Consider the following 214,206-nt stretch of genomic DNA (forward strand, 5'->3'; position numbering starts at 1 on the left):
CCTGTTAATAAAGGCCATACACAGCAGAGAAACAAGGTGAAAAAGCTGGGTCCTGACACCTTACTAACCCTAGACCATTATCTCCAAACTTTGTATAAGAGAGAAATAAATTTTTTTCTTTATAAAGCTATGATTATTTTGTGCTTTCTTTCAGTGAAGCCAAGCCTAAGTTTAGTATGCATCCAAATTCTAAATGAAAGCATTAAAAACAATCATTTAGAACTACACAATTGAATATAGTAGCCACAATTCACAGGCACTTAAAATGTGGCTGGTCTGAGTTCAGAAAGGATAAAATATACTCTGAATTTTGAAATTTTCATATGAAAAGAATAAAAATAGCCATTAGTGACTTTTTCTATTACATGTTTAAATGAAAATATTTTTATATTTTGGGTAAAAAAAATCATTAAACTTGATTTCACCTTCACAGGAAAGGAAGCCATCAACAAAATAAGTCAACTTATTGAATGAAAGAAAATATTTGTAAACCATATATCTGATAAGGGGTTAATATACAAAATATTTAAAGTACTCGTTCAACTGAATAGAAAAAAATCCCCAAACAATCCAATTAAAAAACTAAAAACTGGCAGAGGATTTGAATAGATATTTTCCCCAAAGAGACATACAGATGGCTAACAATCACATGAAAAGTTGCTTAACATAATTAATCATCACAAAAATGCAAATCCAAACCACAAGATATATCACCTCACACCTGTCAGAAAGACTATTACCAAAAAGATGAGAAATAACAAGTGTTGGTGAGGATGTGGAGAAAAAGGAATCCTCATGCACTGTTGGTAGAAATGTAAATTGGTACAGCCACTGTGGAAAACGGTATAGAGGTTCATTAAAAAAATTAAAAGTAGAACTACTATATGATCCATCAATTCCACCTCTGTGTATTTATTCAAAGAAAATGAAAATACTAACTCGAAACATTATTTACAGCAGCCAAAATACGGAAACAATCTAAATGTCTATTGACAGATGAATGGATAAAGAATATGTTGGCCAAAATATACATTCAGCCATTTAAAAAAATGAAATCTTGCCATTTGTGACAACACGGATGGAGTTTGAGGGCATCATGCTAAGTGCAATAAGCCAGAGGAAGACAAATGCTGTATGAGCTCATTTATATACAGAATGCAAAAACAAAGCAAAACAAACAAACAAGCTCATGAATATAGAAAACAGATTGGAGGTTGCCAGAGGTTGGGGTTGGGGCTTGGGCAAAATAGGTAAAGAGAACCAAAGGTACAAATTTCCAGTTATAATGAGGATGCAATATACAGCATCATGACTATAGTTAATAACACTGTATTGCATATTTGAAAATGGCTAAGACAGTAAATCTTAAAAGTTCTTCTCTCAAGAAAAAAAAACAATTTTGTAACTTACATGATGATGGATATTAACTAGATTTACTATGGTGATCATTTTGCAATATATACAAATATCAAATTTGCATACCTGAAACAAATATAATGTCGTATGCCAATTATACTTAAGTTTTTTTGTAATGCAGGAAATAGTTTATTTTTTACTTAAAGTTTATTTATTTTGAGAAAGAGAGAGAGAGAGCGGATGAGCTGAGGAGGGGCAGAGAGAGAGGAGGAGAGAGAATCCCAAGCAAGCTCCTCACTGTCAGTTCAGAGCCACACACAGGGCTTGAACCCCCAAACTGCAAGATCCAGACCTGAGCCAAAATCAAGAGTCGGTCATTCAAACGACTGAGCCACCCAGGTGCCCCAGAAAGTTTATTTTTTACTTTTTTTTCTTCTCAATTTTTTATTTAAGTTCTAGTCAGTTGGCATACAGTGCAATATTGGTTTCGGGAGTAGAATTCAGTGATTCATCACTTGCATACAACACCTAGTGCTCATCACAAGTGTTCTCCTTAGTCCCTATCACCCACCTAGCTTGTCCCCCATTCACCTCCCTATTATATCTCAATTTTTTAAAAAAAGACTTTTCTGATGATAATGTGATTTTTAAAATATCGTAAAAAATTAATTTCACCTGTTTCTTTTTACTTTTTTAATATGCCAAATAGAACATTTAAAATTACATATATAGCCCACATTTTATTTCTATTGAACAGAACTGATCTAAAATATGGACTTTTTAAAATGTTTATTTATTTTGAGAAAGAGAATGAGAGAGTGCATGTGAGAGGGAAGGGCAGGGAGTGAGGGAGAGAGAGAATCCCAAGCAAGCTCTCTCTCCTGAGAGAGAATCCCAAGCAGCACAGAGGCTCGCTTGGGGCTTGATCTCACAAACCGAACCGTGATATCATGACCTAAGCAGAAACTAAGAGTCAGACTCTCAACTTACTGACCCATCAGACACCCCTACAGTATGGACTTTTAAATATTGGAATAAGTAGGTATCTTTATTGAAGATCAAAAAAGACAAAGATAACAGGGTCTGTAGCATTTCAGGTTTAGATCAGGTATGGGGTACATGTCCAGCCAATAGAGATTTTTTTTTAATTTTTTAACTTTATTCATTTTGAGAGAGAGAGAGAGAGAGAGAGAGAGAGAGAGAGAGAGAGCAGGAGTAGGGCAGAGAGAGGGGGAGAGAGAGAATTGCAAGCAGGCTCCGTGCTGTCAGTACAAAGGCTGATGCAGGGTTCAAACTCAACAAATGATGAGATCATGACCTGAGCCGAAATCAAGCGTCAGTTGCTTGACAGACCGAGCCACTCAGGCGCCACAGAGATTTTTAAAATAAGAATGAAAGACTGCTAATATATCTTTCAAAGAAAAAATATCTGGGATGATTTTAAATGTGATTAGGTATTAAAACAAAAGGTGAATTAAATGTTTAGTCTTCTAAGCACAATGATTTAAAAACTTGGTAACTGACACAAAACCTGGTACCTTAGGTAAAATTCTTCTGTTTATTTATGAATACATATATACAAATGAAAATACACATGAGACATTCACACTATATATGTGCTAGCTTTTATTATATGTTACTAATGTTTTCAAGGGCATGAATGCCTTTCTTATTTTTGATGTCCTGGATATGATTTAAGTGGGTCATTTAAAGTTACTAATTACAGTCTAATGTTCTGCTTGGTGGAGTTCATCTTGTGTTTGCACAATTAAAATTCTGCTTCTACTCGGGTGTTGGATTTGCAGGTTGGCTCATGCAATGATCATTCTGGCAGAGCTAGCAAAATGGTGCTGGCCACAACTAGTAATTGTCTTAGAGTTCCCTGTTTAATAACAGTGCTACATCCCTTTCCCAAGACCTCTTGTCAGGTGCATAGATGTGCACATTAGCCATGCTTTATAAAGCAAATCAAGTGTTTCCGTGTAGGCTGGCTCTAGATCCTACAGATACTTCATTTCTGTGTGCATGTGGCTAGGGGGTAGATCTATAGTAACTGTACAGCACACTTTCACTTTCCTAAAAGGGAAAAAGAGCTCTTTATTCTGACTTGTAGAATATTGTCTTTTTCAGGGTCAATATGCATTTTAAATTTCAAACATTTGGATTATACAAAAATACACTTAAACCAGACTATAGAATCAGGCTTTTGAAGGCAAAAACCCTTTCTTTCCCTCTCAAGCTTCAAACCAACCGGGAAACAGACATGAGACATATACATAGAGCTCAAAATATCAACTTTAATACTGGAAATTCCACTGGGAAAAATGACTGCATATCTGTACAGAAAAGGACCCACTAACATTCTGTCTTCCCACTAGATCTTGCAACAGTCCACCTGAGGGAAAGTTTGGTTCAATGTAGAAGATTCGCTTAGTGAATCCCACTAGTCTGGGGGTATAGACAGATGAAAACAGGAGCAAATCCCCAGTGTTTTTAATCCTGTCGTAGATTAGCTTCACGAAATCAAGAAACGTGAGACAATGGTCAGGAGTGGGGGGGGGGGGAGGTTGTCTCACAGGTGATCTGTTACTTTCTCAAGTATTTTATTATAAAATTTTACAGATAGAAAAAGTTTCAATAAATCTCTACAGAGTCAAAGTAGCACTGGTTTGGGGTATATAAGGTAATACTTAACAACACGCTGTGATATATAGATTGTGAAGACATCTTCTTTACCCATTCATCTGTCAATAGACACTGGGGTTGCTTCCAAGTATATACACATCATTCAGCCATACAAAAGAATGAAATCTTGCCATTTGCAACAATATGGATGAACCTAGAGAGTATTATGCTAGGTGAAAAAGCCAGACAGAAAGATAAATACCACACCATTTCACTTAAATGTGGAATCGAAAAAACAAGACAAAACAACACAAAACAAATGAACAAACAAAACAGAAATAGATCCGTATGTACAAAAAGCAAAACGATGGTTGCTGGAGGGGAGGGAAGTGGGGGGTTGGATGAAGTAGGTAACGAGGATTAAGAGGTACAAACTTCCAGTAATAAAATAGTCATGGGGATGAAAAGTGCAGCATAGGGAATATAGTGAGTAATATGATAACTTTGGTGACAGGTGGTAACTACTCTGGTATACAATTGTTGAACTACGGTTGTACATCTACCTGAAACTAATACAATATTGTATGTTAATTATACTTCAATAAAAAAAAAAAGAGTGTCAATTGCACCCTTGTGTCCCATTTTCTGTGGGAGGGTAAAAACCAACTTTGCCTTGCTCCCAAACTACCTTCTGTCATGAAGACGTTATGTCAAAAAGAGTTCATTTTTCCTTTGGATAAAGTCAATTAGCTAACACAGAGGGTCATCCCAGTTACCAGGTGAACTTAGGATGAACTGAATGTCAATCCCAAAGTTGTGACAAATGGTGCTGTCAAATCCTCTTATTTGAGGACTAGTTATTATTTGAGAACATGCATGGGATAGGTTGTATCTGCTTGCTATACAAAGGGTAAGTTTTCTTTTTGTCTGCAGTCTCTTTAGAGGATTGTCTGTGACGCCCATCATATTCTGCTTTAATGTGTAATTTTTTCAGTAATAAAATTGATTTTCTTTTCCTTCTACTTTTGTGCAGAGGTGTTTTGTGTTGTCAGGAGATCTGAGTTTTAATTATATTTCCCCAACAAGGTGAATAAGAATTGTCAAGCACTGTTGGAGGGAGGAGAATCTGAGACAGCTATTTTGGAAAGTTATCAGAAGGTATTCAGGAAACTGTTTGCTTTTGGGCCAGTAATTCTGTTCCTGACATATGTCTTGGATAAATTGTCTGTAAGAAAGCAATTACAAGGCTGTTCAACACAGTGTTGTTTATTGGAGTCAACCTAGGTGCCCAAGATAGGGGAACAAGCAAAAGGTAAACCTTGGTAGATGTGTATTACGGGATACTGTTGAGAGTATAGAAACAATAATCTACCTGAACATTCAGGAACAAAGATCATAAAATAGTACTGAATTGATTGATTCAGTACTTAATAGTACTGAATAGAACTGAAGTATTGATTCTTTATCAATAAAATTTATAGCACAGTGCCATTTATATAAATCAAAAATACAGACCTACAAAACAATACCGCCTGTTTTTCAAAGAGAAATACACAACTCAAGGTTTATAAGAAATATTAGATTGTGGGGGGTGTGGTTGAGATGGGGGTGGGATTGGAGAAGGAACTGGAGATAAAAGAAAGGGCTTCATATGGACAAATGATGATAATGTGCTATAACCTGAGGGATGTAATCAACTTTCTGAGCCAGAGGTATAAATAAAAGACTCAAAAGAAAGGAGGTAAAGAAAGAGTTCTCACACACAAAGAACTGCTCAGCTCTCTAGTGAATTAAGTAAGACTACCATCCCTGGTTAAATTCACTGTTATTCAAGTTGCTACCTTATAGCTAAATATAACTGGGATAGTAAAATGAAAAGGTTATGTTGTCTGCAACAGAGTAACACCTTTACAATTCCATTCGGGCTGTCTTTTAAGAAAATCTTGTCCATTAATTATATGTTAGCAAATCATGGACAAAGATTATTTAACTTTTTCAGATAGACCATTTAGAAATACCATTCTGTTCATCTAATTAAAAATTTCACTTCAGAAAACTCCTTTTAATTGAATAATATATGTTCATTACCAGATATTAACAATGAGAGCCTCTGATGATGACTTTATAAGAACTACATAATTATCTCTCCACTGCCAAAGTAAGCCCTAAATTATACTGCGTTCACTTTTTTATGATATATCAAATTCAGACATGGGACAGGGAATTTTCACAGATAATCTAATAACATCATTAACAGAAAAGTACTAATTTGCAGAAGGATCAAATGTCAACAAGAACACAAAAATTAAATTAAACTAGCATTTGAAATCTTCAGGTTTTTGGTTCTCTGGAATTAAAGGCATTAAAAAGCCAAACTGTAATTAGATGTCTCCATGGTTCTCCAGCAATAAGGATAGGGCTTTTGGGGAAATAAATTTAACAACCAATTCAAAAGGTTTTAATTAACAATTAGCATGCAACTCAAGATTTTCTTATGTAGGTTTGAGAAGTCACCTCTATTTTGTTGAAATGATTCTTGTTTAAATCAGGCAGTGATACAGTAAGCTTGCTACCAGTTTACAACGTATTTTCAGATTCAAGATACTTTTACCCATAAGTAAACAGATTTAAATATGTATGTATTAGTCTTTGTCTAGGAATATAAATAGAGAGATGAATGAAGGCTTAATTCACTAGAATGTTTACTTAACATATTGGAGTTTTAGCAGTCTCATTTTCTACTGTTTCTTGAACAGACACATAAACCACATTATAAACTTTAAAGTTGAGAAAAGGAGATTAACAAGATCATCACTGGTTTCGTATTCTTCCTGTGGCTTTTAACTGTAATCCAATACCATCCCAATACCATCTAGAATATGTTAACAACAGGCAATTCTTCCTTTAAGAATTGCTCAGGACAAAGGCTTTAGTTTGGCAGATCACCAACGATTATTAGCCTACAGCTACACAGGAACTCTGATTCCGTTGTTGACTGGCCAAATCCTTGAGTCTTAAAATTACTTGTTTATATAACATAAAGAAAACTGTGTGTTAGCTCTCTCTTAGTCTTTTACTGGTCAGGAGATTCACAACAGATTTCTAACAATGTACTTTGATAATCTCTGTACTTTATCCAAAAGACCTGCATTTCCCAAAATGAGAAGCTTGATGTATAAAGTTCACCTCTTGATTTCTGATCCCAATTTTTAATCTAAAAGTTTAGATTCCTAAACTATCCTTATCTAGTCTTTATATCCTAAGATGAATACTTGCTCAGGCAGCTAATATTGTTAAACTAGGTTTTCAAATAATATTAAACATACAGATCTGAATCAGATTTCTCTGGTATTTGTTTCAAATCCTTAAGCCACAAACACTTCAATTAATTTATTTTTAATTCAGCAATTAATGACAAATGTAAGCAAATTCCTGTGAAATAAGAAATGTACAAGGAAAATTAGTCTATTTTTTCCATGTTCGTGTTTAGAGTGAACAATATAGAAAAAAACAATTGAATCATCACAAGTATGTTGAATTGTTGATAGTTATAAACGGAAAGAGACATTTTAAAAATCTGCACTTCTATTTTTCTTGAGAAAGTTTAAAACTAGTCTATTGAATGAGGCGGCCATCTGGTGACAGAAAAGAGCACTACAGGCACTATTTTGCCTGAACTGAACGTCATAAATATTCTATGCAAACCAACTGAACCACAAAAAATTCAGCAGCGCTGTCCAACAGAAACATAATAGAAGTCGCATGTGTTATTTAAAAATTTCTAATCGCCTCTTTTTTAAAAAGTAAAATTTTAATAACGCATTTTTATTTAACCCGATATATCAAAAATAATACTGAGTCTTCAAAATACAATGTGTATTTTATAGTACACTTCAATTCAAGTGTTCAAGAGCCACGTGTGGCTGTGGCTAGTGGCTCCCATATTGGGACAGGCAGATCTAGAAAATGAAATGACAGCTACAGTTCCTTTGATTTTCCTTTTACTGAATGCATTCATTTCTCAGCCCTTCTGCTCACCGTTTTAAAAAAAAAGTTCCTCCCTGTCCCTCTTTAAGTTCTACTTTATTTTATAAATATGTTTTGCCTCCTGAACATTTTGGAATATTTAAAGGACCCTCCAGAGCCGGTCCAAGAACCGTAAGAAGACCCTTGGAGGGTCCATCTCCTCTCTAGAGGCACCAGGGCGTTTGTTTGCCTTCTCCGTCCTTCGATTCTGCTCGTTCCGCGCTCTGCAGCTTAGGCAGTGGTCAGCTACATTCTTGGGGCTCCGAGGCCACGCCAAGGCCGGGAGCGGGAGGGGGGATCGGAACGTGTCCTGGCTGTCTGGTCGCCTTATGACATCACAGCGACATGACTTTTAAGGTTCCAGTTCAGCAAGGCTCCGGCCTTCCAGGCCCCAAAGGTTAAAGGCTTTCAATGGGAGAGAGCCGGGACTGGAGGAAGCCACACGACTAGGTCTCTGCCATCATGCCCACAACTCGTTGCCTCCGGTCCGGTCTTCCGATCCTGCGACAGCAGGCGAAAAGATGCGCGCGGGCACAATGACACCCGCGAGCAATAAGCTCCCCGCCATTTCCCAGCAGCACCAGCGGGGTCTTCCGGGTGGACCCCTACCTCTGCTGATTGGCTGGAGGTTGCCGCCACGTGATCCAGAAACGGATTCGGCCGCTGCTTTTCCCACCCCTTGATGTCCCCCTCCCCACTCCAAGGTCGCTGGAGGCGGAGGGCAGGTTTCCTAGGCAACCGCAGCTGGTCGCGTATACACACCAGGCCCTGGATTAGAGAGGGTGTCGTGCCTGCTGTTGCAAGATAGGGATTAGGAAATCGGAGTGGACTCTGCTCTGTCTCGGATTGCCCTGGAATCCATCCTCTTTCTGGGATAAGGTGAGTGTGGCTCACCTTGTGGCTTTCGGGTGTCTTTGCTTCTCCCTCCTGCAACTCTGCCCGCCCCGGAGAGGAAGATGGGAGAGAAGAAACACTGTGGTCAAAGGACCCCCCGTAATGGTGCAATGGAGATGGTAATAATGAGACAGTTCCATGTCTTTACTGAAGGCCATCAGGGTGACCAGAGCAAAGGTTAAGAGAAGAATAAAAGAGAAGGTGGCTCACAGTCACCTGTGCAGCCTTTCCTGCAGACGTTAAGGTACAGAACTGAGAGAATCAAGTGCTTATTGGCCAAATTTGATACTGCTCACCTAGAGCCAGAAAGGTGTTTGTTTGGCCCATCAGTTCTAACAGGTGGATTCTGATCTCTTTATACCCAAGGGAGGAGACAATTTGACCATACAGGGCTTCTAGTTTGTAGAAAAGAAACTTGATTTTTCAGAATAATACCCTACCCAGCAGACAGAACATGGTGCTTTATACTCTAATTATTATACTCTGGTCTTGTATGGCAAATATTTACATATTATTATATTATATTCCAAGTTATACCATATGGCAGACAGAACATGGTGCTTTATACTCTAATTATTATACTCTGGTCTTGTATGGCAAATATTTACATATTATTATATTATATTCCAAGTTATACCATATAGGACCCTGTAGCATGACAATTAATTCAAACCATTTAACAAACTTTTATGGAACACCAAGCAAGTGCTAGGCACAGTGATAGGTTCATTGACCCTGCCTTCGGTGAACATGTTACCTGGTAGGGAGGAAGGACCTGCAAGCATCACAGTAGAGTAGGACAGGTGCTATAAATAGAAAGTATGCAGGCCTTAACAAGGAAGAGAATGATTATAATACTACCAGAGAGAATTAAAGTCTTCATACAGAAGACCCTTGATTTAAATTTTTAAGGATGTATGGAGTATGCCATAAAGTCAAGGGAAAAAGGCATTTTAGGAAAGGAAGACTGCATATGCCAAAATGCAGAAATGCCCCAGCCCATTCAGAGAACTGTAGTTGTGGCCAGACTCTGAGGTGTTGGGAGTTTGTGGTTGATGAGCTTGACAAGCAGGCAGGGGTCAGATCATGGATACCATGAATACCTTCCAAGGAGAGTAGCCTAAATAGATTTACCTTTTGGGAGGTTGGCTGTTACAGTAGTGTAGAAGGTGGATTGGAGGGATGGATGTAGGACTGTAAGGAGAGCATCCAATTAAGGTGAAGTGATAAAGGCCTGAACTAACGCAGAGGCAAATATGATGGAGAGGAGGGGGAAAATGATAGACATTTAAGAGGTATATTCAGAAGGATTTAATGAGCAAGTGAATATGGAAGAAAGACTAAAAGAGTGGTTAAGGATATGTCCCAGGGTTCTAATATGGATGATTACAAAGATGGTGCAATTTACCAAGAGAAAGCATACACTAGGAGAAGAAAGCTGGCTGGAAAATATGACTCCAGGTTTGAACGCACTGAATTTAAGATGCCTGTGACACATTCAGATGTAGCTTTCCCTATTGGAAATTGGATTTGCACAGGAAGGAAGTTGCACAGCAAAAAGGAAGATAAAAATTAGTAATTTTCACCAAGAAGGAAACAATTGATCGAAAAGTAGATTTGAAATAACAAGTAGAGGGGCAAGTGGGTGGCTCAGTCGGTTAAGCATCTGACTTCGGCTCAGGTCATGATCTCGCAGTTCGTGAGTTCGCGCCCTGCTTGGGCTTCTCTCTCTCTCCGTGTCTCTCCCTGCCCTTCCCCTACCTGCTCGCTCTCTCTCTCTCTCTCTCTCTCTCTCTCAAAATAAATAAATAAAAATTTTAAAAAATATAACAAGTAGAGAGAAGACACGGGGAAAATGTCAAACCAAAGAAGAAATCTTAAAGAAAGGAGTTATCAACATTGACAAACGCTATGTCAAGGTCAAGTTAAATTGAGAGCTGAAACATGGCAAGTGTCTTTGACAATTAGAAGATTATTGTTGACCTTGGCAAAAGAAATGGTTGTGGCCTGACATATCATCAGTCAGACTGTAGTGAGTTAAGAACTGAATGGAGGTAGTGAAGCGTTGCTAATGACTACTCTATCTAGAAGTTTTTCAGCGAAAATATCTAAACCCAGCTACTCATAGAATACAAGATAGGAAGACTTTTTTTTTAAGACAGGAATGATCTAACATTCATGTATGGAGGGAAAAGAAACTGCAGAGAAGAAAAGGTGGGAATAAATGAGGAGGAGGGAAATTTGACGGAATAGTATTCTGAAAGAGACTGACGAGGATGGGATCAGTACACACATTTTGGACAAGAGAAAGAATACTGTCACTAAGAGGGGAGTCAGGAAGGGAAAGAAATACATTTTTAGGAGGAAAAGAAATTTAAGGAATGTAAATCTGATGTCATCACTGTTCTCTGTGAAGACGGGAGACAAGATCATCTGCAGAGGAGGGGTGGGAGGGAGAACCTGAGAAGAGTGGCAGAAGTTTAGAATAGTCCCTATGTCATGAATCCCCCATCTGTATGTCTAGCTCTACTCTCACTAGGAGAGGAAGTCGAAGAGGAAAATATAAAATGTCTGTTGTTGAAGACGGAGGCAGCTGAACTAGAGGCCATGCATTTGTAGTGACTTCAGCTCCGTGCTGGTTATATGAAATGTTTCAGCAGCACTTCACAGTGGAGAGGGGAGGTGATTGGATCAATCTGAGATCGGAAGGGTGAAAGTTATAGAAGCTCCTGGTGGCTCCCGGTTCCCTGAAGGAACTAGAGGAGACCTGTGGTCTCTTAGATGGTCAAGCCCTGAAAAGAACTTCCCCAAAGTGGAGGAGAGTGGGTACAAGCTGGCCAACAGGAATCAACTCTTGATGAAATCAGAAGTTTCAGCTGGAAGCCTTGGGTCTACTAATGACTGGAGGAAGCACAGGAGGCTTATAAGTACCAGAGAGGTTCAGGCTCCTCATAATTCAAGTGCAGTTATTCAGATTATAGAATTGGAAGCTTTGTAATTAAATTTTGTTTTGCTAATTAATATTGGATTAGAACAGATTTTTTCTTTTTTTTTTTAAATTTTTTTAACGTTTATTTATTTTTGAGACAGAGAGAGACAAAGCATGAACGGGGGAGAGGCAGAGAGAGAGGGAGACACAGAATCGGAAGCAGGCTCCAGGCTCTGAGCCATCAGCCCATAGCCCGACGCGGGGCTCGAACTCGCGGAGCGCGAGATCATGACCTGAGCTGAAGTCGGACACTTAACCAACTGAGCCACCCAGGCGCCCCAGAACAGAATTTTTTCTAAATGAAGGCATTGATGAAAGAAAATAAGATGAAGTGGAAGGCTGATATCCAAAATATACGTATTTTCTCTATCAAGAAAAAGTAGTCTCCTTGAATAAATAGAAGACTAATACTGTAAAGATGGAAGTTCTCTTTAAATTAAGCTTTACACTGGAATCTCAAAAACCCAAGTGAATTTTTAAACACTAAATACAAAATAAACATAAATTTTGTTTGGAAAAATAAATGAAAAAGTAGCCAAGAAATTTTTAAAAAAGAATATGATGGAAATTGATATAAATCACAGTAATTAAAACAGGATAATATTATAGGAATAGATAGAGCTAAGGGAGAACACAGATTGGAAAGTCCCAAATTAGGCTCAAATATATGTGATAATTTAGTAAATAACAAAGGGAACAATTAATTTCTTTTGGAATAGACATCCTGGACATGGACTAGATAACTGGAATTGCCATTTGGTGACTTTGGATGTACTGAGGACAGGCTTTTTCCTTGTGTGGTGGTGGGAAGGCAGGCTTTCCTTTAGTGTTCACAGACATTAAACCAGAATGTAAGGATTTCTTTACTGATGAGAAGGGGTGGTGGTACAAAGCTCTCCTTTACTTAATATGGCATCTGAATAAGCCTAGGGAGGGAAGACTGTGGCCCACATCTATGGACGGGCCTCTGATAGAGTACCTAATCCTCTCAAAGTTGCTCCTTGCTAAGTGCTCCATTGCCTGGCTGCTCCTGCAGCCTATGCTGTAATATATGGGGGGGGGGGGGGGGAGGGGGAGCAAGAATGGGTTAAAGAGACAGTTGCAAGGAAAGATCGGTATCACCTTCAATATGGATCCATCATCTAACTACTTCTCACCATCCCCACTACCTCCACCCCACCACAACCACCATCCTCTCTCTCATGTTATTACAAGTGTTTCTTAACTGGTCTCCTTGCTTCTACCGTAGACACCTACAGTCTATTTTCAACAGAGTAGATCGGGTGATCCTTCCCAAAACTTAAGACAGCTCATATTACTCTCCCCCCCAAAATCCTCATAGAGATTTCCATCTTACTCATAATACTAAAATGTAAAATCTTCACAAGGGCCTACAAATCACAAGACAGCACATGATCTGTCCCTGCAATACCTTTCTGATGTCACATCCTACCTGTCTCTATTTCACTAGCTGTGTTCCAGCCATATCATTTCCCTTGCTATTTTGCAAACATGCCAACTATTCTTTCATCCTGTTCTTTTTTTTTTTTACATGTGTTCTTCCCTCTGCATGGATGCATTTTCCCCAGATTTCCTCATAGCTCACACTCCCTCATTTCCTTCACCTCTTTGTCCAGATGCTACCTTACTAGAGAAATGTTTTCTTTCCTCCACCCCCTATCATTTTCTGACTGGTAGATATTAGTTCCTCAACACAAATGTTAATGAATAAGTGATGAATTAGTAGAGATTCCTGTGTATTAGAATAATTTTCTTATTTTTCTTATTTTCTTTGTGATGCTAGCTGGGGCCCCTCCCCTTCTCAACTCAGCATGGTCAGACTGTGTCTCCAGATTACAAAGCCTGAGTACAAATACAGACCCTGATATAAATCTCAAAGTCCTTTGATTTGGTTCCCTTGGATGGCTTACAGCTACCATCTTCCCAATCACTGCTGGTCTGAGTTTGGGGAATTTTTTCGGATAGTTTTATAAAACTTCTTTCCTTGGTACATTGAATTTTGGGCTGGTTTATACCAATGAGATTTTCTCTCAGACTAATGCCATCTACTTCATTTTCATTCAAAAGACCCTTTGCTAATAAAATACTCAAGAATAAACTAACCAAAGAGGTGAAAGACCTGTACTCTGAAAACTATGAAACACTGATGAAATAAATTGAAGATGACAGAAAGAAATGGAAGGATATTCCATGCTTATGGATTGTTAAATCCATAAATATTGTTAAAATGCTTATACTACCCAAAGCAATCTACACATTTAATGCAATCTCTACCAACATACCAACAGCATGTTGGGCAAAACTAGAACAAAAACTCCTAAAATTTATATGGAACTACAAAAGACCCCAAATAGCCAAAGCAGTCTTGAAAAAGAAAATCAAAACTGGAGGTATCACAATTCCGACTTCAAGCTATATTACAAAGCTGTAGCAATCAAAACAGTATGGTACAGGTACAAAAATAGACACATAGATCAATGGAACAGAATAAAAACCCCAGGAATAAGCCCACAATTATATGGTCAATCTTCAACAAAGGAGGCAAGAATATGCAATGGGAAAAAGTCTCTTCAACAAATGGTGTTAGGAAAACTGGACAGCTACATACAAAAGAATGAAATTGGACCACTTTCTTACACCATACATAAAAATAAACTCAAAATGGATTAAAAAACTAAAGGTGAGACCTGAAACCATAACAATCCTAGAAGAGAGCACAGGCAGTAATTTCTCTGACACTGATCATAGTAACATCTTTCTAGATATGTCTTCTGAGGCAAGGGAAACAAAAGCAAAAATAAACTATTGGGACTACATCAAAATAAAAAGCTTCTGCACAGCAAAAGAAACAATCAACAAAACTAAAAGAGAACCTACTGAATGGGAGAAGATACTTGCTAGTGACATATCTGATAAGGGGTTAATATCTAAAATATTAACACACAAAAAAACCACAAATAACCCAATTAAAAAATGGGCAGAAGACATGAACAGACATTTCTCCAAAGAAAAAATACAAGGTGGCCAAAAGGCACATGAAAAGATGCTCAATATCACTCACCATCAGGGAAATGTAAATAAAAACCACAATGAGATCACTTCACACCTATCAGAATGGCTAAAATCAGAAACTCAAGAAATAATAAATGTCAGCGAGGATGTGGAAAAAAAGGAATCCTCATGCAGTGTTGGTGGGAATATAAACCAAAGCAGCCACTGTGGAAAACAGTAGGGAGGTTCTTCAAAAAATTAAAAATAGAACTACACTGTGATACAGTAGTTGCACTACTGGATATTTACCTAAAGAATTGAAAAACACTAATTTTAAGGGATATATGCACCCTTGTGTTTATTGCAACATTACTTACAATAGCCAAACTGTGGAAGCAGCCCAAGTGTGCACTGATAGAAGGGAAGGATGGATAAAGAAGAGGTGATATATAGATAGATAGATAGATAGATAGATAGATAGATAGATAGATAGATATAGATATATAGATATATAGATATATATAGATATATATAGATATATATAATATTTTTCCGCCATAAAGAAGAACAAAATCTTGCCATTTGCAACAACATGGATGAATAGAGAGAGTATAAAATGCTAAGAGAAATAGCTAGTCAGAGAAAGACAATGCCTTGTGATTTCACTCGTGTGGAAGTTAAACAAAGGAACAAAGAAAAAGAGAGAGATAGACCAGAAAACAGACTCCGTTTTTTTGTTTATTTATTTATTTTGAGAGAGACAGAGTGTGAGCAACCAAGGGAGGGGCAGAGAGAGAGGGAGAGAAGGAATCTCAAGCAGGCTCTGCACTGTCAGGACAGAGCCCAATGTGGGGACTTGAATTCACAAACCGTGAGATCATGACCTGAGCCAAAACCAAGAGTTGGATGCTTAACCAACTGAGACATCCAGGTGCCCCACAAAACAGATTCTTAACTAGAGAGAACAAATGGATGGTTACCAGATGGGAGGTGGGTGGGGTTATGGGTGAAATAGGTCAAAGGGATTAAGAATACACTTATCACAATGAACACTGTGTAATGTATAGAGTGTTGAAGTACTACGTTGTGCACCTGAAACTAATATATCACTGTACATTAACAATATTGGAATTTAAATAAAAACAATAACAGCAACAAAATACCTTTCTGAACATCTCTGACAATCAATGTCCCTTTCCTAGCATTGTTACACATTCCTTTCTTATTTTCACATTTCCCTAGTCATTTTAGTGGGATTTAGGGAGGGAAGGTTGGTAAATACATGGACTCAAGTCACCAACTCATTTTTCTTAAAATTTAAATTTATGTACATGTATATTATTATGATTGAATGAATGAAAGTAGACATATACTTTTAAAATACATATTTAAGTAAAATTTTGTTCTAAGTATAACATCTGTATAGATATCACACAAAATCTTAGGTATCTAATTTTATTTTCTCAAAGTGAATGTGTTCCTTTAATCAGCATGCAGATCACAAAACACATCTTCATCAGCACTCCAGAGCCCTTCTTTGCCTCCTCCTAGTCACCCACCCCTGAAAGGTAACCACTATCTGGGACTGCTGCTAAAACCATAGATTGGTTTGCTTTCAAATTTTATATGAACAGAGCCACATATTATGAACCTCACTGTGTTTGTGTGTCTTCCTTTGCTCAATATTGTGCTTGTGGGAATCATCCATGTTGTATACAACAATAGTTTCTTTCTCATTCCACCTCTAGGTATAAACTCAGACTAAATGTGCACTAATGTCTCTTATGATAAAAATGTTCAGGGAAGCAAAATTTAACTCCAAACTGGAGACAGTCCGAAAGTCTACTAACAGAATGAATAAATGGTTTATTATAGTCTTACTTTTGAAAGTAAGTTTATATATTCTTTTGAAACATGCTTTTGAAAAGTTTTTTTTTTCTTTTCCAGTTTTGCCTAGATCTATCCCCGTTCAACCTCTCACGCCTATTATATGTAAAGATAGACATACTCAGTTGTTCATATTAGTTACCTTGCACGCAGCTTTCACCTGCATGTTAACAACTCATGTTAACCACTTTGTATGTTTATATGTTTTATCCTTACATAATCATACACACATGCGTAACTACATATACATATATATGTATATTTATATACATATACATACATATACATATACACAGACATATACACATATACATACATATACACACACAGACATACACACATGCATAACTGCGGGGGAATTAGTGTAAAAAGTGGGATCATGATATATATCATATCTACATTTTTGCTTTGTCATGTCATCATATTAAAACCTAGACTCCTATATTTTAAAAACAGTATGTGTCTAGAATAATATAACAGATAGATTAAAAATTACAAAAAAACTGAGTTAAATTTTATTGTAGCTATTAGATATTAAGCAGTTCATATCATCTAAAATGAAAACACTGGCTCATTCATTTTAATAAATACTTATTCCCATGCCAGGTATGTCACTAATTCCTGAGGTTTCTTTTATTCCCTAGTGCACTTAGAGAGCTATGTTCAGTTTGGGACACAACCGTGTAATAGGAAGGATAAACTGGAGCCTGTTCGAAGGAGAGAAACAGGGATATCTCTAGTGAGAAAACTAAAAGACATGAGCTGGGGAGCGAGGTAAAGTTGTAGATGAGAGATGACTGTGTTCGTCAAGTATGGAAGAAAAATACTTGTTTTATTTGAACCCAGGAGGTAGAATAACAGTGGAGTGGAGTTATGGACAGACAGAATTAAATTCAAAATAAAAAAGAACTTTCTAACAGAAAGTTTTAGAGATGGAATGGACAGTCTTGGGGCCCAGACAGACACTTGGTATTACACTGTGTGAAAATTTCAGGCCACATGTGGGTGGTTTCACTTCAGTAGCTTTAAGATCCCTTTCAGGGGCGCCTGGGTGCTCAGTTGGTTGAACATCTGACTTCGGCTCAGGTCATGATCTCACAGTCTGTGAGTTCGAGTCCCACCTCGGGCTCTGTGCTGACAGCTCAGAGCCTGAAGCCTGCTTCGGATTCTGTGTCTCCCTCTCTCTCTGCCCCTCCCCTGCTCATGTTCTGTCTCTCTCTGTCTCAAAAATAAATAAAAACATTAAAAAAATTTTTTTTTTAAAAGAGCCCTTAGTTGAAAGGGAGTGACATGACTCTAGAATTTATTTATTTCAACTTTTCACTTTCCTTAACAGATATATTATGACCTTTATTTTTAATGGAAGATGATTGAATGTGAAAACCTAAACCAAGAAGAAATAATTAAGGAACTGGTGAGTCAAAGCCAAATTTATTTTCAACTCCATTTGCAAGAATGTTAACTGAACATTTTTATACTCCTTTCTGGAGCTTATACTCCTTTCTGGTCTACCCCATGGCCTTTGGGAACAGAGAAAAACCATTACATGGTATGACTTTCCTTCTTGTAAAAGTCAAAAATGGCATTGGTGCAATTGGCAATTTATAATTTCTAATGGCAAAATTATTTTCTTTTAATAGGTAATAACCCAATTTCTTTTTTGAAACAGTGTTTATGCAATGGTTTGTCTTACGAGATGGTTGGACAAGAAGGATCAGATATTTCAGAACTGGAGATGTTTTTCTCAGGATATCCCCGTATAGTTGGATTATCATTATTTCCTAATCTAACGAGTCTCACCATTGTTGCTCAAGATATAAAGGAAATATCAGGACTAGAAACTTGTTTACGGCTTAAAGAACTTTGGATTGCCGAATGCTGCATAGAGGTAAGTGTAAACACAACCTTAGGTGAAGTATTATATGCTGAATTCTTTGGCTTTGGGAAAAAAAATTCCTTGAAATACATGCATGAGTCATAAATCAAAACAGATGAATGAGGGCGGGGCATACATGATGAATTACAATAAAACCCTTTACCCTGTAAAACAAAACAAACTAAACAGATAAATGGGTAAAATACAGAAATAGATTTCTACAAAGGAGAAAATAGAAATAAAGACATAGAAATAATAGACATACTCTACTTTTTAGTAATCAGATCAGATCAAATAATACCCAGTATTGCTTAGTAGTAAATTGGTCCACTTGGTCAGTATTGGTTGTATGAAAATTGTAACATCTGTATTGAAAAGCAATACTGCAGAATGTATCATGAGTCAAGGGAAGGTGCATACCTTTTGAGTCAGAAATCCCTTGTTCTAAGATCTTATCCTAGAGAAGTAATTCAACAGCAGAAAACAACGGTATGCATGAAGTTATTTGTTATAGCACTATTTATAATATTTAAAAATGTGAAACGAATATTCTGCACGTAAAGGTATTTTTAAGAAAATTATTATAAACTTCATAAGGCTGCACCTTGGTGGCCCAGTCAGTTGAGCGTCCAACTTTGGCTCGGGTCATGGTCTCACAGGCTGAGGGAGAGAGTGTTAAGCAGGCTGCATCCTCAGCATGGAGCCCAATTGATGCAAGGCTCTAGCTCACAGCCCTGGGATCATGACCTGAGCCAAACTCAACTGAGCCACCCAAGCACCCCTGTATTTTTTTCTTTTATAATGTTTAGTTCATTTTGCTGGCTACAGGTTTTTCAATAAAGTGTGATTTTTAAAAGAAAATGTGCTTATAATCTACTCTATTAAAAGGATTAATTCTAAAACAGAAGTTAACACTATTCAGTCTCTTTTTTTTTTTTTACAGAAAATTGGAGGTCTTCAAGAATGTAGAAATTTAGAAAAATTGTATTTATATTTTAATAAAATTTCCAAGATAGAAAATTTAGAGAAATTATTCAGATTGGAAGTTCTTTGGCTGAACCACAATACAATTAAAAATATTGAGGTAAGATAATTTCAGTCATTTATATGTAAAGTCAATTGTTCCTGTGGAGTTTTAACCACAATGTCCTAAATAATATAATGGTTAGGGACCAGAATATTTGTGACTAGTTTAATAATTGTTAAGAAAAACTAACATGTGTACAGTATTTTATAATGTGTAGAAACTTCATATACATCGTTTTCTTTGTTCCTCCCACCAAGCCTGGGAGGTAAGGTATTATTTCTTCTTCAAAGGTTAAAAAAAATAGAGATTTAGAGAAATTATATGTAACTTGCCAAGGATTATAAACACACTCTGTGTGATGTGTTTTTCTTCCTACTCATCATCTTCTTTTCCTCTCCACTCCCCTCCCCCTTCTCTCCTCCTCCAATAATTCTCTCCATATTCCAGGGAAACAAAGATGGGTTCACTGAGACACCTACTTAGCTTCTGTGTTTGTGAGGTACACAGTACCCAGTGCTCAGAACACTTGGAGAACCAACCAGATAGATCAGATCATTTATAAGTATATATTTTACTAACTTCTTCTAAATTCTATAATTGTCTAAATTTTTAGGGCTTGCAAACTTTGAAGAATTTAAATGACCTCAACCTTGCTGGAAATCTAATAAGCAGCATTGGTATGTACTGTTTCATTTGGAATATGTAGCTAATGCTACAATAATTTTTTATCAGTATGAAAAGTACATTCTTAGATTTCGTTTTTAGACTCTTTTGTATGATAGTTTGCAAGGCATCTCTAAATCTGTGATTACAGGATGTGAAAATATTACCCACTAACCAGTTATTACTAACTATACAATGTTATTGTTAGACTTAGTTATATGCAAGCCATGATGATCATATATAACTAAAAAATATTATAGGATATGAGCAGGAGGTAAAATAAGAAATTTGATTTCTCTTTCATCTTGTTTTTTAAATTAAAGGTCGATGTCTTGATCCCAATGAACAACTGGAAAGATTAAACCTTTCTGGTAACCAAATATGTTCTTTCAAGGTATGTTTAAGTGGAACAGTCTACTTTTATTTACCAACCTAGATCATGAACCATCTTATTGCAGAAAATGTACTAAATAGTTCCCTTTTAAGGAACAATTTAATTATTTTGGACTACCCAATACTCTTGGAAATTTTACAGGCAGCTGATTAAGTTAGCCATACTGATCTGACACTTTTAAATCTAACACTATTTACTTACCTTTGTTTTCCTCTGATCTTTCTGGCTGCACCTCTTCAGTTTACTGGTGTTTCTTCTCCTGGATCTAAAAAATGGACTCTTCCAGGTTAGTCCCAGGATCTTTTCTCATTGCTACCTATGTTCATTCTCTAAATAATCTCATCATATCTTATGACTTTAAATAGCTTTTATTCATTTATTACTCCTAAATTTCTACTTTCTCTAACAGCTCTCTCTATTTCTACTTTCCCTAATAACTCCCCAGAACTATAGACATCTCCTATCCTAACTCAAACTGATTTCCCCTCGAATGAACCATCTTCTCCTGCAGCTTTCTCTACCTCTCTAAATGGCATCTCCATTTTCCTAATAACTTAAGCCACAACCCTTAGAGTCATTGTTTTTTACTCCTCTTATTTCTTCATAACCCATATCCAGTCCATCAGCAAATTCTATTGGCTCTATTCAGAATATGTCCAGTCTGACCATTTTTTACCACCTGTATCTCTACTAACCATCAGCTCTAACCTGCATTTGGGGTTGGGGGGGAAAGCCTCCTAATAGGTCCCCTTGTGTTTACCCTTTCACTGCTTGCTCCTTCAGAAAATATGTGAGATCAAATAATTCTTCCACTCAAAACTCACTCTTGCTTCTCCCACACTGTGTCTCTGACGATGCTGCTCCCAGTTTCCCTTTTGTTTATTCCATTTCAGCTGCTCTGGTCTCCTTACTGGCCCTTGAATATAGCTACCACTGTCACCTTAGGGCCTTTGCACTTGCTGGGGTATTCTTCCCCCAAATATCTTCATGGCTCATCTCCTCATTTCTTTCAGGATTGTGTTAAGATGTTATGTTCTTAGTGACCTCTTTCCTGCCCAATTTAGGTAAAATAACAGCAACCTTACTTCCCTCCCTAACCTGAAGCACTCTTATCACTCTCCCTGTGTTTTCTTCTTGGTGCTTATCCACATCCCTGCCTAGAAAGAATACAAGCTGCCTGAGTGCAGGAAGCTTGCCTGTTTTGTTCACTGTATTCACAATGCTTAAAACAGTAGTTGACATGTAAAATCTCAAAAAGCATTTGAATGGAAGAGAGGAAAACAAAAACACTTAATGTTTATGGGATATAATATGGCTGAAAACATGGCATTTGTAATTTTGACGGTGTCAAATTGAAAGTGCGTATTCAAACATTTCCTCTAGACAGTAACGAAGAAAGATGAGTAAATTTACTATAGAAATAATTTTGAATGGATCATTATTAAAATACACATTCTTTTACCCAGAGAAGAATATAAGATGCCAAAAAGCTATAAGAATGAGGCAGAGCGTTATAAGCACTTTAACCAGAAATTTTAAAAACATAAAAAGTTTAAACAAAATTTTATTGGTCAGAGTCAAGAGGAAATAATTGATATGAACACTAAGGGGTTGACAGAATTTCAGTAAGCATTAGAGGAGGATCTTCTACAAATACAGTGGGAGGGACTCTTGATCTCGGAGTCATGAGTTTGAGCCCCATGCTGGGCATAGAGATTACTAAAAATAAATAAAAATTAAAAATACATGCAGTGGGAGGTAAGCATTCTAAGGTGAGGAGAACATTATGCACGAAGACATGGAGGTAAGAAATCAAGGGGTATATTTGAACAACATCAGCAGAAGAGAGCAGAGGGAGCTACGAAAGATAAATTCAGAATCCTGTGGGAGGTCATTTTAAGCTGACTAACGAGACATGAGGTGCTTAGGGAAAGAGCATTCCAGGCAAAGTGTGAAGGACCTAAATGGTGGAAAGAGCATGGCAAATTCAAGAAACTAGAAGTCTGTTGCTGGGACAGAGTGAGGGAGAGAATCATGAGTTGAGGCTGAAGAAGATAAGCACACAGTGCTGTGAGGATAAGGTATTGTCCTACCAAGAAGCCATGTAGAAGTTTATCTTACTCTGGCTAGTGGAAAAGCCAGAAAAGTGTGGTGGTAAAAAGCATAGCTACATAGAAAGATCTGTCACTTCTAGCACTGCCACAAGCCACAGGCAGCATTGTACTGTGGTAATATAAAGTGCAAGCAAAATAATAATGTAAAGCTTTTAGAATAATGACTAGCACACAGTAAGCACTCAATAGATATGCTATTTTATTATTACTACCATTTTCATTACATTAACCTATTCTATTTCAATCTCATCAAAAAATGAGGATACAAATTTGGATTGTAAAAATTTATTATATGGGATAAAACTTAAACAGTTCTCTAAAATAATGGCTATTTTTCAGAAAAACATTGAAACATGATTCACAGCAACTTTTACTATTCTCACATTAGGAATGTTCTCGAAACACTATTACCTTGAATTTTTATCTCTAACCTTTCCACCCACCCTAAAAAGATACTATCCTGGTGGTGATGGAATAACTTCTGTGCCACTTTCTGTCCATACCAGCTACCACAACCCTAACTTTTAGTGAGATTCTGTGCTTTTGTAGACTCCAGTGTCATCTGACTTTTGAGTGTAGGTGGGGGTTAGGGGAAGTTCCTGTGTAAGACTTCAAAGTTCCTATCCACCATAGCCCTGACTGATGGTCAAAGGCAACATAGCCACCCAGAAATCAGACAGTGTTTTCTCCTTGGAACAGTCTAATGGTTTACCTTCCTTGCTCCTGCAGAATTTGACCAAATAATTCTTTGCACAACTCTGTCCAGAAATCTCCATTTCAGAGCAGCTCTGCTTAGTCCCACTTCTGCCATGAGCCCAGTAAGAGCCTCAGGGCCAGCCAGTGAACCAAGTCACATTGGTCACCTGACCCTGTCTTACTCTTGACTCCAGCAGCCTGACTTCACTACTTACTTCCTCATTCCATTTGTACTTTATTTTTAGGACTAGTACCTCCTGGTTTTTGCTTTGGATTTCCTTTAACTCTGATTCTGAATCTACTAATTAGCATTACATCTGTTGAAGGCAAGCCCCACCATAGTACCCTTCTACACCAGGCCTCTGTCGTGAATTCTTCCTTAGTTTTTTTTTCAACACTTTAAAAATGCAATCACCATTCTAACCTTGTAGACTGAGGGCCAAAGCCCATATAGACTCTTAGCTTATAGACTTGTGTGTGCATAAGAAGTTATTAATAGAGTTGTGATAAATTCTATAACAAAGGTAAACCCAGTGGCTAAGAGAGTTCGTAGGAGGAGACTCTACCCCAAGCTTGGGGGATGAAACAAGACTCCCAGCTAAGACGAGGTAAATCTGGGATGAAGTTCAATCCACTCAAAGGCAGCAGCACGAATGAAGGTATAAAGATAAGGTAGGGTCTGGCACATTCTGAAATTTCAAGTTGCTCAGCACAACTAAAACGTGAAATGTCAAAGTTGCAGTAGAAGAGGAAAGACTGAAGAGTTAAGCAGGGACCAGGTACCAAATAAAGGAAGGTGTAAACAAGGACCTAAACTTCAGTGTAAAATATGTTCAGGAGAGACATTGGCCTGGAAGTGCATTATCTATCCCTTCCCCTCCACTGAATGTGAGGAAAAAGGGGCTCTCAGGAGAAAGCTAGGTTTTAGTTGCCATTAACTGGTAGAAAGGGCATTTACAGAAAACAAACAAAAAGCCCTAAAAATCAGGAATTCAGTGCTGCATATAATAGAACAGGTGTCCCCTAGCCTTTGGTGAGAAAAACAGATCTGGAGGTCCAGGAGAATGGTAAGCACCCTTCCTAGGGTGGTAAGGGTGGGAAATGGTGGTGAAGGAAGCAGGAGACCTGCGGACAGTAGGGGCAATAGTTAGCAAAGGGGCTGCGTGGAGGGGGCAACGTTATCTTAAAAAATATATGTGCTCAAGTGACTGACTCCAAGGTTCCAGGTGGAATACATGATTTAGTAAATACTCTTTGGTCTTTTATTTTTAAAATGCATAGTTTAGAGAGTCTGTTATTTAACTATTGTTATCTATTCTTCATGTAGTTAACATGTTTTTCACTAGAGGAAAAAAAACATTTTATCCATCTAAATCACTTTAAAATGTTTAAGCACATATTAAAATGCATTACATTAAATTATGGGTGATCTTAAGTGTTCAAATGGCCCCTTTAGAAATGGTCAGTTGTGGGATGACTGGCTGGCTTAGTCAGTGGATCATGAGACTGTTGATCTCAGGGTTATGAGTTCAAGCCCCACGTTGGGTATAGAGATTACTTAAAATTACTTAAAATCTCTTATATAGAGATTATATAATGGGTATATAAAAAAAGAAATGGACAGTTGCAATTAATTAATTGAACATTATCATTGCTGTTGTTTTAGGACCTCACTAACTTAACCAGGCTGCGTCACTTAAAGGATTTATGTCTGAATGATCCTCAATATAAAACCAATCCAGTTTGTCTGCTGTGTAATTATTCCACACATGTATTATATCACTTGCCTAGCCTTCAAAGACTTGACACGTTTGATGTGTCAGCAAAACAGATCAAGGAACTGGCAGATGTAAGTGCATCTTTAATCAGAAATCTGTGACTTAAGTTTAATTAACTGCTTCTTTCTGGCTATGTCCACATATGGTAGGTAGTAGTATCTTGTCAGTTCTTGTCACCAACTCTACTTTTGTCCCAAGGAGGTGGATATTTCATATGAATATATATAAATAATAATATTAGTACTAGAATCTCAATGTTCTTGACAGTACTAGAAGGCAAAATAAGAGAAAAACATTAGAATTTATAAAAGAAATAAATGTGAAAAATGATCATCAGTGTTAAGAAGAAGTGAACTAGTGCTATATACATAAAAATTAATAAGGCCAAAGTAAAGTAGTAATGAAACAAGTAACCTCCTCTCGTTTGGAATACTCATATGGAATACATATCAAAATTAGAAAATATCCATGGTTGATGGTAGTATTCTGGAATTAGGTAGACTTTAATATAATTAAGATGATTTGGGGCTCTCTAGAAGTATATCTATGCACACTGCCAGAATCTAGGAGATCTCTCAAATCTTGAAGAGAGCCATTCCTAGGCGGCCACTGATGGTGAACCTCCCAGTAAAGGGGCTGGCTCCTTTCATGTGCCACCAAAGGACCTATAATTTCAGAATGGAGTGCATAGGAATTCACCATATTTATTAATAGTCTTTCCAGATTATGATGGTTCTTCTCCTTCCAGTCCAGTGAGCCACATTCGTTTGTGCAGTTAATCGTCCAGTAGACAGGTTTTGAGTATCTAGAGTGTGGATGCACATGGATGTCCCCATATGAGGCCCTCCCCTTCTTTCCTTGTGGTTCATCCATCATGTCAACATAGATAAAGAATGCCTTTATCCATTTATCTTGTTTCTCTTGTCTTGCCAGCCTGAGGATTTATTCTTAGCTTCCATTCTCTCCTCTCTTTTTTCCAAAACTGAGATTATCCTCTCTCCCATCCCAGTCTGAAAAGTGAACTGTCTTGCAATATCAAGCAAAGGGCTAGAGTTCTTGTCTACTAGCAGATGTTCAGAGTCTTTGGAGATTCAGGGAAGAATGTCTCCTCTAACACCATTAAGTCAAAAATAACGGGAAAACTTCACAGTGACAATCATATTTTTTTAAGATTTCTGTTATCATCTGCAGAGTTCTACATTAGTCAGTTTCTTCAAAGGTGAGCTGGTAATGAAATTACTTGGCTTATTAACTTATCTACCAAATATTTAATACCTATTACATTCCAGGCACACCTCAGGTCCTAGAGATATAGAATGACCAAAACAGACAAAATCTCTGCTTGCTTGGAGCTTACACTCTTATGAGAGAAGACAGATACTCAGAAACTAAATAAGAAAACAACTAGTATGTCAGATAGTGATAAATGCTATGGAAAAAAAACAAAACAAGGGTGAAGGAAACAGAATTATAGGTAGGGGCAGAGGGAGAAGTGTTAGTTATTGTATATAGAATTATTGGGAGAGGATTCCTCAGGCAACACTTGGCCAGAGACCGAAGGAAGTAAGGGAGCAAGCTTTTCAGGGATCAGCAAATGCAAAGAATTTGAGGCAGGAGCCTGCCTCTCATATTTGAAGAACAGGAGGTTAGTGTGGGTGGAGCTGAGTAAGTGAGAGGAAGAGAAGAGATGAAGACAGGAATTGGGGGGTGGGGAGATCAGATGAGACTGTAGGATGTTAGAAACACTTTGGCTTTTACTTTGAGGCGGAGCCCCTGGAAAAATTTGAGCAGAGGAGAGACAAAATGACTTATGTTACTTATGTTTTATAGGGATCCTTCTGGGGGCGCCTGGGTGGCTCAGTTGGTTAGGCGGCCAACTTCATTCCGCTCAGGTCATGATCTCACGGTCTGTGGGTTTGAGCCCTGTGTTGGGCTCTGTGCTGGCAGCTCAGAGCCTGGAGCCTGCTTCCGATTCTGTGTCTCCCTCTCTCTCCCTGCCCCTTCCCTGCTTGCTCTCTGTCTCTCTCTGTCTCTCTGTCTCTCTGTCTCTCTCTGTCTCTCTCTGTCTCTCTCAAATAATAAACATTTAAAAATTTTTTAAAGGGATCCTTCTGGCTAATGGGTTAAGAATAGAGGGTTTGAGGGAAAAGATGAGCACAGAGAAACCAGTTAGATCCCAGTCACTTGGATGAGAGGTGTTGATGGTTTGATATAATAAGGTGATAGTAGAAGAGGTGGTGAAAAGTAGTCATATTCTGTAGTAGTTAGAAGGGGGAACCCATCTGGATTTGCTGATAGAGTGGATGTGAAGTGCAGAGGAAAGAAAGAAACAATAATTCCAAGCTACTGGCCTGAGCAACTGAAGGAGGGAAGAAGTCACTGTTTGATGAGATGAGGAAGAATATGGAAGAAGTCTGTTGAAAGGAAGAATCATGGTTTAATTTCAGACATATAATTTTGAGCAATCTTTTGAACATGTAAGAGGATATGTTCAAAAAGTAATTGGGTACATGAGTCTGCTATTTAAGAGGGTTGCCTGGATTGGAGATATAAATATGAGAATTGAAGGCAGAAAGATGGTATGTGGAGCCAGGGACTGGATAAATCACCAAGGGAATGGTGTAAATGGAGAAGTGTGTCAGTTGGGTGTTGGAGACTGGGGAGGGAGGAGGAACCTGCTGATGAGATGGAAGAAGAGAACTAAGAAAAGCAGGTTCTTTTGACATTCTGCCTAAGATTGTCATACGTTCGGTTTAGTCTAGTATATGTCAGAAGTAGTAGTATTTAAAGAACAAAATAAAGAATTGTTACACGATTCCTGATATCTTCTCTTAAATTATGTCATTATATTTCAGTTTTCCCACTATAAAATATTTATCCTTTCTTCACCGTTTTAAGGCAAAAATAGGATATATTATAGACTAATATTGCTCAACTTTTGATTTAGATCAAGATGATTTTTCACATTCAAAGTGTTTTTATGTAAGAATTGCATATAGATTTCCAAGGTGCTTTCTTCATTACCATTCATACGAAGACAGGTTGTGCGAGGGTGGTGGCAGTTCTCCAATGTGGTAAACTCTTGAGCAGAGTACTGTCGATTCTTCAAATTTTCACCCATGGCTGTGGAGTAGTTTGTGTAAACTATAAGTGACAAGGAAAGTCAGGAGGACCAGCAGGGAGTCAGCATGGGAAAGAGGGAAGAACATGGGAGTTCAAATCAGAAGACTTGGATTCAAGCTCCAGTTGCGTCCATCACAACCTGCCACTCAGGCAAGGCCTTTCCCTTCCAAAACTTCAGCTTTCTCAGAACTATTAAAATAGTGATGATAAAAATACTACCTGTCCTAAATGTTATTGTAGGGACCCAATGAGTTAATGGGCATAAAAGTACATTTGAATTGTTAAGTACTGTAAAAATAACCACTATGAAACTGTAGTTGAGCCTATGACTTTTCATTCTTTTTTGGTATTCAAAGAAGCAAATGGAACATGTTTTATCTTAACTTCATACAAACATGCAACTGAATTTAGCATTATAATTAGACTATTTTACAAAAAAAAAACAACACTTTTTTTTTTTAAACTGTAACGGACAAGTAATTCCGCCAAAGTGGAATAGTGAAAATGAGTCTGACATTCTCAAAATCCAAACACAGAAAAGCAAGTTGAATATAGTAAGCCTACAAAGTTGATTTACTGTTTATGTACAGTTTACAACATAGTCTTCCCCATTTTTATGAAATCTTAGTATATACTCTCAAGGACAAAAAAAACCCTGATTAATAACTCTTATTGTTATGACACACTAAGTGATCATTGAAGAGTTCAGAAATAGTAAAATATCACAATTTATGTTCCCAAACGTAGATATAGGTATAGTCTTAATAAAATATAAAAATAAAGTAGAAGATGGGGCGCCTGGGTGCCTCAGTCAGTTAAGCATCTGACTTCAGCTCAGGTCATGATCTCACAGCTTGTGGATTCAAGCCCTGCATGGGGCTCTGTGCACAGCCTGCTTGGGATTCTCCCTTTCTCTCTCTCTGCCCCTCCACAACTCATGCTTTCTCTATTAAAATAAATAAAATTTAAAAATAATAAAGTAGAAGAAACTGCGAGGATACACTAGAAACTGAAATTAGTAGTTATCTGTGGAAAGTGGGGCACCTGGGCTGATGGGAAGCAGGTGTGGGAAGTACTTTTCATTGTGTATTTTTCAATTATTTTGGTGTTTGAAACATGAGCATATTACTTATTCAAAAATAAAAATTAAAAACAAAATAAAAGCAGTATTTTTTGTCCCCCCTCTGCCAAGGGACTCCCAAGTTAGATTTGAAATTTGGGCAAGCAACACATAATGTTTTAATATCGTATTTATTAAACTTAGTTATAATTATTCACTTATACTCAAACATGATTTATTATTTTTTATTTTTATTTTTTTTTCAATATATGAAGTTTATTGTCATATTGGTTTCCATACAACACTCAGTGCTCATCCCAAAAGGTGCCCTCCTCAATACCCATCACCCACCCTCTCCTCCCTCCCACCCCCCATCAACCCTCAGTTTGTTCTCAGTTCTTAAGAGTCTCTTATGCTTTGGCTCTCTTCCACTCTAACCTCTTTTTTTTTTCCTTCCCCTCCCCCATGGGTTTCTGTTAAGTTTCTCAGGATCCACATAAGAGTGAAACCATATGGTATCTGTCTTTCTCTGTATGGCTTATTTCACTTAGCATAACACTCTCCAGTTCCATCCATGTTGCTACAAAGGGCCATAGTTCATTCTTTCTCATTGCCACGTAGTACTCCATTGTGTATATAAACCACAATTTCTTTATCCATTCATCAGTTGATGGACATTTAGGCTCTTTCCATAATTTGGCTATTGTTGAGAGTGCTGCTATAAACATTGGGGTACAAGTGGCCCTATGCATCAGTGCTCCTGTATCCCTTGGGTAAATTCCTAGCAGTGCTATTGCTGGGTCATAGGGTAGGTCTATTTTTAATTTTTTGAGGAACCTCCACACTGTTTTCCAGAGTGGCTGCACCAATTTGCATTCCCACCAACAGTACAAGAGGGTTCCCGTTTCTCCACATCCTCGCCAGCATCTATAGTCTCCTGATTTGTTCATTTTGGCCACTCTGACTGGTGTGAGGTGATATCTGAGTGTGGTTTTGATTTGTATTTCCCTGATGAGGAGCGACGTTGAGCATCTTTTCATGTGCCTATTGGCCATCCGGATGTCTTCTTTAGAGAAGTATCTATGCATGTTTTCTGCCCATTTCTTCACTGGGTTATTTGTTTTTCAGATGTGGAGTTTGGTGAGCTCTTTATAGATTTTGGATACTAGCCCTTTGTCCGATATGTCATTTGCAAATATCTTTTCCCATTCCGTTGGTTGCCATTTAGTTTTGTTGGTTGTTTCCTTTGCTGTGCAGAAGCTTTTTATCTTCATAAGGTCCCAGTAGTTCATTTTTGCTTTTAATTCCCTTGCCTTTGGGGATGTGTCAAGTAAGAAATTGCTATGGCTGAGGTCAGAGAGGTCTTTTCCTGCTTTCTCCTCTAGGGTTTTGATGGTTTCCTGTCTCACATTCAGGTCCTTTATCCATTTTGAGTTGATTTTTGTGAATGGTGTGAGAAAGTGGTCTAGTTTCAATCTTCTGCATGTTGCTGTCCAGTTCTCCCAGCACCATTTGTTAAAGAGACTGTCTTTTTTCCATCGGATATTCTTTCCTGCTTTGTCAAAGATGAGTTGGTCATACGTTTGTGGGTCTAGTTCTGGGGTTTCTATTCTATTCCATTGGTCTATGTGTCTGTTTTTGTGCCAAACATGATTTATTATTTACCTGAAGTTCAAATTTTACTTAGAATCTTATCTTTTATTTAGCAATCCTATCTTTACCCACGTTCTCTTGTTTTAGATTTAAGAATTCAATAGAAAATTTTTACACTGACTCAAAGCATTCTTTATTGGATTTTCCATTTTCTCCAAATAGGCAAAAAATTAACACCACTTGTCATTTCTTTAATTACTGTTTTTCTTCTCAGTTGCCTTTCCAAAATAAACTCTTCTTTATCAGGAATTTTTTATCTATTAATCATCCTCTTACAAGCGTGTTTTTTCTGAACTGTTCTCTGTTACTGATGCCTTATTTTTTATAGAGGAATTTAGTGATTTCAATCTCAGAACTTCATAATATGTTGGCAAAGGGAATTCTTTTGGCCTGTTCATCATGCCATATAACTGTCTATTCTATATTTTATGCCAAATAATTCTGTTGGGATCTTGATTATCCACTTTCTAACAAATAAATCACATAACAAGAGCCTGCATCTATGAAAATACATGTCCAGAACAGTGTACAAGCCTTCCAAATTATTTAAGGTACAGATAACCTAATAAAGAGAAATGTCTTCATTATTTCAGGTAAACAGTTAAAACTAGGTCACATTTAAAAAAAATTTTTTTTTCAACGTTTATTTATTTTTGGGACAGAGAGAGACAGAGCATGAACGGGGGAGGGGCAGAGAGAGAGGGAGACACAGAATCGGAAACAGGCTCCAGGCTCTGAGCCATCAGCCCAGAGCCTGATGCGGGGCTCGAACTCACGGACCGCGAGATCGTGACCTGGCTGAAGTCGGACGCTTAACCGACTGCACCACCCAGGCGCCCCTAGGTCACATTTAATAGTGCATCTGATTTGCTTATTTTCTCCTCAGCTAGTTCCTTTTGACTAATATTACTTGTAGGTACCATTTAGCTGGTGTATTTCTTAATAGTAGATTTAATCTATTTATTATATATTTATTATAACTAGATAATCCACTGGTATTAAGATATTCTAGGTAATGGGATTAGGTTGACAATTTAGTCATTTGCTCAATCTAAAGTTTATTTAGAGCATCCTTTTATAGAATTGGGGGGGAAATCAAATTCTATTTCTTACCCATGCTTTTAAAAAATGAATAATGTTACATTTGCTTTTAATGCTTTTGATGTATTTTTCCCTAAGTTAATTAAATAGGAATAATGCAGTGACCTATTTGCTTTTTAGCAATATGCTTTATTAGCTAAATGATAAGATTTTATAAATTGAATTCTATCTGGAAGCACTTTATGTTGTCATCCTCGAAATAAATATGAATATGCCTTAACTTAAAATATTATCCACAAAGGAAATATTTGGAATTTTATATTTTGCTTATTGTTTAAATATAGCACTCTGTATAGCCGTTTCAGCTACCATCATTATGGGTTATTGGGCATGTAAAATTTTCCAGTGGTTATATAGAACATATCACACTCCCATAATGCTACCAAACTTAATAATGTTTTTTGCTTCCGCTGATCATTTATTGGTTTTTATTTTCTCACTTTTAGACCACAGCAATGAAAAAAATAATGTATTACAATATGCGTATAAAAACTGTTCAGAGGCATCTTCATGAAGACCTTGAAAAATTGAATGAACGAAAATGCAAATTACAGAAATTGCCAGAAGAAAGAATAAAATTATTTAGCTTTGTGAAAAAAAATGTAAGATTCAGTATTGTAAAATTTTAGTGGCCATATCTTCAGAAAACTGGTGATAAGACAGCATTATCTTTTAAATTTTATATGTATGTATACACATATAGAAATAATTTTTTTATTACTACTTCCAAGTTTGCTTCTACACCTTCGATTCCATTTGCTTGACCAAGCTTCATTGTGTGCTTAGAAATCTACAACTGTAAAAAGGTAGAGGCTTATAAATTTATAAATGTTTTAAAAAGCTGTGTAATTCAGTATGATTCCAAAAGTTATTGAAATCTATTAGAGTTTATTTCAGCTGTATTTTTATTAGACATATTCAGGCTGTGCTCAAAATTAATTTTTTGGTCTAAAGTGCTAAAATTTCCCTTTAATAATACTTTTAAGGTATTAAAACCAGATGAGAACTTTAAAGCAAGCTGTACTTTGGTAGTTATATTATGTGTGCTTTTTTTACTTAGAGTAAATTGGATTTCCTTTACCAACAGTAGGCTTTGAAAAATGAAGGATTATTAACCTCAAAATAGAACTTTTTATATATAAGAACTTACTGTATTTTTTTAAAGTAAGAAAATATAATTATTCTACAAGTGTTAGAAAAATAAATTATTTGGGGGGTAGGGGAATTGGATTCTTAGTTTACACTTTACCAAAAAAAAAAAATGCCAGTGGGGAGAAAAAAAGAACTAAATTAAAAATGAAAAAACATGAAAAAAACTGAAGAATATATAGATGAATATGGTTAACTGATCTCAGCCTGCCAAATAAAAGGAATACTAGAAATAACAAAAGAACAGAATGTAGATCTGATTGCAAAAAATAAAAGTAAAATGCTGTGGTACTAAAAAGGATCATTAATAAAAATAAACAGTTTTCAGCAAACATGATGGGGGCATCTGGCTGGCTCAGTTAGTAGACCATGTGACTCTTGATCTTGGGGTTGTGAGTTCGAGCCCCACACTGTGTGTAGAGATCACTTAAAAATAAATCTTTTTAAAAAACCATGATGGACAACCTTAGTATAGGCATTCATAAATAAACAACACAAAAAGCAAATATTCAAATAGAAAAACTGAGCAAAGTACATAAGCTTCTGTTTCACAAAAGAAGAAATTAAAAAATGACTAAGATTTGAAAGAAGAGCTTAACTTGGTTATTAATTTCCAAGTGTGAATTAAGATAACAAACAACCATTTTCTCCTATAAAGTTGTCAAAGTGTAACACGTGACAGTACTCAGGCTGGTGAAGATGAGTGTGACCCTACTACACCACCAATGAAATGTAATTTGGGTCATATGTATTCACAGCCTAAAAAATGCTTGCAGCCTTTGACCCAGTAAACCTACTGGTAGCACTCTGTTCTAAGGATTTGGATAAAATTTACATACATAAGATATTTATCACTACACTATTAATAGCAACAAAACATTGGAAACTTACCTAATTGTTTAACTAAAGAGGAAGAATTATTCATTCTTAAGGTAGAGTAGTATACTGCCATTAAAAACCAAGTCTTTTAAATATATTTAATCCTCTTCCTAAAATAAACGGGCTTGAATTAATAATATAATAGATATCCTTAAAGTGAAACATTAACATTTATTTTTGGATAAGAAATGAACCAGTATATGAAAATCATTTTATATCTATTTTTGTGTACAAATGCATGTATTAAGGAAAATCTGCAAATGTGAAAAATAATACCTGTAGATTAGATAAACTATAGACATTTTTAAAAATATGCTTGATTTGCTTTTAATAGCTGGATATAGCCATTATAGAGGTGAGGACAGATAATTAGTAAATTTCTATTTATAAAAATCTCTCCAATGTATCTTGAAATCCTACAAAGCTGGGGTTAAGGCAAGACAAGTGAGGTACTCACTGCAGGCCCAAAATTAGAGTGCTAAACACCTCAGTAATCACAATAAATCATATCTAATGCAATATTTTTTAAAAAATACAAATGAATGCCAAAAAAGTCCACTATGAACAAGAAAAAACAATCAAAATTTAAATAAAAACATTGCCGTGCTGAGCCATATATAGGAGACTGAGGCAAGAGGAAAAATATGCATCTCAATATACATGTTTTATATATTTTCTATGGTTAATTTTTTCCCAGAATACCAAAGTACTTAAAAAAAATACTGAAAAGTTGAAAAGTAGGTGTGATAAATGTCACGTTACCTTAAAGTTTAAATATTTTATTTATACCCAAACCAGTATTTGTTATAATTTTACTTTGGCTTTAATAGAAGGAAGCTCATCACTAATATTTAAAAATCAATTTCTTTGCTTTTCTCATTTCGATGAAAAGAACTGCCATGTTTGAAGTATTTAAGAATGTCCTTTGGTCAAAAGAAATTGACTGACTAAACTTGCACCAAAGTTGTAATCGCACGTTTGGCATGTTTTTATGCGTTTGGCCTATTTATTACCTAAATTTCTATTTTCTTTATTTAAATTAACTATATATTTCATAATTCCACTAAAATGTTTTGCTCTATGGCACACTGATTTCAACAGCTGGAACGGGAACTTGCGGAACTCAAGGGATCTGGCAAAGGGCACAGCGATAGATCCAATAACAATAAAGTAGCTGAACTTGAAAAATCAAAGAAGTGTGAAACTGTCACAGAAGAGCCAAATCTTCAACAGAAGATACTGACCAAACTAAATGCCTTGAATGAAAGGGTAACATTCTGGAACAAAAAACTAGATGAGTATGTTTTATGAATTGTCTAGTTCAAATTTGAAACATGAGAGGATAGAATGTTCTAGGCTATCAGTCGAGCTCAGTTCTCTTCCTCAGGGGTGGAAAGAATTATGAAGTAAAACACGGAATGTGTTTCTAGTCCCATTCCCAGCAGAGATAGACATCATTGATTCAAAGCCAACATACATAGTTTTTTACAGAGGCAATGCTTAATTAGGCACAGCAAACTTCCCCCTAGTGGCTTCTTGTCACATCACTGCTCTAGTGTCTGCAAACTAAAAATAGAGCTGCTACTGATGGAGAAACTCACCACATAGACCTGACTGAGCAAAGCACATACATAGTTGTCTGGAGTCACGTAGAAACAAACTCTGGCTGAGTTTCAACTAGACATATAAAGCAGAAGATTTAGTAAGGACCAATAATTTTTTATTTACTAGGGCATTAAATGGATAAAGTTAGTTTGCCCTGTAAATACTACTACTGCTCCGACTACTGCTTCTACTACTACTACTAACAGCTAACACTTGTTTCTTACTCTGCCAAATTCTGTGCTAAGAGCTTTGTATGTATTTTGCATAGAATCGTCAAAAAAAAAAAAAGCCTTTTCGGGTGTAGGTATTGTTAATATTGCCATTTTGCTGAGAAACCGCAGCATCAAAAGATCTGTGCGCCATAAGCGGCAGAGCCAGGAGAGACTTCTAACCTTATTGCCAGAAACAGAATGTCTTTAACTTGGTTTAACTGTTAACACCAAGCTTTCTGTACCCATTGACAAACGCCTTATATTTTCATGTCAGCCTTTTTTAAAAATCTATTTAAACTATAATTTTAATGTTGTGACATTTAGGTTTTTCTAGTAACTTAATTTTTCTCTTAAATAGGATTGAAGCAATTTATCATGTTGAAGTAAAACAAAAGAAGAAAAGCCATGGCTTATGGATCCCATTTTTGTTAATTGAGTTGGAAACTGTGGGAAATATCCACTTTGAAGAAGGCACTCGATCTGATGACTGGTAAATCTGTTTGAAACTTAATTACAGCCTTAAAAATAATTTTAGGTGCTTAGGGGTGCCTGGGTAACTCAGTCAGTTGAACATCTGACCCTTGGTATCAGCTCAGGTCATGATCTCATGGTTCGTGGGTTCGAGTCCCGTGTCAGGCTCCATGCTGTCAGTGCAGAGCCTGCTTAGGATTCTCTCTCCCTCTCTCTGTGCTCCTCCCCCACTCATGCTGCCTCTGTTGCTCTCAAAATAAATAAACTTTAAAAAAATAAATAATTTTAGGTGCTTAGGATCACCAGCTAAAATATCAACTTATAAAGTCTTAAAATGTCTAATTTTCAAAACACTTCTCATATAGAATGTTCATCCACTGAAGATTAGCTGTTACCTATTTTGCCACCAATATGTTTTTCTGTTTACATAATTGCTGTGGGCTAATCTTGAGAACATCCTAATGATATTTCATTGCTCTTTACCCAATTTCCCTTAGCCCAAGAGCCAGAATAAATTTTTTTATGTTTATGGCCAAGTATTAATTTTATATATGTTTAAACTGTTCATTTCTTGACTGGACGTGGCCCTGGATTCTGAATATTGTGTGAGAACCTACAATAGAGAAGGAACGCAGGAGCAGGATTGGCAACAGCAGGTCGCAGACACTGGGGGAGGCACCATAGCAAATTTCCTGGGGGTCCATAGTCAAAGTCAAACCAGTTGTCTAGAGCTGGCTAGAGTCAGGGTGCACATGGACTCTGTGAGGTGAAATAAGGCATACACTTAAAACCCAGGAATTTGGGTTAAAAGTCCATTTAGGCAGAAATGGAGAGAGCCACCAGAAACAGGCAGGAAACGGGCATACATACTTCGTAATTGAAGCCTCCTGGTACAAACAAGGAAATGGCTGTGTTGCCTCAACTTGAGGGTACAACTTAGAAAATGATTCTGAAGGAAGGAAGAAGGAAGGAAGGGAGGGAGGGAGGGAGGAAGGAAGGAAGGAAGGAAGAAAAGAAAAGGTTTGCAGCAGAAAATATCACTAATTATAACTTCCACATATCTGTAATCATTTCCTTAAAACTGGGGAGCTGTGAACAAGCCAGAGTTTGCCCTAGAACCCTAGAGCATACTGCAAATTTGGGTGTGTAGAGAGAAAGCAGGAAGCACGTAAAGTGATTGAATGGAGTTGATTCAGCATCCCAGCGGATTGTATTTGCAGTCAGTGTTGAAACAAACACCGACTTTTATGGAGTAAAATGCAAAATTCGTATTAACTTTTTATATGTTTATTTTTGAGAGAGACAGAGACAGAATGTGAGTGGGTTAGGGGCAGAGAGAGAGGGAGACCCAGAATCCAAAGCAGGCTCCAGGCTCTGAGCTGTCAGCACAGAGCCCGACACAGGGCTCAAACTCACAAACTGTGAGATCATGACCTGAGCCGAAGTCGGATGCTCAACCGACTGAGCCACCCAGGCGCCCCTGTATTAACATTTTATAAATAAAAATATGTAATTGTTATGAATTACTTTAAGCCATGAGAAGTTCTGCCCAAGTGACAAATAGACCGTTTAAAATATTTTCTTTTGTATCAGTACATCAATGGCCCAGCAGTTACCACTATTCACTTAACCACAATACTTGATTTTTATGTGCAAAGATATAAAGGGGATTCATCCCATTTCCCATATAAACAAATAAAGGCCTTGATTTTTCAAGTACAAAAATTGAATGGTGTCTGTCTGCAGGGTGCATGAAAAATTTTTCAGTCTTTCATTTATATTCACTCAACCTAAACAGATTTGTTTATTATTATTTCCGTTTCTTTTTAACTTATTGCAGAGTAGTCTCTTTACAAAACAAGTAGATGATAAGGAAAAAACACATAAAAGCAAAATGACTAAAAAGCCATTAGGTAACTATGTCAACCTGATAGTAAATTAGCTTGATGGATTTTGATAAGCATTAGCAATTGTTTACTTGGCTTTAGTAATAACAGCCTTGATCCATTTTAAGAAGAAAATCAAATCTACATTGGCAGAATTTGAAGGATTGTTTTTTTACAAACTTGGCCACCTTAGCTGTGATTTTTTATGGATACTATGAAATAGCTCCTGGGGCGCCTGGTTGGCTCAGTCGGTAGAGTATGCGACTCTTGACCTGGAGGTCGTGAGTTCAAGCCCCACGTTGGGTGTAGTACAGTGTCTGCATATAGCAGGTACTTGGTATTTGCTAATCAATCAGTAAAGATAACTAAATGATTTCCTATGTGGTCCCTGCTGGCACACCTCCTACACAGAGAGCACTTTGTAAAACAAAATAAAAGCCTTTTGTAGCAACCTGTTATTTTCCAAGTGATCTTCAAACCTTTCACCCCAATATTCAGTGGGCTTCACCATATGGTGTTCAAACCATCCTACTACTTTTCCAACCCCTCCAGAGTCAGCCAAACTGTGTGTGCCTCACTGCTCTTGGGACATACCTGGTGCACCACCGTGGTTTCCTCTGTTCTGCTTCCTTCACCCAGAATACCTTACATCCTTGCCCTCACTCTCTATTATTGTCTGTCAAAACTTACTTTATCTTCAAGGCCAACATCAAGAGCCATCTTTTGTGAGGAATACCTTTGTCATCTTTATCAGATTAGTCATTATTATTATTTTCTTCGAATCTTCACAGCACTATGTTGCATCTCTCCTATCTTCTACTCAGTTATAATTTTGCCTATGTTTGTCCCATTACTTTTCTGCTCCATTTGTTTATAAACTCAGTGAAGATAGAGACTGCATTCTTATTCATCTTTGAATCTTTTCTATTGTGTTCACTTGCTCAGCATCCATCCACTGGGTTTCTACCATGGGCCAGATTCTATTCTAGGTGCTAGGGGTAAAAGTTACAGTTCCTGCTCTCATCCAGGCTGCCATCTGGTACGGGAGACTATGGAAATGAAGCAGTACTAAATTCTGGGATAATTGTTGGTCTGGAGAAGAATGACATTCAAACCAGAATGGGGGTGTAGAGAAAGTTTTTGGAAGTGGGGACATCTGAGGGAGATACTTTGATCTGAAATTTGAGGGACAGATAGAAGTTAACTATACACAGAATTAGGGGAAGGACTTGCTAAGCAGAGGAAACAGCATGTGGTGAAAAGGTATGGAACTATTATAATACGTTTGGAGAACTACAGTATTTCCACATGACAAAGGCCTGATCATTAAAGCGCACCGCGAGCTGGTAGTTTGAATTTCGCCCTTAAGTCTTTGGGACCCCTTGAAAGAGAGGTATAAGAGATTTAGATATTATTTTATATAAGTTCCTACAGTTATTATTTGAGGTTCAGACTAGAAAGCATATATCTCAGGTCAGTAATGAGATGCTGCCCAGTGCATGTAGCACGTTACCAACAATGCTATGAGAAGTGTCCTCTTCTACGAGGAACTGATAATACGGAGTGTCACAGTACTTCCTAGTCAGTTATAGGTTTGGTTCTCCCTCCTCTAGCAGTATTCTGGCACTCTGTGAATGATGTCTTCTCATCTCCAGCTTGACCAGGTGATTTATTGAATGGCTTTAGTTCTCTGATTCCAGATAGCACAGAGCCCATGTCCCATTAGCACGGGGGTTCCCAGTCTCCAGGGCTGTAGGAATTCTATGTGAAGAAGGGCTCAGCTACTGAATTTCCAGGCAGAGAAAAGCTCTATGAAAGGATTCCACTTCATGGAGTTTCCTGTGCCATTCTTAGTTCTTGCATTCCTGGGAACTGAACTAGAAGCTAGGTATTGTCCATTTATCGCTTCTATCTATTCTTGTTTACCCTTGTTACTATATGACAAAACTTTATCTAAATAAAATGCCTACAACACTTTCTATCAGAGTATAATAATAATAAAAATAGAGTGTAAGTAGTAATTGGAGCTTCAGTGGTTCCAGGATGTATTATGTAGGAGTGACTTGGACTGATCAGGCCCAGACAGTGATCCCTCTATACATGAGCCTGGAGGTTTCCCACTCCTGGTGATGATGTAATTATTTATTCAGACCTCCGAACTAATTAGCAGCATCAGCTGGTTGCCACACTACTTATATGTATCTGTCTCCTAACAGACTGTGAGCTCCTCCGGGAATGGTTTGGTTTGGGCAGCTCACTTTTCAACTCCAAGGGAAGAGTAATTGGGCAGCTCTTAGCTGCACTGGTTCAGTCTTCGCTAGTGAGAAAGGCAGACACTCTAAATGAGTTTGTCCCAGGGAAAGACCACCCACCAGGAAACTCACCTCTGTGATCTTAGCCCACACTCATGCTCAGGCCTTTGTTGATATTGTATGCCAGTGAGGACCAGACATCTCATTACAGGTAAATGTATCCCATATAGGATCACTTAGCTTTCTTTTCAAATTGATCCATTTTATTTTATTATTATTTTTTTTAATGTTTATTTATTCTTAAGAGGGAAAGACAGAGAGCACGAGCAGGGGAGGGGCAGAAAGAGAGGGAGACACAGAATCCAAAACAGGCTCCAGGCTCTGAGCTGTCAGCACTGAGCCCAACGCAGGGTTCAAACCCATGAACCGTGAGATGATGACCTGAGCTGGAGTCAGATGCTTAACCTACTGAGCCACCCAGGTGCCCCCAAATTGATTTGTTTTAAAATCTCATCTTAGTCCAAATTCTGTGCTACTTTAAGATAGGGCATGGCCCAGTAAGGGCAGTAGAGAGCAGATGAGCACTTCCAATACATTTTCTTGAGATCTTCACATAGTTGGCCCCTTCTTCTCCTTTCCTTCACTCAAATATCTTCTCTGAAATATCTTACCCAGATCTATACTCAGTAGCCCCCACTCCAGTCCTTACCCCAAACTTCTCTTTCTTCAAAGCACTTGTCAGTTTAGAAATGATTTTATTTATGTATTGTTTATTTTTTGGCCAACTCCTTATAATATAGGCTCCATGAGAGGAGGGACCCTGCCTCTTTCACTTCTATATCCCTGGTTATGAAGTTATTGGCAGTAGTCCAAATGAGAGATGATGATGATTTGGAAAAAAGTAATAACAGTGATGGTGACGACATAGGGTTATAATCAGGATATTTTAGATGTAGGGCCAAAGAGATTTGACCAAAGAATTGGATATTGGTGAGACAGAGAGGAGGCAAGTTTCATTCCTGGGATGTTAACTTAAGCTACCAGTTAGATGCTGGTACCATATACTGAGATGGAAAACAGTCCGAAGGAGTAGGCTTAGAAGCAGGTGATGAATTAAGTTTTAGAGGCCTATTCCATGCGCAAGTGAACATACCAACTAAGCAGTTGGATGTTCAAGTAGGGGTATATCCACCTAAATTGGGTAGAGATAAAGTCTGAAATTAAAATGTTGGAATATATCCGTATATATAAAATATATTTTTTCTGTATATTGCCAAGGGACCAGATGAAATCACCTAGGAATAGTATTCATGGAAACAAAAGGAGCACCCAAGACTTACTCCAGGTGCAGTCCAACATTTAGAAAGCTGCCAGAGGAAAAAGAATCAGCAAAGAAAACCATTAAGGAGCAGCCAATAAGAAGAAAGCCAGAAATATATAGTTTCACTGAAGCCAAAAAACAAAGTGTTTCCATAATGAAGGATTACTCAAGCAACATGTCTTTCAGTCAAAACACATATCTAATCATTAATAAAAACAACTCTTACTTTTATGTTTCAAAGTTTAACATCTCTTTTATTGATTAAGTGTGCCCAGTTTGGACCAAAGCAGAGCTATGATATGACAATGTATCTTTAGCAAAAAATATAAAATATGGGTTATAAGTTTTATTATATGTAACTTAGTGTTCTTCAACATTTTAAGGACAATGTGTTCTTTTCTTTATATATATTCTGTTTTCCCATATAGGTTTAACTCCTGCTATGAACTAATTCTCTCACGTTTTTGTACCTGGGACTTCAGGCCATATGGTATTACTGGAGTGAAAGTAAAACGTATCATCAAAGTTAACAACCGTATTCTGAGACTAAAATTTGAAGAGAAACTCCAGAAGTTTCTTGACAATGAAGATATGCATGATTCAGAGTAAGAAGTTAAATTCCGTAAGGAACATTTTTACAGAAGTCTGGTTTTATTTTGTAAAAGAGTCATTCTGTTTTAAAAGCTTACAATATTGGAGTGCCTGGGTGGTTCAGTCAGTTAAGCGCCCAACTTCAGCTCAGGTCATGATTTCACGGATCATGGGTTTGAGCCCCGTGTCAGACTTTGCTTGGAGCCTGCTTGGATTCTCTCTCCCCCCGCCCTCTCTTCCCCTCCCCTGCTCGGTGTCAATCTCGCTCTCGCTCTTGCTCTCTCTCTCTCTCAAAAATAAATCAACATTTTTTTTTTTAAGTTTACAATATTGAAAATATGCCTTGTTAGTAAATATTTCCTTTTCACGCATCTCCCTTGACGAGGATGACATCATAGTTTACCCACACTGGGGCCTTTTTGTTTTTTAAGTTTTCATTTGTCCATTTTGAAAGAGACAGAGAGAGAGCAAGCAGGTGAGGGGCAGAGAGGGAAAATCCCAAGCAGGCTCCTCACTGTTGCCACAGAACCTGATGCAAGGCTCGAACCCACAAACCTTGAGATCATGACCTGAGCCAAAGTCAGACGCTCAACCAACTGAGCCACCCAGGCGCCCCTGGGGCTCTTTTTGAGACTGAGGGGGATTGGAGACTTAGTAATGACACTGAAACATTCACTGTAAATGGGAAATATCCAGGGCAAGATATATGATTGTCTTATCTATGGCTAAGCTCTTTTGAAATCAATTCTCAAACTTTTTTGTCTTAATTATTCTTAAGGAGCTATCGAAAGATGCTGGAATGTCTTTTTTATGTTTTTGATCCTGAAGTTACAGTGAAGAAAAAGCATCTGCTACAAATACTTGAAAAAGGATTCAAAGACAGTGAAACAAACAAGGTAGCATAAAATGTCATTCAGAATAATGCTTTCTTCCTAATGAATAAAGCCCTGCCATTGGTTAGACAGGGCTTGGTTCTCAATCCTTTTGTTCATATTTATAGCCAACTTCTGCTATTTCACAGAAAGCTTGGTGCTACAAAGTATAGCATCTTCCTTCTTTGGATTAGACCAGAATAAGTCCATCAATTAATTTATCTGCCTGACTATCTAATATTTCTAGGTATCCTATTTTCATGCTGTGATCCTTTTGTTAATGATCTTGAAATCTACTTCTATAATCTCTTTTAAACACTCTAGGGTCTTCTCCATCTTGAAAAAAAAGTCCATTCGCTGAACACTGCTATGCTTTCTGGTTGTCATCCTGTTTTTCTTTCTCTCTTACCGCCACCACTTCTTTATTTTCTACTTCTTTGTCTGCACCTTGCTCCCTGGTCACTCTGAGCTCCAAAATATCCAGTCACCCTTTCTCTGTCTTCCGCTCTCTTGCTGAGGCAGCTGTAACACCCTGTTATACAGCAGTGCTCCCTCACCCTTTTCACATCATGGCGCACACAAAAATGATAATGTTGTTGCATTTAAATCCTGGCTTTCCTACTCAGGAGCTAAGTGACTTCACCTCTATGTGCCTTTTTCTTCCTATCTATAAAATGAAGGTAATAATAGTATCTACTTCACAGAGTTGTGGTTAGGATTTAGTGAGGTATGCATTCAAAAGTTTTTGGATACTGGTACACCACTCCATGTTCATAACACCATTATTCATAATAGCCAAAAAGTCAAAACAACCCAAATGCCCCTCAAGACACAATGGATAAACAAAATATGATATAGCCATTCAATGGCATACTAGCCATAAAAAGGATTTAAATCCTGATCCATTCTGATCCATGGTTAAACCTTGAAAGTATTATACTAAGTGAAAAAAGCCAAACACAAATTTATAAATATTGTATGATTCCACTTATATGAGGTACGTAGAATAGGCAAATTGGTACAGACAGAAAGTAGAATAGAGGCTAGCAGGGGATGAGGATGGAAGGATAGGGAGTCATTATTTAATGAGTTCAGAGCTTCTATGGGGATGATGAAAAGTTCTGGAAATGAATAGTGGTGATGGTTGCACAACATTGTGAATGTACTCCATGCCAATGAATTGTACACTTAAAAATGGTTAAAATGGTAGTTTTACTTTATGTACTTTTTACAGTTAAAAAAAAATCACCAAAACAGCATTCCAGCCATTCAGTGGAGAATGGATTGGAGGGAGTAGGAGCTGATGGCAGGAGGTTACATAGGGGGGATACTGCAGCAGCAGGCCAGAGGGACAGTGGCATCAGCAGGCTGGTGTGGCGAAAGTGCCCTTATGTACTTTCTGGAAGAGAAGAAAGAAGGAGGCGAGGAATAAAGGATTTGAAAAAGTAGAGTGGAGTGCTCAGGGTGATTCCAGAGAACTATGAACCATCATGGGCACGAAGGTTGGCAGAAAGATGAGGCTAACATTTCTGTGTGTTTCCTGCTTGCCCGACACTGTGCCTAGCGCCTTATCTCCTGCCGCTCCCTTAGGAGATGCGGTATCTCTAATCCTTCAAACAGCCGGCTATCCAGTATGGTAGCCACCACCCGCATGTGACTGCTGAGCATTTGAAATGTGACTAGTCAGAATTGAGATGTGCTAAAAAGTTTTAAATAAATCTCAGTTTTGGTATAGAAAAGAGATTATAATTTCTTATACTGATTACATATTGAAATGATAATATTTCAGATAGATTACATTAAATAGAATGTATTATTAAAATTGACCCAGAAAGTTCTTGGGACCAGTTCCTAGCACATAGAAAGTTTTTTGGGGTTTTTTTGTTTTGTTTTTTGTTTTTTGGGCTTTTTAAAGACTTTATTTAAATTCCATGTGCCATACGTATTAGTTTCAGGTATACAAAAGAGTGATTCAGCACTTCCGTTACAGGTCCCCGTGCTCATCACAAGTGCACTCCTTAATCTCCATCACTGACTTTACCCATCCTCCCCACCTCCCATCTGGTAAACATCAGTACCTTCTTTATAGTTAAGAGTCTGTTTCTTGGTTTGCCTCTCTTTCCCCCCAACCCCATGTTAATTTGTTTTGTTTCATAAATTCCATATTAGAGTGAAATCATGTGGTATGTCTTTCTGTGACTGACTTATTTCATGTAGCATAATACTCTCTAGCTCCTATTATTCAGCCATAAAAAAGAACATGATCTTGCCATTTGCAATGAGGTGGATGGAGCTAGAGAGTATTATGCTGCATGAAATAAGTCAGTCAGAGAAAGATAAATACCATGTTATTTCATAGAAAATTTTAAAATAAGATTTACCATTATTCTCTGAAGCATTTGATACTATTGTCTGCTCTTTCCTTTTCGAAACTCCCCTTTGGCATCCATAATATTACACTAATGTTATTCTCCTATTTTTCTGATTGTCCTGTCTTTGTTTTCTTTTAATTCTTCCTCTTCCCTCTAAACATGAGAATACCACAAGATTAAGGCTTAATAATCTTGTTTTTCTCCACACATGATCAATTACTCTCATTGTTAAAATCTTAGAAATGGAGTATAATTAATTGGCTAGAAAAATCACTGTGTAGCATGTAGATCTAATAAACCATATTTTTTATGCTATTATGTGCACACAGGAAATAAAGATAAATGTTTATGTACTGCATCGTTTAAGAGGTGGGATAAGATTAAAAAGCATGAGCTGTGTAAGCAGTTTAGAAGACAGATTTGGCTTAGGTTGGCAGTGACTTTGTAAGGCAGAGGGCTGGCTTACATCATTACTCTCTTTGATGCCCAAGGACTTGGTCAATAGACTTAAGGAGTATCATTTATTCCACTTGGCTTTCTCCAAAGTGTACATCCTCAGCCAGCCCACCTCCTGCTCTCTGCTCTGACACCCACAGCTGCCATTCCTATGTGATGAATCGGTTTTATCTCCTTCTACAATATGTCTAAAACCAGCCTTTAATATTTTGTCCATAACCAACTCTTTCCTTGTCTTATTTCTCCCAACAATGCTGTCACTCTCCACTGACCAGGTTCAAAGCTTTGAAATTATATCCAACCACTCCCTTTTTCATTATCCCTGTATCTAATCATTTACCATTTGTAGTGATTCTTCCTTTACCATACCACTTTGCATTCTTCCTTTCCCTCCCTGTTCCTATTGCCTGCCACCACTTAGAACATTCCCTCTAATCTTTGCCAGTAGTTTCCTAATAGACAACTCTGCCCTTGGTCTTCCCTCTATTCCTTCCACCTTTAAAAGGACAGACAAATTAATCTTCCCTAAAACATTATTTTCATAGCACACACTGCATTGTTCTCATGATGAAAATCCTTCAGTATCTTCCCATTACTCATGATAATGAAGTCCAAATCCCTCTGCCTTGCACTTAAGGCCCCTCAAAATCTAGCTTCAACCAGACTCCCTATTACCAAATACAACAAATATCCCAAATGAAGTATGTACTTTCTTTGTGATTCTCCTAAACATACCTCAGTGCCATGCCTCCTTTTGATGAAATGATCTTCCCTACTTTTTTCTTTTGGCAAACTTACCCTTCAAGTCTCGACTTAAGGACTTCCTCCTTTGCGAAGGCTTTCCTGAGTTCTCAGATAGTGGATCCCTTTTACCTAGTTTACAGGTTTATCAGAAAATCCATTAAAATGGAGAACTAGGGGCACCCAGGTGGCTCAGTTGGAAGAGCATGTGACTCTTGATCTCAGGGTCGTGAGTTCAACCCCACATGGGGTTAGTTCACTTAAATAAATAACACTTAAAAAAAAAGGAGAACTTTAAATAAATTATTTACTTAAGGAACACTTTAGCAAACTTAACATATATGCTGCTGAAGCGAGCACCCCTTTAGCAAACTTAAAACATATAAACTTACATTTCATTCATCTATCTTTTTACATAGGGCCAAAGCCTCTGAGTATGAGGTTGAAACTCCTGATAATCTTTCTTACATCAGACCATAACCATATTACATATTAGTTTCAGTTTCTTTAAAGTTGAGCATGAACTTGAGTGCAAGAATCAATCTAGTTTTAGTTTGTATGCTCCCCCTTGCCACCACCAAACTTTTATATTTTCCTCATCTACACATGCTATAACAGAAGCTTTTAATGATTAGTCTCTACAGAATCTTACCAATACTTTCCACTTATTTTTCATAGAAACAACTCTCATCCTTGTTCATGTTTCATTGTTTTATTTCATGTGTATAATTTCAATAACAAATACAACTGGTATAAAACATTTAGGAACAAAATTAACCGACTTTTTGTAAGCATACAACACAGCTGGGGAGAATAGAAGTACATCAGTTTTTTTTTAATTTTTATTATTGAAGTATAGTTGACATACAGTGTTATAGTAGTTTCTGGTGTACAACATAGTGATTTGACAATTCTATACATTACTCAGTGCTCACTAGAATAAGTGTAGTCACCATCTGTCACCATATAATGTTACTAACAGTATCATTGACTATATTCCCTATGCTAGTATTTTTTAAAGTACCCTCTTATCTTTGAATTGTCACCATACTGTGGGATTTAGAAAGGATGGAAATTACTGCTTAATCCTGTGAGTCGGTTAGCAGAAGCTGGTTAAGTGGCAATCAGTGGCAGTTGAGAATTTTATTGTAGCACATTTGTTATACTAAAATACAATTGGGAGGAGTTAAGATGACAGAGAAGTAAGCTGTAACCTCAAACACAGTTGTATTGAGGTTAGGTCACTTGAACACCCAGGAAATCGATCTATGGAGTGGCAGAAGGATCTCCACGGCAATCATGGTGTGCATCTCTCTACAAGACCTTGAGGACAGGGACTTTAGAGATTCCTAGTGGAAATCTGATTAATGAATGATGGATAGTTGAATAGATGGATGATAGTTGAATAGACAATCGTACCTGTTTCTATACCTTCATATGCTTTCTCCTCTTAAAAAGACTTTCTTTTAAGATTTCTGATTGGAATTATGTCTAATCTTTAAAGCCTAGCATTGATCCCTAACCTCTACAAAGATGGTTCTTAAAAACATTTCATTTAAAAAAGGAGATCTTATTTGACACATCTTGTGATGGTTTGTATTTTTTTAATGTTTAATGTTTATTTATTTATGTTGAGAGAGAGAGTACACAAGCATGAGCAGGGTAGAGGCAGAGGAAGAGGGAGAGGCAAATCCCAAGGAGGCTCCATGCTCAGCGTGGAGCCTGACACAGAACTGGATCTCATTGGATCATGTGACATTATGACCTGAGCCAAAATCAAGAATTGGACACTTAATTGATTGAGCCACGCAGGCACCCTGTGATGGTTTGTATTTTTAATTACTGGGTACAGTTTCCATCTTCCCCCTTCTTTCTTCTTTTCTTTTTTCCTTTTTTTTTTACATTTTCTGATTCTTTTTGTTGTTGTTATCTATTTATTTTTTAAATCATATTATTTTTTAATCGTAAGTATACTCTTTAATCCCCATTCACTATTTCCCCCATCCTCCCACCTACCTTCCCTCTGATAACTTATCAGTTTGTTCTCTATAGTTAAGAGTCTGTTTCTTGGTTTCTCTCTTTCTCTTTTTCCTTTGCTTGTTTATTTTGTTTCTTAAATTCCACATATGAGTGAAATCATATGGTATTTGTCTTCCTCTGACTGACTTATTTCACTTAGCATTATACTCTCTAGATCCATCCATATCACAAGTGGCACGATTTTTATTATCTTTTACAAATGAATTATATTCCACTGTGCATATATACCACATCTTCTTTATCCATTCATCTATTGGGGGACAATTAGTCTGCTTCCATAGTTTGGCTATTGTAAATAATGCTGCATAAACTTGGGGGTTCAAGAATAATTTTGAATTAGTGTTTTTATTTTGTGTGTGCAAATATCCAGTAGTATGATTACTGGACTGTAGGGTAGTTCTTTTTTTAACATTTTGAGGAACCTCCATATTGTTTTCCACAGTGGCTGCACCAGAGTGCATTCCCACCAACAGTACAAGAGGGTTCCTTTTTCTCCACACCCTTGCCAACACTTGTTTCTTGTATTGTTGATTTTAGCCTTTCTGACAAGTGAGGGGTGATCTCTCATTGTAGTTTTCATTTGCATTTCCCTGATGATGAGTGATGTTGAACATCATTTTATGTGTCTATTGGCCATTTGTATCTCTTCTCTGGAGAAATGTCTGTTCATGCCTTCTGCCCATTTTTTAATTGGGCTATTTGTTTTTTGGGTGTTGAGTTTTATAAATACTTTATATATTCTGGATACTAACCCTTTATTGGGTAAATCATTTGCAAATATCTTCTCTCATTTAGTAGGTCGCCTTTTTGTTCCGTTGATTGTTTCCTTCGCTGTGCAGAAACTTTCTATTTTGATGTAGTCCCGACAGTTTATTTTTGCTTTTATTTCCCTTGCCTTAGGAGACATATCTAGAAAAATGTTGCTATAGCCAATGTCAGAGAGATTACTGCCTGTGCTGTCTTCACCATCTTCCCTCTCTCACTTGAGGACCAAGACCATGCTATAGCTGCACAATGCCACGTACACAGCTTGTATCTAATGAATAGTTAGTGATGTTCATTGGAAATCTGATAAGGTTATATTTACTGGGATGTGGAATTTATGGTAACATGAGCAACATTTTAGTATTTATATTTTAAAAACTTCTTTGGGGGGGCGCCTGGGTGTCTCAGTCGGTTGAGCATTCAAATTCGGCTCAGGTCATGATCTCACAGACATGAGTCTGAGCCCTGCATCGGGTTCTGTGCTGACAGCTCAGCCTGTCCCTCTTGTTCTCTGCCCCTCCCCTGCTCACACTCTGTCTCTCTGTCTCTCTCTCTCAAAAATAAATAAACATTAAAAAATTTTTTAAACCTCTTTGGGTAACAGCTTTTAGTAAGAAAAAGTAAATAAGCAATTCAGCATTTATAGAAAACATATTTTTTAGATAATTTGGGTACTAATATTAAACTTGTAATAATTTCAAAACTCTGAGATAGTGACAAGGAGAAGCAGACCTGAGTTCAAATTATGACTTTGCTAATTTCTACTTCTGTCCTTGGATAGATTATATAATCTCCCTTAGCTCTAGGTTTTCTACTACTAAAAATAGAGATTTTATTTGTTCTTCAGAGCTTTCATAGCAAGTAATATGAATTTTAGAGTTTTACTGTATTTCTTTTTTGTTGTTGTTGTTTATTTCTTTTGAGAGAGAGAGTGAAAGCATGAGTGGGGAGGGGCAGAGAGAGAGGAGAGAGCGAGACTCCCAAGCAGGCTCTGCACTGTCAGCTCAAAGCCTGGTCCAGGGCTCAAACTCAGGAACTATGAGATCATGACCTGAGCTGAAGTTGGACACTTAACCAACTGAGACACCCAGGCACCCCTGTATTACTGTATTTCTGATAAAACATTTTTAAGAAATAAATCTAGTCCCAATGCAAACTAAAATTTCCATGCATTAGCACAATGAGATGTATCTGGAAAGCCACGTAGATTATTAAACCAAGAACACTATTTATACCAAATCTTTATCCATGTATCTATATTTACCTATATCTCACATATAAGTAAGAACCTACAGGGTTTTCTTTTTTGGAATTTACATGATTACTAGTGGAGTATCATTGAAAATGTGTAAGACTATAGCTCCTGCACCACACAGTGTTGTCAGTCCTGACTCTGGCTGCTTTTACAGGAACAAATACTGTGTATCACTTTTCGTAAACCTATTTGCATGTAAATTTAAAGCATATTATATAAATGGCCTTACAGAATGAAGTTGCACCTGAAAGTTATCTACTGCTTTTCAATGAATCTAGCCTTCTTTTTTTTTTGCCCAGACACATAAACATAAACTAATAAGCCATCTGTATTGAAGCTGAAGTACTGTCAGTTTTATAAAAATACTCAGCTTTGTTTTTTCTTTGCAGCTGCCTCTCAGAAAAGAAGCTGTTATTCTCGCTAACAGCCTAAGTATGTGTGAGTGTCCCAGAATTGAATTTCTGCAGCAAAAGTACAAAGATGAGAAGAACTCTCCTGAGCATGAGCTCTTCAGGCATGGTAATACAAATATATGGTATTTCTGAACTTTTTAGTTTTAAGCCTTTGTTAATTATTTTCATAACATTTTTAATACTTGGCTTTATCAATCAGGAAGATTTTCCAGAAACTATTTTATTTAGTATTTACCAGTGTAGTGAAATATGACTTTCTGATCTGTAACTTTACAACTTATGAACAAATACTTACTGATTATTGTGTCAACATTAATAGAATGGGACTCATTTGTTACTCATATTTAATCCAATTTCTATGAAACAGGCTGCTTTTGTTCATTCGAGGGCCAAGCCAAGCCTAGGGTCCTCCTACTCTACCGCCATCTTAGTTCCTTGCTGTCTACTTTTGTTCATTAACTTGTGTCCTAAAAATAAACTCAGTATATATGCATGTCTTGCATGTCTCTCTCTCTCTCTCTCTCTCTCTCTCTCTCTCACACACACACACACACACACACACACACACACACCACCCCAAATTCATAGGAAAGAGAAAAGAGAACTTGGCACAATTATGCAGTAATCATCATGCCAAGCACTTGGGAAGGCAGGCCTTAATCATTTTAATAGATATAAGAAAACCTGGTTGCAAATCTAAAACTGGCTAAAGACAAACTGTAGTGTACAGATTTCTTTATAAATTGCCTCATAGAAGATAAAATTTTGGTACTTTATTCACAATGATCAGTACTTTATTTGCATCTTGAATATATAGATAGATAAAAGCATATGAGCCAATTTGCAGGACACTTCTGGGAGAGGTCCCCTTGTAACCACAGACTGGGGAAAAGTCCAGCTCATTAGGTCCTCTTGCCTCACCCTTCCACTGTTCATGCTTCAGTTCCACCAGTATTATGGAATGTTTACTACGTGTTAGGCACTTGGTAGTAGTATGGATATAGTCTTTACAAACCAGACACAGTTGCTCCTTTCTGGTATTGATAAATATTAATAAGCACACAAATAAATGTAAAATTAAAATTTTCATAACATAACAATTTCATAACAAAGATGAAATGTTAGTGCATATTACCAAAGAATATATAATAAGGAGAATTGACCTGGTCAGGAAGTAAGGGACACCTATTCTTTGGTCTCCACTATACACCTACTGAAGACTGGGCAGTCAGAAATTTGGTTAAATTAAGTCTATAAGAGTGATATTCTAGGTTCCAGACTAGAGCTCTGCTAGGATTATTCATGACAAACTACATGTGTCTTGCAGCCTTTCATTTAGTTAATGATAATCAGAAAATTAAGCAGATAATTGAATATAGAAAGAACTCATTAAAAAAAAAATTTGCTTCTTTTTTCTCATGCTCTTCCATTCCCATCTTAAGAAACACCTCATCAAGTTTTTCTAGATCCTTCTGAAATGTTTCCCAAAACAGTTAGGTTCTTTCCACTTGCATTCTGTAACTCGCATAGTATAAAAAAAGTCATCTAAATGTTTTGTCTAGTGATTACAAGTTACATTATAGGATTCAGTGACCCCTAGACATCCTTAGGATTGAGAGAATCCAAAGGTTTCTTAGAAATCTAAAGGGAAAAGAAATGTTTATCCATTTAGTAGACATGTATTGAGTGCCTCCCATGATCTAAGTGATGTGCTCGGTGCTGATGATTCAGAGATGAATTTTTACCCAGTTAATAACAACAACAAAAAGTTTCTTACTTCAAATCACTTGATAAAAAACATTGCTAACTTATTTTCTTTCCTTATTCCTTTTCTGTAAAGCTTTGCTTTAATCACAGGAATCCTCTTTTATAATTATTTCATTTGCTCAACAAATATTTACCGAGTTTCTGTTTTGCTATACAATGACAAACAAGGTAGCAAGGATCTCTGCCCTTACAGAACACATAGTCAAGTCTGGGACTAATAAGGAAGGTGATATGGGAAAATTACTAGAATGAATTACTGTTAAAATGATGTTTTATTCATATTTAGGCATCCTCCTCATTACAAAGGTTTTCCTTGGCCAGAGTGTTCAGGCTCGTGAACAGGACTCCATCAATCAAGCTAACTATCCAATGGTTAATTCAGTGTTTGCTCCTCGAAAATATTTACTAAGTATGTCTGCCGTAAAGAGAAATGTGCTTCAATTTTTCTGAATACAAAATGCTTGTATTTAATACAGATGTATAGAGCTTAATCTCTACCTAATAAAGTTTGTAAACTTTTCTAAAAAAAATCTAGTGCTGGCTACTAATGAACTATTTTTCTGTTCCCTGCTTCAATGACATTTATATATGTATGTGTATAGATTTTTAATTTTGTGAACATTTATTTTTTGAGAGAGAGAGAGACCATGAGCAGAGGAGAGAGTCAGAGGGAGGGGGGACAGAGAGAATCTTAAGCAGACTCCATGCTTAGCATGGAGCCTGACACAGGGCTGGACCCTGGGATCATGACCTGAGCTGAAGTCAAGAGTCGGGTGCTTAACCAACTGAGCCACCTAGTCACCCTTGTAAACTTTTATATTTACATATCCATGCATACTGTTATATGAAATTTCATGTATTTTATACATATACTATGTATGTATTTCATACATCATATGAATATTATATACATATATGTGATATAATACATATATATTACATATATATTATATATTTCATGTATAGTCTATGTATTTCATGTATATGTATTTGAAAAGATAAACCCATCCTTTTTTTTTTTTTTTTGAGAGAGAGAGAGCAAGCCCGAGCAGGGAAGAGGAAGAGGGGGGCGGGGAGAAGAATTTTCAGCAGGCTCCACACACAATGACCCTGGGATCATAATCTGAACCGAAATCAAGAGTCAGAGACTTAACCAACTGAGCCACCCAGGCTCCCCAAACCCACCCACTTTTAACAACAAAGGTTTTTGAGTAATACATTTGTCAAAAGTATATTTGAATAGAAAAATGACAAAGTATGAAAAGGAAAAGGACATGATGAAAAAAATTAAACCCTACTAGTCTATGTAGTGAAAAGGGGACTAGTAATTTCTAGAATTAAGAAACTGTCGCTTTACTCAAAGTCTACTAATTTAAATGTTAATCACATCTAAAATTACTTTAGTAGCAAGGTCTAGACTGCTATTTCACCAACTAGGCACCATAGCCTAGACGAGTAAACACATAAAATCAACCATCACAATCCACCCCCTGTCTATGTGGCACTCATACACACCTTCCGATGCCATACTAAATAGTCAAATAAATAAACTAAGAGGCAAAATGGGTGAGGATGGTCAAAAGTTAAAAACTTCCAGTTTTGAGATTTAAAAAAGTCTTAGGGATTGTAATGTACAGCATGACTGTAGTTAGCAATACTGTACTGGACATTTGAAAGTTGCCAAGAGAGTAAATCTTAAAAGTTCTCAGCACAAGAAAAAAATTGTAACTATCCTTGGTGATGGATGTTAACTATAATTATTGTGATAATTATTTCTCCATGTACACATGTATCGAATTATGTTGTAATCCTAAAGCAAATACAATGTTATATGTAAACTATATCTCAACTTTAAGAACTTAAAAATTAAAGGGTAAAAAAAAAAACCTGCAGAAAAAAAATTAAACTGTCTAGGAGGGGTGGAAAAATAGAAAAAAAAAAAACAATCTCAATTACGTAATAGTTGGAACTTACTGAATTTATTGTTTATTAATCTGTGTAATAATGAAAAAAGTATATTATGTTTCATTTTGAAGAGTGTTTTTCTTGTTTTGTTATTGATTTTACTCTAGATTCTATCACGGGACAGAGAAACTGTGATTGCAGCATTCGGCAGTGCAAGTGGTTTGTCTTTGATCATGATCTTGTTTTGCCAGAATACATCGTTGAATTTGAGTATATTACAATGGTATGGATGTATTTTTAAAACTGGAATTCCTTAAGTAAGAAAAGAACAGAAATAGTAATTAACAGAAGTCTAATAATGTAGTGTCAAGTTTATACTATATATTTATACGTAAACATACATACAGTGGTTATTCTGTGAAGGGTTCATTTTCAAAAGAAATCATTATGACACCTAAACATTTTTATGTGCAAATATGTTACATGAGTAATATATGGCCATAGTCTCACTGAAAAAGCTTCAAACTATATTGAAGGATATATAATAAACATAAAATCTGATTTCACCTCACCTGCAGCACCACTCCCTTTCATGAAGAAATCCACTATTAACAACGTCATGGGTTTGCTTTCACTGTTTTTTTCTATGCATTTACATATATAACAGCATGTAACATTTTACATAGTAGAATCAAGATCTAAGTATTTTGTGATTTCTTGTTGCCTTTAATCATGTTTTGGATATATTTCCACTTCAGTACATATAGGTCTATACTTTATTCTTTTGGTGACTGCATTCTATCCAGTAATATCTAACTTATTTGACTATTCTCTTGTTCATGAAACATATAGGTTGTTTCCAGTTTTATTACTGTTTAAAAAGTATTTCAGTGAATATCATTATATATTCATCCTTATACAAATATGGAAGTTTCTCTGTAGAATAGATCGATACAATTGGATAGTCAAAGGATATACACATTTTAAATTTTGATACATTTTGCCAGTATTCTCCACAAAGCCTTGGCCATTTTACAAATTTCCAACAGTATGTGACAGAGCTTGTTTCTTTGCATGCTTACCAAAACAAGATATTATCAATCTTTTACTTTTCCACTCTGTGGGCAAGAAAAGGATATTTGATTCTTTAATAGGCTATGGATTATTTATAGTTTTATAAATCACTTGTTATATCCTTGGACTATTTTCTTCTTTTAAAATGTTTTTAATGTTTATTTTATTTTTGAGAGAGAGAGAGAGAGAGAGAGAGAGTGCAGGGGAAGGGCAGAGAAAGAGGGAGACACAGAATCTGAAGCAGGCTCCGGGTTCTGAGCTGTCAGCACCCAGCCCAATGCGGTGCTTGAACTCACGAACCACGAGATCATGACCTGAGGCAAAGTCAGTCAGTTTACCAACTGAGCCACCCAGGCACCCCATCTTTTGACTATTTTCTATTGGACTCTATTTTTTTATATTGATTGGAAAAATCCTTATATGCATTCTGGATATTAATCCTTTATCTTATATATACGTTGCAAATATTTTATGTCACTTGTCTTTTAAATCTATTTGTAGCAAAGCCTTATTTGTCATTATTAATTTGCAATTTCCTGGTTAATTTTTAAGAGGTCAGATCGCTCCAAATTTCCTGATGTAGATTCTGGGTTTTATGTCTCATTACAGAAGGCTTATATAAATATCTTCTTTATTTTCTTCCAATACTTATATAGGTTGTTCTACAACTTTAAGTTTTTTTAAGTACATCTGGAAATTATTTTATGTCATGTGAGGGAGGAAGATCAAATAATTTTTCCTTAAAAATGGATAGCTACTTGACCAAGCATCATCTTTTTGCTCTATTTTGAAGTGCCATCTTTATTGTTAAAATTATTTTCATATATAAGGGCTTTATTTATAGATCCTTCTATTCCATTGATCTCTTTGTCTAATCTTGGACCCCTCCCACATTGTTTCAGTTATTACAACTTTGATGATATACTTTGATATGCGACAGGGTAAATTCCCTTTCCCTGCCCTCACTCATCTTTTAAAATTTTTTCTTGGCTATTCTTTTTTTTTTTTTTTTCAACGTTTTGTATTTATTTTTGGGACAGAGAGAGACAGAGCATGAACGGGGGAGGGGCAGAGAGAGAGGGAGACACAGAATCGGAAACAGGCTCCAGGCTCCGAGCCATCAGCCCAGAGCCCGACGCAGGGCTCGAACTCCCGGACGGCGAGATCGTGACCTGGCTGAAGTCGGACGCTTAACGGACTGCACCACCCAGGCGCCCCTGTTCTCAGTTCTTAAGAGTCTCTTATGCTTTGGCTCTCTTCCACTCTAACCTCTTTTTTTCCTTCCCCTCCCCCATGGGTTTCTGTTAAGTTTCTCAGGATCCACATAAGAGTGAAACCATATGGTATCTGTCTTTCTCTGTATGGCTTATTTCACTTAGCATCACACTCTCCAGTTCCATCCATGTTGCTACAAAAGGCCATATTTCATTCTTTCTCATTGCCACATAGTACTCCATTGTGTATATAAACCACCATTTTTTTTATCCATTCATCAGTTGATGGACATTTAGGCTCTTTCCATAATTTGGCTATTGTTGAGAGTGCTGCTATAAACATTGGGGTACAAGTGCCCCTATGCATCAGTACTCCTGTATCCCTTGGGTAAATTCCTAGCAGTGCTATTGCTGGGTCATAGGGTAGGTCTATTTTTAATTTTTTGAGGAACCTCCACACTGTTTTCCAGAGTGGCTGCACCAATTTGCATTCCCACCAACAGTGCATTCCATTTCTCCACATCCTCTCCAGCATCTATAGTCTCCTGATTTGTTCATTTTGGCCACTCTGATTGGCGTGAGGTGATATCTGAGTGTGGTTTTGATTTGTGTTTCCCTGATGAGGAGTGACGTTGAGCATCTTTTCATGTGCCTGTTGGCCATCCGGATGTCTTCTTTAGAGAAGTGTCTATTCATGTTTTCTGCCCATTTCTTCACTGGGTTATTTGTTTTTTGGGTGTGGAGTTTGGTGAGCTCTTTATAGATTTTGGATACTAGCCCTTTGTCTGATATGTCATTTACAAATATCTTTTCCCATTCCGTTGGTTGCCTTTTAGTTTTGTTGGTTGTTTCCTTTGCTGTGCAGAAGCTTTTTATCTTCATAAGGTCCCAATAGTTCATTTTTGCTTTTAATTCCCTTGCCTTTGTTCCCCCAGATTTTAAAATAATTCTCTTATGGACCATTTTTTTTCTAGAGCCACTTCTGTTTATGTTTTTTATGTTCATTCATCCACAGTTTTTACCATAATTACTTAATCACCTGCTAATTACCTAGAGCATCCTACTGCTATTTCACTTGTTCACTCTGAACATCAAATTTCTCTGGATCTGTTCTTCAGAGTGGTTTATCTCCCACATATGTTTTGGCTACAGGTTACATTTCTGCTCCCATTTGTCTGTCAGTTTGGTCCCCTCTGATTTATATCTCACAATTCTTAGTCTTTTTTTGGCGCTCTGTCCACTATTGAAAAATATTTAAAAATTCTTTTGCCAGTTTTCAAGGACTTTTCAATGGGAGGGGATGAACGTATTTGTTCTTAGCCCACAATTTTAATCTACTCTCACTGGTTTTCTAATGTGATTCTAATCATGATAGATATTACTATATAAATGAAAAAAACTTAATTAGTCTTTCTACATAGCCTATTTCTTATTCAAAGTGATAAATACAGCAACCAAATTTTCAATATTTTTAATAAATTTTTTTAGGTAAAGCCTCACTCTTTATTTTCTTCATTCAACAATGTTATTCTAGAAGAAAGCAAAAAAAATTCAGAAGGATCATTACTGTCTCAGGATTTGCAATTTGATGATGAAGTTATAAAAATGGATCCCAGGATCAAGCCCAGACCAAAACTTATTAATTTGGATGATAAAACAATACTTTCCCTTGCCAAGACTAACATTTACAGTCATATTGTGGTGAGTATCATAAGGAATAAAATTTGGGGACAGAAACCTTGAATTTGGAATCATAATCTACCATAAGAAGTCTAAAGATACTAAAGCACCTATCTGGTGATGCCAGTCATCATGCTGTCAAAATTAAAAGGACCTTGACCTCTTCTTCTTTGTGGACTAGATCAGATCAGTGTTGTCTGGTAGTAATATAATACAAACCATATGTGTAATTGAAAATTTTCTATTAGCCATGTTAAGAAAGTTTTTTTAATTAAAAGATTAATTTTAATAAATCCAATATCTAAATTATTATCATTTCAATATGCAATCAATATGGAGAGTCATTCATCAGTTTCATACTAAGTCCTTGAAATCTGGAGTATATTTGCAGATGACAGCACTTGCAGCCCATTTCAAATCAGACGAGCCACATTAGTGCTCAAAAGCCACATGTCACTAGTAGCTACTGTACAGGACAGTACAAGCCTAGAGGGTACCCTTCTAGTTTACAAGGGATTTTATTACTGAAAAAAAAAAAGCTTTCTTTAAATGACTAAGACAGTTAAGTTTCAAATCAGTTCCCAGGATTAGTCAACATAGAATATTAGAGATTTATCTTTACAAAATTAATTAACAATTTGAGTTACTATTGAAGTGACATACTTTATTTAATTTATTTTTATTTATTTATCTATTTACTTATTTTCAAGTTTTTATTTAAATTCTAGTTAGTTAACATATAGTGTAACATTAGTTTCAGGAGTAGAGTTCAGTGATTTCATGACTTAAGGTAACACTGAGTTCTCATCATAACAAGTGCCCTCCTTTATACCCATCATCCCTTTAGCCCATCCCCCCACTCACCTCCCTTCCAGCAACCCTGTTTTTTCTCAATAGTTAAGACTCTGTTTTATGGTTTGCCTCTCTCTCTTTTTCCCTGTATGTTCATCTGTTTTGTTAAGTTCCACATATGAGTGAAATCATGTTGTCTTTCTCTGATTTATTTTGCTTAGCATAATACACTCTAGCTCCAACCACATCATTGCAAATGGCAAGATTTCATTCTTTTTGAGGGCTGAGTAATATTCCATTATATAGAGATATATAATAGAATATATAGATAGATAATAGAATATCTATACCTATAGATATTCTAATATCTATATACATCTAGATAATCTAATATGTATATATAGATATATAATGGAATATATATATACCACCATATATAATGGAATTATCTATACACACACACACACACACACACACACACACACCACCTCTTCTTTATCCATTCATCTGTCAGTGGACATTTGGGCTCTTTCCATAATTTGGCTATTGTTAATAATGCTACTGTAAACATCAAGATGTATATGTCCCTTCAAATCAATATTTTTTTATCCTTTGGGTAAATACCTAGTAGTGCAATTGCTGGCTTGTAGGGTAGTTCTATTTTTATCTTTTTGAGGAGCCTCCATACTGTTTTCCAGAGTGGCTGCACCAGTTTGCATTGTCACCAACAGTGTAAAGAGGGTTCCCCTTTGTCCACATCCTCGCCAACATCTGTTGTTTCCTGAGTTGTTAATTTTAGCCTTTCTCATAAGTGTGAGATGATACCTCATTGTACTTTTGATTTGTATTTCCCTGATGATGAGTGATGTTGAGCATTTTTTCATGTGTCTGTTACTCGTCTGGATGTCTTCTTTAGAAAAATGTCTATTCATGTCTTTTGCCCATTTCTTAACTGAATTGTTTGTTTTTTGAGTGTTGAACTTTATAAATTCTTTACAGATTTTGCATACTTATCCTTTATCAGATATATCATTTGAAAATATCTTCTCCCATTCTAAAGGTTGCTTTTTTCGTTCTGTTGATTATTTCCTTTGCTATGCAAAAGCTTTTTATCTTAATGAAGTCCCAATGTTCATTTTTGCTTTTGTTTTCTTGCCTCTGGAGACATGCCTAGTAAGAAGTTGCTACAGCCAATGTCAAAGAGGTTGATGCCTGTGTTCTCCTCTAGGATTTTCACATTTAGGTGTTTCATCCATTTTGAATTTATTTTTGTGTATGGTGTAAGAAAGTGGTCCAGTTTCAGTTTTTTGCATGTTGCTGTCCAGTATTCCCAACACCATTTGTTGAGACTATCTTTTTTCCATCAGATATTCTTTCCTGCTTTGTCGAAGATTAGTTGACCATATAGTTGTGGGTCCATTTCTGGGTTTTCTATTCTTTTCTATTGATCTATGTTGAAGCAACTTACTATACACAGAGGCAACTCTACTGAGATATGAGGTCTACCTCCACACCTTGACTTTCAGATCTGTCCACTTCAAATCTGCTACCATTCTATTCAAACTACCATTATCTCTGACCTAGACTATTGCCATAGCCTTCTAATACTCTGTCATTCAACATTGCACAACTCCAGGAAGTACAATTCACATTATATTCTATTAATGTGTTCTTTGGGTGCCATTCATAACTGAATATAACTCAATATGGGGGTTAGAGGGTACCACCTAGAGCTGTACAATAGAGGCTTTGTCCTGCTTTCACTTTGAGCCCCCAATTTATTCTGTACGTTGAAGCTAGAGCAATCTTTTCAAGATACAAATTTGCTCATATCTTTTTTACCCCTTACCACTCTTCCTTGAAATCTTCAAATGATTTTCCATTGTTTTAAAAGTAAAACCAAAGTCCTTAATATGTCCTATAAGATTCTGAACGACCTGGATCCTGGCCTACCTTTCCAGACTCTTTCAATATTACCCTCTCTTTAGTTCTCCATGCTCAGCCTCCTCTCTGTTTCTTAAATGCATTCTGCTTGCATCCAACACAGATCCTCTGCACTTTCTAGTCCTCTGCATGGAATGTTCTCCCCTGACCCCCTTCTCCTAGTTAATTCCCACACATCTTTTAGATCTATACTAAAGCAAAGTTTTCTCTTACCTCTGAGTCTGCATCAGATTCCTTTGTTATATGCTCTGTGTCCTTCCAAGACTGTAAATTCCACAGTGGCTGAGGCTGTGACTATTCTTCGATATGTATATCCCCAGCACCAGGGCAGCAATATAAGATGGTTCAGCGTGCATTGCACAAGAGGGCCAAATCCAAGGGGTACACTTTAAATCTATAGTAGTATATTTACTACAATTTTCTGCCAACTGTTCATAGAATTTCTTGTGCTAACAAAATAAGAATATTGTGATAATTTTCTAAAAGCTGAAAATAGTGGTGTCTGGAGGAAAGGATGGATGCTGCTTCGGATCCTCTGTCCCCCACTCTCTCTGCCCCTTCCCTGCTGGTTCTCCCTCTCTATCTCAAAATAAATAAATAAACTTTAAAAAATAAAATAAAATAAAATAAAATAAAATAAAATAAAATAAAAACAATATCTTTACAGCAAATGGTTCTTACAAAGTGGGTTTGCTTGAACTTCAGAAGTAGCAAGCAAATTAATATCTGATACACTGAGAAGACAAGTATCTGATTGATACTTGAGAAGACAAGTTATTCTCACATGACATTATCTTTCTATGTGTGCCCTGAAAGCTGAGATACAGATAAATATTCAGAAATTATTTTTATCTTGAAAGTCAATTACACTGTTCCAATGTGACATTTCTAGATCACTTGTTTATGAAGACAATTTTTTTCAAGTGACTATATAAAACAAAAAGAGAATGAAAAAATGTTTAAAAAATTTTTAATGTTGCTTTATTTTATTTTTTATCTTAATGTTTATTTATTTTTGAGAGACAGAGAGAGACAGAACACTAGCAGGGGAGGGGCAGAGAGAGAGAGAGAGAGAGAGGGAGACACAGAATCCAAAGCAGGCTCTAGGCTCCAGCTGTCAGCACAGAGCCTGCTGCAGGGCTCAAACCTACAAACTATGAGATCATGACCTAAGCCAAAGTCAGACATTTAACAGACTGAGTCACCCAGTCACCCCTATTTACTTTATTTTTGACTGAGAGAGAGAGAGACAGAGACAGAGACAGAGACAGAGACAGAGAGTGAGTGAATAGTGCTGGGGCAGAGAGTTGCAGGGGAGAGAGAATCCCAAGCAGGCTCAGTGATGTCAGTGCAGTGCCCGATGCAGCGAACAATCCCATGAACCATGAGATCATGACCTGAGCTGAAATCAAGAGTCAGATGCTTAACTGACTGAGCCACCCAGGGGCCCCCAAAATATTTTTGAAAATAAGAAGTGTGGTCAATAGTTTTGAGTCTGCTTCTGAAAATACTTAAAAAACATCTTTTTTCAAGGGGTTGCTTTGGTCCAACTATGTCGTTACCATCCACCAAATCTTCAAGTCTAGGAGATTAAGTTTGACCTTAACCAGTTATTATTAGGGAGGGAGGAAAGCTTCATGACATGATGGCAGTACCACCATCTGCATCATAAATGTGCAGTATAGCGATTATAAGAACATTCTTTGAGTTGACATGGAGAAATTATTGTTTCTGCCTTATAAGGTAAAGAGTTCATAATTGAGTAATAAATTTTTTATAATAAAGCTTTAGTAATAAAAATTTAAATGCATGAGTTTGATTGGATTGAGCTTCCACAACATACATTTCTATAGATTTAAAGGATTAAATAAACGTTAAAAAAAAAAAAACAGCAATAGTTTTAAAAAAAAAGGTAGGCCTTCTTTAATTATCTTTGGTTTGTAAGATAAAAAACAGTGAGGAGGAGAATAAGACTTCAGAATACCTGGCTTGCTCGTGACTTCCACCTGACTGCCTTAATTTGATCAATACCCATAACATAAGAATGGAAGAACCTCTCATCCTAAATTTGCATATACTGCCTAAAAGCCAGAAAAACCTTCTAGGGCTTCTAGTAAAAATAATGGATACTACAACAAGAATGTTTAGACATCACACCCTTTATTCTCCTTCCTTTGTGCCATTACTATAAGAGAAACAGAGGGTACACACACACACACCTCTTATTTTCTTTTCAGTCTTCCCCTCTAGATTGAGTTTTTTAGGACACCTAAAAATAAATAAAATACATAGAAATAAAGGTGGGAGATGGGAGGGAATGAGTGAAATAGGTGAAGGGGATTAAGAGTACACTTATTGTGATGAGCACTGAGAAATGTATAAATTGGTGAATCCCTATCTTATACACCTGAAACTAATATAACACTGTATGCTAATTATACCTGAATGAAAAAGAATATAGTTATTAGTTGTATGTCTGGCTTGTATGTCTGGCTTTTGCACCGATTTATTCATCTAGCATTTACTGAACATTTGCTATGTTTTAGGCAATGAGTTAAGCATTGGGGGCTCAATGAGTTATTTTCCCTATCTCAAGGACATCATTTTAGCAGAGGAGACAGATATGTATACAAATATAGGAAGTTTGGAGTTGCTGGGAGAGTTCCATAGAGAGAAGATAAGTTTCGTGTTGATTTTTGAAAGATATGAGAAATTCAGTTGTTTATGTCTTCCAGGCAGATGAAATTCTCTACCTAGAAGCACATGGTTTTGAAAGATCCTAGTGTTATTAGGGAACACAGGGTGACTATGAACATAAGGTGTGCAATAGTAGAAGGTAAAGGTGTAGGTTGGAGGTTATAGCCACAATAGGATGGATTTGCAAAGGCAAATTTTAAAATTTTAGTTTATCTTTAAGGAACGGGTCCTGTGTTTGTAAAGACCCTAACTTTGGCAACTTGTGGTTAGATTTAACTAAAGACAGACTGATGGTATGGATAGCCAGTGGATACTATTGTAGTAGTCCAAAGGACAATAATAGTCTGAACTAAGACACTTTTAGTAGTAATGGTATGGAATGGTTGGTTTGAGAAACATTTCTAGAATCAAATGCATATGGAAAAGAGGAAAACGGGGTGGTCAACAATAACTGTTGGATAGATAGTCAAACTCTTAATCAGGATTGAAAAAATAGACTACCAGGCAGATATGTATGGAAAATGATGAATTCAGTTTGGACATGTTAAGTGTAAGGTATCTGTAGATACCAAAATGTGACCTGTAGAATAAACTACTCTGCATAAATTGACCCTTCTTAACAATTTTAACTAAATTTTGACAACTATTTGACATTTAGATGTTTCTCCCTGCCAAGAATTTGGTCATATCCACAGTATAATAGGGCATAAGATGGTGGTGGTGAGTGAAGAGAGTTGAGAAGTAGATGCTTGATTTTATCATAATACCAATTTGTTGTGAATATTAAAACATTTTTAATTATATGAAAACATTTTTATATTAAATTATATTAAAACATTTTTCCTGTGCCACTGCTTATTCTGTAGACTATGCATAAACATAATCTTCACTTGATACCTTTCACAATGGTGTAGTGTAAAGACGGAAAAATATATAGACATCAGGATATCCTCTAAATATTAAAAAAAAAACTGTAATAACATTCATTTTTGTTTAGCCCGGGATCAAATGGACAGGAAAAGTCTAGGCCAAATTCTGATATGAAAACACTTTCCTACCTCCTTCTTTGAGTGTCTGTCCTCCTACTTTAGCATCCTCATCCTTTCTTCCTTAGTCCTGTGCCTTCATACAGTTTTGTCCAATCAAGGTGTATCCTTGCCATCTTCTCTCTTATGAGGTATCCTAGCCAATACCCAAAGTCTTTAGGGCCTATATCGTTCACTGGCTAGCGTGAGAAAGAGATGTGCCTTAATAAATGTCTTAACAATGTATTTAGCTATTTTCTAAAAAGAATTTTTAAGTCAGTTAAGTGTCTGACTCTTCTTGATTTCAGCTCATGTCGTGATTTCATAGTCGTGAGACTGAGCCCTGAGTTGGGCTCCGTGCTGGGCATGGAGCCTACTTAAGAGTCTCTCTCTCCCTCTCCCTCTACCCCTCCCCCCACTTGTGCACACATACGCTCTTGCCCTCTTTCAAAAAGAAATTGTTTTTAGACTCAAGTGGAAAATCAAATTAATCAAGAACAGGGCCCAGTGATGCTATTATAAACTATACTTTTAAAATCATACATTGGATATATTTCTTATTGGCTCTCTCTCAATGTTAAAAAACTATGATATAGAATGTAATCTGTCTTATTTTTTTATTTATATTTCAATTTATTTCAGAGTCTGAATCTACATGGAAACAGCTTGAGTAAATTGAGAGATCTCTCCAAGTTAACAGGACTTCGAAAACTTAGTATCAGCTTTAATGAATTTACCTGTTTAGATGATGTATACCACTTGGTAAGAACTGTCCTTTTGAAACTATTTAAGTAAAATAAAATTATTAATTTAATAGATAAATTATTATTGTAATTATGACCTCAAATATACCATATTCAGGATTATACAGCTCAAATTGGGAACAAACATACATACATTATGATATGTTACTTTGTCTAAAATAGGTCTTGGATTCAGATTCCATTTGGAAAACCAATTATACACCTGTGGTCATATCTGATTTCTAGCTACTTGAAAATAAATTTATTAAAACTACCCCAGATTTGTTTTTCAAATGTCTTTTGGAAATTGTCATTTTCATTGTTTTCTCATTCTTATTTTTCTGCTCCTGAGTCCTTATTTCTTCATTCTCTAGTTTACTACTTCATATTGAAGGCTGTCAATTCTTCCCATTTGTTCATTGTTCTTGTTGTTATTTCTCTTTTCCTTCTGCCTGTTCTTTCTACCTGAATGTCACCCGCACGGACCTTGTTGAACTTGCGTTCGCCCTCTCATAGATAATAGGACAAATACAGTAATGCACATGTACACATAGCTAAGCATCTTATCTGGCTTTTGTCTTCTTTGTTATGTATCATATAACAAAAATAATTACATATGTGGCTCCAGAACTCCAACCCAGCATCCCCTGTTTCCATGGGTCCCAGGCCACTGACATACCGTTTCAGAATATATCATCATCCTCAGCTCTTCATTCCCTACCTGCTGCTTTCACCATATCAAAGCCCTTGCGTTGCTGCCTCTCCCACTCTGGTTGGAACTGTTACTTTGCTAACTGACCTTAAGTTTTAGTATTAAGCCCCCTTCCTTGTTTCTTTTGGTAAGCCGAGGTCCTTTTTAATAGAATCCCTGATAGTTAGGGTTCGATATACAGCTAAGTAAAGAAGACAGTTTGGGGTGCTTGCGTGGCTCAGTCGGTTAAGCATCCAACTTAGGCTCAGGTCATGGTCTCGGGGCTCTTGAGTTTGAGCCCTGGTCGGACTCTGTGCTGACAGCTTGAAGCCTGGAGCCTGTTTCAGATTCTGTCTCTCTGCCCCTCCCCACCTCACATTTCCTCTCTGTCTCTCTCTCTCAAAAATAAACATTAAGAAAAAAAGAAGGTAGTTTAATAGAGGTCCCAAGACTATATGTAAATGGTTGGCATGTTTTATTTAACTTTTTTTCTGATGATTGCCAATGGTTCCAGAGGTTATGACATCCATAATTATTCTGCTTAGGCACAAAATTTGATGAGTAAACTCTTAAGTCATGCAAGGCACTTAGATAGTGAGTGAGCTTAGCCAGCTTCCCAGCATGTATTCTGTAGTACAGTTTTGTTGTTCTCCTTAGACGGAAAATTTTCTTTCAACATCATAGCTTCACAGCCTACTTATTAGATTAATATTACTGTGGACATTTTACAGATAAGAGAACTGGACAAATATGCCTAAGTGGTGTTTTCAAATTTTAAGATTAGCAAAGGTAGATAGATATATCTAGATAGATCAGATACATCAAGTATCTGATATATAACTATGTCTTGAAAAATGACTACAGGAATGTTAGGGGTGATCAGAGGGAGGAAATAATCTGTGTGTATTTTTTTCACCTTTTTATTGTAAAATAAAACAGATACAGGGGTGCATGGGTGGCTTGGTTGGTTAAGCATCCGACTCTTGATTTCAGCTCAGGTCATGATCTCACAGTTCATGGGTTTGAGCCCTGCATCAGGCTCCATGCTGACAGTGTGGAGTCTGCTTGGGATTGTTTTTCTCCCTCTCTCTCTGTCTCTCCTCCACATACCTGCTCTCTCTATCTCAAAATAAATAATAATTTAAAAAAACAGATACAGAAAACTACATACTTCAAGCACATGGCTTAGTAAATTATTATAAGGTGAATGTGCTTGTAACTAGCACCCAGGTCAAGGAATAGAACTTTGTAAACTACAACATAAGCCCCTTCTATATATGCCCCATCCCTTCAAGAAATCATTATCTTGACCTCTCCAGTAATCCTCTCCCTGCATTTTCCCCCATAGTTTCATCACCCAAATGTGCATCCCTACCTAGTACAATAGTTTGGTTTTGCCATTCTAAAAATTGTTTAAGTCTCTTTTAATTTATAGGTTTCTCTTATAATTCCTTCTTTCCCCTTCCACTCCCCATAGTTTATCTGTAGAAATGCTTTGACCTTCCAATCCTAAGAGTGTCCCACAATTTGGACCCTGCTGATTTGCTTATGATACAATCCTACAAGCCCCCACCCTCAGTATTTTCTACAATTTGGCAACTAAATCCAGAAATTGGATCAGACTCAGGTTCCATTCCTCTGGTAAGACTGTAAGAATCAGATAATGTGTGGTTGACTCACTTTTCTCATGCTGGTAACATTATTAATGTCTATATCATTAACTCATCAGTGATTACAAAATGGCAATATTTCTACTCTATCATTTTTTTTCATTTATTAGTTAGACTATTTTTACATAAAGACATTTCCCCTTTTCTGTGATTTGGTTACCCAGTGGTACCACTCATGTAGAAAATGCAGAATAGGTGTTTATTTGCCTTTATATGAAGATAATGAATGGTTCTTTGTGATCTCCCAAAGACAAGCAATTTCTTTTTTGTTTTAATATCATTAGGAATGCAGGGTCTTAAACACATTTGATGAGAGTCCATCCATTCAATTATTATCATGATTGAAGCTCAAATTGTATCGTCTTAACCAATGGAATCATCTTAAAGTTAGCTTCTTTTTCCATGACCATAGCGGTCTCTGATAGCTTCTTTGCCACCTGGCATAAAAGATGTTCCATGTCCATTTTCTGTATTTTCTTTTATAGACATGGGATCAGCCATTTCTTCAAGGAGCCCTAGTTTCTTTTAGAGAAAAGTGGTATTTCAGGACCACAGTCTGGGTTGGTCATTGTTTCTAGGTCTTTCCATCGGACAGAACTTATTATGGGGAAGGTGTGTGTGTGTGTGTGTGTGTGTGTGTGTGTGTGTGTGTGCGCGCACGCGCGCGTGTGTGTGTGACTATATATGTATGTATAACTAAAACTAACCTCATGTATTTATATTGGTATTTCCAACTCAGATTCAATACTGAAAATCTTTTAGCTTAACCTCTTCTCTGTTACTTACATCAATATCTTTCTTTCTCTCACACCAATAATCCTCAGTTTCAAGGGTACAAATTGATAGCAGTGGACTATTTAATAACTGCTCATTGTTTTATCCCTTATTACACACAAAACAGTCTCAGAATAACAGCCCTGATACTCTCATCAATATGATTACTGGAAAGATTTTTTTATTTTGTATATGTTCTTTCCATTATTCATTTTAAAAATGAATCAAAATGATCATTCTGTATATACTTTGTCAGAACATGTAGCCTTGCACTTTGTACACTCTCCCTTTTAGTTGTTTGGTAACTGTATATTTAATTCTTGTCACTAGTCCTTAGGTTGGTATCTCTCTAAACATTTTGATGGTCTGAAAAATATTCTATTACAGATTCCTCAGGAAGGGCTTATGGGGACAATATCCCTTCCACTACTGCATGTAGATAATAGTTTTTCTATATCCTCTACACATGCAAGGCAGTTTTGCTAGATATAAAATCCTTGGCTCACAATTTATTTCCTTGGGCATCTTAAATGTTACTTGTTTCTTCTGACATAAACTGTTGCTGTAGAAAAGTCTGATGACAGTGTACAATTTTTCCCTCATAAGTCACATGCTTTTTTCTTCTGGATGGCCAAAGAACTTTTTAAGTTTTTTTTTTTAAGTTTAGTAATTTTACTAGAATATGTCTTGGTATTGGTCGCCTGGGCCAGTATTTCAGCTTCACAGTATGCTCTTCCAAAATACAGATTAAAATCATTTTTTCTTTCTTTCCTTTTTTTAAATTGAAAGTTTTAAGCCTCTTTTTTTTGCTTCCTTGCTTCAGTTTTCTTCTTCAGGGATGCACATTATCCACATGTGGAATCTTTACCTATTTTCACTATTTGTCACTTTCTCTTGTGTCCTTTTTATTTCTTAATTTAAAATTTTAAGTCGATTTGATTTTACAATTTTTTTTTACCTTCTGTTTCTCTTAAAGCATTACCTATTGTTTTACTTGCTTTTGTGTTTGACTATTTGTTTCTGAAATGTTCTTCTTTTATTTCAAATTATTTTATGGGTTCTTTCACCTTACTACTGAGTTTTTCTAATCCATATTTATATTGTTATTTTTTATCTTGTATCATTCTTAACATCTTTTTGCTTGTTTTAAAATAGTAAGTTAATAGTCATGATAAGTTCTGAGCATATCTTTCTGGTGTTCTTTTATTGCCAACAGCAATGTCTCTCTCTCCTTTCTGCACCCCCACCCCTCTCCCTCTCCCTCCTGCTCTCCTAACTTTGGGATTTGATCTCAATACTTTTCTGCTGCTCATTTTTAATGAAATTATTTTTTCTTAACTTCTAAAACGAAGTGGAGTTAGGGAAAGCTTTCCTACCTTCACAGATCTCCCTCCTCTGTTGTTTATTTTTGCTTTAAAAAAAAATTATAGCACTTACTTTCTGACATTTCCCAACTGTACTCTCTTCCTCCACTTTGCTCTGAACTTTATCGTTTATTTACATTTTTTGTCCTTATCCTGTTTAATTTTTGAGTTTCTTCTTTGAGAAGGATTTTGTTCTAGAAGGGGGCCTTCTAGGGGAGTTTTAAGATCCATAAGTGCTGGACTGCCCCAGTTGCTTTAGACCTTTCTCCTGTGGGTCCCATGCATGCACTCAGTAATGAAGAGGGCAGAACTTCTCCCAGTTGTACTCAGGTTGGCTCCCATACTTTCCAGTAAACATTGGCAGCCTTTTGGGGTCTGTCTTGTTCTCAGGTCCATCAGATGCTGCCTGATGGTTCCTGCTTCCTCTCACATAGGCATGGATACCCCGTAGGGCTTGTGGTTGTTGGTGGTTTATCCCTACGACTTCTTTGGGGTCTTATTGGGCTACCTTGTCATGTAACTTTGTTATAAACATTGTCCATGGAATTTGGGTTTATTTATTTATTCTGTTTTTGTGTGGGGATTCAGAGAGATTGAAAACTTATGCTGCCTCCACCTCTTTATTCTCCAGTAATGAGTTCTGTATGTGTGTTTAATATGAATTATGTTTACCTTGGCATTACAAAAGGTTATGATCTAGTTTAATCACTCACCTTCATTCTTTGAATTATTTTAATTTTTTTTAATGTTTATTTATTCTTGAGAGAGGCAAAGCATAAGTGGGGGAGGGGCAGAGAGAGGGAGACACAGAATCCAAAACAGGCTCCAGTCTCTAAGCTCTCAGCACAGAGCCCAACGCTGAGCTCGAACTCACAAACTGCAAGATCATGACCTGAGCCGAAGTCAGACGCTCAACTGACTGAGCCACCCAGGCACCCCTCACATTCATTCTTATTGTCTTCTAAGTTTTTCTTAATTTACCTTGGAGATATCTCATTTTTACTCTAATTTTCCTTAAGCATGTCTCTAACATAGAGAGTTTCCATACCTGCCTTGCATGCTACAAGTTGCTTCTACTAGGTTGCAGAAAATAAATATATTATTCTTAAGTGTTCATCATCCTGGCCTTGCCTTGTAAATGAAAATACCCAACCTAACACTGTTTATATAATGGAAGACTTGGCTTCGTTAATGATGAAAACATATATATACTCTATGGTTTTTATAGAGTTTTTAAAAGTCTAAACAAGACATCCATACAATAAATTAAAAAGTCCTAGGCTGCATGTTTGTCATTCGCTCACCTGAACTATCAGGAAAAGAGTATCTGAAAGAAAGCAATAAGAACAGATTTGTTTCTCTGAAAATAGCTCCACCATAGTCAGAGTAGGCCGGGGAAAGACAAATATATATATATATATATATATATATATATATATATATATATATATCTTTGCAATCTTAATCTGGATTATGTGCCTAATTTTTTATTGAAGTAATACTTCTGTCTTATCTCTTCCAATGAAAAACTTAAAGTGTTCTTGATGTCTAGAGAGAGCTAATTTATATTTAGAGAATGAACCATTATCCCTAAGAATAGTTAAAGGAGGTGTTGTGGGTTTTAATCTTTGTAAATTGGCTGTGCTATACTGTGATTTAAGGATTTAAACTGAAGCACAAGAACTATTAAGACAGAAAACTCTGCTACAAAACTGAAAATACTTAATATCTGTTTTATATCTTGGGATTACAAAAATGAAGATCCTATCCCCCTTTTCAAGGAAAGAAGACAGTTATCTTTTTATGATGCATGGTTCCCAAATGCTAGTCTGCATGTAAGTGCCAGAATTTGGGACAAGTTTTCACCACTTTATGATGAAAACTGGGAAAAGACAGGCCATGTAGTAAATATTTATAAAGCCAAAAAGACTGTTCTAAGTCTAAGGACTTTATGTCCTTAAGGAAATCAAGTTCATTTTTAATCCATAGTAATATTACTTTTTATTTTTAAAAATATGTTGCAAAATATATTCTTAAAGTTCTTAATCTCTTCTTTGTTATAAGTCTGAATTAGTATACACCTTAAAAGAAAATTTTATTTGCAACAAATAGAAGTAACAAATTGAAGTCTTAAAGACTTCTTACAAATAACTAGATGAATATCTGAATAGATAAATGGCTAAAGACAAGACACAAGAAACAAAACAAAATTTAAAAATGGCTCATACAAAACATATGGAAAGATGTTCCACTTCACCGGTCATAAGCAATGTAAATTATAATAAGGCAGATGAATTGGTGGGTATTTAAGAAAATGAACATTCTCATATTCTACTGTTGGAAGAAAAAATTGGTACAAACATCCTTGAATATTATTTGGCAGTATTTATCAAAAATGTTAACAATATAGAAATCCAAACTAAGAATCACATTTTTAAAAATCTCTTCTGAAAAAACATGAGAGTCTCAGTTAAAGTCTCATGATCATGGATGTTTGTGGTAGTGTTGCCAACAATTAGAAGCCACATAAATGTTCATAGTAATATGTTTAAAATAATCCTAATTATTCACTTATTGGAATATTATACAATCAGTACAATATTGGAATATTATCCAAAACCATTTTAAAGAATATTTAATGATGCATGAATGTGAAAGGGATACAAATTTCTATGTAGTACAATGTTTTGTGTAAGACTATGTGTGCATATAATTGAAACAATGTTTTCAGTGGCTCTTTTTTTTTCTTTTTAAGCTTATTTATTTATTTTGAGAGAGAGAGAGAGCAAGCAAGGGAGGGGCAGAGAAAGAGGGAGCAAGAGAGAGTCCCAAGCAGTCTCCACGCCGAGGGTGGAGCTGATGCGAGGCTCAAATTCACAAACTGTGAGATCATGACCTGAGCTGAAATTTCTACCTCTGAAGGTGAATCTTTTTTAACCAGGCCATGGGTTCAATGGTATAAACCAGCAGCCCAGAAAGTAAAAGTGTAATTCCTTGTTTTGGGGGGGTAAATTATCTTGTTAGTTACTCTTCAGTTTCTTTCCTAGGAAAACAAATACCTGCCTCTCTACCTTAGAAGGGTGAAGTGAGAATTGAGGGCTAAAAATAAAAGACCTGTAGCTCTTTGGGAGAATACATATGTTGATAACCATAATGCAATATATCTACTGTGTAGGTTTTCTGTAAGAATTACTAAAAAGCATGTAAATACTTAGTGAATCATAGAGACAAGAACTCTTTAAATAGAAACTGTGACCCTTTTCAGCACCACTTCTATTTGTATGTGTTGCAGTATAACCTTGAATATTTGGATGCAAGCCATAACCATGTGATAACGCTGGAGGGATTCAGAGGTCTGATGAAACTCAAGCACCTAGACTTGAGCTGGAATCAACTGAAAAAGTCTGGTGATGAAATAAATATGTTATGCAAACACACCGCAAGCCTTCTTACTCTTGATATTAGGCATAATCCATGGCAAAAGGTACGCAGCAGATGTATTTATAAAAAAGCAAAGAATCATTTTTATTTCTAAGCCATTTTCTTGGTACTATTCAGCAGTAGCCAGAAATGGGAAAACTATCTTTGTTTTACTACAATTCCTTTAAGTATTTTGTAAGTTGAATTTAGTGTAGTGATCAAATGAATTAAATGTTACTATAAGGAAAGCTTTTTTTGATAAGCTCTAATAGTTTGAGAGTATGGTGGCTTTAAGAGTGTTAGATACCACTGCTATTTGCAAACTTTGGGAGGGATTATACAGTTTAGTGTACTAAAACCTATTGTAATGAAGCATGGGACCAAGAATAATAGAATACAGTGAGAGAAACAGACTATTAAGGGAGGGAATACATTTGTTACTTCCCCTGATAAACCTGCATTATAGAGGCTTATTTTCTGCTATAAAAGGAAATTTGATTAAACACTATTTTTTTCTCATCACAAAAATACAGAGATTCATGCTAAGAAATTTCAGTATTCAATTATTATATTTAAGGGTATCTCCAAGGATTTAAAATAAGCCCCAAGCCAATAATTTCAAGAATCCTCCTTTCCTTGCTTTTCAAAAATGAATATAAGACTGGGTTCAATATTTTAAAAAGAGGCTAATGATTGGTTCTGTTAAATTGGCCAAGTTACTATGTTTACGTTGTTCTATTTCTTTTTTGCTCGGGAAAATTGAAGGGTATTTTTCTTTTGCCAAAGCAGACACAGAATGTGTACAGCTATCTTCCCGTTGCCAAACTAGATGCCAAGGGCTAAAGATCTATAGAGACTTGCACACGGAGCTAACTGCTGATCTAGAAGAACAGGAGTTCACTGCCATTGTTCTCTGAGCACTTTTCATCACACTTTTCAACAGCTTATAGCCAGAAGTCATTTGGCTTCAAACAAAACAGATTAGTTTTTAAACAGAATTTAATTTCAGCTACTGAAGAACTAAGTTAGGCCCTTATTTTTAGATATATATAAGAGAGTGGGAGATGCATAATTTTGAATTACATGGGAAGGAAAAAAGAAGCACACTCCTTTCCATGCCATAACATATGTAATATTTTGTAAAAATTAACCTTTTCTTATTTCTCCCAAGCCAGCCACATTAAGGCTGAGTGTTATTGGCAGATTAAAGACTCTCACTCATTTAGATGGACTCCTCGTTTCTGAAGAAGAAACAATAGCAGCAATGAAATTTATTACTGGAACAAAGATTACTCAGGTTGGGTTTCACTGTTTAATATTTTTTGTGCTGTTTAGAATATACAAGTTATATATTCCATACCTTGCTTGTTTTTAAGATTTTGTGTCTTCTTTTAGCATGCTAATAAAAAAAAAACAATCAATATGTAACAACCATATCACTTGAACTTTTTTTCCTGTTTAAATGTATCTTATTTAAATACCAACTAGTTGTATGGATTCTCATCCCTGCACACTACCCCCAAAATGCCTCCTGGGTAATTGTATTTTTTCCTAGTCAACTTGAAAACTCACCAGAGTCCTTTCTAGAGCCTACATGAAAACAAGCAACTTTCTGTGGACAAAGTAAGCTTAGAGGCCTTGATAAAGCATTTAGTGAATTACCTATCTAGTATTGACATTACTGGCTGAAACAAAACAAACAAAACATAACATAATTAATGAACTTGGGCAGGGGGCAGGAAATGCCCATATTATACAGATTAAGAATGCTGTACTCTGGCCAAAATAGCTGCAATCCTAAACATCTTTACCCTAGTTCTCCAGCTATGTACTTCTTGTGAGGCATTTGAATATTAATTCCTTAATGTAATGTTTAATTTTGGATCCACTCAAAATGAAGGGAAGAAACTTTTTTGTTGATAAAAATATATAATTAACTCCTGAAGAAGAGTTGGGGATTTATCCTACCAGAAATCAAAACTTACTAAAATCCTTTAAGACAATGTAGAGTTGGGACAGACCAATAGCACAGAATATAAAGACCATATATAGAACCATACATACATGGAAACTTGATAAATTACAGAACTGCCTTTACAGACCAAGGAAGCTAGTCAATAAAAGGCACTGGGACAAGTGCGTTAAGACTTCACTGTAAAAGTCAAAATCAAAAATTTTTTTTTAAATTTTTTTTTTCAACATTTATTTTATTTTTGGGGGGACAGAGAGAGACAGAGCATGAACGGGGGAGGGGCAGAGAGAGAGGGAGACACAGAATCGGAAACAGGCTCCAGGCTCCGAGCCATCAGCCCAGAGCCCGACGCGGGGCTCGAACTCACGGACCGCGAGATCGTGACCTGGCTGAAGTCGGACACCCAACCGACTGCACCACCCAGGTGCCCCTCAAAAATGTTTTAAAAGCAAAGAGCAGAGGGGCGCCTGGGTGGCTCAGTCAGTTAAGCGTCCGACTTCGGCTCAGGTCATGATCTCACGGTTCGTGAGTTTGAGCCCTGCGTCAGGCTCTGTGCTGACAGCTCAGAGCCTGGAGCCTGCTTCGGATTCTGTGTCTCCCTCTCTCTCTGCCCCTCCCCTGTTCATGCTCTGTCTCTCTCTGACTCAAAAATAAATAAAAAACATTAAAAAAAAATTTTTTTTAAGCAAACAGCAGAGATTATCATTATGTCCTTGAATGAGGGAAGAATTCATTACACAAGAAACCAAGAGCATAAATATAAAAGACTGGATTTGTCTACTTTAAAATTAATTCAACTGTTCCTTAAAGGGCACACCATAAAGAAAGTGGAAAAACAAGCTACATACTGGGAAAAGAAATATGCAACATGTCTAACTAACAAAAGATGCTATTTGCATATCCTGAATATACCAGGAAAAAGACTGCCAATCAAACAGAAAAGTAGGCAAAAGGTGCTGGAGAGGAAATCAGAGCAGCCAAATAATAGGAAAAGATGCTCCATCACATTAGTATTCAAGGAAATGAACATTAAAACTGCATGAGATAACAATTTACAGCCACCAATTGGCAAAAGTTTTAAACCCTGACACTATCAAGTTTTAGCAAAAATTTGAACTAAAAGTTACCATTGGTATAACCACTCTGGAAAACAATTTGGCATTATCTAGTAAGGCTGAATATATAGTTAACCTTATTACCTAGCAAGTTGTGTATATTCCAAAGAAACTCTTGCATGTATGCAGCAAGAGTCAAGAATATTCATAACAGCAGTGTGCAAAACTGAAATCAGCCCCAATGTTCACTGATGGGAGAATCGATAAGGAAATACTGTACAGCAATGACATGTGAATGAACTACAGCTACGTGCATCAGCCTAGATGAATGTCACGAACACAATGTTGAGCAAAAAAGTAAGTCATAGAAGAATACATTTATATTATTCAATTTACAGAAGGTTCTAATATGTGTAAGATTAAATGATATATTGTTTATGGGCACAAACATAGGCCTATAAATAAAGCAAATGAATGGTAGATACAAAATTTGAGATTGTGGAGCATTGGTTGATTCACATGAGGTGAGTGATGGCTCTGGAGGGGAAGGAGAGGAAAAGGATTAGGATGGGGCACACAGGGAGCTTCCAGAGTGGGGGAAATATTCTAGCTCTGAAACTTGTTTAATGAATGGATTATATGGGTGTTTGTAGTATAGCAATCTTTTATAACTATTATTTTGTAACGGTCTGCTAAAACAAAAAGTGAAATATATCTAGATATTGAGAACATTTTAAGGCAAAGAAAATGTCATATTTTAAAATTATTCATTGTGCCACTCAGCAAGGAAAAAGTACTTTTACCTATATATAAATGAACCTCTATATTCCATTTCCTTTATTCATCATGTGTTTTTTATTTTATTAGTTATCGCTCTTACGGCATTCTAGTACTAAAGAGGAGAGACCACGGACACTTAGTATATGGCCTTCTGCCAAAATTCTGACACAGATTTCAAAGTTGGGACCACATTTACATGTGAATGGAAACTGGTACTTGAAGGTAAAAACTAATTCTGTTTAACTAATATAAAAGCTTAATTTCAATTGATTTTTAAATTCTTTTTAACATTTATTTATTATTGGGAGACAGAGAGACACAGAGCATGAGCAGGGCAGGGGTAGACAGAGGGGGAGACATAGAATCTGAAGTAGGCTCCAGGCTCTGAGCTGTCAGCACAGAGCCCGACGTGGGGCTCGAACTCACAAACTGAAAGATCATAACCTGAGCCGAAGTCAGTTGCTTAACCAACTGAGCCACCCAGTCGCCCCAATTTCACTTGATTTTTAATCAGCTTTGGTCCATGTGTCTTAAAGAGGGCACAGATAGGTAAGAAGCAGAAAACTGTAAGAGCCAAATCAAAATTAAACAGGGACATCAAGTCATGAGTGGTAATGTCATGGGGACTAGGCCTTAATGGCAGTCACCATAGAACTGGAGATTTAGGATAAGTGTATGCTATAAGACCAAAGGGTAGATTTTGATAATGTATCAAAAGAAGCAAGCAAACTTTAGAGCACAGAACCAGAGATCAAGCCAAAATTTTGGGTGACAAGGTAAAAGAAATAAAGAATTCTGGCATGACACTAGGGGAACTGGTCACAATTCAGCCAAGGATAGAGCACCAACAGCTTCTTTTTGTTGCACAGAGCATCCTTATGCCTCTTGCCAAAGACTGAACCTGGGTTAAGAGAAGCTGACCCTCGAAAAGGGAAGAAATCAATGGCATTATTTTATTACAGGATATATACAGACATTTAGCTGTGATGCATGCCCAGTGACAGCTCTGCCTGACCCCACGGCGAGTTTTGGAATTAGAATGGCCCTTTAAATTTGTCCCAAGTTGGGCTGAGATGGCCAGGTCTTTATATCCTTCCATCATTGGATTTGGGCCAAACTGGGAAGGAGCATGACCTTGCGCAAGGCAGCTCTCTGCAGCTGAGGCTGTCCCTGAAGGAGCTGACAGCCGAAATCTTTCTCCCCACAGCACTCCCAGCAGCTGGGACAAGTTTTTCACTGCAGGAGAATCTGACACAGCACAGTGTCCATAAGACCATATAAGTCCCTCTTGGGGTTATAATCTTGTCAAATTTTACCCTTTTGAAAGTTTCACAATGTCTTTAGTTCCTGAAGGAATTCTTTTTTTTTTTTTTTAAGTTTATTTATTTATTTTGAGAGAGAAAAAGTGAGCAGGGGAGGGTCAGAAAGGGAGAGAGACAGAGAATCTCAAGCAGTGCAGAGCCCAATGTGGGGCACAAACTCAGGAACCATGAGATCACGACCTGAGCCAAAGTCAGACACTTAACAGACTGAACCACCTAGTTGCCCCTGAGCCCCTGAAGGAATTCTTTTGCTGTTACTTACCACATTTGAATGATTTCGTTAGCCTTTTTTAACATTGAGTTTATTGATACCGAGTCAGAAGTAACATAAAATGTGAATTATTCTACAGATAACTGCTTTAAATTTAGATGGGCAACATCTCTTTGAAATCACAAATTTAGAAAAATTGGAAAATTTGAAATGGGCATCATTCAGCAACAATAATCTCACTAAAATAGAAGGCTTGGAATCCTGTGTTAACTTGGAAGAACTCACGTTAGATGGAAACTGTATCTCAAAGATAGAAGGTATCTGAGAATTTTAAAATCTTAAAATATGAATGTTTAACTAACAAGAGCCAAAAAGGAAAATGTGGAGGACAGAATTTTTTAGGAGGAAGATGTCTACAGAAGTTCCAAGAAGGTTTGGGGCAGAGTGTTCCGAACACTTACTAGTGGGATCTGTGACCAGTCACTATATGTAATGAGCCCAGCTAGCTGACTTTCAGCTCTGACTTCTCTCTCCTCTCCTCTGTCCCACCTATAACCAAACCTAGCACATTACAAACTAGAAAGTAATTAGTATCTGAATGAGAATGAATGAATGAATGAATGAATGAATGAGGTGTGCTTTTGAAAAAGATAAAGCAGCCCAGTTGATTTTTCAAAGTATGGAATTAAGATTACCTTTGGAAATTTGAAGACTTCAACAAAAATGAAAACTACTCACTAGAGGTTGAAAATTATCAAATGTACTATATCACCTTTTATAGGGATCCACATAAAGTACAATGAAGCAGCTTTACTAATTAATGTTGGGTATGCACACACACACAAATATACACATTTATCTGGGTATAGAATATTTCTGGTTGTACGATGATTTCCACTGGCTAGAAAAGAGACTTAATTTATACTTTATTCACTTTTGAATTGCTGGATTATTTTTAGCACATGTGTGTACTTTTCCATAAAAGTAGAAAATTCTATTTCAAAAAATTACATATGCAAAAGCAAGTATTAGATATCTTTAAAAACAGTGTGTATAACATTCATTATATTTTATTTTGATGGCTCTTAACAATCTGCTTATAAAACCTGCTTGATCATAAGAATCACTTGGGACGCTTATTGAATATATAGATCCACAGGTCTCTCCTTTGTAGATTTGAATTACGTAAACCTGGGGGTAGCTCAGACATCTCTCTTTAGAACCATCACTAGTCTCTTCCATTCTCACAAAATAGGGTGTTAGTTTTCCTTTGTATGCGTAACTGAGAACTGTTTCCAGTTTCATTTTTATTCCTACCCATCAGCCCACTGAAGGGAAGAATCCTCCAACCTATATTTTTCCTATTACCCACTTTTCAGAGATGATAGTTTTACCTCACTAAGCTTTAACAAATATTTCTCTTCTTTTTTCCAGACACAGATAAGTTTAATGTCCATCTAAGGATTTTTTCTCTGATAGTATTATCCCAACTTGCCCTAGATCAATTTACTCTCAGCTTGCATAGTCCCATGAGTAAGGCTGGTGTGAAAGGCCAGCATGGATAAAATGTCCTGAGAACCAGTTATTTGCCAAAAGCTATAACTGACATATTTCAAATGCAATTCCACTTAATTCCATAACCCCTTAGAGGTAGATTTCAGTATGTGCTTTTATGGATGAGGAAAATGAGGCACAGAGGTTACAAAGTTTTACATAATATACTTATGATCCCAAATCTAGTGGTTCTACATTTCAAACCAACTCTGACTCCAAAGTTCTCTCTCATCTTTCAACTTGCACTATACTATCTGCAAAATACCTACAGCATATATAGCATACTTAGGGGTTAGATTGTGATGAGAGGTGGCATTTTCTCAAGTTCTGTCTTAAAGGAGTTTTAAGCATGCAAAGGTAGAATTAGGCCAAGTGGTTCTTTTCAATACAAATAATGCCACAATGAGGAATACTTTCCAAAGTGCTGTATCTACTCCCTTACCTTTAATGTTTTAAAATGGGGGGCTGGTGATGATTTTGAGCTTTGTGTTATTGTGATGGTGAAAATCTTAATTATATAATTTGAAGGTTATTTGAAAGTGAAATTCAATATTTCCTACATAATACAGTCCCTTAATACCTAGGAAGACTGAGTCTACGTAGAAATCCAAAATTGGAATTTAATATATTAGCTGGGACTTTATACACATTGTATCCTTCTTAAAAGTCAAAACAATGATAGTACTATAGAGTCTGTAAAGAGAAAATGTAAAGAGAAAAAGTAAAATGGCCAGCCAGTTATTTTTTAAACTAACTTTTCAGTGCTATCTGAATCATTTCTTGAATTTGCTTATTTTTCTAGGCATTTCCAAGCTGACTAAATTAACCCGCCTCAGCATAAATAATAATCTTCTCAATGGTCTGGAAAAACATACTTTTGATAACATGCTTCATCTTCACTCCCTTTCTCTTGAGAACAACAGAATTACTTCATTGAGTGGTTTACAAAAAGCTTTTACTCTGATTGAATTATACATAAGCAATAACTATATTGCTCTCAATCAGGAGATCTATAATTTAAAGGTGACTATCTCAGATGGTAATGTTTTTGTTTTTTAAAATATGTATGGTTTCTTTATATTATGAGCATAATGCATGTTCAATGTATAGGATTTGGAAAATACAGAAAAATGTAAAGAAAATAAAAATCAAGAATAACAAGGTTTACTGAATGTATTTGCATTCAATTTATGCGTATATAAAAACATATATATGTGTAACCATGTCCCCAAACTGATAACCTACTAGGACAATTTTTTTTTAATACTCAAATAAAATACCCAAGCTCCATCCCTTCTAACTAGTGCCTTTCTCAGTATTTCCAAGGACTCCTCAACCTGGTTGGGGAGTAAGTCTTGAACATTTCCTGTTCTCAGAGGAATTCTTGATTACTTCTCACTTACTTACTGGTTCTTACTGGAGACTCCCAACTCTTTCTAGCCAACTTTGCCCAGCTTTGTCCTCTTTAATTCTCCCAAAGAAACGTCTAAAACTACTGTATAACTGAAGTTTTGAAGGCTTTCCTAAAGGTTTGAATAAAATGGACGTTTACTACAGCACAGAATAGGAATTCACTTCAAATACATTGTGTGACTTAACTATTTCTAAAGTTCAATGGCCATTTCCTACCACTGGGATTCTCACGATGGCCTCTTTCCTTTTGCTGATATCATATTGCTAGGGCTTGATCTCCTACCAAAAACTTATGTCTGTTTCCTGCCTTTCCTTACTTTCAGCCTTCTCCCCATCCTACTCCACAAATATAACTACTTCTTCTTAAAGTTGCAGAGGCAACCTTATCAATGGTAGCAGCAACAAAATAAACCATTTTACATTGTGAGACACAGTAGTGTTACTCCCGCTTGTCTTAACCTCTCCCAACCACATCTACTCTGGGCTGTTCCTGCACAACAAAGACACATCAAAATGTTCTAATAAAAACACATTTTCCCTTAAGATGAATTCTGCTACTCTCTCAGAAGATAGAAGTACATGGGTTTTATCCCTTATCAGAAGGCAGTATTTTTCATTCCTACTATATCTATATGCACACATGCATACTATTTAATAGGCCATTCTTCCATAAACAAAGTATATTATTTTAAACTTAGCAAAGTTCCCTCCAAGTCTTTACCACTGATAGATAATATATTTAGCAGCAGTGTGCTAAAAGAAAGAGATTCTGATCATGTATCACATATCACTGAAATACTGTACAAAATTAAAACTTACTAGTCTGAAAGGATAACTCTTGCAATAAAATGTGTACTTAAAGTACCGTAATCACTAAGAAATGATAGAGTAATTCGAATATTAAAATTCCAGGGTAGTTAAACTCTTAAGGGGAAAAATCTTGCTGGAGTCATACACATAATGTATATGTGTATGGATAGATACATAGATAGAGATAGAGATACATAGATATATCTTTAAATTTATGTGTTTTTATTACCCAGGGTTTGTGCAACCTGGTCATTCTCAACATGTATGGAAACATTATTGTATGGAATCAAGAAAACTACCGGTTGTTTGTCATATTTCACCTTCCAGAACTGAAAGCTTTGGATGGAATCTCCATTGTAAGTTGTGTTTATGACTCACAGCATTTGGTCCAGCCTGCATATTTATATATCCATTGGCCATCATCATTTTGAACATTGCCTTATCACTAGTATGATACTCAGACTTAGGTCTCTAAAGCACATTTTTGATCTGGGTTTTTAAATATTCTCCTTTAGCCAATTTTCTTCTAAATTGAGATGGCAGAAAAGGGAAGATATTGCTTACATTTGCACCTGTTGAATTCGATGCCTGACAAAAATAAAGAGTATAGGGACAGGACAGAAAAATCTGTTCTGGAGCTCTACCATTCTCTTGGGCCTAAAAACAGCTACCTATTTCCTAGAAAAATACAGTTGTTAATATTTAAGCAAAACATATTTGAACACAAAACTGGTATGTCAGTGTTATTAGTAAACCGTAAGTAAGGCGATGTTGCTGTCAAATGGAAGGTGTAAGTCCAAGCTCCCCCACTTGGCCTCTGTTGACATCCTGAAGGCATGTGCTTTATTAACTGCTAAGCTCACATTGCCCATTGGCCTCCACTGACTATAAATGCTCTGCCATTATTACTGTGTGGAAATGGAACAGGCTCCCCAAATATTCTCTAGTAACATTTGTGTGTGTGTGTGGGGGGGGGTGCATTACTGCTGGGAGAGGATGAAGATCCAAGCCACTTGCTCAGCAGGGGGATGATAGAGAGGTGCCTTATTACACTAGGACAAGAGTGGAAAACTGTGCGCTCATCTGCTTTTACAGGTGTAGATGTACCTGCTTATACAGGTGTAGACCACAATTTATGCCATGGGTTTGGCTGGAGTAGACCCACTCTTGTCTAAAAATTTTCTGGCTTGTTAGGCTTCCCCTTTCCTACTCTTTCGACTATAGAGAACAGGCATTTGTGTGAATTTTTGTTTTCTCTGGTTGGCATTTCTGGGTTTCTGGTTTCTCCAGCACCTAGTCCCGCATATAGGAGGCAAAAACAAAACCCAGTTGTAAAGGAAAACCCACATCTATGTGTTTCCTTTACTCTCACAATTCCCCACACTCACAACACTTCTGACACCAAATGTGTGGGTTTTCCACATATGAGCAATTCTCTGAATTCTGACACTATGTATCTGGAGACAGGATCAGATCCCACATGCTCAATCCCCCAGCACTGCCCCACCCCCACTTCACAAGTCCAGATTGGTACCTATGCTTCTGACTAACCGGCTATCAATAGGAAGTTCCCATCACCCTCTCCTTGGGTTTGATTAATTTGCTAGAACAGCTCCCAGAACTCAGGAAAAAATTTGCTTACTAGATGACTGATTTATTATAAAAGGATATAACTCAGGAACAACCAGATAGAAGAGATGCATAGGGCAAGGTATACAGGAGGGGGCATAGAGTTTCCATGCTCTCTCTGAGCAAACCATATTCCCAGCACCTCCACGTGTTCACCAACCTAGAAGTTTTCTGAGGCCCCTTCTTTGAGGTATTTATGGAGGCTCTACTATGTAGGCATGGCTGATTAAATGACATTGGTGACTGATTCAACCTCTAGCCCTTCTCCCTTCTCCACAGGTCAGGGAGTAAGAGTGAAAGTTCCAACCCTCTAATTGTAGTTGACTCCCCTGGCAAACAGCCCCCATCCTTAGGGACTTTCTAAAAGATACCCTTTAACATGAACTCAGGTGTCGTTGAAAGGAGCTTGTTATGAATAACAAGACACTGCTTTCACCTTTATGGCTCTGAAGCAATTTCAGAAACTGGTGTCAGAAAACCAAATATTATAGCAAAACATGCCTCTATGTCTCTTATATAGGAAATTACAAGGGCTTTAGGAGCTATGTGCCTAGAACAATGGATGAAGACCAAATAAATATTTGTTATTGTATATATTTTTAATGTTTATTTATTTTGAGAGAGAGAGAGAATCCCAAGCAGTCTCCATGCTCAGTGCAGGGCCCCACATGGGGCTTGATACCACAAACTGTGAGATCATGATCTGAGCTGAAACCAAGAGTTGGACACTCAACCGACTGAGTCACCCAGGTGCCCCTATATTTATTACTATAAATCACATTATCATAGTCCATTCCCTGATTTTTGATCCTATCATTTATAGCAAAATGATCATAAAATTCAAAAAACACTGTCATATTACTATAATCTCATTCAGTCATTATCCAGTTTGTAATCATATGAAAATGTCTCCCAGGGTGAAGCCACTCAGATTTGCAAGCTTTCATTGGATACCTTTTCAGATTCCACAAGCAGGAGTGGTATCAGAAAACACAGCTTCCCCTTTTCAGGCAACTGATATAATTATTTAAGAGACAATATCAGGGCACCTGGGTGGCTCAGTCAGTTGAGCATCAGACTCGTGATTTCAGCTCAGGTCATGGTCTTGCAGTTCGTGGGGTCGGCCTCTGCTAATTGCATGGAGCCTGTTTGGGATTCTCTCTCTCCCTCTCTCCCTCTCGCTCCGCCCCCTCTCTCTCTCCCTCTCTCTCAAAATAAATAAACAAAGATTAAAAAAAGACAAAGAGAATATCATCTCTTGCTCTGAGCCTCTTTTGAAGTGTTAATGTAACATTGGATTTCCCTCATTACATAACTTACTTATTAATTTCTTTACCCATAACTGCTATTTCTCCTTCTCTCCATTTATACCCAAATTTTCCCCCTTTGGAAGGGACAATAGGCTGGGCCACTGTGCTGGCCTAGATTGCAGACAACAATACTAGTCTAGTAAGTGCATCCCCCTCAGTCAGATGGGGTGAGATTATACAGGTGCAGGACTGATCAGCTATTTTTGCCCCCCCAGACAATACAACTAACATTCACTGTTAACCCCAATTTTGCCAGATGGGGTGAAGACAAAGCCCACCCCCATCAGGCCTTTAAGAATTTTAACATAAAGTTTAAAAACATAGTTGTAATTTCTTGCTTAGGAATCATCCCTGTTTCCAGCCATAGTCCCTGATCAGGTAGGAAAAAAAAGTTGAGGTGATGTGGAGAAAAATAAAAAGGATAGTGGTATATGAGCATCACCTTCCTTTAGCAAGGATTGCATAGTCACACCAGCATCCTTCCCCAGAGCCACCAGAAAAACAGAGAAGTCTATCCACTGGGGATAGCTTTAGCCCCACTCATGTTCACACTGAGTGTGAGCACTCTCGTGAAGGCATATAAACCAGCCCTTCATACTTTATCTTTTTGCTTTAGACAACTGACGTTTTAACTGCCCGTTCCAATTCTCTATCGAGCTATTACTCTTGAGTAGGATATCTTACTGCCCACTGTTGGACATTATGAGCTGTCAGGTGTGCTCCTTGGTCTGAAGAAAGAACAGTCAGCTGTCTAAATTGGCATGATATCTTCTGTCTCTGTTCTTTTAGAGCACTCTGAGCATTTGCATTTACCAGTGGGTAAGCAAAACCCAGTCCGGAGTCAGTATCTATTTCTGTCAAGACTCTCTTGTAGCCCGTTAGGGCTACCAGAATGAGTCTGACTTGCCAAGTTTGTTCAAAGTCTTCCCACCAGGGAAATCTGCCACATGGCCATCTGCAGTCTCTGTCCCTTTTGCTGACAGACAAAACAGTTCTTATTGGTATTCTGTGCCTCAGAGGGTGCAAGATAAAGATGTCTAGATTCAGTCCATCTCTGCATTGCTGTAGACCCCCAGTATTCACCTATTTCACAAACCCAGGTGGCCACCTTAAGTGAGCATATGGGGATATCTGCCTGTCAAATCCAATCACCTTTCAAACTTGGAAGGGAGTTCTGATGGGCATCAATGTGTCCTACTTTAATGTACTCCTCAAATTTCCATAGGGCCATGCCCCATATGGGCATCTTTTAATAGGCCAGTTTTCCACTGCTCTTCTGCCTAACCATATGGCCAGGCCAGGAACAGTGGATAAAGGCCAAATATATATTTCTTATGATAAATCACAACAATAGACCAGCAGACTCACCACAGCATCATTCCTCAGTCTCAAGGTCCCTAGCCGGTCTGCCTTCTTGTCTGCGCCTTTCAGTCTCCTTATATTTATTTTCTAATGTATAGGAGTTTTTGCTGTATTTAGTAGGAGGAATAGGGAGAAGTGAGTCCATTCCATTTTGACCTAAAACCAAAGAATTAATATCATTTAGTCATCTGTAAGAGAAGACATCACTTTCTAAATGTCCTTATATGTAGGAACCACCAGAGACTGAGTGTGCAAAAGACTTGTTTGGTGGCAGACTTACTTCTGACATGATTGCAGAACGACAAGGACATTCAAACTTCACCCAAATGCAAGAATTCAGTTGGACTTCATCATCCATCAGGTGCAATCATTTTATTATATGCTTTTTGATATAATTAAATATGCAATTATTGTAATTATCTAAGGTTTTTATTCACCTTATCCAAATATAACTAATAATTCAGAAAGTCATCTTCCCTACTTCAAAATCTCATGCTAATTTCACCACTCATTAAAGTGCATTATCACACACTATGATTTAAAATGTCAGCAATCTAAGACATTCTATGTCTTCTTCTCTAATAACCAAGCTTTTAAAATTAGAATAGACTAGGTTTGCTCCTCACATATGACTTTAACCCAGTGAAATCTGACTTCTAAAGCTACCATTCTTCTGATGTTCTTCTCACTGTCCTCCTGGCAAATAAATCCTTTTCTCTCCTCTCTTTTTCTTATTCTGCACTCTTCACAGACATCTTTAGCCATAATTTTAATTTGTGATGATGATCCTTTAAATTTAACCAAAACCTGAGCTCTTTACTTGAAAATTCAGTTGCTCTTTAGATAGCATCTAGAAGACAACATTCATCTGTTGTCACCCTAGCCAAAAATCTAAAGGTCATTTCTCTCTCCTTTGTCCTCCATTTATAATTGATCACCATGCTCTACAGAGTCCATATTATAAGTATGTCTCATAATTCCCCTCTTCTTTCTGTAGTCACTACCTTTGGCCTAGGTTGGGAAATGAACTATTTTAGAAACTCTCTTGATGATAGTTTTGGGGTTTTGTCTTATATAACCTTTCCTGACCATACCATCTTCTAAGATGCAAGTTTTATCAGGTCACTTCCCTTCTCAACATTGTTCAGTGGCTTTCCACTGTCTATAGTAAAATGTAAAATCCCTTTGTATGGCATAGAAGACTTGTTCTATTTGTATCTCTTATAACCCTTACCTTCACTGCCCATTATTCTTTATACTCCAGAAATTCTAAAATATTTTAGTTCCTTAATCTCAATCACAAGATGCTGTTTCACATTTCTGCCTTTGCTTATGCTTGTTCTGCTAGCTGGAACTCTTTTTCTAATTTGCCTGACAAATGCTTATAAATTCTCCAAGGCTCATTTGAAGGCTCCACTGTGTGCTGACTTCCCCAGATAGGTTTTTTTTCTCCCTAATATTCCATTACATCTAACTCTATTATATCATTTTTCCTTTTTTATTTTAATTTTTCTGGATCCCATTTCATGAGGACAGAGACAGTATCTTTTCATATTTGTTATAGCTTTTCCAAATACATTGTCTGCACTTAGAAAATACTAATTAAAATATGTTGAATGAATGATTTATTAATGGATAAAAGTATGCCATAATTATAACTACAGGGTTTAGGATTTGTTTAAAAAAGTAGTTAGGGTAACATAATTTACCCTTATGCTCTTCTCTATTAAGGCTCAAAGGACCAAGAAAGCCATGGACTAGGAATCAAACATATTTTTAACTACCAAAGCATTCTTACAAAGTGGAATGCCATAAAAGTTTTCAGGAGATTGCATAGAAAACTCTTTTTTCAAAGACCTCACCTGCTTTCTTTCCCCTTTTCTTTCCCATCTCTAATGTCTTCCTGGAATTTCAGAAATAATGTGTTTCACATATATCCTCTGCAGTTTATAACCTGAAAATCTTATGATTTACTATATCAACTTCACTACAATTTCATGAATATGTATGTAAATTTATAAAGAAATAGGGATGTTTACTTTAAAAGTTGCTTTGTGATAGTGCTATGTTTATGTGGTAATAGACATGGTTTTTAAAGCATTCAAATTCTGTGTCATTTTCTTACATAAATGTCCAGCAAAACATGTATTTATCCAATTATTTAACCCATACATTTTACACTAAGGCAATTATTTTTCATAGCACTTGTCAGATAGAGGCATTTTTTTCATGTTTTTGGGATTGTACATGAATGATTCACCTATATAACTTTCCTATCAAAATTATGAATGTATTTATCTCAATTCAGAACTGTGGATTTGATTCCAGTTGACCAATTTAGAAATGTATGTAATGTGAATCTACAAAACAATAATCTCACCTCATTCAGTGGATTAATCTATCTGCCTAATGTGAAGGTGAGTCACTCACAGATTTTACTTTTCTCTTTCAAGGTTTTCAGTGTGAGTTGTAATCTTATTTACTTTGGGTTAAAATATATTTTTGTGTTATTAAAGAAATTATTCCTAAAATTTTTTTTCACCAAGCAAGAGAAAGTACTACTTTCCAAAATTATTTTGGTTGACCTCAGTGTTATGTGATTGTCTTATAAGCAGTAAATCTTCCTCTGCAGTAGGAGACGGGATAGAAGGGTGCCTCTACAGTGTGGGTATGGAATGAAATTGGAGGACACAGGTTCTCAAAGCAGCCTTATTGCCTCCTGTCTTATAGCTTTGGCTGAGCCATCTACAGAAGCCTTTTAAACATAGGGAAGTGGTGATCTCTCCAACTAAACAATTGTTTCATCTATATCAGGCTTGGAGAAATCAGGAGTGCAGATTGAGAAGCTTGAGCAGCTTTCTGGGGTCTCCATTATGTATTTGAAATATTGTCATTTCTTAGCAAGTCAGATTATTCAAACAAACACATTCAAAGCTAAATACAGACCATTTGTGCCATTTTAACACTGATATATTATTATGTTATGTTGTATAATCCATTACATCTTAATAGTTTTTAGGATGTTGATAATCTCAAACTAAAGGTATATATACAGCATTCATATTTGAACATCTGATTAATAAGGTATTCTTTCTGTAGGTCTTATGCCTCAACTATAATCATATTGAATCAATCATGCCCAGACTAAAACCTCAGACCCACTTGACCAACAGACAGTTACTCTACCAGAAAGTGCCTTCCAGTGGCTATGGACAACAAGGAACTTCAAAAATAAACAGGTACTCTTCTTTTTCTCACAATTATATACAATTTTTGTTGGGAGTTTAAAAAGCAGTAAGTCACATTAGTGATAGCAGTAACGTACATTTTTCTTACTTGATACTTATTTTATAGCTACATGCCAATAATAAATGTCACAAATAAAAAGATACTCAAAATAGCCCTTTGTCATTGCTTTTTCCCTGCTTCCAACATTTCATACCCATTATATAAAAAAAGAAAATGAAGAAATGTTGTATGATTAATGTGTTTTAAATTGAGATACAATTCACATAGCATAACACTCACTCTATGTACAATGCAGTGTTTATTTTAGTATATACACAAAGTTATACAACTACAATGCAACCTCCATCTAATTCCAGAGCGTTTTCATCACCCCACAAAATAACTCCTTCCTTACCCAGTAGCATGAACTTAGGTTTCTTGTAACTTTTGTTTTGTTTGTGTTTCTAAATAATTCACCTGGTCACTTAATGCCCCAGCACCAATGGAAAAGATACTTTATAAAGAAAATGAGGATATACCTCCCACCTTCCTACACATTTTTGGTAGAACGTGAAGATATATATCCAAGACAAAATACTTTCATTCCAGTTATCCTAATGAAGAGCATTCCTAGTGTTTTCATCTATATTTATTGAAGTATAATTTACATATAATAAAACCCTCCAGGTTAAGTGTACAGTTTCATGGGTTTTGACAAATGTATTCAGTCACATAACCATTCCTTCAATGGAACTATTCCCATCTCAGAAACTTGTATCTTGTTATAATACCCTCCCCCCCAACCCCCCCCACACACCCTAGGTCCTGGAAACAACATTGATCTGCTTTCTATCCCTATAATTTTGCCTTTTTCTAAAATTTCATACGATTATAATCATATAGTAAGGAGTCTTTTGTATCTGGCTTCTTTCACTTAGCATAATTCTTTCGAGATTCATCTATGTAGTTGCAAGTTCAGTAATTCATTTCATTTTACTGCTGTGTTGTATACCATCATATAGATTATATGACAGTTGTTTATCCATTTTTTGTGTTCTTTAATCTATTTTAGGATATATTAAGATCAAAGACAATATAATCAACTGTTAATCTGCGAGAGCAAAAAAATATGGAGAGTATTATAGATAGAAAAATCCCCAGAATAATCTTATTTTTTTATTCATTTATTATTGATGAGCCATGGGGTTGTTTCCAGTTTGTGGTTAGTTTGATCAAAACTGCAATGAACATTTCATTTATACACATCATTTATATTGGGGGCTATTCGTATTTTTCAACAACTTTACTGAAATGCAGTTTACATACCATATTTACTCATTTTAAGTGTATAATTTTTACTAAGTTTGTAACTGTGCAACTATCACCGCAACATACTTTTAGAACATTTCCATCACACACCAGAAATATCCATCATTGTCCATTTGCAGCCAGTTCCCTTTCCCACCTCTAGCTCTAAGAAACCATTAATCCATTTTCTGTAGAGTTGTGTTTTCTAGACATTTCCTATAAATAGAATCATATAATATGTAGTCTTTTGTATCTGACTTCTTACACTTAGCATAATGTTTCTGAGGTTCAGCACGTATTCATAGTTCATTCCTTTCTAAGGCTGCATATGTTAGGTATTCCATTGTATTGCTCTGCCACATGACGTTAATCCATTCAATAGTTGATGGACATTTGGATTGTTTATACTTTGAGGCTAGTATTAATAATGCTGCTAAAACATTTGTGTAGAAGTATTTGCAAGCACTTGTATTTTTCTCTTGGGTAGAAACCAGAGTGAAATTCTGGGTCATAGAGTAATTTCATGTTTAACTTTTTAAGAAAATGCCAGAACTGGTTTCCAAAGTGGTTGCACCATTTTACATTACTGGAAACAGTTTATGAAGATTCTCATTTCTCCACATCCTCACCAACACTTGTTATTGTCTTTTTTATTACAACCATTCTAGTAGATTTGAAGTGGTACCCCATTCATTTATAAGCATTTTCTGTCAATGACTTGGTTTTTCATTTTCTTAAATGGTGTCTTTTAAAGGAATTTAAATTTTGATAAAGTCCAACTTACCAACTTTTTCTCCTACAGATTGTGATTTTGGTGTTGTATCTAACAACTCCTTGTCTATCTAAGGTCACAAAGATTTTGTCATGTTTTATTCAAAAAGGTTTATGTTTTTTCTCTTACATTCAGGACACATTTCTCATACATTTGTGCATGTTATGAGGTAAAATGTTAGTTCTAAATTCATCATTTTACATGTGGACATCTATTTGTTTAAGGTACTACCCGTGGGGCACATGGGTTGCTCAGTCGGTTAAGCGAGTAACTCTTGATTTCGGCTCAGGTCATGATCTCACACTTGTGAGATCAAGCCCCAAGTCAGGCTCTGTGCTGGGCATGGACTCTGCTTAAGATTCTCTCTCACCCTCATCCCTTGCCCATGCAAGTGCTCTGTCCCTCCCCCCCCCAAAAAAATAAATAAAATAAAATAAAATAAAATAAAATAAAATAAAATAATAAAAATAAATAAAATACTACCCTTTCCCCCACTGAATTGTCTTGTTACCTTTGTTGAAAATCAATTGACCATAATTGTAAAAGTTTATTCCTGAACTCTAAATTATATTCCATTGATCTGTCTCTCCTTTTGCCAGTACCAGACTGGTTTGATTACTACAACTTAAAAGTTTTGGTGTCATAGATTATAAGTCTTCCAACTTGGTTCTTTTTAAAGATTGTTTTGGATATTCTGAGTTCTTCACATTTCCTTGTAAATAACCATCTTAGAATAAGATGGTTTTTTTTTTTTTCCTGGGGGGAGAAATCTGCTGGACTTTTGATGCAGATTGCCTGGAATCTATTAATCATTTTGAGGAAAACTGCCATTTTAGTAACATTGAGCCTTCTAATCAATAAACATTGAATATTTCTCCACTTATATAGATCTTTAATTTATCTCAGCAATGTTTTTTAGTTTTCTGTGTATATATTTTATGTTGCTTTTGTTAAATTTCTTCTGAAGTATTTTGTTCTTTTTTATTCTATTGTGAGTAAAATTCTTAATTTCGTGCTCAGTTTATTGATGACATGTAGACATTCAGTTAATTTTTAATATTAATTTTTATCTTCTGATCTTGCTGAACTCATTTATTACTGCAATAATAGTTTTTTGGTGGATTCCTTAGGATTTCCTAAATACAAAATCATGTCATCTGAGAATAAAGACGGTTTTATTTATTCTTTTCCAATCTGAATGCATCTTTTTTTCTTGCTTGATTGTGCAGGCATTTGCTTTTCATTTCAAGTAATTCTTTCTGTACTTTGTCTTTACTATATAAAAATAGTTTTTATTTTAAGAATAAAAAGTGATCATTATATAAAATACAAAGATAATATTATTTAATTCTGATATACTAGTAAATTTTTTTAAACTTCAACTTATAGTAAGTATATATCAGACTTTTTATGATATAGCTTGTTTGAAACTAAGTTTACGGGGTCAAACTTACATGTGTGTTTCAGAGATACAACAAACAGTGAAAATTTGCCTCCAATAATGCATAGTTTAGAAGTTCTTCATTTGGGCTATAATGGAATTTGTAATTTAATTCAGCTACAGCTTAATAGACTAAGAAATTTAAAATTCCTCTTTCTACAAGGTGAGTAGCAACACTGTCAGTGTGTTTATTATTAAAAATTGATTTGGTAATCCTGTTTTAATATGCAAATATTAGCATCAACATTTACACAAAACAGATTGACAAAAATATTTAGTAATCGCTAATGGGTTTTTCTTGGGTTATTTACATAAATAATGTAAATGCAATATTCTAGGGCTAGAGAATACTGCATCTGTAGCCCTAGAAAATGCAATGTGCTGGCACTATATATGGTATTACATCATAATTTATTTTTATATCACAGTTCAGTTAAAAAACCAATAGAGGGGCGCCTGGGTGGCGCAGTCGGTTAAGCGTCCGACTTCAGCCAGGTCACGATCTCGCGGTCTGTGAGTTCGAGCCCCGCGTCAGGCTCTGGGCTGATGGCTCGGAGCCTGGAGCCTGTTTCCGATTCTGTGTCTCCCTCTCTCTCTGCCCCTCCCCCGTTCATGCTCTGTCTCTCTCTGTCCCCCCCCCCAAAAATAAATAAAGGTTGAAAAAAAATTAAAAAAAAAAAAAAAAAAAACCAATAGAAAGTAACCAGTGAGAAATTCAGAATTGGGCTAAGCACTAAGAAATATACAGAAACACTATATTATTTTAATTATATATAAGATCATTGCTCTAAAGCAATTTAAGATCTACCTGTGGCAATATACTGAAAGAAAGATGATCAGTTCTGAGTAACTATGCATTTCTAATTTAAGTGCAATAAGGTTAGAGAAAAGAGAAATTGAAACATATATGGGACTCTTTGAAAGACTGATAGAACTTAGATGGAAGGTGAACATGACCAAGAGTTTTGCAAGTAGTGGGGAGAAGAGTCACAAGAGCACAACTGTGGTGTCTATGGACCAACATTTGAAAAGGGACCAACCTGATAAAAACAGAGTATGCAGTTCTCTGAGAGAGTTATGAAGCTTCTAAACATATCAATTTGAAGTATAATGCTCATTTTGCAACTGAAAATGAGTAAGAGTTGTAAATCTTTAGAAAAGTAGAATGAGAAGAAAAAAACAGTTTGAAACAATAATTATTTAATGGCACAGAAGAAAGGTTGGAGGATCCAGCACTGAGACATGTGGGAAGATATCTGTATAGTTGATCTGAGTATGGTAACTTTTTTCTGAAAGACAGGCTTTTCTAGATCATATATTTAAAATTTTAATGCATCTTTTTGCCTATCAAAGGTGCTTATGAGTTGCTTCAAGACCATGGAGACTTAGCCTTAAAAGACCAAGAAACAGAGCACAACAATAACAAATTTTTTAAGATACACTGATGTACAAAAAAAAGCAAACAACCTAGCCCTGGAAAGTTTATTTTAATCTAAGAATATAAAAGGGAGTGTGTTCTCTTGCTGTGTCTAGCATGACAAATCAGAGTGGAGCAGCCTTATGCAGGAGGTGAGGCAGTTGACTCTGACAATAATGGCTACCATTAATTGGGTCATTAGGTAAAGTATTTGTTTGCATAGATTATCTCACAAAATCTACACAGCAATTCAACATGGTAAATAATTTTACCATAAAAAAAAACCATAATTTTGTATGCATTTTGCAAAAAAAGAAATTGAATCTCAGTGGGGTTAAATGATTTACCTAAGTTTTCACTAGTTAATGGTTTTCACCTGTGAATGGTGTGAAACACAGCTCTGTCTGATTCCAAAGCACATGCATTTTCTATCCACACAAAAGACATAGTAAGGGTCTGGGCTAGAGTCATGTCAGTGGGAAGGGTGAGTAAAAGGTGACTCCAAAATACATTTTAAAAGAAGGAAATATTAGGACTTACTGACTAATTAAACATATAAGGAGATGAAAAATAGTTCAAGAGGTTTTCATGATTTCATTAGGAGACTGGGCAAAAGGAGGTACTAAAGCTAGATAAAGTCATTGTGAAAGGCTGCTACTTTGTAGTAAGGAATGATCAGGTTGTGTTATGACAATTTTGAGATGTAAAAATGGAAACTTTTTCAAGCAGTAGTAATGGACCACAAGTCAAGACTAAAAATTATACCAAAGGAGGTGACAAGTGGAGTCATAAGTGTATGTGCTTACTTAGGAAGTAAACATAGAGAAAGAATAAAAGGCCAAAAGAGATGTGGAGACACCCCCTCCCCTTATATACATCCCACTAATCCCCTGACCCAGCATTAAGAAGGCTGGAGAAATAAGACCCAGTAAAGCAATCATATAAGAAATGTTGAAAGAAAACAAAGAAATGCAGACCTTAGGCCATTTTTTTTTAAGTAGGCTCCACACCCAACGTGGGGTTTGAACTTATGACCCTGTGATCAAGAGTCACATGATCTACCGGCTGAGCCAGCCAGATTTCCCAAGAAATATAAACTCTAAATATCAGAAAAAGAAAGGATGAACAGCCTCAAAGTCAAATGATAGGAAGAATAAGGTCTTTGAAAAAAATACTGAATGTAGAAACTGGATTAAACAAAAAGAACAACATTGGTAATTGTCAGATCAGATTTGGAAACATGCAAAGAGCAAAAATCAAAGTGAAAACAATGTAGAGGGAAGTGGTTGGATGGGCAGTGAAGATAACAGAGGTTGCATACTTGAGGAGCTTATCCCTAAAAAGCAGGTAAGAGGTCAGAAGGTGGCTAGTGAAGTTATGAGCATATTTGGAGGTTTATAAAGAGGTGAGTTAGGTTAAAGACTGAACAGGAGGAGATGATTCTGAGATCAATCAAAGGGAGTACACAAATAAAAGCAATGATAAGATGAACCCTGGCCAGGGTCCACAAGAGAGAGATTATGAACCAAACTTTCACCTATTATGTTAAATTTGCAAGAAGATGAGGAAGGTGAATCTTGGGGGAAGGGCAGAGTGAGGCTGTACGGTAGCAAGTTAGAATCTTAAGGATTAGGAGTAAAATTTATCTAAAACATAACTATTTAGTTGAATAAGCATGAGTTTTTCAAACAATGGTTAATGTTCCTAGTTAAAGAAATGTAAGATCCCTGAAATCACATTCAGCATAGTTTGGGAGTTTCTTTCTTAAATATGTTTAATGAGCCTTCTAAAATGAATCCTGGCCAAAAGTATGCTATGGCAGACATTATTCAGTACTTGAAGCTATCCCATAATGATTTTTATACCACTGGCCTCAAAATATCAAAGGTGACAGTCTAAATGCATAATTTCATGAAAGTAGTATATTAACACAACTGAGTCTCTTTTCTCAATCTGACTTACATAAACTTTCTTCATTTACAAGCAAGACACTGGTAAAGTTTCAAAGTCTGTGATTTAGTTCTGTGAACAATTTTATTGAAGGCTGTGATGTTATAAATTTCTCTAAAGAATAGAACAAAATAAGGTAAATTTGCCATAGCTCACCAATTCTGAGACACCTGCTTCTTATTTTTTAACATATCTGAAATCTGACCATGCATTAATGGATAGCATGTCATAGTTTACCTAACCAAGTTTTTTTCTCTTAGTATACATAAAATACTGACCTATCTTGACAACTGTTATTGTCTTAAATTCAATGAAATACATTACATTTCAAGAAGAATTCCAACATCATGGAATCACACGTTCAGTCATACGTTAGTTTGCTAGGGCTGCCATAACAAAGCACCACAGACTGGGTGGCTCAAACAACATACTTATTTCCTCACAGTTCTAGAGATTAGAAGGGCAAGATCAAGATGTCAGCAGGGTTAGTCACTTCTGAAGGCCTCTCTTTTTGGCTTTTAGATGACTTCTTTTCAGATGGTTTTCCCTCTATGTGCATCTGTGTCCTAATATCTTCTTATAAGAACACCAGTCATACTGGATTAGAGCCCACCCCAATGACCATAGCTGCCTCTTTAAAGACCCTACCCCCAAACAGAGCCACATTCTGAGGTACTAAGGTTAGGACTTCCACATACAAATTTGGTGGCGACAGGGAGGATGTCACAATTCATCCCATAACAAACAAGGAAGATGAATAGTGAATGAAATATAGTGTGGCATAATAGAAGCAGCATTGAGCTTAAAATGTAAAAGGTCTAGGTCAGGCCTGGTGTTGCCACTTTTATGTCCCTGTGCAAGTCACTTATTCCTCTGACTCCCAGTTTTCTGATTATTAAAAAATAATATTTTCCCTGTCCCATTTTGAGACTCTAGTAGAAAACACATTTAAAAGCATTTTGTCAAGTCAAGGGTCCTCTCATTATCATTATTATTAATACTTACAAAGCTATCGATTGCTACAGTAGAGAGAAATAATGGGTTGTAAAGGATTGAGATTTTATAGAATGTAATGTTTCATTCATTTTTAATTTTTTAATGTGGCTGTGGTGCAAAAATATGCTGAGAAATAAATAACAGCATAATTAAGGTTTATTCTTCCAACTTAACACAACAAATACATTTATTTTAAAAAATATTTAGATATACCTATTTGAATACCCATTAGAAAAATCAGATATACTCAAGAAGTATATCTTTTGCAGTGCTTTTTTGCAGTACTTTTATACATCTACTTTTGTCAATACCAACTATTTTAGCACTTAATTACTGAACAGACAGATTGGGTCAATTCAGTACATCGTATACTTCACATCTTGATCTCTCAAACGTAAAGGAAAAATTTTAGCAAATGTTATTTGATGATAATGCTACCTTCCCACAAACAGCACTTCTATTTCTCCTTGGAAATACGTTCTTTTTAGCATTTTACTTTTTAAGAAATCATTTGATAAAAAATATTTAAGTGAAGATAGGTTAGACCTTTGTTCAAAAAGTTTGGGCTCACTTGACATTATCATAACTTCTCTTTCTTCAGGGAATGAAATCAGTCAAATTGAAGGACTTGACAATTTAGTAGTCCTTCAAGAATTGGTAGTGGACCATAACCGCATCAGAGCATTTAATGACAGTGCCTTTGCCAAACCAAGCTCTCTGTTGGCACTTCATCTGGAAGAAAACAGACTACGAGAGCTGAGCAAACTACAATCTTTGGTAAAACTTGAGAAACTCTTCCTAGGATATAATAAAATCCAGGTAACATATTTTTTTTGTTATGAAATTACAAGACTTAGCTCCTCTGAACATAAAGCTTCCAAACACATCAATGAAAACTTTGCTACTGTGTTACTTATCATTTATATGCCATGTAAATACTCCATGAAGCAGAGACATATAAATAGTCTGTGATGCAAAGATGTCCACTCTGCTCCTAGATTTTAAACCCAACCAACCCTACATGTATCCACCTACTAAAAACAAGTTAGCTCTAAATGTTCTAAGGCTCCTCCAGCAGTCCTAAGAGATCTCTTTTGTTCTTGACTGCACCAAGCTATTTATTTCCACATCTCAATCCCAGACTTCCTCTGGTTCTTTAAACTTGGCATATGTCCTTGGTCTACCTGATATTTGACTCAATTCCTGATAATGGACCTTGACCTGACTTTAATATTCCATCTCTACTGACTCAAGACTTTCTTATGTAAGGTCCTGCTTTAGTTTTACCCGTTCAGATTTCAACCTATCTCCAATGTCCTGTCCCAGTGAGCCTGACAGACTCTCTGCCCAGACATAGTATGCAGATAAGAGGGTTGAAGGTATATACAACCTTATACAGCCCTAACATTTCTCTCAGTGCTTTGGTGATGATCTGTTATCCCACCTCTTACCAATTTTACTGCTTTTGCCTATACCTCTAAGACAACCTCAAAGACAAAATAAAATGTGGATTGTCAGCCAAGAACAGAGACCAAGTATATCTTCCCCACATTTGATCAGTATATAGCATAGTAACTGGTACATAGTAATTATGCAATCAATATTTGTTTGTGGCTCTACTTGCTTTAGAAAGTCTTTTCTATAGTGATATAAAAGCCTGTTCAAGGCTAGAAGGAAATCATGAGTACTGTCCTTTTCTACATAGCAACTAGGAAATATACATACAGAGAAAAATGGCATACAACTAATTTATCAAGGTTCAAACAACATTCATCTGAGAAAAGCCTTCCAAACTGGCAATGATTCTTGCAAAGCTTTATTCAGAGGAAATCTAAACTGGGAAAATTGCAATCCTATGGAAAATCTTTCCATTAATAGCAACTGAACTGACACAAAGGATTGTCATATCAGACTTAACATGAATCAGATCATACCCAGTTTCAAGCTTTACTAATAATTTCAAGGATACACAGGGTCTGGGACATTACTGTGGCTTCTCAGATCCTTTCTTTCTACATACTGTCTAGCTTACATTGAAATATAAGATCTCCAAGGGAGATTATGTGTGACAGATTTTGTGTGAGTGATCTCTTATAACAAGGGAGTGTTTCATTTATGAAATACCTCCACTTTATCCTTGAGCTTACATGATATTTTATAGGGAGCCATGCCTGATAATTCTATACTTTTAGGTTTATTTGCTCTAAGCAGTCCTTAACCAGGGAGGTACTGCTAAGAGCATCTCCCCCCACCCTCCTAAATCGCTACAGGAATGAATGAATGGCAGAATGGTTATTGTAACAACTTCCTCTCTAGTAACTCAAGCAGGATAATGCCCAGTCAAGGTTATTTATTATCAAAATTTAATATAGCTAATGGACAAACTATATGATAAACCATGGGAAATTATACATACGTCACCAAGTGAAGGGGTATTGATTGTTTAGTGATCAGTCCTCTTTTGTTTATTTTTATTCTTGAAATAGTATTTTTCCTAGAACTTAGATTGATCATTATACCATCAAACTTATTCTATTAATATTATAGTACCTTAACATGAACATACATTCAGCTGGGAAAAATGAACTGAGATGTGTAAAAAGGTTAAGTTAGAGATTCTGTTTAACTGAAAATATTATGTTCTTCAAAATTGTAAACTCCCCATTCAAATTTTCTTTGGGGGAGAGATTTTTTTCCTCTGTATTCGTACCAACATGGGTAGGTGACACCAGCATCAACTTCTACAAATGGGCAATCAGATCAACCCTTGGGTTGATAAAGACTTCTAGAATAGAAGGGAAAAGGCTTAGAAAAATTAGGAAAACACTTCAAATGAAGGTATATGCAGCCCTACATTAACCTACTTTAAAATCTTCCATAAACTGCATATCCTTGATAACAGATTCTAGTGTGAAGCTTTTCACTTAGCCATCATGACCCATAATGTAGATTTGGAAAATTGTTGCCTGTAGTCCTGCCCTTGCAAGTAAAATACCAGAAACACAACTGAAAGGTGAGATATTTAATTCAGCTTTACAGTCCTAGTTGATTCCTGTGTCTAAATGACTCCCCTATCTGGCATCAGACAACCGTGTCTACTTTTAAACATCCCAGTAATCACCTGAAGCTGGAAATGACTCTAGGAAATAGTCCATTGCTATTTCTTGCCCTAAATGAAAGGCCCCAATCTGAGCCTAACTAGCTGCTACCTAAGCTATTACTATGATTGCCATAAGTGCTTATTCTGAGAATGTACTCAAAAGATAACAACCATTATATTTTGGTTAATGTTGAGCATCTGACTTCAGCTCAGGTCATGATCTCATGGTTCATGAGTTCAAGCCCTGCAACAGGCTCTCTGCTGTCAGCTCTGAGCCTGCTTCGGATCCTCTGTCCCCCTCTCTTTCTACACCTCCCCCACTCATGCTCCCTCTTTCAAAAATAAAAAAAAATAAACATTAAATAAATAAATAAATGGAAGCCATTAGCCCTCTTTCCCAATTATGAACATATTAGTTTTCTTGATATATCTTTACACCAGCATTATCATCCACACATTTAACACTCTGTTTCTCATATTAATATCTTGACATCTTTGATTAGAAATACTTCACTACTAAACACTGTTGTACTCTGTTTCATTTGAGAAGATGATTGAGAAAAAGACTTTTCATATTTCTATGCTTTCCAGTCATGCTTTGCTTCCACAAATAGGAACTACCTGTGGGTCAAATACATAATATCTCTATAGATAACTGACTGTCAGAGATTTTCCAAAGTCGTCCTAAATTTATGAGACTTCTATGATCAACATTGAAAAGATCAATCACTGTAGTCAAATTCTACTTCCAAATGGTCTAAAATAGGTCTAAATGTTTTTATAGTTAGTAGATGAATTGGCTATGTCTACTTGTCAATCCAAATAAGAATAGGAGCATATCAATAACTTTATGTTATTACTATAAACTAGCAGCAAACTGAAGCTGAGCTTGTTGCCTAAATTTTTACAGAAATAGCATATAAAAAATAATTTTGCAAAACTTAAGATATACTCACAAAGTTTCACCAATGATAAATAGACAATGTTAAATAATCCCATCCATACAGAAGACAAGTCATTCAACCAGAAAAATAGTTTTTCAACTATAAATACTCCCAGAAAGTATATCAGGATGCAGTCCATTCAGTATCACATGTGCCTTTATGGCTAAGGTGTGTTTAAAATTATTTAGACTGGATTCACCTTCTTTTCCACACTTCTGGGTCAATCTTCTGGGGAATTAACCAACTATAATCTCAGCTTTAGATCATAACTTTTCTGAGAAGAAATTTGGTGTTTTCTTGCAAGTGCTGCTATATGGCCTATATCCCATGTTAGAATATTGTCTTTACCAATCATGCATTTTGAATTAATTGTACATAGATCTGTCCTTAATCAACATTACAGGATTTGTCACTCAAGCTCACTTTGGAGAATTCAGCCATGAGCTAGCTGTAGTCCAACACTTACATATGATTACTTCAAATCAGTGTATATTTGAAGATTTTGGATATAACCAAATAATAACTTATTAACTTTGGAACAGGATATGACAGAACTGGAAAAACTTGATGGTATCTCTTCTCTCAGAGAGCTTACAGTTTATGGCAATCCAGTGAGTATGTTATTTTTCTAATTTATCAGTTAATTTATTTATAGTTGTATATAATTAATTTTTATATGTGAGAATTTTTTATCTGTTCCCATATGTATAGACAGTTATCCAAGCACAATTTATTGAATACTGTCCTCTTACAACTTGTTATAATATAATCTTCCATTGTCACATATAAAAGGATCTGTTTCCAGATTCTATGTTGTATTCATTGGACTATTGTCAATCCCTGTACCAGTATTATACTGTGTTAATTATTAAAGTTTTATATTAAGTTTTGGTGTCCAGGAGAATAAGCACCTCCAATTTTCCTTCTCTTCCTCCTTCTCCTCTTTTTCTTTCTTCACTGTCGTGGCTGTTCTTGGCCCTTTACACTTCCTATGAGTTTAAGGAAACAGATTTTGAAGCTATGTGAGAGTCTTATTGACATTTTAATTGGAATTGTATTGAATATATAAATTAATTTGGGGAGAAATTTGCCATATTTTCCTGTTGGAGGCTTTGGAAGGATTAAATAGGTAGCACTTTTATTTACCTAACATCTGAACAAATTGACAAATATGACAGTGGCAGATAGAGAGGTGAAAATACTTTGCTTACCTTCGTGAGAAAGCCAAATGGGCGTGCTAACAGATCCCAGAAATAAGCAATCATCATCACCTGGTAACAGGAAATGCTTGCGTGAATTCTTTCCACATAGGAGGAGAGCTTCTGCTGGAGGAACAGCAGGCATTCTCCTAGCAATAAATTCCTTCCCAAGACAGGAAAGACAAGAGCTAAACATGCCCAGTCTAACCTTCCCAGGTTTATCAATTAAGTCACCCTGCTCCTCTTGGTGGAAGAGTGAGGGGTTGAGAGAGCCCACTAGTGCCACATCACAGAGCTATTTCCACCAAGAAAGAAGTAATAATAAGAGTCTCCCCTAATATTTGTAGTATTTAGACTTCCCATTCATAAGCGTGAATGTCCCTACATTTATTTTATGTTCTTCAATAAAATTTATAGTTTTCTCCTAAAAGTTTTAATCATCTATGGTTTGATTTATTCTGTTGTTTTAATAGCTACTTTGAACAATATCTTTTTACATTTTTCTAATTATTTGTGGCTGAAGTACAGCAATTCTGATTTTTGCATTGTTCTGATTTTTGCATGCTACTCTTTATCTAGGAACCTTGTTGAATGAACTCTCTTTTTAGTTCTAATGGATTGTAAATTTTGTTGGATTTTCTCTGTAGACTATCATATTATGTACAAATAATGACTATTATTTCTTTCCAATCCTTACATTTTTTTAATTTTCTTTACTTAGTGTGTTGACTAGGACCTCTAGTACAGTGTTGAATGAAAGCATTGATAGTAGGTTATTGACTTCAAAAATGCTTCTAAATTGTTACTATTAAATATGAGTTTTTTGTACATTATGGGTAGATAATCGTCAACATTTTAAAGGAGCTCCTTTTTTTAAGTTTATTTATTCCTGAGAGAGACCGTACAAGTGGGGGAGGGGCAGTGAGAGAGGGAGAGAGAGAGAATCCTAAGTAGGCTCCCCACCATTAGCGTGGAGTCAACGCGGGGCTCCAACTCAGGAATCATGAGATGATGACCTGAGTCGAAACCAATAGTCAGACGTTCAAACAACTGAGCAACCCAGGGGCCCCAAGGAAGCTCCTTTCTAATTGCAGTTTACTACTTGTTTTTATCATGAATGGTCATTGGATTTTGACTAATTGGCAATTCTGTTTTTCTCTTTAATCTGTTAATATGTAAATTATATTAATAGACTCCAGTGTTAAACTATCATTAATCCAGTGCTGAATACTATTTATTTGGTCATGTTTTATGCTTTGCTGGATTCAGTTTGCCAAGATTTCATGTAGTATATCTGTATTTATGGAAATAAGTAAAGTTATCCTATAATTATCTTCTTATGCTATTCTTTTAAATTCATCAAGGTTGTTCTTGCCTCATAAAATTAACTGGGAACTCTCTCCCTCTCTCTCTTGCTAGTCTATGAATTAGCATATATAAGAAAAATTCCTCTCTGCCCCTCCCCCGTTCATGCTCTGTCTCTCTGTCCCAAAAATAAATAAACGTTAAAAAAAAATTTTTTTAAAAAGGGGGGTGCCTGGGTGGCTCATTCGGTTAAGCGTCCGACTTCAGCTCAGGTCACGATCTCACGGTCCGTGAGTTCGAGCCCGGCGTTGGGCTCTGGGCTGATGGCTCAGAGCCTGGAGCCTGCTTCCGATTCTGTGTCTCCCTCTCTCTCTGCCCCTCCCCTATTCATGCTCTGTCTCTCTCTGTCCCAAAAATAAATAAACGTTAAAAAAAAAAAATTAAAAAAAAAAAAAGAAAAATTCATTCATTTGAATCTGGGCTCAATATTTTTTGAAGTTAGGTTTTAAACTACTTATTCAAATTCTTTAATGGCTATAAATCTAGTAATGTTTTCTATTTCTTCAAAAGTCAGTATTGAGAAGTTATATTCTTCTATAAACTTGTAATTTTTTATAAATTTTAAATGTATTACTATATAATATTCTCCTGAATTTTAAAAATGTCCTCTATATTTATGTTTTGTCACCTTTTTTATACCTAAATTTGTTGATTTTTGCTTTTTCTCTTTTATTCTTGGTAAGTCTTGCTTAAGACTTATTTTGTTTATCGTATTAGTATCTCCAAAGAACCATGTTTTGGATTTATCAAGTGGTTTATTTTTGTTTTTTATTTCACTAAGCCCTACCCTTGTTTCCATCTTTCAGTTTCTTGGAGTTTACTTTTTTAAACATTTTTAACATTATTATTAAAACTATTTTTAGCATAATACTGATTCTGTGGTTCAGCTTTTATTTGTTTTAAGTTTTTATTTTGCTTCCAGTTAGTTGGCATACAGTGTTATAGTGGTTGCAGTTGTACAATGTAGTGATTCCACACTTAAATACATAACCTGATGCTCATTACAAGTGCACTTCTTAATCCCCATCCCCTATTTAATCCATTCCCCCACGCACCTCCCTTCTGGTAACCATCTGATTGTTCTCTAGAGTTAAGAGTCTGTTTCTTGCTTTACTTCTCCTTTTACCCCTTTGCTCATTTTTTTTCTTAAATTCCACATATGAGTGAAATCATATGGTATTTGTCTTTCTCTGCCTGACTTATTTCACTTCACAGTATACTCTCTAGGTCCATCCATGTCATTTCAAATGGCAAGATTTCATTCTTTTTTATGGCTGAGTAATATTCCTGTATGTGTGTGTGTGTGTGTGTGTGGTGTGACATCTTTATCCATTCATCAATTGATAAATCAACTGATGGCTGTTTCCATAATTTGACTATTGTACATGATGCTGCTGCAAACATCAGGATGCATATATCCCTTTGAATTAGTGTTTCTGTATTCTTTAGGTAAATATCCAGTAGTGTGATTGCTGGATCATCAGGTAGTTCTATTTTTAACTTTTTGAGGAACCTCTACACTGTTTTCCAGAGGGGCTGCATCAGTTTGCATTCCCAGCAACAGTGCAAGAGGGTTCCCCTTTCTCCACATCCTCACCAACATCCGTTGTTTCCTGTGTTGTTGATTTTAGCCACTAGGACAGGTTTTGATTTGCATGTCCCTGATGATGAGTGATATTCAGCATCTTTTCATGTGCCTGTTGGCCATCTATATGTCTTCTCTGGAAAAATGTCTTTTGTGTCTTCTGCACATTTTTAATTAGATTATTTTGTTTTGGGGTGTTGAGTTTTACACGTTCTCTATATATTTTGGATGCTAACCCTTTATTGTATATGTCATTTGCAAATATCTTCTCCCTTCAGTAGGTTCTCTTTTAGCTTTATTGGTTGTTTCCTTTGCTGTGCAGAAGCTTTTCATTTTTTTTTTTTTAATTTTTTTTAAAAATTTTTTTTTTCAACGTTTATTTATTTTTGGGACAGAGAGAGACAGAGCATGAACGGGGGAGGGGCAGAGAGAGAGGGAGACACAGAATCGGAAACAGGCTCCAGGCTCTGAGCCATCAGCCCAGAGCCTGACGCGGGGCTCGAACTCCCGGACCGCGAGATCGTGACCTGGCTGAAGTCGGACGCTTAACCGAGTGCGCCACCCAGGCGCCCCCAGAAGCTTTTCATTTTGGTGTAGTCCCATTAGTCTATTTTTGCTTTTGTTTCCTTTGCCTCAAGAGACATATCTAAAAAGAAGTTGCTATGGCCAATGTCAAATAAATTACTGCCCTGTGTTCTCTTCTAGGATTCTTATTGTTTCAGATCTCACATTTAAGTTTTTAATCCATTTTGAATTTATTTTTGTGTATGGTGTAAGAAAGTGGTCCAGTTCCATTCTTTTGCATGTAGCTGTCAAGTTTTCCCAAACCATTTGTTAAAAAGACTGTCTTTTTCCATGGGATATTCTTTCCTGCTTTGTTGTAGATTAATTAACCATATTATTGTGAGTTCATTTCTAGGTTTTCTGTTATGTTCCATTGATCTATGTGTCTATTTTTATGCTGATACCATACTGTTTTGATTAATACAGCTTTGTAATATAACTTGAAGTCCAAAATTGTGATCCCTCAAGCTTTGCTTTTATTTTTCAAGATTTCTTGGGCTTTTAAATGTCTTTTGTGGTTCCACACAAATTTTAGGATTGTTTGTTCTAGCTCTGTAAAAAAATGCTGTTGGTATTTTGATACGACTGGCATTAAAACATATGTTGCTTTGGTTATTATAGACATTTTAACAAGAGACAAAGAAGGGCACTATATAATAATAAAGGGGATAATCCAATAAGAAGATATAACAATTGTAAATATTTATGCATCCAACATGGGAGGACTCAATTACATAAAACAATTAATAACAAACATAAAGGGACTAGCTGATAATAATACAATAATAGTAGGGGACTTTAACATCCCACTTACATCAATGGACATGATCATCTAAACAGAAAATCAACAAGGAAACAATGGTTTTGAATAATAACACACAGGACTTGATGAACTTAACAGATATATCCAGAATATTCCACCTTAAAACAGCAGAATACAGATTCTTTTCAAGTGCACCTGGAACATTCTCCAGAACAGATCACATATTAGGCCACAAAACAGGCTTCACCAAATTCAGGAAGATCAAAATTATACCATGCACCTTTTCTGACCACAACATTATGAAACTAGAGGTCAACCACAAGAAATAAATCTGGATAGACCACAAATAAATAGAAGTTAAATAACATGCTACTAAACAATGAGTGGGTCAACCAGAAAATAAAAAAATAAATTTAAAAATACATGGAGGGGAGCCTGGGTGGCTCAGTCGGTTAAGCATCCGACTTTGGCTCAGGTCATGATCTCACAGTCCGTGAGTTCAAGCCCGGCGTTGGGCTCTGGGCTGATGGCTCAGAGCCTGGAGCCTGCTTCCGATTCTGTGTCTCCCTCTCTCTCTGCCCCTCCTCTGTTCATGCTCTGTCTCTCTCTGTCCCAAAAATAAATAAACATTAAAAAAATTTCTTTAAAAAATACATGGAAACAAATGAAAATGACAACATAACAGTCCAAAATCATTGGGGTGCAGCAAAAGTGGTTCTAAGAGGGAAGTAGATAGCAACATAGGTCTACCTTAAGAAGCAAGAAAAAAGAATCTCAAATAAACAACTTAACCTTAAACTGAAGGAGCTACAAAAAGAACAACAAATGAAGCTCAAAGCCAGCAGAAGGAAGGAAAAAATAAAGTTTAGAGCAGAATAAAAGATATAGAAACTAAAAAAATAATAGAACATATCGATGAAACCAGGAGGTAGTTCTTTGAAAAAAATTAATAAAATTGATAAACCTCTAGTCAGACTCATCAAAAAGAAAAAAGAAAGGACCCAAATAAATAAAGTCACAGATGAGAGAGGAAAAATGACAACAAACACCACAGAAATATAATTATAAGACAATATTATGAAAAATTGTATGCCAAGAAATTGGACAACCTAGAAGAAATGAATAAATTTCTAGAAACATATTAATTACCAAAAGTGAAACAGGAAGAAATAGAAAATTTGGACAGACCAATAACCAGCAAAGACATTGACTCAGTAATCAAAAAATTTCAACAAAAGTCCAGGATCAGATGGCTTAACAGGTGAATTCTACCAAACATTTAAAGAAGAGTTAGTACCCATTCTTCTCAAACTATTCCAAAAAATACAAAAGAAAAGAAAACTTCTAAATTTATTCTTTGAGGTTAGCATTACCCTGACCAGATATCAAAACCAGATAAAGATGCCAAACACAAAAAAGAACTACACTCCAATATCTCTGATAAACAGAGATAAACATAGATGCAAATATCCTCAACAAAGTACTAGCAAACCAAATCCAGCAATACATTAAAAAAAATAATTCACCATCAAGTGAGATTCATTCCTGGGTTACAAGGATGGTTCAATACTTGCAAATACATCACATTAATAAAAGAAAGGATAAGAACCATCTGATCATTTCAATAGATACAGAAAAAGTATTTGACAAACTACATCCATTCATGATAAAAAAACCCGACACAAAGTAGGTTTAGAGGTAACATACCTCAATGTAATAAAGGCCATCTATGAAAAACCCACACCCAATATCATCCTCAATGGGGAAATACTGAGAGCTTTTCCTCTACGGTCAGGAACAAGACAGGAATGTCCACTTTCACCACTGTTATTTAACACAGTACTAGATTTCCTAGCCACAGCAATCAGATAACAAAAAGAAATGAGGAATCCAGATCAGCAAGGAAGAAGTAAAACTTTCACTATTTGCTGATGACATGATACTCCATATAGAAAACCTGAAAAATTCCACCAAAAAACTGCTAGAACTGTGAAATGAATTCAGGAAAGTTGCAGGGTACAAAATCAATATACAGAAATCTGTTGCATTTCTATACACCAATGCTGAAGCAACACAAAGAGAAATTAAGGAATCTATCCCATTTAAAATTGCACCAAAAACATGGGGCGCCTGGGTGGCGCAGTCGGTTAAGCGTCCGACTTCAGCCAGGTCACGATCTCGCGGTCCGTGAGTTCGAGCCCCGCATCAGGCTCTGGGCTGATGGCTCAGAGCCTGGAGCCTGTTTCCGATTCTGTGTCTCCCTCTCTCTCTGCCCCTCCCCCATTCATGCTCTGTCTCTCTCTGTCCCAAAAATAAATAAACGTTGAAAAAAAAATTAAAAAAAATAAAAAATAAAATTGCACCAAAAACAATAAGATGCCTAGGACTAAACCTAACCAAAGAGATGAAAGACCTGTATTCTGAAAACTATAAAACACTGATGAAAGAAATTAAAGATGACACAATGAAATGAAAAAAAAAAAATCCCATGCTCACAGATCAGAAGAAAAAATATTGTTAAAAGGGAATTTACTTTAAAAAAAATTCTTAAGTTGGATGTCTAGTTCATTTTTAGGTTTCAAAACACTGCTTAGCAGCATATTAAAAGTTTTGATATGTAGTATTTTTCCTGTTCTTTATTTCTTAAAATCTAGTCTCCAAAAGATTTCTTCTTTATTCCATGAATGATTGAGAGGTGTGTGTGTGTGTGTGTGTGTGTGTGTCTGTGTGTCTGTGTGTCTGTGTGTGAATTTCAAACCTATGAAGTGTTTTTTGTTATCTCTTTGTCATTTATTTCTGTTACTGTGTTTTGGTCAGAGGAGACAGTCTATACATTCTTTGGTATTTATAAGACTTTCTTTCTGGCCTATAATGTGGTTCATTTTTTAAACCTCTATTATATATATATACACTACATTAGAAAAAAATAGATTGTTGGCATGCCTGGGTGGTTCAGTCAGTTAAGCGTCCAACTCTTATTTCAGCTCAGGTCTTGAGGGCGAGCCCTGCTTCGGGATCCACACTGGGCATGGAGCCTGCTTGAGATTCTGTCTCCTCCCTTTACCTTTCTCCTCCTCCCCCACTCACACTCTTTCTCTCTCTCTCTCAAAAAAAAAAAATAATAATAAAATAGATTGTTTATTCATTCCCCTTTGATGAAAATTTGTCTCTTTTTGTCTCTTCTTCATGATCACAAGATGTGCTATATACTTTTTCTTTGCTGTCAGTCCCCCAAGAACACCCCCACATTCAGAGATTTGCTAAAAGAACTCAAGGGACTTAGCATATCATTGTACTCATGGCTAAAATTTATTAAATGACATAGTGAGGATTCACAGCCAGGTGATGAGGAAAAAAGACACAGGTGGAGTCTGGAGAATTGATAAGTAGGCTTCCTTATGCTCTTTCTCTCCCATGAGGGAGAGAAGGGTCACATAGTACATACTCTTCACCCAGCAACAAAAATGCAGCAACATGTGTTTATGTTTCTACCCAGGAAATTCCACTACACTTAGCATTCAAGCATTTTGTTGGAAGTTGGTCACATATGTACCCAATGCCCATCACATACCAAAACTCCAGACTCCCAGAAGGAAAGCAAGTTGACCATAAATCATATCATTTGGGTAAGCAGTCTAGGCACAGTGAACTACCTTTAATCAGTTAAGGAATGGTGGGAACACTTCCAAAATCCAAGTACCAAAAACTAGTCAAGAGCTATCCTTGCAAGCAGACCTTTCTAAAGATAACAGTTTCAGGCCTACTATGTTAACTCTTCCTATATACCTTCTTATGTACACATGCAAATATTTTTCAGAGTAGGCTGACAAACTATGAAGGGATGGATTATACAATCCAACAGATGTGTACTGAATTCAATTGGACAGTGCCTATGGGAAAATACCATATAAGTTTCAAAGTAATTACTCATAAATGAATTTTTATAGCATAATCCTATTCATGAGTTGAGATTGCCTGTAGTTAATGAACAATATTATATACTCTAAAAAGAGACTAAACGTCTAAATGGTAGTCTTGGTTAACAAAAAAAGTTCTAATCTTCATTTAGTATAACAAGAAAGTGAGAAATCTTTCAAAAAGGGAGCTCATATTTGTATCAGCTAACACTACAAATTAGCTATTATCTGTCATTTTTGGTGCCCAGGTTAAATTTCTTTCTCTATAAAAGTTAATCTTTGAAATAAAAGTTTTTTTAAGAAATACATTGTTATTTTTAACTTTATTCAGATTTGCAGAAAAACACTACATCGCCACATGCTCATATTTCGGCTGCCTAACTTACAGATGTTAGACGGAATTCCTGTGAATTCAGATGATAGGGCAAAAGCTGAATTTCAATTCTCTGAACTACAAGCAAAGAAAACTTCGGTAATACTTCTATTATTTATACTTTTCCTTTTAAAATATATCATTATTAACAAATTAAAACCAATTTACTGGGTAAATCTGCGCTAGGATGTTCTGGTAGACTATTTTAGTATCTATTTTAGTGATTACTATCAAAAGCATCTTGATCTGGTGAATAGAGCATATACATACATGCAAATTCCAGGGAAGCTCCTTTTTCTAATAATGTCGTTTGATATAAAGAAAATTATTTAAAATCTTGGGGTGCCTGGATGGCTCAGTTGGTTAAGTGCCCAACTCTTGATTTTGGCTCAGGTCATGATCTCACGGTTTGTGACTTTAAGCCCACGTCGGACTTTGTGCTGACAGCAAGAAGCCTGCTTCAGATCCTCCGTCTCCCTCTCTCTCTGCCCCTCCCTGCTTTCTCTCTCAAAAATAAATAAATATTAAAAATAAAATAAAATAAAATCTGTGTACCTCTTGCTCAATATGTGAGATAATGCTAGAAGGTAAGAAACTATAACATATCACTTCTATAAACAGAAACTAACAAACTCTTTCAGTTTAGCAGATAGGAAGGGAAGGAAGGAATTCTGACCTCAACACTCTGGACTATGTAGTTCATCTAACAAGGGAGATGTGTGCTTCTTTCTTGTCGGCCAGAATAATTGTGCCTTTTACCCATGAACGCTAAAAAGGTATCTGACCATGACATGAAAGAGTTTAGAGAGAGAAGCCACAAAGCATACCATTAGGAAATTCTGTCCTTGGCCACCAGGATTCTTCATGACCATCCTCCAAAGACTAAACTTAACCCAGAAAAGCTATAGTTTATGAACAAAGAAGTAACCTTATTAGAGCTGTGCCTTTGCAAGATTTGAGAAAGAAGACGCTGGAAGCAGGGAAACCAGTTAAGAGGCTTTTAGAGATTATGAAGACCTAGACTAGGGTGGGGCAGTTAAGAAGGTAAGTGAACCTCTAAAGTAAGTGAAAGCCAGAGAGCAAGGACATCAGTCAGTTAACAAAGAACACTTTTGAAACTCATATTGAAAAGAAAAGAAGATTACCATAGATGCTTTTACTTAATCAATGGATTACCCAGCACTCTCCATCCCTTCTGTAAAATAAATCGATTCCCAGAGCACACTGGAAGTTTGATACTAGAAGGCTCTTCTCCAGCCCACTTCTGCCTTCAGCAGATTTACACATTTATCAAGAGCTGGCTGTTTTGTCAAAAACTTACATGTCAGTTCTTTTATCTTAAAAAGCCAGATATGCTATAAATGCAAATTTTAAATTACTATTTGTATATTTCTATGATCACCAAAATAGGGTACTTTGGAAAATCTGGATAAAGATCAATCACACACACACACACACACACACACACACACACACACACACACACACATATAGTGTCAAATAGGTTAGGAGGAAAATCTTGTAAAAAATGGGAGAAAATTATAAAAATTCAAACACAATATGTGGGAAAATTATTTTAAAAAATTCTTGTGTTCAAATTTTCCCCACATGTCTTTAAATTCTTACTACTTTAAAGAAACCAAAACTGGAAGTTGTAGGCAAAACATTAAGGATAGCTTTATCTAAGAACAATGAGATAAAATACCAATCAAGGGACTCTTATAGAAAAGGCCTTAGCCATCACAAGATTCATGAGCGCATGTACATTTATGTTTTATGACTAAAAAATAGGGGTGCCTGGGTGGCTTAGTCAGTTAAGCATCTGACTCTTGATTTCAGCTCAGGTCATGATCTCATGGTTTGTGAATTCAAACCCTGCATCGGGCTTTGTGCTGATGGTGGAGAGGCTGTTTGGGATTCTATTTCCCTCTCTCTCTGTCCCTCCCCTGCTTGCTCTCTCTCTCTCTCAAAATAAATAAAATTAACTTAAAAATTTTTTAAAATAAATCTAAAAAATAAACATGAATTATATATACAATTCTTAGTTATTCCCTGATTTTTTTCATCAACCTTGACATTTTTTGGTTAACCAAGGAGCTTCTATTATAGGTCAAAGTAGTCACAGAGACCTGCAAGACTTAAAGTTGTACAGTGTTATTAATATTATCTACATTAGGCAAAGGAAGTGGTTCATTTGTAGGTTATATCTATAAAAATTATTCTAAAAATTATGCTTTGTGAAAAAAAATCTTAGCTACTAATTTGTATGACTTCACTAAGAAAGAGCACCATCTAATGCGATCTACTGAAATTACTGTCACAGGTCCTAGTCTTTCAAAAGAGAGCAAATAAATAAAATTTAGGTCAGTGATCTAAGGCTCCTTTCCCCTCTCTATTTTATATTCCTGGAGCAAGTCATTTCTTACTTCCAGAAGTGGAAAACTAAAAGAAACTTGAGTTTCCCACTGCTGCTGTAATAAATTACTCAAATTTAGTGGCTTGAAACAACACAAATTTATTATCTTATAATTCTAGAGGTCAGAAGTCCAAAAACTGGTCTTACAGGGCTAAACACAGGCAGTTAGTCCTATATTTCTTCTGGAGCTCAAGGGGAGAATTTGTTCTTTGCCTTTTCAAACTTCTGGAAGTTATCTGCATTCCTTGGCTCACGGTCCTCTTCCAGCAATAGCATCACTTCCACTTCTGATTCCATCTGTACATCTTCTCTGTCTCTGACCCTCCTGACTCCTCTCCTTCTTATAAGGACTCTTGTGATTGTACTGAGACCACCTAGATAATCAAAGATCATTTCCTCACCTCGAAATCCAATGTAATTATGTCTGCAAAGTCCCTTTTGTCATATAAGGTAATATATTCACAGGTTTTGGAAATTCAATGTGGACATCTTTTTTTGGGGGGGGGGCACTATTCTGTCTCCCATACCACATATGTGAGGGCTCCAGGTGACAGAACTATAAAAACTGTCACATTACAATTTATAAATTGTATTTTAAGGTAATGTTGGCTAATTTGAAAAATTACATATAAATTCACCAAATTACATATAAAGAAATCACTTAGAGAAACTTTAAAGATCCTAATTTCCATATATATTTTTTTATTAGTTTCATGTAGCAGAAAAAATACACAAACTCAAATTTTAGTCGATAAGTATTTTACTAAAGGATTTGCTTCTTGGTTATTCTTTTCTATTTCTCATGTAGTGAACTCAGATTTTTCCCATTACTATATATGATATGCTAATATGCCTTGAGTGAATCTAGACATGTATTCTTGCCATTTGAATCAGTGCCATATAAAAAAACTTAATTATTTTTCCACTTATTCTATATGTAAGCATTTTATTAAAAATTATTTTTTGATTTGTCTATACATGGTTAATAAAATAAGGGGGATATCCAAAGTCTTTATTTTAGAGAAATCCTTTTTTAGATCTTTAAAATTTTATAATGTTTATTTTTGAGAAAGAGACAGCACACACACACACACACACACACGCGCGCGCACGCACACACACGTGGGAGAGGGGCAGAGAGAGAAGGAGACAGAATCCAAAGCAGATTCCAGGCTCTGAGCTGTCAGTACCGAGCCAGACACGGGGCTCGAACCCACAAATGGTGAGATTGAGACCTGAGCCAAAGTCGACGCTTAACCGACCGAGCCACCCAGGCACCCGTATTTATTTACTTTTAATTAATCTCTACAGCCAATGTAGGGCCTGAACTCATGACCCCAAAATCAAGAGTCACATGCTCTTCCAACTGAGCCAGCCAAGTGGCCCAGAAAAATCTATTTTAAGATTCAATAACAATGTTTATTTTCATGGCTAGGATAAAATTGAGCCATCATTTCTTTTAGCTATTCAGAAGACACAAAAACAATCCTTTTTCAAATTTATCACTTCAGTCTAATTCATTTTTCTTTCAGTTACTGCTGTTCTTTCTTTTTTAAGAGCAAGTAAAGATAATTAACTCTAAAGTTGTCCTTTAAACCAAAACATTTTGGTCCTTTTGGTTTCAGAAGAAAATTTGACAACATTCTAGCTTAGTGATGGGAAGAAACTCTAAAAAGGAATTAGTTAGGGAATTTGGGACTGAGCATCTTTAGTAAAAAGCCTGATACTTTAGTGCTCATTACAAAGCTGCATTCTTGTTGACACTTATTAAAACGGGGTAATTGGCCATTTTACACTAATGGCAAACACTTATATTTCTAGGTAAGTTGACTCATATATTCAGAATTCATATTTTTAAAAGTATAAACAAGGTCAGTCTTAAGACAGAGCAAGCATAAATTTCTAGGGAAACCAAGAGTCTCCAGACTAAAATACTTGTCTCCTCTGTTTGCTGATTCCTGAAATTCTTTTAAAAGCCTCTTAATCCTCAACTAACTTAAAATGTAAACACCATTTAGAGAGTTAGCACATTCATTAAGTGATTGTTATAAGATGCTTTTCTTAGTCCCCATTTATTTACTTGTTTTTGAAAAACTAATTAACTGCAAGGCACCTGATGAGGTAATATGAGGATTATAAAGATGTTGAAGATATAATGCTTACTATCTAGAAATTCCTGCTCAGTAAAAAAGAAAAGAGAAGAAAAAAGAAGAAAAGAAAAGAAAAGAAAAGAAAAGAAAGAGAAAAGAAAAGAAAAGAAGAAAAAGAAAAAAAAGAAATGTTACAAAGGAGAAAAAGTTTAATTCTCATTTTCTTAATTCTACACTTACCTCATTGAGATCCTATGGAGAGAGGGAGATGCCGTCATACTAGTGATGAGTACAGTACAATCTGAAAAGACAGAACATAAGGTTCTGAGAGAGGTTAAGTGTTCAAAAGACTGTTTCAGTTTCTGCCTCATACCAACTCAGTTTAGGCATGTAACTCCTGACCTAAAAATTTTTAAATTATCAAGTGGGGCTTGCAGTAAGGACTAAATCTATTGATCTGAGTTTTGGAAATGAGACATTCTTAACTGGTTTTATTTTATTATGTAGCTCATTCCTGTTACCAACTGTCCAATGGATGGTGGGTCATTTGGCCAAGTGAAAGCTCCTCCCATGAAGATAACAAATGTAATTCTGCCTAGTGGATTTAGCCATTACTTGAGATCTGACTTCACTTTAACTCCTGAAGCTGAAGGTATTTTGACAAAAAGTTTCAGAATGAACGTAAAAGCAAACAAACACTTCATTTGAAACAAAAATCTCACTTTGACTTCTAATACTACTTAAAACTGCATTTTTAAATTTACATTTCCTAAAATTGCATGTTTGTTCAAGTTTCACGTGGCCTTTCTGACTTTAGAGTCTATAGTTTTGGGGAGTTTTGTTCAACTACTAATATTTTGTAACTAAACATTTGCTTGTAATGTGAACTTTGTGATACTTGCACAATTATTTTCTGAATTATGTATTTTCAAAGGCTTTGTTTCATTTTATGTATTTCATAGCATATAACTGCTAAAACCAATTCTTTTGTACATCCTGCTAAAAGTAGAAATCAGAGGTTTAAAAATATCTGTGACAACAGATTCTTGGGGTACAAAGAGAAGATCGGATTTTATCCTTGAAACCAACAAGTAAAGCATGCAGCTAATACTAGAGAAAAGTTTCAAGAGGTACAGCTCGAAAGGAGGGAGTATATTAAAAGGACAGGGCATGGAAATGTATCCTTCTATTACACACATTTTAATTCAGGCTTAGATCAAACCTATTCCCTAATTCCATATCTTCACTGGCTATCTTGTTGGTGAAAGTGGGGATAGCCACTCCTCTCAGGGCTCACCTCTTCCATTCCCTGTAACATTCCACTTTGCTTGGGACCACTGGTGGCAATAAAATTGAACATCATGAATTTATAAAATGATCTAAGGGCCTACCAAGAATAGTATATTGTTCGGTGTGATTATTTCAAGAAGAAACTCAGTTAAAAGAAACCCCAAATCATTTACTTTGTTAAGATGTTATTTTTTTAACTTATTTTTCATACTTCTACATACTAAATGGCTTTAAGATTTTAGTCACGGTGAGAACTTTTATGCTTCTATCTGATAGATATAACTATTAGTAAAATAGGACATACCAAATTTTTAGCCTCCTTAACAGTACAATGTCCTCTTCGGGAATGGCATCAATATCTTTTTTTTTTTTTCCTGGCACTAGTTCAATCCTGAATTCATCTCCATAACGTCCTCAGATCTGTCTTCAAAATTTGTCTGTGACTATATTTGAGGTTTTTCTTAAAAAGTCTTATAATTTCTCTCCTATCTTCTGACTATGTTGCCCCAATTTTTATTTTGAAAAATTATGGTCACTTTGTCTGTACATTTATTACAGCACACAGCTCTAGATATTTATATTTTTTAAAATTACCTAGAAATAATCAAATAGATTCACTAACTCAGACATTTAAGCAGCATTGAGTGCTAGAAATATATTCCAATTCCATAATTTTATTTAAAATTTTAAATTCATGTTATGAAATATGTACAGGATACTTTCAGCTCAAGGGCAGCCAAGCTTTATTACTTAATTCATTTCATTACTTACTGCTTCTCATTCTTTCACAATTCCTAATTTCAGACAAAAAAAACAAGAATGCAGGGACTCTGACAAATAATCCTCGGAGCATCCATGCAGAAATAGCTTTTCGGCAACTCAGAGGAATAGATCCCTCTCCGTCTCTTTTATCACATCAGAATATGACATCTCCAACTACACAAATGTACCAGAGCAACCCAGATGAGGGAAGGTAAAACTATTCTGTGTTTTAACATCATTTCTCATCATTAAAAAAAAAACTCCCCAAATTTGCTAGTCATGTATAAAAATAGAAAACATTATTGTATACTATTATTTATTTACTGAGAGCAGGGAGAAGCTGTCAGATAGCATAAGGCTTCTCCCACATTCACAAAACCTTTCCCAAAGTCCAGTATAATTCATAATTCAAAAAGACTTAGAATTCATAATTCAAAAAGACTTAGAAATGGCTATCAAGGTAGAATAGTGCTCACCTAATGCTTACATGAGGGAACACTGAAATAAACACTTGTAATTATATTCTCTCTGAAGTCACTTCTCACTAAATGTGCAACATGATTCACTTACATTTTGAACAACAAGATAAATTCAACTCTGAAATCACGAAACACCAAGAATTTTGTCGATTCTTCAAACCTCTTCTTGTAGTTCCAACTTGCCTCTCCTCCAGTCTGGACCCTCTCCCTGGAGGCCAGCTCAGTGCCTAAGAACCTGCTACTTCTCATTAAGAATCCACTCTGTTCAACACCTGTCTGCCTAGATTTCCAGTTATTACCTGTCCCCCAGCTTCTTTGGAGCCAAGCTCTAATTCATCTATTAGTGACCTACTCAACAGCAGATCTAGTGTAGGCCTGGCTCTTGATGTACTGACTTCCTTCCTATTATCAGTCCTCAGGATAACCTGATTTTTAAATGTCCAAAAATAGGATCATTTTCTCTACTGCACTGTCTTTTTGGAATTGAACACATATAAATTACAGAAATTATTTACTGCAGAATGACCTTAAAGTAGCTGATCCATTAGGAAAATAAGTCATATTATTTGACTTATAAATATCTTATTTCTGACAGAATTCCTGGCAGCCACTTTCCAAGATCAAATCGAATGTAACTGCCTAAAGAGAAATGCATATACACCAAGAAACCTATTTCTGTTTAGTAGTTGTACCAAAATTAGCAGACAGTGTTGGTGGAAATATAATATATAAGATAATCATGTTACTTATTTTACTGAAGCACTTCAGTTCCATATGATGATAATTTCTGTCACCCTGGTTGAATTTTACTTTAATATCACCTCTCTTAAACTTTCTTTATGATTCTCTTAATTATTCATTTGAATTTCTATATTAAAAAAATCATGAACCATTATATCCTACAATTTGAAAAGATAGAAGTAGCGTAAAACAAAGTCCAGAGAATCAAATATTTAGTGCTGATATTGGAAGCATTTAGTTACAAACTCTTATTGTGGCCTGTCATATGAAGATACTAAGAAAAGGTAATTCTAGTAAATATGCATATTTTATTTGTTGAATATCTGTTCGTGTGGAGTTAACAAAAACTAAAGTATACATTTCTTACCAAACACAGCTATTACTAAAGCAAGTTGAGCTTTGCTCATTGAATTACAAACTAGTTTTTTAGGACTAAAATTGGGGGAAAAGTACACTTAAGCCAGATCTGTCCTAAGAATTGTTTAGAGATGCAAATTATGGGCATCAGTAGTACTTCCTGAAGGTGGCTAATTGCAGGTGCAACCAGGCATTCGTGCTCTAAGAATAAAAAAGCACTATTTCAAATACAAAATGTGTTAATTGTACCCATAGTGTACAAGCAGTTTGAGGCTAAAAAAAGAACATATGTTCAAACTGAGTGGACACTTTTAAATTTGAGATCCTTAATAATTTATTTCACTGGAAATAATTTTTCTAAAATTTTATACTGCATAGTACGAGGGCACATCACAAATAAATCAAATATGGTTTTGAATTTGATTGTTTTATTAGATACAGCTCTTTAAATTAATGACTAAATTGCCAATCATATTTTGATATAAATGGTCTCTACAATTCATGAATTATTCTACTAAAATTTTCCAAGTATTGGTTCAACACTGCATGTAGTTTTCATACTATTTTAGATGTTCCTTACATGAAAATAAATTTTTACTAAAATATTTGTATTTTTTAATCTACCTGGAAATAGGCTTAAAGATATTTTGGAAACTAATTCCAATGTGTTTGCAGCAATATTGTATCTTTTCTTCTTCAAATGCTATATATGCTTATGATTTAATCATGTAATGCTTAAAATTTCAAACCCAATACAGATTGATTTTATACTTTTTAATGTGTGGTTTTTAAACAACTGTTACTCTTAGCTGAAAATAAGATCCTTTGTTTAAAAAACAACTCTGCAGTTCTTATGATGTCCAGAAGATGTCTTTCTTGCCCTTTAGTTTTAACAACTGCTTCCCTTACAGTGTTTGGATGAGTGTCTGCTCTTCATTCTTTGTTACTAACTTGGCATCGCCAGCTTTTTTTCTTTGATGATAATGTATAAATGAAATACTGCATATATGTTACTTTTATAATGAAAATTGCCTTTTCAAATAATAAATCTGGTGGGAAAAATAAGTGCTACTGGCTTTCACTAGACAAAAAGAATTTACAAGAATTAGAAAAGTATAAAGCAGGAAAACATAACTCATTATTCAGCATCCACTTAACATTTAGCATATTTTCTCCAACCATTTTTCCTATCCATTTGGAATATACTTGAGATGATCATTTGATTTTTATGTACTACACATTGTTAAATTTTGAGATATCATTTCTATTATAAATTTTTAATTACATCTGAATTTCCTGAAAGAAGTAAATGAATTTATAATACATAATTTGATAATAACATTAAAAAATATTAACATGTATTTAGGCATTATTAGGCGACATACAGAAAATAGACACAGATCCAACCTTTAGAACATTTTAACATAAAATGTGATAGGGGCGCCTGGGTGGCTCAGTCGGTTAAGTGTCCATCTTCAGCTCAGGTCATGATCTCACAGTTCATAGGTTCAACCCCATGTTGGGCTCTGTGCTGACAGCTCAGAGCCTGGGGTCTGCTTCAGATTCTGTGTCTCCCTCTCTCTGTCTCCCTCTCCCTCCCCCCACTCACGTGCATGCGCGCGCTCTCTCTCTCTCTCACTCTCAATAAATAAAAACATTTTAAAAATGGGAAAATGTGATATATTACTTCATATAAAAGCAATGAGGAAGATCATTACTAAGGTAATTTGCACAGTTCTGAATTTTTTTCTGCCATGATGGCAGATGACACTGACATGATATACAACATAATCCCCTGAAAATGCCTAGATAGGTTAAACTGTTGGTTATGTGCAGTTCATAAAATAATAGCTATAACTGCATCCCTTTCCTGTTCAACAAAACAAAAAAATGTAATTGAACATGAGAGATGTTTTTATAGGAATGACTTTATTTTTTTAATGTTTTTTAAATGTTTTTTTTTTTTTTTTTTTTTTGAGAGAGACAGAGCAGGAGTGGGAGAAGGGCAGAGAGAGAGAGGGAGACAAAGAATCAGATACAGGCTCCAGGCTCTGAGCTGCCAGCACAGAGCCTGATGCGGGGCTTGAACCCACGGACCATAAGATCATGACCTGAGCTGAGTTGATGCCCAACTGATTGAACCACCCAGGCACTCCTAGGAGTGACTTTAGATCTGCCCTAAATTATTTAAGCAAGTAATTCACAAACTGAGCAATTTTAAGTTATAGTTACAAATTATTTGTAACATACCTCACAACTCATTACAACAAAACAGACAAATAGTGCTTTAAATTTACAAACTACTAGCCCATATTTTACATGGTTTATCCTAATACCACTCTATGAAGTAGATAAGACATTTATTGTCTCCATTTATAAATAAACTGGCTCAAGGAAAAGAGTAGATATCATACCAAATCCTAGGTTTTTTTCCACTCCAAATTCATTACTTTTTCAATTACTACAAGTGAACTGACATTAAATTATTACTAATATGTAATCAGCAGTAGTAGAGCCCTAATGTATGGAAAAGCTATAAACTATTCATCCTCTTCCAGTATATTTAGCTTAAGGAAAATGCATAATTTCCACAGTAAAATTAGTTCTTTGCCCCCAGCAAATGTCCTGACAGATTTATTTTGCATGCAGTCATATGCATGAATATAGACTTGTTTTAAATTAAAAAACAATTCCACAAACAACCTTGAAAACTAAAGTTAGGGCACTTTATAGGTTAGGAGCCTGTAACGCTGAACTGAATATAGATGATGTCAAAGTGATCTTCTGATTTCTGTATATGAAGATTGACCATAATAAAGTAATTATCCAATGAGAACTTTATTATTTACTTCTTTTTGTATTGTTCTAGACTTCTCTGATTGTTGACACAAAATTAACTATGGTCATGCACATATTTTTGCCTAGAATATTTAGTATGCACTGTGTGTATGTTTGCAGGCACTCATGGCCAGTTTTAAAACAATTCTTGCATTTAAGTAACATGCCATTTCATTCTTTATTCATAATATTTCATACATTATAAAAACCGTTTAATGTTTTTAAACATTAGATCTTACTGTTTGTTAGTCATGCTATGGGCTCTTAGCTTCAATTAAATGTTACGTACATAAAAAGAAGTAAATTATTTACAGTTCTATAAGAGTAGAAGCAAGCACTTACGGCCAAGTTCTGTTGGTTATTCAATGAATCTGATCAAATCAGTTCTTTTTATGAGAAAGAAACTGGCTAGGTTTTTTTTTATTCCTCTTACTATAATACTTAGAGCTTCTGGATGACCTCCAAGTGCTTAACTACTCTTCTTATTCATCTCTCTGCATTTACCTTCACTAATAAAATATTTTTAAAGATTTTTTTAAAGTAATCTCTACACCCAACGTGGGGCTCTAACTTACAACCCCTAGATCAAGAGTGACATATTCTACCCACTGATCCAGCCAGGCACCTCAGTTGAAATATTTTTAAAGAAAAAAGTATAAAAATTGCAATTTTAGCTCACAGCTGCCTTTTATTAGAACTAGGCCAGCAAGAAGCACACAGTTATTTTATTAGTAATATTTTATTTCTGGAAGTTTTTATCTTATAAGAATATGAATTATAATATACTTTATTATTCTTTGTCTTTAATTTGTGAATAAAAATACTTTGTAAACTACTGAAAAGACATTTCTCAGACCAAATCTGTGCATTTTTTATCTTTAAATTTTGTTTTGGTGATGATTTTTCCTTATAATCTTAATTATGATTATAAATGAATGATTTTATAGCCAAAACATGAAATGCTGTAACCTCAAAATAGAATAGTATATTCTAAGGAACTCAGAAGTAGCTTTGAAAGTGGTAATTATCTGAAACCACATTATTTATCACTTATGTTTTATGTATTAGACCATACCTTAACTATATGGTCTCTTAAGTAAATCAAAGGCCAACTCATCAATACCATCATTTTCCTTATAAAATACATGTGATTCTGAAATGCTAAGTTTAAAATTAGAATAGATGTTTCCTTATATTGTATCACTTAAAAAAAAGAGTATTCCCTTAGGCTCTGAATAAAATTCTGTTAATTAACTTACAAATGTTTAAATATATTTCATACCAGCAGAGTTACATTTTTAAACATTACAAAGAGAAAAAAAGGTTAGTGATCATCTTCCTATTTTTGTAAACCATTTATGGTTACATCTATTTTTAAGTAACAGTATTTATATTTTAAATAGAAAAAAAATAAGATCATATGGTTTAAAAACTGTAGATTTTAATCAGGGATCTGAATGTTTTACAACTTGCTTATTTTAAAACATTTTTTCTAGAAAATATTTTAGGTAATTTTAACAGTTTGGCTGTACTATTTGATCCATCTTTAATTATAACATAATGCCCCCTTTCCTCAAAATGTTCTGCCAGTATGTTTCTCAAAGAACAACCAAAAGAGACTAATCTATAAAAAAATATATCAATAACATTTTTAAGTTTCCAATTATTTCTTATTTCTTCCCATCAATTTGGCTGAAAACAGGTATTTACAAACACTGGTAGCCTACTTTCTTATGGTCTTTCTTTTTTTTTTTTTTTTTTTTATGAAGTGCTTTAAAAGAGTTCAATCAACCTTAATGGTGCATTTTTAGTTAAGGAAATAGAATGCGGAGAAGTCAATTTGAGCTCCCAGACGAACAAGTGTCTTGAGAAAGAATAGGCATAAATGGGTTTAGAAAACAGGGAGAGTAGGAGTAAAATGCAGTGAGCAGAGCACTCAGGGAAGCCAGATACAATGGAAAGAGTAAAATACTGCAGAGCTTTTTAAGCTACATACAATTGGAACAATGGACTTGATCCAGCCATCTATGTTAAACTGTTAAAAGGTGAAAAGCAAGCTGGAATTCTATAAAGAGTGTTGAGGAACAGTAGATTGAAGAGCTTTAAATCTAAAGAGAATGAATGCAGTCATTCAATAGGATGGAAATGAAGTCAAAATTGGCATATTTCCCTGGTTAATTTACCTTGCGAAGGACTCTGTTCAGTTTTAGGCATTAAGCCATTATTTGCAATGAAATAGTCTTTAAATTGCCACCTTTGGAGTTTTTAAGCAACACAGTGTACATCTATAAATTTCACATGGACATACCACATATTCACACACATATACATGAAAGTAAAAATACAACATATAGATCTCACATAATTGTAACAATTTAATACTATAGTTTACAGCCCACAGCACACTAAGTATGTCAAACTTCCCATTCTCCAAGAACAAAAAAGGCTAACTTAGTAACAAAGATGCAAGTGTGCAAATACAAAAACTTGAAAAAGAAAACTAATCTAGAATAACACATGTAACTCATAGACAAGAATGCTGTGAAATGATTGAATGGCTACATTATTTTTTATTAGCTAGCAGTCAATCAGAAGAGGGTTTTTTTTTACATTTTTGGAAAACTTTTACTGAACATGTTGATATACTTTCCTGATTTAGTAATTAGAATAAATAAAATTTTATCTTCAATGATTTATGCTGACTGGGCGACGGTTGTGCATGATTTACAATTTCAGAAAAACGTAGCTGAAGGGAAGTGTGTGGCATGTATCTTGTACAGAGGTTATCACCTTGAACGTTGCTTATAGCCAAGGTCTGATATTATATTATTATGTTTAATGAAGGTAGGAGTATATCTGTGGAAACAGATCTAAAACATCTATAAATAGAAACTAAGTAAGACTAAAGTCCAAACATGAGCAGGTTGGACTATTAACTCTCAAAAAGAATAATTATGAGAATGTTAAGTTATAAAATCATCATCCTTTTTTGTTACTACATACTTTAAATACTTATTTATTCTCTTTAGACTTAAGCATTAACTGACCAATACTGACATTATCAAAGATTTAAAGGGTAGCTACAACAGACTTCAACAATGAAGAGTTCCCAGTATCATGGAACTGTTTCAAGTTTTTAAACACTGATACTATTCCTTTGATATTTATCACTTATTCATTTGCATGTGTGATCAAGCTTACCACAGCTAAATGGCCTATATATTAAAGAGGTAAACACATGAATAATGTTATAGCAAAGAATAGAGGATACACAAGTAACAAAAAGAGTAATATAAATCAAAGAGCTGTCCTCCCACATAATAGATCACTTCTATTTCATGACATTATACCATTATTGCTCTTTTGCACTTATAAAAGATGTATACCTCACCATCTGGAAGGCCAAAACCTCAATTATATACAGTTATAAAATCTTCGATTGAACATATCAGTATAACAAAGAAAGCAATATCAGAACCAATCCCAAGATCTATGAAATTATTTCCTCTAGGAATTACAAACTTAGAAGACTTCAGGGACCTGCCAAATATGAAGGAGACCAGATATAAGAAAAATTCACAGCCAGAAATATAATCAACTGCACTTTCACCGAAATAAAATGTGCTAGCTTCCATTTGCCCTCCCATATCTACTTTGCACCTTTTTCCTGATTTGTGACTCTAGAGAATGACTCATGGACAACATCAACCAGGGTTCTTGTTCTATCTGGCAGTTGGGTTAGCCAATGGAAGACACTGCAGTACATCAAAGAGAGTAAGAATGAATAAAATTTAGGCTTTAGTAGTAACTGTATTCCTTTACAAGGGCCCCAGCTCCTCTTGCGCTCTCCTAAAACTTTCTGGATTCTCACAAACTCCCACCTCTTACACTTCAGGCCTGAGGCTGTTGCAGATTCGTAATGTATCACCAATGCTGGTCTTTTATGATTACTCATCTGGTTTGAAACTGACACCTGACACCTTTTTCTCCCACAGAAAGATGTGTTTGTTGTTGTTGTTGTTGTTGTTGTTTTTATTTTAGAGAGATTGCATGCGCATGAGCCAGGGAGGGGGAGAGAGAGAGAGAGAGAGAGAGAGAGAGAGAGAGAGAGAGAGAGAATCCCAAGGAGGCTCCACACTCAGCACAGAGCCCAATGCAGGGCTTGATCCCATGACCCTGGGAACATGATTCTGAGCCAAAATCAAGAGTCAGATGCTCAACCGAGTGAATCACCCAGGCGCCCCTACAGCAAGATGTTAATGTAAGGCTGGAGTTGTGATGCACAGCATGAAATATAGACTTGAATTCTAGGAACAACATTTTTTAATTAGTATTGTGGCCAAAAAAAAAAAAAATGTGTTCACAAACATAGGAACTAATTATGGATAAAATCTTTGCAGTTTTTACATACTACTCCTGCAATGTCTATAAAATTCTGGTATTTCAATGAAACTTTACTTTTCAATTCACTAAATTCCATTTATAACAATTCATTCTCATTATCAAAATTGGGAAAACTGCACAATTATTTCATGTTCATAAAGTTTGAAATCATGTAAACATTGCAATCTAGTCTTTAACTCCCCATTGTTAGAAGTGTCATGCTGGCCACCACTTGCTTTTCTGGAAATACATTTTAGCCTAAGTAAGGGGACTAGATTACTTCTTATCAAACTTGCAAAGATAAAATTTCTCTAGGATTGAGTAAAGTAAACAATATGTCTGAGTAACTACTAGGGAATATTTTTCCAGAGAAATTTTCAGAGCATTTAGATGTAGTATCGGCCCGAAAGGCTGTCCTTAAAGCAATCTTCACTAGTGATCTGAGCCAAGAATTTTGTGGATGATTTGCACAAATCAATTTTCCTGGTTGAAAAAACTCTCTACAAAACCGTGGTTGACTAAGCACCAAACATATTGTGCAGCACAACAACCTATAGTATTGTGGATCTGGTTCATTAAGTTCTCAGTTCCATTCCACCCCCACCTGTACTGTAGAGTTTCCCCCTCGATTGTAGGTAATTTTCTATTTGGGGCTGAAAGCCTAAAGAATTCTTTTTCTTTATTATTAAATCTTACTAACTATTGCTCTATGCTATGCTCAGAATTTTTCTCTTTCTTTTATTGGCGGCCAGTGTTTGAAGCTAATGGCCCTTCTCTGTAGTTGCTGATGGTGGGTTTTTTTTATTATTCCTGCTGTTGTAGTTGTTGATTATTATGTTAGAAATTGGGGGACAGTGATTCATTTGCCTATCTTAATCTAGAAGTTCCTACCTGAAGATTTTCATGTCTTTCCCAAACACAAAAATAATTTACGTGCTACTTTACTGTCCAAAACACTGAGTAAAGTTCTATTTTTATTAATAAATTTTTTTAACGTTTATTTATTTTTGAGACAGAGAGAGACAGAGCATGAACGGGGGAGGGTCAGAGAGAGGGAGACACAGAATTGAAGCAGGCTCCAGGCTCTGAGCTGTCAGCACAGAGCTCGACGCGGGGCTCGAACTCACAAACTGTGAGATCATGACCTGAACCGAAGTCGGCCGCCTAACCGACTGAGCCAACCAGGAGTCCCAAGGGAACGTAGTGTATTAAAGATTGTTTTTTATCAAAGTTAGTAGCAATAAAATGAGTTTGATTAGTAAATTCAAGAAGTATATACATAGAAACTTTTGAGGAAAGTTAGACAAAATAGGAGATCCAAGAGAAGTAAAGAGTGTTTTGCATTTTTTCAACCCAAGGAATAAGAAAATTAAGAATACTACCTGCCAAGGATTATGGTTTTGGTAAAGATTAACCTCATGACTGCTCTTAGTTGTCCTGGCAATGGGAACCTCACCAATGAAAGTGGTATTATAATGAAAACAAAAACAAAACACCAAACTCATGCACATGAAGTACATGACAATCACAGGCAAAGTAACTCACGGTCTGGCTAGCTCTACCTTGGGAAAACGTCTAGGGATGTTGTTTGAGAGTGGTTTGTACTCTTTTTAATCAGATAAGGCAATTAAGTGCTATGTATCCATACTAACTTACCCGTTATATTTGTGGCACTCACAACCTGGAAGGGTTTTTGCATGGAGAAAATGTAGTTGCTTATTATCTTCCTGTCAAGTGTAAGATGGCTGGGGATTGAAGGAATTGTACCTCCTTGTTTACATAGCTTTCCCCATCCTTTGCTGTGGGCCCAGGTTTACTCTGCACAAAGAAAAAAGTGGGATTAGAAGTAAGAGTCAACACAGAAGTTCCTTGCTCCCATCAAGAATCATACTGACCCCACAAATAGAGATAACTGGATTGTATATCTATGCTCTTCTCAGCAGCAGTAGAAAATGCCACAAATAATTTAACATTTGCACACAATTTTTCCTGTGACTTTTGCAAACATCTCAGCCATATCTTTAACTTACTGATGAAAAGAATTTCTAATCAGGTTCACCTTTACAAAATCTTTGTTTCTAATCAGAGTACATAATTGTCTCCTGCACTCCATAAACTGTGGTATAAGAAGAAATATATTCAATCTTTCTCCCTGGTTTCTGACACAAAGCTCCAAAAACTCTTGGAATTTCCTGAGTGATATGAGTATCTTTTGTCATTCGTAAGGAACCCCTTTAGTGCACATCCGAGTTTATGCTAATGAGGTGACCCAGGGTGGGGCTCCTAGAGAGCATCTGGATGGAACTGGTCATCAGAAAGACCAAGTGATTAGAGGGTTGGGACTTTCAACCCCACTTACAACCTCTGGGAAGGGGAAGCAGGGTGAAAGCTGGAGAGTAGAGATCTAGAACAACTCTTCAGTGAGGGCTTGATGAGCTTTGAGGTTGTTAAACCCACATGGCAGGATGGTTGGCACACCCAGTTCCACAGAGACAGAAGCTCCTACACTAGGGACACTTTTGGACCTTGCTCTGTGTACCTCTTCTTCGTCTCTATCTTCACAATATCTTTTATAAGAAGCTGGTAAACACAAGTAAATGTTTCTGTGAGTTCTGTGAGCTACCTGAGCAAATTAGTCAAATCTGAGGAGTGGGTTGTGGGAACCTCCAATTTATAGCCAAAGAGTCAAAAGCACAGGTAACAACCTGAACTTCAGGCTGGTGTCTGAAATAGGGCCAGTCTTGTGAGATTTAGCTCTCAACCCGTGGGATCTGAAGCTATATCCAGAGAGACGGTGTCAAAACTGAGTTAAATTTGTGAAACACCTAGTTGGTTTACTGAGAATTGGGAGAATTGCTTGGGGGTGTGGAAAAAACACACTGGAACATGTAAAGAATACTAGATAAATCATCTCTGGATAAAATTAACAGATGTCAGTATAAGCAGCCTATAAGCAGCATATTAGAATGGCCTCTAAGAATTGCCCCACAAGATACTTTTTAACCACAAATAGAACAATTGTAACTTTGCTGTAGAAAAACCTGGTAAACACCACTTTAAGTGATCAAATTTAATGTCACCAATAAAATATATCAATACCCTGATGTAATGCACTGATAAGAGCACATCATTTCTGTGATAATCTCACCAAAAATACATAATCTGATCATGAGAAAATACCAGAAAAACTGAAACTAAGGGACATTCTACATGTAACAGGCCAATGACTTTTTAAAAAGGTCAGGGCATTGAGGGGCACCTGGGTGGCTTAGTGGGTTAAGCATCCAATTCTCAATTTCAGCTCAGGTCATGATTTCACGGTTCATGGGTTCAAGCCCCACTTCTGGCTCCAAGCTGACAATGCAGAACCTGCCTGGAATTCTCTCTCTCCCTCTCTCTCTCCCCCTCCCCTTCTCATGCTGTCTCTCTCAAAATAAATAAACTTAAAAAAAAATACAAATAAAAAGGTCAAGGGCATTGAATAATGAAAACTGAGAAATTGCTGTAGATTGGAGAAAACTAAGGAGGCATGACAACTAAGTGTAATATGGGGATTCTGAATTGGATCTTGGACCAGGAAAAGTACATGAGTGGGAAAACTAGTGAAATCTGATAACGTCTATAGATTAGTTAACAGTATTCACCAATGTGAACAGCTCACACAATCAATAGGAAGGCTAGAAATCCAGGCTCACAGAATGAGCTCCATGGAGAGCTGAGTGGTTAAAATCACAGGTGTTGTCATGACATTGGAATAAATTAGGGTACCAATGCCCTGCTGCTACCTGGGTGTTACTGGGTCTTGGATGTTCCTGCTGCCATTAGAATGGATTCTAACTATTCCTACTGCTTCACTGCCCATGATTACATTGAAAGCCCCAGGAAGATGGCCAAACTTACACTGCCTGCCAAAACCTTAATTAGGAGAGTTTAAAATAAGCATTGGTATTTTTCACCTTTCTGTGAGAGTTGTGGCCTGCCCACTGATGCTTCCACAGTGGCAAACAAAAGAAAAGGATTCGAATGTTGGGCAGCTCAGTTGGTTAAGCTTCTGGCACTTGGTCATGAGACTGAGCCCTGTGTTTAGGCTTTGGCTGGCTATGGAGACTGTTTAAGATTCTTTCTCTCTCACTCTCTTTTTTTCTCTCTCTCTTTCCCTTTGCCCCTCCTCCACTCTCACTCTCGCTTTCTCAAAAATAAAACAGAGTGGGCAGCTGAAAGATGACAAATATGCAGTACATGAAATGATTTAAACTATTTTATGTTTTTGTATTGTATTTTATTTATTTTGAGGAAGAGACAGCATGAGTAGGAAAGGGGCAGAGAGAGAGGGAGGGAGAGAGAATCCCAAGCAGGCTCCACACTCAGCTTGGAGCCCAACGCAGTGATCTCACAACCATGAGATCATGACTTGAGCCACAATCAAGAGCCAGATGCTTAACCCAAGCCACCCAGGCACCCCTAAACTATGTTAATGGAGTTGAACAGAAATATTGATGTTTATCTAGAAGTTTTTAAAAAGTGGCTTCACTAGAAGGTGGGTAAACTATGGGAGTTTGTTATTTTGTGAGGTAGGTAATTTCCTACCTTCTTTCTTCAGATTCCTTTGGGAAACTCTTCCTCAACTCTATGTTAGTGTGGGGGCTGCCGATGACAGGGGTAGGCACACAGGACCTGAAGTTGAGACATGGACATTGGCAGAGTGATTTCTTTCTTCAACTGCAATTCTTTTTTTTTTTTAATGAAATTTATTGTCAAATTGGTTTCCATACAACACCCAGTGCTCATCCCAACAGGTGCCCTCAATACCTATCACCCACCCACCACTCCCTCCCACCCCCCATAAACCCTCAGTTTGTTCTTCTTAACTGGAAGGATGTGTGAGTATGAAGCCTCTGAAGGCATTTGCCTCCTGCCACTAGGAAAGAATCTCTTTGAAGAATAAAGCAATGCAAACCAAGAGTGGAGAAAGTCCTAATAGTGGTCTTTGAGCCTCTGGGTGCTTTTTTTTTTAAATGCAGTCTTAAGATCTACTCTTGAACTTCTCAGTTATGTGAGCTAATACATCTTTTGGGGAGTTCAAGTTCTGTCATTTGCAACCCAAAGTATTCTGACATAGTGCAATGCATAAGATCTAGAAGAAATATACTTTCTGTTTTGAGTTCTAACAAAGAGTAATGAAGAAATACAGTATCCCCACTTCCCACAGCAGGAGTAGGAAGTATATTGGGTCATCAATTCATAAAACAGATTAGTTTTAAAAGTAAAGAAAATGCAACTCCTCTTAGAATCAAAGGAACTATGGCCTGGGGAAAGAAAAGCTGTTAATTGCTTGAGAAAGTCAAAAGCAGGAGTAAAAATCCTAGATTAAAGTCATACCATCAAATCCATGTTTGATATAAGAATTTCTTAATAGGAAAGAAGTAAGAGGGGTGCCTGGGTGGCTCAGTTGGTTAAGCGTCTGACTTTGGCTCAGGTCATGATCTCACGGTTCGTGAGTTTGAGCCCCATGTCAGGCTCTGTGCTGACAGCTCAGAGCCTGGAGCCTGCTTCGGATTCTGTGTTTCCCTCTCTCTCTGCACCACCCTCACTTGCGCTCTGTCTCTGTCTCTGTCTCTCAAAACTGGATAAACATTTTTTTTTAATTTTAAAAAATAGGAAATAAATGTTTCATAAGGTTCTTTTAATAAGGTTAATTATTTTAAAAATTAGAATCTGGCCTGCATCAGGTGGTATAAAGCTTAAATAATGTCATAATAAAAGTCAAAGGATCCATTGTCAGATTTATCATTATATATCTATAAAATCCTAACTTCTCTGGAAACTCTGGTTTCTCACCTCTAACACAGCATCTCTAAAACTGTGATTGAACATTAAGAGTTCATTTCAGTCTGACAGTTACATTTTTTTGCTACTGCCAACATACATGAGCTTAGAACAGCATGAAAAGTAGAATAAATTTCAAATCATACATTCGAGCATAACGCCATATAATTTGAGGATACTCATCTTAAAATTTTTTCCAATTGCCTTATGTATTTCATTTTTTCACTGTAGTGTACTTTTAAATCTATTGACTAACTCTTCTTTCAACTTTTGATGTATATCTAGTAATCAATCCATAGCTTCAACCACTTACAATTTTTTTATTATGTAATAAAATATACAGAACATAAAATTTACCACATTAATCTTTTATTTTTTTGAATTGTGGTGAAAAACACATAAAATTTACCATATGAACCATTTTTAATTGTACAGATCAATGGCATTAAGAATATTCACAGTATTGTGTAACTATCACCACTATCTATCTCCAGATCTCTTTTCACCTTCCAAAACTGATACTCTGTTCCCATTAAACAATAACTTCCCCATTCCTCCTTTTCTAAGGCAACAGCCTGGCAACAGCCACTTTACTTTCTGTCTCTATGAACGATTACTCTCCTATAGATAAAACCATACAGTATTTGTCTTTTTGTGACTGGTTTATTTCACTTAGCATTATGTCTTCAAAGTCCACCCATGTTGTAGCATGTATCAGAATTTCCTCCCAAGGCTGAGTAATATTCCATTGTATGTACATACCACATTTTGCTTATCCATTCATCCATCAATGTACACTTGGTTTGCTGCCACCTTTAATGGAATAATGCTGCTATTGTAAATAATGCTGCTATGAAAATCAGTGTACAAATATCTCTTCAATCCCTGCTTTTGCATCATGGGGAATATACCCAGAAGTAGAATTTCTGGATTTTATGGTAATTCTATGTTTAATTTTTTGAGTAACCGCCATACCATTTTCCACAACAGCTGCGCCATTTTATATTCCTACAAATAATGCACAAGGGTTCCAATTGAGAACGACTTCTATACATTGAAATGTTTTATTATTTTTTTTTATTTTTTTTCCAACGTTTATTTATTTTTGGGACAGAGAGAGACATAGCATGAACGGGGGAGGGGCAGAGAGAGAGGGAGACACAGAATCGGAAACAGGCTCCAGGCTCCGAGCCATCTGCCCAGAGCCTGACACGGGGCTCGAACTCCCTGACCGCGAGATCGTGACCTGGCTGAAGTCGGACGCTTAACCGACTGCGCCACCCAGGCGCCCCATTATTTTTAAATATGTTTCAAAAACATTGAAACGATCATCTAACCATGCTAATACAGCTATCGTTTTCTAAAATCTAAGTCTTCTCATTTGTATATCTCACAGAACTGTAATACTTTATACAATTTTTGATTTTTTCTGCATTCTACATCTTGAGCGTTTTTCATATTACAAAGCCCAAAAATATCATTTTAATGTCTGTATTATATTCAACCAAAGGGAAATACTATTTTTTTCTTAATCATTAGACATTTGAACATTCAAGTGCTTCCAATTTTATGTCATTAAAAGTATGCAATAAACAACATATGTTCTTAAGTCCTTTTTCTTCTGAGGAATACTTTCTGTAGGAAGGTATTAATCAGGTAAAAAGTTTACATGTTTTTATAGAGTTGTTGACAAATATTACTACATTTATTTCCAAAGGGGTCATAATGGTTTCTATTACCCTAGCAATCTCACCAGAATGACCCTTGACAGGAGGTAGTTATCTTTCCATGCATCTCTAATTCTCTAACAAGCTATCACCTAGTAAACACACAATACGTGTTTACCAATTGAATTCATGAATGAATAAATAAGAATGGCATTTAACTGAATCTTCACCATTACCCAATCTTATTTGGTTGCTAATTTATGACAGACAGTGCATTTTAGATGGGGTTAAACTATTTTAAAGCAATGAAAAATTTGGCTTGCAAATCGGAAGGTTCATAAAAAATGAATCATGCCAGCATAAAGGTCTTTCTTGGTATTTAAACATTTTCCTATCCATTGCCAAGTGTAATGTAATTTCACTCAATTATAATCTTTCATTCTAAACATAAAATAGTATTGTGGGATCACTTTCCTAACTTGCCATCTTTTGTAGTATTGGGTAGATTAAACCTTTACTTAGCATTTATGGATCAGCAAACAAAATAGTATCAGCCATCCTCAATTCCAAACCAAAATGTAATTGACTCTAAGTTTTATCTTATTTTGTTCATTTTTCTTGTGAATTTCTATCCATTAAACCATGGGTTCTTTGACATCAAACAATGTTTCCTTTCCATCTTTGTATAAAATTTTGCACAGTAGGAATCAATAAATATTTTTTGTATATAAATATATATATATTATGCTATACATTTATTTTGTTTAATCTAATTGAGGATTTTAAAGAACATGGTAAACGTAAATTATATATGCATTAAAATACACATTAAAAGGACATCCTCTTCATGTTAAAGTACTAGAATAAAATTATCAGATAAAAAGGAAGACAAAGTATCCTGATATTCAGTGTAGTATTCAATTCTTCACGGGTTGTAAATTATAATGGGAATGTTACAAAACTGTCAAATTCTTCCCAAAGCAATCTTCAAGTTAATCAACATAGACAATCACTCTTTTCATTTCTATGGCAATAGGAAAATTTTAAGCACTATCTTTTGATTGGAGTTGTCTTGAAAATTGCTTCGTGTTGGAGGCCTTATTTTAAAATGCAACAAGCCTGAAATATTAAATGTAATTTGTCATGCAGCCTAGAGAAAGAATGAAGCATTTGGTACATTTTTCCTAATTGTTTCTGATTGCTGTCTGGGTAGCTCCAGCACTTCTCCATCTTCAAAATCACCTTCCAGGGCTTTAACATCTTTGACCATTACTTTTAATCAAAGAGGCTGAACATAAAATGACGTGACTATTAGGTAGCAGAAATCTTAACAACACTGGCTTTAACATTTTTATTTAATTGACCTTAAAGACAGAGCCCTCAAAAAGTAAATTGTTAATTCTGATTAAAGTGACAAATTACCTAATGTTAACACTGACATAAATCACTGTCCCAGGAAAAGCGGTCAATACTAAAGTCAGCAGAATTTAGTTTTCCAATGATAATCATGTTTTGTTAAGTCCTGCTTAATAATAAAGTCCATTCTCATACTTAATGTGTGGTTACTTAGAAAACTTACACACATTAAAATTTTGCATGAATTTCCTTCACACTAAAAAGCACTGTTTTTTTACATGTCCACTACTGTAATCTGAAGTTCCCATGTCCATTCATCCAAGAAGGAAGATATCACTTATTGAGTTAAAATTTGATAAGGAGGTGAAGAAAATATTTGCAGAGTCTAGTAAATAGGGATTATGAAAAGAGGACAAAATATTTCAGAATGTTCTCAGGTAGCATTGCTTTTGTTTCTGAACAGAATGAGTCATTTTGAGAGGAGATAGTAATGGATGGGATATTCGTGCTATAATCAAAAGGAAAGGAAATTAGCTTAGGGCTCTCCTTGTTCACTTTCTCATGAGGCAAATATTCACTACGTGCTCCAGAAGAAAAAGGATAAAAATTCTTCCTGAAGGATTCCACATCACATTCAGGTACATATGTTTAGGATGTATATTTTTAAAGAAAATGTTGGGGGAAAGAGACACAGATTTAAAAAGAAGTCTTTTCATAGAGTAAGTGTAACTTTTAGGATTTCACAGTCCAGTGTTCTAGACCAGAGTATATTTAGGCGTGCAAATGATAGAAGAACAAGTTGCACAGGGATACTGACTGAATTGTGCAATTAAAAGTGTATGCCTCTAAGCTAATTGAGCAATTCAGAATAAAAATATTTTCATTTGATTTTTTCAACATAGAACGTGAGTTTTTTTTTTTTTTTGGTTTTATTACATGTGTTAGGTCATATGTGCCCTTAAAAAAAAAAACTTGTCTCTAAAATTTTATTCATTATTTTTGCCAAGAGCAAAAGTTATAAGGGAAATGACTTACAGGGAAAAAAATCCATAGGCTAGTTTTATATAAAAACCACAAATAAAAATGATCCATAGTTTCATTAAGTTTTTATTAATACCAGTTAACATACAGTGTAACATTCATTTCAGGTGTACAATTTAGTGATTTAACACTTAACACATTCAGTACTCATCACAAGTGCCCTCCTTAATCCCCATCACCTATTTAACCCATCCCCAACCCATCTCTCCTGTTTGTTTCTTAATACATGGTTGCTTCCACAAGTTAATGCATCTCTTTCTGGCATGCTGCTCTTTCTGGTTACATTTTCCACTAATTACAAAGTATTTTAGGAAGAAAATTTCTATGTGAAAATGTGAATCCAATATTTGGCTTGAAGTTCATATGTAACAGAATTTTAACTTTGAAGACTGATAATTATTCTAACATTTGTTTCTGTACATTGGTTTTCATTGAGACTAAAAGCATAAAAAGCAGCCCTGGTAAAAAAAAAATTAATTACTGGCATAAGTTTTATTAAAAACTGCTGTACTTTAAAATTATATTGTTAAAGATGAGCCAGATATGAAAATTTCTTCCATTAACATTTAGTTATTGCCAGTTCAATAAAATAACATTCCCATATATTTTCTTTTACATATAACATACACTTTGTATAGATGCAAGTATTTTACATATACACATATCTGTAAAAATACATGTATACTTTACACATATACTAAAAATTAAAATTTTATATGCAACATTACAAAGAAATTCTAATAATCTTGATAATGTATATATAAATTCAGCACAGGCTCTAATTTACTATAAAATAGACTCACGTAAAGGATTCCTACAGATATATCACTGAAGTGGTCCAGATTCTAAGCAGTCTCTGATTACCAGAGCTCAAAATTTACCAATATGCCAAATAACTTATTGTAATTTTAAACTGAAATATAACATTTAAAAATAATATAACATTTCTCTCCCTGTGAAAGCATCAATACTGTAACCACTTACTCATAGAAACTAGTAACTACATATTCCAATTAGTTTCTAGATAAAGGAACTAGTATAAAAACAAAAACCCACTATGCCACTTTTCTTGTTATATGGTAGCTTGGTGGGTTTTTTTCTGGGGGGGGGGTATGGAGATATTTTTTTACTGTCAATTTAATTTTGTACATAATTTTATATTTAAGTATTATAAAAAACAATATGTATTGTTGAAAATATATCAACAGCACAAAAGAGTAATATAAAAAGTTCCCCTTCCCATCAAACCCCAAATTAACCTTAACTTCTATCATAGTTCCTGAGGTAGCCTTCAAAAATACACTTATACAAAGCATGCTCATGCATACATCTAGGTTTAACGTAAGATCATACTATAATTTTTGAATTATACAAACTATAATTTTTAAATGTTTTACTTAAGTTAGACATGTCTGCATAGCAATACATATAGATATACCTCCTTTTTAACCTAATTTATTTAACCTGTTCCCTATTGAAGACTGTTTTGTATTTTGCTATTACAAACGTTCTAAGTACATCTTTGTACAAATATTGCTGCATACTTAGGTGAGAAATCTGTAAAGGTGGGATAACTGTTAAGTATATTTCTAGACATGAAATTTCTGTTAAAGGCAACTGCAGAGCCAAGCAAAATTTCAAAGTGTATCTCCAATCTACTATCCCACCAAAACTGGTTATTGTTGTTGTTGTTATTTATATTTTATGTATACATTTTGTCGTTGATACTTACAGTCTATGTACAAGGTTTTTATTTTTTTTTTGTTCGTGTGTTTTTTATGTATGTATGGTGTTGTTTTTTTTTTCCAAACTGTGGTTTCATTTCCTATAAATATTTATCTGTGAGTAACCTCTAGTTTTCATATTTTTAAATATATTAACCTAAAGAGGGCATCACAATTTAAGCTGTAGGAAGTAACTCTAACCAGTGTGGACTTTTCCATTCAATAGCAATAATATCATCATGAGTCTGGAAAGATTGTGAGAAGGCATATAAACTTTCCTCTACCTTCAGACGAATTATACTAACTCCCTTTCCACCCCACTCCACACACATTCAATTACAATTTCAACCAAAATTTTATAAGGCAACTTGTTCATTGCACTTCCTTATATGTTCATTCTACAGGAAAGTGAAGATAATGTTCATATGATCCTAAACAGTTGGTACATTTACAAATAAATGAGTTAGCAGGCAAATGCCAGGAAAAGGACATCTAAAAACTTCAGCTTTAGCTTTCGAAATGAGTATTAAGACATATCCTTGATAACAGTGTCAATAAAAGAGGTTAATTTATGTTCCAATCTTAGTGTAGGACACTGGGAATAAACACTATGAAATCTGCACAGTCAGCTCTTATTTATGTGCACCAAAATATAAAGGGAAATCATTGTAAGTAATTGAGATCTATGTGTACCTTAATTTTTAGTAAAGAGTCAAATGAATGTGCATATGGATATTTACATAGAGTTTGATCTTTCAGTGATAGCTATAGTCACAAACTCTTATGAAATTTAACATAATTAAAAAATGAAACTCTAGCCTTTTAAATATTCCAATTTAGTGATTTTCAGTCTACCAAAAATTCTACTGTGCTCTTTTCAAACAAATTACCTAAAAGAAGTTTCCAGTGGTGACAACTTTCTCAAGTAATATTAATTTAAACACTCCTGAAATTAAAATTTTAATCTGTGAAATTAGTGATATGAAATAATAATGAAATTTAAGAACTATATGAAAAATTAAAAATTCTTTTTTTTTTTTTTTTTTTTTTTTTTTTGAGAGAGCGAGAGTGAGCAAGCTAGCAGGGGAGGGGCTAGAGGGGGTGGAGAGAAAATCTTAAGCAGGCTCCATACTGAGCATGGAGCCCAAAGCAGGGCTTAATCACAGGACTATGAGATCATGACCTGAGCCAAAATCAAAAGTCAGACGTTTTACCGACTGAACCACCCAGGCCCCCCTTAAAAATTCTTAAAACCATAATCTGAGAAATTCTATCCTTCCCACTGTACACTCATCAGAAATTAATATACATTTTTCAGAATTATCATTTAGAATATATTGTAATTTCCAACAAAGTTTAAAACCAATTAATGGCAAAGCTATGATTACAGTATACATTATTTATTTTATGGTCCTAATTATGAATGTTTAACTAGTATGAAATTTTTTTCTATATTAAAGGAAGTTTCAATATTAAACTTTAAAGTTAACAATTAGTCACTCCTTGTCTTTAATTAATTTTATTGAAGTATAGTTGATATACAATGTTACATTAGTTTCAGGTGTACAACACAGAGGCTTGGCCTATGCCAACTGCAAGTGCAGCTACCATCTGTCACCATACTACCCTATTACAATACCATTGACTATATTCCCTATGCTGTGCTTTTCATCCCTGCCACTTATTCATTCCATAAATGGAAGCCTGAATCTCTCTCGTTCACCCATTTTATCCATGCCACTATCCCCATCCACTCTGGCAACCATCAATTTGTTCTCTGTATTTATCAGTCTGTTTCTGCTTTTTGTTTTTTTTTTAGATTTCACATATAAGTGGAAGAATGTGGTATTTTTCTTTCTGACTTATTTCACTTACCATAATACCCTACTCCTTATCTTTAATAGCCTCATAACTCAACGTCACCCAACCCATATGCCTGTAAACATACTAAAATTGCTACCCACCACATGCCCATTCACATGGTCTTCATACACATTGAGATGCATATCATGTTTTGTGACATAAAGAAATGAGATGAAATGAGCCATGTAAGAAATAGATCTCATTTTATAGTCCCTTTTTTTCTCTCCTGATGGTTTTTTTCACGGTCAGTAATAACCAAACCTTGGCATTCTCTTTCAAATCTCATGATTCCAAATAACTTTTTTTTTTTTAATATGCTTCACGCCCATTGCAGAGCCTCACACAGGGCTTAAACTCAGGACCCTGAGATCAAGACCCCAGCTGAGATCAAGAATCAGATGCTCAACCAACTGAGTCACCCAGGCACCCCTCAAATAACTTTCTTTATGTAGAATACTCCTAAATCTCTATGTCTTGACCTGTTTCCCAAGGTCCAATCCTATATCTGCAACCGGACATATCCCCCAAGTCCTTAAAACACGTAACGCCTCAAAGTGGATTATCTTTCTTTCACCCTCAAACCTATTCCTCTTATGCTTACTTTAGGGTTCCTCAAACTTTGTGGTCACACAGCTTGACGGTTAGGCTCATCTTTTTTGTTTGGTCTCCTTAACTCCCCCAACCATCCCCACCCTGATCCAATCCTTTACCAAATCTTAGCTGTTCTATTGCCTTGCCCTGGAAGCTCAACTTTCAAATTCTCTGCAGCCACTTCTCCACTTTAAATCATCTTACCCTGTGTTGCTGCAGCTCTGCATTATTTTCAGAGTCCTCTGGTCCATGACCTGTGAGCAATGGGGCAGAGTGAGGCTTTTAGGAATTTAGGTTTGTCTGTTTTACTTTATGGCAAGAGGAGTAACTTGAAAATGAGCATTACCATTACACAAAAACAGGTATGCTGTGATAATGACTGGGTAAACATTTTCTCTGGCTGAAGAAGCAGGTCCAGATTTTTGGTAATGTTTCCTTGTATATCAATCAGCAGGGTTAACAGAAAAAAACAAAACAAAAACACGGATTTTTTGTTTAAACAAAACAAAACAAAAAAATGGATCTTGAAGACATACAGATAAACGCTCAATTCTAAATCTCATTTATTTTACTTTTCTGCAGCTCAGATTCCTTATATTTGAAATGAGAATAATAAGCTATCTCATACGGTTAAGATTAAATAGGGTCCATAGGTACCTGGCTTATGTTCTAAATATTTGTTAATTGAATGAATGGTGCTCTCCTGCCTGAAATACCTCCTTTCCCAGATCTTTATCCAGCTAACTTGTACTTATTTTATGGCCCCAGTGCCTATTTGTTTATCACACACTCAGTACTACTGATGTCCTTGTTAGTCTCTCATTATATTTTAGTAAATTCCTTGAGGATAGAATCCATGTGTTATTTGACTTTGAATCTGCAGCAACAGGTGTGATTCCTGGCAAACAACATCCACTACTTCAGTAAATGTTGAACGACTACTTTTTCTACACTAGTAACCAAAGGCCTTGTACCATAAGCTTTACCAATTTTATTCTAAGGGCAAAGTAACCAACACATTGGAAAAAAGAAAAAATTAACAACCAAATATCTACAGCAGGTATCACAACAACAAAAATATTCTGATCGAATTCTATGTAATTGAAGGTGGCAAAAATGCAGCCTCTCCTCATAAAGACAACAGCTCGTTCTCACTAAGCACTTAAACTGTGCCTAACTGAGCGATTTGGTTATTTAATCCAATCTACACAACTCCCTGTGCGATAAATTTTCTCTCTCTTATTTTACACGATTTGAAAACTGAGCACCAGGAAGATTAGGTAACCCCTAGATCACACAAGTAGGGAGCTGCGATGTCAAGATTCCAACAATTTGGGACTTCCTAATTCCAGAGCCTGTACCGCTAATCACGCTAATCACACTACGCTGACTTCTAGCAACTGCAGATGTCAGGTGGTATCCTGACCCATGATGACTAAGGCTAGTATGTCTTCCCTGAAAGTGAGGGAAACATTAGGGATGGACCAAGAGTACCTCTCCCCCTCACACTGAACTATGAAAGGTTCTACCTGCTAACTGTGTCAAGTATATGTACGTTATTGAAACTGCACAGGGTTTTCTTCCCACAATAAACTACACTCTCCCTCTGAATAGAGTAATCCTTGGTTTTCTTTTCATATTAACACACACAAAAATTTCCTTACAGCTTGAAAACCTAGATGCTTGAGAACTAAGCCACCATTTCCAGTGAAACCAGAAAACAAACCAAAAAAGGGCCGCATTTATAGTTTTGAGGTAAAGAGATCCAAACAAGACAGTCCTTGAGCATTTAGAAGTCCCAAGTATGCAGAATTGCTAGTGTCAATCACACAGGAAACAGAAGTACCTTAATACTGACAAATTGGCTTCGGAGTTCCCTTAAAGAGCCTCTAAATCATTTGGGACCAATTTCCAATGTAATGCTCTAAGGGGCCACCTTGTAGACTTCCAACAAGCAATCCAGAAGGTGTCCAGAAGATGAGTAAGAAATCAAACTTCTTGGAAAATGGAGGCGGTGGGCGCGGGGCATGTAACTTTAAACCGGCAAAACTAGGAGTTTGTGGCTACCTTCCAAAGATTGCCGTATCTTACATTGCCACTAAGTAGTGACAGTGGGCCAGGGCTTTCCACAACACCCCCCCCCCCCGCCCCCGCCCCGCCCGCAATTAGGATAGGGGACTTTGCCTCATTTTATTAACAGATACCTTCCTCGTAGCATGATTCAATGATGGGCATTTTGGTGCCTCGCATTTAAAAATGCAGCCACAAATCCACTCGGGGAGAAAAAGTATGCAATAAAAGGGCAATAGCTAGGACGTATAGCCAGTTCCAAATCTTCCAAGCTGAAGAGGGCGTATGAAGTATCACTAAAAACATTTATTACCGTCCGTGTGCCGAGTGGCGATGGCCAAAGTGCGGATGTGGTTAATACAAGTGCAAAACACCGAGCGGTGGAGTCACCCTACACTCCAGAATCGGCGGTCAGACCACCGGTAAACCAACGCTCGCGAAATGGCTGCCGCACGTCAATCGGCCAGAAAGCATTGCTCCCTCCCTCGGGCACGTCACGTCACCAGGGAAACGGCGCTTTTGCGTAGGGGCGCGGCCCGGGTGAAAGTTCAGGGCTGGACCGGAGACCCCCGCCCCTGTGCCTTTGTGGATGCTTGTGGGCGCAAGGCGATGCCAGAGTCCCGGAGTCTCCCGCGGCCCCGGGTGAGGGGAGCGTGAGCCCAGGCCTGGAGTGAACAAAGCGCCCCTCTTCCCCAGCTCGGCCGGCGGTGGGGTAAGAGCCCCGAAGCGAGCACGAGCCGGGGGCGGGGCGAGCTGGGGACCCGAACCGCCCCCGAGCGCGATCTCGGTTCCGCGGCGGTGGCGGTGGCACCCGCTGGAGTTGACGTTAGCCATGGAAACGCGGAGCTGGCTCAGGCGTGACCTCGGGGAGCTGGTTGCCTGGCCGCTACAGCTTCTATGCCTTCGCGTTCGGGTCGCCGGCAGCCTCTGGGCGGGATCGCCCAACCCGGGTTTACCTGCAAAAATGCAGTCCCCGGGATGCCTTCGCACCGCCTCTGCCCTCGGGTGACTCGAGGTACGTTCGAACCCCGACATCCACCTGGGGATTTCTTGGTCACCTTAATTTCCAGGACTATGCAGAGTCTCGTTCTTGCAGTTTCAGTTGCCGCACATTTCTTGTTCTTCGCTATAAAACCTTCAAATGCTATTATTGCACTTTTTAGACGGAAGATGAACTCCGTGCCTAGAGGAATCAATCCAATGTGACTTTAAGTTTTTTCAGAAAACTGCTTTAGCCTGTTGAGTTACAGCGTTTTGTCTCTAAGAGACACTGGTCAGATGGAAAACGATCCTTTGGGTTTTGATTGAGTGATGTCCTTGTTTCACCAATACAGTTTACAAACTGCATCCCTTAACATAGTCCTGTACTCTTTCCTTATGTCCAGCTAGACCACTTTTGCCCCGGCCTGGTCAACTTACGTCCCCATGAACATGAATAACTCTTTCACCCCTAATCTGCCTTTTTTCAAAACTCTGTCAAGGACCAGTGTTGACTTCAACGAAATCTACAACAGCGGTTATCTATCAGACCTGTGAATTGATTATTTGCTCTTTACCAATCATTTATCTTGTATTCAGCTATCTGACATTAGATACGTTCTTTTTGTTTGTTCGTTTTGTTAAACCATTTTTTAAGGTTTGTTTATTTTGAGAGCGAGAGAGAGAGAGAGAGAGAGAGAGTGCGGGTGGGGGAGGAGCAGAGAGAGAATCCCACGCAGGCTCATGGCTGCCAGTGTATGCTGGGCTCCAACTCATAAAACCTTGAGATCATAACCTGAGCTGAAACCAAGATTCAGAGGCTTAATTGACTGAGCCACCCAGGTGTCCCAAGTCATTCATATAATTAGGGCACAGACCATCCTTTGTATCATTTGGTGTCCACTGCCACCCATGCCAAATCTCCAAAATTTTATCATAGCATCCAGAGCCTGACTCTATGACCAGACAATGCCATTTTAGTAATTTAACCGGGTGGCGCCTGGGTGGCGCAGTCGGTTGAGCGTCCGACTTCAGCCAGGTCACGATCTCGCGGTCCGTGAGTTCGAGCCCCGCGTCAGGCTCTGGGCTGATGGCTCGGAGCCTGGAGCCTGTTTCCGATTCTGTGTCTCCCTCTCTCTCTGCCCCTCCCCCGTTCATGCTCTGTCTCTCTCTGTCCCAAAAATAAAAAAATAAAATGTAATTTAACCGGGGCACCTGTCAGCTACTCCTAAATTTCCTACTAGTTATTAATGGACAATACCTGGTCGGGGAACTTTTCTGTTTCTTTTGTAAAAACTAATACTACACTGTATGTATGTTCACTAACTGGAATTTAAATTTTTAAAAAGGTTTAAAAATATTAAAGATTTTTAAAGAGTGTACAATTCAGTGGTTTTTAGTATAGTCATTGAATTATGCAAGTATTACTGCGGTCAATTTTAGAACATTTTCATCACCGCTAAAGAAGGCCCTTAAAAAGTAAAAACAAATGAAAAATTAAAGAAAAGGGTGACACCTGGATGGCTCAGTCAGTTGAGCATCTGATGCTTGATTCTGAGCTCAGGTGTTGATCTTAGGGTCCTGGGTTCAAGCCTCACGTTGGGCTCCCTGCTGGGCATGGAACCTGCTTAAAAAAAAAAAAAAAAAAAAAAAAAGCCCTGTGCTCTTCAGGAATTATTCCCTTATTCCCTACCCCACTTGTCACTATCCCCACCAGCGCTAGGCAAACATTAACCTATTTTCTGTCTTTATAGATTTTCATGTTCTGGACATTTCATATAAATGGAAGCATACAATATGTGGCCTTTTGTGATTGTCTTCTTACATTTAGCATTATGTTTTCAAGGTTCATCCATGTTGTAGCCTGTATCAGTACTTCATTCTTGTTTATAGCCTAAAAATATTCCATTGTATGGATGTGCCACATTTTATTTAATCTGCTAATGGACATTAAGGTTGTTTCTACTTTTTGGAAAATTCATATTTCTGCTATGAATGTTCATGTACAAATTTTTGTGTACACTTATGCTCTCATTTCTTTTAGGTAAATACCTAGGAATGGAATTGCTAGGTCATATGGTAACTCTCTGTTTAGCCTTTTTAGGAACTGCCAGACTGTTTTTCAAAGCCGCTGCACCATTTTACAAAACTACTTGCAGATTCCGTTTCCCCCCCCACCTCACCAATACTTGTTTTCTGTCTTTTTGGTAACCAGTCAAGTGGATTTGAAGTCATACCTTGTTGTGGTTTTGCTTTGCATTTCTCTAATGAATGAGTAGTGATGTGGAAACTTGTGTACTTGTTGGCTATTAGTATATATTAGTATATATATATTAGTATATATGTGTCTATTGAAATTCCTTAAATTGATTTCTTTGTTTTTGTCACCATTGAGTTGTAAGGGTTCTTTATATATTCTAGGTGTAAGTCCCTTATCATATATATATGATTTGCAAAAATTTTTTCCCATTGTGGGGGTTGTTCATTTTCTTGATGGTGAGAATCTTTTCTTCTAGACACTTTCCCACTTGTGTTTATCTCTTATCAAGGAGTCCTACATGCCAGTATCCTCAGGCTGGCTTGGCTAACAGGAGTTTCCTATTTTGACATTTTGGAGATTCCTGTCAGGTCCACTTTTCCCTGAAGACTCTTTCTCCCAAATTATCCTTCTATTTCTCTAACCTCTAAAATTGCCTTTCATTTGACAATGGCTTGGTATGATCGAAAAACTCGGTCAGCCACCAACTGACATTATGTGTGGATTAAGTCACTCCGTATCACTGGTTCTCAGTTTTCTTTTCTGTAAAATAAGTTGATTTATTTCTGGTAATCCCTGTGAGTGGTAGACTTCATTCACCTGATACTTGATTTTGAAAGAAAAACTTGTTAATCACTTTGCATTTGTGATTGGTAAGATGTGTGCAGTATGGGAGAGGTGGATTGGGATAGAAGCAGAAGTGTCAGCTGGCCTGGCACATTTGTGATGCACTGATGTGACCTTGGCTATTTTCTACCATTTTAGTTTTCCAAGAGTATGGAATGCTAACCATTCATATTCTAGTGTTATACATTTGGGAAGGATGATCCTTTGATCTATCTAGTTACCCTTTCCATCCATTGTTTTCTTTACAGACCAATTCCTATGAATTTACAGAAAACTCTTAGATTCAAAGATCCTCCCCAAATCTCGAATTTGAATAAATACCATTTTGTTGATCAGAGAGATGTGTTTGTGCTTGTTCTTTCATTTTAAGACTCGTTTTTTTGTGTGTGTGTTTTTTTTAATGTTTATTTATTTTTGAGAGGGAGAGAGAGTGTGCATGAGCTGGGGAAGGGCAGAGAGAGATGGAGAGACAGAATCCTAAGCAGGCTCCATGCTGTCAGCGCAAAGCCTGATGCAGGGCTCAAACCCAGAAACCTTGAGATCATGACCTGAGCTGAAATCAAAAGTCATGAGGCTTAACTGACTGAGTCATCCGGGCACCCCAAGACTCTTTTTAGGTGCTTGAGTAGATTTTCCTTTTATTGGTGGTGAGAAGAAACTACTTACCATAGTAAGTGATAAACTATAACATGAAATGTGTTTTTCATGTTTTAGCACCAAATGCCTTTCAAAAGGCTCTTCAGAAATTTAGCTGTTTGTCCATGGTATGCATTTAGTTAACGTTCTAATGTATTTTCAGAATTACAAATAAAAAATAAATAAATAAAACTTTCAAAAAAAAAACTGCTCTGATAGTAACAGGTCATTTGATCCAGAGCAAATGAGAATTACTTAATCATAGCATGCTTTTTGAGTACTCAAGATGTAGGCCATGTTGTTTCTTTTCTAGACATGCATGAAGTTTTTTATTTCCCATATTAATAAAGGTGGTGATGCTTAGAAAAGTAGAACTTCAGTATATTTCCTTTCATTTTGTTTTTTAGGTCTCTATTTGAGAGAGAGAGAGTGAGTGTGTGTGTGAGAGTGAGAGTGTGTGAGCAGTGTAGGGGCAGAGAGAAAAGGAGAGAATCCCAAACAGGCTCCATGCTGTCAGCACGGAGGCTGATGCAGGGCTCGATCCCATGAACTGTGAGATTACAACCCCAGCTGAAATCAAGAGTTGGACATTCAACAGACTGCTCTACCTAGATACCCCTTCTTTCAAATTTTTTCATCAAGGTGCCCCTCCTTTCAAATTTTTTAAAATACTTTTGAGGAACATGGATGAGGCATTCTATTTATTACTGACAAAGTTTGTGTAGGCATTTTTTAAACAAGCAGCAATTACTTTTTCTTGAAAAGTTTATTTTTAATAATTCTATGTTATTTGTAAACTAACTTTGTTTATTGCTTATTCTCTTCATCATGAAAGTTAAAATAATTCCAGAGTTACTTTTACCAGTAACAATTATTTGACAGGCAAATGATCTCTACCCTACTGGATTATAATCTTCTTTGGATCAGACAGTAGCCTTATTACCATTACCTAGTACATTGTAGGTATTCAGAAGTTTAAATGTATCAAAATACTCAATTTCGTTTAACTATTTCTCTATAAAAGGAAGGATAACACATTTGTTTATATTAACAGCTATCAAAATGAATTCTTTAATCCTCACCAGCATCTTCTGACAGTGCTTCAGGTACAAGTTAACATAGGGAGAGAAAAAAGGTTATAATGTATGTCAGAGCTAATATCCTTCATATATAAAAAGTTCTTTGAAATTAATGAGAAGTGAACACTTTTTTTTTTAACATTCATTTTTAAAAGAGACAGAGCCTGAATGGGGGAGGGGGAGAGAGAGAGGGAGACGCAGAAACTGAAATAGGCTCCGTGCCTGCACACACAGCCTGATGTGGGTCTCAAACTCACAAACTATAAGAACGTGACCTGAGCCAAAGTCGAATGCTTAACTGAGCCACCCAGATGCCCCAAGAAGTGAACACTTAAAAAGAGGCAATTCACAAAGGAATTAGATGATGTTTATCTACATGTACACACATATGTATAGTGAATATTCCCAGAAAGATAGACCATATTAATGAAATAATAAGATTCTATAAAAAGGAACATCCAGGCATTAAAGATGTACTCTTAGAAATTAAACATATGAGAGCAAAGATTTAATAAAATTTGACAAATATACTAGGAGATAGTAAGTTTCCTGAAAGTATAACAAAAATATAGTTGACACACAGGGCAGACATATTCAATATATGTGTGTGGATTCAGTGTCACCTCATACCTGTTAGGATGGCTATTATAAAATAAAACGAAAGAAAAACTACAAGCATTGGCAAGGATGTGGAAAAATCGGAACCCTTGTACACTGTTGGTAGGATGCAAAATGGTGCATCTGCTGTGGAGAACAATGTGGAGGATCCTCAAAAAATTAAAAATAGAACTGCCATATGATCCAGCAATCCCACTTACGGGTATATATCTGAACATACTGGAATCAGAATCTCAAAGAGATATTTGCCCTCCCATGTCCATTGTAGCATTGTTTACCATAGCCAAAAAAACAGAAGCAACCCATTGTCCATCAACAGATGAATGGATAAAATGTGGTATATACACACAATGGGATATTATTTAGCCCTAAAAAGGGAAGGAAATCCTGCCACATGTGATCACATGGATAAGCCTTGAAGATATTATGGTAAGTGAAATAAGCTAGTCAGAGAAGGACAAATACTGCATGATTCTACTTAAATGAGGTATCTGTAATTGTCAGACTCCTAGAAACAGTAGAATGAAGGTTGCCAGGGACTTGGGGGAGGAAGAAACAGGAGGAAGACTTGCTATATAAACATTTAGTTGTGTGAGATGAGTAAGTTTTAGAGATCTTCTATACAACATTGTATTGCTACTTAACAATACTGTTTAATACACTTAAAAATTTGTCAAGAGGGTAGATCTCATGGTAAGTGTTCTTACCATAAAAAAATCTGAATCCAATAGAACAGAAAAAAAAGTGTGGATTCAATGAATGAAATTAACCAATCAATAAAAATAATGCTAGATTAAAAACAAGTAGCCTTTACTAAACAAAAATTGGACAATTGACTAAGAAAACTTTAAATTTATTGTAATCCCCTGCAAACTGCCACTTTTTGTTTATTATTATTTTATTATTTTCTTTAAGGGATTTTTTTCAGGTTGGTATCTTGCCTGATTCCTGCATTAAAGTTGAAAAATAAGAATTCCCTCCTAGTACATTGCCAGATTGATCTGTTTCTCACCCCTCTAGATAATGCTCAAATTCCAAATAAAGCAGCGTTTCTATGGCTATTTTGTTGGCCCACTTTCAGAGTAGCATATGAAAACAGCATATGGCCAAAATCAATGTTGTGATGCCATCTTTATCCCTTAATCTTTATTTTCGCAGCATTTTTCCTCCTAAGCCTTGAGCCATTTTTCATTTTAACATGTTGGAGGCTGCAGCCATACAAATGCATCAGTCTGTTTAGAAATTGTCTCTGAGAATGTATGCCAAATTCCCATTCAGGAAGTAAGTTTTAATTAGTCTGAATTTATTTTCCATTTTAGTAATCCAGATTAGAATTTAGAAGATCTCTCTGGGGGTACTCGGTGGCTTGGTCAGTTGAGCATGCCACTCGATTTTGGCTTAGGTCATGATCCCAGGGTCATGGGATCAAGCCCCGTATAGGGCTCCTTGCCTTGCGTGGAGACTGCTTTAAGATTCACTTTCTTCCTCTCTTTCTGCCCCTCACCCACTTGCTTATGTGCGTGTTCTCTCTCTCTTTCTCTCTAAAAATCGGAGATTTCTTGGTATAAATGGTAAGTGTTGCTCTATATAAAGAAAATATTTAAAAAATTTTCCAGGATCTGTAATTAAATTAAATATCTCACAGTACCAGTTTATTTTTTTTTTTGCTTTAATGAATTTCCAGTTTCTGTCATACAATCCTTCATATATGTATAAATATACATTTATATATATTTAATGTTTTATTTATCTTTGAGAGAGAGAGTGTGAGTGGGAGAGGAAGAGAGAGAAGGAGAGAGAAAATCTTAAGAGGATCCACTTACAGCAGCGAGCCTGGTATGGAGCTCAAACTCATGAACCATGAGATCATGACCTGAACCAAAGTTGGGCACTCAACCACCTAAGCCACCTGGGGCACCCCCGTACAATCCTTTTATCTTTAAGATATTAGAAAAAAATATCCATACTAGAAGTAAACTTTTCAGCAATCTGATATACTTGCTACTTGACAAATTTCCCTTATAATCTTTTTCCTTGTGTAGCGTTATTCATGACATTCCTCAATTGGTATATCTTTTCTTTTTTAAGTTTATTTATTTATTTTGAGAGAGGGAGATACAGAATCCCAAGCAAGCAAGCTCCATGCTGCACTGTAGGCACAGAGCCCAGCGCAGGTCACAAACCCACAAACCCGCAAGATCACAGCCTGAGCAGAGATCAAGAGTCCGATGCTTAACTGACTGAGCCACTCAGGTGCCCCCTGATTGATACATATATTTTTTTAAATGTTTATTTATTTTTGAGAGAGAGAAAGAGAGCATGAGCAGGGGAGGGGCAGAGAGAGAGGGAGACAATCTGAAGCAGGCTCCAGGCTCTGAGCTGTCAGCACAGAGCCCAATGCGGGGCTTGAACGGAGTGTGAGATCATGACCTGAGCCGAAGTCGGACACAACCGACTGAGCCATCCAGGTGCCCCAAGATAGATATATTTTTTAATTCTCTTGGCTTAGCTAAATCTTTAAGATCATAATTGAAGCTGAGGCCAGTATTTCTCAAGCAATTTACAGAGAACACTACACACATGATCTGTTGCTAGATATGGTGGGAAAGTTAGGTTTCCTGTTCCAGTGAGTTTGGAAAATTCAAATGATACATTTTAAGCAGGTTTGCAGTCGTGTTTTGTTTTGTTCTGTTTTGTTTTAACTTCAAAGATGTCTCTAAGTCTTTAGTTTGCTGATATCCACTGTGACTCTTCAAGATGATGTCCTAGTGTGTTATTTATCAAGCTTCTTTGACCATGGACTCCCTTTTAAGAAACATTGTGTAGGGCAAATAATTCTGTATCCTTCAGCCTTTCTTTTAATATCACATGAAAATAATTCAAATCTGTCTTGAGGAGACTCAAGTGTGAACATTCTCTTAATACTTCATAATGTGCTCTCACTTCTTTTGTGGTTGATCTTGCCTTATTTTGACTCTGTTACCTGCTGTTTCATCTCTGCTTTTCACTCCTAGTATGAACTAGCTCCTTCTTCCTGACAAAGAAGAAAGTTAAAATGTTGCATAAGATAGGGAGCAAATTACAATTGGATTTCTGTCACAGCCATTTCCTTCTCTGTCCCAGAAACTCAGGTTCTTCCCTCAGGCTCATCCTGTTCCTATAGGAGCATACTGCTTTGGAATATACTGCTCTAGGCAAAATCTTCTCTGACCCAATAATACTATCAATAAGTGCCATTATTTATTCCATATTATCAATAAATTATTTTCTAAACATTTAAAAACTGAGAATAAAGAGTTTGCAAGTTTACTGTTAGTGGGGCAGGATATTCAGGAAGAAGGTTTTGAAAAAAAACGAACAGTAAACACTCCCAACTTCCCTTTTAAACAGCAGTATTTAGTGTTGTCTTTTAATTTTAATCATCTTATTTATACCATTAATGTATTACATGCCTCTCCATGCCAAGATATTTTACTAAATATTACGGAGAATCGGAAGTGTCTCAAGATTTGGCCCCAGCCCACAAATAACTAGTTAGTAGAGAAAATAAATACAAATGAAAAAATAACAGGTAAAGAGGTGAATAATACAAGAAGTGCCCTATGTTGATACATGTTACAAGATGAGAAGTATGGACAAGCAATATTTGTTATACAGAGAAAAGAGAGGCACAGTTTGACCTAGGTGTTCTGGGGAATTTGCAGAAAGGATTAGACTGAATGTCTAAAGTTGACCAAAATTACTAATTAGGGAAGGGAAGAAAGGGCATCCTAGGATGGAGAGAACATGAGCAGAGACACCAGAGAGAAAAGGGTGGGATGTGTTTGCAGGGCAAGGGCCCGAGAGTTCTAGAGGTTATTTGATAATTTGAAGAGGTATCAAAATGTTCTATGTAAAATACACAGACACACAATCACATCGTAGTATGTATGCTGTCTGGAACTTTTTACACCTATACAAACTATATAAATCATGTATACACACAGGTATATATACTCTTTTTAAAAAATGCAAATGGGATCAACAATGTGTTTATTTTACTTTTCAACATGTCATGGCATCTTTCTGTTTCCATATCAACAACAGATCTTCAGAGTATTTCACTGTTCAGAATATAATCACAGAATATTCCATCGAATGGGTAAGAACATTTAAACTAAACTCTACCAAAGATTCAGAAGTACTAAAAGGTAAATGAATATGGATAGTAACATGAAGCCAGATAATCTGATTGTAAGGTGTCTTCAGTTTCTGGCTTTCTGGCCCAGCGAGCCGTTTCACCTTGTTTCTGATTTGCCTCGGTGGAGCAGGAGGGACCAGCTTTTACCTAACTCCCTGGGAAAATTTCAGGCACTTCCAGTCTCTTGAAAAATCCCAGGCCAGACATCCAAGTTCATTTTCCTTTCTGATGGCATCTTCTGTGGATAATTGAAATCAGAATATTTACACCTGCTCACAAGAATATGCCCTTCCTTTACCTTAGGCTTGTACAGAACAACATACCAGAATAAAGTACACTGAGCCTGACATCAAGACAGGAGATAAGCTTATTCAGAGGGGAGGGAAGCAGTCTTTTCATTCCTTAAGATTGAACTATCAATGACTAAGGTTCCATTTGGCCCTACGGTTATGTTATTTTGTGAGTATTTGCACAGCTGTCATGTAAGTAAAAGCTATGACTTGTTCTGTGCAGAACTAAGTCCAATGACTAGAAGACTAAATATGGTGTTTACAGTAAAGAACTTCCTAACAGCATAACAAGAGATGTTCTAAAGTAGTCATTCTTAATGGCGACCTCCAAATCTTTCATGATGCCTGAAAACTGTCTCTAGGGCTGGTATTGGTTGGGTAGGACTGACTTTCAGAAAGACTGTTTTAAACTGAAGAAAGAAGAAGAAAGAAGGAGAAAAAGAAGAAAGACTGTTTTAAGACGGCTTTAAATTTGTGTGTATGTGGTAAAATACAGACAACATATACTGTCTTAACCATTTTTAAGTGTACGGTTCAGTGGTATTAAATGCATTCACATTGTTGTGCAGTCATCACCATCATTCATCTCTGACTCTTTTTATCTTGTAAAACTTTATACCCATTCAACAGTGACTGCCATTCTCTTCCCTCAGCCCATGGCAACCACCATTCTACTTTCTATCATTTTGACAACTCTAAGTACCTTGCCTTAGTGACATTCTGCAGTATTTGTCTTATTGTGACTAGCTTTTTTTACTTAGCATACTGTCCTTAATGTTCATCCATGTTGTAGCATACTGCAGGATTTTTTTTCCTTTTTAAGGTTGAGTAATATTTTGTTCATCTTTTCCTCCTTTGATGGACACTTGGGTTTACTTCTGTGTTTTAGTTATTGTGAATAATGCTGCTGTGAACATGAGTTACAAAAATCTCTTTGAGAACCTGCTTTCAATTCTTTGGCGTATATATCCAGAAGTCGAATTCCTGGATCAAATGGTAATCCAATTTTTAATTTTTTGAGGAACCACCATACTGTTTTCCCCAACAGTTGTCTCATTTGATATTCCCACCAAGTGCACAAGGGTTCCAGTTTTCCACATCCTCACCAACACTTGCTGTTTTCTGTTTTTCTTATAGTAGCCATCCTAATGGGTGTGAGGTGGTACCTTGTTATAGTTTTGCTTTGCGTTTCTCTAATGATTAGTGGTGTTGAGTATCTTTTCGTGTGTTTATTGCTATTTGTATATCTTCTTTGGAGAAATGTCTATTCAAGCCCTTTGCCAATTTTTGAGTTGGTTTATTTTGTTGTTGAGTTTTAGGAGTTCTCTATATATTATGGATTGTAATCCCTAATCAGACAGAGATATGATATGTAAATATTTTCTCCCATTCTGTCGGTTGCCTCTTTTCTATGTTGATAGTGTCTTTGGTGTACACAGTATTTAAATTTTCATGAAATCTAATTTGTCTGGTTTCCTTTTGTAACCTGTACCTTTGGTGTCATATCCAAGAAGTCATTGCCAAAGCCAGTATTGGAAGCTTTTATCCTATGTTTTCTTCTCAGCATTCTATTGTTTTAGGTTTTATACTTAATGTCCATTTTGAGTTAATTTTTCTATATAGTGTTAAAGGCCTAATTTCATTCTTTTGCATGTCAATACTCAGTTTTCCTCACACCATTTATTGCAAAGACCATCCTTTCCCTATTACCTTTGTCACGTATTTGGCCATATATGTGAGGATTTATTTCTGGGCTCTTTATTCTATTTCATTGGTCTATGTCTCTTTCTTTATGAAGACAGCTTTAAACATAATTTTTCTTTTCCAACCCAACATATGATCTCTGAGGTAGTACTTTGCTAGCTATCTTGTGTCAGGCAACTGTTTTTCAGAATAAGCTACTGAGTATATCCCAGGAAAAGGAAAAGTTGAAGGTGGAGAATCCACGTTATTTGATACTTCGATTTTTCTGGCCCTTAAATGGAAATAATCTAGATTAAAACACATATAGGTCCTATTATTGTTTCATGTTTTCCTAGTTTTGGTAGATTTTGGAAACTGATAACAGAAAGAGAAGCTAAAAATTGAATCAGAAAGTGGTTTGCTTATGGTAACATAGCTAATAATAAGCATTTACTCTGACACCTAGAGTCTTTTAATTTCCAGTTTATTCTTCTTTCTACTGCATATTGAGCTGTCAATGGATTTTATTGAAATGTAACTATTTTATTTTTATTTATTTAAAAAAAAATTTTTAATGTTTATTTTTAAGACGGGGAGAGAGCATGCGAGCAGGGGAGGGGCAGAGAGAGAGGGAGACACAGAATCTCAAGCAGGCTGCAGGCTCTGAGCTGTCAGCACAGAGCCCAGTGTGGGGCTTGAACCCCAGAACTGTGAGATCATGACCCGAGCTGAAGTCCAGTGCTTAACTGAGCCACCCAGGCACCCCCAAATGCTACTATTTTAGCAGGATTTGACTCTTTAAATTATCAGAAAATCCTCAATTTATTATAATTGCTAGATGATATGACTAACAGTATTTGTTTCCATATTCCATTTCTATTTTCATTTCAATTCAAAAGAATCAACGAGAATATGTTCATTTTATAGAGCAGAGTTTGGCCAACTATGGCTCACAGACTGAATCTGGCCCACAGGTATGGGTAAAAATACCATAACACTTTATCAGAGCACAACCACTCATATCCATTTATGTATGTATTGTCTATGGCTGCTTTCTGCTACAACAGCAGAACTGAGTCATGTAGCAGAATTGAGTCATAGTAACAGAAATTATATGGTCCACTAAGCCCAAAATATTTACTCTTCTGCCCTTAGAGAAAAATTTTGCTGACCCGTATAATAGAGGAAAAGTTTAAAACCAAACATTGAAAACTCTTAGGAAAATGATTAAACCACTGGCAGATTTGAGTTGAAAGCACTGGCTTTTTGAACGTTTCTTTGCCTTCAAAATCTAAAAATGTCAATTTTAAGATCTAATTTAATTAGATCTGATTTCCATTAATTTAAGATCTAATCCCAAATAATAAGTTCTAGATAAATTATAATGAATATCCTTTTTTTCCCAAATAAAAAACAACTTTTCAACTGTTTGTTTAGTGCTGCATGTATGTCAGGCAATGGGGAGGAGCTAGCGGGTGAAATTATAAATCCTGCCCTTGAAGGAATTAAGGAGATAAAATAGAAATGTGGAGTTCCCCCCCATCTTTTAAGTATGACATTTTCAAGTAGTGACTTTTTTCTTTTTCTTAGAGACTGCTGTGTTACAGAAGAGGACGTAACTTTCAGAATAATCCTAAATGAGAAGGATGAGTCCAGATGTGCCTCTGCTGAATGATTACAAACAGGACTTCTTTCTGAAGCGCTTTCCACAGACCGTTCTTGGAGGCCCTCGATTCAAACTAGGCTATTGTGCCCCTCCTTATATATATGTTAATCAAATTATCCTTTTCCTGATGCCATGGGTTTGGGGTGGATTAGGGACACTTTTGTATCAATTAGGGATTTTGGAAGACTATTACACAGCAGTACTTTCGGGTGGACTGATGCTTTTCACTGCATTTATCATCCAGTTCACAAGTTTATATGCCAGGAACAAATCGGTGACCATAGAAAGAATGCTAACCACAGATATCTTAGCAGAGGAAGATGAACATGAATTTACAAGTTGTGCTGGTGCTGAGACTATCAAATTTCTCATTCCTGGCAAGAAATATATAGCCAATACAGTTTTTCACTCTTTTCTTGCTGGGTTAGTGTGTGGTCTTGGAACATGGTATCTGCTTCCAAATAGAATGTCCCTGCTGTATGGCAGTGCAGGAGGCGCTGTTCTGCAATTTGTCTTCGGATGGATGACATTATGTATAGGAGAATATTCATTAATTGTAAACACAGCTGCAGAGACTGCGACTTTCCAAACCCAGGATACTTATGAAATCACTCCTCTTATGAGACCTCTTTATATTTTTTTCTTTGTTTCTGTAGATCTTGCACACAGGTAATAAGCTACCAAATACTTTGTCACTTGCTTTGTTTTCAAGCATACATACACAGTATGAGCTCTCCTTAGTATTAAAAAACTGAATCTATGAAAGTCATCAAGACCAAACCATTGGGTGATAGTTGTTCTGATGATTAATCTCTTCGGAGTAATCTCTGTTAAACATTCATACTAACGTAGTAATTAAACCTTATTGAGGAGTTGAAAACTCTTTGGTAAGAGAAATCAGCAAAATTTCGATTCTCTGTTTCACTTTAAATAAGGAGCTATGTGCTATAAGCTAGCCTGGCTGAGACCTGTGAAAAGGGAGATGGAATTTTCCTATGAGGGTATAATGAAGAATTTAAAATTTATACCATAAATATTATGTACAGATTGAGTGAATTTAAGATGAGTAACATTTCTAATTTTGTTATAATAACTATGTAGGATGAATACTGATTTTTAAAAAATCAATTTGCTATAGAAGAAAAATATACTTTTTTAACAAAACTGTTTACCAAACTGTTTACAAAATTGTTGGATAACCCCCTTTGCTCACCTTTTATAAATCTGACTTTTCTTTCTCTGTTTCTGTAGATTGCAGCTTTCTCTCTCACGGGTTTATGTCCAGATAGAAATGTAAAGGCATTTAATGGACTGAATGTCTTCAAATTCATATATCAAAGCCTGTCCCCCAGTGTGATGGTGATTGGAGATGGGGTCTTTGGGAGGTGATTAGGAAAATGAGGGTGGGGCCTTGGTCTGATGGAATTAATGCCTTATCAGAAGAGACACCAGAGAGCTTGATCTCTCTCTCTCCACTATGTGAGGATACAGTGAGAAGGCTGCTGTCTGCAAACCAGCAAGAGAGTTCTCAGCAGAACCTGACCATGCTGGCACACTGATCTTGGACTTCCAGCCTCCAGAATAATTTCTGTTGTGTAAGCCACCCAGTCTGTGGTATTTCATTATGGCAGCCCAAGCTAAGACAGATTTTGATACCATGAGGTGGGTTGCTCCTGTAACAGATACCTAAAAGTGTGGAAGTGGCTTTCAAATTGGGTAATGGGTAGAGGCTAGAAGAGTTTTGAGGTTCATGCTAAAAATGTGGACTTAAAGGCATTTCTGGTGAGGTCTTAGAAATGAGAACATGTTCTTGGAAACTGGAGGAAAGGTGATTGTTGGTATAACGTGGCACAAAACTGTTCTAATTTTTATGGAAAGTAGAACTTGAAAGTGATGAAATTGGATAGAGAGTTAAGGAGATTTCCAAGCAAGTGGCTAAAAGAACAGCTTGAATTGAAGAAGGAATTGCTAAGCAAAAAATAATCAGAACTAGAAGATTTGGAAAATTTTCAGCCTAGCCATATTGCAAAAAAAATGAGAAAGCATGTTCTGAAGTGAGCACCAAGAGTGTGACTGGACTAACACTAAAGAGTTCAAGGGGTTATATGACCAGAAATATGGCCAGTTTGAACTAAAGCAGTCAGAGACCAGATGAAATTAACTAAGGCTGTTAGACTTCTTAGATTTGACAGGTCTTTAAGAAGAGGGGAAAAATGACCCCAAAAGTGATTCAGAGATTGTCAGGGCTACTTCCTTGGTTTCAACGAACTAGAAGCTGGAAGCCTTGGGTCTAGTACTTGCCCTGCAAAGCGTTGGGAGTGGGACCCACACCTAGAGCTGTTTGGGTAATGATGGCAACCCTGGGGGCCTAGAGGGCAAAATATGGAACCAAGAAGATTCTTCCTCAGCCTTAAGGTCTAATGGAATTTGCCTTGCTAGGTTTTGGACTTCTTTGGAACCTGTCACCCCTTCCTTCTTTCCTATTTCTCCCTTCTGGAATAAGAATGTTCATTCTGAGGTCACCTGGGTGGCTCAGTCGGTTAAGGGGCTGACTTCAGCTCAGGTCATGATCTCACGGTCTGTGGGTTCCAGCCCCGTGTTGGGCTCTGTGCTGACAGCCACTTGGAGCCTTGAGCCTGCTTCAGATTTTGTGTCTCCCTCTCTCTCTGCCCCTTCCCTGCTCATGCTCTATTTCTCTCTCTCTCTCTCTCTCTCTCTCTCTCTCTCTCTCTCTCTCTCAAAAATAAATAAACATTTTAAAAATTAAAAAAAAAAATGTCCATTCTGGGGCTGTCCCACTGTTTTATTTTGGAAGTACATAGCTTGTCTGATTTCACAGGTTCACAGCTGGAGAGGGATTTTGCCTCAGGATGGAGTGTACTTGAGTCTCACCCATATCTGCTTTAGATGGTAGTTAGATGAAACTTTGGACTTTAGCCTGTAGAATTGATGCTGGAATTTTTTAAGACTTTTGGACCTGTTGGGATGGAATGAATGTGTTTTGCATGTAAGAAGAACATGAGTTTGGGAGACTGGGTTAGAATGTTAAGGACTGAATGTTTCTGCCCCCTCAAAATTTGTATGTTGATGCCCTAACTCCCAATGTGATGGTATTTAGAGATGGGGTCTTTGGGAGGTAATCAGGTCATCAGGCTAGTCCTATTCTTACGGGATTGGTGCCCTTATAAGAAGAGAGACCAGAGAGCTTGATCTCTCTCCTTCCACCATGTGAGGATGCAGTGAGAAGTTGGCTGTCTGCAAGGCAGGAAGAGTGTTCTCACCATAACCCAACCATAATGGCACTGATTTTCCTGTCTCTAGAACTATAAGAAATAAATTTCTGTTATTTAAGCTACCTGGTCTGCGGTATTTGTTATGGAAGCCTGAAATAAGACATTTAAAAATATTTAGCTATTTTGTATACTGAAACTGACCTATTCTTAGGTATCCAATTGCTATTCCTTAAATCTTAATCTCTTCTCATTGTGCTACATTTGTGGACCAGAGGACACTATAATATCCTTTTTCTTCATCCAATCAAATATGTAAGGGAAAAATTAGTTTATGGGAAATTCATCTATAATTGCTCTGTTAGTACCATTACCATTTATTAGCTGTAAAATATGTTACAGTTAAATACTTGGTTTTGAAAAGTTAGGAATAAAATTAAGTTTACATGTGTATGTATACATTTGACCCCTTTTTAAAGATGGAGGTTTATAAGATTATTTTCACAATATAGATTCTTGAGTTACTGTCTCACTGTGCTATTTCTGAAATCAGAAGTTATATACCTGCTATAATACACCTTTGCATTTAAATTGATGCTCCAGGTTCTTTAATTTCTTTTTTAAATCTCGGTTAATTTATAATTTGATTACCTTGAATTTCTGCATTACTCATTTCTGAATCAAAGGACATAAATGTTTTTAGTACATTGTAGTTGGATTTAATGTACAGTTTTAATGTTTACGGTTTGATCATTACAAACAGGTTTTTGTTTTTTTCAACTAAAAGGAAAAGACAAAAGCAGGCCCAAATCTGTTCATATAGAAGAAGATGACATATTTGTGCAGAAAAATTACCTCTCACTTGACTTAGAAATTTTTAGCTTCCGGTTAACAAACTAATAAAGAAGATGATCTTTATACAGTAGATATGATACTGCAGATAAAAATGTATGAAATGTGTGCACTGTTCAAATTTGAACAGTTGTCAGATATATCAAATTGTTTCTTAATTTTATTTCAGAGAATGTAAAAGTTGAAGAGACAAGCCTCACAGTATAATATTTTCTCTTTCCCCATTCTTTATTCTACCCAGTACACTGTGTATTAATAATTTACTTTTTCTGTACATTTTCATCAAAGACTGGTATTAAATCTACAGTGCTTATAGTTCATAGACTCTCAGGAATTGTTTGAACATATGATGCATATTTATTTCATCTTAGCCACTATAAACATCTTTTTGCTGGACGTGGATATAGTGTACAGAATTTGAAATATTTTTATAGCTGTTAGAGTCAAAGTTTTTTTTTTCTTGAGGTCTTAGATATTTTGCCCTAGAAGATTCTTATTACATTATCAGAAATAGAATTTAAACATACTTTCCGTATGAAAGACTTGACCACAATAATCATTATTTGGGTCTGAGTCATACAGGAAAGTGATCATGATGTGTGGTTGCTCAAAATACGAATGCTTATATTTATGTATGGTATTCTTGTATATAAATAAAATTTCTATGTCATTGCTTATTAAGAACAAAAAGATTTAGGGAGGTTAAATCAAACTTGGGTAAAATATTTCTTGAGTATACATTATTTTTACGCAAATTATACTATACTTAAATATATTAGGAAGAGAAATGTTGTCTTTAACAAGAAACATAACTACAGATCTGCATGTTTTCCTTGACCTTCCTGTGGTTTATTATGTGTGGTTTGATTTTCCTTTTTGTCACTTGAGTATTTTCTTCCCAGAATGAAATACATTTTAAAACTACACTACGAAAAGTATTGTCCTCTAATTTAGCATCATATTGTTAACCTTGTATTCATTAATTCTCTGCTTATAAAATTTGAAGGACATACATTATGAGACAGTGCATTAGCTGACGTAGTCTTGATAGCTTCGGAGCAAACACATTATGTCATTATTATATCCATAGTTGCTATACATTTGCTTCTGGGCTGTTAACATATGCTTAAGTGGATAATTATTACAGAAGGTGCCTTTCTCCTTGACTTTGATTCCTAGCAGCTCAGGTATTCAAGTACAATTATGCTGTGAGTTTTGACATTTAGTTTTTTATAAGTTATCTTTTGAACACTGTAAGTACTAGGACATTATTGGTTTCTGGACAAAGTATGGTCAGCCTTATTTCAAAAAAATTAGTTATATTTTGATAGTGTTTATGCTTCTGTGCTTTGAGTTTTTGTTAAGTCATTCAAAGCCATCTAATTTTTAACTGGTAAATGCTGTATGAAGAACAAATTTCTCCACTTTATAGAAATCATCTCTAGTTTATGAAATTGTATTTTACAAGTTTGTATTCTCTATAAAATAAAAACAATATTATAAATGCTGGTTAAGTTCCCACACCAATCCACAGAGACACGTTCATAGCCTAATGTTGCCAACTTCTGATATTGATTCTACTGACTTCAAGTTCTGGGACCTGGGGGTAAGACAGTACTGGGAGAGTAGGAAAAAGAAAAGAGCTCTCTTTGCTAGCTACTAACGTTATGAACATCAGTAAGGCTTTGGCTTTCCTAGAGTTACTTACAATTTTAAATTAGAAAATTTTAAACTCTCAACAATCATTGGTAGAATTTTAGCCAATGTAGGTTAGACAATTACAGGAGAAATATTTTTGCTCTGGACTCAGTTCAGTTTTACAAATCCCTGAATTCAATTATTCAGTAAACTGCTTTTAATTACTTCTTTCCACATTGGAATCCACATATTTTCTAAGTGCTAATCTTGTACACAATTGAGTAGGGGTAGTGGCTGCTATGGGAGAAGGACAATGGTCACAATTTACAAATGTTGATATTTTGCAGTTTGGGACTAGGATCTTTTTGTAAGTGTTCCTTTGTTTTGGGGGAGTGGGTGGCATGTGTTTTATTTTTCCTGGGAAGATCCTCTCTCTATATTATTTTGTATGATTTAAATGTTCCCTTTTCTTATAGGTTTACGGTAAACATACCAGCTCTAGAACAAACGAATCAGATTTTACACATCTTGTTTATATTTTTACCCTTTCTGTGGGCACTTGGGACTCTGCCCCCACCTGATGCCCTTTTCTTATGGGCAATGGAGCAGATTTTAGAGTTTGGCCTTGGAGGCTCATCTATGTCAACCCATTTACGGTAATTATTTTAAATATTAAGGTTCTGTGTAACTTAAAGTATAATTTTTCTTTTCAATCAAATCTTTCTTTTTTTCTCTGCAGGTTATTAATAATGTTCATCATTTCTGCTGGAACAGCGGTAACATCGTATTTCATTCCCAGCACTGTTGGTGTGGTTCTTTTCATGACTGCACTTGGGTTCTTGCTGAGTCTTAACCTAAGTGACATGGGTTTTTTCTTCAAACACAGTGCGACTGGACACAGAGTTGGAACCAAATCTAAGGCTTTACCCAGTGGGTCAGAAAAACAGTTTACTTGGAAGGAATGCCTTTTCTATATTATTATATTAGTCTTGGCTCTCATAGAAACTAGTTTGCTGCATCATTTTGCTGGTTTCCCACAGATTTCCAAAAACAGTCCTCAGGCTATTGTTGGCTATATTTTGATGATATTGCTTATAATACTGTGGCTACTTAGAGAAATTCAGAGTGTCTGTATCTTTGGAATTTTCCAAAACCCTTTCTATCCAAAGAATGTGCAAACTGTGACTTTATTCTTAGAGAAGCAAAGAAGGCTTATGAAGATTGGTGTTATCAGACGGATTTTGCTAAATCTAGGTAAGAAGATAAAATCTACTAATTTTGTGTTTTAGCTAGGAAGTGTACAAAAATATTCCCATATTTTTGTAATATACAACATACAGGCGTTCATTCTTTTATGTTTTGTTTTGTTTATTAGTTTTTTCAGTTAATTGCTTAAATGAGCTCATAGAAGAACACATATCAGCTAAAATAAAATGTGGTAGAAGAGGTTACTTTGCTTTAATTAAATAATGTCTTTTTTGGTTTGTCCTAGTGTCGCCTTTCGCTATGATAGCATTTCTTTCATTGGACAGTTCCTTACAAGAGCTCCACTCTGTGTCTGTCTCCATTGGGTTCACAAGAGCTTTTAGAATGGTAATCCTAATAAGCACTTAACAGTATTTTCCTATTGCTAAGCTTGTGATTTTGTTTATTCTAACAGTTTACTTAAATTATCCAATTCTGCCTAATAAAGTGGATAATTTTTGTACTGTAGGTGTGGCAGAATACAGAAAATGCTTTATTGGAGACAGTCATCATATCAGCAGTGCACTTATTAATCTCCAGTACAGATGTGTGGTGGAACAGAAGCCTGGATACAGGTATCAGACTCTTACTGGTAAGGATACGTTTCAATAGTTTTATTGAGATCTATTTCATATACCATAAAATCACCCACTTAAACAGTTCAGTAGTAGACAGAATTTTACAGCCATCACCATAGTCTAATTTAGACCATTTTCAACATCCCAAAAAGAAACCTCATGCACATTAATGTCATTCCCCCATTCCCTGTCCTAACCCCACTCCAGTGCCAGCAACCATTAATATACTTTCTGTATCTATGGTTGCTTTATTTATCAGATCATGGATTTTTAGGTTGTTTCCACTTTCTGACTATTATGAATAATGCTGCTGTGAACATTTGTGTACACATTTTTGTACATGTGTTTTTGGACGTATGTTTTAATTTCTCTTCACTGTATCTGCCTAGGACTGGAATTTCAGTTCATAGTAAGTCTATGTTTAACAATTCAAGGTACTGCCAAACATTTTTCCAAAGTGGTTGCACTATTTTACATTTCTACCAACAACGTATGAAGATTCTAATTTCTCTACATACGTGCTAACACTTGTTATTATCTGACTCTTTCATTATAATCATTCTGATGGGTGTGACATGCTATCTCATTGTAATTTTCATTTGCATTTCTCTGAATGCTAATGACACATCTTTTCATAAATTTATCAGCCATTTGTGTGTATTTTTTGGAGAAATGTCTATTCAGATTCTTTGTCCGCTGTCTGTGGATTGCCCTTATTGTTGAGCTTAAGAGTATTTTTTTAATGTATTCTGGATACAAGTTCCTTGACAATATATGATAAATAAAAATTTTTTCCCATCTTGTAGGCTTTCTTTTTCTTGATAATATTCTTTGAAGCAAGAAAGTTTTAAATTTTGCTGAAGTTCAATTTATCTCTTTTTTCTTTTGTCACTTGTATTGTTCGGGTCACATCTAATAAACACTGCTGCCTGTTTCCAAATCATAAATATTTACTGTGTTTTCTTCTAAGAGTTTTACAGTTTTAGCTGCTACAGTTCAGTCTATGATCTACTTTGAGTTTATTTTTGTGTATGATATGAGGTGGAGTTCCAAATCCATTCTTTTGTATATGGTATACAATTATCCCAGCACCATTTATTGAAAAAGCTATTCTTCCCTCAATGATTTTTCTTGGCATCCTGGTCAAAAATCAAATGACAAATGTGTTATTTCTGGACTCTTCAATTCTTTTCCATTCATGTATGTCTATCCTTATGCCAGTCCTATACCGTCTTTATTACTATATTTTGTAGGAGGTTTTGAAATTGAGAAGTGTGAGTCCTCTAACTTTGTTCTTTTAGAGATTGTTTTGATTCTTCCAGTTCCCTTGTATTACCATGTAAATATTAGTTTCAGCTTTTCAGTTTTTGCAAGAAGGCATCTGAAACTTTGATGGAGATTACCTCAAATCTGTAGATCAATTTGGGGAGTATTGCCACCTTAAAAATATTTATTCTTCCCATCCATCAACATGGCATGTTTTCATAGTTTTTAAAAAAAAATTTTAACATTTATTTATTTTTGAGAGACAGAAAGAGACAGAGCATGAGTACGGGAGGGGCAGAGAGAGAGGGAGACACAGAATCTGAAGCAAGCTCCAGGCTCTGACCTGTCAGGACAGAGTCCAAAGCAGGGCCAGAACTCACAAGCTGTGAGATCATGACCTGAGCGGAAGTCAGGTTCTTAACTGACTGAGCCACCTAGGCGCCCCTCAAGATCTTTATTTCAAAAATGTTTTGTAGTTTTCAGTGTTGCAAGTCTTAAAGGTTTTATTAAAATTTTCCTAAGTATATATTTTTTGATGATATTATAAATGGAATTGTTTTCTTCATTTTTTGTTTTAATTCATTACTAGAGTATAGAATACAATTGATTTTTTTTTTAATGTTTATTTATTTTTGAGAGAGTGAGAGACGGAGACAGAGCGTGAGCTGGGAAAGGGCAGAGAGAGAGAGGGAGCACAGGATCCAAAGCAGACTCCAGGCTCTAAGCTGTCCTCACCGAGCCTGTGGCGGGACTCAAATCCACAAATTACAAGATCATGACTTCAGCCAAAGTCGGACCCCTAACTGACTGAGCCACCCAGGCACCCCTTGATTTTTTTTTAATACTGATTTTGTGTCCTAAAACCTCACTTCTATTAGTTCTGATAGATTTTTAGTGGATTCTTAAGACGTTCTGTATATAAGATCATGTCATCTGCAATATGGTAGAATTTTTTTTAAGGTTTTTATTTATTTATTTTGAGAGACAGAGAGTGGGAGAGGGGCCAAGAGAGAGGGAGAGAGAGAGAATCCCAGGAGGCTGTGCACTGACAGTGCAGAGCCTGACACAGGGCTCCAACTCACAAACCATGAGATCATGACCTCAGCTGATGTCAGATGCTTAACGGACTAAGCCAACCAGGTATTCATAGTAGAGGTATTTTTTACTTATTTTCCAATCTAAATATCTTTCATCTCTTTTTCTTACCTAATTGCCCTGTCCAGAACCTCCAGTATAATGTTGAATAGAAGAGTGGACATCTTATGAGGAAAGCATATTCCATCATTCTCTATTAAGTTGATGTCATTCTTTTACCATTAGACATGATATCAGCTATTGTAGATGCTCTTTTTCAGGTTGACAGCTCCCTTCTATTTCTGGTTAATCTTTTTATCATGAAGGGTATTGGATTTTGTCTGATGCATTTTCTGTGTCTATTGAAATGGTCATGTGATTTTTGTCCTTTAATCTGTTAACATGGTATAATAAGTTGACTTCTGGTTGTTAAACCAATCTTGCATTCCAGGAATAAATCCCATTTGTTGTGATATATAATCCTGCTTATATGTTGCAGGATTTGTTAGCTAGTATTTTTGTGTGGTTAATATTTATATGTTATCTGTAGCTGTCTTTTCTTGTCATGTCTTTGGTTTAGATATCAAAATAACACTGACCTCATAGAATGAGTTAGGAATTTCATACTAGTTATTCTTAAATGTTTGATCATATTTGATATGTATCTTAAATATTTTGTAGTATGTGGTATTTTGTAATATGGAAGCTATCTGAGACAGTTTTTCTCTGTGGGTAGCTCTTAAGTTACAAATTCAATTTCTTGTTACAGGTCTATTCAGTTTTTCTATTTCTTCTTGAGTTGCTTTATGTTTTTCTAGGAACTTGTCAGTTTCATCTAAGTGATCAAATTTATCAGCATACAGTTCATAGTATTCTCTTATAATCCTTCTAATTTTTTTCTGTAAGATTGGTGGTAAAATTATCTCTTTCATTCCTGATTTTAGTAATTTGAGTCTTCTCTATTTTATTCTTGGTCAGTATAGCTAAAGGCCCGTCAGTTTTGTTGATCTCAAAAAACCAGCTTTTGGTCTCATTGATTTTCTCGATTTTTTAAAATAGTCTCTATTTTATTAATTTTTGTTAATCTTTATTATTAAAAATTTTTTTAATGTTTATTTTTGAGAGACAGAGCGTGAGCAGGGGAGGGGCAGAGAGAGAAATGGAGACACAGAATCCAAAGCTGGCTCCAGACTCAGAGCTGTCAGCATAGAACCTGATGTGGGGCTCGAACTCACGAGCTGTGAGATCATGACCTGAGCTGAAGTTGGATGCTTAACCAGCTGAGCCACCCAGGCGCCCCTAATAATCTTTATTATTAACTTCCTTCTGCTTACTTGAGGATTAGTTTGCTCTTTGTTTTCTAGTTTTTAAGGTAGAAGAGTAGGTTATTGATTTAAGATATTTCTTCTACTAACATAGGCACTTAAAGCTAGCTATAAATTTCTCTCTGAATACTGTTTTAGCTGTATCACAAGTTTTGGCATATTGTGTTTTTATTTCATTCATCTCAAAATGTTTTCTCATTTTTGTGTGATGTCTTCTTTGATCCATTGGCTATTTAGCAATATGTCTTCTAATTTTTTTTAAGATTTTATTTTTAATTAATCTCTGCACCCAATGTGGGGCTTGAATTTACAACCCCAAGATCAAGAGTTGCATGCTCTACGGGCACTAAGGAATCTACTCCTGAAATCATTGTTGCACTATATGCTAACTAATTTGGATGTAAATTAAAAAAAAAGAAAAAGAGTTGCATCCTCTACCAATTGAGCAAGCCAGGTGCCCCAGCGATGTGTCTTTTAATTTCAAGATTTTTAAATTATTTATTTATTTCTGTTGTTGACTTCATTCTGTTTTAGTTAAAGAACATACTTTGCATGGTTTGTATGAACATACTTGGTATGATTTCAATCTATTAAGGTTTGTCTTAAGTTATGACTTCTGTTTCTTAATCTATAGAATACTCTCTAAAATAATGATAAATTAAGGATAGTTGCTTAATTATTTACCACTTCTGGTTCTCATGACTTAACAAGCATGTAATGCAAAACTTAGTCAACCTTAAGATCAAGGGGTGCCTGGGTGGCTCAGTCAGTTAAGCGGCTGACTTCGGCTCAGGTCATGATCTCGCGGTCCGTGAGTTCGAGCCCTGCGTCGGGCTCTGTGCTGACAGCTCAGAGCCTGGAGCCTGTTTCGGATTCTGTGTCTCCCTCTCTCTCTGCCCCTCCCCCATTCATGCTCTGTCTCTCTCTGTCTCAAAAATAAATAAACGTTAAAAAAAAAAAAAAAGATCTAGCTAGCACTCTATTGGTTCTCTTTAGTATTAGTTTTTTTATAGAGAGCCCAAACTTTTATTTTTTCTCTCTCTTTTTTTTAAGTTTATTTATTTATTTTGAGTGAGAAAGAGCACACACATGTGTGAGCAGGGGAGTGGCAGACAGAGAAGGAGAGAGAGAATCCCAAGCAGCCTCCATGCTGTCAGCATAGAGCCCAATGAAGGGCTCACTTGATCCCACAAACTATGAGATCATGACCTGAGCCGAAATCAAGAGTCAGAGACTTAACTGACTGGGCCACCCAGGCACCCCGAGAGCCCAAACTTTTAAAAATGTAGACTCATGGGGCACCTGGGTAGCTCAGTCCTTTCAGTGACTGACTCTTGATTTTGGCTCAGATCACGATCTTGTGGTTCCTGGGTTCTAGCCCTGCATCAGGATGTGTGATGATGGTGCGGAACCTGCTTGGAATTCTCTCTCTCCCTCTCTCTCTGCCCTCCCCCATTCACACATGTTCTCTCTCTCTCAAAGAGAAGTAATTAATTAATTAAAAATAAATAAATGTGGACTCATTTATTACTTGTGAGGTTGGAGAAAATTATAACAAGTATCTCATACAAGAGCTATTTCCTCAAAAATATTGCAGCAATAATAAAATCATACAGTTTTTCTTACATGACCTTGAAAATTCATGAAGTCTTTAAGAATAAAAAAAATCATTTTTCCATCTCTGCAGGTTGGTATCATGCGTGATCGTCTGATTCAGTTCATCTCTAAACTGCAGTTTGCCGTGACTGTACTTTTTGCATCGTGGACTGAGAAAAAACGTCGGAAGTCCACCACCACTTTATGTATCCTCAACATTGTCTTCTCTCCATTTGTGCTGGTCTTCATAGTTTTTTCTACACTACTCTCCTCTCCATTACTCCCCCTCTTCACCCTTCCTCTGTTCTTGGTGGGCTTTCCCCGACCTGTTCAGAGTTGGCCAGGAGCAGTGGGCACCACAGCCTGCATGTGTGCAGATACAGTATACTACTACCAGATGGTCCCACATTTGACCACTGCACTGCAGTCTGCAATGGCAGCTGGAAGTTTAGGTAAGTAAATGGGCTGTGCTCACAAAATCTTCACCAATGTATTTAAAGTACAAAAAAATGAATATACAGAAAAAGTCTTTTGATCCAACCATTATATACATTCTAATACTATGATATATGGCAGAAGGACTAAATATGAAATAGAAGTGTATATCTTGCTTCTTATTTTGAGGTGTAAATAAAGTCACAAAATAAGAATAATAAGGGAAAATTTCATCAAGGTGATTTGACAGTTTTTTTAAAACATTTTCTTGGATAAAATCAGGTTATGGTCCTACCACTGAAACATGAAAAAACCTTATCTACCAGAACTTCCATGAATCTATAGTGAGTTCACATCAAGCAAATGCAATGGCTTAGATCCATAAAGATTAAAAACTAGCTTTATGTAATATCAGATTGAAGGGTTTAAGGGAGTTTGTTCATACCTTATTAGTTATTGTATAACAATGTAAGCAGTCTGATGAGGTTACAGGGCAAGATGACAAAAGCTATGGCCAATGATCAGTAGCCTCCCAAAATGAAATACTTTGCAAATATCAGCAAGAAAAAATATTTTTGATGAGGATAAACTAATTTTATGAGTTAATGCTTTCATTGTACACTAACTAAAAATTCAACTATATTGCACTTCTTGAGGTTGGTTTTAGATAAAGTACAAGCTGATGCCAGAGGTGTGTTATCTCCTACCATTATTTACCTTAGCCCTTGAAACTTGTTTTAGAAATATCTAGTGACATCTTGGCAAACTGGTTCTAGGCAGAAGGTTAATTTCAAATCAGAATTTTTTTTTAGTGTATTTATTTATTTTTGAGAGCATGCACCTGAGTTGGGGAGGGGCAGAGAGAGAATCCCAGGCAGGCTCCACACTGTCAGTGCAGAGCCCGATGCTGGGCTTGAATTCAAACCGTGAGATTATTACCTGAGCCAAAATCAAGAGTCAGACGCTTAACCAACCGAGCCACCCAGGCACTCCTCAAATTAGAATTTTAATGAAATGCTTACTTGGATTGAATTTCCTAATTATTTGTTATCTAAAATATGTGAGATGTGGCGTCTAGGTGGCTCAGTCAGTTAAACGTCCGACTTTGGCTCAGGTCATAATCTCACAGTTCATGAGTTTGAGCCCCACATTGGGCTCTGTGCTGACAGCTCAGAGCCTAGAACCTGCTTGGGATTCTGTGTCTCCCTCTTTCTCTGCCCCTCCCCCTCTCACGGTCTGTCTGTCTCTCTCTCAAAAATAAACATTAAAAAAATTTTTAAATAAAATATGTGAACTAATTTAGGAAAAACTTTGTAGTATACATTTTTTTTATTAAAAAAATTTGTTAACGTTACTTATTTTTGAGAGACAGAGAGAGACGGCACGAGCAGGGAAGACACAGCAGAGAGAGACACAGAATCTGAAACAGGCTGCAGGCTCCGAGCTGTCAGCACAGAGCCCAACGCAGGGCTCAAACCCATAAACTGTGAGATCATTACCAGAGCTGAAGTCGGATGCTTAACCAACTGAGCCACCCAGGAGCCCCATGTAGTACAAATTTTTTAATGAATAATCATTTTTTTTCTTTTTCATAGGAAGTATTCTACATTTTTAATCTTTTCATCCAGTTTGAATTAATGTTTATAATACTATGCCACTTTAAAAAATACCTGAGGCTTGACTCACATTTGAAGTAATAAATAACTTAGCAGTAAGGTAGAAATGATACTTTATTATCAAATCAGTTACATTCAGCCAAGAGTGTGTCATAAAGTATTCCTGGTGGGGCTGGGGGGCAGTGGTAAAGAATGCAGTAACATTTCACACACATCTGATTGGCAGAAATATAAAAGTTAGACATTACCAAGTACTGGCTGGGGTATGAGGAACAGGAATTTTCTGGAATTTGCTGGAAGGGAATATAAATTCATACAACCACCTTGAAGGGTAAACTAATAGTATGTAGTAAAGTAAAGATACACATATCCTGTGGCCTAGGGATTCAGTTTTAGATTCCATAGTTCTAATTAGATTCTAATTGTGGAGAAACTCTTGCACATGTGTTCTGGGGGTTCCAAAGATTACTAAGGTTTGATGATTTACTAAGAGGACTCACAGAGCTCAGTGTATATTTGTATTCACAGCTAAGGTTTATTACAGCAAAAGGCTGCAGAACAAAATCAAGAAAAGTTATATGGGGTAAGACATGGTGCAAGCTTCCAGATGTCCTCTCCCGATGGAGTCACACAGAACATGCTTAAGACCCCACGCACATGTTGTCACAACATGTGTGGTATGGTGACTACCAGTTATTTGGGCTTTTACTGGGGCTTTGTCATGTAGGCACCTTCTGCCTAACATGTACCAAAATTCCAGACTCACAGAAGGAAAGCAAGTATTCAGTAGAAACTGCATTGTTTGCACAAACTGTTTAGACACAATGAGACTTTCATCAGGGAGAATGGTGAGGATTCTTCTGAAATACAAGTTCCCAGGTGCCAGCCATCAGCCAGTTTTGTAAGCAGGACTTTCAAAGGGTAGCAGTCAGTTCTCCTGTGTTAACTCTTTACTGCACAATACGTTGTGTAAGCAGACTTGCACAAAGATAATTTCTGCAGTATTATTATATAATAGAGAAAAATTAGAACAATATGGATGTAGTTATTAACATGGAAATGAATATTCAAATTTAGCTATATTCATACAATGAATTCTCAACCACAGGTACAATTAATGACTTTTAAGCTATTTGCAGTCAACATGGTCAAATCTCAGAGATATAATGTTGAGAGAAAACTAATTTCTAAAGGTTTTGTACAAGTGTGGCAGGTAGCATTGTATGTAAATTTTAATACCACAAAACATCTTTATATGTGTGTTTATAAAAATGTCCAAAATGCTTTAAATAATGTGAAGTTGGCTTTTATACATTTAATATTTATCCTACTATATTTAACATGTATTTAGGATTTTATATAACATAGGTTCTAATCTGTTGTTTCTCTGAAAAATATATCCTTGAATTTTTATGTATTATCACCTATAAATTTTCTCTTCTGTCCCTGTTCCTATAAAGACCTTAATTTAATGCCTCCTAATATGCAATGAATAATTGTTTCTATTCTTGACATGAAGACAGCATAAAAGGAGCTATGAATCAGTTCCAAGAGTGTTACCAATTTTGAAAATTCACATGGCAAAATAAAGCAAGCTTGAATATTACTTACTTTTTTTTTCTAATTTGTTTTAGGTCTCCTCTTACCTGGGTCTCATTACTTGGGCCGTTTTCAGGATCGTTTAATATGGATAATGATTCTAGAATGTGGCTATACTTACTGCTGTATTAACATTAAGGTCAATGTACATTTGAAACCTCTAGTTTTTTTATAGTACATGTGTAAAATTTTACCTCTTATAGACACATCATACACTGAATAGCTGAATTTAAGAGTATCAATTAATTAATTACCTGTGAAAACACCTAAGGATTTTTAAAGTATATTTCAATGAGCACATATTGATAGGTAGACTAGTACTGATTGTTTAATAGAGCATAGTAACAAAATATTGCCAGCCCCCTTTTTGTCTGGACCTATTCTTTTTATCCCTACTTGGTTGAGCATCTCAAAAGTGTGACTCAGTAATATTTTTTCCCTATATTATATATGCATTCTCAACTTAATAAAAAAACCTCTTCTGATCCTTACTACCCTACCTGCTACAGCATGTTTTTCTCTTCTTTTTAAAACAAAATTTTTTAAAACAATTGCTTATAATCAAATCTCAAATTTCTTTTCTCCTCTCTTCAACTTACTCTAGGTTTTTGACCCTATTACCTATTACTGTACCAAAACTGCTCTTGTCAATGTCTCCAGTGGCTATCACATTGGTAAATCCAATGATCAGTTCTCAGACCTGGTCTTGTTTGACCTGTCTGTAGCATTTGACACAGTCTATGTCTTCTTTTTGCTTATTTCATGGGTCATTCCTTGTCAGCCTCCTTTGACGGTTCCTTCTCTTTTCCTTGATCTCTTGACATCAGATGACCTCGACATCAGAGTACCCCAGAGCCCAGCAGTCCTTGGTGACAACTCCATCCTTCTGGTTGCTCAGCCCCAAAACATTTGAACTTTAGTCCAGTGACATTTCACACCTGTTTACTTCTATGTCCCATATGCAGTCCAAGAAGAAATCCTGTTGGCTCTGTCGTTAAGCCATATCCTATATCCTACCACTACTCATCACCCTGCTATTAGCTGTCTTTATCTCTTTTCTGGGTAATTGCAATAGTCTCCTAATTGGTCTCCCCACTTCTACCTGTGCCTCTCTCTTGTCTGTTCTCAACTAGAGTGATCTTTATAAAGTCTAAGTCAGATCATGTCACTTCTCTACTCAAAACCCTACAGTAAATCTTTTTTTTTTTTTTTTTTTTTATTCAGAGTAAAAGCCAGGGCCTTGAATGGTCAGTCTCCCTATTTCCTCTTGGCCTCATCTACTACTTGAATCCTCTCAATTGTACTCACACAGTCAACTCCCTTACCACCTTCAAGTCTTTGCTCAAATGTCACCTTCTCAGTGAAGTGTACTATGGCTCTCCCATATATTCCAATATGTATTCCCACTACCATCCAGCACTCCTAGTCCTCCTTGGCTTGCTTTACTTTTTCTTTATTTTCATAGCACTTATACCTTCAAACAAACTATGTAATTTACTTATTATTTTCATTGTTGACTGTATTCCTTTACTCTCTAATGTAAGTGTCACAAGGGCAGGGATCTCCGTTTCAAGGGGTATATCCTAAGCCCCTGGAACAGTGTCTGTCTGGCACATAATAGGCCTGTGGTAAATATTTGTTGAATGAATAATGAATGAATGAATGTTTTTGTCTTAGCACAGACTGGATAAAATTGCTGGTGACTAAAAAACTTTTTCTTTAGCTCATTGGTTCTCAAATTCAGTTCCCCAGATTAGTAATATTAACATCTACTGGAACTTGTTAGAAATGGACATTCTTGGTCACCACCTCAGACCTCCTGAATCAGAAACTCTAGAGGAGGACCCAGCAATCTGTGTTTTAACTGACCCACAGTGATTCTGACTCACCTAAAGTTTGAGAACCTAGTCTAACCTGTACAAATAGAAGGCAAAAATCCATGCAAAATATTGAAGGCATTTTCATTGCTTCATTTAGGCTCTATTTTTAAAATGGGATGCTTTATAATACCTAATAATTTGGGTTCTTTATTGCTCTTTTGTGGTCTGTTATACATGTAGTGTAAAGATACACTTTTCAGTGGCAATCTTTGTTTCTTTTTCATTTTTTCAGACACAACATGGCTTAGTGCCATCTTATCAACATTTATATGTTCTATGCTTTAAATATTACAAAGCACTTTTATTACTTAAATCTTCACACCCCTGTGTGCTAGGATTATTTTTCTTTGAAAGAGAGGAAAAGGAATCTCCAGATAAGTGACCTACTCAAGGTTAAGTACTAGCACCTGGTAGAGCCATGATTTTAAGATGGGTTTTGATGTCACATTCCATGTTCTTTCCCTGGATCCTAATACACCCTGACAGCATCGCCTTTTACTAAAGGCACTGGTAGTTTTGTAAAAATGTGTAAATAAACAACAATATTAATAATAATATAAACAGTGACTTCGTGCATCCTCTTCAAGGGATTCCTTCTAGGAAAGTAATAAAAATATGTTTAAAATTCATGCAATAAAATAAAATAAAATTCATATAAAAACATTCATAATATTCATTTTATCAACATATATTTGTTGCATACCTGTTGTGTGCCAAGTACTGGTTTAGGCACTGCAGATATAATAGTAACCAAAAGATAGCTGTTGTATGGAATTTACATTATAGTTGGAGGAGACAATAACTGAATACATAAATCTGTATGATAATGAGGATGTTATTATAATCAAAAAACTGGAACAGGAAAATAGTTGAATCAGTTATGGCATATCCATACAATAGAATAATGTTCTCATAAAGTTAGGATACAAAACTACTGTATATACTATATAATTCCAGTTTTGCCTTTTGCCCTCTAAAAAAATGTTTATATTTAAAAAACTTTAAGTGTGATTCAACCTCAACTGTACATACCTATAGTCTTTAAAAATTGTGGTTATAGTCAAATTGTTTTGCCAGTTTCTAGTGGCATCTCTATGATTTCTTTTAAAATAGTAGCCCTATTTTTCATCTCTATATGCAACAACAAATTGCTAAAGTACTAATAAGTTTGAGTGAAGGTGTAGCTCTTGAGTTAAAGAGGTTTTTTTTGCATTTTCCATATTTTCATTATGAGAATCCAATCCACGGGCATATACAAAAGTAGTTGCTTTTTTCTATGTAATAAGTACTCATAAACTCAAGTACTTTTTATCTCATCTTTAGGGCTTAGAATTGCAAGAGACATCCTGTCATACTGCTGAAGCTCAAAGAGTTGATGAAGTTTTTCAAAGTGCCTTTGAACAAGAATATGCAAGAGTATGTTCTGTTAATGAACACTTTGGAAATGTCTTGACACCCTGTATTCTTTTGCCAGTAAAACTCTATTCTGATGCCAGGAATGTTCTATCTGGCATAATCGATTCTCATGATAACTTAAAAGAATTTAAAGGTGACCTTATTAAGGTACTTGTGTGGATACTTCTTCAACACTGTTCCAGAAGGCCCAGCATGCAGGAGGTTATTCACAAAACTGAAAATAAAGGGAAAGAATCTCTAATAATCCTGCCTGCTTTGAATGCTTCACCACAAACCCAATCCCTAGAAGACACAGATAGTTTAAATTCAGAAATTTTGGATGATTGGTCTGATGATAATGTTTTTGGTGATGAGCCAACTATCAAAAAAGGAAAAGAAGAAAAAGATCAATTGAAAGTTGTACCAGGTGTAAATTTGCCTATTCCGGGATCAGTAGAATCACAGGGGGTCGGTGATCATTCAGTAGGCACAGTTCCTGAAAATAATCTTTACAAGGCAGTTATATTGGGATACCCTGTTGTTGACAAAGGAAAACAAGAAGATGTGGCATATATCCCTCTCATGGAGTTCAGTTGTTCTCATTCTCACTTGTTAAGCTTACCTGAAGAGTGGACGTCTAACTGTTTGCCTAACTCCAAAATGAGGGAGATGAGCTCATTATTTCCAGAAGAGTGGTACCAGTTTGTTTTAAAGCAGTTGGAATGTTTTCATTCAGAAGAAAATGCCTCAAATGTACTGGAAGAAATCGCAAAGGACAGAGTTTTAAGAGACTTTTATGTTCATGCCGTAATGACTTGTTATTTTAGTTTATTTGGAGTAGATACTATGGTTCCCAGTCCTGGTCATATATTGAGAGTTTATAGTGGTGTTTTGCCTTGGTCCCTCGCCTTGGATTGGCTTACGGAAAAGCCAGAACTGTTCCAACTAGCACTGAAAGCTTTCAGGTAATTTATTTTGATTATATACCAATTGTAACTGGCAGAAAAATGATTTTTCAAATAACCTAGAAGGAGGAACTTTTTCTAATTGTAAAAAATAATCACTTTCCTAAAAAAAACAAATGCTTAGTACGTATAGTGATTATATCAAGAGTACTTTAATTTCTACATCCTTTTATTTATGTGGAGAACCTATTTTTCGTATGGCTTATTGAATTTCTTCATTTTCACTTCACTCCATCATTTCTCTCTGAAATATGTAGGATTTTAGTTCAATGTCTTAAGAATATTGATTGAATAAAATCTATTTTGTCTATAAAGTGGATTTTATAAATTTTATTAAAAATTTTAAAATTCTTTGTTTCTCCATTTTTAAGGTATACTCTGAAACTCATGATTGATAAAGCAAGTTTAGGTCCAATAGAAGACTTTAAAGAGCTGACTAACTGCCTTGAAGAATATGAAACTGACTGGTACATTGGTTTGGTATCTGATGAAAAGTGGAAGGAAGCAGTTGTACAAGAAAAACCATACTTGTTTTCTCTGGGGTATGACTCTAATATGGTAAGGTTAAAAATGTGTTGTTGTTGTTTTTTTAATTTTTTTTTTTTAACGTTTATTTATTTTTGAGACAGAGAGAGACAGAGCGTGAACGGGGAAGGGGCAGAGAGAGAGAGGGAGACACAGAATCGGAAACAGGCTCCAGGCTCTGAGCCATCAGCCCAGAGCCCGACACGGGGCTCGAACTCACAGACCACGAGATCGTGACCTGAGCTGAAGTCGGACGCTTAACCGACTGCGCCACCCAGGCGCCCCTAAAAATGTATTTTTAAACATTTCATATATTAGCCTTAAGGAATGGAAACCAGTTATAAAGTACTTGAACTAAGTGATGGAGATATAACATTCTGGGATGGATATATTAATCATATTATTAAAGTATTTGTAGTCATGACTTTATGGCCAACATAGTACAATCCTAGAATGACTGGTTATTTACTTTTGCAAACCTAATTAAAAATGTGTGGCCATTGTGCAGTAACTGACCTATAGGATAGCCAAGTAAAGTTCATTTAATTTACTATAGCATATTTGACTAAACGGATTAGATTCCTATGCCAAATTTGAGTATCACTTTGGATTGGACTCCTAGAAGAAAAACTAATTTATAAGTGGCAAAGCATTCCTTTTGCCACCATCCATGTTTTATTTGAAGCAAATCTAACCTGTGAAAATTCAGGGAGACTCCAAATAATGACTTTTTTTTTTTTTAAAGAAAATAGTGCCTGTTTTCATTACATTTAAAATGTTATCAAGTGTGCACAATATGAGTCAATGTTACATGCTCATTGTAGGCTTCACACCTGGCATTGCAGGTTAGGGAGCTTCACAGATGTGCTCCCAATCAAAAATGATGAAAGTTACATTGAAAAACCATTTAAAGACTTGGAAATGGTGCTAAGGGCATATAGCAAATGAAGAAACATTTATTCAAGAGTACTAACTAAAACCCAGTAAGAATAGTGAGAGACTGCAGTATTTGAACCAAGACCCATTCCTTCCCAACTCAGCAAGACAAGCTCTGCTCGCATTGATACAGTCAAGAAGGGTTCCCTCTCACTTCAGCTCCTGGTTGGAGGACCGTTTTCCTGGGAGAGGCAGGGCTTCAGCACTTCTTACCTTACTTCCAGCTACCTGTTGTGAGGCTAGGTTCTGGGCATGTGTGGTCAAGAGGTGAGAACTCCTTTCTGGCCAACCTATCTCTTTGGATGGAGGCTTTACTCTGGACTTCGTGCCACTGAGAATAACGGGGACCTGACCACCCTTACCTGCTTGGCAGGTGGAAGTTCCACACTGGGAGAGGCAAACCAGGAAGACCTGAGGTTACTGCCCTTCTTCTATGTCCTAAAGCAGAGCTGTCTCTCAGAAGAGAGACATGCCATTATCTCACCCCCAGATAAAGAGCTCTGGCTCTCAGATTTTCCCCAGTGGGAGATGCAGATCATTAAAAAAGAGAGATCTCTACATCTCTTCCCAAAGGAAATTATTTTATCTGCAACAGTGTGGAGACATTGACACCTAAGATGCTCTCAAAAACAACGGAGCTTGTGGTAAAAAGTAATTAAGGGATTGGGGCACCTGGGTGGCTCAGTTGGCTGATGAGTGAGTTTGAGCCCCACATCGGGCTCTGCACTGGCAAAGCGGAGCCTGCTTAGGATTCTCTGTGTCCCTCTCTCTCTCTCTCTGCCCCTCCTCTGTTCATGCTCTCTCTCAAAAATAAATAAAGCATTAAAAAAAAGGTCATTAAGGGGCTATTGGTAAACTTGTTAGAGATATAGACTAAACTGTAGGCTGGGTAGATGAACAAAACCAGGGAAAGAAACCATAGAGAAGAGCCTTCCTGTGATCAAAAATAGGAGTCAAGCTTAATTGGGTCAATCTGTGAAGCGATTTACATTGCAGGTCATTGTTGAAAACAAAGCAGCTGCCTGGCAATCATAGGAGCTTATTAGCAGCTGGGTGTGAGCACTTGATAGATGGAGAGAGCCCTGCTAAACCCATTGCCATCTCATGGTAACTGGGGACACTCACAGGCTGCACTCCCTGAGGAACCACATCAAAGGCTTCACACTTGTGGGAGAGGTAGGGATTAACTTCACTAAGGTCAGTCAGCCACTCACTAAACTAAGCAAGTAACAGTAACATTATAACATTATATAACACTGAAAACATGCAAACAAAACAAAAATAAATAGGACTTCATCAAAACTAAAAACTTTTGTGCTTCAAAAGACACCATCAAGAGAGTGAAAAAACAACTCAGAATGGGGAAAACATTTGCATATATCTGATAAGGGACTTGTTACTAGAATATTTAAAGAACTCTTACAACTCAATAATAAAAAAAAAATTTTATTTAAAATCTGAGCAAATTATAAAATGAGCACAGGATCTCTATAGATATTTCTTCAAAAGGAGATATACAAATGGGGCAATAATAAGCCAATGAAAAGATGTTCAACATCATTTGTCTTGAGAGAAATGCAAATCAAAACCACAATGAGGTATCACTTCATACAAGGACATACTATGATGGCTGAAATCAAAAAGGCAGATAATACCTGTTGGATGAGAATATGGAGAATTAGAACTCTCATACGGTGCTGGCAGAAATGTAAAGTGGTACAACATTCAGAAAACATTCTAGCAGTTTCTTAAATGATTAAACTTAGAGTTACCATTTGACTCAGTAATTCCACTCCTAGGTATATACCCAAGAGAAATGAAAGCATAGATCCACATAGAAACTTGTACATGGATATTTATGGCAGCATTATTTATGACTGACAAAGGGTGGAAACAACCCAACTATCCATCACGTGATGAATGAATAAGTAAATTGTGGTTTATCCATACAATGGAATATTAGTCCACCATAAAAAGGAATGAAGTACTAACACATGTTGCAACATTAACGAACCTTGAAAACATAATGCTAAGAAGCCAGTCCCAAAGACCACATAGTATATGATTCCTTTCATATGAAATTTCCACAGAAGACAAAACTATAGAGATAGAAAGTACATTAGTGTTTGCTTATGACTGGGAGAATGAAGGGATAGGAGGGTGATAGCTAAAGAGTACAAGATTTCTTTTTGAGGTCATGAAAATGTCCTGAAGTCATGGAGATAGTTGTATACATTTGAATATACTAAAAAACTACTGAATCACACACTTTATATGAATAAATTGTATGGAAATGTGAATTATATCTCAATAAAGCTATTTTTAAAAAGAGCCTATTGTGTGATTGTCCAACGACTAGGATTTATGACTTAGGCATTGTTGAGGCCAGATAGGGTGAAGGAATAGAAAAGGAAACGAAATAGAAGTAGCTGAGATTTTGTCATTTGGGTCATTGAATGAATGGCTATCATTTCAAGCTTATTCAGAGAGCTACCAAAGAGAGGTGATTCTTGATTCTGAAGACAAGCAACTCATGTGTACGTTTTAATACACCACTTTCTGTTTAAGTTTGCCTACGCACAATGGAATTTTTTTCTAAGTTTATAAATAAAATGTAATGAGCTGAACATAATCTCTTTTTTTTCTTCTTCTTCTTTCCTGTCCCCCTTTTATACTTTAAAGGGAGTTTACACTGGGAGAGTACTTAGCCTTCAAGAATTGCTGGTCCAAGTTGGGAAGTTAAATGCTGAAGCTGTTAGAGGCCAGTGGGCCAATCTTTCCTGGGAATTGCTTTATGCCACAAACGATGATGAGGAACGATACAGTATCCAAGCTCATCCACTACTTTTGAGAAACCTTACAGTACAAGCAGCTGATCCTCCCCTGGGATATCCAGTTTATTCTTCAAAACCTCTCCACATACATTTGTATTAGAGCCCATTTTGACTTGTAAACGTATTGTCATCACATGAGATGGGTTTTGTTTTTTTTTTTCCATTCTAGAAAAGTAACAATGTGATTCCTCATAACTTCACTGGACTTCTCTCTCTTCCTCCAAGTCCGATGCCTGAGAAAAGCTAAGCTCTGTAAAGTTGACTCTCTTAGCTATCTTAATGGTTAAAAAAAATCAAACTTGATCTGACATGAAAGTTAGAGCTAGTCGGCCAGTATTTGTGCCCTGTGGATTGTGGTAGGCTTTAGCAAATATAAAACATTTGTGTAAGATTAGATAATGAATTTTTTAATGCCTTCTTAAATATGTGGTAGGTGACTTGCCTTATGGAAGTCAGCAGCTATGTGATTTTTACGTACTCAGAAGACACACATACGTATCAGTGCTTTTAAGTAATGGTAATGGATCCTATTGAAAGTTGCAAAATGTATATATATTTATTTGAAATACTAAATTTTATAGTATTTTCAAACTTAATGCCGTTTTAACATTTAACATGGTCTAAGTATTTTCATATAATCTATTCATTTTCTTTTCATATACTTCAATTCAGAAACCTTAAAAGCCTTTAGTAAAATCTCTTACAATAAAATATTTTCTTTTCCTTTCCCTGTATCCTTTTGATATACATGAAAGAAACTGGGTTTAACTTGTTTTTCAGGATTAATAGTGTTTGGTTACAACATAATGAGTTCACTACTAGAGGGCATTCTGTTGATCTGGCTCCTTAAGCATTTTTTTTTTTTTTAATGTTTATTTATTTTTGAGAGAGAGAGAGAGAGAGAGACACAGAATCCGAAGCAGGCTCCAGGATCCGAGCTGTCTGCACAGAGCCTGAGGCAGTGCTTGACCTCACAAATTGCAAGATCACGACCTGAGCCAAAGTCGGTCGCCCAAACAGACTGAGCCATCCGGGCACCCCAGGCATTTCTTTTCAGTTGAATATACTGCTTCTGAAGAATGATTTACCCAATAGGACTAATGGGCACTAGTGTTGTAGGTATCTGAACTAAAGACTGAAAGAAATGGTAGAAAAATTTTCATAACATCAGGATATTCATTCTTTTGCTGCTTATAGATACAGAGAAAAGATTGGTGGTTGCATGAGGAGGGTGGTGGGAGATGAAATGGGTGAAGGGGATCAAAAAGTATAAACTTCCAGTTATAAAATATATAATGTATATATATATATAAATATATAATGTACAGCACGGTGACTATAGTTAATACTGTATCACTCATCTGAATGCTGTTAAGAGTAGCTCTTAAAAGTTCTCATCACAAGAAAAATTTTTGTTAAGTGTGACAGATGTTGATTTACTGTGGTGATCATTTCACAATATATACAAATGTTAAATCATTATGTACATCTGAAACTAATGTTATCTGTCAGTGATAGCTCAATTAAAAAAAATAGTTAAGTTGGGGTGCCTGGATGGCTCAGTCAGTTAAGTGTCCTACTTCGGCTCAGGCCATGATCTCAGTTTGTGAGTTCAAGCCCCCTGTTGGACTCTGTGCTGACAGCTCGGAGCCTGGAGCCTGCTTCAGATTCTGTGTCTCCCTCTCTCTCTGCCCCTCCCCTGCTCGTGCTCTGTGTCTCTCAAAAATAAATAAACATGATCAATGTAGCCAATAAAGATATTAAAACATGCTTCCAAGGTCGTCCCTTTGGAAAAACATACATGTGGATTTGCTTTATTGTCTAATTCGATAATAATAAGATTTAAGATAAGGGATGATGAAATTTTCTTTGATCTTTAGCCTTAAGATTCACAAATCTTAATAGAAAACAATACTGACTCTTGCTTCAGAGAATAACCTTGGAAGTTGATTAAAAATCATTATAAGGTTTTATTTTTCTATGTTTTTTTTTTTTTTTTCCGGAAGAGTGTACCTCCTATACTTCTATGAGGCAATGGCAAACAATATTACAAATGAACAGTTAGGATGCTAAGGCAGACATAAATGTTTACTAGAGTATGGCTATTAAAAAAGATGAGGACGGGGAAATACAAATCAAAACCACAATGAGATACCACCTTACACCTGTCAGAATGGCTAATATTAACAACTCAGGCAACAACAGATGTTGGCAAGGATGCGGAGAAAGAGGATCTCTTTTGCATTGTTGGTGGGAATTCAGGCTGATGCAGCCACTCGAAAACAGTATGGAGGTTCCTGAAAAAACTAAGAATAGAACTACCCCATGACCCAGCAATTGCACTACTAGGTATTTATCCAAGGGATACAGGTGTGCTGTTTCAAAGAGACATATGCACCCCCACGTTTATAGCAGCACTGTCAACAATAGCCAAAGTATGGAAAGAGCCCAAATGTCCATCGATGGATGAATGGATAAAGAAAATGTGGTGTGTATGTGTGTATATGTATGTATATATGTATGTATATATATATATATATATATATATATATATATACATACATACACACACACACAATGGAGTATTATTCAGCAATCAAAAAGAATGAAATCTTGCCATTTGCAACTATGTGGATGGAACTGGAGGGTATTATGCTAAGTGAAATTAGAGAAAGACAAAAATCATATGACTTCACTCATATGAGGACTTTAAGACACAGAACAGATGAACATAAGAGAAGGGAAACAAAAATAATATAAAAACAGGGAGGGGGACAAAACAGAAGAGACTCATAAATGTGGAGAACAAACTGAGGGTTACTGGAGGGGTTGTGGGAGGGGGGATGGGCTAAATGGGTAAGGGGCACTAAGGAATCTACTCCTGAAATCACTGTTTCACTATATGCTAATTTGGATGTAAATTTTAAAAAATAAAAATAAATATAAAAAAAGAGGAAAGGTCTTAATAATCTAAGTTTCTACCTTAAGAAACTAGAAAAGGGCAAAATAAAACCAAAGTGAGCAAAAGGAGGAAAATAATAAAGAGTAGAAATCAATGAAATTGAAAATAGGAAAACAATAGAGAAAATTTTGAAAGCAGTGGTTCTCTGAAAATTTTCAATAAAATTGATAGAATGAAATAAAATCACTACAAATAGGGGCACCTGGTTGCTCAGTCAGTTAAGCATCCAACTCTTGATCCTAGCTCAGGTCTTGATCTCGGGGTCATGAGTTCAAGCCCTGCACTGGGCTCCATGCTGGGCATGGAGCCTACTTAAAATAAAAAAGTATTACAAATCAGACTTTAAAAAGATAATAAAGAAATACTACAAACTTTATATTCATCAACTTGACAACTTAGAAAATGACTCAAATCTTGAAAACCACAAACTACTAAAGCTCGACCAAAACTAAAACAGATGAAATAGACAATCTCATCCTATAACCATTAAAGAAATTACATTTTTAATTTAAAATCTTCTGAAAAAGGGGCGCCTGGGTGGCTCAGTCAGTTGAGCGTCCGACTTCGGCTCAGGTCACGATCTCGCGGTCCGTGAGTTCGAGCCCCACGTCATGCTCTGGGCTGACGGCTCAGAGCCTGGAGCCTGTTTCTGTGTCTCCCTCTCTCTGTGCCCCTCCCCCGCTCATGCTCTGCCTCTCTCTGTCTCAAAAATAAACGTTAAAAAAAAAAATCTCCTGAAATAGAAATAATCCAGGCTAAGATACTCGGGCTTCTTTATTTTTATAAATATTTTTAGACATGTTGTTGCATGTATCAGTAGTTCATTTTTGTTCCATTATATGGAATAGTTCCCAGTTTGTGTGTTCCTTTCATCCGTTGATGGACATTTTGGCTTTTCACAATTTGGGAGACTATTATGTAAAAGCTGTCATGAACATGCATTTACAAGTCTTCGTATGGACCTGTTTTCATTTCTTTTGGGAAAATACCAAGGACTAGAATGGCTGGATCATATGGGGTGTACGTTTAAGAAATCGCCAAACTTTTAAAAATCAATTGTGCTACTCTACATTCCCACCAGCAGTATATGTGTATAAACTACTATTTCATTCATATAAAACCCTAGAAAATGCAAACAAATCTATAGTGACAGAAAGTGTATCATTGGTTACCTGGGATGAGATAGGCAGGGGGAATAGTCACAAAGGGTCACAAAAGAACTTTGGGGGCTGATGTTTGCTCTCTTTTTTGAGCTAATGGTTTTGTAAGTGTGGCCATATATGTCAAACATATCAAACTGTATACTTTATGTATACTTTACGTATATCAATTATACTTACATAGAGGTGTTAGAAATAATGTTTATTATTTAATAGGATATGTTTATTCAGCCTCTGAATAACTGTGACTGAGGTGTCACATGAATTACTGTGCACCCAGTAGTTGGGCAGACTAACCCTAAAGCAATAGCTTCTACTGGTAACTCTTCTAACCAACTCTCCAGCTATCACCTTGCACAACCCCATCTCTGCCCCACTTTCAGCATTGATAGAATAAGCACACAGTTTCCTTCCTATTTCAAAGGGTGATTTGAGTTAGTGGCTAGGAAATGAGGGGTCAGTGCAAAATAATAAACACTTTTTAAAAAGTCAGTATGTGAACACTTGGGTTTCACAGCTCGTGACTACCTTTGACAAAATGAACCTTGACAAAAAGCTGCCTTTCCATTTAGGGCTGCTCACAAAAAAGACCAAGGAAGAGAGGGTTTATACACAGAAAAGCATGTCTTTATACATGTCATAGAAAAACACCAGATGAATTTTTAAAGATAATTTTTAATTTATTTATGCCTCTTCATTGGCTGGAACAATTGAGCAAACTGAATTCATTTTTCCTTCATCCCGATACCATGCTATTTTCAGTCTATGAGTTTTCATCCATGACATTGTGGAGGTCTGGCATACTCTCAGCAAACCCTAAACACTGGCAAGCACAGTGGCAAGGTCTGGAGATTCAATGACAAAACTGACCTGGACTCCAATCTCTTGAAACCTTCATGTAAATCCCACCCTTTGAAGGTTCAGTGCAAACCACCTTCTCCACAAAGGACTTCCACACTAAATGTGATGGAGGGGTTTCCATGGTGTAGTGGTTATCACATTCATTTCACACTACTCTATATGCACATCTCTCCCTTTTCTGAACTGTTTGTGCTTACAATCTATACCATGCCATATGACAGTGTTATTTTGTACTCCTCTAGAACTGTTTCAACAATTCATCTTTTTGTTTTTACCCCAGGTGCAGTGTATTCAATTAACCATAATTCCCATTTTCATCACTGGTTGTGCAAGAGTTCTCTCGTGTATTTTATCCCCACACTGCACCCTCCATGCCCTCCGCATCCTAAGCTACCATTTCAAGTAATCTAATGTATATCTTTTCACTGTGTTTTCTTCCAAATGAGCACTACCTTCTAAGCACATAGATTTAAGTGTATGCAAACAGAATTATGTTATTATAGTTCTTTACTTTTCTCCACTCATCACCATGCTTCTAGGATATATCCGTGTTGCTATGTGTTCATTTATTCCATGGCTGCTGTACTCCATGGTGTACCTCTGTCACCTTCCCCCTTTTGTAAAGATAGCCACCAGGGTGGCCTCCAACTTACCCAACAAATGTTCTAGTTATTTTATTTATGTTATTTGGACTATAGCTAAACTATTAACTGCTCATAAAAAAGGAACATGTTTTTCTTGTCAAGGAATATTTGCTAATTTTCTATTGTGGCCTATATATGTTTTCTAATGTAAAGTGGTGAAGATTAAAGTAAAATTAATAATAATAACTAAAATAAGGAGTTGCCAATGGAGTCTTCCTGAGCTGAGTTTAATCCTGGCTTTACCCCTTACTAGCTGTGTGACTTTAGGAAAGTAATATACCTACTTGCTTTGAGCATCTCTTTCTTCTTCTGTAAAAGTGGATAAAACCACATACCTTAGCGGGCTGTTATGAAGAATAAGCGAATTAACTCATACAAAGCAACTTAGAACAGCAAATGGCGTATGACAGGTGTTGAATAATGGCTGCTATGAGCCCTACCTACTGTTTCAAACTATAGGCATTTGGACCCATCAGCTCTTCTAAGAGTGTAAGGATCTTAGAGACAGGACTATTTCAGATACTTCTTTATATCTGCTCATTACCCCACACTGTTTCGTGTAATGTTCCATACATTTACGTTTAATGGGTTACTATAATTATTTGGTTAGCATTCTGCTAACTTAGATTTTAAGTATATATGCTAGAGTAAAATGCTTTTTTAAATCCAAGAATGTGGTATGTGTTAATACCTTTATTGCAAGATTCATGGAAATCTTCTATTATTTATTACATGTTGAAAGTTGTATCTATTAAAAAGTAAAACCAGAAGTTAGTCTTCAGTATATAAAGATTGCTGATTTCATTCTCCCTCCAGTAGCTTAAAAAAAAAATGCGAGTACTCCTCCTTCAGTCATGTTTTGTCTTCCAGGTTTTAAAGTAAGAGGCATCTGCATCCTGTAACAGAGAGACAGTAACATGAATCACTCTCTCTGTATATTTACCCCAGTTTTGTTTGTTTTTTGTTTTGTTTGTTTTTACAAAAAAAAAAAAGCTATATCATTATTTTTCACTGTTAAGAATTCTTAGGGGCACATAGGCAGCTCAGTCAGTTAAGTGTATGACTTCAGCTCAGGTCATGATCTCGTGGTTGGTGAGTTCAAGCCCCACGTCAGGCTCTGTGCTGACAGCTCAGACCCTAAAGCCTGCTTCAGATTCTGTGTCTCCCTCTCTCTCTCTGCCCCTCCCCTGCTTGCTCGCTCTCTCTCTCTCTCTCTCTCTCTCTCTCTCTCAAAGATAAATAAACATTAAAAAAATTAAAAAAAAAAAAAAGAATCCTGGGCAAAGAAAACCTGGGCAAAGGCTTAAATTAGAATAGAAATCATAGTGAGAATTCTAGATCTACACAAACATATCTTTGTATCATACCTCCATATCTTAGTATCATTATCTCCGCTATCAGGTATAAACATCATTGATTAGCATCTGCTCATGCCATTTCTTAAATGCTGAAATCTCTATTATTACTCTTCTAGACCAGCATATCATACCTACACTAACTTGCCTTAATAAATACAAAGAATAGGTCAGGGTATTTAGGATTGAAGTATCTGACAGATAACTCTAAAATTATTTCTAGTTATTTCTAGTACATTGCTTAAAGAGTAAAACGAGGCAACCCAATAATCCTTGAGATGTGATATTTCATTTGGGAAGATATGCATTTACTACTTCCAAGAATTTGCACTAAAACAAAAAAAAAATCTGTAACCATTCAGTGCAGCTCTTGTTCTTGATCCTGGAAAATAATATATATTCATAAAAACAAAGTTCCAGACATAATGTTCCCACCCTAAACAATAGAAACAAACTCAAATATTATCAACAAGTACATTTAGTTTGGGATAAGCTATACTGGCATTATCTTAACATAGATGCCTTATAAGCAAATAGAAAATAATAGAAAAGAAGCAGGAGGAGAAAACCATAAAAAAAAGTGAGGAACAATTTTTTAAAGTTTATATGGTTTTACATAAAGAATGAGGAATTTGATCTCAGAAATGGTCTTCTGAAATGAAAGGATGCCCAGTTTCTCATTAAAAAAAAAGTGATTAGCAACAAGACCATGTAATGAGCAATATGTTAAAGATGGTGGTAAGAAGAGAAAGGCCATCATTTTAGCAAAGTCTAGATGTAATCGAATGCTTGACTTACTGAGTAATGTCTATATTTTACAGTTATATAATCTATAAAGAAAACAAATTCACATTCTTGTGGATGTCCCAAAGAGTACAACTATTATAATAGCACCAAAAGTCTAGCCCCGGTCCCCCCAACTCCCGCATCCCTCAAAAAAGTAATTTCTATAATGTATTCTTTCTCCACCCTATTGCTTAACTCTCTGATCTTTATCTATTAGTTAAATATCCTGCTACCATCAAAACAGAAACATTAACAGCTAGTACTTAACAAGCAGGACATTCCAAGATGTGTTTTAAGGGCTTTCTATGTACTCACTTAATCTCTGTGACAATCCTATGACTAAGTGCATCATTAGTCTCCATTTTGTAGCTGGGGAGATTGACATAGAAAAGAAGTCTGAGACTGAGGGATGAGGTCATGGGACAGAGCTGGGATTTCAACCCAGGTAGCCTGGTAAGAGGCTCCATGATCTTAATCAGAGAGCTATCACCTCCCTAATACTGAGGACTTTCTTTCCCAACTCTTATCCATCACTGGGCACAATACCACTATACCAGCTGCCCTCCAAATTTGAAATTCAGATGTAAATCTTTGATGAAGCTCTACCTTTTTTTAAAAAGTTTATTTAAGTAATCTCTGCACCCCCACATGGGTTTCAAACTCACAACTCCAAGATCAAGAGTCACATGCTCTTCATACTGAGCTAGCCAGGTGCTCCAGAAGTCCCACCTTTAGAACCAACCCACACCACCACATCCCAACATTACCAAAACACTTATAAACGGCTTGGTACCAAGCAAACTCGTCCATATTACAACTTAGTAGAAAATAAACAGCCCCTTCATTTTTCAAGCTCTGGACTTGGTGCATCATGGAAGTTTTATAACCTTTAAGTCTCTTTAAGCATTTTGTTTTGTTTTATTTTTTTCACTAATTTATGTTCAGGATCCTTCAAAAATTGGGAACAAATTAAGTGCCTAACAATTTGTGGACTGCTTAAATAGTGGAAGGTTACATAATGATACATATGGTATGCTCCCACTGAATAATGCTCTTTATATATCAATCCCTGCTAACATTTCTAAAAGAACATAGTAGTCATTGAAAATAATTTAACAATAAAAAACATCCACAGAAATAGCCTTTCTTTGCATAATCCTATCCATAATTTTTGGCTTAACTCATTACATTTTCTTGCTCTTCAAACATTAAATTCTTGTGATGGTCACAATTTTCTCAGAAATAGCTCATAATATTCCTCACTTAGCTGTAGGAATGAGTGCCAAAAGAATGAACAATCACCATATTTTTTCAGACATGGACATTTTGGTATATCTCATGTGCACAGTGCTTCCAGAATGAGGCCAAAGGAACCAGCACTACACAGAGAGAGTGCATGATTTTTCACTGCATGGTAAGTGCTTTGACAGAGTAAAGCACGGGCTGAGGCCTCATCCTGGAGAGAAACTGGAGGGGAGGCCATTATCATTCCAAGGAGATGGTACCAGGTAGGAATTTGTGATGAAAAACAGTGGAGAAAGAAGACATACATTGGTCAATCAGTAAGTTTTCAGAAGATAAAATGACAATCTCTGATTTGAGTTTACCTTGTAGAAATTTCTAAGACCAGTAGTAATTTATAGTAAACCAACAGATATGCCTGGGGAATACAATACTTCTTATATCTTTCGTATTTATGTCATAAAGTTGATGGGGAGTAAGAAAAGTTTTCAAGCGCTCAAAAATTTCATACTTTCTACAAGACTGATATGTATTAAGAATTGTATAAATTGGTCTTACCAAACCCTTCTTAAAGTTCTCAATTCGTTTCTTCCCTAATATGTTGGTCAGCCACCAGGCCCAGGTTGGCATATATTGCCACAAATATGCCATTAATAAAAAAGGGTGATCCGCAATCCAAACTTCTTTCAAATCATTGGCCATGCTGATTAACATCAGCCGCACACAACGACTGGTCACCATCTTGTGGGACTGGGCTACATCAATGCCTACAGACTAAGAAAATGTTAAAAAAAAGTAAGTGAATGCTAAGTATTTATCCAAGATATTTCACAAAACTTTTTAGCTATAAAGGACTCAGAGGTCATGTAGTTGACGCTTTCACTGGGACCTCATGCCCCTTAGAAGACGTCATTGGTACTGATGGCTGTCTATAAACTGTAATGTTTCAAAAAGCCTTAGACAAATCATACATGACCAGGTAAGATCATGCAGGCTAAATAAAAGATGAAGGTTCTTTGCTTTTATTTACATCCCCTTTAATTTAATGAAAATTATATATCAATTTAGCAATAAAGATTTTTAAATAAATTACTAATACATATATTTAGCAAATGAAATTCTATAAACCATGGAGTCCATAGTGAACAAATCTGGTGCTGCTAATCCAGTTAACACACTACCATTCTACAAATAAATAAACTGAAGCCCATAAAGGTAGTAACTCATCTGTGTTCACACAGATCAATCATTAGCAGTAACCAGATCTTCCAAGTCACTTGATTCCCAAAACAGCGTGCTGCTTCTAGTTTACCTTACAGTCTCCACATAAAATGTGAAAATATAAATCATATCTGTAAACGTTTACACAGAAGCATAAACAGATTTATGTCTCAGCAGAAATTGATCTTCGTGGAGAAGGAGGAAAATTTCACGGTCTTCGGTGGGATTTTGTATCACTGGGTGATACTGGACTCATCGCAAGAAATTTGTCATCCACTTGGCAACTCACCATGTGCAGTCCAAGAGCTGAGGGAAGCACAGGCGTGTGGTCGGGCACAGGTGAAGCTAACCTAAAATTATTGCAATCCAGCCAGGCTTTTTCTAAGCTCCTTCACCATAGCTCTTCTTTAAAATCCCAGTAAGATTTAATGTGCTAAGATTCAGCCACACAAATCCTTCCAATGTTGCTATAATTTGTGAAGTGATAGAAACTGAGTTTTTAAAATGTTGATAGCCCACATCATAGTGGATTACTTATAAGCAGTATCTTATCAACTTCTTTAGCCTTTATTAAAACTGAATGCCAAAGCACTAGCAGCTAAACTTAACAGCGTTCCTACTGCCATGAGTTAAGTTTTGCAAATAATTCATAACACAGTAACATGTTAGTGTAATATGTTAGAAAAAATTCTAAGCACAGTGATGCAATACCAATACATAACTACTAAAGCGTTCAAATTATTCTCCAACTAGAAGTTTTTTACCTTTGTGACTTCTTCAGACAGGGCATTCTTCACAATATTTGACTGCACAGGTCCTGGACAAATGTTAGAAACTACTATACCTGGGTATGTAGCAAGTTCAGTACGGAGGCAATTAAAAAAACCCTAATAGGCCAAAAACAAAAAAAAAACAAAAACAAAGAAAGAGGGCAACAAATAAAATTAAATACATGTATCTCATGTTTGCTATTAGCACGACATTACTTTTCTTCAACTTTTTATGTGGGACACTAGCACATTATCAAAATATGTTTTTAAATGCCAAGTAAAAGCCAGGAAATCTCACTGGGCAAGTTTATTAAACATTTTTAGCTCTAAGACAGGGCAATCTAGGGCGCCTGGGTGGCTCCGTCGGTTAAGGGTCTGACTCCTGATTTCAGCGCAGGTCATGATCTCACGGTTCGTGGGATCGAGCCCCATGTCGTGCTCGGTGCTAACAGGGCAGAGCCTGCTTAGGATTCTCTTTCTCCCTCTCTTTCTGCCCCTCCGCTGCTCACATTCTCCTCTCCCTCCCTCTCCCTCTTTCCCTCTCAAAAATAACTAAACACTAAAAAAAAGACTGGGGGCAATTTAGAACAGGCATCCTCAGGCATCACCATCTTCTGGTAGGAATAATTGACACCTTCTGGCAGTGGTGGCTGACACCACGAGTTATGTCTCACGGTAGGCGCGGGACAGGGGAAAAACTATCCCTGGAGACTCTGACACACCCTCCCCACACCAGTCCCCATCTCCCTGCTTCTTTTATCCCTCAAAGCAGTCTCAAGTGCCACTGCTGGCGCAAGAGGGAGCAAGAGGGATTAAATACTTGACAGAAATTATCATAGAGGAAGAATTCAACTTTCTCTATTTATATGACTATTTTAACAGACAATTTGTTTCAGCATTTATTTTTAGGGTTAGCAAGCGAGTCCGGGGCTGGTTAAAAATGTAACAGGATTGCTTCCTCAATGACTTTCATAAAAGCAAGCTAGACCCTCTAGACTTGAAGATACTGGCTACTTCTGAACAAATAGGGAGTAAACATCTACTTCCCCTCCTCTCTTTTCCTAAATTAGGAAATGTTCCAAGATTACATTGGTATCAGCTGAGATAAGTATTGAAAAGCCTAAACAGCTAATCTGGAGTGTGATCCAACATTAAAACAGTTACCAGCTCTTAATGCCAACCACTAACAAATAGCAGCTATAAGGGTTCACGCTGCCAGGGACTAACAAAGTGCCTGCCTCAGACGTACATGAAAAAAGTCTTTGTAAATCAATGAACTCTCGTATCCTTAACCTCTCTACAGCAAAAGAGGACAGAGGACACCATGAAAGCCAATACATCATGTTAAACCTCTCCTTGGGGCGCCTGGGTGGCTCAGTCAGTTAAGCGTCCCACTTCAGCTCAGGTCACGATCTCACGGTCCGTGAGTTCGAGCCCCGCGTCGGGCTCTGGGCTGATGGCTCAGAGCCTGGAACCTGCTTCCGATTCTGTGTCTCCCTCTCTCTCTGCCCCTCCCCTGTTCATGCTCTGTCTCTCTCTGTCTCAAAAATAAATAAACGTTAAAAAAATTTAAAAAAATTAAAAAAAAACAAACCTCTCCTTGTCTGAAGTCACATCTAGTATAGTGTGTGAACTTTTCAGTGATAAATAAATTCACTCTATAGCTTGTTGGGAATCAGGGAAGGAAACGTGTTCTTCCAAAAGTACTTCCTAGTCCTAGTGTTCAGCTACTGGTTTAACTAACTGGAGTCTCAACCTGCCACACTGTATAACAGGATCAAATCCAGTAATAAAACAGTGAGTCCTGGAAGGCAGGCCAGATAGCTCAGGTTGCATTTTAGTGAAAGCACTCTGCATGTCAGGAAGATACTGGGCTGTCTTCCCTCATCCACCTGCCTGAGACTTGTCCATCTGCTCTGCAGGAAGTAACTACTACCCCATTACCAAATATGGGGAAATCATCAGTGTAGCAATCTGTTTCATCACTCTCCGCAACCGTCTCTCTCCACAGCAGAAAGAGGATACCCTAAAGAACCAAAGCTTCAGATCCTCAAGAATCTGTGAGGGCCATTCAGCTGTTGCATCTCATTATTCCAACAGCGAAACATTCCACTTACGCTGACTTTCAACAGCATTAATTATAAATTATGTGTCTCCTATTGGCCTTAGGATCTAATTTGTTCTGTGTTACAGTTTAATAATATTTCTTCATATCCATTCTTAAGCCAATATTAAAAAGTCATTTGTTTCTATAGTCACAGCTAGTAAGTTATTGTAGCCCAAATCAAGCTTTCTCCCAGCCTCTGCCTTGACTGGATTTTCTTCTTTCAGTGAAGCCACAGTAAATAGGGTCAAGACTAGTCCCAGTAGGGATACGAAGCCCAGGTCTAATCATCCAGCGGGGAGCTCCTACTTCTGACATGCAAATATATTTAGACTAGATAAAATAAATGCCAACTACAACGGGGAAGGAGAAAGAAGTCAGAGAAATGGGAAGGGTAAGTACATCAAGTGTGTGCGTTAGAAATGGGGGGTAGAGTTTCCATGAAGATGTGATAGAAATGAGGATGAGGGTGACATGTTGAGCAGACTATACACTTCTTTAGGGTGGGGACCATTTCTTATCTTTATATCCCCAGGATCCACTGCTATGCACAGCATGGCACAGTGTTGGTACTCAGTACATGTTTGCTGAATTAGGAAGAGGCGTGTGAGACTCAAGTCTTTTTTAGCATCTTCTGGGGATGTCCTCTACCCAAGGTCTCCTTGGGTCTCTCTTGCTGTTCCCCTACATCACTGCCCTGTTCCAATGACCTCTTGCAGTGATGGCCGTATCTCCCATATACATATTTAGATCAGAGCTGAGTTTGAGCAGTCTTACCCGGAGAGCATGTTTGCTGGCACAATATCCACTAGAAAGGGGCGCAGATATGATACCCAGGAGGCTATTCACAGTAACAATCTTTCCTTGTTTCCTCTCGATCATGTGAGGCAGAACACACATTGTCAAGGACAGCGTCCCTAAGTAGTTAACCTCTATTAGCTCCTTGAAGACATCCAGGCTGGTCTCCACAAACAAAGAACGCTGAGATCTTCCAGCATTGTTGACCAGAATGTCGATCTAGTTAAATAAAATCAGAAAAGGGGCACTTTGGGGATGACCTGTAAATGGACTGATACAATTCTTAGGGATGGCTGGTTATATTGTTAACTTGAAGAATCATTGGAATGGAATGGTGAATTTCTAGCAGTCAGCAATAAAGAGATAAAATAAAAACCACAATTCACCTACGGAATTAATTTCCCATCATAAAAATAAAAGGCACAGTGAATTTTTACCTTCTTTTGTTCTACATGAAGGAATTAGTACTTAGTAAGGTATGGAAAGTACTAATTACATAAATCCAAAGACTTAAAGTATAAAAGACTCATGGGCATTGATCTCACTGCATGGACCCATTTGCCTAAAACCCTTTAAATGACAGCACACAAAGAAGGGAATTTCTTTTGTAGCTACCTATTTCAAAGCAAGACTTACCAATTCAAAATGGCTACTTACTTTACCAAACTCCTGGAGGACCATTTTGGTAGCCGCCTCATGGGAACTTCTGTCAGTCAGGTCAAGTGGCAAAACGAGTATATCTTTGTCTTTTAAATTGCCATTCTCTAAATAAAGACATTTAAAAATTAGTGCAGAAGTTGTAAGATAGTCCAATCAAGCTTCCAGCTACTTGGTGTTAAGTTTAATACCCACCCTATAACTGGACGTGACAAAAACTCATTTCTGAGTGGCCTTGTGGAAGAACTTCTCTCAGTGACCAAGAGGACTGGCAGTAATAAGGCAATATCTAATCAGACAAAAAGCTGGCTGGGTACACAGGAAGTAGTATGGCTCTCTTCAACTTGAATACGGACAGTCTAACATTGGAACAGACTCTACAAGAAACCATGATTATACTACAAGCTAAAAAAAAAAAAAAAATTAGAGCTTTTTCTTTAGAAGTACAGAGATATATTTGTTTCATTATAGGCTCAGAAAGTATAGTTTCTCTTTTACACACATTAAAACATAAAAACAATTTATGCTTCACATTAGTAAGACATTCAGAGTTAACCCAGTCACATGACACACAGAAGCTTCCTTCCAGACAAGGATTCAGGGATGCAAACATGGAACAGGACACAACCTTCAAACTGCCAATCGAGAAACATGTTGGCCCTTTCTGTCACTACTCATCAAAAGAGTACGTTTTGAAATACAACCAGTAAAGCCAATAAGAAAGACAGGTAGAGAAAATAAACGAGGTACAAAGGTTTTATGGACAAACTGTTAAGCTGTGAAACATCAACTGTTTTAAAAAAGAAATGGAAAATGCTTGCACCAGTGATCTGACAGATAAAAGGAAAAGTCAGCCTTAGTCTAGCAGACACATGCTGACATGGTTCATTTCTGCCAGTACAGGACTTGCAAGTCTCAACAGCCAGAGGAAGTGTCCCAGTGCAAAGCATAAGAGGCCTCTGAAGGCAATATTGTGAAAGAGGCCTTGTGGCCTTGCTACTGACTCTCTTTTCTGCATGGTTAACTCCATCAGCAAACTGAAAGAAAATTGTTTCAAGAATGACAGGTAGAGAAATGACCCAAAGAATGGTCTGCTTGAAAATTCAAAATTATCTCATTTTAGGTACTGTTTCAGACAAATGATAACTTGTTTTCTTTTTTTTTTTTTTAACGTTTATTTATTTTTGAGACAGAGAGAGACAGGGCATGAGCAGGGAGGGGCAGAGAGAGAGGGAGACACAGAATCTGAAACAGGCTCCAGGCTCTGAGCTGTCAGCACAGAGCCCGATGCAGGGCTCAAACTCACGGACCTCGAGATCGTGACCTGAGCTGAAGTCGGACGCTTAACTGACCAAGCCACCCAGGCGCCCCTGATAACTTGTTTTCAAGTGAACACATCTATACCAAAACCTAAACCAAAAAAAAATTTAAAATAAAAATTTAAAAAAATTAACATTGTTGCTCCCTATATGAATATTACTTCAAGCAGCATTTTAAAACCTAATTCAATTCCTGTTCTTTCACTTTTTTTGTTCTTTCATTTTTATAACAAAAATCTTATAGTGTCCCATATGACTTTAATATCTGCTATTTCAGCAAAATAAAGAAGGATCCTTTCTAGTTAAATTTCTATGGTTACACACATGAATGCCATATATAAGAACCAAACTGTTCTTTCTCTAAGACAAAAGTATAAAGTACGTGGTCACTGAAAATCCTCCAGCATTCAGGGTGCCTGGGTGGCTTAGTTGGTTAAGCGCCCAACTTCAGCTCAGGTCATGATCTCACAATTCCGTGAGTTTGAGCGCCACATTGGGCCTTGTGCTGACAGCTCAGAGCCTGGAGCCTGTTTCGGATTCTGTGTCTCCCTCTCTGCTTCTCCCCTGCTTGCTCTCTCTCTCTCTCTCTCTCTCTCTCTCTCAAAAATAAATAAACATTAAAAAAAAAAAGAAAATCCACTAGCATTTAAAAGAATTCATGATCAGTCTCTAATATCAAGAGTCAGCACAAAATAAAAATAGAAGGCACACACAGATCAATGGAACAAAATAGAAAATTCAGAAGTAAATCCACAATTACATGGTCAATTAATCTTTGACAAAACAAGAAAGAATATCCAATGGGAAAAAAAACAGTTTCTTCAACAAATGGTGTTGGGAAAACTGGGCAGCAACATGCAAAAGAATGAAACTGGACCACTTTCTTACACCATACACAAAAATAAATTCAAAATGGATTAAAGACCTAAATGGGAGACATGAAACAATCAAAATCCTAGAAGGGGGATACAGGCAGTAACTTCTCTGACATCAGCTGCAGCAACTGTTTTCTAGATAGGTCCCCTGAGGCAAGGGAAAGGAAACAATGGCAAAAATAAACTATTGGAACTACATCAAAATAAAAAGCTTCCATACAGCCAAAGAAATAATCAACAAAACTAAAAGGCAACTAAAAGAATGAGAGAAGATATTTGCAAATGACATATCCAGTAAAGGGCTAGTATCCAAAATATATAAAGAACTTACAAAAACTCAACCCCCACAAAACAAATAAATCAATTAAAAAAGGGGCAGAATTTGCAATGATGTGGGTAGAGCTACAGAGTATTATGCTAAGGAAAACACATCAGTTAGAGAAAGACAAATACCACATGATTTCACTCATATGTGAAATTTAAGAAACAAAACAAACAAGTATAGGGAAAAAAGAGAGAGAGAGGCAAACAAAGAAATAGACTCTTTTATAGAGAATAAATTGATGGTTACCAGAGGGGAAGGAGTGGAGGGATGGGTTGAATAGGGGATGGGGATTAAGGAGTGCACTTGTGATGAGCACCAGATGATGTATGTGTTAATCACCATATTGTACACCTGAAACTACTATAACACTGTATGTTAACTAACTAGAAGTAAAATAAAAACTTTAAAAAAAAAGAAGGAGAAAAGTAGAAAGGCATCAGAAAAGAAAAGGAAGGGGCAAGAGCGGCTACTGAAGAGATGCCCAAAGAAAGAGGATTTGGATCTAAGCATTTGGAGTATCTGGAACCAGAGCAGATAATATGCCCAGGAAAATCCCACTCTTAACTTCTAAAAATCTCAAAATTGTATTTGAATGTGAATTCTGGTTGATTTCCAGGAAGCTGCTGTGGTTTTAGATTTACTCACCAAGGCACCTTCTCTTCACCCTTTCCAGCTCCTGCACTCTTCTGGCTGACAGCACAAGGGAGACTCCTAGTTTAGACAGCTGGTAAACCAGCTCTTCACCGATCCCGCTGGATGCTCCAGTCACCCATACCACCATATCGGTCAGCTCCCATTCTAGTGAGAAATAAGTACAGATTGAGGGCAGAAACTAAGCTCTGGATTACACCCATAAATCAAAGATTACCAAAAAGACAGTCTTAAACAATACCACAAAATATGAAGACATAATGTGCGGAGTTTAAAAATTCCAATAGCCTAGGGGTGCCTGGGTGGCTCAGTCAGTTGAGTATCTGACTCTTGATTTTGACTCATGTCATGATCCCAGGGTTGTGGGATCCAGCCCCACATAGGGCTCCACACTCAGCATAGAGCCTGCTTGGGATCTTCTCTCTCTCTCTCTCACTCTCTCCCTCTCTTTCCCCCACCATCTGCCCCTCTCCCCTGCTTGTACACTCTCTCTAAAATAAAAAAACTTTTTTTTCACTAGCCTATATTTATGGGCTTGATTCTGGTGATGTTCTCACAGGTATATACCTACCTTAAATTCACTAAGTTGTATATTTTAAATATGTAGTTTTTATGCTACTCATACCTCAATAAAGTGATATAAATTTTTTTAATTAAACATCCTCAGAAAGCACCTCCTACCTAATTTTTTTTTAAAAAGCATGAATACAAATATATTAGTAACAGTTATCAACACATTGTATTATATATTCCCGACTCTTGGGTGAGTTTTCCTGACTTTACTCCAGGACAAGCCTTATAACTTGATGATCTGACTCCCAGGCTCTATTTATTTATGTATTCAATTGAGAAAAATTAGTCTAAGTGAATAAAAAGTCTATCTGAATTGCTTTCTCACTTCCTTATCCATGAAATGAGGGATTCAGATAAAGATGATTACTAAAGGTCCCATCCAGTTCTGAATTCTATTACTCTAATTTCTTGCAATGGAGGTATTGATGATGAATCTGAATATACCAAGCTCTACTCTAAGGTATGGTGGTATCATTCTGGATTTTTGTTTTCCTCATTTGTCAATCATATCTGATGCCTATCAATTAAAAGTCACTTTATAAAAGTGCTTGCTCCTCAAATGCCTGAGCTTTCTTCTTGAAGTTCACCCAAGTTCACCCAGTTCACCCAAGATTAAATGCACACGATAGAGAAATGAAATGCTGTACTCTGCTTGCCCAATCATGTTCTTGTGAAAAACTATAAAAATCTTACAGCTCTAAAGCAAAGAGGAGTGGTATATTCTCCTTTCTTCCAATGAAAAGCTTATTTGCACTGCAGGACATGAGAGCCACTGTCCATCTGAATTGCAGGGGAGGAGCTAGATGTACCTGGGCTTTTTTTTTTTTTTAAGTTTATTTATTTATTTTGAGGGAGACAGAGAGAGAGAGAGAGAGCATGCGCATGCATGTGCGTACCAGCAGGGGAGGGGAAAAGAGAGAGGGAGAGAGACAGAATCCCAAGCAGGCTCAGGGCTGTCAGCACAGAGCCCAAAGTGGGGCACCAACCCACGAGCTGTGAGATCATGACCTGAGCTGAAGTCAAGAGCCTGATGCTCAACGACTGAGTCACCCAGGTGCCCCACACACCTCTGATTTTAGATCATAAACATTAAAATCAGGAAATCAGTTTACTGTTTTAGTCAAACAAGTCTAAAACCTAACTGTCGGGTTAACAGTACGAGCTCTGGACTGCCAGGGTTCAAATCCCGGCTCCATCACACACAGCAGTGAAATGCCCCCATGTGAGAACTTGGTGCCTTAATGTTCACAACTGGAAAACTGGATTAATAACAAAACCTCCCTCAAAGCATTGTTGAGAAAAGTTAAGTTAGTAAGTAAAGTACCCCGAGCAGTGTCTGACATATACTCAGTGCTTAATAAAATGTTAACTCATTATTGCTAAAAGTGTTTAACAAATAGACTTTTCAGCAGCAAAACATAGAATATTCACCCAATAATGTATGTTCTAATTTCTCTAGCAAGGGGCAATGGGGTTACTAACTATAAAGGCTTTATATGTTTTTATTATTCCCTATGTGCTTAAACACATTACCTTATTAAAACCCTTACAAGAAATTCATGAAATAAGAATTATCTCAATTTTATAAAAAAGGAAGCTGAGGATTACAGACATTAATTTACCTCACTAGACTGTAAATTCCCTTAAAACTGGGACCCTATCTGCCTTGTTCACTATTCAGTGCCTAGCACAGAGACTGGAATATAGAAAGAACTCCATCAATAACTATTCAGTAAACACCCAACAACCCTAGGAGAGCTGGGACATAAACCCAGGTACAGGGCCACCAGGATGGTTCAGTCAGTTAAGCATCCAACTCTTGATACCAGCTCAGGTCATGATCTCACTGTTCATGAGTTCAAGCACCTCATCAGGCTCTCTGCTGACAGAGCAGAACCTGCATGGCATTCTCTATCTCCCTCTCTCCCTCCCTCAGTGGTGGTCTCTCTTGCACGCACACTCTCTCTTTCTCTCTCTCAAAATAAATAAATAAGCTTTAAAAAAAATCCCAGGTACATGTAGCTCCAAAGTCCACACCCTGACCACTAGCCTATGGTGCTCACATTTTAAAATGATCAATATTTTATTTCTTTTTTTTTTTTTTAGTTTATTTATTTATTTTGAGAGAGAGGGAGAGAGAATGCCAAGCAGGCTCTGTGCCGTCAGCACAGAGCAGGACATGGGGCTCGATTTTACAAACTGTGAGAATATGATCAATATTTTAAAACCCAACTGTTTCTTAGCCATTCAAGAAACTATAGCTTGTCTTCAGTTAAAAGGTTTCATGTAAATATCTGCACGAAGGTTGCAACCGTCCTGAATACTATGTCTAGGCTGTAATTCTTTCCCATCACATGATGTACTTTTACGGAAATGCACAAGCGAGAACTTCATCAGGAATGGTAGAGTGTATATTCAGATAATAATCATCTACTCACTCACTGACTACTCACTGTTCCAAAGTTCTGCAATACTCAGTCTACAGGGTGATTCTAGTTGTTTGTAACTATTTACTAACTTGCATAGAATAAAAATTTCTCCATTTTTACACAATAAGCAAATATTACTTAAAATCAACAATGAAAACCCCTTAGCTCAGGTGTACCTTAGTACACCTGCACTTCTGGCCCCTTTCTTCCCACCGTGGAGAGGAAAACTTTTGTATTTAGCACCAACTCTTGTTTACCAATTCCACAGAATATAGCATAAATCATGGTCTCCCCTACAGAGTCTCTGAAAGCAGATCCTCAGAGCTGGAAGGAAACTTAGCAGTTCAACCCCCAACCCAGTTTGAGAATTCTCTCAAGGCGTGGACTAATGTCTACTTAATTCCCTCACAGAATGAGGAAGCTAGTTATCTCCAAAGCACCCCCTCCTTTTTAGACTAGTCTAATCATTCAAGGGGGGCAAGGATTTTTTTTTTGAGAGACAGAGAGAGAGAAAGAAAAGAGAGAGCATGAGAAGGGAAAAGGGGCACAGGGAGATAGAGAGAATCTTAAACAGGCTCCACGCTCAGCACGGAGCCCCACACAGGGCTCTTTCCCATGACCCTTGGATCATGACTGAGCTGAAATCAAGAGTTGGATGCTCAACTGACTGAGCCACCCAAGCATCCCAAGGATTCTTTCTTCTACTGTGATATACCTTCAATTTCTGCTACCCAGCAGCAGTCAGCAGAAGTTCTGCCTCGTGTTAACAGAAAGAATAAATCAGGCCTGCCTCACACATGACAATCCCTTGTATATTTGAAGACAGCTGACGTGTCTTCCCTAAATCCTCTCATCATCTCTTGCTTCTCTAAGGCTAAACACCTCCAGTGTCTATGACCTTCCCTCAGATGACATGGCCTCAGGTTTCCTCACTCTTTGGCTCACACCCCACTGCACAAACTCTAGCTGGTCAATGTTCCTATTGAAGAGAACTAGCCGCAGAAGGATCCAGGATTCCCGTGGGGTCTGGACAATGGCTGGTTGAGCCACTGCGGTGTCCCCAGTGTGCAGCACAGAGGCCAGCACAGACAAGCCTTTATTCAGAAGACATCTGTTGTGGACTGCTATTCGTTGCTTCAGGGACTACACGCCTCCCAGGCTTGCCTAATCTTTTCTGGCAGTCATTTCACAGTTCACTCCTATCAAGGTTACTGCCAACAAAAACCCGAGTTTTCCCCAGATGTGCTGCTGCTGGAAACTTTTCCTGCTCTGGACTTGTGCCATGGATTTTTCTGGATCTATGTGCAGTATCTATGATTAGTCACCCTTAGATTTCACCACGTAAGATATACGCTTGGGAACATGGAGAGTTTCTTTAGGAGGATATGTGAAAGCAGAAATGTTGGTTGCCTCCAGAGAGGCATACTTGGTGGCTGGGGGCAACTTTTCACCATAAGTCCTTTTGTATCTTTATTTTCTTTTAAGTTTACTTATTTATTTTTGAAAGACAGAGAGCACAAGTGGGGGCAGGGCAGAGAGAGAGAGGGAGAGAGAGAGAATCCCAAGCAGGTTCCACACTGTCAGTCGGGAGCCCAATGTGGGGCTCGAACTCACACACCATGAGATCGTGACCCAAGCAGAAACCAAGAGTTGGATGCTTAACCAACTGAGCCACCCAGGTGCCCCTCCTTTTGTATCTTTAAATTCTGTAGTATATAAGAATATTGTCTATTTTTTAAAGTGACAAAAATAATAAACCTATGGAGAAGACAAGGAGGATTTATTAAAAAAAAACTGTTTTTTTTTTACCTTAATAGAGTCTGCCTATCTTTCCAATCTAAACCGTTTTGGGAACCTGATAGGAACCTGAGTGTATCTCCATGTTCCTTTAAGTTTGTTTCATTATCACCAGCCCCCAACCTCCAGTAGTCTTTCTAGTCATTTTTTTCTTAAAAACCCCCAGGGGCGCCTGGGTGGCTCAGTCGGTTAAGCATCTGACTTCGGCTCAGGTCATGATCTCACGGTCCCTGAGTTCGAGCCCCGCGTCAGGCTCTGTGCTGACAGCTCAGAGCCTGGAGCCTATTTCAGATTCTGTGTCTCCCTCTCTCTCTGACCCTCCCCCATTCATGCTCTGTCTGTCTTTGTCTCAAAAATAAATAAACATTAAAAAACTCCCCCAATGAAACTGTAACCCCAGATACACTGTGTACCTCACATATAACTGTGCTTTATACATAAAAGGAGTTCTAGAAAGCTTACTCTTCAGTCAATGCAGGTTTAAGAATGACTAAATTTAAAAATGAAGTTAAAAGTTAAATTAAAATTTAAAAGCCATCACCATTTAACATTACAACTTTATTGCTGAATAACTTTTTTTTTTAATTTTTTTTTTTCAACGTTTACTTATTTTTGGGACAGAGAGAGACAGAGCATGAACTGGGGAGGGGCAGAGAGAGAGAGGGAGACACAGAATCGGAAGCAGGCTCCAGGCTCTGAGCCATCAGCCCAGAGCCCGACGCCTGGCTCGAACTCCCGGACCGCGAGATCGTGACCTGGCTGAAGTCGGACGCTTAACCGACTGCGCCACCCAGGCGCCCCAACTTTTAATGTGATTTATTTACTTAGATAAATAACAATGTATCAAATTAATATGCAAATTAGTCAATTATACAAGTAAATAATAATAGCAATGTAATTAAATGCATCTTAAAATCCTTCAAAACTATTTTTCCAGCCAAAGTAAAACACTGAAAAAATTAAGTGAATTTCTTAAAAATTATTTTTGGTCACCTTAACTTTCAGTTTTTGCTTGATGTGCGATAACCTGTAATTTAACTAGCTATTAGATATTCATTCAGACATTGTCTCAACGTTTTCCCTTTTCAGCACTTGACATGACTAATGGATCAAATAACTTCTACAGAATTAAGTTTTAAAAAGAAATTATTTGTATGTAATTCTCAAAGTCCAAGTTAACATAAAAGCACTCAGGATCAAATGTAAATATCCACAAAGTAGCCACAAGGCAGCCATCAGGCAAGAGAAGGTCTGATCAAGAGAGGGTCTGACAATCCCAGCCATCTATCTGCCTGCCACACGTTGACTTGCACAGGTCTAGTGTATTTTCCATGAACTCAATAATGTCAGCACTCCAGATGTTATACCCAAGAAAATGCAACGAGAGAAATGAAATACTAAGGAATAAGATTTTGTCAGGTACAGTTGAGCTTTGAAGGGACACAAAACACTGTACCATCTAAGTTTTTGTTGGTTGGTTGGTTGGTTGGTTTGTTGTTGGTCCTCAAGAACCTGTTTTGACATCCTTGAAAGCCATATGACTCCCCTTCCCTCCCAGACCCGTTTTGAAAGCAAAGTCTATCTTCTGAACTGCTAGCTATCACTTCCAAGTAAACTTCCTCACGTGCTTTTTGGGTATTTTCACACAGGAAACTAGGTCCAGGGAAAGTCCACTTCCCTGAGCCCTTATGGATCCAAAGCCTAGCTCTGGCTGGGTCATTTAATGTCTCTGAATATTGGTTTCCCTACCTGGAAAATAAGATCAATAACGCCTTTGTAAGTCTCTGTAAAGGCTGGAGGTCGCGTGTGTAAAGGGCGGTGCCCATTGCTTTTAGCGCAAAGAATGCAGTAGTAAACGACGACCAAATTTCAAGCAGGGCACAGATGAAAGTGGGATAGGCAGAATGTCCCTCAATGTGCCTGTAATGATCTATCTCGGGACAAAATGCCAATCCAGGTCTTTCTAGGGGGATAAGTAGGTAGGTAGGTAACTCCGGGTTATTTCATTTTATTTCACAACTCAGAATGAGGGAACAACTTCAGGATGTAGAAAAACCGAGCTCCAGTTCTCGAAAGGAGGCTCCCGTACAAACTCAGGGGACTCGCAGTGTTTCTCGGTATCGTCGTCCGCGCACGCAGCAGCAGAATCCCTGGGAGCCTGATTAAGAACTTCCAGCACTCAGGGCGCCCCGCCCATTCCAGCGCCCTCTGACTTTGGCAACCAGTCGTGTCCTCCCTGACCCGGACGAAAGACAAAGGGGCAGACCCGCCTTCTGGGCCCCGGCTTTTTCCTCCCCCACCGGCAGTCCCAGGGAAAGGCGCGGAAGCTCCACGCCACCCGGAGGGAGGCGGGGACAGCGGGGACGGGCGCCCGGAGCCCGACCTCCCACTCTGGAGGCGCGGCTGCGGGTCCTCACCTGGGCGTCGTCCCTGCCACTCGGCCCACAGCAGGGTCAGGTCGCCATCCGCCCGCAGGAAGCGCAGCAGCTGCACCACGAGCGCGAGAAGCGCGCACAGCGCCAGCAGCCAGAGGAGCAACTCCCAGCTCATCGCGGCCGCGCAAGCCCGGCCCTGCCTGGGGAAACACAGAACCCGTACGAGCCGCGGCGCGGCGCACGGAAATCGGCGCGGCCGCCTCCTCGCGGGCGGGAGAGCCGCACCGCCCCGGCTCCGCCCAGAGAGTGGAGAGGAGGGAGGGGCGGTCTGGGCGCGCCGCACCACCCGGCTGGGAGCCGCGCCCCGGGCCGCGTGGAGGGGGCGGGAAAAGCCCGCACGCCCCGCCCAGTGCCCCGTGCCCCGTGCCCCGCAACTGCTGAGCCTGCTTCGCCTGCGTGTACGCCTGAGGAAGGGTTGCTGCTGAGACGCCAGGCGTGGGTGACTTAAAGACTCGGCGGTACTGCTGTTACTACCGTAGCCACAAGGTTTGTAATATCAAGAAGGATTCTTTAACAGTTGTTTTGAGGGGATATAGTTCCAAGTCTCGGGTTGTGTCAAAAGGAAGAGCACAAAGAGTCCAACCTATGAATGCGACTTCCTCCGTCCTCATCTTTCTTAACTAAATAAACCCAACAAACTATCAAACTGTTTTCCACCCCACCCCCAATTAACCGGGTCTCTGGAGTTGGCCCCTTGATTTAAATACGGAAAACAATGTTGCATAAGACACTTGCCTTCTTGCTGGAGGAGAAAGTGCAGTTTCGGCCAAGATTGTCCATGAGCACCAGCTCTAGGAGCAGGATTGGGGACCTGAGCCAAGCTGGTTTCGTCCTCAGCAACCCTAAGTAAATTATTTATTTTTATGTACTCACAAACAGTAGGGAGGTTTAAATAAAAAAATGTAAAGGGCACAGTAGTTCATACACAATAATTCATGATTTTATAATTAGGAGAATTCATTCTCATTTATTATTTATTGTTTCCATTATAATTATCACATCTTAGAGTCCAGCCTGAAAGACAAGGGTTTTGTTTATAAACTTCTATATCCTGGACCTATAGAATTACCCTTGCATGTGAAAGCAGTAAGAATGTTTAAATTGTAATGATATGGTTCTGATTCTCCGAGGAAGATGTACACTAACTAAACTTGGATCTTGGCTGATTGTTTACCTCTCTTATAACTTGGTATAATATTGCTCAAGAGCTGACCTCTTAACTTGTTACCTTTGCAATATGGGTTTTATTTTTCTTGTGATAAGTGAGTTTTAAAATAAGGTGCTTAAAAATACCACACTGAGTCTCACTTCCATGAAAAAATTCCAAGAGTTTTCTCTGAGCTTGTTTCCCCTTCTGTAAAATGTAAGGACTGAATTAGATTTGGTGTCCCAAGCCAGACCATGCCATGTATGTATACCTGGATTCTCCATCACACACTCCAGCTTTGGGGAGGCTGAAAGGGGAACAGAGCTGTTTCCATGGAGAATTGTAACTAATACACAAACTGTAATAAAACCACACAGTCTTTTCACCTCACTAGCACTTCTTGCACTGGAAAATGAAAACAAATTAATATACAAAATTTCAATATCATATATTTCATCTTACCTGAAAAGAAGCATCATTCATTTTGGAATTCAATTAGATGTTTATTAAAGAATCAGTCACCGTGATCAGAAAAGCAACAGTTATAGCTAGTATCTTTGCAGTGCATAATTATCCTGTTCACCGGTGGGAAAAATCCAACCTCAGAATATGCTGCTTCTGGTGAAGACACTCAGCAAGTTGTTAGTTATCACAGTAGCATCTGTCTGGATTGCCTCTTCCCATTTTGCACGGAATGTATCTCAAAACTTGGAACCAAAGTACCCAAAGCAAATGAAAGACAGATGAATAAATAAAGGGACTCCCCAGAGGCTCAAGAGGCAGAAGAGGCAGAGCAGTGGAACCCTGGCCTTTCCTGGATTAGTCTATTCAGGAGCAGACAGAATCTCAACCAGTCATAAAACTCCAATAATAAAAAAAAAAAAAAACTGATTCAAATATAAGCTACATTCTTTCCTCTATGACCAGAGAAACTTAACTGAGTCAAGGAGAAAAGCACTCTCAGCTGGGCCCCTCCTTCATTCCCATTTGGAAAGAGCTTTGGCTGCTCCCTCTGCACACATCGTGGTATTTTTTCATGCAGCCAGGGCAGCGCTGAAGTAAAGTGACCATCAAGTAAGTCCCCAGGAGCCAAAGCAATGGCCCCTTAGGACAGGGTCCTTTCACAGAGAAAAAAGATGAACACCATATGCTGTATTTCAGCAGTACCTTACAATGTGATTCTGACAGCACACAGACTTACTCTTAGCTGAACTGTTTTGGCAAACCAAATCTTAGTTTGGTGCTAAATATCCTTGTCCCAAAGCCATGATTTACATCCCAAAGTAAACAGCACAATTAAAAACAGAGAATAAATAAATAGATAAATAAACAGTATAATCAAAACACCACTAATTACACAAAATATCAAGATACTTTCTTGGTTAATTTCCACTAGAAATGAGCTTCGAAACAATTGCTTCCTACTAAATGCCTACATGTGTTAGAATTAAGAACTTTTTTTGATGTTTATTTATTTTCAGAGAGAGGATCATGTGAGCAGAGGAGGGGCAGTCAGTAGGGAGAGAGAGAATGCCAAGCAGGAGCTTGGGATCCCATGAACCACGAGATCATGACCTGAGCTGAAATCAAGAGTTGTCCACTCAACCAACTGAGCTACTCAGGAACCCCCTAGAATTAAGAATTTAAAAACAAGAGGGTTTTCAATCCACAAGCCTCATAGGGCCCAGGTAGAGTGCATAGAAATTAGGTCATGGCTGAGAATAATGGATGGTCAAACGGAGAACATGCTAGGTGTTGATGCAGTAGAACCTCCATCCTCTCTAATTTCTGAAATACCTTGTATGCTCTGATGTCAAAGGCTGTTCCTTGGCATAAGCCAAATATAACTGTAAAACAGTGATGAAAGTAAAAGACAGCGGCTCCCCTCTGCAATGTTTTATTTTCCAGTCTTGCCTACCATGCTTCCCCTTTCTTTTGTCTTGAAATGTTTGAAGACTGTTACTTGCAATAATTAAGTTTCCTTAAACAGCCCTTCCTTCTCCCTTTCCAATCTTATTGCAAACCCCCACCCCAGCTCCCCACTCCCATCCCCCTCTAGAAAGATTTTTGTGGCTCTCCGGAGACATAATCATCCCTTACCTAGTCTCACCTCTTTTTAGAATTACTTCTGATGGGGGGGCGCCTGGGTGGCGCAGTCGGTTAAGCGTCCGACTTCAGCCAGGTCACGATCTCGCGGTCCGTGAGTTCGAGCCCCGCGTCGGGCTCTGGGCTGATGGCTCAGAGCCTGGAGCCTGTTTCAGATTCTGTGTCTTCCTCTCTCTCTGACCCTCCCCCATTCATGCTCTGTCTCTCTCTGTCCCAAAAATAAAAAATAAACTTTCAAAAAAAAAAAAAAAAAAAAAAAAGAATTACTTCTGATGGGAACGACATCTGTGATATCTCTAATTATTTTCAGGGCTAATATATTATTACTCTAATGAAACTTTAAGCTCCTTGAGATCAAGTAGCAAAGCTAATGCTTCTTTTGAAAAGTCCCAGTACTTAGTTTAGTGTTAATGCAACAAATGATAAGCCCACATTGAATTGAATTCTCTTTTCCTTGAAAGTTAAACTTCCTTGAAGTTATGAAATAAAGTTGGTATTAGAATAAAAGTTGCTAGAACTTAACAAATAATCTTCCTGAGTGTCACTAAAATGCTTTGAATAAAGCTCCAACCAAGGCCTTTTGTATAATTGGTACCCTTTAAATTTCAGCTGTGATAGAACGGTACCCCCTTCTTTCCTTTTAGTAATGGTCATAATGGTCACTTTTGGGGCACCTGGGTGGCTCAGTCAGTTAAGCGTCCGACTTCGGCTCAGGTCATGATCTTGCAGTTTGTGAATTCAAGCCCCATGTCAGGCTCTGTGCTGACAGCTCAGAGCCTTGATCCTGCTTCAGATTCTGTGCCTCCCTCTCTCTCTCTGACCCTCCCCTGCTCACACTCTGTCCCTCCCTCCGTCTCTCTCTCTCTCTCTCTCTCTCTCTCTCTCTCTCTCTCTCAAAATTAAACATTAAAAAAATTTTTTTGTTGGGGGGCACCTTTGTGGCTCAGTCGGTTAAGCATCCGACTTCAGCTCAGGTCATGATCTCACAGTCTGTGAGTTGGAGCCCCGCGTCGGGCTCTGTGCTGACAGCTCAGAGCCTGGAGCCTGCTTCAGATTCTGTGTCTCCCTTTCTCTGCCCCTCCCCTGCTCATGCTCTGTCTTTCTCTGTCTCAAATAAAAACATTACAAAAAAAATTTTTTTAAATAATGGTCACTTTTGATGGTATGGGCTGAGGCCTACTGAAGTCAACCAGGATGAAAGCAGTTGTGTGTAAGAAACTCTCACTTTCCATAATAAAAGGGCATATAAAAATAACTTTAAAAACCCAGATCCTCCATTATTGGCAATTCTGGGGGATGAAAAAAAAAAGACCCTATGAGTGGAAACAGGGACTAAGGAAGTCTGGGAGAAGAATATTCTTCATGAAGAACAAGAAAGGATTTGTGGGTTTTGATTGGGGATATTATCACAACCTTCTAGATACTTTTGAAATTTTGTTGGATGTGCTTTGTTTTATTTTTCTTCCCCTCTCTCTCTCTCTCTCTCTCTCTCTCTTTTTTAGAGTGTGAGTATGAACTGGGGAGAGGGGAAGAGGGAGAGAGAGAGAGAGAGAGAGAGAGGGAATCTTAAGCAGGCTCCATGCTCAGCACAGAGCCCAATGTGGGGCTCGATCCCACAACCATGGGATCATGACTTGAGCCAAAATCAAGAGTCGGATGCTCAACTGACTGAACCACCCAGGCACCCCAAGATATGCTTTTTTTTCATAGCCAGGTGGCCTAAGGCCAGGAGTTCTAAAGATCTGGACAGCATGTAAAGGCATAACCAACAAGAATTGTCTGGCCTCAAAAGCCCACAGTGTTCTTGTACAGAAATCTTGTAGCCATTGTGGACAAGTGCTCCTTGATCTATTCCCTGCTTAATGGAAGCATTCCTGCATCCCTCTGCATCTGTTTGCCTATACTCCATATATAAGCATTCAGGTCATTGTTTAGTATTCTGATATTCTGCAGGCAGAAATGGTCTTACTTGAATAGTCTTCTGTCTCATACAAATTATTTATATTTAGTAATCTTAAGGGATTCCTCAGTAAGAAAATTTCACTGCCCTGTTGGCCGCATGTAGTTTTGCATGTCACTGAATTGATTGTCTCTTGAGATTAGCAGATTTCCACATTATCTTGACTCTCTTAAACATGAACAGTTCACTATATTATTCTCTCACTCCCTCTCTTTCTCTGTCTCAGTCCCTGCCCCCTTCTGTCTCATTAAATGCTTCATTTTAAGTTTCCCCTTACATATAAGCAGTAAATTTTTTTTGTTTCCTGTTACCTTTTTTAAGAGAGAAAGAGTAGGGGAAGGGGACAGATAGTGACAGAGAGAGAGAGAGAGAGAGAGAGAAGGAATCTTAAGCAGGCTCCATGCTCAGTCTGACATGGAGCTCTATCCCACAATCCTGGGATCATGACTTGAGCTGGAATCAAGAGTCAGACACTAAATGGACTGAGCCACCCAGGTGCCCCTAGCAGTAAATGTTCTAATCAGTGGTGGTGGTTACTCAAATCTACACATGTGATAAAATTGCATAGAACTATACGCAATGCACATACACCTACACGTAGATATATATGTGTGAAGCTGGTGACATTTTAATAAAGTCTATAAATCGTGCTAGCCACAATTTCTGGATCTGTTATTCTGAAATTATATGAGATGTTACCAGTGGGGAACATGGAATGAAGAATACACAGGACCTTTCTGTACCATTTTTGCAACTTCCTGTAAATCTCTAATTATTTTAAAGTAGGAATAATTTGTTCCTAGGTGGCACCTAGGTGGCTCAGTTGGTTGAGCATCCGACTTGAGCTCAGGTCATTATTCGGTGCTCTTTGAGTTCGA

The 214,206-nt window shown here is 36.8% G+C and overlaps 3 protein-coding genes and 1 long non-coding RNA gene across 9 annotated transcripts; 2 read left to right on the top strand and 2 right to left on the bottom strand.

Moving 5' to 3' along the window:
- The first annotated feature begins 7,754 nt into the window (after nucleotides 1-7,754).
- Nucleotides 7,755-127,520, top strand: LRRC9 (leucine rich repeat containing 9). Of its 4 annotated transcripts, XM_043556287.1 has the most exons (33): nucleotides 7,755-8,886; nucleotides 18,126-18,203; nucleotides 18,459-18,677; nucleotides 19,609-19,749; nucleotides 20,306-20,369; nucleotides 20,679-20,749; nucleotides 25,226-25,408; nucleotides 32,721-32,876; nucleotides 35,404-35,600; nucleotides 36,478-36,609; nucleotides 42,478-42,654; nucleotides 43,419-43,536; nucleotides 51,531-51,660; nucleotides 53,608-53,730; nucleotides 55,394-55,509; nucleotides 59,003-59,215; nucleotides 66,295-66,414; nucleotides 74,187-74,378; nucleotides 75,486-75,611; nucleotides 78,209-78,343; nucleotides 79,794-79,971; nucleotides 82,011-82,231; nucleotides 83,665-83,787; nucleotides 87,963-88,093; nucleotides 90,041-90,149; nucleotides 90,832-90,971; nucleotides 94,508-94,644; nucleotides 99,446-99,663; nucleotides 103,431-103,499; nucleotides 112,613-112,753; nucleotides 117,668-117,812; nucleotides 119,255-119,423; nucleotides 127,139-127,520. In XM_043556287.1, exons 2-33 carry the CDS (start codon nucleotides 18,156-18,158, stop codon nucleotides 127,194-127,196), a joined length of 4,500 nt encoding a protein of 1,499 aa, XP_043412222.1. In that variant the 5' UTR covers nucleotides 7,755-8,886; nucleotides 18,126-18,155; the 3' UTR covers nucleotides 127,197-127,520. The 4 variants fall into 4 exon arrangements, with proteins under 4 accessions (XP_043412222.1, XP_043412219.1, XP_043412220.1 ...); XM_043556284.1 differs by lacking the exon at nucleotides 127,139-127,520 and having other exon boundaries at nucleotides 7,756-8,886; nucleotides 119,255-120,599; XM_043556285.1 differs by lacking the exons at nucleotides 25,226-25,408; nucleotides 127,139-127,520 and having other exon boundaries at nucleotides 7,756-8,886; nucleotides 119,255-120,599.
- Nucleotides 44,706-144,605, bottom strand: LOC122469171. Of its 2 annotated transcripts, none has more exons than XR_006293402.1 (6): nucleotides 144,462-144,605; nucleotides 142,283-142,332; nucleotides 132,598-132,684; nucleotides 129,667-129,828; nucleotides 117,401-117,461; nucleotides 44,706-44,911 (listed from the first exon to the last, which is right to left on the bottom strand). It is a non-coding gene; the product is annotated as an uncharacterized LOC122469171 (long non-coding RNA). The 2 variants fall into 2 exon arrangements; XR_006293401.1 differs by lacking the exon at nucleotides 44,706-44,911 and adding an exon at nucleotides 86,241-87,888 and having other exon boundaries at nucleotides 144,462-144,604.
- Nucleotides 144,606-144,668: 63 nt separating this feature from the next.
- Nucleotides 144,669-183,878, top strand: PCNX4 (pecanex 4). 2 transcript variants are annotated; one of them, XM_043556289.1, is made up of 11 exons: nucleotides 144,669-145,163; nucleotides 158,087-159,824; nucleotides 164,359-164,538; nucleotides 164,622-165,136; nucleotides 165,375-165,475; nucleotides 165,597-165,719; nucleotides 171,058-171,418; nucleotides 174,652-174,755; nucleotides 177,820-178,856; nucleotides 179,228-179,414; nucleotides 183,000-183,878. In XM_043556289.1, exons 2-11 carry the CDS (start codon nucleotides 159,787-159,789, stop codon nucleotides 183,249-183,251), a joined length of 2,898 nt encoding a protein of 965 aa, XP_043412224.1. In that variant the 5' UTR covers nucleotides 144,669-145,163; nucleotides 158,087-159,786; the 3' UTR covers nucleotides 183,252-183,878. The 2 variants fall into 2 exon arrangements, with proteins under 2 accessions (XP_043412224.1, XP_043412223.1); XM_043556288.1 differs by having other exon boundaries at nucleotides 144,751-145,163; nucleotides 158,087-158,831.
- Nucleotides 183,879-189,451: 5,573 nt separating this feature from the next.
- Nucleotides 189,452-210,560, bottom strand: DHRS7 (dehydrogenase/reductase 7). Its single transcript, XM_043556290.1, has 7 exons — nucleotides 208,098-210,560; nucleotides 200,876-201,028; nucleotides 197,712-197,818; nucleotides 197,034-197,273; nucleotides 194,147-194,269; nucleotides 192,720-192,935; nucleotides 189,452-189,674 (listed from the first exon to the last, which is right to left on the bottom strand). Exons 1-7 carry the CDS (start codon nucleotides 208,228-208,230, stop codon nucleotides 189,627-189,629), a joined length of 1,020 nt encoding a protein of 339 aa, XP_043412225.1. The 5' UTR covers nucleotides 208,231-210,560; the 3' UTR covers nucleotides 189,452-189,626.
- Nucleotides 210,561-214,206: the final 3,646 nt, after the last annotated feature.

Source organism: Prionailurus bengalensis, chromosome B3, assembly GCF_016509475.1.
Source record: "Prionailurus bengalensis isolate Pbe53 chromosome B3, Fcat_Pben_1.1_paternal_pri, whole genome shotgun sequence".
In the NCBI taxonomy this organism is placed as follows: Eukaryota; Metazoa; Chordata; class Mammalia; order Carnivora; family Felidae; genus Prionailurus; species Prionailurus bengalensis.

What these genes read in the sequence shown, in the direction of transcription:
- LRRC9 (XM_043556287.1), top strand. Translation starts at nt 18,156, where the DNA reads ATGATTGAATGTGAAAACCTAAACCAAGAAGAAATAATTAAGGAACTG. An exon ending in AAGAAATAATTAAGGAACTG is followed by an intron (nt 18,204 to 18,458) that starts GTGAGTCAAAGC and finishes TTTTTGAAACAG; the next exon opens with TGTTTATGCAATGGTTTGTC. An exon ending in TGGACTTCATCATCCATCAG is followed by an intron (nt 88,094 to 90,040) that starts GTGCAATCATTT and finishes ATCTCAATTCAG; the next exon opens with AACTGTGGATTTGATTCCAG.
- PCNX4 (XM_043556288.1), top strand. Translation starts at nt 158,134, where the DNA reads ATGAGAAGGATGAGTCCAGATGTGCCTCTGCTGAATGATTACAAACAG. An exon ending in ACGGATTTTGCTAAATCTAG is followed by an intron (nt 165,137 to 165,374) that starts GTAAGAAGATAA and finishes GGTTTGTCCTAG; the next exon opens with TGTCGCCTTTCGCTATGATA. An exon ending in CTAGCACTGAAAGCTTTCAG is followed by an intron (nt 178,857 to 179,227) that starts GTAATTTATTTT and finishes TCCATTTTTAAG; the next exon opens with GTATACTCTGAAACTCATGA.
- DHRS7 (XM_043556290.1), bottom strand. Translation starts at nt 208,230, where the DNA reads ATGAGCTGGGAGTTGCTCCTCTGGCTGCTGGCGCTGTGCGCGCTTCTC. An exon ending in GTGGCAGGGACGACGCCCAG is followed by an intron (nt 201,029 to 208,097) that starts GTGAGGACCCGC and finishes ATTTCTCACTAG; the next exon opens with AATGGGAGCTGACCGATATG. An exon ending in CCAGCAAACATGCTCTCCGG is followed by an intron (nt 194,270 to 197,033) that starts GTAAGACTGCTC and finishes TTGGCCTATTAG; the next exon opens with GGTTTTTTTAATTGCCTCCG.